Genomic DNA, 278,084 nt, shown 5'->3' on the forward strand with positions numbered 1-278,084 from the left:
CACACCCCCAGAGTCTTGGAGCTAGTTGAGCCATTGGCTGCAGTGTGTGACCTGGACCTGCAGGGCCCAGGGTCTGGCACTGCAGCCTCAAGCGAGCCATGAACTCTAAGTCCCTTCTAGAAGCCATGTGAATGCCTCTAACTTGCCAGTATTTATACAGCGGAGTCTCGTAGGAAGGCAGCTACCTGCTTAGCAAGGCGCCCGGCAGGGCACCGGTTTGAGTCCCTCCTGGCATTAAATGAAGCTGGTTCAGGCAATGGGGAGGGGACGCCCGGGCAGGGATACTTGTCAATTGACATAAACACTGACCAACCCGTTTACAGGCCCTGCGAGCTGTTAGCAGGGAGCATTGCCTCTAGGGACTTCGGGGGCCCTAGGCTCAGCCAGCTCGGGGGGCAGGGCTGGGAACACCTGGCACGTGGGCTTGTTTCCTTGTCCTGGTCTAAAGGCACAAACCTGGAGCTCAGGTGCCCATAGCAATGCCTGGCTGCTGCGCTAGCAGTGTCGCTGGGCAAGTCTCCGGCTGGCCTGTGCTCTGCTCCGAAACAGGCAACCGCTTGCAGAACAGCTCCGGGGAGCCAGAGGCAGCTCCTTCCCGTAGGCCTGCGAGGGCAGCCACTGGCCAGGCCTGGATTGCGCACTGGGGGGACGTGCAGCAGGCTGCAGGCTACAATGGCTAGAGTTTCAGCCGCACACACGTATCTGGGGGAGGGGGATTACTTCTCCCACCACCGCTGCTGGGGCAGAGCCCAGGGTCCATCCCCACCACACTAGGTCAGGTGTGGAGAGTGTCACTTTAGCCAGGACAAGAGCTAACGGCCCCTCTCCCCTTACTCAGAGAACCATGCGTCGGCTGCCACCACCATGACGGGGGGAGGCACCCGAGAGGCCCAACTGCCAGCAGCAGAGGGGCTCTAGCTCAATGCACCGAGCCAGTGCTAAGGACAAACCGCTGCCCTGAGTTACCAACGCGGCCTATTGCAGCGCCAGCTGTTCCCTGGAAAGTCCCAGCTACGGACCAGGCCTCAGCAGTGAGACGTGCCGCATCACTGCAGGAGCTGTGGCAGGAGGAGCCATCCAGTGTGTAGATGAGGGGGTGGGATTTGAAGATTATAGAATCACAGAACACTAGGACTGGAAGGGATCTTAAGAGGTCATCAAGTCCAGTCCCCTGCCCTCATGGTAGGACCGGGTATCATCTAGACCCATGATTCCCAACCTTTTTCTCATGGAGGAACCCCTAAAATAATTTTTCATATCCCAAGGAACCCCCCCACCTATGAAAACGTTTGCTTGGCCAGAAAAAGTTGACAGCGGGTAGCGCAATTCAATTACTGCTAAATTATTGTCAAGAAAATGTATTTGTAAAGAGCTGTTATATATCTATGTCAGCTTACATTGTAAGAAAAAAATATTTATTCCACAATTTCTCATGGAACCCTGGTTGGGAAACACAGATCTAGATCATCCCTGGCAGGTGTCTGTCCAACCTGCTCTTAAATATCTCTAGTGAGGGAGATTCCACAACCTCCCTAGGCAATTTGTTCCAGTGTTTCACCACCCTGACAGGCAGGAAGTTTTCCCTAAACCTCCCTTACTTTAACCGAAGCCCATCGCTTCTTGCCCTGTGGAGAGTCATTACCATGGTCAGCCCAGGGCACAGCTGCACTGAAACTGCCAAACAGCAAAGAGATCAAATATAGAGCGAGTGAGAGGCCCTGTCTGGGAGACTGCGGGAAGAACTGGGCAGGGGCAGGGTTCCTGGGACAGAACCTTCAGGGAGAAACAATCATGACCAGATGCCTCTGAAAATGCAGACAGAGAAAAAAGACATTTCCCCGAACACTCGCCTAACCAATCTCTAGTGACACGGTGTTAACAAATGGTGGCAGGGAAAGGGAACCCAAAGTGCTGTTCAGAAGAGAACACCCTGCAGCAGTTCCGATCAGACTGAACAAAAGGCAACCAGGAGCTGATCACACCCCGATAACACTTGCCCGAGTCTAACCAGTAAGCTGCTCAGAACACACACGAGATGAGACGCAGGCTAAAAATCACCCCGCTGCTTTCTCGAAAAGTCACCTTTTCCAAATATACCGACGAGAAACCCCCCGGGCCCGGGAAACTGTTCTGCACCTAAGCCCATCTCCCTCCCTGTCACAATAAACTAGTCCAAATCCCTGTTTGACACAGTGGTACCTAACAGCCAAGTGCACGGTTGTGTCTCACAGCCCCGCCTCATCACCCTGGATATGCTCATGGAGACAGAGCAATATCACGCCAAGTACCTGTCAGACTCTGTTCTCGCCTCTGTGTTAGCCACACCAGTGTCTACTTGTGCATTCGGTCTGGGTACTTATCTTGAGTATTCCCTGTACCACGGGGTCCCAAACTTTTCTCTGCCACTGCAGCCCTTGATACCTGTCATTCTGAGATACACCAGGGGTTGGCATCCTACAACACGTGTGCCGTAAGTAGCAGGCAAAAATGATTTTCACTGGCACACGAGCTTCCCCACCCGATCCGAACGCTAGACCCCCTGGCTCTGCGCGTTGCCATTTTCCTTCCCCCTTCCCCTGGCAGGGACAGGCTCATGCTAGCGCAGCAGCAATGGCCTCCCTCCCCGAGAAGGTAGGCGCTCTGGGCTCTTTGCCAGGGGGCAGCCAGGGGAGCTTCCAGTGGCGCGCAGTTTCTGGAGTCCAAAGCATTTTTCGAGTCCCAGTGAGACCCCTCCATCTACTGTGGCTGCCCCACCCCTGCGCGCTGTGCGGCCCTCTCCCTCCTGCTGCAAGACTGCCTCTGCCATGCAGGGCCCCGATCCACCCACCCTGCTTCCTCCTCCATTTGCAGGCAGTCGCTTGTTACAGTGGCCACCGCGCGGGGAGTGGGGGGGGGAGGGGAGGCAGCCTGGTCTGAGGCAAAACCCAGTGGAGCCGTTCCTGGACCTCAGCGCCTTGGAGGCCCCAGGAGGGGCTGCATGGAGCCTGGCTGGGGCGCTGCAGGACGGGGTGCGCTCGGGCTCAACGGGTGTGCTCTGTGCGCTGCTGCTCGCTCTCCCTCCCCCTGCCCACCCCGCTGGGGAAATGGTAATGCAGTGACGCATGAGGCTTTCCCCACTGCAAGGGGTGCGAAGGCAGGTAAGACCCCCACACCCCAATCCCCCTCACTCCCTTCCCTCCACCAAGACCCCTCCTCAGCTTGCTCCAACACCCTCCTTTGCTCCTGCACCCTCCCTCCTGGCCACACACCCTAGCCCCATCCTGCTCCTGCACCTTCCCTCAGTGGAGAAAGTGCCAGGCACTTGAGAACAGCAGCTTGGGATGACAAGCCATGAATAACTTTCTTCTCATTCCCCGAATAGTCTTCCTACGGGTGGGATTTAAATGCAGGACAATGAATTAACTCAGAGTATCACCAGTTCAGGAGCGAGACTGCCCCACCCCCAAAGGTGTGGTTATTTACAAAGCCGTCACATTGGGTTTTTCAGTCTGTCTGTGATTGGTACACGGCCCCTGCCCGCCCCAGAGAGACTGTTACCATGGGCTGGGTGAGGACTTTGGCCCCAGCTGCAGTTCTCACCCATCTGCTCATCCCCTCTCCAGCAATGAATCCTGCCTCTGCAACCTCCAAGTCAGGGCTGCCCCCCAGCCCCTTCCATTCAGCCCCCACCTCACCCCAGTTCCATCCCACCCCGACCAGCTTTGCCTGCCCAGCTCCTCTACCCCCACCCAGCCCGACTCACAGCAGTTCTGCCCCCACCATGTCTGCCCCCCACCTCACACTCAGCCCCCACCTCATTTCAGCCCCTCCCAGCCTCATCTCTGCTTCTTTCTCCCCCCCCCCCCACTCCGGGGGCTGCTGCAAGGTTCCCCACAATGGAGGGGTACAGGAGCTGACCCCTTGCTCATAGGAGGGGGGGAGGAGGAGGATGATACTGAGCTCTGATTGGTTGCTCTGCCCCTTCAAGCGATGAGCAACGAGGCAGCTAGCCAATCAGAAGGTGGCTTTCCGCCTGCCCTACCCACCCTGCGCAGGACTCACGTTTGCCTCTCCCCCTGGCTTTGGGCCGGGGAATGTGGGGCATGCGCAATATTTGAAAGAGGCTTCTGGGCCATCCAGCCCCAGCACCAATTACAATGCGAGGGAAGGGTTGTTTGCTCTCACGGGTAGGTTTCTCTAAAAAACGCGGCAGCACCCGGCCGGGAACCGCTGCCCTGGGAAACACAGGCTCCCCTGTGAAGCACCGGGCGTGGTGCCAGAGGAGAAACCCCGCAGTGCCCGTGTTACGACGGTGTCCCTGTAAATCTGCTGCGCCCAGGCCGCTGAGAGCCTTTACCAAACAGGGCAGAGTAAACTCCTGCAAAACCGAGCAAACCAAGTGAAAGCGACGCTGTGCTGTGCACGTCGCCTAGGCAAAGGAAAGCCTCCGGCTGCTGCCCCGTAGCAGGCTTCCCGGAGCCTTCCTGACGCAGCAGAAGCTGCTCCTTCGTAGTCTGGGAGGGGAACATAGCAGCATCCCACTGCAAGAGAAATCAAGGGCATTTCTCCTGTGTCTGCAGTGGGGATGGCAGGGATTTCAAACTGGGCCGCGCCGGGCCAGGCTCCTCAGACGCCATTGGACTCTGATGCAGCCCAAGGCAAAGGCGCCGCTACCCTCCACTGGGAAATACGGCGGCAGGAGCGCTCTCTTTTTGCTTCCTTTGCTCCTGCCTGCCAGGAGAGCCTGACTCAGAGCAGAGCAAACCAGACAATGGCCAGCTAACCTCTGCTCCCCTCACAGCAAAGCTGGGTTGAATCACAAGGGCTCCACCTGCCTAGCTACCCTGTCCCGAGCCTCCCCCACCCGCTCCTGTGATGTGGGGGGTCCCCATTCCTGGGGCTGGGCTCAAACACGGGACCCTGCCTGGAACAAAGGCAGAGGCCAGAGTTAGTGTCAGGAACCTGGGTCCAGTCCACCGGCTGCTTTGGGAGCCATGGCCTCCTCGCCTCCTAAACACTCCGTTCCTTTGCCCCCTTCCCAGGGCCTGATGCTGGGCTCCCAGGCTGGCAGCCCAATGGCCGTAACGTGCTAGCAGAGAACACTCCGGGCATAAAACCGGCTGCTCTAGCCCCTGCATCCGCTGCCCCACCGTGGTGAGCAGGCCTGGGGTCTTCCTTAGGGCCGTACACTGTTGGAGTAAGTCAGAGCACCCCATAGCTGCAGTACCTCACCCCAGCCGGCCATGCACATTAATGTGGAGGCCATGCAATGGGCTCATGGGGCCGGAGACATTTGGCTTGTTTGCAACCCTCCCAGAAGGAAGCTGGCCTCGTCAAACCGCTTCTCTGGGGCCCTGCGATATTACTGTGGGCAGAAAACAGCCCTGTTCCTCCTCCCCCCAGAACACAGTGTCCCTGTAATCTGAGCGGAGGCAGCCGCGCGCAGAGACGCCTCCTAGCCATTCGCAGGGAGCTGTGATCCCCGCTCCTCAGGGCTCACACTCTGATGGGCCCCGCGCAGCTTCCAAGGGCCAAGACCGGCCGTCGTCACCGGCAGAGCCCCGGTGAAGTCAGGGAGATGTGCCTGAGTGTGAAGAAACGCTTCCTCGTCCGTTATAAACCTGCGCCCTGTCCATTTCTTTTTGCAACCCCTGGTTCTTGTGCGATGGGCAGGAGTAAGATCCTCTTCTTGATTCACTCTCCACACCCGCTGGGCAACGCTGAGAGGCACCCGGCTGCAGAGCGCTAGCCGCACCGGGCAGAGGGGCTGGCCTCGCTCTCCATGCCCCAGGAAGCCAGAGGCTGGAAGGGTCGTGGCAGCATTTCTGCCAGCCCCCCAGGCAGGTCTCCAGTGCTCTGTGCAGGCTAGCCCCAGGGTCTCCGTGACGGGTCGCGTCAGGCACAGGGCCCAGCGGCTTTGGACGTGGCTGGGTCTGTCGCACAACATGCCCGTGCGGGGAGAGGGGCATCGGGACTGGGCAGGAGCGTGCTGGTGTTGCCCAAGGCTTGCCTGTTCCCTAGAGGTTTTGTGGCCATTTACCTCAGAAGATCTCTCTTTCTACCACCTCCCCCTTTCTGGCTTCCTTTCCCCGGCCTGGGCTACAGTCATAAGCCTCCTGTGTGCCCATCGCCATGGAAACACGGAGTGGGCCCTGATGCTGGGAGCAGGTGCCTTTCCCATCACACAAGCCCCAGGCCCTGCATGCCCCATGCCTCTCCCCTTCCCGGGCTGGCCTTCGTTAAACACGTGACCAATACGGCCACCAAGGCCAGTCTGGGCCTCGCCACCCAGACACGGTGGCTCCTCTGGTCCCTATCCTGCCCCAGGCAGCCTGTTGCTCCTTCCGTACCCCCGCTAGGGTTTACACTGCTGGGAGGTTTTGGGGAATGGGCCCGGAGTCAGCTGGTCTCCAGAAGGAACCATTAACCCCTTCCTGTCCTGGTCTGGCCCATCGCGGATGCAGCATTACAGCCCTAATGAACTCTGGTGATAAGGCCCAGTGGAGGGTAGGGGCAGGACGTTGAACTATTATCTCAGTATGAGAGTCGCCATACAAAGGGCTGAACACCGCTGGGAGCGGGGCAGGGGTGAGCCCTTGAGAATGGCAAACTTGTGGCACCCCCTGCAGGAGGAGGGTCAATGCAAAGCAGCCCGCACCTGGGTCCCAACTGAGCGGGCTGCGACGGTCCCAGGGACGCAGCACAACAGCGGCCGAGCACCGACGCGCACAGCAGGGCTCTGGGCATGGCTGGGGCAGTGCTGCCGTGTCCCTCAGCCCGCCGTGTTCTGGCCTGCAGCCGAGCCCTCTCCCTCCCCTCTGCAGTCCCGCCAGGCCGGGCTGTGTTCCTGCTCTGCCAGCTCTGGAAACTGAGTCACGACCAACGAGGATGCCAGGCGGACGGTTCCTACCCTGACACTTGTCTCACGAGCCTCCATCTCCTTAGCCCCGCAGGGATCTGGAGGCAGGTGAGGTCACCGCCAGCTCCGGCAGCAGGAGGCCAGCTCGCTCTTCCTGCAAGAGCAGAAATAACTGAACACGAGGCAGGTCTGCCGAGAACAATGCTCTTGCCACGTGCATGGGTCAGTCTGCCCCCGAGACACTCCAGCGCCTGCTGTGCAGTGCAGTGGGGCCGGCCGACCGCCTATCTCTGCGCACTTGGGCTCTGGGGCAGAAAGCTTTCCATTACATCTCAGCCGAGGGGGGGACAACATGGAAACCTGGCCCAGCTGAGCCCAGAGCCTCCCCGGAACCGGAACAGCTGGGCCCCCGAGAAGGGCCTACAGCAGGCGCAGGGAAATGCTCCAGGAGGCCTTGCGAGGACTCTGGCAGTCAGGGCCGGAGGTCCAGGCCCAATCTGTCAGGTTCTCCCCCTTGGACTAACCGCCCCTGCCCCATGGTGACACCTGGAAACCCCTCAGCAGCTGATGGGGATGCCACCTGGCTCTTAGTTGGTGCCAGGCGATGGCCAGGAATGACCTATGGATCTCTGAGGCCCCATCTCAGAAACCTGCATGACCTATGTTAACCCAATATTGCCACTGCATGGGCCAGGCCAGGCAGAAGGCTGATGGGCCTGCTCTTGCCTGTAGAGTAAGACACCTGTACAAGTAATCAACCTGTATTTGTATTACAGCAGCACCTGCACCCCCGCTGAGATCGGGCTGCACCCCACCGAGCCAGGGGCTGCATGGGCACAGGGGAAAGAGGCTGGCCTGCCCCAAATCCCAGAGTTGTGCAGCACCAGCGCTCTGCAGCCGGAGCAGCAGCGCAGGGAAGTGAAACAGTCCTGGGAACCAGGCCCTTCCAGGCGTCTGGCCAGGGGCAAGTCCCTCACCAGGCTGTGTCCATGTCCCATTCTCCGCAAGGGGGGGCATTCTTCCAGAGTTTGCAAGGCAGTTGTGAGGGTTCCTCCTTGCCCATCTTTGTCCAGGTATTTGCCCAGTGCTCCCACGGGAGACAGAAGCATCCATGGGCAGCGGGTAATGCAGGCAAGGGAAGGCATTGCCTTCCCAAAACTGCCTACCCTGCCCAGCTGCCCAAGAGGGGCTGGGGCCACCCCACGGGGCAGCCCACCTCCCCGGTGGCCGTGGAGGGCTGGGGCCACGCCGCGGGGCAGCCCACCTCCCCGGTGGCCGTGGAGGGCTGGGGCCACGCCGCGGGGCAGCCCACCTCCCCGGTGGCCGTGGAGGGCTGGGGCCACGCCGCGGGGCAGCCCACCTCCCCGGTGGCCGTGGAGGGCTGGGGCCACGCCGCGGGGCAGCCCACCTCCCCGGTGGCCGTGGAGGGCTGGGGCCACGCCGCGGGGCAGCCCACCTCCCCGGTGGCCGTGGAGGGCTGGGGCCACGCCGCGGGGCAGCCCACCTCCCCGGTGGCCGTGGAGGGCTGGGGCCACGCCGCAGGGCAGCTCGGCGGCTGGGGAAAGCTGGGCCCACACGGTGCGGCAGCTCCGGCCCTCAGCTGGGGTTGGGTGGGCTTGGCTAGGGGGGAAGGTTGTTGAAGGAGCCTGGTGTGGGGGGGAAGGGATGTGGGCAGAAGGGGCAGGGTGTTCGCTTGCCTTCCCCAGCTAGGCCTTCGCCCGCTGCCCATGGAAACATCCTTGGGGCTGACGTCCTTTCAAGGGGTTTCTCTGCCCAGCTCATACTGTCTGAATGCCAGGCAGGGCCAGGTCACTGGGCTGCAATGAGAGCACAGTGGCTGCTGGGAAGCCGCATTAGCCTCACTCCCTGGAAACCCTCGTGGGTCCCACGCCCAGTGCTGGGAGCCGGGTTCTGCTGCGGGAGCGCAGAGTTTCTGCCTGACCCGTAACGGCCGTGCGGCCTGCAGAGCGTCTCCCGGCTCCGAAACCTCTACTTTTAACTTCCCCAAAATAGTTTGTTAAGAGACCTAAAAACACCCAGGGTGATAACCTCTGCCCCAGTTACTGTGTGTGTCAACACGGGCGAGACAGCAAGTGCAAAATAAACCCTGTGCTGGCTCGGGTATTTGCTTCCCTCCCTTCTTGCTGCATCTGTTTGGCCAGAGGCAGAAAGGGACTTTGCTTGCAGCAACGCCCAGTCGTGTTTCCAATCACAACAAGTTCGATTGCTGGGCCTGTGTTTTCCCAGTCTGCCTCTGGAGCACAGTGTGGGTCCTTGTTCTCTGCGACACTAGGAAAGGCCACCTGCCAGTGCTAGGAGCCAGGGAAAATACCCCGTTCGCTCATCGGCGGGGGCGGGGGGTGTTTTGGGGGCTGGCAGGCTGAAGGGAGCTCTGACTAGTGAATGCAGGAGGGGCCAGGTACTCTTGGCTGGAGCCTTGGCTGCAGGTGACCGGGAGGTTGTACACCTGCTCCGGTATTACTGCAAACTGGTCCAGCTTGCTATGGAGATGCAGAGCCTGGAGCCTGGGGCTTTGGCTTGGAGCCACCCTGCCTTGTGGGGGCAGCTCTGCCTCTGTGGCTTTGCCAGGCCCTTGTGCAGCTCCAGCCCTGGAAGAGCGGAGCGGTAGAACCAGCTTTCACAAATATCCCTGGAGGGCATGAGTGGGCTGCGGGGGGCCGGGCCATCCTGTGGCCGCTCCCAAGGCTGAAATGTTCCAGGAGTGGTCTCCCTACATGGCCATGCTCCCCTCTTACAGGAGAGGCCTGACAGGTGACCCCCCTGCCCGCCGCCCCCACGCCACAGGTGCCGGCTCCCTTCCGAGCAGCAAGCTTTGAAATGCTGCCCAGAAATCCAAAGCCAAGAGGCCTCCTTGGGCCGGGCGGCTGTTCCGGAGCAGATGCGACCTCGAGCGGAGGAGAGACATTAACATGCATCTGTGGCCTTTACCACGCGTCCACCCACAAGTGCTGAAACAGCCGCAAAGGTGCCAGCGAGCAGCCTGAAACAACTCAGCCAGGGGGGCGGTTGAAGGCCGGGGGCCCCAGCACTCCACACTCAGGGCTGTGGCTAACGAAAGGGGAATTCCCCAGATGCACAGGCGCCGCGCTGAGCAGTGATGGGACAGGAGCCTGGCACCCACCTGGGCCTACGAATGACCCTCCCTAAACTCTTTCTTAAACTGGCAGCTGCCCCGTAAACCCAGGCCAAAGTCTGGGCCCTCTCCCTGGGGCGCAAGACACAAGGCAAACCCGCAGCAGGGCCTGGGCACGACCCTGCCCGCTGTGAGCCACGCCAGCCGCAGCAGGGCCATGCCACTCCTCAGCCAACAGGCAAGGCCACGAACACGGGGCTGGTTCTGAGGATCTTGCACAAGAGGCCGGAACAGGCGGGGTCACAGCGACTCCCCCGGTGGCACAAGGGGCGGATGCTGCCGCAGGCAGGCAGGAGCAGCGACTGTTTCTTGCCGAGTGACCCCCGCAGGGGCTGGGAAATGGGGCAGAAGAGGGGAACCTCCTGGGAGCTCTGTCTGAGATGGGCTCGACTGGGAGTTCCCATGGGGCTGGACTCAGGCACCCCCAGGTCAGGCCATATCAGACATCTCTCCCCTGAGGATCCCCTTCTTCAGGCCCGCCCTAGACAACCCCCCGGCCCCATAGTGCTGCAACAGGCACCGCTGTGCACTGGCAGTGCGACCCAGCGCACGAGGGCCCTGCAGGAACAGGGTGCCGTGGCCCTGGGGCTGGCAGGCCTGGGCCTGCCAAAGGAGCTGCCCCGGGCAAGATGAGGCAGAGCGAGCTGCGGCCAGGAGGGGGCACTCAGGAGATGGCTGGTCCTGTTCAACTGGGGCTGAACTGCTGGGAGGGGGCATGTGTCAGCCTGGGTGTGGGAGGGGAAGGCAGGTGGGCGCCGAGGCAGGGACCAGAGGGAGGAGGTACTGAGGCCTGGGTGCTGCATGTAGGAAAAGCTGCTCTGGCAGCTCCAGCTCCCTGGAGGGGGAAGGGACCAGCTGCAGAGACGACACCTGAGCCCTCGCTCCAGGCAGATGGGAATCAATATGGACAGGTGCCACCAGGATTATCGGTACCTCCGGGATCCGATGGACGAGCCTTCTGCACGTTCCCCAGGCCCCTTGCCAGCTCAGGCAGCACAATGGCCTGTGGTGTGTGAGCTACAGAGCAGGGAGGCTGACTCGCCTCATGCCTCAGTTTCCCCTCCGGATACGAAGGAAAAAGATACTTGGCCCCTTTAAACGCTTTGAGACCGATGGAGGGGAAGCGCAAGGCAAGAGTTTTGCTCTTCTGCGCTGCCCGGGGTGCGTGACGGTTCCGGCCGCCACCCAACTGGGGTGCTAGAAGCTGGGCCGTGGAGCCGCTGCGTGTCGGCTCTTTTGCCAACAGAATATGCTCTGCCCTGCCGAGCGGTGTCGGCGCTGTGCCGGCTGAGTGCTCCCACCGACCGTGCGCTGCTCCCACTGGCAGCAAAACCTTTGTCTTTCGGGGGTGGGGCTAACATCCCTGCCTCCGGCACTGTGCCCAGCCACACGGGACACGGCTCTGACAGGGGGCTGGGTGCTTTGGCGAACTCGGCTTTGTACAGGTCCTGGCCTGTGTCCCCGGGGGGACCAGAGGAGAGCAGCGGAGCGCGTTCAGGACGGGGGGGGGGGGGGGGGTGGCAGTCCCCCTCAATGGGAAAAGGTGCAACGGCTACAAAGAATTTGAATTTTCTTTCTCCCCCGTGAGACGGGAGCAGGGCTGGCGATACAGCCAGGCCGGGCAGGCACTCACCCACAGGAGCAACTGGGAAACCTACTGAGGTGCCCGCATCCCCCCATTATCAGTGGAGGGAGCCAGGCTCTGCCCCCAGAAATCAGATTTCTGACCTAAGTAGGTAGCTTGGGCGGCGGGTGAAGGCCCAGCTTGGGGAGGCAAGGCCCAGCCCCACCCCGGCCTGCCCCCCATATGGCTGCTGAACTCCTGCCCCCAGGAGTGTCCACACCACAGCCCTGTCCCCAGCTCCGCAGCCCTGCCCCAGGAGCAGCTGCACTGTGGTCCCAGCCTTCCTGGAGCACTGGTCGGCCACACCCCAGCCAGAGCCTCAGCCGGCCAAGCTAAGGGGCAGGGCCACCCCCTGGCATTGCCCCTGTTACCCGCCGCCCATGGGAGGTAGCAGGGCACACAGCGCAGCTGGGCGAAGGCAAACCGACCAGGCTGTTTGCTGCACCCTGGGGGACATTGCTGCTTGAGGGATTCCCTGCAATGAAGGCAGCAGGAATGGGCCCTGAAGGCCCAGGGAGAACTTTAATTATCCTCTAATTAAAACCAAGCCCAGGCTCTCCTGCCACAATGTTTTGCTCAATCCCCAGCCCCCTTTCGCCGGGCAAACACCCCCGCAGGAGGGAACGTTCGTTCGTTCGTTCGTTATCCCTGTGATTCGGGCAGGCCCAGATGCTCCGGCCCCCACTGTCAACATCCAAAGGTAAATACAGGGCAGAGCAGGGGGAGCTGGAAAAACACACACACATTGCTCACAACAGCGGGACTCCGGCGGTATATAAACACCAGCCCAGCTGGGCAACGCTGCCAAGCAGCCTGGCCCTGCCAGGGGTCATAAAAGGGATAACAAAGCGGAGCTGAGGAGGAACGAGTCGTCCAGCTCTTCTCAGAGAAAAGGACTGGAAACAAGAGCAAAGGGCCTGGAAACCAGGTGACTGGCTCAGGGCTGGGGACCCAGGGATCCGGCTGCTGGCACAGAGGCTGTGGTTCCCAATGCAGCACCTTAACCACGAGTGCCCGGTCTCCTCCCGGCGTGAACCTCTCCCCCATCCTGGTCACTGGGAATCAAGCACAAGCATCCTGAAAGCCCCTGCAGCCCAGACCACGGCCCGCAGCGCACGGGACCCACGTCTGGCAGGGCTGAGTCACGCCTGAGCGCCAGGGTCTGGCTGGTGCACACGAGGGGCTGCTCCGTCATGTATGCACCAGGCCCGAGGCGTTCTCAGTTCTTTGCAGACGTGCTGCCTGAGCGTCCTGGCCCGAGCAGCTGGCAGGCTGAAGGGAGCTCTGACTAGTGAAGGCAGGAAGGAGCAGGTGAGCTAGGCCCGGCCTTGGCTGCAGGTGGGGGGGCTCTATGTTACACCTGCTCCAGTTGCCATGGAGATCCAGAGCCTGGAGCCCGGCTGAGCTCTCTAGCCTGGCGCTTTGGCTCGGAGCCACCCTGCCTTGCTTGGGGGTAGCCCTGCCTCTGTGGCTTTGCCGGGCCCTGGTGCAACACCAGCCCTGGGAAGAGCGGAGCGGTGGGCCATGAGTTCACTGCGGGAAGGGGGTGGCAGCAGGCAGAAGAGGGCTTGCAAAGGCTGAACTATCTGCTGTGGGGGGCCTGGCAAGGCAGGATACGCTGGAGCAGCTGAGCCCCTAAGCAGAGGTGAGGGGCCCATCTTGCAATCTCCTGGGGCAGGGGGCAGCTGTTAGCTGTCCAGCCTACACATAAGCCCCGCCCTTCCCTGCTGCGGTGAGGACACGCCCGGCCACACACCCATCCCTCAGACAGTGGTAGAAGCTGGGCCTTCCCCACCTCCTCTTATGCCTGGGAGCATCCTGCCCCTGCCAGAGCGACCTTGTGCTCTGCAACCGGACCAGGCCCCAGGACAGCAGGCGGGGCCTGTAACCCCACCCCACAGGGACACTGCAGTGCAAAGCAAGGCTGCCTGGACGCCATGGGGAATGGTGCAAAGAGATGCTGACACAAGCTCCCCAGGTCAGAGACCCATCCAGGGCCCACAAGTAGCCAACTGGGGCTCTAGGGCTCGCCTGGAGGCATCCCAACCAGCTCCACCGCAGAGGCCCCTCGCTGGGAGGGAGACCCAGATGCTGCAGCAAAAGCCACTCAGTACAAATTCTGTGTGACCCCCTTCCCCTCACGTCACAGGTGAAGAACAAAGGCAGGAAGGGGGGGCACAGAGCCCCCCCGGAAAAGCAGCGGTCAGCCTGTGAAAGGAGAAGCAGTGGCACCCTCCCCAAGCACACAACCCCAGGGTAGCTCAGTGTTTCTGCTACAGATCAGCAGGGAAATAGTCAACAATGTTGATATTTAAGGATATAAGATTTACAATGGCTCAGAAAGCAGAGAGGCAGCTACCCCCAATCAAATTCCAGAGCAGCTAAGATGCCTGACTGCCACTTGAGCCTAGGGAAAAATCTCCCCTTGGGTGGTCATCGGTAGGGCCCAGAGTTAACAGCCAATTGCAATGGCCAGGGCAATTCGCACCTTCGCAGGCCTAAATGCTGCACTGCTGGCGTGTAGCTTAGTAACTGGCCTTGGGAAAGAGACCCTTCCCCCAAGCTCGATCGCTTAGTACAGGACAGCCTGGATTGCCTTCCACAGCCAGCGTTACACTCTGTGAGCTTCACAAGCTAGAGCTCCCTACGCCCCCATTTGCCAGGGCTTAGACCTTGAGATCCACAAAATGTCAGTTCTGACCAGAGCCTGCCCCCTGCACCAAACTCCTCTAGGTGGGGTCCCTGCCCCCAGCACACCATGCCAGCAGCCTCCCTGCTCTCTTAACACCTTCCATCCTGACAGGTCAGTCTGTAGGGCAGGCCCCAATCGCCTCGCACTTGCACCCATGTGAGCCGGCACCAGAGAGGAGCACGAGGCCCGCAGCAGGGTCACATTTCGGACGGGATCTTCCCCACCAGGAAGGCTCAGACAGGGGCCACTGCTGTGTCTTATATGGTGCGGAAGCGGATGGACCCACCGGAGTCGGGCTGGGGTCGCACCCCTCCGGGGATGGCTCAGTTTGAGCCTTGGGGCAAACGGCCTTATCTGGAGTCTCCCCACTACACAGCCGGGGTTCAGAGGCTCCATCTGCAGATGGATACCCAAGGTGATCCATAGCTTGCCACCTCCTGCTATTAACCAGTGAGTCTCCTGATGCGCGGGCAGCCTTGGCATTCCCCTCCGCACGCTGCCGCTCGTTAGTTGGGCAGGTCAATACCTGAGCAGGAACAGAGCGCGCTGGATGCCTGGAGAGTGAGGTTCCTTCCAGGGAGAACCTGCCCAGCAAACAGAGCAGCGTGGGGCATCTGAAGGGACCTGGCCCAAGGAGACTCTGCTGCTCCTGCCCACAGGACGGTCACGCGATTCCCTGGGGAACGGGTCTGGCAGCAGGGTCTCTCTAAACACAGCCAGACGGGGCTCTGGACCAATCAATACCCCCCAGGGACACTAGCAAAACAGAGCTCACTGCACGGGCAACGCCTAAGAGCGCCAGAAGGGAACGTCCCCCCCTCTACAGGACAAGCCGTAAGACGGGGGAATTGTCAGAAAATAAACAGTGTAGCTGTCTCGGACCCAGGATATTAGAGCGGCAAGGTGGGGGAGGAGGGGACATCTTGGACCTCAGAGCTCTTAATTTACGGGCAACTAGAGAAGGTCCAGGAGGCTCTTGTAAACAATCAGTCTCGATTCGGTTTGGTTTTTACATGAGAAATCCAGTCTCCTCTGCCCTGCAAGCTCAAAGCCAAACGACTGGGAAGGGGAGTGAGTTTCAGCCAGACATGAATATACTTGCGCACACATCTCTAACTGCACAATCCGCTGCCCCTTCTTCATGCCCCCCATAACGTGGGAGGTGGGGCTATTAAATAGTAACACTGCACTGGGGCTTGCTGACACCTTCATGGAAAACCTTTTCCCTGGAAAATCCCCAGAATACACCACGAGGCTGATACCTGCGGGGCTTGTGCACACTCCAGTGACTTTCACAGTGTCTGCTACATCAATCATCAGGGCCCAAGGCTTTTAAAAAAGATTTACTCTCCAGGCTCCATCACAGCCTGCTCCCCCTACCTGCTGTTGTCTTCTGAAGGACTCGGAGGCACCATCACGCTGATGTCTTCAGGGCCGGCTGTTGAGATCTGCTCCCCCTCCAGCATCTTAGGGGTGGATGAGAGGCCTGCTCTGCCCTGGGGCAGGGGACCCCCATTTCTCTCTTCTGCTTCGGCTCAGACTCCTCTGGCAGCAGCTCCCCATCCAGGTGGCGTGTGGGAGGGGTGCTGAGACAGCCGACTATGGCCTGGCTCCCCAGGCGAAGGGGCAGCAGCGGGCAGTTCCCTGCACCTACCCGCTCAGGGATGGGCACTATCCTGCCCCGCATGGGGTACCTGGGGGCTTCTCACAGCCAACTGGGCAGCAGAGCAACCTCTGGGCTTGGTCCCCTGGCCCAGCAACCCATTGCACCTGCCTCCCCCAGGCAATGACCCAGCCACACAGGGACTCTCCCTGCCTGCCCTACGCTCAGCGGGCACAGGGCCCAGTTCTCTCCAGGGCAGTTTCCCCATAGCGCCAGCCCAGGGGGCATGTGTGAGGGCAGGGGGGCCGGCAGGGACCAGGGGGGCTGAGCCAGGTGCAGGGGGGTGCTGAGAGCCAACTGTGACGTTGGAGATGATGATAACCACGTCAGGGGAGCTCTGCTGCTGCCCTAGTCCCAGCACCCAGGCCAGGCCGCTGGCCAAAGGGCCCCCCCGTCTCCCTGGCTGGGCCCGGCAGCGCCAGGGCGTTACGCGCTCAGCCCGAGCCCGGCCCGGCGGCGCCCCCTAGCGGCTCCGTGCGGGATCGGCGCTGTTCGGGGGCGCAAAGTCTCGCACAGTCCGCGGGTATATGGCCCCCGTCCTCCCTCACTCCCCCGGGCCCCCCCACCCCCCTTCACTCCTCCTGTGTCCCCCTCTCCCCGTGTCCCCCGGTGCCACCCGGCCCCCGCCACTCCCAGGCCCCACCCTCGCCGCTCCGCACCCCTGCCTCTCTCTCCCTGGCGGGGGGGCGGCAGGTGTCGGCCCCGGGCACCTCCCCCTGCGGGCGGATTGGCTGGCGGCCGCACCCCGCGGCGGGCGCTATAAAGCAGCGGGCGCGGGCGGCTCCCGGCACTCCCTGGCGGCGGGCGGCCCGGGGACAGGGCGCTGCATGGCGCGGAGCCTGGCGCCCGAGGCCCGGGTGCGCCTGGTGTTCTTCGGGGCGGCGGGCGTGGGCAAGACGGCCCTGATCCGCCGCTTCCTGCAGGACGCGTTCGAGGCGCGGCACCGGCGCACGGTGGAGGAGCTGCACCTGCTGGAGCTGGAACTGGAGCCGGGCTCGGGGCTGAGCCTCCGCTTGGAGATCCTGGACACGAGCGGCAGCTACAGCTTCCCGGCCATGCGGCGCCTCTGCATCGGCCGCGGCGACGCCTTCGCCCTGGTCTACTCGCTGCAGGAGCCCGACTCCTTCGCCGAGGTGCAGCGGCTGCGGGACGAGATCCTGGAGGCCCGGCGGGGCCCGGTGCCCATCGTGGTGGTGGGGAACAAGAGCGACCTGGCGCCGGGCCAGCCGGACTCGCGCGTGGCCGTCGCGCAGCGGGACTGGGGCTGCACCTGCCTGGAGGCCTCGGCCAAGCAGGGGCGCAACGTGCTCAGCCTCTTCCAGGAGCTGCTGAGCCAGGTCAACCTGCCCGGGCGCCTCAGCCCGGCCCTGCGGCGCCGCCGGCCCCAGCCCTTCGGCAAGGAGCCGCCCCGCCGCGGCGCCAAGAGCCACAGCTGCGCCGTCTGCTAGGGCCCGGGGCCGGGCGGGATCGGGTCCCCGACAGCCGCCTGGCTGGAGCGACGCGTTCCGGAGCGTTCCCCGACGCCAGCGGTCGCTGACGGCCCCAGAAGCCGGGCACGGAGCGGACTCTGCTCCCCCTGTACCGCCGCCTGGACGGGGGTCCGTGCCTGCCTCTCTTGCCCGCCAGCCGCGGCTGGCTCAGGGCGGCTCTCCAGGGTGGGGGCTCCAGGCACCGGGAGGCGGAGAGTTGCGGGAGCAGGGAGAGCGCACGGACGGTGACCAGCCACTCGCTTCCCGTGTGCTGGGTTCAGAGGGCAGGGGAAGCCTCGAAGCGCAGCCTCCTGGCTCCAGTTAGCTTGGACCCGAGCTCTGGGGCGGTTTCCAGCTGGCATGGTAGGATGAGCTCTCATGCTCCGTGCAGGCCGGTCCCACCTCCGCCATGGCTTCCCCTCCAACCATGTGAGCTCTCAGCAGCCAGAATCCCTTCCCTGGGACACCTGCCCCTTCTAGTCTGTAGGGGCCTGACCTGCAGGGTCCCCTGTGATGCTGGCACCTGGGCGCTGAGCTTCTACTACACAAATCAAGCAGCCCAGCTGCTCCACCTCTGGTCCTGCAGTCAGTCCCACCACCCACCTCCCTCCAAGGAAAGGGCTGTGCCTTTGCCTGTGGGCACAGGCCGGTGAGCTGCAGCTCTGAAGCTGGCCAGGGATCCCACAAGGGACAGAACAGGGCTTAATTTGCAAGGCAGGTGCTGCTGGGGCTCATGCAGTTTCTTCACACCAGGACCGAGCCCAGAGGCACTGGCGATGCAAACAGCCTGGGACGCGGCCCAGGCCTCCATTATGCACTGCAGTGGGGACCGTCCTGGTCAGGGAGCCCCTCTGGGGGAGAAGCCAAATGACCCCCCCCTGCAGCGCATGTTTCCCAAAGCAGCATCTCCTGAAGGAGACAAGGGTGGAGTGACAGCACCTCTGAGTGTGGGGGAGCAGGAACCTGTCACTAAAAACAGGCAGACCTGACAGCACGGGGCTGGGTAAGTCTAGCCCATGCTTCTTGCCATGGCTCAGGGGTGATGGTATCTTAGTTAACAGGCTCCCTAGGACTCCCTCATGCTGGACTAGCAGCAGGCTAGAAGTCTCTCCAGCTGTGGTGGGAGGGTGTGGAAAGGTAAGGAAATAAAGGGGGGGGATAGCAGGTGTATTGTAGAACACTGCCCCCACCCAAACAGTGCTTCATACTGTAATGTGACCCAGATGTGCATGAAGGTACTTGCTTCCTTCTGTAGTTCCATGACCATTCTAGCTCCCTGTAATGAAACCCATGGACCTGTTCCCCACATGATTTAAGTGCCTGGGTCCTGTGGGGGCAGGCAGAGCCCTATTCAGGCTCCAGGAGTGCTGCTATCTAGTCTGCTTCCCATATGCCTGGGATGAGGAACCTTTTCTTGGAGCAGGGGCCACTGACCTACAGAAAAATCAGTCAGGGGCAGCATGCAAGTGAGGCTGAACCGGGGGAGGGAGGAGGAGCACTGAGCCGTGGAGGCCAGACGCAGGCAAGCTGCCTAGGAGGCCACTGCAGTGGCAGCACCAAGCTCAGTGCTACGTGAGGGTTCCTCGTGCTACGGAGGGGTAACCTTGGCCTGACTTGGGCCTTCTCAAAACAGAGGGCTCCTATTGCTTGTTGGGCTTATGTGGCTGCCTGGCATTACAGTATGTGACTTTCCCATAGAGAAGTCCCTGACACATCTTGCTCTTGGGGTAAATTCTGCTTGGAATAGGCTTGTTTGGTTACGAGTTTGCTTAATTTCCATTAACTGCGCAACTGTCACAAAATAAAAACAAACCTCACACGAGGCGAGTGAGCAAGCAAACTTGTTTTCATGTCAGTCTTACTGGAAACTTCATCTGTATCACCTGGCACAAATGAATTATTTGCTCCTCCAATGAATTTGTTGGTGCTTGTATCAGATCAGTTTTTAATCCATTTGATTAACATTTGGACCTTTAATGCTTCAACAAACACACCATTAATAGAAGTTGTGGCACCAGGTTAGGTTATTTCATCCATCAGGTCTAATAGCCCCCTTCAACAGACGCTAATGCCTGGGACTTAAAGAAATGGCATGGGAGAGTTGTTGAACCAAACTGTAGGTCCCATATATAACAGAAACCACTTCAAGTCAGGTAATGTGCTTCCCCCCAGCACCTATGGCTCAGCAGGCAGAGGGGGAAAAAGAATCATTCAGAAAATGACTTACTGGGATTTGGCTGGTCCCTTTTGGCTGTCAGGCTGTGCCGGGGGCCCTGATGCAAGCGAATGTTTGCTCTTCCCTAGCAGTGACCTGTCCACCGATCAGTGCCTCGGGGGTGCCAGTTCCTACACTGCATGAAGCAGCGAGTGCAAAGCCTGGGTCTAGGCCTGCAACACTGAGGAAGCTGTGAAAGTGCAACAGGGGAAGGGGAGGTTGTTCTAGTGGCACATCTGGGAGAGGGTAGCTGGTTGCTGTGCATGGCTGGGGCTAGAGCTACACATGTGGGTAGGGTGGCACATCTGGGGCAGGAGGGGGTGGCTGGGTTACAGTTGCACATCTGGGGCAGAGAGCTGGAGCTAGACCTACATCTCAGGTGTGGGGGGCAGGGACTAGAGCTGCACATCTGGGGCAGGATGGCTGGGGCAAGGATTGCACCTGTGGGGCAGGGGCCTGCACAGCGGGGCGGATGTTGCAGGGCGAGCCCGGATGTTCCGGCGACGCCCCCTGCTCGCGGCTGCCCGCTCGCGGAGCCCGGGGCTGCTGTCCCTTTAAACGGGGCGGGGGGGCTCCCATGGTGCCTAGCGGCGGGCGGCTTGGATTTTAAATCGTAGCAGCCAATGGGGAGCGCGCTGGGCGCGGCTAACGCTCCGGCTCGAGGTTTGAAATTGTTACAGTGTCGCGGCGGCCGGCGGCGAGAGCGGGGCTAAGGGCGGGAGCATGAGCGCGGTGTCCGGGAAGGGGGCGAAGCCGCCGGGGGCGGCCGAGCCCGGGAAGGGGGCCGCGGCCGGGGCCGGGCCCGGGGCGACGGCGGTGGCCAAGGAGATCCCGAAGGTGCTGGTGGATCCCCGCACCCGCCGCAGCTACATGCGCGGGCGCTTCCTGGGCAAGGGCGGCTTCGCCAAGTGCTACGAGATCACGGAGCTGGAGGGCCAGGAGGTGTTCGCCGGCAAGATCGTGCCCAAGTCGCTGCTGGTGAAGCCGCACCAGAAGGAGAAGATGTCCATGGAGATCTCCATCCACCGCAGCCTGGCGCACCGCCACGTGGTGGGCTTCCAGGGCTTCTTCGAGGACAGCGACTTCGTCTTCGTGGTGCTGGAGCTGTGCCGCCGGCGGGTGAGGGGCGGCCGGGGGGGGACGCGGGGCCGCCGGCGGGTGAGGGGCGGCCGGGGGGGGGACGCGGGGCCGCCGGCGGGTGAGGGGCGGCCGGGGGGGGGACGCGGGGCCGCCGGCGGGTGAGGGGCGGCCGGGGGGGGGGGACGCGGGGCCGCCGGCGGGTGAGGGGCGGCCGGGGGGGGGACGCGGGGCCGCCGGCGGGTGAGGGGCGGCCGGGGGGGGGACGGGACGCGGGGCCGCCGGCGGGTGAGGGGCGGCCGGGGGGGGGGGGACGCGGGGCCGCCGGCGGGTGAGGGGCGGCCGGGGGGGGACGGGACGCGGGGCCGCCGGCGGGTGAGGGGCGGCCGGGGGGGGGGACGCGGGGCGGCCGGGCCCGTTCCCTTCCTGCAGACGGACGTGGGCCCCGTGGGGCTCAGGCCTGTCCTGCGGCGGGGGCGCTGCCGGCCCGGCGGGGGGGCGGGGGGCTCCCGCAGGGGACGGGGCTGGGGGCGGTAGCGGGGCCGCAGCCGGAAACGCTGATACTGTCTCTGCGTTCCACCGTGTCCGAGCGTTCGAAGCGCCTTAAAGGGCCAGTAGCCCCGCGCAGCGGTGCAGGGTGGGGGGTGCTCCCAAGCCTTCCCGACGTTACTCTCCTCAGTGGAGCTAGGACGGGGGGGTGCCCGCCGCAGAGCGTCCCCAGGCAGCAGGGGCAGGCTCTGGGCTGGGGGTGCTCATCACCCTGCCTCTCTCCTGGCCCCCAGTCGCTGTTGGAGCTGCACAAGCGGAGGAAAGCCTTGACCGAGCCGGAAGCGCGCTACTACCTGCGGCAAACCATCCTGGGCTGCCAGTATCTGCACAGCAACCGGGTCATTCACCGGGACCTCAAGCTGGGCAACCTCTTCCTCAACGACGACATGGAGGTGAAAATAGGTACGGACACCTGCAGCACAGAGCGGGCCCGGGAGCCCGCCCAGCCCCCGCCGCTCGCTGCGGATTCCGGGCCTTGTAAAGTCCCGATCCGAGCACATCCCATGCTTTGGATGGGCCGACTCCGTATTGGAGGGATGTAGCCCATAATTCTGCCACTTGCTGCTCACAGGATGAGACCGACTGTCCACGCACCATTGCCTGAGAACTCTGAGCTAAGGAAACCAGTCTCCCTGGTGCCCGGCCTGGCCCTAGGCAAATATTCTTGTACCTAAATCTTCCCAGGTGACTTTGGCTTGGCAACCAAAGTAGAATATGATGGTGAACGTAAGAAGACGCTGTGTGGGACACCAAACTACATCGCCCCCGAGGTGCTGGGCAAGAAGGGACACAGCTTTGAAGTGGACATCTGGTCCATCGGCTGCATTATGTACGTTTCGTGACAAATCTTCAGGTTTTTAGTTTGCATGCCCTTAAATTTGGGACTTAGGGCTGCCATGGTCAGTCCGCTAGACTGGGGTCCGGGTTTTAAGTTAATCTTAGCTTGTGAGGAGCCTCTTAAAGGAGACACTATAAAACAAAAGTGATCAGGTCCAGGCCAGAACCTGGATAAGTGCAGACTAAGGTATGTCTGTGAGAATGGCCCAGCTATGGTGGTGTAGCTGAGCCGCTGTGGTGGTATAGTGCAGATACTTTCTACACTGACTTTCTCCCTCGATGGCATTAATCCACCCCTCAGAAGAGAGGTGCATTAGCTACGTCTGTGGAACAAGTCTTCCGCTGTCCTAGCTGTGTCTATACAGACACTTTTCACTACCCTGTAGACTTGGCCTAAGGCTTGAATTGCCCTGAGATGTAGCTATGTGCTGGTCTCTAGTGAGAACAATATTTGAAGAGTTCTTGCTAGAACACTGCTAGCTTGGTTCATATCTATATGGCTGTAAATGGGTCTTAAAGGTTACAATTTAAAAAGTGGTTTGCAAATTAGGCTGCCCTAGCAAGACTCCTAATGGCAGTGACCAAGGGCTAGAGATGGGTGATGAGTCTCAGCTTCCTTCATGACTCGTTTGCTTTGTAATCAGAGCTTGACTATCTCTGGAAAACTCCTCAGATCTGACTATCAGAGCAATGTTCCTGTTTGCCTTGACCTGCCAGCTGCTGTGTGTGCACCTACCTGTACCCACAACCACTGGCTTTTGCAGGCTTACTTCTTGTAGTGAAAGTTATTTTGAATCCTGTCCATTTAAAGACCTGATGTCCCGAGTTTCACCGGTTCTCTCTCCCAAGGGTACCAGATTCCAGCTGCCTCCCCTAAGGAGCAGGGAACTGGAGATCTACCTGGCATTTCAAATACAATTGCCTGCTGCCCTGCATCTCCTGGGTGTCTCATCCCCCTGCTGCAAATGATCCTTCATGTGGAAATCGTGTGCTCTCCTTGTGACAGGCTCTTATGTATCTTAAATATGCAGGTACACACTTCTGGTAGGGAAACCACCCTTTGAAACCTCTTGTCTAAAAGAAACCTACATCCGAATTAAGAAGAATGAGTACAACATCCCCAAGGTATGGAGCCTGCTGCAGAGCGGGAGTTAGTCTTGCCAGCCAATAGAGCTAAGACTGCTTGTGCTTAGAGTGCACTTAACTTGGGAGTGAGCCCATTGGACTCACTGGCACTTCTGTTTTTGAGAAAACAAGCATAGAACGGGGTTCCGTGGGAAAGCTGAGTTAATGCTGAAGTAAAACAGGGAACAGACCTATGATGTCACCATGATGGTCCAGAATTAGGGGCATGTGTTATGTAAGAAACTGACCGTGGCAATTTTAAATTTTTCTTACTGCAGCTTTCTGTACCCTATGCTCAGGTGATAGTCAACTAGGTTTAGAACTGAATTAAACGAACAAACCATAAGGATTAGCTAAACTAAACTCTTTCCTAGCAACATCCAACACAGTAACAGCTTGGGAACTTACTTGTCAAGTGACACATACACTAAAAGATGCAGAGAGTCTTGAAGAATGATGCTTTGGGTTTTTACCCACGAAAGCTTATGCCCTGATCTTTGTTTGAGGTGCCACAGGATTCCTTGTGGGCTTTTAAAAAATTATGTAAGTTACTAACCACTTGATCCACTCCGCCATATCCATGTCTTTATCCATGTCAGTTTCTCCCATTAAACAGTCCTCTTTGCAACGTTTCATTCTTGCCACTAGGCCCTGCATCTTCTTGCACCGTTTACCTTTGGCACATTTCCTTTTTGACTCAGAGAACAAAGGGAAAGGGGTATGTGTGTGCTGAATGTCTTCCCTTTTTCCTTCCAGTCCCACTCCACTGTTCCCATCTAGGCTGCCTTCGTCCTTTCCTATCTAGTGTCTCTGTCTCAAGATGCTGCCCTAGCCAAGCACAGCAGAGGAGTGAGTTACGGTCACCTGCCACATCAGCACGGAATAAAATAGCCCTGTCCAGCTTGTCTTAGTTTCTCAGACTAAAAAGTGAAGGCCCCGAACGTCCAAGCAGGAGCTGGTAGTTAGGCTGGACAGACTAGAGCCCGTCGTTCGCTCTTGAGACTGTTTGCGTAGGTGGAGCATGTTTGTGATGTGATTTAATTGGAACTTCCGTTTAAATGCGACCTGGAGCATTGAGTTAAAATCGATATTTTTAAAAATTTTTTTAATCCCTGTTCCCTTCCCCCCTGGAGTGCAGCAAGTGACTGTGCTGTAACGCGCTGGTGTAAACGGGCTCCTAGTGCTGCTGGCGACCTCCCTTGTGGAGGTGGCTTCATTAGAGCCCTGTTGCGGCAGCGCGCCGCACTTGGAAAGCCTCGGTCGCCTCCATGATGGAGCCGTGCAGAAGCCAGACGGCGCCTCTGGTGCCCGCTCAGCCGCGGAAAGGGCTTCCAGGAGCCGGAGCAGAGACCAGGCGTTGCCTGCCGAGGTTCTGGGCTTGGCTTCGGCCTTTCCAGGCCTTAAGGCAGGAGAGTGAAATCAAAAGGCCAACTTCCCCGGGCTGGGGGGACCAGCCCCCGACTGGCACCGTGGCGTTACGCTATCCGGGTGGGTGGAGGCGGCAGCGGCATGTCGGGCTGGAGCTCCCGGCCATTGGGCTTGTCTGATCCCGAGTCCGGCCCTGAGAGAACTGCTCTGGGTACCAAACCAGCCCTGCTGCTGTCTCAGGCCTTCAGCGATCCCAGTGTCGCTTCCCCGCGGAATACCGGTGTCTAACTAGCCCTCCTCAGCTCCTCCGGCTCCTCTTCTGCTCGCCTGCCCAGGCACACACGCTGCTTGGAGCGGTAGTGCCCCCCTGGTTGTGGGGTTCACCTTTCCGCTGGGTGCACCGCTGCTAGGCGGTGCTTGTCTCCGGCCCTGGCTCACGAACTCCGCCTGCCTCCTCCTCCAGCACATCAACCCCGTCGCTGCTAATCTCATCCAGAAGATGCTGAGGTCTGACCCCGCCACCCGCCCTACCATTGACGAACTGTTGAACGATGAGTTCTTCACCTCCGGTTACATCCCCACCCGGCTGCCCACCACCTGTCTCACCATCCCGCCTCGGTTTTCCATTGCCCCCAATGGATTGGACCCAAGTGGTCGGAAACCTCTTACTGCTCTCAACAAAGGTAAGAGCGGGGTGGAGGTTGCAAGAGAGGCCTGGGGTACAGTGTGGAGAGCTTGGGGGGGGTGCTGAAGTTGAGAGGAAATTACCTTGTTTGGGTCGGGGGCCACTGACCCACAGAAAAGTCACTGACTTGGCCCCCAGCTGAGAAGCAGGAAAAAGGACACTCCAAGCTCCGTCCCCACGTGGGGAATAGAGGGTGCTGAGGGTCAGGGCTTACCCCTGGGACTGGATTGACTCTCTTGTGGGGCCTCCAAGACTCTGGAGTGGTGCCCAAAGTGAGAGGTTCAGCTGTCGATAATGGGGGGGAGATGCAGAGTCAGGGGTGCAGGGTGCTGGACTTAGGGAAGATGGTCTTGAGGCCGTTGTGTGTGTCCTCCCGCCCCCCTGCCTCTCCATGGCAAGGCGCATGCAAATTGCCACAGCTGGGCCTGACGGTCAATCGAACTCCGCCTGACGCTACCTGCGGCTGTAGGCTCCCTGCCTCTACCGCTCTCTTGCTCTCCTGTGCAGGCTTGGACAGCCCCGCCATCGAGAGGACCCAGGAAAAGGAAGAGGAGGCCGTGCTGCGGGAGCTGGGGGAGCCTGTTGACTGCCACCTCGCTGACATGCTACAGCAGCTGACCATCGTCAACGCAGCCAAGCCCTGCGAGAGGCCGCTAGTGAGGCAAGGTGAGCGCTGGGGTCCCAGTCGCAGGGTCCTTGGTCTTAGCCGTGCTGCTCTGGGACCTCCGAGGGGCCTGGATGTGACTCTGAGCTCCGCTTCCCAGCCCGGTGCTGCGGTTCCGAGCTTGCTTGACGCTCTCTGTTTAACCCCCGGCTTCTCTTGCAGAGGAGGCTGAAGATCCCGCCTGCATCCCCATCTTCTGGGTCAGCAAATGGGTGGACTACTCGGACAAGTATGGATTGGGTAGGTAGCCGCTTGGCTTTGCCAGCAGCCAAGTTCACGTCAGCCCTTCCCCCAGCCGGGGGGCCAGAGCCACCCATCTTCCTCTGCTGGCCCTTTCCCCTGTGAGCCAGCTCTCTGATTCCTGAGCAGCATGAAATACTCACCTGATCGCAGGAGCCCCGCACAGCCAGTCTGAAGAGCTTAGGGTTTCAGGCCTGCAGCCTGGCAGGCACCGAAGGCCTGTGTCCCAGCAACGCATGGCGACAGCGGCTGGAACAGCACCAGCACCCTGGGCATTCATTGGTTTAAATAACTAATGTGCAGGGGGAGTTTCCCCACGTAGGCTGAGAACGGGAGCTCCAGGCTATTGGTTCTCAACCAGGGGTACGTGAAGGGCTTTCCAGGGGTCACATCCCCTCCCTAGATTGGAGACTTGCCGAGTTTTGTCTGGCTACAAGCGAAGTCGGTGCAAACGAAGCTCTCTCGGCGGGGCGCTGGGATGGAAGTGCAGTAGTTACGTGCCCGTTGGGCTTCTGTAACCATGTGAAGAGTCACTAATGGTGCGGCCACAACACTTCTTGGTATTTTTGTCTGACTCTCTTGTACCCCGGTGTTTTTAAAGAGGTGGAACTTGGGGTCCTCAGGGCAGCTCAGATTCCAGAAAGGGGCCCAGCAGTCTGGAAAGGTGGAGAGGCCCCGCTCTAGATGCTGAGACACCAGAGTCGGGCAAAGTGTGGCCTTCTCTAAGATCCCCTACAGTTAGGGCTGTGAACGTGTAACCATGCACATGGCTACCGATGAGTCTGCAAACCAGTGTAAACGTGCAACTGCTGAAAAATTCACTGTTTGCATGTTTACTTAAGTGCATTTTCACATCTCTACCTGCAGTCAGGCATGCACGTGCCTCCAGCTTGTAGCATCCCAACCCGGGAGCCTGTGTCCGGAGAGCTAATGTTTTCCCGTCTGTAACCAGGCTACCAGCTGTGTGACAACAGCGTCGGGGTTCTTTTCAACGACTCCACTCGTCTCATCATGTACAACGACGGGGACAGCTTGCAGTACATCGAGCAGAACAGCACCGAGTCCTACTTCACCGTCAGGTCCTACCCCTCGACGCTGAATAAGAAGGTCAGTCTCTCTGGAGATGCAAACGTAACAGCAGCCAAGAGCTACGGGCCTCCTTCCCCTGCCACATTGTGGGCTAAGCCTGCCCAGGCCGTGCAGGCTAGCGAAGCAAGCAAAACCTGCCCAGCATATCTAGGGGCTGGCCAGAGAGGCTACGTCTCTGCTCTCCTCCCTTCCCCTGGCTCAGGCGAACACGGGCAGCTGTGCAGGTCTGCCGTGTAAAAGCTTGGCATGAAGGCAGCTTCACAGGCACATTCTCAGTTTCTCTCCAATGCCAGCAAGAACAAAGCCATGCAGCGAGGCCAAGTGTAACCAGCCCAGGTCACTGTCCAAGCGCCCGGCTCTGGCTTGTTCACATCGGGCAGCCTGCAGTCAGGATACCGGCCCTGATAGTCTCTGGGTCGCTGCAGCTTCACGGGGTCGGTGAAACCAGCATGGAGCAGCCCAGTGGGGCTGGGCAGCGATGGACGCAGCTACCGCCTTGGCTCGTCCCCACCCTCGTTAACCTGTCTCTGCAGATAACACTACTGAAGTATTTCCGGAACTATATGAGTGAGCATCTGCTCAAGGCAGGCGCCAACATCACGCCCCGGGAGGGGGACGAGCTGGCACGGCTCCCCTACCTCCGCACCTGGTTCCGGACTCGCAGCGCCATCATCCTGCACCTCAGCAACGGCACCGTGCAAATCAACTTCTTCCAGGTGAGTCGGCCGCACCCGCGGGGCAGCAGGCCAAGGCCTCGGGCGCCAGCCGCGGTGGGGCCCTCGGAACCTGCAGGAGCCGGCAAGATCCGCTGGGCCCAGACCAGCCGACCCAGGACTGGAAGGCTCCTTTGGCCTGTTCCAGGGTTTCCCAACCTATGGGTCGCCATTGCATTTCAAAAGGGTCGCCTGAGTGTCTCCCCAGGTGGCTCTGCCCCCTCCCTCCCCCCCGTTTTTGAATTGACCTGGGTCACCAAGTCTTTGACTTGTCAAAATGGGCCCCCATCTGGAAAAGGTTGGGAACCGCTGGTCTATTCCCAATGCCGGAGCCACCCAGACTGGCTAGTGCCAGAGCCGGCTGGCCACGCAGCGCTGGTTCCCTGGGGGCTTGCTGAGAACCCTTGGAAAGATGAAACGCAGCAGGTGCTTTCCTGGCCCTGCCTATCCAGGGGACTCCTGGGTCACGGGGTGCCTCACCTAGGGAAGTGCGGGACCCCCGTGACCAGGGGGTACTGGTTGCCGAGGGACACCTCCAGCTCTGCCTCCTCTCTGCAGGACCACACCAAGATCATCCTGTGCCCCTTGATGGCGGCCGTCACCTACATCGATGAGAAGCGGGACTTCCGCACCTACAAGCTGAGCCTGATCGAGGAGCACGGCTGTTGCAAGGAGCTGGCCAGCCGGCTGCGCTATGCCCGCACCATGGTGGAAAAGCTGCTGAGCTCCAAGTCGGGCTCAGCTCGCGTGAAGCCCTCCGCTTAGACCTGTGGGCGCAGCGGCTGTGCCAAACTGTTACTGCTTCAGACAGAGGGGGCCTGGCCCCACTGTGGGGGCAAACTGGCACCTCCCACCAATGGGCCCCTCTCTGCTGCCATGTGCATCGGGGCCATAGGAGGGGCAGCAGCGGGGTAGGGGCCTGGTTAACTCTGGGCCGGGGCCACACAGGCCCCTCAGCCCCCCCTTCGAAAATTGATTTTATTAGATATCTAGTTTTTCAACCTGTTGAATTCTCCCTGGCCCGTGTGCGTTTCCAGTCTCCTTGGGAGGGCCGAGCCTGGGCAGGGTTGTGCTGTAAGTTATTTGTGGGGTTGGGATGCTCTGGGGCTCCGCTCCCGCTCCCGTAGGCACTAAGATATTTAATGCTCTCACGCGGAGTCTGAGCAATCCGCCTTTTAACGTGGAAACTAATCTGCACCAAATTAAACTTTTGTATATGACGCACCTTGCTTAGATTGGTCTCTGCAGCTGCCCCTGCTCTTGGGTCCTGCCCCGGCTGGGTACCGGCGTGGCCTGGGGGAGACTGTGCTGAAGCATGAGGGGGAAGAAGTCGTCCCCACTGCCGCCTCCTCTACCAGGAGGGAGGGGCATTCGCCTGGGCATGGCCTGTTAGTGCAGCTAGTGTCACGGCCCAGCCCACCTGCACACGCACCAGCCTCCGCGGCCCGGCCTGCTGCCCCGTGTTCCCTCCGCGGCCCGGCCTGCTGCCCCGTGTTCCCTCCGCGGCCCGGCCTGCTGCCCCGTGTTCCCTCCGCAGCCCGGCCTGCTGCCCCGTGTTCCCTCCTCAGCCCGGCCTGCTGCCTCGTGTTCCCTCCTCGGCCCGGCCTGTTCCTGCCGCGGCCCGGCCTGCTGCCCCGTGTTCCCTCCTCAGCCCGGCCTGCTGCCCCGTGTTCCCTCCTCAGCCCGGCCTGTTCCCTCCGCGGCCCGGCCTGCTCCCTCCGCGGCCCGGCCTGCTGCCCCGTGTTCCCTCCTCAGCCCGGCCTGCTGCCCCGTGTTCCCTCCTCAGCCCGGCCTGTTCCCTCCGCGGCCCGGCCTGCTCCCTCCGCGGCCCGGCCTGCTGCCCCCTGTTCCCTCCGCAGCCTGGCCAGCTGCCCAGCTCCACAGGTGATGGCAGCCCTGCCTGGCAGGGAGCCCTGAGCCTCTGCCTGGGGGGCTGACCAATCACCTGTGGAGCTGAGCAGCTGCATGGGCCCTCCTTCCCTTGGGGGGGGGGGGTTACCACTGTATCCTGCAGCAGAGCTGGGGCCTCCGACTCACCTGCACTGCTGCGTGGAGCCAGGACTGCGCCCTGGGGAACGGGGCCAGCCCTGGGGTGAAGCCTTTTCCTCCGGGGGGGAGGGGTTCCATTGCTTGGCCTCCCGCAGTGAGACGAGGAAGAGGCCATTTCCTCAGGCTGTCTAACAGGCAGCAATCCATCCCTCTGCCCACAGCGAGTCTCATGGAAAGAACTGAGGGGGGGCCTTGTCTCCCCTGGCTGTGGCTGTAGCCCCCAGGCAGGGCCAGAAGCCCCACACTCCAGCAGTGGGACTTGGCCTTGTTACCCCTCAAAGGGCGGGTTACTAGCCAGGCCCCTCGGGAGCAGCTGCCCCTCGCCTGGTGCTCTGGGTCAGTACGGGACAGGCGCAGAGAGGGCGGGTTTTCCCCGGTGAGATGCGGTAACGGGCCCTGCAGGGCGCCTGGGGCTAACCAGCGTGACTCTAAAAAACAACCAAGGGGCTGGTAGCACTTCACAGACGAACAGAACCTGTCGCCGGGCTCGCGAGCGCACAGGCACAGCCCACCTCCGAGCAGGGTCAGTTACAGGGTCTGTCCCGTCCCCCCGCTCTGCTGGGGAGGCAGGGGGCTGCTTCGGGATAAAAGTTAGACACGGAGCCTGTGTGGGGCAGCAGCTCTAGGGGAGGACTGCCCCCTCCCCTTCTAGCACCAGAGCAGAGGCGAGGGGGGAACTGCTTAACCTCCAAGCTAGTCTGAACCTGAGGCTGCCCCCTCCCCCCACAGTGCCTCTGTGACCCTTCCGGGGGGACTGGATATGAAACATCCTTCACCGGCAGGCCAGGAGCTCAGTGTCACCCTGCACTGCCCAGCACTGAGCCAGCAGGAGCCAGCTGCTGCTCCTTCACCCTGGAGACCCCAGCCCCATTGCCCCACATGCCTGGAAATTGGTACTGCCCCGTGGTTCCTGTCTTGCGGCTGGGGCAGTGCTGCTAGCTGTGGCCGTGTCAGCGCTTGTCACATCTGCCTGCTGGTGCTGGTCAGGCGCCTGCTATCGACATGCAATAAAACCGCCTGGTGTCCGTCAGCTGAAGCCAGGAGGCGGGTTATTAACCATGGCTGGTGGACAGCTTCAGCACTGGCGAAGGGGGCAACATCCTCTGCGTTTGGAAGGGACGATGCTCCACTGCGGGAAGCAGCCAGCAAGCCATGGCCCAGGGCAACTGCTTGGAGAAGCCTCACAGAGCCCCCGTGTCTGCGCTCTCAGCTGTTCCCTCTTGCTCCTGCCAAATCCTGGACCTGGTCAGAGTTCCCTGTCCCAGCAGCGTGAGGGCAAGCGGCACGTTCGGCCCACGGCCGCGAGGGGGGAGAAGTGGCCGTTTCTCAGGATGCTTTGATCTGGAAATGGGGCCGTGGGCTCTGGGCTCCATCACGTTCTACCTTCACTCCTAGAGCTGAGCCCTTGGGAGGCCTGGTCCAACCAGGCAGCCTAGCCTGGCCGTGAGGCTGGGGACAGAATCCCCCACTGGGACTCTCCCGGGCTGCAGCTTTTGTCCACAAGGGTTCAATATCTGAACCTGCACAGACCATCCCACCCTCGGGAGCAGGCCACCCTCCCCCGTGATCATTGGTCAGTCACTCCAGTGGACAAGAGCTACCTGGCGTGGAGCCAAGCCTTGACGATGCTTCATGGGCAGGTCTATAACGAAGGCCTGAGCTGTGGTGCTAAGGAGCCCAAAGGACTCCCCCTGCTCTCCCCCCCTCCCGGGCAGGGCTGAACATGCACATTTTGGGGCCCTGCGGGTTGGAGCTGCAGCTCCCAAGCAGGTGGGTCAGGTGTTGCCACAAGACCAAACTTTCAAAACCATCTGTATTTACAGCGTGCGGTACAACACGTTCCCGGCCGTATCGAATGTTCTGCCCAGCGCCCCGGTGCAAGCCGCTTGTCACCACAGGAACAGCCCTCGCACCAGCTCCATCAAAGCCCAACCCCCACGCCCCAAGCAGCAGGCAAGCAGAGCTAGCAGAGACTGTCAGGCCTGGGGCCCTGAGACCCCAGCAGCGCGTGCCCCCCGGGCTGCTGAATGCAGAAGGGGCTCAGAGACACGTTAGCGAGTCTCCCGTAGCGTGAGCTGCAGCCTGGCCAGGACTCAGCCCCGCAAGTGCCACCCAGCTCCGGGGAGAGGCCGGTCTCAAGGCCTCAGCCCCCTCTGCCGACGGGTACTCTTCTGTCCTGGCGGAGCTGGAGCAGGCCTCGTTAGTGGGAAGGTTCCCGGGGTCTCTCCTCCCCCCTCCCTCGGCCTAGGCCCTTGAGTGAGAACCAGCGGGTGCAACGCCTCACTCAGGATCCTTGGCCTGCTCCCAGCCAGGCCCGGCCTGTCCTGGAAGGAGGAAAACCAGGAAATGCTCCCACCGTCTCCATGGCAACTGTTCTCTTGGGCACGGCTCAGATGTGGCCTCTGCAGGGAGATTCTAGATGGGATGCTGGAGCAGCTGCAAAAGGATTCTCGCGATGGGAGACTGGAAGCTGTGGCCTTTCCTGCAGCTTCTTGGGGGTCCTGGGAGAGCGGGGGCCAGTCAGGCCTTATGGACCAAGGGGGGCGCTCTGCCCAGAGGAGAAGGTCCCCCTCTATGCATGAACAGAAAATGGGGGGCTAATCACTGGAGGCCTCGCGGTCAGCGGTGGCGGCAGGCATGCCTCTCAGACCTTCCCGCCTGTGAGCTGGGCTGAGAACAGGGGAGCTGGTCAGTCAGCCACGCACACAGGGACTTCATCACTGCAATTCTGGGGCAGCCTCGCCCGCGTGCCTCCAGAGCTGGGCAAGGCCACTCCTTGAATGGCCCCGGTGGGGACAAGAGGCACCAGGAGGTGCTCCTGCACCCAGGCCCTGCGCTTACATCCCGCAAGCTGAGCTGCCACAAACCCTCTGTGCCCAGCCCCGGCGAGCTCCTCCTGGCCATGCAGCAGAGAGAACCCTCCTCTCAGAACTGCGGCCTCCAACTTCTGTACACAAAACACCCCGCCCAGGCCCAGGCGGGTGGGAGGCCCAGACAGGGCCTAAGCGCAGATCCAGTGTCACGACCACGAGTCCAGCCAGGCACAGGGAAGTTCTGAACAGGCCGTTGGACGCCAGCTTCCAGCGCGGCATGGAGAGGAACCAAGGAGAGACGTGTGCTGCTCTAGCAGACGCACATAGGCAAGCAAGGGCCCTGCGGGTTCCCCTTCTGATGCGCAAGGGCCGGCCTGGGAAAGACAGGGTCTTGGAAGCAAGATGTAAAGACGGCGAGGAGTCCTGTGGTACAGGACTCCTCGCCGCTTTTGCAGATTCAGACTAACACGGCGACCCCCTGATACTTGACAAGATGTAAAGAGACTCCAGAAAGTCGATGAAAAGCAGTGAAGTATCTTGGTGCAGCTGGTAACGTGATGGCTGCCAGGCTACAACCCTACAGGAGTCTCATTCTAATCCCGCCCCCCATATCTTCGGGGCAGAAATGCCTTGTCACGGAGCTTAAACCAAACCTTTCCATGGGGATGAAATCCAGTCAGGGATCCCCCAGAGACTGCACACACGTGCCCAGCTCTCCAGGGGTGGCTTTGCTCGGGAGTCCCAGCGACCTAGTCTGGGTTGAAAGCTTTACGCTCACTCAGGCCATGCACTTGGGAAGGCTGAGAGAAGCGGCTGCCCTCTGGGTATGCAGAGCTTCCCTGCCGGCTTCAAGCCCGCTGGAGCTCTTTTCCCTAAGGAAGTGGGGGCATGGCCGCCTGGGTTCAGCAGGTGTATTCGGGAAGCAGAAATCACCTGTCCCTAGCTGCTGCCTTAGTTGGCCTTGACAGACCCATTTCCCACCATGCACTGCAGTCTGCGCCAATCCCTGGACGCGTCACTTCCCTCGGCGATTTTTCATTCTCCGAAATGGTTCAGGCTCAACACCGGCAGCGACCGAGCAGCCTGGACATGCATTGGAGCCAGGCCCCTGCCGACTGGGGATAGAAAATCCCGTTTAATTAGCTAACTGGCCAAACTGTATGTTGAACCGGTTAACGGATTACACAGCGGTGAGTGGGGGGCTGCTCCAGCCCCCACCGGTTACCCATAACCAGGAAGTCTCACCTGTTAAGGATGCGGCTTGGTTAGCCCCGCACATCCCTACTGCTGAGTCAGCAAACACAGGTGCTAGGCTGGCTCTTCGAGCCAGACCCCTTTGGACATGGGACAGTTTAAGAGGCGCCTGCTCTGGGGAAGGGTCCAGCCCCGAGGATTCAGGGCGCTGGAGGAGCCAGTGGGACTGCATGCGTATCGAGAGCAACGAACTACTCAGAGACCCTTGTGCCCAGTCAACACACGTGCGCAGAGCAGAAGTGAAAGGGTCTGTCGGACTGGCTAGCAAGCCACTGACATGTCCTGCGTCTGCCCTGGACTGCAGCGGGAAGAGCTCCAGTGATGCCCTGTAAGTACCGTGGCCAGGGCAGCTTCCATTTAAAAGCCATTCCCAAGAGAGGGACTCACCCCTTCAAGCCATCTGCAGAGTCTGTTCCCCACCCACGAGGAGTCAGCTCTGGGCGACTGAAGGAGCAGCCCCAGACAGACACACCAGCCAAGCAAACTCCCTTGCGTTCCCAGCCCAGGCCTCTCCCTGGAAAAGGAGGCCATGACCTCCCCAGGGCACTAGTGCAAGGGAGCATCCAGAGATGCCCTCCAGCCGCTCTCCGGGGCAGCAGCGCGCCGGGGGGGGGGAAGGGGAGAGGGCGGGTTGTGAAGCTGCGTAGGTCGGTGGGACACAATCCTGCAGAGATCTCTGCATTCGAAAGAAACAATCGAGGCCCTTGTGGCTGATCCATCGGCCTGCTGGGATCTCTGTTCCCTCAGGCTGCCCTTTGGCAGCATAGACCCGGCTCTAAGTTCTCTCCCAGCTGTGGCTTCTCCTCTCGTGTCCAAGGTCTCCGGGCTGCTGGAGGTAGTAGGGGTGGAAGGGCCGCTCCGTGGCACAGCTCTGCATGGCTGAGTGCGTGTGAAGCAGCAGCCAGGGGAAGCGAGACGTGAAGTACTGAACAAACTCATCAGGAATGGCCCCGAGCGTCTCCTGCACGTCGGCCGGCAGCTCGTGGTAGTGGTGCTTCTGCGTGGGGAACAGGGAGATGGCACATGCTTACCGGGGTCACTGCCCGGGCAGGCTGGAGCCTGCGCAGCAGGGGGCTGACGCACCTTGTTCCTCATGGCTCGCAGAAGGTCCCGTACCGAGCTGCCCTTATACGTGCGGAACTTCCTCAAGTCTGGAAAGAGCCAGAGATCCAAATAAGCATCCGCAAGGCTGGTCTCTGCAGTAATTTGCAGCAAGGCATCAGGGCGGGAAAGGTTCCAGCGGGGCATGCACTGCCCTGCGGGACAGTCTCCCCAGGGAGAGGCGCTTGGGGGATGTTAGACGGACAGAAGAGACCACCCAGAAGAGCCCCGCCCTGCGGAGGGGAAGGCAAGCGGGATTCATCCTCCGTTCTGGGTCCCTGGGTTTCCAGCCGCCCAGCAGCCACTGCTGTCCCGGCAGGAAAGGCGGCGGGAGCAGGGGAAAGCTCCAGTAAAATCTCGGCCTGGCTCTGCGTGCGATGGCGCCGTGAGCTTAGTGCCGCGCGGTGAGCCTTGCCCCTGGGCCTTTACCTGTCTGCAGCGGGACGGAGATGTGCGCTCTCCAGTTCAACCTCACGACCGAGGGCCCCCCAGACTCCAAGGCAGTGAGGATGGGTCCCTCCGCAGGCTCCTTCTCGATACGGTCGCTGACGTCCTGCGCACCAGAGGGGGTGTCAATGGAAACCGCGCTTTGTCCCGGAGTCGCCCCGTGCCGCTGCTTCCAAAGGCAGAGGGACCCGCGGGGGAGGTGGAGCTAGTTCTGCTCAGCACGGGGGGGCAAAGGACGCTAGCAGTTCGGCCACCCCCAGGAGGGGTTCCTGGGATTCGGGCTGCAGCGAGGTCTACAGAAACTGGCTCCCTGCCAGGTCCCAGCCTCCAGCACGGTGAGATGGGGGGATCTGAAGCTGGTTTTCTGAGCAGAGACAGCTCCATGCCAAGGCACGTTGCTCCAAGCAGGGCCGCTGCTCTTTGCTCTCCTTGCATGACCAACGGCTCACCACTGCCGCCCCCACGCTGTGCAGTCAGCCGGCCCTGGCAAAGATCCTGAATGCGGGGGGCAGGGGCCGATTTATTCACATAATTTTTGCTTCCAATTCGATCTATTTGATGCCTCTCCACATTTTCAGTTTTCAGCGTGCTGTGGAGTTCTGCACCAACATTGGAAAAGGTACAGAAAAGGGCAACAAAAGAGATGAGGGGTTTGGAACGGGTCCCCTATGAAGACAGATTAAAAAGACGGGGACTTTTCAGCTTAGAAAAAAGAAGGCTAAGGGGGGATGTGATAGAGATCTATAAAACCATGACTGGTGTGGCGAAACTGAATAAGGAAAAATTATTTATTAGTTCCCATAACACAAGAACTAGAGGAGTCACCAAATGAAATCAATAGATATCAAATTTAAAACAAACAAAAGGGAGTATTTCTTCACATGATGCACAGTTAACTCGTGGAACTCCTTGCCAGAGGATGTAGTGAAGACCAGGTCATTTAACAGGGTATAAAAGAGAACTAGACAAATTCATGGAGGACAGGTCAATCGATGCTTATTAGCCAAGAATGGTGTCCCTAGCTTCTGCTTGTCAGAGGCTGGGAATGGGTAACGGGGGAGGGATCACTTGATTCCCTGGTCTGTTCACTGCCTCTGGGGCACCTGGCCCTGGCCACTGTGGGCAGACAGGACACAGGGCTGGATGGACCTTTGGTCTGACCCCGTCTGGCCATTCTGACATTCTTATGACAACAGCGGTGTCAGGGGGATGCTGGCGATTTGACAACTGGCTAGGGGACAGCTCGGGCTTCTGGCAACTTGAACGGCACCGGGAGCAGCCTGGCACTGTGGGGTCCCCATATGGCTGGATGTGTCTGACAGAGCTGGTCAGCAGTGAACCAAACTGTCATGTGTAGGTTCCAGGGCCAATATTTCACTGAGCCGACGGGGACAGTTGACACGCCCCTGCGCTTTGCTTTCAGGCTAGCTGCAGACTCAGCCCCGTGTTGCTTATGCTCAGATCGTATTGTTCAAGGCCCTGGTAGCCAAACGGACTAGAAAAGCGCTGGCTGCTTGTTTGAACGGAGAACTCCGAATGTGCAGCATGGAGCGGATCCCGCAGCCAAGAATGGGGGCGGGACAAAGGGAGCCCTGCTCACAAAAGGGCAGATTCGCTGCAGGAGGCGGCTTTTATAAGCACAGAGCACCCAACCGGCGGGGCAGCTGGGAGTCCCCGGCTGCGGGGAAAGCCCCAAACTGCTTGTTTTCGTAGGCCACAGACTAGCGTTCAGTGCTGGGTTTGGAAATGGGACAGCGGCGCAGGGGCCAGAGGAGTCTCACCTGGAAGAACTGCAGCTGCTTCTCCCGGCTCCAGAAGAAGGGATGCACGAGGACCTGTGGGGCCGAGGGGCGCGCCTGGGCTTCGCTGCTGATCATCACCGAGATCAGTTCCCTTGCAACCACGTTGTCTTGGGCGGGAGCGAGAAAGCAGAGAGCAGGTTACTCACACCCTGGGGCTGAAGGGAGCCTCCCACGCCTCACGCCCACGTCAGGAACGCTCTCGCTCTCTGTCCCGCGCCTTCCCCGGGAGGGAGTGTGCGCGTGCAGGGCCAAACCCGACCCCTGCGAGACCATGAAATCAACCACCGCACACCCAGCCGCTCGTCTCGCCGCACTCTCCACCCCCTCCCCATGGGCACGCGATGGGCAAAGGAGCCTCGCAGGCGCTGGGAATAGGAGGAAGGTCGAACAGGCTGTGGGGGCGGCTCAAAGGAGGAGCCCCACGGCTCAAGACGTGTCCAGCTCATTAGCTGCAGGCCCGGAGATGACCCGGCTCGGGGTAGCCCGGTACCATCCCGGAGCTCTCCCATTGTTCTAGGGCTCTGGAGCCGCTGTCGGGGGCATGCAGCATGGGACAGCGAGTCAGGACCCGGGCTCTGTGGCGACTTCCTGGGGGGCTGTGGACAGGCCGTCCCATCCCTCTGGGCGTCGGGCTGCCTCTCTGCACAGTGGGGTCAGCAGCGCTGGCCGGCCAGCCTTCCCCAGGCTAGGATGAACCAACCTCTGCACTGTGAGCCCAGAGCCCCCCACGGGGCCAGAGCGGGGCCTTACCGTGAGTGTCTTCCGCCAGCCAGGCCAGCTGGGAGGTGCCCTGCAGGATATTAGCCTGTCGCCGCAGGCTGTCCCCGAAGGGGTGCGCCCCCCCTGACAGCACATAGTAAAACACGCAGCCGGCTGAGAAGACGTCCACTGCGCACGTCTGCAAAACACAACGGGGCAGGGAGCGCTCAGGCCCGCTGACCCCCTCGGCTCTTTCTGCAGAGAACGCCGGGTGCCAGAGATTCAGCCAGGCAAGCCCATAACTGGCGCTCCAGCAGCAACCACCCCGCGGGCTCTCCGACCGGCGCAGAGCCGCCTGCTGGGACGGGACGCCTCTCTGCAGAAGGGGGCTGAGCAGCAGTGCTGGCCGTACGCTCATAGCTCTCTCTGGGGAGCAGGGCCTGTCTGTCTGCGCTGCCCCCAGGGCACTGGGAACCAGCCCTGCCTTGTGGGGGCAGAAAGACTGAGAGGAGAGTTTAAAGGCTCCCGGGGGCGCCGGGCTCCCACCTGTGGCCTTTGTGGGGGTTTCCAAGTTGCCACGGCCAGGCGCAGGGTTTGTGAAATGTGCCCAGCCCCCGAGGCACCTGTGGAATGAGACCCAGCTGCCCAGAGCAGTAGCACAGGGACAGCACAAGCGCTTCCCGAGCACTAACGCCAAACCGTCGGCTTCTCCAGCAGCGACTGAGGCCCCGGCTCCGACGGCAGCCACCTCCCTCCCTCGGGGGGCTCGGGGCGCCCCTGCCCTGCAGCAAAGCAGCAACTGGCATCCCAGGCGGGCGCAGCGCGAATAGCCCCGGGCTGGAGCCGGCAGGGGGCCGTGCAGGCCAAGCCGAGCTGAGGGGACTCACCGGGTTCTCCTTCGAGTCCTCGCACAGCAGCTCGGGGGCGATCCAGCCCTCCGTGCCCGGAATCCCCGAGCGGAGGCTGAAGCTCTGCCGCCCCCCCTGCAGCTTCTTGCAGAGGCCGAAGTCGGAGATGACAGCCCGGACCTGCCCGTGGCTGTTGGGGGCAGAGATGAGGATGTTGCAGGGTTTCAGGTCCCGATGAACTGAAAGACACAGGGCCCACGCTGAGCGGGATGGCCTGGAGCTACAGCGTCACCACGGAGGAACCTGCCTGGCCCCAAAGCCGCCGAGCCGTGTGGCTCAGCAAGCCGAGGCCTGCCCCTGGCGGTTCAAGTCCTGCACCCGGGTCCCGGGCTGGAGAACACCCTGCCCCAGACAGGCCCCTAGGCCTGGACCTGTTGCCCGAAGGCACCGGGGGCAAAGCGCCGCCTCACCTATGCCGAGGGAGTGCAGGTGCGCCAGGCCGGACGTGGTCTGGTGCAGCAGGGACACCGGGTCCAGGTTGCGGCGGTCGAAGCGGGGGCTCTCCACGTACTGACAGCAGAGGAGACACAAGCCAGAGAGGAAGCTCGCCCAGGTCTGCACCCCACCCCCGTCAGGCTCACAAGGGCTCTTCCTTCCCAGCTTCACTCCCGAGTGTGGGCTCCGCATTCCCGGCGGCACCTCCCCGTGCACCCGCCTGCAGGGGCCTCCCAGGCCCCAGGAGAGCAGGACCTGGCCCGCTGGGCTGCCCCACGGGGCCCAAGGACACGGGCAGAGGGGATGGAACTAGCATGTGACGGAGACGGGGGCCTAACGTGGCCATTTCTATTTGCCTTGGGCCTTGGAACACCCCAGGGAGGGACACAAGAACCGTCCCATTTTCCATCCCCTCCTTTGGCAGGCGGAGCAACCTCCGAGCCAGACAGGGCCTTTGGGATTCGAACTGCCTCTCGCCCCCAGCACGCCGGCTGGGCCATTGCGACAGGCGCTGAGGCCTTCCAGGAGGCCCCACGCCCTGCGGTGCGCTGCAGACAGAGCCGGGGGACTTGGGGCGAAGGGCACCTTGCGGCAGTGGCCCCGGGCCCTGCGGGTGCGCTGCAGACAGAGCCGGGGGACATGGGGCGAAGGGCACCTTGCGGCAGTGGTCCCTGGCCCTGTGGGTGCGCTGCAGACAGAGCCGGGGGACTTGGGGCGAAGGGCACCTTGCGGCAGTGGCCCCGGGCCCTGTGGGTGCGCTGCAGACAGAGCCGGGGGACATGGGGCGAAGGGCACCTTGCGGCAGACAGAGCCAGGGGACATGGGGCGAAGGGCACCTTGCGGCAGTGGCCCCGGGCCCTGCGGGTGCGCTGCAGACAGAGCCGGGGGACATGGGGCGAAGGGCACCTTGCGGCAGTGGCCCCGGGCCCTGCGGGTGCGCTGCAGACAGAGCCGGGGGACATGGGGCGAAGGGCACCTTGCGGCAGTGGACCCTGGCCCTGCGGGCGCGCTGCAGACAGAGCCGGGGGACATGGGGCGAAGGGCACCTTGCGGCAGACAGAGCCGGGGGACATGGGGCGAAGGGCACCTTACGGCAGTGGCCCCGGGCCCTGCGGGCGCGCTGCAGCTGCCTGGCTCACCTCCTGCAGCGTGGCAGAGCAGAGCTCAATGGCGATGTAGTGGAACTGCCTGTCCTTCTCCGTACAGAAGTAGCGCACGACATTGGGGTGCTCGTCCGACTCCCGCAGCAGCTGGACCTCCCGGTCGAGGAGGTGAAAGCACTCGGGCAACAGGCGCTTCACAGCCACGTCCCGGCCGTCAAACCGACCCCTGGGACCAGAGGAGAGCGCCGCCGTCACCCCGCCTGCCTCCAGCCAGGCCAGAGGCACCCGAGCGCCGGCCACAGGGAACATCCAGCCAGCAAAGACGGGCGCCCGTGGGCTCCGCGCGACATCGGGCGCCACGAGGGTGGCCGGGCCCAGGCCCACGTCGCTGCAGCCCTGGAACAGGCTGGGTTTGGGGAAACCTCTCCTCAGCAATCAACCCCCAGCTCCCCGGCCTTCAGCGTGCGCTGGGGCCTGGGACCGGCGCTGGAGCAGCAGCCTGGAGGGTTCGCTGGGCATCGGGCAGACCAAGGACGGCGCCAGAGCAGCGCCCGGGCAGGCTTCTCGCGTGCCTCCATGCCAACCCGGGGGGGGCTCAGCCCTGGGCCGGGATTGCCGGGGGGGGCTGTGCCCGCTGAGCCGACACAGGACTGGGAGATGCCAGCTTGGTCCGACGGCGGGGGGAGAGGAAAGCGCGAAAGCCCCTGCTACAGGCCCTGCCAGACCCACCCCTAAGGCCCTTCCAAGCCAGGCCCGCCTGGCTCCCAGCTCCAGGGAGGACTCAGTCGCCGCTGCCCCAGACCCAGCCTGGCCTGAGCACAAAGCAGGGCACTCGGGGAGCTCACCTGAAGACAAAGGTCCCCCTGGCTCCATGGCCCAGCACTTCCTTGGGGTTAAAGGAAACCGTCCCAACGACGGTCACATCTGGCTCTGCATCTGCAGAGGGCAAGAGAGTGAACATCGCTCGCCCTCCCCTGCCTGCCTCTCGGGCCCGTGCAGCCCAGCACCAGCTCCCCGGCCTGCCCCACGGGAGAGCCCCCGCAGAGAGCCTGGGGAAGACGCTATCCTGGCCTGAGCTCTAGAGCCTGGTGCTGCCCCTGAGCTTCAGCTTCTCCCCTCCAACACCGGCCCCCGTGCTCTGGGACGGGGACATGACCACAGCCCTGCCAGCCTCTCCCCCCCTGCACAGACCTTCTGCCGCTCCGGACGCAGCCCGGCCCTGGTCCGCCAGCCCGTTGGGGAGGCCCTTCAGCGAGGACGGGCCTGAGCTCGGGGACAGCTGCAGAGACGTTCGCTGGCTTCCCCCGCGAGACTCCTCCGAGCCGGGGGGGAGAGCGTCCTCGGAGAGCCGGCCTGGGGAGAGCGGCCGTCGCGGCGCCAGCAGTGTCTGGGGCACAAACATGGATCCCTCAGTCCCTCGCAACGGGGGGGTGCAGCCGAAGCGACTGGGCGCCCCGAGGGCAGCGCCGTGGCGATGCCCCTTCCCCGCCGCAGGGAGGGAGCCAGGCCAACCCCCTTGTGGGATCAGTCGGCTCCAGCAGGGGCGGGCTCTGCTGGCCCTCGAATGAGCAGAGCTGCGGGGCCGGGGCGCTCAGGACGGGGGGAGCAGCGCGTGCTGCAGGCCACGACTCGGGACACGGGAGGTTCTGGGGGCCAGCAGGGCTCCTCGGGGGCTGCTGATCCCTCCGGCAGCGCGGAGAGGGCCTGGGGACAGTGACGCCCCAGCACCCGCAGGCCGTGCGACCCAGACGCTGTGCAGCGAGGAGAGAGGGAGGCTGCGGCCGCCAGCAAGGGGCACCCGGAGAGAAGAAACGCGCATTCACCCTGAGTCCGACGCTTAGGAGCAGAACGGCCCCGCCCAGCAGCGCTGCGGTGACCACGAGCTCCCAGCTGCCTGACGCGGGGTAGATTTCCGTCTGCTCGGCCGGGGGCGGGTCCCCACGGTGCCGCCCATGGCGGGCTGGATCCTCCACGCCGTTCGGAGTCAGGAACTGCAATTCAGAGCCAGGGTGACCGGTTCCACCCAGGGGATCCCCAGCAGCCCGTGCTCTGCCCCCGGTGCCCCACCGCGGCCCGCCCACGCAGGGATGCAGGTGGAGCAGGCCTCCGATTCCTCGCCGCTGGGCAGACCCCACCCGCCGGGACTCGCCCGCTTGCTTTGCACACGTGACCTCTCTCCCTGCCCCGCCGGGTGCCCCCGCGTGCTGGGCCCGGGCCCCGGCAGACGCCCCACTCACGTCATCGAACAGAGTCCTGCCCGGGGCGCTGGTGGGGATGATGGCTTCCGTAGTCTTCCTCAGGGTCTCCGGAAAGGCTCGCAGCATGGTGGTGTGGACCACGGGAGGCAGCTCGTGGTGGCCTGTGGGCGGAGAGAGCTCAACAGACCCGAGTCCCGCTCAGTCCACTCCCAGCTCCGCACCGCGCGGGAGGGGGGCGGCCAGGGCGGGACACATCTGGGCCTCACGCAGGAAGGGGATCAGAGCAACACCCGGCTGGCTCCCACCCTGGGACGAGCAGGGACCCCCAGGGGGCAGAGCCTCACCCACGGGGGAGGGGCCCCCAGCAGACCCCCTTCGGCAGTGACCTCTTTAGAAAGTCCGCAGCCTCAGGGCCTGCCCCACTCGCGGGCAGCGACCCGGCAGCCCTTTCACAACACGGCACGAGCGTTCCAACATGCTGGGGCCCAGCGGTGCCCCTCGACCGCAGGGCTGCGCGCACGCCACGGGGGCAGCGCAGGCACCGGCTTAGCGCCGGGCTCAGGGTCTGCGCGCACCAATTGGGTGCAGCAACAAAGTCACTTGGCCGAGACTCTGCCCCCCAGGCCTGCGCGGGAAGCGGTTCTGGGAACGGGGACCCCACCCCGAGGCCCCGCGGGGTCTGGCGGGTGCAGGTCACAGCCCGGGCTTTGCGGGAAGGGCGTGCAAAGCCGGTGACTCTGCCCCGCTGAAGAGCCCCTGGCCGGCCCCTCACCGATGAGAAGCCACTCGTTGTGCAGGGGGCTGGAGCTGCCCTGTGGGTACTTGACGTCGGTGCTGGGTGTGATCTCGCACTCGCCAGACTCTCTCACCGTCACGTCGTCCGTGGTGGGGCCGTCGATCCTGGCCAGCGTGATGCCCTGGGGCTGGAGAGTCAGACGGAGCAGGTTGGCACTCGCCACGCCTTGCCTTGCCAGCCAAGGGCCCGGGGGCAGGAGGAGAGGTGGGATACTCACCACCAGTGCCACGCTCTCGTGGACCAAGGAGGTCAGGGCGTAGAAGCCGGCTGCATGCTTCCCCACGTACAGCGTCGGCCTGCGGGCAGAGACAGGTTAGCCCAAGCCCACGCCATCATGTAGGACACAGCGAGGCACATGAATGCAGCCAGCCCCCCTGTGAAATAGGCTGGGGGGACCCCCAGCTACACTCCTGGTTCTGGGAAACAGCCAGCTCCAGGAAAACCGTCTGATCTCTCTTAGCTGTGATTCCACCCCCAGCAAATTCCCAGGGAACCCTGGTCCTCTCCCACATTAACTCCATCTCCGTCCCCAGGTACGGGGCACCCCCGAGCACGCTGTGACCCGCCAGCCCAGCCTGGCAGGCCCCTGAACCACCTACAGCAGCTGGGTCTTGGTCCCAGAGAAGTCCTTCACGGCCTGGTAGTTCCACTTGATGAGGCGGATGTCCTGCGAGTGGAAGGTCAGGTAGCGCAGCGTCTCCAGGGCCACGTTGAGGTGGGGCACCCGGCGCAGACTGTCTTGGTTCCACGTGTACAGCCCCACCACAGGGGAGCCGTAGTTCTGCATCCACAGGACGTCCCCGCTCTCCTTGTCCACGGTCACCACCAGCCCATCCCCACTGGAGGCATAGTGAGCCATCTCTAGCCAGGGACACGAGGCAGTTAGGGACACGGCATTTCCTGAGGGAGTCATCCTCCCTCACCCCGTTCACAGCCCTTCCTTCTCCTCCGTCGGGGATGCTGTCCACGGAGCCTACGGGTCACTGGGTCACCGCGAGGCGCAAACGTCCCCCATCCTCATCCCGCAGGACTCCTCCAGCCAAACCCAGGCTCCCCTGATTCACGGGGGAACCATCCAGGACACGGGTGCCCTTTAGCAGTGAGCAGCTGGCACAGTGCTTGTGACAGACACGTGCCACCGGCCGCTTCCAGTCAAGCTCTGGTCCTGCAGGCTGCCCCCACGGCCACTGGCCTGCAGCCCACTGCTGTGGGGAGAAGGGCTCCCCCCCGACACAGCACTTCCGGGAACGGAGAGCCGCCACACGGGGACAGAGCTGCTCAGGGCTCCGTGTGCAGGCAAAGCGGGTCAGGAGCTGATCGCCACCGAGTCATTCTCCCCTGGAAAGCCGAGACAGCCGCCACCCACTGCACTGCCCAGGGACTCACTGTAGTCGTGCGCCTCATCGTAGAGCTCGGCCGAGTAGTCGTGGTAGGTGGCGTTCCAGCGCAGCTCCCGGGACTTGGTGTCGTACATGGTGATGACGTATTCTGGGGGTCAGACAACAGCAACCACGGTCACTGCTCAGCTGCTCACACCAGAACGAGGGGCCTTCCAAAGGGAAGGGCCAGGGGAGCAGGAAGGGATGTTGATCAGCCTAACTACCTCAGAAGGGAATCCTCCCTCTGCTAGATAACTCCTCCAGTCAGGAGAGGGGACAGGAGCCGGGAGGGGCGAGGAGAGGAGGAGAAGAGAGGAGAGGTGGGGAGGGGAGAGGTGAGAGCAGGAGGGAGGGGCAAGGAGAGGAGGAGAAGAGAGGAGAGGTGGGGAGGGGAGAGGTGAGAGCAGTAGGGAGGGGCGAGGAGAGGAGGAGAAGAGAGGAGAGGTGGGGAGGGGAGAGGTGAGAGCAGGAGGGAGGGGCGAGGAGAGGAGGAGAAGAGAGGAGAGGTGGGGACGGGAGAGGTGAGAGGAGTGGAGAGGGGTGAGGAGAGGAGGAGAAGAGAGGAGAGGTGGGGAGGGGAGAGGTGAGAGCAGGAGGGAGGGGCGAGGAGAGGAGGAGAAGAGAGGAGAGGTGGGGAGGGGAGAGGTGAGAGCAGGAGGGAGGGGCGAGGAGAGGAGGAGAAGAGAGGAGAGGTGGGGAGGGGAGAGGTGAGAGCAGGAGGGAGGGGCGAGGAGAGGAGGAGAAGAGAGGAGAGGTGGGGAGGGGAGAGGTGAGAGCAGGAGGGAGGGGCGAGGAGAGGAGGAGAAGAGAGGAGAGGTGGGGACGGGAGAGGTGAGAGGAGTGGAGAGGGGCGAGGAGAAGGGAGAGGAGTGAGGGGAGGCAGGGAGAGGAGAAGCGAGGAGAGGGGAAGGGTGTGCCTCCCCCAGGAGCCATGCACGGAGGTCAAGGAGCATTAGAAGGGCTACAGGGATTGTCCCTTTCCACAGGGTAACCAAAAGTCTCCGCTCCCTATTGCCAATGGGAAAGCAGAGCTGGGCATCTGCTCCCACAGCAGGTATGGCTGGCAGCCTGTCCAGACACCGGGAGCGGCCCCTCGGCCCTCCGCTCTGCGCCTGCAGCCAGCAGAAAGGGGGCTGGGCTTACGGGTGCGGCCGATGTAGAGGAGAGGCGTCGAGGGGCACAGACCATCCCAGGCCTCTGTCGACAGCGTCGTCTGCTTCTCTCCTGACTTGGGGTCCACGACAAACCATGTGTCCTGCTTCTTCCCTGGAAAGTTCGAGATGCCTCTCAGCCTCCCATGTCCCGGGTGCTCTTCTCTCCAGGTTCTCCACTTTCCCCAGGGTCCTTAGGCCCTCTGCTAGGCAACATCAACCCATCCCCCCCTCGGCCAATCTCCAGTCACTCCTCCTGGCCCCCAGACTAACTCCCAGACGGATCACCTCTGCCCTGCTCCAGCACCCTCCCCCTTCCCGGGGGGTCGGCACGTTCCTGCTCAGACTCCGGTCCTGCCCATCTGTGGCGTGGCTCCAACCGGGAGCGGGCTAGGTCTGCACACGGATCCGCACCCCACGGATGGAAACCCGTGCACTGGCTGCCTGCCCCAGGGTCCTCTCCCTCCCACGCCCCAGCTGCAGGGGACAGCGTGGAGGGGGCGCGGGAATGGCTGCCTTATGCACAGAGAAAGCCCCATCTCTCCCGCCGGAGGAGGCTGGTTCGCACCCGTGTAGAGGACCCCATCGGAGCTGCGGCACGGCGAGGACTGGACCAGCTCTGGGATGGTGAACGGGAGTTTCTGTAACAAACGGAGCAGCCTGTGAGTGACAAAGAGCCCGGAGGCAGCCACGTGCACTGGGCCTTTTACCTGTATGAGCCCATCCTCCAGGTCCTCCCCACCTCCCGGCCTTTGCAAGAGCCTTGGGGCATGGGGCAGTGCAAAGAGAGACCCCAGCCACAGGAGGGGCCCTGGGCGGGGCTGAGCAGCCAAAGCAAACCCACAGGGCCTTGCTGTCTCCCCACAGACCCATCTAAAGGAGCTGGGGTGGGTGGGAAGAATGAGGCTCTCCCGCTTCCTGCAGAGCTGCCACCTCCTGCCTCTTTGCATGCCAGGAAGGAGGAGGGGCTCTCACTAGCCACCCCACCCCCACGTACTGACCATCAGGCCTTCTTTGTTTTTGCCTCCCAGGACGTACAGGCTGCCATCATTGGGGTCTGGGAGAAACGCCGGCCTGCAAGGAAGGAGAGGGACATGCCAGCCAGGGCCCAAGCCCGGCACCCACAGGGGTTAGAGCAAGGATCCCGCTCCGCAGGCTAGTGCCTGACTGGTCACTCCAGGGCTGCGGCTCGAGGGGGCGTGACTCTCCTGGCATGGGATACCAAGCCAGATCAACTTCTGGTCTGTCCGCTACGGCAGTTCCTACACAGCCACTCCACCTCTGCCCCATTCTGCTCCAATCCCCGGGAGTCACTCCAGTCACCTCCAGGAACTCCCCCTGCTGTTTCAAACCGTGGCACAATTTCCCCTCGTGTCTCATACAGGTGTGGTGCGTCCCTGCGCGTGGTGAGACAGCTGCCACTTCCACCCTGAGAGGTGGCTGCAGGCTCAGCGGTGGGGGGAGGGATTCCCCCCTTGCTATTTGTAGCGGTTCAGGGCTCCTTGGGGCGGAGTCAACCAGGAAAAGTAACTAAGGGTACATCTACATTGTGGGGCTTTTCCGGGATACCAGAAAAACAGGGAAGGTGTTTGCTCGTTTGCTTTTTTTGCGGAAGAGCAAACGTGCTTTTTTGGGGAGCCCTGCCTGCCTCATCTCTGATAAATAAGGGCTCCTCCGAAAGAAGAGGCTTTTCCGCTCTTTGGCCCAGTCTACACGGGGCCAAATGGTGGAAAAGCCTCTTCCAGAGAAGCAATCGGAAAAAGCTACATAAACTGCGGAGCGCCAGTTGCATAGCGTTTCCGGAAACCACCCTACAGTGTAGACCGAGCCTAAGAGTGAATGAAGTCTCTGAGCCTCCATTTCCTCTTTCTGCGCCTCCCTGGGGAGCACCAGAGGGCTCCTGAGCCAGGGACTGCAGAGGCCGGGGAGGATGGAAGCGCTAAGCTTTGCCGGGCAGGGCACCTGGGGCAGGGAGCTGACACTTACTCTGCCACGTAAACAGGCACCTGAAGAATGGGATCTGAAAGAGAGAGTGAAACCAGACACGTCAGTCGCAAGCTCAGGGCCCGGCCAGAGGGACCACGTGGCAGCACTCACAGCAGGCTTTGCAGTCACATGGGTCCGACCACCGATCAGTTACCTATTTGCATTTCAGACCCAGCCAGGCAGAGCTGCTTGTGGGGGGCTGCCCAGCAGGGCCTGGACTCCCCTGAGAACAGCAAGAGCCCTGGGACTGGCTGGGGCAGGCAGCGGGGGTCATTCTCCAGGGCCTGCTGCTCAGAACAGTGCTGGGAGGGGAGGGAATGTCTCCAGCCCTTCTCGGCCAGGAGGAAAGTCTCTGGGATAGGGCCTCCCCCAGACACTGAGCCTCAATAAACACCCGACAGAGTCACCGCTCACCATCCTTCAGCGTCCACTTGATGTCACCCGTCTTCTTACTCACAGCGTGAAGGCTCCCGTCCAGGGTGGACACAAAGAGCAGTGTTTCTGGGACAGTCACGGTGCTGACAGAGAGACACTGAGGGCAGAAATGTGGCAGAGATCATATAGCGCCTGATCAGTACCCGAGATCCACACGCCCCGGTGCACACAGCTCCACTGCGCCGCCTCCGGCCTCGGCGGGTCAAGAAATGAGGGGAGGAGGGCTCCCCCAGACCGATACCGCCTCGTACTGTAAGCACAGCCAGTCGCAAATGATGCAAGGCCATGCAGGGAGACACTGATGAAACCCCACATTCAGGAACTGATCTACGCAGGGTGTTCTCCCTACGGAGTCCACGCTGCCGTGTGACTGGGTGTCTGCCCCTTTGCCAGCCAGGGGCCTGGGCCCGCCAGCCTTGTCTGGAGAGCCCTTCGAAGAAGGGGCCCGGCTGAGAGAGCTCATTGCTCCTGCAGCAGGGGCAGAGGCGAGGGGCCTGCAGCCTGATCGGGATGAGCTCTGAGTTACCTTGGGGCATGTGTGACACATAAAATGTGCCCTGAAGGCAAGTCTGGGCCGATCCTGGGGGTATTCCCCCCCATGGGACAAGGTGCTGTGCTGCCAGGCGCACACTGTAACAGTGGTAGCCCCCCCAGCAGAAGTAAACGCCAGTCGCCTGCTTAGACAGCTACTCCCCCTCCTGCTCCAGGGCTGGGAACTGAAGCCCAGGGGCCTGACTCCCAGTCCACTACGCAGCTGGATTTGTTGACAACACTGATCCGGAGCGCTCAGAGCGTTTACACCCGAACAGTGTTTACACAGCAAGAGCCAAGCCTCCAAGGCCCCTCCCTTCTCTTCTTAACTTGGGTTTATTAGCAGCCTTCTCTCCCGCCAGGGTGTAAACCTGCTTGTGCAGCCAAATTCCAGTTTGGCTCTTTCCATTCCACTCCCGCAGGCCCCCTGCGCTTCTCCAGTTCCTGTCTCAATGGACATTGTTGAGCTACGGGTTGGGCCCCAGAGGTGGCTGCGTTTCCGCAGGCCTATAAATAGAACCAAGCGAGACCCATGGCAGATTGAAGCCTACCAGCGTCTGCTCAGAACGCAGTCTAACATGGGGCCAAGGGGTGATCTATACCAGCAGGCTCCTCCTCCTGCTGCTGCTGCTGGGGACGACCTATAGCTGGGTCCTAAACCAGATTTCCCAGGGCCTCGTTAAAGGTGGCACAAGCGTCCCAGCCACTGGCCTCTCCCAGGAGCAAACTGGCTGAGCTGCTTTTCCTGCCAGAAATGCCAGTGGTGCTGGCTCAGAACTTTAAGGCAAAGGATTTTAGTGACCCTGATGCCGAGATGGTAACCTCAAATCTCCCCCAGAAACAATGGTATCCCTGTGTGCATGACTCACCCTGGCAGTGCCAGCTCACACACTGCACCTTCCCCACACATCCAGCCACACCCCTCGGCAAACAGGACAAGGCTGAGCAAACAGCACTGCCGGACGCAGGGAGGGGGGGCTGCCAGGCGGAGGAGGGAGACACCTGCTTTTTCCTGCAGCTCAGGAATCAGAACAAGGGGTTGAAATCCTGCTAATCAGCCCCCTGCTCAGAACACCAGACCTCCCGGCTTCCCGTGCAGCTCATAAGCCAGGAACAGCAGGTGTGCTCCACACCGCGTTCCCGGAAACGGCGCGACCGTGGCCTGGAATACGGAGGTGTCCCTGCTTGGCTCGTGGGCACTGCCAGGCAGTGATCAAGTAGGCAGCCTTACCTAGTGGCTCCCTGGGCCACCTGTCTGCCTTGAATTGTGGACGATGTCAGCTGGTGACCCAGTTCTCACCTCTCCTTCCCTAGGGCTATTAAATACACCTAGCTGGCAAAGCACAGCCCAGACGCAGCAGAGCGGAGAGAACAAGAGCAGGAACTAGCCAACTGCCTCCAGTAGCCTGTGGGGACGCTGTGCAGGCAATCTCTGGGGCTGGGGGGGGCACATTCTTCCTGCAGCCATTGTCTGCTGAAACTCACCCAGCTGTAACTACCTACATACAAAAACTCTCCTCACCCGGCCCAGCTCAGAAGTCACTGGGTCAGCCCACTGACTCTCCTCCCTCAATCCACCTGGCAAAGGTGCTTACTGGCTCACTCCCTGCCAGCCCCTCACCTAGCGTTCTCCTGTCTAACTCGAAGTACTTTTAGTGCTGGCTCAGCAGCCCTCCCTTTACCACAGGCAGCAGCAGGACAGGTGTCTCCTCGCTGCACCTCGGCCATCGGTCTCTCCCCCTTTGCCCCCCGTGCGGCAGGTGACGAAGGCGGCTGTCAGACTCCTGGCCTGCGCAGCGCTCGGCCTCTGCTGAGACTGCAGGAGAGAGCAGAGGCCAGTGGAGACGGGGGCTCTTGTGGGAAGCCACCCGCCTGCTGGAAACGGGGCTGAGAGCCCCCAGACTCATCTCACAAAGGCCCCTGAGCAGCCAGCCGCCACCGTGACATCCTCTGCCCTGCTTGTCTAGTCCGTGAAGGAGCCCAGGGCAAGGGGCTGCCCAGCCACAGCCCCAAGCCCCTGCACAAGTCTCACCGTACCCCCGCAGAACCACCCCACTAGCCGGCCAATCGGAGTAGCTGCCATTGAAAACCAGGGTTCTCTGTTTACAATTCTTCGGCTGCCATGCACGATGGGGAAATGTTCTGGCCAGTCTTATTACCCGGCACTGAAAGGTGCCGCTGGACAGCCCTGCAGTTCCTAACCCCAATTTTATCCTGTTTCCCTGCGGGTGTAAAGGGGCAGGAGTTTTCTACCAAAGCCCCGGAGCAGGCATTGCTGCAGCTGAACTAACTTCTCAAGGAATGGGGCGAGCGAAGGCGACGCAGGACACTTCTCTCCGGACTCTGCGGAGGCGTCTCCACTGCAATCAAACACTTGCTGTGGGCCTCTGTCAGCTGACACGGGCCAGCCACTGGTCCACTGCAGTGTGGACAAACCCTCGCAGGGCTACGGTATCAGCCCGACAGCCCATCAGGGATCCATTCAAAACCCCACCATGGCACACAGCCCTGGGCTTTGTGGCCTACGGGGCCCTACTACCAGCGGTGCTGGCAAGCTGGCACCCGAGTACCCTGGCAAGCCCTTGACCCAGCAGCGGGATGAGAAGAGGCGGGAGGTGACGGGTTCTGCTCTTGCCTCGCGGCACGGCCCATCGGCACTGCTGAGCCTGCGGAGCAGTACTCCATGGGGACAGGACGGCGCTGTTCCAGGTTCCGGCCAAGGGGCCAAGCGCACCTCAGCCTGCCCCTGGCAGAAAAGGGTCACAAACAAAATGTGCTTGACGGCATGAACTGGGGACAACTCGTGGTTTGTCCATCGTGTCCTCAGTCAGCGTTGCCGGGGAAGCTGGGGGCGCCGCCCCTGAGCGCAGCCTGGAAGGGCACTTTGCTCCTGCCCCCCCATCCGCCAAGCCTGTGCTGGGACATCTGGGCTGGTGCAGATTGCCCCTAGCTCATTCGGGATCCGCATCGCTCCCCATCCCTCCCCACCAGGGCTGAAACACAGGACAGCAGCTATCCAAGAATGTCAGCCAGGTAACCGGGCACCTGCAGCACCCGAGGGAAACCGGCAGCTTCTCCGCCCTCAGCATGGTGCGCTTAGCGCCCTCAGGGGCTCCTGACAGACACAGGAATACAGTTACCCTGAAACTTCCTCCCTCTCCGCTCCTCCCCTGCCTCCTGGGGCCGGCCCCACAGCCCCCCCCCCACTGACAGGCCCCCTGCCTCCTGGGGCCGGCCCCACAGCCCCCCCCACTGACAGGCCCCCTGCCTCCTGGGGCCGGCCCCACAGCCCCCCCCACTGACAGGCCCCCTGCCTCCTGGGGCCGGCCCCACAGCCCCCCCCACTGACAGGCCCCCTGCCTCCTGGGGCCGGCCCCACAGCCCCCCCCACTGACAGGCCCCCTGCCTCCTGGGGCCGGCCCCACAGCCCCCCCCCCCCCCACTGACAGGCCCCCTGCCTCCTGGGGCCGGCCCCACAGCCCCCCCCCCCCCCACTGACAGGCCCCCTGCCTCCTGGGGCCGGCCCCACACTCCTCCCCACTGACAGGCCCCCTGCCTCCTGGGGCCGGCCCCACACTCCCCCCCACTGACAGGCCCCCTGCCTCCTGGGGCCGGCCCCACACTCCCCCCCACTGACAGGCCCCCTGACTCCTGGGGCCGGCCCCACACTTCCCCCCCACTGACAGGCCCCCTGACTCCTGGGGCCGGCCCCACACTTCCCCCCCACTGACAGGCCCCCTGACTCCTGGGGCCGGCCCCACAGCCCCCCCCATAGTCCCCCTGCCTCCTGGGGCCGGCCCCACAGCCCCCCCCCCCCACTGACAGGCCCCCTGCCTCCTGGGGCCGGCCCCACACTCCTCCCCACTGACAGGCCCCCTGCCTCCTGGGGCCGGCCCCACACTCCCCCCCACTGACAGGCCCCCTGCCTCCTGGGGCCGGCCCCACACTCCCCCCCACTGACAGGCCCCCTGACTCCTGGGGCCGGCCCCACAGGCCCCCCCCCGACAGGCCCCCTGCCTCCTGGAGCCGGCCCCACAGCCCCCCCCACTGACAGGCCCCCTGCCTCCTGGGGCCGGCCCCACGGCTCCCCAGGGCACCCTCGCACTAACAGCCCCTCTCCCGCAGGGGGCGACCCAGAGGCCCCCCGGGGCGGCCTTTACCTGCAGCAGGTGCGCCAGCGCCCAGAGCCGCAGCAGCAGCCCGGCCCTGCCCATCACGGTGGCCGAGCCCGGCGGGGGCTGACATGCTGCTGGCCGGCCCCAGGCCCCGCGCCGCTAGCGCCCGCCCCGCATGCCTCCCGCAGGGCCCGGCCGGTCGCGCAGCGGCGGCGAGTGACTCTCCGCGGAACCAGGATGCGGGGCCAGCCCGCCCCACGTCAGCCGGGGCGGGGCCGCCCAGCGCCTTGTCCCAGCCCCCGGCGTCCCGGGAATCCTCCGTCCTGCCCCCCGGCCCATGGCCACGGGAAAGCAGCCGGAGCGCCCCTTCCCACGGCCCCTCCGCCGCCCTGCAAACCGGGCTCCCGCAGGACAGCGCACGTGGCTCCGTAAACAGCGCGGAAAAGCCACCGAGGGGGAGCGATTGTAACGGGGGCGGCTCGCACCCAAGTAATCAACCCCCCCCCCCACTGTACTTTAACGGGGAGGGCATGGATGTGGGAGAGACCGGGAATGAACGCTTCATTTACTGCCTGGAGGCGAAGGGGACTGCCAGTCTGAATCGGAACCGTTTTTACTTCCTGCACAGTCTGTGCAGCTACATGCACCCGCAGAGCGCCCAAGCAGCAATTTTCTCCCTAAAACTGAACTGCAGAAAAGTTAGGTGACTAGCACGTGGCAAGCTACGACCCCTCCCCCCAGTGGAAGAGACTGTACAGTCCTCTCCATCAAGTCAGACTTTTCTTCAAGGGCTCGCTGCCTGTGGGACTTTGGACAGTTTAGCTCATACTCTTAGGTGCTTACACTTCCAATATGTGTGCATTCCACAGGCCCAGTCTATCAGTGAAAACAAATCCTAACCTGATTTTTAAGCATCAGTTAGTATGCCAGAAGTCACAGCTCTTTTGTTTGTAACAGTACAAGGAACAAACCAGGTAGCGAATTCATCCCTAGACAGAACCCAGTATTCAGCACAGCCACTCTCCTCTACAGAAATGCCAACAGGTATCACTAGAATTCCAGCTTCTCGAGCATCAGATCAAGGAGCATGGGAAGGCGAGTGAAACAGAGAGGACGTATACACTGCACCCCAGGCTTGCCTTTGGCATGGAGAATTACCTTCCCCCCCCTTGGTACTAGGATAATTTCTACTTTGATCAACTTGCAAGAGTTATGAATTTACCAGTGGCTGGTAAGAATACAGTTTCTCCATTATTTTAATGGAATTAAAAGGGTGAAAGAAGAAAAAATGAAAGCCAGAATGCAAGCACGAAAACCTGCAGAGGGACACGTGGAGAACACAGTAAAGGGGCGGGGGAAGAAGCACACACTCCTAGCTATGTCTACACTGGCAGGTTATTGCGCAAGAAGGGCCATTCTTCTGCAGTGTCCACACTGCCCACTCGCTCTTGCGCAAGATTTACAGTAAAGCGTGGTAAGAGAGGGCTTCTTGCGCAAGAGCTAACCTCTTTTTAAACAGGTGTAAGTCTCATAGACTTTAAGATCAGAAGGGACCATTATGATCATCTAGTCTGACCCCCTGCACAGTGCAGGCCACAGAATCTCACCCCCCCCCCCAGAACCCTTGCACAATATGTTCTTGTGCAAGAAGCTGCCAGCGTAGACATAGCTCTAGGGTTGCCAGGTACTTTCACAAAAAAATCCCAAACATGGCGGGGGAGGGGGAACCAAATTTGTTGAGCAAAAAAAAAAAAAAAAAAAAAAAAAAAAAAAAAAAATCCCCCTTGGCCTTCTATCCAAGAAAAACAGAAAATACATTTTTTTTTTAAGTGGACAAAAGACAATTACCAGGCTGTCTGGGCAAACACCGGACACCTGGCAACCCTACACCCTTCCTCATAGATTGGGGAGTGTAAGTAATGCAGTCTGCGCTATACCAGTCAGACTAGATGATCACTATGGCCCCCTTCTGTTGTTGGTACCTATGAAGATGTTCTCTAACAGATTATTCTTGAATTATTTTCTATAGAAAACAGTGTATGTAGAATGTAAATCACTGACACACAGCATGCTTAATTATCAAACTTTAATAGATAAGACTAATTTTACAGAATAAAACAATAGGATAACCAGTCAAGGTTACACTTAAAAAAAATCCAGCAGTGCAAATCTAAGACTAAATATTTGTCATCTCCCCCTCCTCCAAAATAGGAAATAGATTATTTTAAAATACCATAATTATGGTACTTACATATTCCATTTTATAATAATTCTGCAGTGAAAACTTAAACATGGTCTTAAAAAAAAAAAAGATATAGAACCAAAGAATGAATTACCTAGAATATGGGTAAAATATAGTAAACGTCTTTGAGCCACATAAAGCACATTTTTTGCTGGAAGGTAAAATGACCATGTGGTCTACATATGACTTGCTACAGCGATCCTAGCCTCCCTCCAATGAAGTGACCCTGACAATAAACATGATAAAAAAAGTCAACTCAGAACTGGCAATGGAAGTATGGACTATGAATCTCCAAATTAAATAGATGTCTTGGGAAAGGAGAGAGAGAGGAGTCAAGAGTGAAAGGAGAGTTTGAAAGCAAAACTTTCAGCATGGAGTTGGCACCCCAACCAACTGAATCACAGAGTTCTGAGCATGTGCTCTGAGGAGAACAGGCCAGTGGCCTGATAGCTGCATCACCGATTATTCTGAGGGACAGTTGAAGTCAGATAAGAGAAAAAGGAAGAAATCACCACCAAAATATGGCACCTTTGATATAAATGGTATTGAATAGGAACTGTCTATCTTTGGCCCTTACCATATGGAAAGGTGGATACAATCTGTGCATATGCTACAAGGGTATTGCATGTTATCAGTTTCTTAACTAATCCTTTCCTGAACCACTTTTTCTTTTTCTCTTGTGACTTTGCCCAACTAACCACCACAAAAGAACCCTTATCCTAACTAGTAATACATTATCCTTGAGATATACTTACTCTTGCATGATTTAATTTAAGGTTGAAATTAATGTGGGAAACTTACAGGTATTATACATTCTTCATACAAAAATGACTGAGCATAAGAATTGGTGCAGCTGATGCTTGTGCCCAGTAAAAATGTAAAAGCATAGGATTGTACTGATATGCAAATACCATCAGTAAGATGCTTACACTCGAGATGTTGAGAATTACGGAGTGGATACTATATTCAAAACAAGCGGAGATAAAGGAGACATCCCAGGCGAGGAAAGATCAGAAGCAATACAGAAAAGGGCATGCTCCTATTTTGGTAGCATTGACTAGATGTTCAACTTCAATGAGGCACCTGACTTACAGGGGTTGGTGCTAATGTACTTCAAAGAAACACTGGCACCTAGAATGGCTAATACAGATATGTTGGCCAGATGACACCTGAAAAACAGCGAGGATTGGTGCTCATGGAAATACTTTCCTCATTCCCACCAAAAATATGCATTCCAAATACTTTCACTGCTTGCCAGTAACCATAAAAGTTACCTATGCTGCTACTTCATGATGGGGTACTAATGAGAAATATATTCTTTTAGAATTAGGATTAGAAGAACGCCCTATTAAAGAGTTTAACATGAAAATAACTGAAGAAATTCAACTTCTGTATAGTTCATAAAGATAATTAAAAATGATGGCAAATTCCCTATGGTCTTTAAACAAATAATCTTTAATAATCTTATTCAGCCAATTGAAGTACAAATAAAATGTATCTAATTTCTAATGTTTATTTTGCAGTAAGTGTGTGTTACGTACGGGTATGCCAACATACTCTTTACCCCATCTCTGCTCGTGCGCGCCTTGGTCTCTTTGGATCAATGGTTCTTCGTCGAGTGGTGTCCCCGGGGGTGCTTTACTCGAGGTGCTGGACTCGTCCCGGCACAGAGGTGAGTCCAGTACCTCGAGTGGAGCACCCATGGGGACACACATCTCGAAGAACAGATGTTACTGCACAAGGTGAGTAACTCTTTCATATCCTGGATCCAGCAAGGAATCGCCCATGGTTACATAAAGGGAATTCAGGGATATTTGGACTTGGACTCAGCAGACTGTAGTACATACACTGAAGTTATTGTGTATCCTAGGTGTTTATGAACAAAGTTAACTAAAGTTATGTCTACACAAGACACCTTGCAGCAGCACAGTTGTGCTGTTATAAGGTCTCCCATCTAGCCACTTTTTGCCAATGGGAGAAAGCACTCCTGTTGGCATAATTAAACCACCACCAACGAATGGCAGTAACCATGTCAGGTGGATCGTGTCTCCTGCTGATCTAGTGCTGTGCACACCAGCACTTCTGTGATGTAACTGATCGCTCAGTATGTTTACACACATTTGATCAACAAAAGTGCTAGTGTAGATATAGCTTAGGTTACTTTTGCAGAGAGTAGCTAACCACACAAAGCTCCACATTGCTCCAGATAGAACTGAGATAAGGGGCACTGTCAACTTTTATATTAGTATTTCAGATTATTCTCAAATTCAAATAAACTTTCATAAAACCCCAAAGCAATGAACAGCCAAGAAATCCCAAGCCACCAATGAAAACAGGTTAGACGCAGATCCCCTTCCCGTGCTGTAACCCAAACAACCGCCCCTAGAATCTGAAACTGAAATTGGGTGAACAAAAGTGGTATGAATTTCATGTTTTAAATCAAATGAAGGTAAAAGGAAATAAGGAACATAAACAGGGAAAAGTTCCTTTGAATGTAATTATTTTCTACATTTGTAATAACATAAGATGTTTGTAATGCAAGAGCTAGAATTTTTTCCACTAACGGTGTCCTTTGAAATGTCAGTGATCTGTTTTACCCGGCACAGGCACTAGTGGTACAGTGTGCTCAGCCACATTACTGAGTATGAACACTGAGTTCACTGGAGTGTTTAGAAGAAATTGCAGGACAGGACAGAATGCAGGGGGAATGCACTTTCTTTCAAATACTGCAGTTTTAGCCTTAATACTAAAATTGGCCATCAGAAGATAAAAAGCATGATATCTGCATGTAAGTTTTACATCTCGCTCAAAGGTAATAAAACCGACAGCAACTCTATTACCAGAATGAATGCACTTGCTAAGGGCTTTCAGAGGTTGTCCTAGGAAACTCACATTGTACTATTTCAGAACAGTCCGTTACAATGCACGTATTAATATGGCAAGACACATTAGTATGGGTTTTCATATATAAAGGAAGTCTCTCAAGCTACTAGTGTAACACGCATGTGACCAACTTATAGACAGGGGAATAGAACACCTTTGACACTAATTTATACTGCAGGGATATTCAAACTGGAAAGACAAACCAGAGCCACATTATATTGCCACCAGTAGTCTGCAGGCAAATAAAGAACCTTAATGCAAATTGACTTTCAACAATCATATCTGAAGAAGTAAAAAAAGCCCACACCACAGCTGACCCCTCCCCTTCTATCTTTATAAAAGAAGTTTGTATCTGCTGAGTTTCAACATGGTTATTTCAAATAAAATGAAATATGAACAAGGAATATGTTAAATCTAGCCTTTGATAAAGAGGGATGTTTCCCTTCCAATTTCACAAACACATATCAAATAATACTAAGAAGTGTACAGTGTTTTAAAAAACCAAGAGATAAAAATTGGAACAGTGATCTGTTATATGCAGGTTAATTGGATAGCAGGACTGATTCAGCCTTGCTGTGCAATACAATCCATTAAGGGCGTGAACCTTTCCAGGACTGAAAGGGTCCACTCAGAAAACCTGAGATCAATGGCACTTTAATTTAACTGCTAAATGAACAGGCAGAATGTCATGAGCTACAGATGAGGGACAATACTTCAGAAAAAACTAGGGTAAAAGAACTAGAATAATTAGTTGGAAACTTGAGGAAAGCTGAAGTGTAGCCTTACTATCTTTACCTTTTAAAGACGAGAGCCAGTTGTTGGGTGCATGTACAAAACTTTGTAGACTTACTGAATTATACTAGTAGGATTTTTCAAACTCCGATCACATATTCTACCCTATTTATGCAATATCCAAATAAAGGGGCATCTTGGCCAGTTTATCCCAAACATTAATAGGAAGTCTCTTTGGTTCACTTCCTGTAGCATCATCTTTATTACAACTGCAGCACACTCACTTCAGGAGTCCTTTGCAGAGTTCAGACAAAAACAAAACAAAACAAAAAATCAATACTAACTCAGGCAACTAGGTCAATGTTAGCATTTTGTTGCTGTAGGATAAAACAGACAAGGGCAGAAATATGCAACAACAACAAAAAAATGATTGAAATTGCATGAAATGGGACAGTAAGCAGCACCAAGCCATCTTGGCTACAGAAAGTCTACAGTGGTATCTTCCTGCTCCCAATATGCAACACTGCAAGCATCATCCCAGAGCTGCTGGTAGAAAAACAGAAGAACAGGGCATCTTTGGGTTAAAAAAAAGTTAAAAATTTGCTACTAAAAAGTCGAACCTGAAATAAAAGGGCCAGCATAATATGGCTTACAAAACCCCAATTTTGCATACTGTTTAAAAATTTAAAAAACTGTTTTCAAACTCTCAATCACAACCAAATAACTAAATTAAGTCTGTTTGTAACTGAAAAATTATGAAAATATCTGTCTTTTGTTCAAATCACATAAAAAATCCTCAACAATACAATGTAATATTTTCTTCTGAAAACTAAATTGGAAGATCTACTCTCAGCAGATTTAAGTGTATTACACACCATGTTTTATGAAGTACAATTTATTGATTTCCATTGTATTTGCTTTAAATATGATTGAAGCTGTCTGCAGAAAAGGGATGCTGAAATTTTTAAGTTAAAAATAAACTAATGGTGAAAGAACATCACCTCTGGCTTCTGTCAATGCCTCGTTATATCATATTTTATTAATAAAGTTCCAGGGATGTTGGAGGCCTCTCCCAGCAGTGTCCTTAGTTTTGTGTCAGTCTCCTGTGCCAGAGGTGAGCGTGCTTTCAAAAATACTGCCATTTGCCCAGTACTGTGTCTTTGATTGCATCAACATATTGAGTAGGTACCCAGTAGACCCAGTAGTAAGATGCTTCTGTAGGGCCCAGTTGAAATGCCTGCAAAATTAAAAGGACAACAGGTAGCATTTACAGACTGGAAACAAACAGAACAGGGGTGGTCAGACAATCTGAATGACCAAATCATTTAATCTACTGCAACTACTGCCTACTCCAAATGCCCCTACCTTGTACTTAGAGCAGACTCTGCAGCACAACTCTTAAAAAAAAATGTAAACCAATGAGCTCAGTGCATAGGGCTGAGAAGCCAACAAAGGGCAGAGGAACATGGCTACATGGAAGCAGTTGAAATTGTAGCAAGTATTTTGTATATTTAAATGTTAAATACCGTTATCCACTTATTCTGACTGATGTAACAGGAGAGAGAAGTATAAAGTGGCGACAGCTTCTCTCCTTGCAGTTTGAGGAATAGTTTTATACCCTAATGTGAAGAGGCTGCTTTTTCCACCTGAGTGATCACAAGTGGACCGTTTGGAACAGCTTCCTCTTGCAGACAGTAAGTTTTTGCTCAAGGCATTTTCCTACCACAGAGAGAAGTGGAATTTCTGTCCAAGAAACGTATTTAAACATTACAAAGTTTAGTCACCGGGATATTCTTTACCAAAAAAAGCCTGAACTGGAGGGGCCGGAGGGGAAAAAGGAACTCTTGGACTTTAAAAAGCCCCATAGCAGAATCAGCATTACCCTCACTTGATATATATGACTTTCTTAAACACAATACCAACATTTCAGAGATTCAATTCAATACTTTCAAGTGGGGGGTGGGAAAATTCTTTACTCCACTGAGGCAGATAGGGAAGATGAATGGAACAGGAATTAATACAGGGAAATACCACCATTAGCAACCAACCAAGAGCTAAACTCTTCTCTGACAAAGGAACCTTACCACAAAGAGAAAATGATCGGGTGGAAGTTCAGTCTAGGACTACTAACTTCCTCCTACTGTAACTGTCAGTTAAGTTCTGACTGAGTTACTGTAACAGTCAGAACTTAACTGACAGAGTTAAAAAGTGCTCTGGCATAGATTTTTAGAGGACAGTAATGCTGAAGATGTGGAATTCTTACTGGCATCAACAGTAGGGACAGAAGTGTTGTTACAAAGGAAGAAACTGAAAAACAAATATTAAATATGCATACAATCAGATCGGCTGATGGGCAGGTTTTCAGAAGAGTTCAGTACCCAATATGCACCAAACAAATTGAACTTTTCTGAAACATCTATCCCCAAGTATAATGGTACAAACATTTCTGACTGAAGCTGCATTGTCACTGCAAACCATAGGATTTTAAATTCCTTGAAAGCTTGTATGGAAACAGTCCAGTATCCCAAAATCATGGCAAGCATTCAGCTTATATTGTTCAGAATATTCACTTTGTAATAGTAGACCATAGGGTCAGACTTGAAGCAAGTAAAACCTTCAAGGCTGTCAGCCTTTAAGTTATTCTAACTTAAACCTCTTGTTTCAGTGTATTAGCATCAAGTGATTAATCTGTTGTTATTGAAGCAAAGGAATCACTTACCATCATGTGGTAATCCTCATGTCCTTCAATAGGTTCACTCACCACATTTTTAATGGACCCCATGGGTATTTTTTCTGTTCTCTCTACATTGAAATGGATTAAAAATAATGTTTGATATATCAGCAGTGCTTTGCTACAGTGCCACATGTCTACTTCAGACTGGCTACAGGCAGGGGGTAGCAGCATGCAAGCAATTCAATGTAATTCCAGTTTCTGCCACCTACATTCTGATGACTCATAGGGTATGTCTACACTTGCACCCTCTTTCGAGAGAGGGACGCAAATGAAGACATTCGAAATTGCAAATGAAGCTGGGATTTAAATATCCCACGCTTCATTTGCATATTCGCATTATGGCGCTATTTCGAAATAACAGACGCTGTTAAGATGCGATTATTTTGAGAGAAAATCCTTCTCTCGAAATAACTGGTAAACCTCCTTAACAGTGGGATATTTAAACCCCAGCTTCATTTGCAATTTCGAATGTCTTCATTTGCATCCCTCTCTCGAAAAAGGGTGCAAGTGTAGACATACACATATTGTGCCAGGTAGCTCCTCTAAATATCACACAACCTCATTTTCTTCAACAACCAATATACGACCCTAACCTTGCAAACACTTATGTACGTGCTTAGCTTTACTACTGTGAGCAGTCCCATTAAAACTGATAAGACTCACAACTGTAAAGTTAGGCACATACAAAACTGTATGTGGGATCAGGTTCTAACAGTAGAAAACAAATACCTTTTTTCATCCTTCCAATTTCTGTATAGTTTAGGTATGAAAAAGTGTACAATTCTCTATCAAGATCTAGTTCTGTCTCCAGCACAAGTCTGCATTTAATTATTATAAAAAGGTACTACAAAAAAAGGAAGGGAAACATTAAAGTGAGAGTGTAAAAGAGAGAAAAAACAAGAGATATTGAAAAAAATATGATCACGTTACAAAACAACAGATTAGGTAGTCAAAACAACAGATTAGGTAGTCGGTTGTGGCAAGGAGGAATTACTATACTATAAAACTCACAATGGATTTCTTCCATTGCTTTTTATCTATGAAATATGTCCTCACTTCCTCCGTTAGACTTTTAATTGACATTTTTCCTTTTCACTCCTACTTCCATCACCCATGTCAGTCTGACACTCATTTCATCTTGCTGAGAACAGGACACAGATAAAAACCAAGCTCAAACTGGGTTTTGCCCACACAAGCTTATGATACTATATATTTTTGTTAGATTCTAAGGTGCCACAGGACTACTCATTGTTTTTATAGAAGCCAAGCTAGGCACACCTTAAATGAGGAACACCTTTTGAAGTGCAATCCAGAAAGTGGCAACTGCTTGGAAAAGAAGCATAAGAAAGTGCTAAATATTTTTACACCACAGAGAATACAAAAACCCAATATTCTTCATTTTAATGCAGTTATTACCCTGACACTATGACAGTCACAGACCAAGTCCAATCTAATTGATGGAAGGATGATCATTTACTGTGTTACATTACAGATAAAGAAAAGAGGCACAGTCAGGGGAATTTGCTTGCCTTAGATCAGTGTTTCTCAGGGTGAGCAGTGGGCCCACTTTGAGAAAGCTGCCCGTTTGTTTACCTAAAGGCTTCATAGTCACAGAGCCTTGTGGCTCCCATTGGCTCTGGTTTGTCATTTCCTGCCAAGGGGAGCCGTGGAGAAACACTGCCCTAGATCAAAAGGTGGTTTAGAAATATTGATCCTCACAATTTGTATTAGAGGGAAAGAGGGAATCATTCAAACACCAAGAACACACCTGCCCGTAATGAAATGGACAGCAGCTCTGAATGGACTGTACCAACTCCCAGCTCATACTGTAACACAACTGTGTCTTCATCAATCATTTAGCCAACAAAAATGAGTCAATGTACAGAATTGGTGCCACAAATTCATATTTTTCAAGTCCATAAGCGACCATGATGGTAATCTAGTCTGACCTTCTGGACATCACAGACCCAGGATGCATCTACATAGCACCCTAAAATCGAAAGACGACATACACAATCTGTGCAGTGCAAATTGCATCTTATTTCGAAAGTATTTCGAAATAGCTTATTTTGAAAACTGGCGCATCTACACAGCCCCAAATTTCAAAATAAGGTGCTATTTCGAGACATCCCTTATCCCTTGTGCAACGAGGTTTACCGGGTTTGCAAAACAGAGCACCCGTTATTTCAAAAAATATTTCAATATCTTGTGTAGGTGGGGGTAGTAATTCAGGATACCTCTGGTATCCTGAAATAGCTGTGCAGTATAGACATACCCTCACAGAATTCACTTAATCTCCTGCTGGGCTCTGGAAGGAGATCAGTACTGTATGGGAAGTAAAGTTTGCAAAGCTCAACATAAGCATTAATAGTCATCTTGCAGCAGGCAATTGTCATCCAAGCCAACATAATAATCCAGTTAAGGTTCTACTCGGACAAAAAGTTCCCCCCATTCATCTCCCCCATCTTTGCAGCATCATCCTGTTTTGGCTAAGGGAACGAGGCATGGGTTCTCTTCGTTACCTGAAAGGAAAGGGGTTATTTGACAGCAATGTCCTCTGCGCACTGCTACCTCCACAGCACTTTCAGCTCCTGCTGGCCTGCCTTCAAGACTGTACACTGAATTCCCTGCACATGCTGTCATCTCTAAACTAGACTGCAATTACACAGCACTGAAATGAGTCATCCAGAGTATTTGAGTTCCTAGAACAATTAATGAGAGCGGTGACAGTATTCCTAGCAGTATCCCAGCTCAGAGACCCTCTGTGGCTTTAGACAAGTCACTGAGTCTCCCAGCGCTGTGGGGATTAAACTGCTTATGAAGTGCTCTGAAGAGAAATGTTATTAATACTAAGTATTATAATCCACAATTGAGAGCAATGGCGAAGGATAGATTATGTCACAGAGGTCACGGATCTCCCAGGCGCCAGCCCCAGAGCTCCGAGCTACTATGCTGGCCCCCCACCTCCCTCACCTCCAAGCTGGGCTTTGGCTGTCATCCCTCAAACCCCCTTTATTTTTAGCAAAAAGTCATAGATAAGGTCACAGGCTTCAGGAATCTGTCCATTACTTTTATTAAAAATAACTATGGCAAAAATCTTACCCTTAGTTATGGCTTACGGTAAATGACCGTATTTAAGCTTTCCAATTACAAATATGTAAAATATTTTGTAATATTCGCCACATGAAGAAAGCGTTTCTGGGAACGAAACAGAGTGAACATTTGATTTGGAAAGATTAATATAAAAAAGCAGGAGCTATTCCTTTAATAAAGTTTATTTTTGACCGAAACTCACATTTATGATGGGACTGCCAACAAGGTACCCGATCTGCCACTGCTAGCAGCAAATATCTCCAGTGGTTGGGGACGTGATGCTACATGGGGAAGGCTCTGAGTTGCTACAGAGAATTCTTTCCTAAGTGTCTGTCTGGTGGATCTTGCGCACGTGCTCAAGTTCTAATCGACTGCCATATTTGGGGGAGGGAAAGAATATTCCCTCAGGCTCGATTGGCAGAGACGCTGTCCCCCCCCCCCCTTCTTGGATGGGTCACTTGCAGGTCTGAACTATCATAACTGGAAGTCTTTAAACTTTAATTTAAGGACTTTGGTAACTGAGACAGAAGTTATGGGTCTATTCCAGAAGCGGGTAGGTGAGGTTCTGTGGCCTGCAACGTGCAGGTGGTCAGACTAGATGATCATGATGGTGCCTTCTGATCTTTGAGTCTAGTCTGTACACAACTAGTCAATATCTGGGGTATGTAATAGTCTTAGCTACTTACCTTTAGTGCCTATCCACAGCTGATCTTGCTCTAGTTTAAAGGTCAGCCTCACTTTTCCCCCTGTTTTGTTGTACATGCCGGATAAGGGCACTGTTGGCAGGCGCTCCTAAAAATGCACAATACTAAGAGTGACAATGCAAGACTTAGAATGCACAAGAAAAGCTGTGATAGCAGGGGGGGAAACAAAGCTGGAAAAAAGTCTCATGAAGTATGAACAATGGGCTGGTAGTATTTTTTCTGATCAGGACAATGTTCCAAGTGGTTATTTAACTTACCTGAGCACCCTTAACAGAAGGCATTACATCTTCCGGTTTTCCTTTATCCAATACTTTCCTGTGTTGCTATAACAAAAACCAGAAATTAGACTACACTGAAGTGTGATACAAAGCTTTTAATTTACTCCCAACCACTTTTTGAAATATGTTCTACCGTTAGAACTTATCAATGTTGGTCCCATCTTCTAGCACTGATTGTAAGTGAGAAATATACTATTTCAGAGTGGAATAGAACCCAAGGATTAGAACTTAGTGTTACATAAGAACTTTACAAGTCCAAATTTCAATAGCTCTATGTAGCATTTAAAAATGGGATAAAAGACATCTATCATATGGAAAACGGTTAGTTTTAAGTGTTAACAGGTTTGTTTTTTTTAAATGGGTGTCTAAAGAAATATTGTGATAAACAAAACCCACAGAAGATCTGGAGAAAGGGGTAAACGGTTAGGTGGCAAAATTTGCAGATGATAATAAATTGCTCAAGATAGTTAAGACCAAAGCAGACTGAAGAGCTTTACAAGGATCTCAGAAAACTAGATGACTGGGCAACAAAATGGCAAATGAATTTTAATGTTGATAAATGCAAAACAACACACATTGGAAATATAATCCCAACTATGGACAGAAAATGATGGGACCTAAATTAGCTGTTACCACTCAAGAGAGAGATCTTGGAGTCATTGTGGAGAATTCGCTGAATGTGCAGCATCAGTCAAAAAAGCAAACAGAATGTTAGAAATCATTTAAAAAGGGATAGAGAATAAGACAGACAAGTTTATTGCCTCTATAAATCCATGGTACACCCACATCTCGAATACGGTGTATAGATGTGGTTGCCTCCTCTCAAAAAGATATCTTAGCATGGGAAAAAAATTCAGAAAAGGACAACAAAAATGATGGCAGCTGTTCCAAATCCCTAATATGAAGACAGATTAAGAAGACGGGGACTTTTCATTTTAGAAAAAGGAGACTAAGGGAGGATATGATAGAAAGCTATGAAATCATGACTGGTGTGGAGAAAGTGAATAAGGGAAAGTTATTTACTTGTTCTCATAATATAAGAACTAGGGGTCACCAAATTAAATTAATAGGTGGCAGATTTAAAAGAAACAAAACGAAGTACTTCACGCAACTCACAGTCAACCTGTGGAACCTTGTCAAAGATATAGTAGAGGCCAGGACTTTATCAGGGGGTTCAAATAAAAAAAAAAAGCTAGATAAATTCATGGAGAATTAGTCCATCAATGGCTGTTAACCAGACTGGGCTGGGCTGGTGTCCCTATCCTCTGTCTGTCAGAAGCTTGGGGAATGGGTGACGGGTGGGATCGCTTGAGGATTCCCTGTTCTGTTTATTCCCTCTGGGTGCACAGGATACTGGACTACAGGAGCCTTTGGTTTGACCAAGTATGGCTGTTCTTATGATGCAAAAATGGAGAAAGTTTTCTAATGTGTGCAGACACCAAGAACCAGTTTAATATCACAGAAGAATTATTCCTTAGCAAGACAATTGTAATAATCAGGTGTTATGTTCAATGAGTGTTAGAAGCACAATCCCTAGATTTAATACAGTAACACTGCAAAAAAACAACACCCCCGGATTAGGACACTGAGTAGGAAGGAAAAATATGCTTGCAACTGACAAGTTTGCTGAGTACCTTTGAATAATGATGAAATTTACAGTATGTGTGAACAATGATGAGTATAAAAAGACAAAAGAACATTTTATAAAAGAGTTATACACCAACAGCTATCATTAACTTGCAATGGAATTTGTTGCTGATGAAAGAGATGGGAGTGAAAACTATAATTAAAAGCCTTCTACTTAGCCCTACCACAGATATAGTACAACCATGACAGCATGCTTCTTTACACTGCAGCTGACCTTGCTTATGTGTTCATTTAGACATGAAACGAGTTCAGGGTTCTCTGTGCTGATGAAGCTCCTGAAAAAGAACCACTGTGTGCCAAAACTAGAATTCTAGGAACGGGACTAAAATCATTGAGCTGTTTCACATTAGTGACTTGACGGTCACCAATTTTTGTTCACCTGATGTAAAAGAAGAAACTAAACATGAAATATGGAGCCTGTCTCTTGTGCATTCTTGCTACTAACATTTGTCTTACTAAGTTGCTGAGCTCCATCACCAGCACAGCACTGATCTTGCAAAAATCATTGGTTAGATGTTAATATGTTCTACTGTTAGAACTCATCTGTGCTAGTCCCATCTTCTAGCACAGGTGGTAAGTAAGAAAGACTACTGCCGAGTGGACTAGAACCCAAGGGTACACAAGAACCACACAAGCCCACATTTCCTATGCCAAGTTACGGAGACCTCCCTTACCTTTTGCCTACAGAGGGGCTCTTTTTTATTTTCTTCCGTTTTCACCTCCTGTTGCGCAGCATCTTTGGGAGTATTGACTGCTAGCACATCATTGATCGTGGAACCAACCACCATTATCTTTGCACCGTTGGTGACTTTTATTTCCCGCAACGTCTTCTCCTCCGGTAGAAGTCCCTTGAACATGACTTTCTGCATGGTGGGCGGCAGGCCTGAGAGCGAGAAGGCGAGAGCGGCGTGAGCCCCGCGGCGGGCCCGGGGGGGGCGAGGCGCCGGCCGCGGCCCGTTACCTGTGAGCGCGTGGATCCGCTCTTTCAGCTCGGCCCCGGTGCTGTCCAGCGGGCACCGCACGTCGTACTTGGTCTTGTTCCAGATGATCTTCAGCTCGACCAGCTCCCGCGCGGGCTCGGAGTCGCCGCCGTTGCTGACCGAGGCCTGCGGCGGGGCCGGCTCGTCGGGCAGCGGGGCCCCCCCGGCGGGGGAAGGGCTCTCCCCGGCCCCGCCGCCCAGCGCCGCGCGCTCCATGCCGGGCTCGGACACGTCTGAGGAGACAAACAGCCCGGCCGGCGGGCGGTTACCCGGGGCCGGCCGGGGACGCGCGGCCCCCCCCCCCCCTCCCCCGCAGCCCCGCCCCGCGCCCGGCCCGGCTGCGCCCCGCGCTCACCATCAGGGGAGGCAGAGGCAGAGGCGGCCATGATGATTGTGTACAATCCGCCCGCGGGGGGTGCTGGGAAACGCCGTGCGCTGGGATTGGCCCGCGCCGGCCCCCGTAGCCCGCCCCCGCCGGCCCGGGATTGGCCCGCGCCGGCCCCCGTAGCCCGCCCCCGCCGGCCCGGGATTGGCTCCTGCCGGCCCCCGTAGCCCGCCCCCGCCGGCCCGGGATTGGCCCTGCCGGCCCCCGTAGCCCGCCTCCGCCGGCCCGGGATTGGCCCCTGCCGGCCCCCGTAGCCCGCCTCCGCCAGCGGGGCCAGGCGAGAGCGCCGCGCTGCCCACGGGCCGGGCCAGCCGCTCCCGGCGTGGCGCGGCCCCAACGTGCCCTCGGGGGTTCCCGCCCCATGTGCGGAATAATTGCGCTCCGTGCACCGAGTTGCGCGCGGAGGTGCACCACCCGGGGACACACTAGCCCGCTGGCGGGTCCCTGCTCACCAGCCGGGCGGCGTCGGGCTCCCCCCGGAGCGGCCGCACCTGCTCCCTGGGGCCGGGCACCGGACCGGGCGTCGCGCCCGACTGCACGTGGGACCCATCAGTGTGTGAGGGGGGCGGGGCCGCTTCTCCAGTCCGAGACCCCCCCCCCCCGGTTATTGGCCCCGGCGGAGTAATTCCGGGGGCGGGGCCGGTGCAGACACACGGGTACCAGCACCAGGCCCCGCCGCGGAGGGAGGGACCCTGCGCCTTTAAGAGGCGCCCCGCCCCCTGCCGGGGGCGCAGCGGATTGGCTGGCTGCGAACCCGGATGCGCCTCTCCGCGCCCACGTGCGTGTGTCGCTCCACGTGGCGGAACGGGCGGGTTCTCCATGGCGCCTGCGCTGCGCGGCCTGGGGCCGCTTCTGCGGGCTGCCCCTGGGGGGCTGCGTGCGCGGGGGCCCGGGGTGTCGTCCCCGGCGGGGGCCGGGCCCCGCGGCGCCAGGGTGAGGGTGCGGTTCGCGCCCAGCCCCACAGGTAACGGGCCCCGGCGTGGCGTTCCCTGTGCGGGGCTCGCTGGCGGGGCGGGGGGGCTTTGCCCGCTTGCTGGAGGGAATCTCCCTCGTTTCGTCAAAGCCCTGCAGACGGGTCTGTGGCTTGTTCAGGTCTGCGCGCTCCGGGGTTGGGGCACTGTCCGTTTAAGCTACAATACGGGTAGGCCACAAACATTGATTTGAAAGTGTCCCGGTGCAGATCAGTGATAGAGACGCAGCCGTGTTAGTCTGGGGTAGCTGGAACAAAACACAGGGCTATGTAGCACTTTAAAGACTAACAAGATGGTTTATTAAAGCTCATCATCTAATAAACCATCTTGTTAGTCTTTAAAGTGCTACATAGTCCTGTCTTTTGTTTCTCCCGTGGTTTAAACAGGCCTGAGGCGGAGCTGAGCATGGAACTCCAGCTGCCAGCTGATGTTTCTGTGTCACAGAAATAGGTGCCTTAAAAATAACTAAGAACACAATCTGGCAAACTGTCCTGTCCACTTGGGCCTCTTAGCCTGTGCAGAGCAACACGGGCTTGAGTGTTTCTTGAGGGTGAGTGTTTTGTAATATCAGGGCCTAAAATGGCTAGTTCTGTATGCTCAGTACTAGACACCGCTGTCTGCCAGGGATGTTAACATTTGGTTAAGCAGGTGACTGTAACTGCTGAAAATCTCAGCGGTTACTTGGTTACGTGCTGCTGGCTCTGCAGGATAAAGTTTAAATAAGCTTTATCCTGCAGAGCCCTGGGTGAAGCTCTTCCCTGGGAGCAGGATGGGCAGCTCTTGCCCACCTGGCTCCCCAGGGGAGGGGAGTCTGAGTGTAACCGACACTATTAACCGATAAGCATCAGCATCTCAGTTAAATGGTTACTCAGTTACACTCTAAAATCCTTACTGTCTTCCTGTGAAAATATACCAGTGTTTGTTGATTTTTTTTTGTTTGTTTGTTTTCAGGTTCTCTTTTGCTAGCTTGCTCCAAGGGCTTGTTAAATGTGGGTTGCAGGGGAAACTCAACTAAAACTGAACATTCATAAAAGCATCTCTGCTAGAGGTGATGCCTGACATTTACATCCTTCCAGCGGGGAAGGCTCCCAAAACCTTTTAAATACCTTTTAAAAATCTGCCTTTTATATCCACGCTGAGACACCCTCCCTAGATCTGTCTCATCACACTTTGCAACCAGTTGCATCTATTAAACTGCCTATGGGAATGTTGTATGTCAGGCCAGGAGCAGAACTTGCAGTGGTCTGCCCCAGTGTACAGTGTCCCAAAGAAAGATAAAGGACAGTTTCCTTCAGTTATTACTAGAAGCTGTGCTTTGTGGCATCACTCCTAGCTGGTGGGATCAGTACAAACAGGCAAACGCTCGGGCAGCGTTGGCAATCTGCAAGCTTGTGTGAGATTACACAACCCACCCGCGATACCATTGGTGATGGCCCTTAGCTGGCCTGTTTGCTCTCTGATGCCTTGTCTGTAGCAGGAAAATGAACAACTGCTGATCATTTTCAATACGAGATCCCTTCACTGTTTGAGAGGAAGACCAAGGTTGCTCGTACCTTCCAGAAGGGTTGTGAGACTGGCTTTCTCCAGGGGACACTGTCCTTTAAACTGTGTTCAGCACCAGTTCTGGGGAAGCCATTTCTTCAGCACTTCAGCTTTAATGAAGCGTTTTAATGACCTGTGTGGCCAAATGGCATTTCACTGCGGACCCGCCTTTCACTTGTACATGTAATAATGTGATCTGCTCAGTGCCATCACAAACAATAGCTGACAGCTCCTATGAAAAATCTCTTCTGTTGAGTGGATTTTATTTGGCCTGACTTGCTCTACTTTTGCTCTTCTATCCCAGGCTTTTTGCACTTGGGCGGCCTTCGTACTGCTTTGTACAACTACATTTTTGCCAGAAAACACCAAGGGGCTTTTATCTTGAGAGTGGAAGATACGGATCAAAGTCGTGTGGTGGCTGGCGCTGCAGAAGGAATAGAGGATATGCTGAATTGGGCAGGTAACTTCCAAATCTGTACAGTTCACTTCTTAATTACTGAAACGACCTACACCCGTGATGAGACAGCTGTTAAATGAATCTCACTGAAATGCAAGGTTCCGTCAGCATTGTTCCTAGTGCAGTGGTCCCCAACCTTTTGGGGCTGCCGCGCACCCGAGGGCAGGGTTGCGCACGCGCCGTGCGCCTGGGGGCAGGGCCGTGCATGTGCCGTGCGCCCGGGGCGCAAGAATGGCTTCAGCCGGCTCTGATCACTCGGGCGCCATGACGCCCACAGGCACCGCATTAGGGACCACTGGTCTAGTGGTTACTGTAACAGGCTAGGAGCCAGAAGGATCCTAATGAGCAGGTGAGTGTTTTTTGGTTTTCCTGTGCAGAGGAGCCCAGGCGTTTTGGTAGGGATGCATTTCTTTCCAGTTAGTCTATTTGGAATCATGGGAGGTTGGAGAAAAGGGCAGGAGCTGGAATGGAGAGAACTCAGCATGAGTTCATAAATTGTGTGCATGTAATTTGCGAAGAAAGAGTTGAATAGACTTTTTAGCAGGGATGATGTAGGCAGTGCTGGGTCCTGGTGTGAGGGCAGGGGACTGGACTTGACCCCTCGAGGTCCCTTCCAGTCCTAGTGTTCTAGGATTCTGTGTCTGAGGTGTGGGACATGTCTTAAAAGATTCAGACATCTGAGAGCGCTCCAGTCCGTCCTTTGCCTCTCCCTGTGTTCGGATGAATGTTAAAGCAGTTACATTATTGGGGAGAGCTTGGGAGGATGGTGTTACTCCAAATGCCAAGTACCCTGGCAATCAATAACTTTTCAGTTGATAAAATAATGGGCTCTGAAATCTCAGCTGCATGTCTGTGAAGAGAGTGTAACTTTACCCCAGGAAGGTGTGCGCGTGCACAGACACATAATCCCCCCCCCCCCCCATGCTGCGTGAAATGTATTAGATCTGCTCAAGTGTTTGCCAGTTTGTGATGGTCTCGCCTGCCGGTGGCTGGAGACCTGAAAGAGACTCTAACACTATTGATTTCATTGGAAGATTCCTCCCTAGCTCGCCTTGTAGAGTCCCATGCTGCACATGAGCAGAGCGCTCTGTAGATTCACTGTGAACTGCTGCCGTCTGACCCCTGCTGAACGCGCTGTCCCCTTGGCCCATAACTCTGCTTTCCAGGAATCCCACCTGATGAAAGCCCCCGCGAGGGAGGCCCGGTCGGGCCCTACCAGCAGTCATGCAGACTTGAGCTGTACAAGAAAGCCAGCGAGGCGCTTCTGGAGCGCGGCGCTGCCTACCGCTGCTTTTGCACCCCTCGGCGCCTGGAACTGCTGAAGAAGGAAGCGCTACGGAATCGACAGACACCACGGTAGGGGGCTGCCTGTGGACTGTGCGTGAAGGGGACTCTGGCTCTGAGGCACCACCTGCCTAGCCACAGGGGCACTTTAGCGCCAAACATGTTTGTTGTTGAGGAGAGTTCTGGGTTCTAGCCCAACTAAGCCTCTCTGCTTATCACGTCTTTACCCCGTACTGTCGCTAAGGAGCATTACGCGTGCTAGCTGATCAAGCCTCCCAGCCCCCCACCCTTCCCGTGAGGCGGGAAAGTGGACAGGAATCATCCCCACGCAGCTGACGTGGCTCGACCCGGCCCCGGGAGCCTCGCTGCCCGAGCTGAGCTTAGGACTGGGGCTCAGACTAGAATGGGAAAAGCTGAACGTTTGCCCCTGCTCGCCTCTCCCCACAGCTATGACAACAGGTGCCGCCACCTGAGCCCCAGGCAAGTGGCTGAGAAGCTGTCGCAGGGCTCTGACTACGTGGTCCGTTTCCAGCTGAAGGAAGGTGCTGAGCCCTTTCATGATCTGGTCTATGGGTGGAGCAAGCACGAAGTGGCTGCTGTGGAAGGGGACCCGGTGATCCTAAAAGGGGACGACTTCCCCACGTATCACCTGGCCAGCGTGGTGGATGACCATCACATGGGAATCAGTCACGTTCTGCGTGGGACCGAGTGGCTCACTTCCACATCCAAGCACCTTCTTCTCTACAGAGCCTTTGGCTGGGACCCGCCGCGGTTCGGCCACCTTCCCCTGCTCCTGAACAAGGATGGCAGTAAACTGTCCAAACGGCAGGGAGACGTTTTCCTGGGGCATTTTGTTCAAGACGGCTGCTTGCCGGAAGCCCTGCTGGACATCATCACCAACTGTGGCTCTGGATTTGCAGGTACGGGGGGCAGGCCTGACGCACGGGGAGCGGCCCCGAGGTCTGGCTACTTGACACGTTTGCTGCGCGTGGAAAGAGTTGGAGTGAATGGTGCAGCTATTGAGGAGCTTTGTAAGCCCCTTGGCGGGGTGAGGTCCTGAGCTTAGTGACCCCCCAGCGACCGGCTCAGCAAAGAGGGAATGGATCAGGGAGATTAACCCAAACCCCCTCCTACATCCGGGAGGGGCCCTCCCGAGCATGGGGGATGGCCAGGGGAAAGTCCACCCTGCTGCCTATGTCAGAGCATCTCCATCAGGAGAGGTTTTCAGTCCCCAGCTCTGTCTGTTCAGCACCAGCTTTGCTGTCAAATGGAAAGAGCTGGATGCAGGTGTAGCAAGGGCCGCGCTCCCCTGGGGACTGTTGGAGGCACGTCTGCTCTCTGACTGAGAACATCAGAACAGCCAGACGGAGTTAGACCAAAGGCCCATCCAGCCCAGGGTCCGGTCGGCCCACAGTGGCCAACGGCAGGGGCCCCAGAGGGAGGGAACAGAGCAGGAATCCTCACGTGATCCCTCCCCTGTCGTCCCGTCCCAGCTTTGCAGTTAAAACGCACACTAAAGATTTTCCCCGCCTGTTTAACCTGTGAGTGCATGGGAAGCTGGGCCAGTCGCTCCCTCCCCAACTCTCCGCAGGTCTCGTAAACCGTCGTGGTCCTGCTGAGACGTTGGGCTCGGAACCCCCCCCCCCGCGAGTTAACCCTTCCCAGGGATGAAACGTTCTGCCCCGAGACATGTGCTGCTTGTTGGGCCATGGGGAGGATTTCTCTTTATGCAGAGAGGCAGAAAGCCAGAGGGACAAGTCCCTGGGTCCACGCAGCCCATGGGCCTCTCCACGCTGGCTGGTGCCTAGAGGGCACAGGATCATTCTGATTCAGTGTGTTCCCCTCGGCTGCTGTAACTGGTCCGTGCTGCCGTGAAATGGCTCTGTACCTGCCCTGGTGCTGCCTGGCCAACTGCTGCATGGGCAGGGGCAGAGTTAAGGGGAAATTCCAGGTTAGGTTAGGACACTTCTCAAATGCTTCATTCAGTGTCAGCCATTGGAGCCAGCAGGAACTCCCAGGGCGCTGCCTGTCGCTGGGGCATGGTAGAAAACGTGGGGGAGTCTGTCCTCGGGCTGAGGCTGGCCCGGCCCAAACGCCTGCCATTAGGGCTCTACCTTTCGGGTAAGCATGTCCCCTGGTACCGAGCAGGTGGGGAGGGACCCTCCCGTGTCACTCTGTCCTGGGCCGCACTGACAGCCGTGATACTAGATCTCCGTGGGAGCGAATGCCTGAGGCCACTGGTGGGTTATTTTTCAGGGAATCAGATGGGCAGGACGCTGGAGGAGCTCATCTCGGAGTTTGATGTGGGCAGAATCACCACCCACTCAGCCCTGCTGGATCTTGACAAGCTCCCAGAATTCAACAGGTATGAGAACTGGCAGCAGCCCCTTATTCCTCTCCAACCAGCCCTACAAATCCCCCAGCAGGGGCTTAGATTTACCGCCTGACTCTGGCCGCCTGCTGGCCCCATCGTGGCTGCTCCTCTGGACTCTCCATTGTTGCGTTCCCCCCTCTCTGCCGTAAAGCAAACCGTTTTCCAGCAGCTCCACGGCAGCATCTTGCCCCCTGCACCATTGCTCCCTGCCTATTTCACTGACAGGGCCCAGCCCTGAAATCCGCCCTTCTGCAAATGGATACAAATGGGGGGATTGAGCCTGTGTGCGCCAGGAGCTCAGGTGGCGGCTCTGCAGCAGAGCCTCGCCAGACGGGCCACGTTGCGAGAATACAAGGACTTAAGTGTGGGTGAGAAATGGCTTTTCAGAAATCATCCTGGTTAATGGTGTAGTTCCGGGAAGCGCCCCGCCCGGAGAGCTAGTGACCCGCACTGTCGGGTGGATTTCTGAATGGCTCTGCTAGGCTGTGCTGAAGCCAGCAAGGGCCACGCCACTGGGATGGTTCGGTCTCCTGTGCAGGATTCACCTGCTCCGGCAGGTTGGAGATGAGCGGCTGCGAGGCCAGCTGGTGACGGAGCTGCAGAGGCGGGTGGAGCAGGCCTTTGGCGACCGGCTGGTGGACAGAGCGGTTCTAGAGAAGGGCTACGTGGAGCGAGTCCTCCTGCTGAGAAAGGTACGACGCCGGTGCCTGTGCCGGTGCCTGGGGCAGAGGCTCTGCGGGTAGCCCAGCTGGGTTCTGGGAAATGCTCTGACGCTCCGAGGCCTCGTGCCATGGGAGGTCCCCGTAGGCCTGCTTTGTGCCCAGAAGCTGAGCTGTGGAGTCAGCGAGGACGCTCCAGGCATCTCCTCTGCCTCTGCAGACATGCGTGTCTGCCCGTGCTGGGCTTGTGAGCAGCCGTTTGCATCACCAGACCCACCATGGCCTCAGCAGAGAGACCAAGGACTGAACGGGCCTTCTCTCGCCCCAGGAGGCTGGCTGTCTCCGGGGCTGGCTGCTGGGCAGCTGGAAGCTCGTCTGCCTTCTGCCTCTTCTGGGCTAAAGGGAGAGAGCCAGTGTGGTACTTTGTGGTGGAATCGAGGGTTCTGTCCTTCAGAGCCCGGATCTCAAAGGAGGTGGCGAGAAGGGGAGATGGTGGCCCTGCCTGAAGCTACGGGTCGAGGCCGCAGGGTTTCTTGGGGCCTATGCTCCGCTCCACGAGGTCGCTGCCGGTTGGGGGTCACTGCACGCTCTTGCTTTAGAAAGGCAGGAAACGCCTTGACGATGTGGTTTCACGATGGCAGCAGATACAAAATTACTCATGTGACTTCCTGCTTCTGCCCCCCATGAGTCAGTGTGGGAAGCCATTTGCAGGTCCGGCTCTGACTCGGCTTGCCTGCTGGCCTGTTGCTCAGGCTGGTAGCCCTCACTCGGGGTAGCCCAGCGCTTGCACGCCAGTGGGAAGTGGGTGTAAAATGCCCCGCAAGCCGAGCACCCGCATTCTGCCTGGTGAGCGCCAGGGCAGTGGGGAATGACCCCTTTGCCACCCTGTCCCTGAGACTGTCTCTGCTCTCCATGGGCTGCCTGGCCCTGACAGTCCACCCTTCCGTCCCGCAGGGTCACATAAGCAGCCTGAAGAACCTGGTGGCGCCTGAGTATTCTTACTTATGGGTCAAGCCGTCCGTGTCCCGAGAGCAGCTGCAAAGTGTCTCAGCAGAAGCAGATGAGATAGGAAAGCGAGTGATCGGGTAAGCGTCCCCTCCCTGCTCTGCTCTCTCCTGCCTGCCCCCTCTCGCTGGTCTTACTGCTCAGCCTGTGCTGGCGTCAGACACGCTCTAGAAAATGGGCTGCAGTTGGCACGTGCTGAGAAGCCAAACGCAGTCACACTCGGTCCTCGCCCCCCTGGCCTCTCTTGTCCGCTCTTGGTGCTCCCGTCCGGTCAGCCCCGAAGAGCAGCCTCTCCCCCGTCTGTTAAATGTTCAAACTCGCAGCTTTGCGCTTTCTCCCACGCTGTCCCGTGGGGGGTGGGGGGCACTGTTTGTAAACATCCACTAGGGATGTGAAAGGTTAATGGGGGGAGGGGCTGGAGCAGCTCCCCATAGGCAGGGGGCTACCCCAGATGGGAATTCCTCTCCCCCACGTGCCACTAGATTGAGAGCATCTTCTCTGAAAGGCTGATGGAAGGGCAGATGGGTGCTCTGACTACAGAAGGGCTGAATGAAGACCTGAGAGGCCTGGAGGAGCAGATGAGAGGGACCAAGTACAGCAGCATGATGAAACTCCTCCGCTTGGCCCTCAGTGGGCAGCAGGTAACAGCCATAGGAGTTGAGCTGTTTCTATCTAACAGCCTGGTCACAGGACACAGGCTTGTGGGTGCTAGATCTTGTGGCACTTCCTCAGGCCTGCTGAGGAGCAAACCCGGATCACTTTTGACTTGGCTGGTGGTTGGCGTGCTGGCCAGGCATCAGCTTCCTGGAGACTCGCCCTGATGTTCCTTGGGAGAGCCCTTCGGACCTGCAGGAGGCTTTATGCTTCTCTGGGCCGGTCCCAGGTTTCTGCTGTGATGTTACATCTTGTCCGAGAGAGATTTTCTGGCTGCCTCTCAGTTAATTTATCTGCCTGCAGGGTGTTTCTTTGCCTTAAAAGGTCACGGAGCCTAAACTGCCTTGGGTATTTCTCATTCACATCTCACACATTCCGCAGATTGCACACACATTCATAAGCAATATGGTTTCTAGGCAAAGTGGCCTAGAGTAACAAGTTGCATTGTACTAAAGATAACCTGCCAAATGCGTGATAAAAAGCTTAACCTAAATTAGAACTAAGAAAGCCAATGTCTGGAAAGGGGCGGAAAGCAGAGGGGTATGTCCAGTTAGCTAGATGCCAGTGGAGAGGAGGGAGGGGGATCTTGTGTGTGTTCCTCAGTTATGGTAAGTGACTGCGCTAATGTGAAAGCTCCTTGTCAGAGAGTGATGCTAGGAGTGACTAGAGGCATCAAGTCCACCCCTCCCCCCAGAGTTGCAAACCTGTGGTTGGAAAGACACAGGCTGGTTTGTAAGGAGCATTGTCAGCTGTTGGGTTCTTGTGTGCGTCACGGCTCATAATGTAACCAACAGTAAATTCCTCCTTCTGTCCAAAATGAGTTCTCTTGGCGAGTTCTCTTGGCGAGTTCTCTTGGCAGAACTCCTCTGAGTTTGAAGGCGCTACCCCAGTGGAGAAGTTGGCCTGATGGGAATTTTTCTTCCCTGAAAACAGACCCAGTGTCTCGTATTAGAAACGTCAGGTTATTTTAATTGCAGGTGACTGACAACTCCTCAGTCAGCCCTCTCCAGTATAGAGGGATACAGAGTTGTACCTGCTGCATGTTACCAAGGGAGAACGTCAGTGGCTTTCCGATACAGTGCTGGGATGAGTGTGAGTGGAACGGAGTGCTGGCTTCCACTTGTGCAGTGTCTGTTGTGTGTGTTTTCAGCATGGACCCAGCGTTGCTGAGATGATGGTTTCCTTGGGACCCAGAGAAGTGTGTGAACGGATTCGGAAGGTTCTGTCCAACTAGCAAGAACTTTCCCAGGAGGAATGACCCCAGCAGACCGCACTCCCCTCCAGATACTCCGAGCCCTCAGGACCCTGGTCTCATCTTTGTGGTCCGTATTTTAGAGGAGCTGGATCTAGGGGATGCAGTTGAGTTCAGATTCAAATCTGCTTCGTTGTCTACTTCTCGTGGGACCAGGCTGGTGTTCACAGTGGGACCTAGAGGTCTTCATCTTCACTGTATGCGCAAGTCCAGCCTGGCGTGGCAGGGACTGAAAGTGGTTACTTCTGATGGCTGCTTGATTTCCTGCAAGCCAGCAGCGCAGCGATCGCCTCCTGGAGCAGTGTCCACGTGACCCAGACACCGTCCCAGTGGATGCCAATTCGCCCCCAGCTGGCAATCTTAGCAGAGAAGTCACATGTAAATAGGCAACCGAAGGGTGATCCCCTCAGCTGTACAAAATGCCCTTGCAGGTCTGGCATTGGGTGCATGTTGGTGGCAGGCTGTTGTGGAGGGAAGTGTACACTTTCCATATCTTTCTTTCCAACATGGTAACTCCCACATTTCACATGAGTATTTTATTCTCCTTTTTAAAGTCCCGGATGTTTTTGGTTTTGAACTGGAGCCATCAAAAGAGAATCGAATAGCAGTTGCTGTGCTGGCATATCAGTGTATTTGGTCATTTCTACTAAGCAATTTAATTTGCAAACCCTCTTTTTTTGGACAAATGCACTTTCATTTTCACGTGAAATTGGGCTGCTGGATCCTTTCCTTGCAGAGACTCCTACCTGCCTCCCCACAAAACCCCTTCATGAGCGTAGGAGAGAGAAGCCTGCACATCTGTACAGCTGTGTCTAAATGTGAAGTGGGTGTGTAACTTTTTACAATAAAAAGCTGTGAATGTTTCACTGGGGCTTTTCTCAGCAGCTTGAGTGCTTCTCAGGTAGGGGAAGTAGCCGTGTCGCTCAAGAACTGTACAGTGGCCCTGTTTGGTTTCACATGTAGTAGGTTTTCCATAAGTGATGGGTTGGGAATTGTGATCAGAGTGAATGCGTAGTGTGTTTGTGTATAAAAGTATACTGGTTGGACCTCCCTCGTACAGCACCCTGGGGCCCTGACTGGTCCTGAATAAGGGAATTTACCGGATCGGGGAGGCCCCCTGTCACTAGCCTCCCAGGCTGCCACCCCTCTCTGCTGCTGGCTCTGCTTTTGGCTCGGCACCCGTCTGCTGATGGAGCTACCAGCCCCCATATCCTCTGGTCCAGGAACAGCCGTGAGGGAGGTGCACCCTGTACACACATGATGCTCCGGTGGTGCCGGGTTTGAAATGTGACCTGCCAAACATTTACATGTGAATTTGAGGCTGGGTAGGGAGGGCAGAAGGTTTTGGGGAGTCTGGTTCAGCAGCAGTTGGGGGGGAGGGGATAGTAGCGCTCTCCCCGGCCTTGCTGGGCTGTTAGTGGGAGGTGCTTTCTTGGGGACATCCAGCTCCTGTGAGTCCTGGCTCTTACGTTCCAAACGTTGCACTTGAGCAGCACCTGCCCGTCTGCTGCTGGGGGAGATATGAGAGGCCCGCCTCGGCCGGAGGCAAGGGAGCGGCAGGCGCCCAACTGCCCAGGGCAAGGGGCAAAGCCTTGAAAGGGGGGGGGGGGGGAGTGTTTCTTGCCCATTTCATACCTGCCCTGGGCTCTGCTCCGCAAAGGGGAGTGGGCTGCTGGGTGCCTGCTGGGGGACACCTGGCCCTGGGCCCTGCGGGGAGGGGGGGTGCTGGGACGGGGGCTTGCTGCAGGCGGGTGGGTGCTGGGACTGGGGGGGGGGGCTCGCTGCAGGGGCGTACTGGGACGGGAGGGCTCGCTGCAGGGGGGTGCTGGGGCGGGGGGTTCGCTGCTGGGACGGGGGGCTTTGCTGCTGGGGGGGGGGTGCTGGGGACGGGAGGGCTCGCTGCAGGGGGGTGCTGGGACGGGGGGCTGCAGGGGGGTGCTGGGGCGGGGGGGCTGGGGCGGGGGCTCGCTGCAGGGGGGTGCTGGGACGGGGGTTCGCTGTAGGGGGGTGCTGGGATGGGGGGTTCGCTGCTGGGACGGGGGCTCGCTGCAGGGGGGTGCTGGGGCGGGGGGGGTGCTGGGATGGGGGTTCGCTGCAGGGGGGTGCTGGGACGGGGGTTCGCTGCTGGGACGGGCTCGCTGCAGGGGGGTGCTGGGACGGGGGCTCGCTGCAGGGGGGTGCTGGGGGGGGGGCTCGGGGCTGGGGGGGGGTGCTGGGATGGGGGGTTCGCTGCAGGGGGGTGCTGGGACGGGGGCTCGCTGCAGGGGGGTGCTGGGGCGGGGGGCTCGCTGCAGGGGGAGGCGCCGGCCGGGCGCGGACACGCCCCGGAGGAAGCGGCGCCGCGGGGAGGGCTGCGGGTCACTGGGCGCGGTGGCGGCCCCCCCAGCCCAGGCGGCTGCACGTGGCGCCCCGGGGCCGCCTCCCTCGCGGCCGCTGCGTCAGCTGCGGGGCCGGGGCGGGGCCGCTGTCTCCGGCCGGGGCCGGGCGCGTCTCCATGGCTGGGCCGGACCCGGGGGCGCTGGAGCTCTGGCTCCGTGAGTAGCGGGGGGTGGGACAGTCAGACCGGGTGCCCGGGGGAGGGGGGGGGACGGGGAGGAGGGTGGGAGGAGGGGGGGGGACGGACGGGCTGGCTGCCCCGGAGGAGGGGGGGGGGACGGACGGGCTGGGTGCCCCGGAGGAGGGGGGGGACGAGGAGGGGGGGGGACGGACGGGCTGGGTGCCCCGGAGGAGGGGGGGGGGACGGACGGGCTGGGTGCCCCGGAGGAGGGGGGGGGGGACGGGCTGGGTGCCCCCGGGGGGGGGGGGACGGACGGGCTGGGTGCCCTGGCGGCAGGTTGGACAGTCAGACCGGGTGCCCTGCAGAACTGGTGGTTCCCCCTGGCCCTCCAAGCGCCTTGCTGCAGGCCGGGGGCCGGGGCAAGACCAGGGGGTCCCTGTCGCTGCCTCACGGCGAGCAGAGCTCCCGGCTGGCTGGGCAGAGCTGCCCCGGGGAAGGGCCGGGCAGTCGCGCCGGGGCACCCCCCTCTGGCTTAGGCGGTGGCAGGGTTGGGTGAAGTTAGCCCAGTTGCTCCCGGGTGCCGGTCTCCGTGGCAGGGTAAATAGCAGGGGCCTGCTTGTGCGCCCCGCTGGGCTACGGCGGCCCCGCCGCTTGAACCGGGCACGGTCACGCTGTGCCGGGGTGTGAGACCCAGCAACGCACGTTACCGCGGCCGGGGACACGCTCCCCCCCTTGCGACGGTGGAATAGTTACGCCGACGGGAGCGCTCTCTCCTTCGCCAGACGCGCTGCACCAGGGCGCACGGCCGGTTGCTTGGCCCTGAGCGCAGCGCTCCCTGGACGGTCCCCACTGGCGTGTGAGCAGGATGCTCAGTGGGAAGAGGAAGTCGCACGTCGGCGGGGCTGTCAGTTCGGGGTGCCGGGAACAGCGCGGCAAGGGGAGGGCTCCTCGGAGCTGCCCAGAACTTCCCGCGCTGCGGTCAGAGTGAAACGCGAGCCCCGCAGGGGAGTAGGGGGCTGGCGATGTGACAGTTTGGGGCTTTGGGGCAGCTTAGAAGAGGCACAAAGTGCTGCCCTGCCCGGCTCAGGACAGTCACGGCAGTGTCAGCTATTTGCTTTTAAATTCCACCCGGTGCTTGGGGGCCAGCTTTCAACGCTGCCTCTGTTTCCCTGACACCTGTCAGACCTTGCGGGGGACAGGGCTGGATTTGCAACTTCTGCCCGGCCGAGACCTCTGGGTGTAAGTTTCCTTCATGCAATTACTGGCCAAAGTGTGGTCATAACGGCATTACCCACGGTCGGGTCGCTGTGCTGGCCTGCCTGTCTGGCCTGTCTCGCCGAGTTCCAGGTTGTAAAATGCAGCCTTGAGCTAAGGCCCTTCTGCACACACCTGGCTCCCTGGCCTGCTGCTGGATTGCAGGACAATGTGCTTTGTTTGGTCATTTTAAGCCATAGAGGGTACAGTGTACACAGCAACAGTATTGCGAAATCACTTAGGGCACGTCTAAACTACATTCCTCTTCCAAAAGAGGGATGTAAAGGAGCCCAATAGAAAATGCAAATGAAGTGCGGATTTACAAATCTCGTGCTTCATTTGCATAATCGCATGCAAGCGCTTTTTCGAAAAAGGGGTTTTTTCGAAAAAAAACCCCTTCTTTCGAAAGAACCCGTACTCCTGAAAAAATGAGGAATAGGGTTCTTTCGAAAAAGGGATTTTTTTCAAAAGAACCCTGTTTAGACTGCGTTTTTTTTAAAAAAAGCACTTTTGCGTGATTATGCAAATGAAGTGCGAGATTTGTAAATTCACGCTTCATTTGCATTTTCGATTGGGCTCATTTACATTCCTCTTTCGGAAGAGGAATGTAGTTTGGACACTGCCTTAGCGTTAACCAGCAGCGCCGCCCATTGATAACGGTCTGGTGGCCGCGCCGGGCGCGAGCGTGGAGCCTGGAGGGGTTTCAGGGGGAGAAGGGATTTTGGGCTGTCTCAGCAGCCGGTCCCTTGCAGGCAGCTCTCTGAAATGGTCTTTTCTTCCCGGTAAGATAAAGCCACTGACCCCAGCGCTGAAGAAAACTGGGAGTGTATCCGGCAGTTCTGTGCCGAGGTGAATGCAGACCCGGAAGGGTAAGCTGGACAGGAGGGCTCTTTGCGCTCTCTGCCTGCGCGCCTGGCCCGGAGCTGCTCTGTCCTCGGACGGGAAGGAGAATCTGCACCTGCCGTTTTGGAAAGCCCTGGGCGCCTGCTAGGGACTGGGGCTCGCGGAGCTGCCTGTGCGCGGAGTGGGGAGCGAGAGTGGCCAGGGTGTTGTGACTGTGGTGATCTCTGGCAGACCGAGAGGGAAGGGCTTTTCGTCTCGCATGAGACTGGCCCTGCCCCCTCTCAGCTCCCACCCAATCCCTGTGCTCCGAGTGGGCTGCTGAGTTCTGGGCTGAGTTGCAGAGAAGACCTGAGCATCCTTAGTTATTGCTGATTTCGGGGGGGGGGGGGCGGGGGAGTGAGGTCTCCACCAGGGCTTTCCCCAGCCCTGCTGCCCGTGGGCTCACGCTGGTAAGTGCAAGGGCCGGCTGGGGTCCCTGCGCTAGCATTTCTGCTCAGCAGATGCTGCAGTTTCTGTCTGCAGAACTGGCTCGTTCTGCCTCATGAACCTCCCTCCCCTGGGACACTGGACCAAGGGGCCAGCTGTGATGAGCAGCAAAGCTGAGCCCTTCTGCTAACTGCTCAGTGATCCTCTTGGCCCAATGCTTCTGTGCAGACCCTCCTTCCCCATCCCGTTTTCCACTCCCGGGGCCAGCCCTCGGGGCAGCTGGCATCAGCTTTTGCGGGACGCTTCTGGCTTCCATTCCTGCCTTAGCCCTTTCCTCACTTCTTGGGTATGGCCCCAGCCTTGTGCGGGGTGGGGCTGCTGGGATGGAATGTGGCTGGGAACGTGGGAACTGCCCTTCTCTTTGCTGGAAAGTAGCAACGTTTGGTTTCCCTGAGACTTCCTGCCTGCATCTTCCCCCCAGCCCGTCCCTTGCCCCCCGGCTGCTAGCGCACAAGATACAGTCGCCTCAGGAGATGGAAGCTCTTCACGCCTTAACAGTGAGTGCAGACTCGGGGGAGAGGGGGAGGACGTGGGAATTACTTCCTGGGGTAGATTTCTGTATCGGCCTCTTCTAAAACACACGGGTGTCTCTCCCCTTTAAACTTCCACGGTGTGTCCAAAACGGTAGCCCTGTTCCTCTCTCTTATCATCATCACCAGGGTTCCTTGTGCATTCGTGGCTGTGAGGTTCCCAGCGATTCCGTAGTCCTCAGTAATCCCCTTCATAGCAAATATTAATGTCCCTAATTACTGTCTAATCTGGCCTGGCTCCTCCCTCCGGACCCACCGCTCTCCTTGCGGTTCCCTCCCCAGGCACCTGACGGGCAGGGGTTGCTGGTTCTGCCAAAATGTCTTTTGCTCTTTCTGTGTAAACAAATGTCCGACAGGGACCAGGCTGAGGCCTCTGCCTTCCTCTCCTCCCTGTGGCCACGCGCAGATTTGGAGCCTGGCTCCTGGAGGTGAGACGCCATTGGACATCAGCTCCCTGTGCCACTCGGCTGCTGGAGCTTACGGCCCAACTGTTGTGTGTGATGGCTATGACAGGAAATGCCTTCGCCGTCGTCCCTGCCTGTGTTTGTACCCAGGAAGCGCTGCCGGCTCTTGCCTGTTTGTTTTACATGGGTGAAAGCGAATGATGAGTGCCAATGGCCCATGTCTCCCAGGGACTCCCCTGTCTCTGTGTCTGTGCCGCTCACAGCCGCCTAGAACTTGGTCTAGATGGACGGGGTTTCCCAGTTGCCTGGTGAATTTGTTATATGTCTCCTGCTTCCTTCTCCACCCAGGTGCTGGAGACATGTGTGAATAACTGTGGGGAAAGGTTTCACAGCGAAGTGGCAAAATTCAGATTTCTGAACGAGCTGATCAAAGTGTTGTCTCCAAAGGTAAGAACATCAGAATGGCCAAACTGGGTCAGACCAAAGGTCCACCTAGCCCAGTAGCCTGTCTGCCGACAGTGGCCAGCACCAGGTGCCCCAGAGGGAGAGATCACAACAGATAATCTTCACATGACCCCTCCCCGTCACCCACATGCAGACAAACAGAGGCTAGGGACACCATTCCTACCCATCCTGGCTAATAGCCATTGATGGACCTAACCTCCATGAATCTAGCTAGCTCTTTTTTGAACCCTGTTAGCCTTCACTGCATCCTCTGGCAAGGAGTTCCACAGGTTGACTGTGTGCTGAGTGAAGAAGAACTTCCTTTTATTTGTTTTAAACCTGCTGCCTATTAATTTCATTTCTTATATTGTGGGAATAACTTTTCCTTATTCACTTTTTCCACAGCAGTCATGATTTTATAGACCTCTATCATATCCCCCCTTAGTCTCCTCTTTTCTAAGCTGAAAAGTACAAGTCTTTAGTCTTTCTTCATATGGGACCCGTTCAAACTCCTAATAATTTTTTTTTGCCCTTTTCTGATCCTTTTCCAATGGCAATATATCTTTTTTGAGATGACCACTTTCGTACGCAGGATTCAAGATGTGGGTATACTGTGGTTTTATATAGAGGCATTAAGATATTTTCTGTCTTATTCTCTATCTCTTTTTCCCCCTACCACAGTCAGTAGCACTATCCCTCACAGTCAGCATCATGTGTTTCTAGTTGTGCACATCCACACATGCCTTGGTGCATATAACAATATTTATTCCGCACATGGATGGAAACATTTAGCTGGAACAGTGCCCAGCAGACCATCTTCTTCTCCCACACTTGGCTTTCTGGGTGTCGTCTCCCTGTCTCTTTGGAAAGTAGCTGATAGGAATATGGATTTGAGTTTGAAATGCTTGCTGTACAGAGCAAATAAAGCTCTCCAGTTCACAGACACCTCCTGTAACAGTGGGGAAATGGAGAGCAGTTTACATCACTTGCTGTGCATGCTCCCCACCTTTGGATCAGACAGTCAGATCTGGACCTTGTCCTTAGCGCAGTAATTTAACAGTTACAGGGTCTGTCAGCCAGGTTTCATTGTAGTTAAACAACAAATAGGTTAAAGCAAATGCTTCTGTTGAGCTTGGAGTTAGGAAAACCAAGCTGGGGCAAAGTCACGAAGAATCGAGCCTCCTGTCTTAAACACCAGGTCTCTGTCTGTGAGCTCATAATAATGTCTGAGTTTATTAAAACAAAGAATTTTAAAATTCACATTTACTTGTCACCGTTTCTCCAGGTTGGTTTAACATTTTATTGAACTTACTAGGTGTTCGGGGACCCAGTAGTGTCTAGAAAGATAAAATGTGAGCACTGAAAACAGGCCTCTCAGTTTCACTCTTGTTTAGGGTCAGTTTTCAGTCTGTTTCGCTCTGGCTCTGGCCCAGGGCAGGGCTGCTCTCTCTAGGTTGTAGTGCTGAAGGGGGATGTTTACATCCAAGCAGGAAACTACTTTCAGCATAATTAAAAACAAACTAAAAATAATACTTTATATTGAGCCTGCATTTGGTAAAATCTGATCAAAGCAGCACTGAATGTGCCATCATTTTTGTACTGAGGGATTATTTTTATAAAATTCTACATATTTAATAATACAGCCCTTATATGTATAGCATGTAATTGTATGCGGAATGTTACCTTCTGTGAGGAGTACAGTTGACACAACTCTGAAGAACAAATTGGAAACCCATTTGCACCCCAGTCTCTGCGCATAAGCACTCTGGGCAGACACCTATCTGACAGAAACTTGCTGGTTATAATTATTTACTTTTTTGTTTTCAGTACTTTGGAACCTGGTCTGCAGAAAAAGTCAAATCAAGAATCATAGAAATAATGTTCAGTTGGACTGTTTGGTTTCCTCAGGAAGTTAAAATCCGGGACGCTTATCAGATGCTGAAGAAACAAGGTTTAGTTCTGTTACTTCAGTTTCCTTTTGTCACATCGAAGTCATGTGGTTTCAAACCACAAATAGCTGAGTAATGGTTTTAACGCTCACCCCATGTGATCTGACTTTTCCATAAATGATTATTTGTACAAGAAGAAGCTTTAAGGGACGGATTTACGAAGGGGAGTTAGACACTTAAGGATGCCAGTAGACAACTGGTGAGATCAATTTAAATCCCTCCTCAGCAATTTAAATCCCATTAGGGGCCCGTGTGCAACTTTGTAATAAATATGATAGTAATTAGTAAATCCCTAGCTCTTACATCGTGACTTTTCATCAGTCATTCTTAAAACATCTCGAACTTTTTCAATGTATTTATTTTCACAACAGCCAGGGATGTTATACCCATTGTATAGATAGGAAACTAAGGCACGGGGAAGCTATATGACTCCCTCCAGGGCATCCAAAACACCCGTGGCAGAGTAGGAAAGCAACCTGAAGACCATTGTGCCTACATAAGTCTGTCAATCTGTCCCAGATTCCTGCTACAAGAAGCTCCCGCGTTAGTTGTAAACGTTTGGCCGCTGGTTGGCCCCGTGTGCTGGCCACAAGGAGCTGGAGTGCGCTTGCCCAGCCCATTGAGGAAGCCGTGTGTGTGGTCTGCTGGAGGCGCTTGCTCGCTCTCGGTGGCTGGTGCGCTGCAGGGCGGTGGGAGGAAAGCGTGTGCTCTGAGGGGCGGGGCGGGGAATGGCCAGGCATTGGGGTGGGCGGCTGTTTGGTCGGCTAGGGCGGAGCGGGGGGGATAGAACGTGCTGCAGGACTAGCTGGGATCCTCTCTGCCCCTGAGCTGCAATGGGAAGCTCCGAGGAGCTGCCCCCAGCCTGGGAAAGGAGAATAACCCAGATTGCCCGAGGCAACCAGCGCCTCTTCCCGATGGGGGCGTGAGCAGCCCGCAGCCTGGGACTGCGGCTCCCGGGCGGGGCTGGCACTGGTGGGCATGGCAGCTCCCGGGGGCGGGCTAGACCAAGCGTGCGTGGACCCTCCCTGACGGTAGGAGGCCAGGGCGAGGTTTGAAGGGAGGGTTCGGGTTTGTTGGGAAGCCAGCACTAGGCCGGATCTGGGACAAGGGAGCCTGGCTCAGCTTGGGGGCCTGTGGATTCCCTTCCATCTGGCTCCCTCAGGCGACTCAGGGATGAGATTGTCTCGTGGAGCCGGGGGGAGAGTCTGCAGCACGTCCCCCCCCGGGCTCTGAGGCCCCTGGCGGAGAGCAGTGGGCAGTAAGCCAGTCAGGCTGGGCAGCACCGAGCTCCCCAGACACCGCGGGCAGCCCTGCGTGGGCTGGCTGCGTGCCGCAGTGGGATCGGCCGCCCCGCGTGTCTGGGGCAGTGCGAAGGAGACCACGGACACCTGCAGACTGGGGCAGCGCTGCTGCGTGTGAGCTGCCAGTGCCAGGTAGCCCGGCGGGGCGGGGCGAGGGTCTCTGACTGCGAACAGAGAACGGAACCCTTCCCATGGGGCCGGGCCAGCGACCCCCACCCAGCTTTGAGCTCTCTGTCCCCATCTTCCTGGCCTAAAACCCTCCCTTCCCCTTTGGCTTGACCCCAGACACCCAGCTGAGTTGTGTGTCTCATCTTAGCAGATGCCTGCTTTGGAGTAGAGGCCAATGCCACTGGCTGTTCCCCCCCAGGCCTTACAACGGGGGGGGGGGCCTTCAATTGCCAGCAGGCACAGCAGAGGTTGGTAGGGTCGGTCCCCAGCTGAACGCTGCAGTGGACACGGGGCTGGTAGAATCTCTCTCTCTCTCTTACTTATTTCAGGAATCATAAAACAAGACCCCAAACTCCTGGAAGACAAAATTTTACCCCCTCCTTCTCCGAGACCTGGGGATTCTATTTTTGATATTGATGAAGAGAAATCCAAGGTAAATCTCTCTCTCCTGGCCAGGGGGGTGTGCATATGGTCAGTAGCATCCTGGGCCTTTGGAGTTCCAGAGAGAAGATCTCCTGAGCAATGCTAAGGCTGAGCACGTTTCCTGCTGCCCAAAGGCTGTCCGATAATTCTCTGCCCCCCCTTAGCCAGGGAGGTATCAGGATCTCTATTTGGAGATAGGGAAACAGAGGCACAAAGGGCGAAGCAACGTGCCCTACGCCAGAACTAGGATTTCTTTTTCTGTTTCTCACCTGTTTTCCTTAAAATCGTAAGAACCAAAGGTCCACCCAGCCGAGGCCCTGTCTGCCCACGGTGGCCAGGGCCAGATACCCCAGAGGGAGGGAACAGAGCAGGGAATCCTCACGTGATCCCTCCCTCGTGGCCCATTCCCAGCCTCTGACACACAGAGGCCAGGGACACCCTCCGGCTTTTAGCGCAGGAACAGCCGTTCTTGTGCAAAAGCTTGCGACGCGTCGGAACAGAGGGCTTCTCGCGCAAGAGGGATTCCTCTCCCCACGAGCTCTTGCGCAAGAGGCCAGTGTGGACGGGCAACAGGGGTTTCTTGTGCAAGAAAGTGTCCACACTGCAGATGCTCTTGTGCAAAAGCACATGTCTGTGTGGACACGCTCTTGTGCAAGAGCTTTTGCACAAGAACTCTTGCACAAAACAGTTCTTGCGCAAAAAGCCTGCAGTGTAGACGTAGCCTCCCTGCCCAGCCTGGCTAGTAGCCAGTGATGGACCTGTCCTCCCTGAGTGTAGCTGTCTCTTTTGTGAACGCTGTTGTACCCTTGGCCTTCACAATGTCCTGTGGCAGGGAGTTCCCCAGACTGTGGGCGTGTGAAGAAATGCTTCCCTTCCTCTGATTTAACCCTTATGACCTGCTGACCTCCGTTTGCTTCCCCGCTGATGTGTGCAGGCAGCAGCACGAGCTCAGTGGGGCGGCAGCCGTGCGACCCTGCTCAGACCGTGAGACTCGAGTCTGCGCGTCTGTAGGGCTGTCGCCCAGCTCTGGCTGGAGGGCCCCGCGCACGTCTGCACTGATTGGGTGGGTGGCTGCACCGTGGTGCCCTGGGGCTGTCGCTCACGCTGCCTCCGCTCCACAGCTCTTAGAGAGGCTTCTAAAGAGCAGCCACCCCGAGGACCTGCAGGCAGCCAACAGGCTGATCAAGAGCATGATCAAAGAGGTAGGCGCCGCTGAGGCGGGCAGGGAGATAGGCAGGGGTGGGGGGAAGGCAGAGGCAGGCAGGGGGAGGCAGAGGCAGGTGGGAGGGGAAGCCGAGGCGGGCGGGGAAGTAGGCAGGGGTGGGGGGGAAGCAGAGGCAGGCGGGAGGGGAAGCTGAGGCGGGGGGGAAGCAGAGGCAGGCGTGGGGAGGCAGATGCGGGAAGGGAGGCAGGCGGGGGGGGGGCCGAGGTGGGCGGGGAGGTAGGCAGGGGGGCAGGGGTGGGGGGAAGCAGAGGGGCGGGGGGAGGCAGATGCGGGAAGGGAGGCAGGCGGGGGGGAGGAAGCCGAGGTGGGCGGGGAGGTAGGCAGGGGGGCAGGGGTGGGGGGGAGGCAGAGGCGGGAGGGGAGGCAATGTCACAGCCTGGTTCCAGCAGTGACCCCCGGAAGCACCGTGTGCATGTGTCTGCCACTGCTCGCAGCCAGCGTTGCCTGGGGGAAGCAGTGTGCGCAGCGGCAGGGGCGGGAGTTGTGCAGCACAAGCTGGTGCAGCTGGAGTGGAGTTGGCCCCGTGCAGAGGGCCAGGCCGCGGGCTGGGGAGCGTCGCTCGGCCCGTAGCCCCGGGGAGGCCTTGTGCTGCGCTCCGGCGGGTGCCTTTCGCCCGCAGCGTGTAGCGGTTCAGTGGGGCGTGGGGCCGTCTGGCCCGGGCTCCGTTCTGTGACGTACGGGTGACGTCACTGGCCAGGCTGGCCGAGCCATCGGCGCAGCGCGGGGGGAGGTTCTTGGCTAACTCAGGGATTTCACCCCATTGGCCTTTGGTTTCTGTTGTCTCAAAGGAGCAAGAGAAATCGGCCCAGGTGTCCAAGAGACTGGATGCCATTGGGGAGGTTCACAGCAACGTTAAGCTTCTGGATGAAATGCTGAGCAGCTACCGGAGGCAGGAGTTACCCACGTCTGACCTCCAGGATCTGCAGGTGAGTGACTCCAGCCTGGCGTCACTGGGGGTGTCTAGCAGCTAACACTGGGGGCAGAGCTGCCCATTAATCAGTACATGTGAGTGTGGTCACCAGCAGGGGTGGACCCCCTCCCTTGGGGGGGTAAATCCAGGAATTCCCTCCAGGCCAGCTGCAGGCAGCCAAATCGCTCAAGTCCAGACATGGGCTGGAAGCTGGAGATGCCTGGGACCCCCCAGCTCCTGCCATCTCCCTCTCTCGGCCCAGTGGCCGCAGCAGTTTTGCTTCTGAGCATAAATACAAGTTAGGGGAACTTGCGAGCCGGCTCCTGGGGCCGGTCGAGAAGCTGCCTGGCTCCCAGCCCCTGAATATGCACGAGCACGGCGAGCGTGTTCCGGAAGCAGGAGGCGTTGGGGGTGGCTGCGTCGGAGCCGTGGGTGGGCTGCGGAGGCGGGAGGCTGTGCTCAGGATGGGCGCGCGGGCCTGGCGCTGCTGCTGGGCGGAGCTGCGAAGGGCACGTTCGCTGCCAGCGCCGAGTTCCGAGAGGCCGGCTGGATTCTGTTCCTTTTAAGCTGGAGCGTGCTGCCCCCAGGGCCCGCCTGTGCGCGTGACGGGGGAGGCTCGGATGGGAAAGGTGCAGTACGGAGCTCACCCTTCTCCGGCGCCGGCAACGCCTCCGCCGGGCACGGAGCCGACGCGCAGGCTGCATTTGCTGGGCCGCCTTCCCGCCCTCGGTTCTGTCTGGCGCCGGGGGACCGGGCCGCTGCTCTGAGCCGCAGGTGGCCGACTCTGTTTGCTTCCCCAGCGCCTGTTTGAACGCAGCGAGAAGCTCAGGCCGCTGCTCTTCCGCCTGGCCAGCGAGACCGTTGACGACGACGAGGCTTTGGGTACGTGCTGCTCTTCCCCCCCCCGAGCTCCCCGGCCTCCTGTCGTGGTGCAAGCAGGCGCTGTCTGGCCCTCCTGGGGTTACTGGAGCGGCCCCCCATTCCTAACCAGCACGGCCCCTGCTGTTCCTCTCCAGAGCCCGCCAGCCTTGGAACTGCGCAACCCCCCTGCGCGGCCGCGCCAGCCCGGACCCAGCCTCAACGGCTGCCTTTGTGAGGAAGTGTAAACTGCCCCCCCCCCCGCTAAATCAAGAGCCGAACGCTCCCCGTGCTTTGGGGGGCAGGTCTGAGGCGGCGCCATCTCCCTCCTGGGGGGCGCCTGCCCTGTAGCCTCTCCCATCGTTTTGGCTCCCAATGATGGCGCTCCCTGGAGTCGGGAGGCGAGTAGGCCCTGGGCTCAGGCCCTCAGGCCCTGCCTTCCCACCTCAGGATAGCCTGCCCCCGGCCTCGGAGGCCCACCCCCCAGACGTCCCTCGGGCAGTAACAGCGTCTGGAGTGAGGATGTTCCGTTGTGGCCCCGCTCGCGCCAGGCTCCGGGCAGCGCCTCTGCCGGCTCTTGCTACAGTTCAAAGGCGGAAGCGCTGCCGGTTCTCCGCTGCCCCCTGCTCCTTTTCCCCATGGAGATGGTGCTGGGGGGAGCCGGCTCCTGCTCTCCCCTTGCCTCTCTCTGATAGAGGCAGCGAGTGGGGGGAAGCGACTAGTCGGGTCACTGGTCGACTCTCGGATAAGCATTTGCCTATCGGGAGTCGACCGGTCGCTTGCGTCCCTGGTCTGGGGCCCGGTAAAGCCATCCAGAGAAATGAGCCAAAGCCATTTCTCCTTGTCCGCTTTGCTGACTCGGTCCCTGGGCCTGAGATAATCGCGCTTTGCGTCTCCAGCGCCTCCCGCCGGGGTTCCAGACCGTAGCGAGGTCCCTTCCCCCCCCGCCCGGGAGACAGGCTGCTGGTGGGGTCCCTGTTTTACACACGACCGACACCCCTGGCAAAGCTGAGACCCCCAGCTGCAGGCTGCAGCCCGGCCGGGCTCCGTGGGACAGCAATAAACGGGCTGATCTGGCTGCACATGGAGGCTGGTCAAACGCTGCAATCTGTGTCTGGGGCAGGGCCGGCTCGGGGCAGCGCTGGTGTCCTCGGGGAGGCTGACCCATCCCTCTCCCCGTTCCGCCCCCAGCACGCCCAGGGGCCAGTTCAGTGCCGGCCCTGCTGTTTCTGGTGCTCAGCGGCGCGGGCCATTGAGGCACAGCCCATGGGGCTCCCCGCTGTGGGGTGGGCCCCTTCCCACGGGACTGTGCTCCAGAATCTCAGCGTTCCCATACGATGGGTGTCGCCTGCCCCTTGACACGGTGGCCCGCCTGCGAACAGACAGTGACGCCGGCCCGGAGAGGCGAGCCCTGCCCACGCGCCCCTGCCCCTGCCCCTGCCCCAGCCCTGCGGGTTCTTGGAGTGGGCCATACCACTGCTGCCCGGAGCCTGGCCTTTTGCTTTCGGTCTCCTTGTCCTGCTGGGGGTGCCAGGAGGGCGGCTTCCCCCCCGCGGGGACTTAACGCCAGAGCCCCCTCCTGCCTTCTTCCATGGGAGCCGCGTCAGGCAGCCCGGCTCCTAAGCGCAGAGCAGACGGGCCCGAGGTGCAGGCTGGCCGGGGAGCCCAGAAGACGGAATGTGGGTCCAAGCTCTTCCCTTCCCTGTCGTGCACCAGGGGAAGGAGGCTCCGTGTGGGGCCAGCCGGGCAGAGCTGTAGGAGTGGAGGCCCCGGGTGCCTCCTTGCCGAGTGTATCATGCCCTGAGCGTATTCACCTCTGAGCGACAGCTGGGGCCGAGGGGTTCATGACTCTAGCGTCAATGGGATGGGATTTTGGGGGTTGCTGCTGTGGCACTTGCCCTGGTACGGGGGAGAACGTGGAGCTACCTCTCCAGGGAGACCGCACGCAGACTGCCACCCAGGCCTTTGTGGGCGTGGGCACTTCCTGCAGATCTCCCTCGGAACGTGCAAAGGTGAAAACTGCCACGTGCGGCTGAGCTCTGTCCCAGGCTGGCAGCCCCGTCCAGTGTCACAGGAGAGCTTGAATCGGGGGGTTTCCGGGCATGTGCGTGACATCAGAGCCTCCCAGCTAGAAGCTGGTGTGAAAGGGACCTGTCCTCAGCCCCTGCACCAAGAGCCAGGGGGGCTTTGCCCGCCTGGGACGCAGACCTGGCTCTGGTGAGCTGCGTGGAACGTGGCCTGGCTCTGTGGTGAGCTGCGTGGAACGTGGCCTGGCTCTGTGGTGAGCCGTGTGGAACGTGGCCTGGCTCTGTGGTGAGCTGCGTGGAACGTGGCCTGGCTCTGTGGTGAGCTGCGTGGAACGTGGCCTGGCTCTGTGGTGAGCCGCGTGGAACGTGGCCTGGCTCTGTGGTGAGCCGCGTGGAACGTGGCCTGGCTCTGTGGTGAGCCGCGTGGAACGTGGCCTGGCTCTGTGGTGAGCCGCGTGGAACGTGGCCTGGCTCTGTGGTGAGCCGCGTGGAACGTGGCCTGGCTCTGTGGTGAGCCGCGTGGAATGTGGCCTGGCTCTGTGGTGAGCCGCGTGGAACGTGGCCTGGCTCTGTGGTGAGCTGCGTGGAACGTGGCCTGGCTCTGTGGTGAGCCGCGTGGAACGTGGCCTGGCTCTGTGGTGAGCCGCGTGGAACGTGGCCGCCCACTAGCCCTCCTGTTAGCGTAAGACAAGCTTGTTTCTCCTCTTTCTGCAGCAGAGATTCTCCAGGCCAATGACAAACTCACCCAGGCGCTCGGCTCGTACCGGCAGCTTGTGGGAGGCCACGCCCAGGGCCGGAGTTCGGCCACCAGCTCCACCGATGCCTCAGGTAATGGTCACAGGGGCCCCTCGGCGGTTCCTGGCTGGGTTACGGTGTCTGAAGGGTCTCGGGAGACAGGAGGCTGGGGCGTAGGGAGCACCGCTGGGGAAGGCCCTGAAATGCATAGAATAGCCCGTGGGGTTCCCACAGACACTGCCAAGCCTTTCAGTGAGCCCTGGGGGCCTGAGGCAAGGGGCTCTGTGGTTATCTGGGGCCCCCTGCCTCCGGCTAAGCAGTGCGCGGGTAGGGGCCGCTCTAGTGCTCTGTGCACTTCCAGGGAGACCTGCAAAGGCCAACGAAAATGGGCTTGCACCTCTGCTGCTTTCTCGGTGTCCAGGCCTAACGGCTGCGTGTTCCAGTCCAGTCCCAGGCTGGCGGACTCCATGGCTGGGGGCAGCGTGAGGGGATCTCCCCATTGCCCAGAGAGTGAAGGCGGAGCCATCGAGGGGGAAGGGATTGCGTTAGGCTCCGGATCGACGCGCCGGAGGTTGAGCTGGCGTTTGATTTAGCGGGTCTAGTAAGGCCCCGCTAAATGGATCGCTGAGGGCGCCCGTTGGCGCCGATCGCCTGCTCACGAGGAGTGAGGGAAGCTGACGGGAGCATCTCTCCTGTCGCCCTCCTGCTGTGGGAACGGCGCCAGAGTGTGACTGCATACGACAATTCATGCAGCTGGAGTTGTGTATCCGAGTTCAGACTCGGCCCCTCGGGTGCCCCTGGAACAGGTTTTGCTGGTATCTCTGTAACGTGGAAGGCTAGCCTGGGAGACAGGCAGGGTGCCCGCTGTTAAGGCCAGAGGACAGACGCGCCCACAGAAGCAGGGAGCGCTGGACTGGAGAGTGATGCTGCTAAGGAATAAAACAATCAGGAAACCCTTTAAGGTTTCTTTCTACACCAAAAAGAAGCAGAGAAGGGCCCAGTCCCTCGTCTTACGAACCCGACAGCAGCTGGGCCTGGCCTGGGACGCAGCAGTGGCTCTGTCGGGCGCAGCATGTCAGGGGTCACGGGGAGGCAGGCCGCCCGTAGGCAGAGACGTGTGAACACGGCTGCTTCACCCCACTCCAGCCACTGGCTCCTGCCTGGCTCTTGAGCAGAGGTGGAAATAGCTGGGCTCCATCTCCCTTGTGGAGCCTGCCACTCGGAGCCGCTTGAACCCTGTTCAGTGCCCAGGACTGGAAGGGGCCTCGTGCTCCTAGCACCGTGCCAGGCCTCTCCAGATTTTCTAGGGTGTTTCCAGCTGTAGGGTTTTCAATACAGGTGTTCTAAAAGTGCTCACGAAAGCCCCCTCCCCTCTCCGCCCCGTGTGGTTCAGGTAACCAGGGCTCTCAAGCTGGGGGTGGTGTGGACGCAACGTGGTTACCTAGGGGTTGTGAGCTGACAGATCCCGGGGCTGACACCCCCCAGGCTCCCATTTAATTAATTTGAAAGGGGGAGTCACTCAGAGGCTTGCTGTGGGAGCGGGGTCGCTAGTGCGAGGGTTCGAACCCTGCTGAGCTAGGCCAGGGCGCAGCCCAGGGGAGGGGCAGTTCTTTAACTCTCCCTCTCGCCCCGAAGCCCCTCGGTCCCCGCCGGGTGCTACGAAATGCTACACGCTGATCGACTTCTCCGAGCTGGATTCCAGGCCGGCGTCTCCCCCGGCGCGGAGCGGGAATGCGCCAGCCACCGCCCAGCGCAGCAGCACCTCTTCCTGCCTGCTGGACGAGGAGCTGATGGCCCTAGGTCTGTCCTCGGGCGCGGGGACGGGGCTGCCTTTGAGGGTTCGGGATGCGGGGGATCTTGAGGGTTCGGTGGGTTTCTTCTGAAGCTTGGTCTTGCCCCGCCCAGGGCCTGCTGAGTCCGGGCGAATGCTGGGAGGTTGGGGGAGTCGGGCGCGGTGCAGCGCTGCTGTTAGACCTCGAAGGTACTCGGCGGTGGGGAGAGCCCCGCCTGTGCTGACTGCTCTGTGTTTTGGCTACTGCCCTAGGGCTCAGCGATTCCCCCGTTGGACAGAGGCCGGCACCTGATTTCGGCTCCATGCAGGTGAGCGGTTTGCGTGCTGTCTCCTGCCCCGCCTGCCTGGCGCTGGCGATACTGGGCTGATCCGTATTCCTGGGAGGTGACGTGGTGTGTGCGCCACTGACCCCTACTGGACAGGATCAGCTCTGCACGTGCTCTGCGGTTAGAAGGGTGCTGAGCCCTAATGCCGTAGGCAGCTACGCCGGGGTCAAAGTCACTCACGTTTCTTACAGGTACTCTTGTTTGGCACCCTCAGAGGGGTGCGATCCCACAGTACCGGTAAGAAATTTAAGTGTGGGATGGAGTGTGAAGGGCTCAGGGCGGGGGTGGGGGGGTGAGGAGTCAGGGCAGGGAGTGTGGGGCTCAGGGCCGGAGGGTGATGGGGGAGGAGTGAGTGCGGGGGTGCAGGAGTCAGGGCAGGGAGTGCGGGGCTCAGGGCCGGGGGGGTGGTGGGGGAGGAGTGAGTGTGGGGGTGCAGGAGTCAGGGCAGGGAGTGCGGGGCTCAGGGCCGGGGGGGTGGTGGGGGAGGAGTGAGTGTGGGGGTGCAGGAGTCAGGGCAGGGAGTGCGGGGCTCAGGGCCGGGGTGGTGGTGGGGGAGGAGTGAGTGCGGGGGTGCAGGAGTCAGGGCCGGGGGTCTGAGGAGGGGCTCAGGGCGGAGGATGGGGGTGCAGGAGTCAGGGCCGGGGGTCTGAGGAGGGGCTCAGGGCGGAGGATGGGGGTGCAGGAGTCAGGGCCGGGGGTCTGAGGAGGGGCTCAGGGCGGAGGATGGGGGTGCAGGAGTCAGGCCGGGGGTCTGAGGAGGGGCTCAGGGCGGAGGATGGGGGTGCAGGAGTCAGGGCCGGGGGTCTGAGGAGGGGCTCAGGGCGGAGGATGGGGGTGCAGGAGTCAGGGCCGGGGGTCTGAGGAGGGGCTCAGGGCGGAGGATGGGGGTGCAGGAGTCAGGCCGGGGGTCTGAGGAGGGGCTCAGGGCGGAGGATGGGGGTGCAGGAGTCAGGGCCGGGGGTCTGAGGAGGGGCTCAGGGCGGAGGATGGGGGTGCAGGAGTCAGGCCGGGGGTCTGAGGAGGGGCTCAGGGCGGAGGATGGGGGTGCAGGAGTCAGGCCGGGGGTCTGAGGAGGGGCTCAGGGCAGGGGACTGGGCGAGCGGGAGCAAGAGGAATGCTGCAGGCTGTGCTCTTCTCCCGAGTCAGAGGACGGAGAAGAAAAGCAGCAGGGACCCGTTATGTGCGGCTGCGGCCTCCCCCCTCCCAAAACAGCGGAGCGGGGCTCAGAGCTGGGGCAGTGCCAGGTAGGGGGGCGCGCTCCCGCCCAGCCCCTTGAACCGGCCTGGCGTACTTACTTACTTCCCCTAGGTAACCTCCGGGAGCCAGGCTGGGCGCGCTGCCCCTGCACTGCAGCGGAGGGCAGCAGCCGGCTGGGTTCTTGCCGGAGCGCTGCACCAGGCACACCGGCCGCCTTTCACCCCTGCTGCTAAGGGAAATTCTCCTTCCGCTTAGGGGGAGAGGCCTCTGCCGGCAGCGCAGGAGCTCAGCACCTCCTGGGCGTTGGAGGGATCTGCACACGCAGAGCCGCCAGCGGGGCAGGGTCGGGAGGAGGCAGCGCTCGGTGTCTCAGCCCTGGTCTGTGTGCGGCTGGGGTGGGCCTCGCCGGTGCCTGGCCCGTCATGGCCCCGTGCCAGCAGTGTCCGCAGGGCCCCCGGGGTTCTCTCTGTTTGGCAGGGTGCTGGGCACAGCGGCTGTCCTCAACCCGGCGTGCTGGGGGAGCACTGGCAGGGAGGCGCGCCGCACCGGAACGTGCTTCAGGATTGGGCAGGGCAGCTGCCTCCATCTCCGGTGACCGGGCCATTGCCAACGTAAGCCAACGGCAGAGCACGCTGGCGGGGGCAGGGGAGCCTGTTACACTGCCACCAGCCAGTAGGGGGCAGGCTGCCCCGCGGCCCACAGCTGGTCTCAAACACAAGGCCGGGCCGCTTTGGCGGCCGAAAGCACAGCTGAGTTCAGCAAAGGAGACGCCCGGAGGGCGGGTCCCTGTGGCTACTAGCCAGGGTGGGCAGGGATGCAACTGTGCTCCGGGTGTCCCTGAACCGCCAGAAGCTGGGATGGGGCGCCTGGGCTGGATCACTCGACGTTCCCGAATTCTGTTCATTCCCTTGGAAGCATCGGGCACGGGCTGCTGCCGGCAGACAGGACACCGGGCTGGACGCACCTGTGGGCTGACCCAGGCTGGCTGTTGTGATCTTCGTAACCTAGTTTTCTCTCCCCTCCCCCCACTTCCATCCATCCATCCAAAAATTGGGCCTTTTTCTGCCTCTCTGCCACTCGAATAACGCTCGCGGCAGCTTTCTCCACTTTTGGCCAGCGGGACGGGGAGACTGAAGCAGGGTTGTAGTGGAGCCTGGCTCCGGCGGCCAGGGAGAGCAGCTGCCAGCACCTGTCATGAAATCTGCTCGTGGCAGCAGACAGAGGTTCAGCCCAACGAACGCTGAAGCAGCAGCATCTCCCCTGTGGAATCACGTCTGCCTCCCACCGTGACAGCCGCTCCCAGGGGCTGGGACAGTAGGTTCCTTGGCCCCTGCGGGGCGGAGGCTCTGAGGGCAGGGCGGACGCAGGCGAGGAAGGGGTCGGCGGTGTGATCTGGATGGTTTTCCTTCCAGGAGCTTGTCACCAGTGCAGCTGTCCCCGGCAGGCCTTCCGAGCGGCTTAGCTGCAGGAGCTTTGCTCCCTGACCCAGCCTGTGAGCTGAAACCTGCCGCTCCGTCGCAGCCAGCCTCCCACGCTGCTGCTCTGGCCGACCTTTTCGTCCCGCTCACTTCAGTGACACCGAGTAAGTGTCCCGGCTGTGCTCAGTGCAGCTTCTTGGCGGCCTTGGAGGCTGGGATTGCGCGTGGGCGGAAAGGGCAGCTGGATGCGTTGCGGGGGGACTGCCCGGAACCTAGTCTGTCCGGCTCTGGAGATGTCTGTTGCCCTCCCTAGCCAATGGCCAGGCTGCCTGCTGCTCTCATGGTACAGAGACATCTTTCCCTGCTCTGCTCGGAGCAGCTCCCCGCCGGGCCTGGGCACCCGTCATGCCGGAGTCTGGCTCACCTGGCGCACGAGCAGGCGACCTGCCTTCCCTCGGCAGCGCTGGGCTCCGTTCCCTCTGCCTTTCCCTGGGGGACTGCGCCCAGGCAGCGAAGCCCAGCTGGGGCGTGTCGGTGTTATGCTCGAGGCCCAGCCCGGAGCTATAGAGAGAGACTCGGGGGCTTCGTTCCCTCCTTGTGTGCCTTCGGCGGGAAGGACTTCAGGAGACTTGGGGGCCTGGTGAGGGAGGTCCCTGCGGGGATCGGCGCTCGCAGCCCTGGCTGTAGGCAGGCTCGGGTTCCCTGCGCTCGGGCGCAGAGGAGCAGAACAGGTGTGCGAGTCCCCGTGGGCTTTGCCCTGGCTGGGATGCTCCGGAGGGGGGCGAAAACGTTTCCTTTCCTTTGTGCCTCAGTCTGTGGCTCTCCTGGCCCCTCGGGAAGGGGCGGGTCCCCCTTTCACTCTGTTCTGCCTCTGACAGGCACCGTCCCGCCAGTCACCGTGTATGATCAAAACGGACTCAAGGCCATGCTCCATTTCTCCAGAGACCCAGCCCCCGGGCGACCAGACGTGCTGGTGCTGGTGCTCTCCGTGCTGAGCACTTCTGCTCTGCCCGTGAAGGACGTTGTGTTCCAGGCCGCCGTCCCAAAGGTGAGACCGCGGGGCAGCTGCGCTGAGCGGAAGCCTGGCCTCTGGCTTAGGGGTTCCCTCGAGCACTGGCGGGGAAACCAGGCCGCTCCTGTCCGCGGCTCAGTGTGCAGCCCGCCCCTCTTCCCGGGAGACCCGGCCGGGTGCCGGGCCTAGCACTGAGGAAGCCACACATCCTGTCTGCCCCGTGCTCGGTTAAAGGCCCTGCTGCCGGGGCGTGCCTTTGGGGTACCGGGCGGTGGGGAGAGCCACGGCCGTCAGACCCCTGTGTGCACAGAGCTGCGGAACAGACCCCGGGGATTGGCACGCTGGGCCTGTGCTCCATTCCCAGGGTTATGCCAAGGGCCCAACCCCGGATTTTGGAGCTCTGTCCCCTGGCTCCCTGCACGGTGCTGTCCTCTCAGGAGCACGGGCACGTTCCTGCCCCTGGCCTGTAGCCTTTTGCTCCCAAGTACAGCCAGCCCCTGGCACTGACCACTCCCTCCAGAGCCCACCTGCAAGCCTCCGCCCTAAGCCTTGTGCCAGAACCGGGACACCCTGCCCTGGGCTCCTGGGCTGGTAACAGCAGCTGCCTCCCAGGAGCCCTGAGGCCGCGTCTAGCAGCAGGGCGTAACTCGAAATAAGCGACGCAAATCGGGCTACGTGAGTGGTGCGGGGAGCGTCTACACAGCGCTGATTTCCAGAGTCCTCCTCCGCCTTCCCTTGCTCGTCCAGTAAGGCCTCCAGCTCGCTGTTATTCCGGAGTCCCTGCCGGCTGTGGAGACGCGGGCTAAGCTAGCGCGAAAGGACGTTGCTGTGTAGACGTACCCGGAGGGTTTCCGTTGCATGCTCCTCTCCTCCCTGAGCGCCGCTCCTGGAGCGCTAGTGTGGGAGTGGCGGGCAGGACCGGCCCTCGGGCGCCCATCTCCAGCGGGGATTAGACCACGTCTCTTGTGCTCTCTCCCCGGCAGGCTATGAGCATAAAGCTGCAGCCGGCGTCTGGTTCTGAGCTTCCTGCCTTCAGCCCGTTGCTCCCTCCAGCCGTGATATCCCAGGTCCTGCTGCTCGCCAACCCACACAGAGTAGGTGGCAGCGGCTCGGAGTGCCAAGGGCAGGCGCCAGGGCCCTGAGGCTCGGGGGTCTGCCAGCAGGGCAGCGGCTCTGAGGAGCTCTGACTCATGGGGAAGTGGGCGCCATCAGAGGCTGCAAGGGCAGGGGGGGATGAGCCAGGAGAGCCCAGCTGATGCTGCTTTCCCCCCTCTGCAGCCCGGTGGTCCCTGGGACTGAACGCTGGTGGAGCAGAGGGGACCCCAGATGGGCAACCCCGGAGGGTGACTCTGCGGTTAGTGGTGGTGAGGGCTGGGGGACCCTCAGCCATCTCTGCTGCCGGGTGCAGCTGTCCGAGCTCCCTTGGGTGCCTGTGGGACACGCCCCCCAGTGTTACCAGAGCGGTGTCCATTGCTCGCGCGTTGCCCTCCCGCGGCAGGGGACCCTTGGCATTGGCAGCGGGGGGGTGGCGGGGAGCAGGCCCCGTAACCTGCCCGGGTAACGCTCCTCTCTCCCCCGCCCAGCACCCCGTCCGACTGCGGCACAAGCTGACGTTCACGCAGGGCGGGCGGCCCTTCTGCGAGGTGGGGGAGGTGACTGGCTTCCCGGAGGCCGAGCTGTGGGGCAGGAGATGAACTGCTGGCTTGACGGAACGTGGACTTGCCGCATCGCCTTAGCCCAGCCGTGTGGGGAGGGGCAGCGAGAGCCTCGCTGCTCCTTCAGCAGGGGACGGAGGAGGCGCCCAGCACCCGGAAAGCCGGGGGGACTCCATGCTGGCCGCTGTGCTCGGGGCCCGCTCTCCTGCTCCTGCTCCGGCTCTCCTTGCCGGGAACTGGCCGGAGGGAGTGCAAAGCTGCTGCCTTCCTGCAGAGCTCAGCCGCCGTGCGGGAGGCAGGGTCGCCTCTCGGTGCCTGGCTGCTCCTCTCCTACCAGCATTTCTGCTTTCGGAGCCATTTCTCCTGCTCGCCTCTTGGAAACAAACCCTGCGCTCGGGCCGCTAGCGCCCAGCCGGAGCAGCTCTGGGTGCGGGGGTCGCCTTTCGGCAACGTCCAGGACCAGCGTGTGAGCCCCGGAATGGGACAACTGTGGCTTGAAACAGGGCCGGCTCCATTAGCCAAACCTGCCGGGCATTGCCCCGGCCTGTGGCCTGCAAGGCCCTGGCTCCTCGGCCCTTCCCGAGAGCCTCAGTGCCTTCTCAGCCTCTCCATTCCTGCAGGCAGGGCCCCTGCAGCCTGGGAGGCTGCCTGCAAAGCCACGGCCAGGAGGACTCATTTGGTGCTTTGAGGTATCAATTTCCCAGTGCTGGTCAGTGTTACAATTCAGTGGGGCATTGGGACCATGAGTGGGGGCTGCTCCGGGCTGGGGCAGCTCCAGCCTTCCCGACCGCCCCCCCTCAGTTAACTGGTTAGGCATCTAACTGGTTAACCAATTCAGCGGGATTTTACAGCCCCACTTCCAGAAGACCCATTAGACAGTTGCACTTTTCAGGCCTTATGGCTCTGGGCTAGTCATCCTGCCTCCCAGTCAACCAGCTGCTTGGCTGCGGATTCCCGTGGGTCACAAGGGAATGACTGATAGGTGACAAAGCCAAGGAGTATAAAATGTTCCCAGGAGCACAGTGATCTGATTGGCTCCCTCACTTCCCAAACCCGAGTGATGTCACCAGCTCAGACTTGCCAGCTGGAGCCTGATGGGGATTGTTGTCTGGGTTTTCACTGAGCAAGGCAGAGCTTCCCAGTGCAGTCACACTGGCCAGGCGGGGGCAAAGGCATTCACCCGCCTGGCTCGTCTCCCATGCCTCCCCATCTCCAGGCTCTGTCATTTTGTGAGTAGAAATGCTAGTGGCATGTCAGGTGAACCCCAACATCCCAGAGGAGCAGGCCCCCTGGTGTGTCTGGCAGGCCAGGTGGACAGGGAGGCAGTAATGTGCACCCTGCACCTGTGCGTTTGCTACACACTTTTCATGAAATGGAAACCCTTGCCCAGCTGGACTGCAGGGACTGGTCCCTGGCCAGTGGGCCTCTGATCTTGGCGGAGCTTTGTTGAGACATTGATGCACCAAGTGATTTCTCCAGACAAGCTCTCCCCGAGGAGCAGCTCAGACGCCTTCACATTGGAGCCCTGGATCCACTTGTGCAGCCATGCATGTGGCTGTACGTTTCCACCCGCGTTCTGGGTGACTGTTGTGTCAGTCCCAGCAGCCGAGCGCAGGGGCCGGCCCCAGGCCCCCCCGGTTCCTGCAATCCAGGTGGAGTGTCTGCTCTCCCCAGCGCTGACAGCCTGGATCCTGCAGTCCGCCTGCCCCCCACCCCATGGAGGAGTGTGCCCGGAGGGCAGCTCTCCCCTTGCTCTCTGCCCTGCCAAGCCCCATCTGCTGGGGCTTCCCTAGGGCCGGGAAGCAGAGCAGAAAAGGCTCCTGTGCTGTGCCCAGCATCCCATGCGTCAGGGTCGAGCTATTGCTGAACTTGCACATTTCAATTCAGGTATTTCTGACGCCTGCTCGTCGTCGCTGCTGCTGCTGCCTGAAAGCCGGGTCCCAGCGCGGCTCCAGCTTTTTATTAGAGCACTTGGTGCCCTGTGCAATCGGAATAAACAGCCTTTCCTTCGAGAGGTGCAGCCTGCGCGCAAGGTCTGTCTGCCGCCCGGGAATGGCGTTAGCCCACCCACTTCATTCAAACATGAGGAGCAGCGCTCCCCAGCCAGAGCTGCAGACAGGGCCCATCTGCTGTACTGGGAGCGGGCGGAGGAGACTGGGCTGGAAGCAGGGAGCACGGCTGGTTCACGGCAGGATCTGTGCTACGTCGTCCGCAGGGCAGCTGGAAGGGCCTTGGCGGTGGGGTTGCCAGGTGTCCAGTATTGAACCAGACAGTCGGGTATTTTTGCCTCCTGTCTGGTAAAAAAAAAAATTCAGAAAATACCAGACACCTAAAATGTCCAGGATTTTCTGGTTTTTTTCCCAGCCAAAGGCAAAAATCTTGGGTGCTTACCAGGTTCTGCAGGGAGCCGCCAACCTGGCGCAGGGAGGCGAGATAGTGGTGGCCACAGGCAGCCCGTTGGGGCCAAAGAGCCGCCAAACAACCATGCTCGTTTCAAAACTATTTTTTTTGGCTCAACAACTTTGGTCTCCCCCATTTCCCGCGGGCTCGTTGGGGGAAGGGGGCTGGGGGTTTGGTGGTTTTGGTTAAACCATCTGGCCGCGCCCCCGTTCTGCGGGTGCAGCCCTCCTCTCCCGCCATGGGTGGGCCCTGTCAGGGGTATCCCAGCCCCGCCCCTGGCAGGGGTCCGGTGGAGACCCCCCCCCCCCCCCCCCCCCCCGGTAAGTGTCCCTGCAGCGATCTCGGCGCAGCGGGGAAGTGTCTGTGGGACGCGCCAGGGGGCGCTGCCTGGCAGTGCTCTAGGCCGGGGGGCGGGGCAGTCACAGGGTCCCCGCTCCGACGCGGCCCGTGCGCTGCGGAAGGGGCGGATGACGTAAGAGCCCCCCCCCCCCAGCAGCAGCAGCCGCCGCCGCCACGCGACGGCGCCTGGCCCGGCCCCGCCCTCCCGGACTCGGAGGAGTCACGTGGACTGTCTGCGGCGCGAGCTCGCGCCAGTCCCCGTGGCACGTGCCCCGGGCCGCCCCGCCCCCCCGCGCGGCCTAGATGGGAGGGGCCAGATCTGGGGGCGCCGCTACGGTGGCCGGCGCGTGGCGTTTCCCGGCAACCTTTGCGGCTCGTGCGGTTCGCGACGCATCCAATATGGCCGCCGCCGGCGGGGACAGCGAGTGAGGGCCTCGCCCGCCGCCCCTCCCCCCCGGGCCTCGCGTGGGGCGGGGGCGTCTCTGCGCGCGCCGGGATGGATTTCTCCAAGTTCCTGGCCGAGGACTTCGAGGTGAAGCGCTGGGTGAACGGCGCCTTCCGGGCCGCGCAGCAGCAGGACGGGCCCGGCCGCGCGGACGCGCACGCGGCCACCCTGGTCATGAAGCTGCAGCTCTTCATCCAGGAGGTCAACGGCGCCGTGGAAGGTGCGCGGGGGCGGGGCCGGGGGGGCCGGGGGCGGGGCTCGGGGGGCTGGGCGTGGCAGGGGGCGGGCTGTGGGTTCGGGGGGCGGGGCGTGGCGGGGGGCGGGGTGGCAGGGGCGGGGCCTAGGGGAGGGGGGGCGGGGAGGGGCAGGGGGCGGGGCCGATGGGGGGCGGGGGCGGGGCTTGGCAGGGGAGGGGGGGCCTTTGCGCGGGGGTCCAGGCCGGGCGCTGGATGCTTTTGGGACCAGCACGCGCTGTGTTTGCTTTCTCCCCCGGAAGCCGCGTGACCAGGCAGGGTCCCCGCACCACGCCCGGTGTGGGAGTGCGATGCGTGGATCGACCCGCCTTTGCGGGGGAGAGGGGCGCTTAATAATATGATTGTTCTTTGGGGGGCTTTGACTCTTCGTGCTGGTCTGCAATAGGATACGGGTAGGCGCTTTGAAAACTCACGCAGGACAAGAGCCATTTCCTGGTCATCTCGCTCCTGACCTGCAGCATCTCTCGGTACTCCAGCTCAATGGCTCTTCCCTTCTCTGTCCTCCTACCAGCCTGCCCCTGCATTGCTTTACATGCTTTGTCTACGCACTTACCAGAATCTCAGGAGATCCTCTCCAATATGCAGCAAATATCTGGTGTATCAGATTTTGAAATTCTAATTAGCTATACAGTAGAACAGGGCTACTCAACACATGGCCCGCAGCCCATTTGTTTGTGGCCCACAGTGCATTTTGGGTTTATGTGGGGCTCTACTTATGGCCCATGGGTGAGATTCTGTGAACACGGCCTCCACTGGGAACACGCTCCACAACAACGAGGCATCTCCCAGGCAGGGTGAGCACTGAAAGACACAAGCAGATTGGCTGGCTGGAACAGACGGGTACAGGGTGTCAAGGTTTCTAGTCCCCAGGGAGGAAGTACTGGGCATTATGTTAACAAAGCTATTTGTATATATTTGCATATATATTTTCACTTAAGTTGCGGCCCTTCGCATGTGTTGTGAGTATCATTGTGGCCCTCGGGGCTTCCAAAGTTGAGTAGCCCTGCAGTAGAACATCAGAGTTATGAATTGACTACACCTCATTTGGAACCAGAAGTATTCAATTAGGCAGCAGCAGCAGAGACCAAACAAAACAAAACCAACAACCAAGAAACAAAAGCAAGTACAGTATTGTGTTAAATGTAAACTACTAAAAAAAAAAGGGAAAGCAACATTTATTCTACATAATAAAGCTTCAAAGCTGTTTAAGTCAATGTTCAGTTGTTATGGTTCTTTCAAAAATTCACATTTGTTCTGCGTTACAAATAGTCTCCAATTCCAAGGTATTCATAATCTGAAGTTCTTCCTTATCTTGAATGCTGTAATAAAGACTTATTGGACACCGCACTCCTTGGGAAGTTTGTTCTTCTCTGGGATCCCTTGTCGTTCTAGTGCTCTTTGTTTCTGCAGAAACAAGTCACCAGGCGCTCCAGAACATGCCCAGAGTACTGCGGGATGTGGAAGCCTTGAAACAGGAGGCCACTTTCCTAAAGGAACAAATGATTCTTGTCAAGGAGGATATTAAAAAATTTGAAGAGGACACAGCTCAGTCAATGAAGGTAACTATTTAGTGAGGGGACAAGTTGCTTCAGATTTCCAGTAGCTGCAAAAGTTACTGTTGAGTGAACTTGAAGACTCCGTTTTGGTTCACGCACTCTGTTTTGTGCAGCAGCCTGAACTTTAGTAGATGCCGACAGGGAAGGGAAACTGATTTCCTGCTCTGATATTTTCCTTTTTAAATTGCTATTGTCATCCTGTTGCACTGGAGCAAGTTCTGAGGCTATGAGTAGAGTCCTGCAAATCTGCAGATATCTGCTTTATATCCATAGGCATCAGTATCTGCAGCTGTCAGTATAGATATCCACATCTCGTTTTTGCAGATATTGATGTGGGTACAAACTTTGTATCTGCCCAAGGCTCTAGCTATGAGATCCTAGATGCACGGAACCGTTATGCTTTTTCCAAGCACTGAAGGCTCCTACAATCTGGTAGCTTCTCTGAACTTCAGTTGGATTGTCTTCGGGCTCAGCAGTTTGATACCCTATTAGCTGCTTTAGATTTGTAGTACTTTTGCAAAGAAGTGAAAAGTTCTGGAAATACTGACTTTTTTCTTATTGTTAATGAGTGATAGTGCTTATTAACTTGAAGAACTAATAGAACTGTCTAAAGCAGGATGTAGCATGGGCAGACACAATATAAACTTCCCTACAGATAGCTGATTGTATCTTGGTCCTGTGCTGCATCATTCCGGATATTCAAGTCCAAGGCCTCTCTTATGCTGAAAATGATGCTGTCTGGTGGTTTTGTGATGTGAACAGATAGAGTAGGCTGACATCCCTAAAAGCATTTTCCTTGTTAACTCAGCCATATGCTGTGTACAGCTGGTCCCTGAGTTACGAACGCGTTATGGACCAAACACTTGGCCGTAACTCAGAATGGTTGTAACTCGGAACCCATTGAGTTACATTGCGACTGCGCTGTTCGTAAGTGTGGATCGCATTCATAACTTGGAGCCAGCATTTACGACCGCTTTGGTCATAAGTGCGGATGGTCGTAAGTCAAGGTGGCTGTAAGTTGGAGATCGGCTGTACTCAGAAGTGAGAGGCTAGTGCAGTATCCCTCCTCACTACCAAGACACACATGTTAGCAACCTAGACTACAGTTAGCTCTGATCAGGCTTATCATAAGCTTGTAGCATCTTTCGCAGCAGCAAGATACAGAAGCTTTGATTTTATGAGCTTTTTGGTGTTGGTGTTTGTCAGGGCTGTTCCCCACTCTGGCGCTCCGAGTGCAGAAGGTGGGGGCTGCAAGAGACCTTAAAAATGCCTTGCCTCTATAGACTTCTGCTTACAATTCCCCAAGGCCACAGATTCCCTAGCCTTGGGAGGTAATTGCCCCCACCAAGTGAAACAAAAGACCCCTTTCTTCTTGATCCCAGGAAGGAAGCACTTGGACTCCTTCCAGAGGGGTATCCTCAAGCTCTTTTACCACAAGAGAGCTTGGAAAAAAGTGAAAAACTGCAGTCTCTGGTAGCTGATCTCTCACTCTTAGGCATGCAGATAGACCCAGACTTCCTGTTTCCTTCCAGGACACACGAATCAAATCTTCACCTTAAAAAGGTGATTTTAGTAACAAAATCAAGAATATATACTTGATAAATCATACTCAGTTGCTAGGTGTTACAGAGCAACTAAGAAAAGAGCAGATTAAAACAGGAAAAAATATCATCTCTGGGCACAGCTTAAATAGTGAATGGGGGTAGGATTACCAGGTGGCTTTAAAAAAAATACCGGACACACTTGATCTCAAATGAAGAGGAGGGCCGGGGGGCAGGTAGCGGTGGTGGGAGGGGGGAGGGGAGTGTAGGACCAGCTGGGAGGGGAGCAGGGCTGGCTGGGTGGAGGAGGTGGTGGTGGTGGTGGTAAAACCGGCCGGTGGGAAGCCGGGCTGTCGGGGAGGGGCGGGAGCAGTGGGGCTGGTCAGGGGAGTGGGGCTGGCCGGCCAACGGGAAGCAGGGCTGGTTGGAGGGGGTCGGGGGGAACAGGGCTGGCCGGGGAGGAAGACCGGGGAAGAGAATCATCCGGCGGGGAGCAGGACTGACCCAGGTGCACATGGATCCCGGGGCACTACCCGTCTTGTGCACGTTCCCAGCGAAGCATGAGCGAGTCCGGATTCCCTCCCGCCCCAGCCCCGCGCCGCCCTCCCATAGTTGCGTGCTGCCTGTCTGGTAGACACGCTCACGCAGTGGGAACGAATCTACCAGGCAGGCAGTATGCAACTACATACTGATACTCCTAATGATGATAAACTTACCTAATTAGAAAATACCGGACATGTTATAGATCTGGTATTTTCTCAATTTGACAGAACCCTCAAATACCAGACTGTCTGGTTCAAAACTGGACACCTGGCAACCCTAAATGGGTTTTACTAAACAGCAAAATAAGGAAAAATAACCTGATCGCAACTACATACACGTTTCTTTCTACTCACGCTCTGTGCTGATCCATACTTCAAGGCCCAGTTCACTTCCACAGCCAATATTTTTTATAGGCATGGTAATTCTAATCACTGCATCTGTTCCCTCCGGCCCTTAACTTAGAGTTTCCATACAAAAAAAGCTGGCAAGGTATCTATATGCAATTCCAAGTTCAGTACTTTATCCCACTGGTTCTTCTGGCCCCCTGCCTATACACTTGCTGACTACCTAAGTTTAACCCTTCAGTCACCGGGTGCTGGCCAGCACTCCTCCTAGCCATCACAGTGCTGTGTTAATACTCATAGGCTACGTCGAGACTGGCATGATTTTCCGTAAATGCTTTTAATGGAGAAGTTTTCTGTTAAAAGCATTTGTGGAAAAGAGCGTCTAGATTGGCATGGATGCTTTTCCACAAAAGCACTTTTGGCGGAAAAGCGTCTGTGCCAATCTAGACACGCTTTTGCGCAAAAAAGCCCCGATCGCCATTTTCGCGATCGGGGCTTTTTTGCACAAAACAAATCTGAGCTGTCTACACTGGCCCTTTTGCACAAAAGCTTTGCGCAAAAGGACTTTTGCCTGAACGGGAGCAGCATAGTATTTCCGCAAGAAGCACTGATTTCTTACAGTAGGAAGTCAGTGTTGTTGTGGAAATTCAAGCGGCCAGTGTAGACAGCTGGCAAGTTTTTCCGCAAAAGCACATGCTTTTGCAGAAAAACTTGCCAGTCTAGACACAGCCATAGAGTCATTTTGCATTCTCCAGACAGAATGGACGCTGATTATATTGAGTCTAAACTCCAAACCCAGTGTATGTGCTTGTTCTCTTGTGACGACTCAGGAGTGGTCTGCTGAAGCAGAGGGGCTGATGGTTCGTTCACAGAGCTGTAGATCTTTGGGAACTGTTGTTTCTGCAGCTTTGGTGGCCGTCAGCCCACCCCCTTCCCCTTGGATCACATATCCCTATTATTGTTTAGTGCTGAGGGTAGACTGAATAAAAACAGCATTCCTCATTGTCAGGGTTCTGTGCCTGGCACGGAGATTGTGGAAGACACGGATTCCATGGTTTTCTGCAACCTCTGTGACTTCTGAAGCTACCAGTGGGGCTGACCCTGGGGCCGGTTTTCCCCATACACCTGCTGAATGAATTTTGTTATGTGCACCAATGTAGAGGTGATATGTCACACAAACAGAATCCATTTGGTGGGAGTGGGGCTGAGGGGTTCAGAGTGTGTGAGGGCTCCATGCTAGGGCAGAAGCTAGAGGTTCAGGCTCTGTGATGGGGTCAGCGATGAGGGGCTCAGGGCTGGGGTAGAGAGTTGGGATGTGGGTGGGGAGCGGGTGCGGGCCCTGGAGTGGGCAGTGGAATGAAGGGCTTGGGGTGTAACCTGCCCTGTGTCTATGGTGGGGAGACCAGGTTGGGCTCACTGGAGGGGCACCTATCCCCCGGCCATGGCAGGTTGAGGTCTGGGCTAGGTGGAGACTAGGAGACGGGTGCCTGTCTTGGCCACAACAGATGAAGGGCCTGGCAAGGTGGGGACACAGCACCTGCATGGTCAAGCAGCGTGCAGGGAACTTCGCTGCCCAGGCTGCTGACTGCAGGCCCCAGGGACAGTTACACTAGGCACTGCTGGAGCAGTGGCTCCAGGCTGCAGTCTGCAGGCAGCCAACCAAAGCAACCGTGGTCCTCTGGTTCCAAGCAGCCCGATGGAGCAGCCGTGGTCCTTTGGTCCCTGGCAGCTGGTGTCGGTGGCCATGGGCACGCCCCCCTCCAACAGTGGCCTCCTCAGACACCACTTCTGTCCTCCAAGATTTAGTCACATGTATTTTTTGTGAAAGTCCTGAACAGTTCCATCTATGTTTCAGGTCCTGGTGGAGCTTGACCAAGTGAAATCCAGAATGCAGCTGGCTGCAGAGTCCCTCCAGGAAGCAGACAAGTGGAGCACCCTGAGTGCAGATATTGAGGAAACATTTAAAACACAAGTAGGTGCCTGCTTGAAAATAACAGTCTATAATAACCACATTTTAAAAAATCGTTTTGGGTCACCTTTAAAAGGAAGATCTGTCTCTGCTTTCCAGATGTCACTATGGAGCTTAGGTGTTGGCATTGTGGATATTGTGTTAACAACCTCCTAACTTCCTTTGGTGACAGGATGTGTCTGTGATCTCTGCCAAGTTAACTGGCATGCAGAACAGCCTGGCGATGCTTGTGGACACTCCAGACTACTCTGAGAAGTGCGTGCACCTAGAGGCTCTGAAGAACCGGCTAGAGGCCATGGCCAGCCCTCAGATTGTGGCCACTTTCAATGCTCAGTCTGTAGGTCAGTGCAGCTCTGTTTCCCTTGTCTTCATTTGTAGATGTAATTACATGTAGGTGCTGCCTTCATCAGCAGAGAGAGTTGTGGTGCTCTGACTAGCTGGGGGGCTGGAAGCATGCTGGAGCTGTTTGCAATGGACTGGCAGTTAGGGACACGTTGAGGAGCAGGAGCACTATTTTCCAAGCACTATTTTCCGCATCTTCCCCCATCTTTCCTAAGTCCTGTTTGCTTTCTGGTTCTGTTCTGTTTGGCTGTGTCTACACTGGCCACTTATTCCGGAAAATCAGCCGCTTTGGTTTTGGGCCTGGCTTTTCTCCCTTTCTCTATCTTTTACACTGTCCATTATTTGCCTGGGAAATGCTGGTGGTTGTTTGTATTTCAGTAGCACCTAGAGGCCTCTCCTCTATAAGGATCATGCTATTGTTCTGCATAAACACAGACTGAGACAGTCCATGCTTCAGAGCACTTCTTTCTCATTTACAAGGCGATGCAGTGAGGGAGACAAGCAGAGGGAGGAAGGAAGAGGTTAATATGAACAGCTTACGTGCTTGAGTCCTTCATGAAAATGCTGATCTTTTTTCACATTCTTCCTCCTTTACTCACGTCTTTGCTTTTCTCTTCCCATTTCCCTTTGCTCTTTCTCTCTGGTTTTCTAGTCCAGTGGTGCGCAACCCGGGGCTGCCTTCCTCGGCAGGTGGCAATGCTTGGATCCAACCAGCCGCTTTTCTGGCTTCTCAGCTCGGCTTCCGACATACACATGGCGGGGGCGGAGGGAGTGGCAGGAGAGTGACCACGGCCCAACAATTAAAGGGACCGCTTCTGTTTTTCTCTCTAACAAATTCAGTGGCAGGGTTGCGAATGAAAAAAGGTTGCGCACCACTGTTCTAGTCCATAACATTAATTCTGTTTCCTTAGCTTCTGTGCCCCACTTGTCTCAGTATATCTATCTATCTTGTTGCCGCTCTTGATCTGAATGGCCCTTTCGCAGGCAGGTGCAAGTGCACATAGTGATGTTTGAGAAGGTTTTCTCCTACTTAGAATGAAGCCTGCAAGGAGAGCAGCTCATGGAAACAGTGTGATGTTAATGGGTCCCATAGAGGTTTTTTGCAAGTACACCATGTTGCTGTGATAGGAAACTGACAGAAGGTGGCGCTTTGGTACTGGACATGGATCCATTGCTTGGCTTAGCCAAAACATCCTGAGTAACTCACTTTGAGAAAAATACAGCCCTGTGTCTATTACCCTTTTAATGTTTCCTGTGGAGCACCCGGCAAACATACTTTTCCTTTCTGTTGATAGTATTTCACATGTTAGTCTGAGTTTTTGCTTAGATCTGACCCTGGAGATAGGAATACAGGGCAACAGGGGGATGCTGTGCTCTCCCTTGTACTGCTCTAGGGCAACCCTAGTTACTTGTGTGGCAGATTTAAGGAAGCCAGCAGAAACATGTTCCTAAATATGTCATTACTAACATTTCTGAACCCAAGTGGGTTTGCGGACAAAACCTTCATCACTGCTCCAGTAATGCAAAGGGAGGAGGGAGACTTTCAGGCTTTGAGTAAGTGATAGCTGGATTATTTAGTCAAGGTGAAGAGACAGCTAAGTGGGGTCCTGGCATCTGGGGATGTGGAACTCAAAACTGAGGAGTGCAGTTTGGGTTTACTGACCTAAGAACATAAGAACAGCTGTACTGGGTCAGACCAAAGGTCCATCTAGCCCAGTAGCCTGTCTGCCAACAGTGGCCAGCACCAGGTGCCCCAGAGAGGGTGGACCAAAGACAATGATCAAGCAATTTGTCTCCTGCCATCCCTCTCCATCCTCTGACAAACAGAGGCCAGGGACACCATTTTATCCCCTGGCTAATAGCCTTTTATGGACCTAACCTCCATGAAATTATCTAGCTTCTCTTTAAACTCTATTATAGTCCTAGCCTTCTCAGCCTCCTCTGGCAAGGAGTTCCACAGGTTGACAACACGCTGTGTGAAGAACTTTCTTTTATTAGTTTTAAACCTGCTACCCATTAATTTCATTTGGTGTCCTCTAGTTCTTCTATTATGGGAACTAATAAATAACTTTTCTTTATCCGCCCTCTTCTTTATCCGCCCACTCATGATTTTATAGAATCATATCCCCCCACAGTCTCCTCTTTTCTAAACTGACACATGCTCTGTTCTGGGGGATACTAGCTCTGTCTGAAAAGTGCCTCGTCTTGAGAGGATTCACTACTCTTAACAGAGGGTCTGGAGTTAGAAATGTTTTCCCAAGGGAAGTTAAAAAGCCTTCCATCACTTTGCCCCTTCTGGAATTTCTGTGTCCGTGGATTCAGAGGCAGCTATCTTGTTACAGGAAAGGAAGGATACACGGGGAGGTCTTGTCACTTTCTTCACATACTCTGGTGCTACATCACACACACTGTATCCAGACTCGTCTCCAAAGTGAAGAGGATGGATTTTTCTGCTTAATCCAAAGGACTTCTTTTGCTCAAGGCAGTACCTCTATCACAGTTTAGGAGGGTGACCTATTAACTAATGTTCATTTTCATTGTATTTAGATCAGGCAAAAGTGTTTGTGAAAGTCTTCACTGAAATTGATCGGATGCCCCAACTCCTGGCTTATTATTACAAATGTCACAAGGTATCTAGTTTGTCATGCTCACATTTTAATTTGGGGGAGTGAAATGTGGAATTGTTCCTTGGGTTTGCCTATAGGGGGAGCTACCATTCTAGTCATCTCACTTGTCCAGTTTGAATTTGAGGATGGTGCCTGTTCTCTTCCATGTTTAATCCACCTGAATCTTTTCCTGGTGACGATTACTCCCCACACAGGGTTTTTGGGAATAACTCTCCAAAGGAGTCTTCCTGTGTCTTCAGTTAGTGGGCCAGATGAAAAGTGAACTTGTGTATTCAAAAAGGTTTCCCTCTGCCCCAAGAAGGTGTTTGGTGGTTGCTTTTTTCTTCTTTTATGATTTTTAGTCAGTATAAACTTTTTTGTAACTCACTTCTGCTGAATTATGGGAACTCTCTTCAGATGGGATTGGTATTCTGGATGATTCATTGACCTTAACCTGATCCATCAAATCCCTATTATCAGTGGGCCTTGTGAGGATTAGCTTCAGGGCTGGGGCCTGCCAAATATTTCAACTGTTATGGGGTGGTATTAGTTTCAGTCTCATTTATGAGTGAAATACCAAGGTTAATTAAATCTTCGGATAAGCCAAGAAGGGCTTCCCGTTTTAACGTCTGAGTCCTCTTGGGTGCTGAATGATAGCAGGCTGGCATGGTCAAATCTGAGGGGTACTGCCTTTGTGGAAAAGGCAGGTCTGAGTTGTCAAAGCCTGATTCTGTAGCATGAGTGACTTTTATTACCCCTGCAGGTGCAGCTCGTGGCAGCCTGGCAGGATCTGTGCCAAAGTGACTTAAGTTTAAATCGGCAGCTGACTGAACTGTATGATACTCTGCTTGGAACATGGCACTCACAACTCCAGTGGGTCACGCAGGTATAGTCACTCTCCGCTAACATCAGCGCAGTGCATGGGAACACAGTTTTCCAATTCCCATAAGGCTTAGAATAATTGACCAGTTCACAATCTCATTTTGTGCCTCTTCACTAAAGACTTGGAGCTTGTTTTCAGGATCCAGCTTATCTGCTGTCACAGGAAGATTAAATGTTTGACTCAAGACCAGTGGCAATATCACTGTATTGCTTCTGTTAAAGCTGCTCTATCTCTTTCATCTGTATCGTACATGAAATCTAATTTGTCAGTGTTTCATTTTGCTCTGTGGCAAAACATTTGAAATACCTGAATTTCATTATCACCTGACCTAGAGGAGGCCCTGGAGGGATTGCTTGACTAATTTGTGGTGGTTTATGTGTGAATTCTGCTGGAACCCTTCAGGATAGTGCAGCTTGAATTTGTAAAGGCAGAGCTTATCATACTTACACCTGGCTCCTAAGGAATTAGCCTCTCTTCATTTAGTCTGACAAATTGCGTTGGACATTTGAGCCTGTCAGAGGTTTCTCCCATGAAGGGTAGCGAAGGTCATTATCTTTCGGGTATGAAGCCTGGAACAAGGGCTGTGGCCTTTCCTGCAAGGATCCCCAACCTTACTTTGAAATCATGTCTTTGGTATTTTTCCTGCATAACAACTGGTTTTGAATGCCAGTTCAGATGTTAGCTAACTATTCACTAGCATGTGTTCTAGCTGTGAAGGGCCTTGCCTTCTGGGCCAAAGCTCATGTCACCCAGTGCTTTTCTCCCCAGTCTTCCTGCACTGCCTCTGCTAGGAAAACCATTTTTTCCTTTCTTGTTCTACTTGCTGTCCATGGTCTTACTGCTGTGAGTTGGATACTGGGTTATAGGTCCTGACATGGCACTGCTGGTGGCTCTGTAAGTACCTAGAGAGAATGGCTGACCAATGATGATGTTAAAGGCCGCAGCAAACAAAGATGAGGGGAATGCATGTGACTTGAAGCTGGCCTTGCCCTGATCTAAGGGTATCATTTCCGAGCTGGTTCCAGGGCTAGAATGCCGTGTTTCCCAGCTCTCTCTTGTGCCCATTCACACTGGTCACCTAGCTGCTTCTCATGGGATTCTTGATTCCATTTCCTTTTGTCTTTCACATTCTGTTTGAAGACAGAGTGTGTTACTGAACAGTTGCCCATTGTTTGTCCTCCATTGATTCCAGCCTCTGCTCAACCTGATAGACCCTCTGTGGCCTTAAAGCACTCTTCTTGTCTGGGCTCTTTAAGTGACAACGATTAACTCTGCTTGCTTGTCATTTAGTCAGGCTGAGTCCGCAAGGTTCCTGAAATCTCCTCTCCCCTTGTCTGGTAACATTTGGCTTTTCAAACCGTTCCCCATTAGTGTTAGTTGGGATTGCACATGCCCAGGGAGGAGCCAGTGGTCTGTCAGTTAACCGAGTGCACAGTTCTTGATATGCCACACAATTGCCTCTTCATTTAAATGTCATCCTTGGGGCAGGTTAGTGTCTTCTGCCTTGTGCATTGTTTCTGGGGGCTTCTATGTGGCTTCTTTTGAGTAGAGAGACGAATATTTAACCTGTTAGCCAGTGGGGGCTGAAACAGCTCCCTGCCTGTCATAGGCACGGGGCTGCTCCGCCCTATAGGGAGCCTGGCGCAGCCCCTGCTGCAGTGGGGGAGGAGCTCTCCAGCTCAGCAGCAGGGGCCCCCACTTCCTCTCCCCTTAATTAGTTAACTGGTTAACCAATTAAATGGGATTTTTATCCCTACTGTTGACAGGTTGTTAAGCTGGTCTCAGGCTGGTGCTCTTGGAACATGCTGGCATGGGGAGGGCTTCTGTTTAGGGGCTCAGTTGACACACATGCTCATGCTAACAGCTTTCTTGTTCATGCAGGTATTTAAGAACCCCCATGAAATTGTGACTGTGCTGCTGATCCAAGCACTAGGAGCCTTGGTGCCATCGATTCCAGTTTGCCTCAGCACTGCAATGGAGAGAGCCAGCCAGGAATCCAAGCTACATAAGCTGCTGGAGCTGTATGACACCACAGCCCACTTTGCAAGAAGCTTGGAAGTAGCAATGCTGTCTAACTTAAGTAGGGGCTCTTATTTCAAATAGTCTCAGACTTCATGGTGTTTTTATGTAACCTTCTGAACAGCCCTCAGGCTCTGGGGTTTATTTTTTTGTGTGTGGAAGGTGCTTCCACAATGTAGGACTTGGATTTAATCCACAATGTTTACGGTTTACATAATGTTTGCACTCATATTTGGGGCAAGTTATATATATATATATTGACACAATCCTTGCAGTGTTTACTGAAGCAGAGCTATTTTGATACCTTGCTACCTTGTGTAAATAATGCTTAGCACTTCCCTTTTACAAACACTTTTGTGGGTGAATCACAACATCCCTGTAAGATGAATCAGTTTTATTCCTGTCTTATAAATGGAGAAATGGAGTCAGAAGATACTTGACTTGCCTGATGTCATATGGCAGTAACAGCTCAGGAGTTCTTGGTTTAGACCTTGCTACTTTAAACAAGTTCTCCTGATCATTTGCTTTCTCAAACACTGCAAGGGAAAGTGTGCCAGAATGATTTTCACTGCAATTTAAAAATATTGTGGAAACCTTTCTTTTGGTCTTAGATGTTATAGAAACCACGTTTGGCCAAATTAAATTGCTAAGCCAAATTTTGTGATTTCTGACATCTTGTTTATGTTTAGTGCCTAAAAGTGTGCTGGTCAGAACAAAGTAAAGACTCTCTCCCAGCCCCAAAGCACTCACAATCTAATTTTAGACAGAAACCCATGAATGATTTATGCAAACCATTGGAGGTAAGGGAGGAAGGAAGGTGAGTTCACATAATGAGACCATATGATTATATAGGCTCAGCATAATTTTAATTTGTGAATGTTTATGGGTTTATCTTAATTTGGCACAGCATCCCTTCAGAGAGTGTTCAGGAAATTCACGTGTTAAGGTTGATGGGTTATCTTTTAATGCTGCATTTCCTGCCTGTGTTTGCTTTGCATCGTGCTCCTCAGTTATTTAAACCCAGTTTTAGTAGATCACATTTAATAGCTGTGCCATTCCAGGAAGTGTCTGTTTTTCTGTGCTTGTGTTCTGCTTTTCCTTGAAAGTCACTGTGCACTCTTAACGGGCACTTGCCACATACTGGTCTTAATCGGGGTGAATAATAAGTACCATAGACACTGTACGGAAGGAACTTGTAGAGAGGAGGCCAAAGCCTGTAAGATGAGGGAATAGGAAACCAGTTACTGAACTGTTGAGAGTAAAAGTTGGATTTGTTATTTGCATGTTACCCTGCAACAAGGTGGCATGGTCTAAAAGCAGCACCCAAAAGCAGAAGCATGCCAGGAATGGGGAGCTGAATGGCAGTGGTGCGTTGGGTCACCTGGTTCACTTTCAGACCCGATCAGGAGTGGGCGAGGCTGTGTAGTAGTCTACGTGAAATGGGTTGGGATCATTCGTTTTAGGTCTGGTTGCAGACTGTTCTTCCCTTGTAGAATCTTTGATAGGACACAAAATGAGACTATGCCCTCTTTAGGCAGGCACACGTCACTTGATTTCAGGCAGATTCCCTTGTCTCTCTGCAGGTTGGGATGGGTGATAGCTGGCTGGAAGTCTCATGGCTCCAGGTTGCTCTTGAGCAGCCAGGAATATGGCGTAACCGTTTCCTGCTCTACTTGTTGAAACAGAACACCTGGGTATTAAGGAGCCGATAGTGGTGATATCCCCATTTGTTTAAAAAGTTAGCAACTCAGTTTAAAGCTGCTAAGCCAAGTTTCAAGGTGTTTGTGCCCATGGCAGTGCCTCTCAATGAGCACAACTCATTGAACAAGCCAATCATGCTGCTTTAAGGCCACCTTCTAGCAGTTCATTTATTTCTTCATAAACTCCTTTATATGTCCTTGCAGAAGAGCATAACCTGGTGAAAGTGATGGAACTGGTAGAAGTCGTGCATGGTCCTTATAAGCCCTACCAGCTCCGGTACGGAGACCTGGAAGAAGAAAATCTCCTCATCCAGATCAGCGCAGTGCCTCTGGTAATGTATGGTCTTCTGCTCCAGCAAGTCAGTAGTAATCAGCAGATAATTGAAGGCTGATGTTTATAAGTAGTTTAAAGCATCTTTGTCAGAGTGGTTGGAGCCTGGATTTGCCTAGCATCTTCCATCTGCAATTTCCTTTGATATCTTTGTTTTAATTAAATCTTGCTGTTGTCACGTAAGTTATAAAATTAATTCCAGCACCTTTGCCTGCTCCCGGGCAATCCTCCAGTCACCGGTGCTTTGTGCATCCAATGCAGGGGAAACCTTTGTGATAATCACTCAGCTTCAAGCCCCCAAGAGGTTATTAGAAACAAGGAAGAAAACCTGCGGCTTAATTCTGAGATCGCCTTGTGTCTTTGGTATATGTGTCCTTCAGTCGGGGTGAGCGGAGGTGGGATATTGTGCTAGGCACTGTACAGACTAGAAGATGGTCTCTGCCCCAAATTCTTAAGCTGTAGGAGGTGGGGATACCAAACCACTGCAAGGAGGCAACAATGACGGATAGTTACATAGATTAGCTGTGAGAATTCCTGCCTCCTCTGTTGTTTTCTTACCATAGACTGCATGGGTGGGAGAGGGGCAGGGAGTTCCCTGTGGAAGGATCTCCTTTAGCAGTGTTTCTCAGCCTGGGGGTTGCAAGTGCTGGGCCGGCTTTAGGAAGTGGCAGGCTGGGCCCTGTGAAGCTAAATTACATGCTTCAGCCCTGGGCCCGGCCTCCAGCCTTGAACGGCAGGGCTCGGACTCCAGCTGAGCAAGGGGATCAGTCTTTTTTCTTACAAAGCCCAAAAGGGATTGGGAGCAAAAAAGGTTGAGAGACGCTGTCCTGCAGGAAGGGTCGGTCAGTGCCTTCGTCTGGAGTGGCGATGGGAGTAGGAGAGGGCAGCCTGACTTTCAGCCTCCTACGCAGAGATGCAAACAAAGGAGACTGCTAGCCTCAGAGAACTCCACAGTTAGATGTTGAGGGGGAGGGATCCGTGTTGGTTTACGTATCCCCCTTGCCAGTCTGGGTGTTACAGCAACTAGAGTGTGTGATCCTAGTGCAGGGGTGGGCAAATCCCAGCACCCGTGGGCTAGATCCAGTCTGCCAGGGTTAGCCCTGGGTGGGCCCCCACGCTGCCATAGTTCCCTGCAGCTCCACAGGTACAGGGGATTGCAGCTCCTAATGGCTGCAAATCACCATCCATACCGGGGGAGGCGCAGGGAAATATAGCCACAGTGGCCCACCGGGGGCTAGCCCTGTGAACCGCCGCTGTTTTATTGCCCACCCCGTCCTAGCGTGTAGCTAACAGACAGGCCTGGTACGGTGTAGTGCTGCAGGGACACTAGTGGAAGGAGGCTTGGGATCGACCTGTGTATTTCTTGTTGTCCAGGAGCATTGGGAAGTAATTGACTGTGTCCAGGAACTGAACCACTCGGTGAACAAACTCTTCAGTCTGGCTTCTGGAGCCATCGACAACTGCATTAAACTCACCGATGGGCTGGGTGTTTGTGGGCTTCTCAAGGCACTGAAAGCTCTGTTCAAAAAGTAAGACATTTTTGGTGTAAATGCACTGACCCCTGGCGAGTCAGTGCATGGTGGCTCTGAATGCAGCGGGGGGGAGCCTGAGGACTTCGGTTTGTGATAATGCCATGTTTCTGTTGACGCTAGGGATGAAAGTGACTAATTGGATAGTCGACTAGTCGCTTCTCCCCCTTGCTGCCTCTATCACAAAGATGCTGGCAGGAGCTGGCTTAAAAGTGGGTTCCCTCCAGCTCGGGGCGGGGGAGGAGGGGAGAAAGGGCGCAGCAGCAGCGTTCCAACTTGGAAATGTACAAGGTCCCCACTGGGGCTCTTGCACATTTCAAAGCAGAAGTGCCCGCGTGGAGCCTGGGGTCAGCGGGACTCCCCACCGGCCCAGGCTCCACACGGCATTTCAATCTTTGTACATTTCAGGGGCTGAAACACACTAGTCCTTATTGACTAATCAAATAGTCGATGGAAATCCCATCAACCGTTCGATTAGTTAATTACTTGAAATTTGACATCCCTGGTTGTCACAGCTTGTGTTCAGCATAATCCCTTCCCTTGTGCTCTGCCACTCAACTCAGTCAATAAGAGGCCCCAACTTGTTTGTTTCATGAAAAATGGAAGTGAAACATGACTGGCGTAAAACTCCCCATAGCTACCATTGGTCTGAATTTTCACTGATAAAGTGCTTCAAAGCACTTCTAGGAAAGAACCACTTTCCTAATGGGAGAGGCACGTTTGGCAGGAGAGCTTACACCTCAGTGGGAAACGTGTATTTGAGGTGCACAAGTGACCTTCCACTTGTGGTATTTGCTGCATAGCTTCCTTGGAGCGTAATGAGCAGCAATAATTAAAGGCAATGTATTTTTCCTTATTAAATCTATTATATAGTTCCATTTCTGACAGCATTCCAGTACTGATTTCCTCTATTTATCCTTTTTTGCCCTGGGCCAAGGCAGCTACTAACCCTGCATAAACTAAGCCTCGGCGTCTGAGCAATATTGGTTCTGGGGGGAAGAGCCCTGTTCTGCGAGCGGGGGAAAGCAGTACTGGTGGAACGAGAGGTGTGAAAGCAGCAGTAGCATCAGACTTTGGCTCCGCTGTTCTAGAAGAGATGCTATGTTCTTATGTAGTCGTGCTAGTAATGGCAGAAGTGCCCTGCTCAGACCTGCATGATCACAATGGACCCGAGTCCCTTAGATGCAAAGCTATACTATGACTTCAGGCTGCTCTCACTGGTGCTCTAGGTGCCACCCTACCTCCACATTAGGCCTGGACCTGCCACTTCTAGCCTGCAATGTTGGAGGGGTTGGCACAGAGCACGGAATATCTCCTTTGTGCTCCTCTTTGTTCCAGTGATTTGGTTCTTTGCCTGGGATGAAGCGCTCTGCTCATAGCCTGAGGTCTTATTTCATTGTCCTTTGCTCCGTCTCTTTTACGTAGGTATGTGTCTGACTTCACTACTACTGTGCAGTCCATAAGAAAGAAGTGCAAACTGGATGATATTCCCTCAGACTCCCTCTTCCAGGAAGACTGGACTGCATTTCAAAACTCTATCCGGTAACGTGACAGTGTGAGCCAGGTTCATGGTGCAGCGCACACTGAAAACAGGGCTCTTGAGAAATGGCACCATGGCCTTTGGTCCTGAGATCAAGCAGGTTTTTAGGTGAAAATGGAAGGGGGCAGAAGAGGTCATTATTACACCCGGTTTTCTTGGGCTACGGTATTTTAACTTTTTTTTCGTTGTTGCTTAAGACTCCCTCCCAGAAGTGTGAAGAATCCCCGCTCCCATTCGCCAGGGCTTAGAACTTTGTTCTTTTTGTACCTTTGGCTAATGCTGAGTTTTTTTGCCCACCCTTGGTCTGTCAGTTCCGAGCAGAGCTGAAGTTAACTAATGGACTCGTCTGTGGCAACAGCTATATGAAAGCTCTCTGATGTCTTCCCATGCAAACAACCCCTCTGGGGAGCATAGTTGCTGTTGTGGGAATGTTCCTACCCTGACAGCTGCTTCACAGCCAGGCTCTTGGGGAGAAGGGGGAGATTTTCCAAAGCATCTCCTTAGTAGAATGGAGACTTGCTAAGTTCTGAAAACCCTAACAAACCCCAAGGCAGTTGGAACCTGGAGTCTGTGTGTTTCAGGCCATAACCATCGGAACGCTCAGGGAAGGGACATTCCATATTCTAGGCCTCCAGTGTGATCTGCTTTAAAGGGGGTTTGACATCAGACAAGTGGGTCTCTGATGGGACCCAGCTAGTTCAGATTCACATGGGGCTATGTTTGCCTGGCATCTAAGTTAGTGGGAGTGCTAGTATAGATTGAGCTCTAGGTGGCTATTGGCAGTTTAAATGCTACATTGACTAGTTCTGCTCAGAGCAGGGCACATCACTGGAACTAGTAGCAGCCACTACATCTGCCCCAGTTGGAGCCATGGGAGAAGTGTTGCGGAGATGAGTGCATGCAGACCTGGCTACATGGCAACATCACTAGGAGAGAGTGAAGATATGAGCATCAAGTTAACTGCCAACCTGACAGAGTTATTGCTGCCACGGGGAGAGCGCCCGCTAGTCATCCAGTGATGAACGTTATTCCAGGAGACTTGTGTACTAAGGCTAGATGGTGTGAGGGAGACACTGGGACCTTTGTGCTGCTTACTCCAGTTTCACAGTGTTTTGTTGTGTTCCCTCCCAGGATAATAGCTACTTGTGGTGAGCTCCTTCGGCAGTGTGGGGACTTTGAGCAGCAGCTAGCAAACAGGTAGGAAATGCTGGGGTTACCATGCAATCTGTATGAGTCTAGCTAATTCAGAGGTGCTCCGTCTGCACGGAGGCTGCAGGAGTGTAAGGGCCAATGAACTTCCGGAACGCTCAAGGAAGGGACATGCCATATTCTAGGCCTCCAGTACGATCTGCTTTAAAGGGGGTTTGACATCAGACAGGTGGGTCTCGGATGGGACCCAGCTAGTTCAGATTCACATGGGGCTATGTCTGCCTGCCCTATGTGGAAAAGTAGTGACACAGTCTGGCCACCTTGGTCTCCTCGGTCGAGATGCAAATGTGCAATAACGGTCTCTAAGGGAGGAAATAGCTTGACACGTGATGGGATAATAAAACAAAGCCGGGCTTTCTAAAGAGGGCTGGCTGGAGTAAGAGCAGGTGCTGGCAGAGTGAGGGAGTTTAGATACTTTGCTGTGTGGAATTGAGGTCCTCACAGCTATCCCAGGGAGGCAGGAAATGCAGCCAGTAAAGTTCCACCTGCTGCTGCAGGTGCGAAGCTGCTGAAGTTCTGATGAGCAGTTGATTGACAAGTCCACGTTTCAGGAGATTCAGGAGCTAGGTAAATAATCAGGCTACACCCAGAGCATGTCCTGTGGAGCTGGGGCTTCTGCTCGTTCCTCAGGGCGTCTGTAAATCCCCAGCCAATGGGAAGGGGAGTTGCAGTGTTGAAAGAGTGGCTTGTGGGGGAGCAGGCCAGGGCTGCTGTTCAAGGCTGCCCCAGCTCTTCGCCCTTCAAGGGTAGGAATGGGTTTGTGGCTGGGTTGTCTCCCGTCCTGAGTTTGGATTTTGGAGATTGCGGCATGTTGCAGGCTTATTACTGGAGTCCCAACAGATACCTGGAGCTGCAGCGTGCCCTCCCACTGCCACTTGGAAGCAAGTTCCTGCTGCAGCTAGCTCTGTCTGTGGAACGGCCACCTTCTTGCTGAGACGTTCCTTGGGGCACGGAGAGCGCTCTCGGAGATTGATGCTCCAGGATTGGCTGCTGGGGCAAAGGGTGGGGGGGTCACCAGGGAGCATACCTGTTACCATTTCTGCCCGCTGTGGGAGGGAGGGTGTGCAACTTGGTAGGGCCGAGTGGACTAACCACAGGGCCGGGTAGAGGCTGCTTCATTTGTTTGTCAAAGGGAAAAAACTCTGGAGGGCAGGGGCCCTGCTAGACCTGCTCTCTGCTCGGTTCTCAAGCTGGAGCCTGGTGTGTCAGGAAAGCTGGTGATGCTCCTCATCAGGGACATGGGAGGAGATTCCAGGCTAGGCTGGGGCAGGCGCCATGGAGGAAGCTCAGGATTCCACTTGGAGCAGCCCAGGGCCAGCGTTAGTGCCGTGTGCTCGTAACTTTCAGTCGTGTTCGTTGGTTCCAGGATTTTATCCAGCGCTGGGAAGTATCTGTTGGACTCCTACAGCCCTTGTAGTCTGTCTGGCTTTCAGGATGCCCCCTCTGCAGAGAAGAAGAGCTCAGTTAAGAACCCCTGGCAGGAATTCAATTACCTCCTTAAGGAGACGCCGTCCGAGTACGCCAGCCTCATGGAAACACTCCACACCCTGAAGGTAGGAGCGCAGTGCTGCTCGGGGCACCTCGGTGCCAGGACACTCTGGCAGTTGGGGCCACTGCGTTGCCTCCATAAAACCGGCCTGTTTGACTGGGAGGAGTGTTCCAAGTCCTCCCGACACAGCCAGTCCCTAAAGAATGAAATGTCCGCAGCCGGGAGGCTCTGGGCTCCCTCCTCCTCAGAGACGCACGGAGCTCTGCTTGTGTGCGGATGAGATCTCCTAAGGCAAGGGCAATGGAAAGTTGTGTTTGAGGGCCACCTTGAGCTCCAGGTGTGGTCATTGTCTTTCCAAGACTTTCTCAGCAAGTTGCACTCTGCTGGTGAACCCATCCTGAACTGTAATTCTGCATGTGCGTTCATCCGTGCCTGTGTGAGCAGGGTACAGCGACTCCGCTTATCTTCACCACAGATCTTAGTTATGCATGTTTGCCTTCATTAGATCGCTGGTAATAATAAAGCGAAGGCTCTTTGTTCTGTCGTCTTCCTTTTCCCAGGGTGTTCTGAGCACTTACGTTACATGTAACTCGTGCAGCTCTATCCTCAACATTACGCATTTGACCTGTGTAGAAAAACTAGTCATGTTTTCAGTGTTCAGCCTTCTCCGAATCAGCGTTATGCAAAGCCATTCCTTGATGCCTCACAGCAGGGTAGTTGCTTGTGCCCTTTGACCACGGTCATCTAAAGGTCATGTTTGTATTCCTCCTCCTCATCTCTGTGGCTTCCTAAGAGCTCTGGTGAGCAAATGGAGTCTGTTATCCAAGGTTTCTTGTAGTGATTGCCTGGCAGAGAGCATCCAAACCTCTGTGCTGTTGCCAAAGGAGTTTGGCGGACCGGAGAGACTCTTGGCTGGACTGTGGCTAGCGAGCCTGGATTTGTACTGCGTGGGGCGTGCAGAGGGCGGGCATGCTGCTGTGCGGGAGCGCTGAGACTCAGCCACAGTTGCTTGTGGGGAGTGCACACTGCAGTGGCAGCTCTTCCACCTTTCAGCAGGTAGAGCCGTGCTCCCCTCCGTGCTGGCCCGGTGCCACCCTTCCCTGCCCCTTGGGTAGGAAGGGGAGGTAATGCTCTGCACCCTTTGTGCTGCGCCCACTCAAAGCCTGCCTTTCTAATATTTTAACCGAGGCCTCCTAGGATCAGCTTAGCACACCCGTGTGTCCCCATTCCCTTCTGTGCTAGGAGAAAGGGACGAGTAACCACAACCTGCTGTCTGCATCTCGAGCTGCCCTCACCCACCTCAACCAGCTAGCACACCAGTTGGCATTTGACTCTGTTTTCCTTCGCATCAAGCAGCAGCTCTTACTGATTTCCAAGATGGAGGTAAGTTCCCTTGATGATTCCACTGATCCAGCACAGCTAGTGGGGAGGTCCGGCATGGCTATCTCCTCACGCTTCATAGGCGCCAGGGACTAGTGAACGAAGTTCCCTCTAAGCTGCACAGCCACGCGGTTTCCTATTAAGCCCCATGCAGAGGGACTCAGGACTGCAGCAAGGAGAGATACCGCTCCCTAAGCTGCCATGGCCGGGAGAGAGGGAGCCCTAGTCCCAGAGGGTAGGGGTACCTTCCCCCAGCCGCAGCGCAGAGCAGCCCCAGCTGGGAGCGGCAGGGAGGTAGAGGGCAGGCGTCCCTCCTCTGGGCCCAGTACAGAGCTGCTGCTGCTAGAGTAGCTCTGTGCTGGGGCTGGCAGGGAAGTGGCCAGCAGCAGCTCTGGCTCCCAGTTGGGGGGCTCTGGGGCTCTGCACACTGGCTCTGTCCCCCATTGGCCAATGGGAGCTGGGGTGGCATTGCTTTTGGGCAAGAGCAGTGCGCGTAGCACGCCATGGAGCCTTTCCCCTCGTCCTCCTGGGGCACAGAGCCGCCTAGGTAAACCTGAGCCCCTACATCCTGCACCCCAACACAGCCATCTCCTATCCTCCAAATCCATCATCCCAGGCCCCAGGCCTGAGCTCCTCCCCATAGCCAGACTGCCTCTTGCATCCCCAAACCCCCATTTCCAGGCCCACCCCAGAGCCCACGCCTCCTCTGGAACCCTAAACCCCGCCTCAACCCACAGCTCCGTCTGTATTTCAAATCCCTTGGCCCCACCCTGGAGCCCCCTCCTGCACACCAAACCCCTCATCCCTAGCGCCCCCCAAAGTCCTCCCCCCCAGCCAGAGTCCTTGACTTTTCTCACATCCCAACTGCCTGCCCAGCCCGGAGCCCCAGTTTAGAGCTCTCATCCCAACCCCTCAGCTCCAGCCCTGCCATACGCTATCCGTGTGCAGGGACTCGTTACGTGATCGATACATCCCCTCCGTATTGGCACTTACAGCGAAAGTCATTCCGCCCAGAGACACAACAAATTAGAGGGGTGGAACGCTGCTAACACGCCCTCGCTGCCTCTCTCGGATGCCTTCACGTCTCTGGGGGTTTCTCTCCTTACTCAGATGTGAACGTCCTTTGAACCGTGCTCTTGTGTCGGTGGGGAGCCCAAACAGACCCACCCCTCCACGTCATCTGCTGGGATTTGTGTCTGCAGCATTCAGACAGTTCTGTGAAAAGAATTCACTTGCTCCTTCCTAGGGCTGGAGCTCAGGCGGCATTGGGGAGACGCTGACAGAGGACCTGCCGAACTTCAGTCTGACTCCTCTTGAATACATCAGCAACGTAAGCGCTCGTGGGGATAGTCGGCAGAGGCGCGTACTCTAGACCTACCCTTCGTGGCACCTCTCCCGTTGTGCAGCTGTTAGAGAGGCTGACTCAGATGGCAGAGCAATCCCACCAAGCACATAGCACAGGCGTCCCTGTTGTAGGCTGGGATCACTTTGCATCCGCAGTGTGGCCGTTTTCCCTTCCGTAGCTGCAGCCTCTCCAGTTCTCCTGCTGCTGCAGAAGCTTCTGGTGTTGGGATGCCAAGAGTGAGTGGCAGCCAGGGCAGTGTTCCCTGCAAGCTGAGTGCTTGGGCAACCATCCAACAGAGAGTCAATTGCTGCCCAGCTGATTAGCAGAGCACCCCCAGCCAGCAGCATGGGTTTCCGCTGGTGGTGCACATCTGCACATGCCTCAGTGCACAGACCGATATTTATTCCGCACATGTCTGGAAAATATTAGAGAACACTGGCCAGGGCAACTGGTGAGGAGTGACAGCGGGGGAGACCAGGAGCCATGTGACCTTCTCCCTGCCCGGGGAAGGGCCAGAACCACCCCTCTCTGCCCCCGCCCCGCCTCTTCCCCCAACCACTGTGGCCTGGGGGGGTAGCGAACTTGGCGCTGGCAGTAAGGGTCTGGCCAGCATTCACCATAATGGCCCAGGGAAGCCTGAGCTCCTGGCAGCAGCAGGGGAAGTGGAGCAACGTGGCCCAGCTCGTTCTGCTCCCCCCGCTCTGCTCTGCTTCCTGCTAACGAGTGCAGGGAGATTCCACCCCTTCCCCCGAGCGATGCAGATGGAAGAGCAAAGAGAGCTGGGGCTGCCTTGTTCCCCTGCTACAGGCGCCAGACTCTCCCCCCGGCTAGTCCCCATGGACACCCCAGGACTCTGCCTGCTGGCTGCTAGTCAGCCTCTTGCCCCTCCTGCCCACGGTGTGGGGGTGCATGTGCCCCCTGCACATTGTCGCTGATGAGGCTAGGAGCCTCTCCGGATAGTCCTTGCCAGGTGCCCGGCCGGCTCTGTGTGAGGGTTATTCCCTAACCTCTGCCAATTGCTGCCTCTCGTTAGCACCTCTCAGTTGGACGGGGCAGTGATGCCAATGCCTGTGCCCGTGTGCAGAGATCCGTTCTAGACTCAGTCGTTCAGACCGACTGGCTGCTGATTGCTCACTCGACCCCAGTGTAACCTGCCAAACAGGAGGACGTCTGCTCTTTGCTGTGGTGCGCCCAGGGCAGCTCTGTGTCACGCACAAGCTGTGCTGCCGACATGAGGGCCCAAGCCCATGGGAGGCGATCCGTTCCCCTCTGGTGCTGGCATTCTGAAATTGCCTGGCCTGTTGGATGTGGGAGCTTGGGGCACGTCTACACAGCAGCATTCTTTCGGAATAACTAGCGCTATTTTGAAATAGCTTAGTCCGCATCTGCACACAGGCAGCTGTTTCGAAGGAATGTCGAAATACTGTCAAGCTGGAGTCTTACTCCGATTCCTGTGACCCTGGTTGCACAAGGAGCAAGGGAAGGCGGGGGAGGAGGGCTCTGTTTCGTAATAAGTGCTGTGTAGATGCTCCCAATTTCAAAAGAAGCTGTTTTGAAATATGCTAGACAATTGACGTAGCTCAGTTTGCGTCGTTCATGTCCGGTGGAGCCCTGCTGCAGACACGCCCTTGCTGAGCTAGAGGGAGTTCCCCACTTATTTCTAACATCGGCCATCGGGGGGTTCTGTTCCAACAGAAGCTGGAGTTCACTTCCGGGTGTAGTGTACGCTGATGAGCTGCTGCCATGGCCAGTGGTCAGGCCGTGTCGATGGGGATCCCTCTCTAACCTTCGGGGAAGTGCCCACTTAGGGCACAAATCTGTAACTCAGTGTCACTCTTGCAATCCTTTATTGTCTCTCCTAGATTGGACAGTATATCATGTCCCTCCCACTTCACCTCGAGCCATTTGTTACGCAGGAAGACTCTGCTTTGGAACTGGCATTACATGCTGGAAAACTGCCCTACCCTCCAGAGCAAGGTAGGGCAAGACTGGGTCACTGAGGAGTCTGGGGGGAAGCATGTGTGTTAGCACTGCAGAGCGATGAGTGTTGGGGATGAGCCATCTGAGGCTGATTGCCTTGCTGACATGGTACCCTACTGTAGAACTGTAGAATGCCTTCCAGTTGTCCCGCATCGGTACTCACAACGAGACCCTAGGTAACGAGGAGAACTTCAACACGGTCACTGAAACAAGCTTTAGGTCACGCTGTGTTGCTGTCTGTACTGAGGGAAGTTGCTCTGAAGATGAGCCCCCATGGTGGGGGTCTAAGTCTGTTATCGTTTGGTTCTCTAGGAACTCTCTTGTGATCAGAGTGAGGGCTCGTGAAATGCTCTAGTTGCCTGTGGGGGTCGAGTTGAATCCCAGCAGTAGCTGCACTTGATGTGTTCACTTAGTTCTAGCTCTGAGTCCTAGTTATTTGTATCCAAGCCTTGTTACTGTGGAAACCTGCATCATAAGCACTACTCTCTGGCTGACCCCGAACCACCTAAGTTGGAGAAAAACACTGTCCACAGAGCACGCAGTTTGGATCATTGTCCAGCTAGCGGAAGCTCGTGTGATCTGACCATCCTAACAAGCCATGCCTTACATAGCACAGAGCAGACACGCAAGTGGAGAGATGGTGCTGGGGGAAGCAGGAGAGCTGCATGTCTGTCTGTCTCTGTCACTGCATCTGTAAAATGGGAGCATCAATACTTCCTGCTCAGTGTTGTAAAGTGCTCTGAACCACTGGGTGAACAGCACTACATGAGTGCCAAGACGGGTCATTAACTGAACTAGGAAATGAGGGAGAGTCACACTTCAACAAATTCACCCCACTTTGGTTAACATCCGCCTGTCCGAGATATCCCTCTGACCCCATAACCAGTGTTCTCTCTGGCCCCCAGGACCCAGCCCAACACCCCGTGTTCTGTGCACCGAGGGACGTGCACCACCCGTAGAAACACATGCTGGCTGCTGTGGGAGCTCCGCTAATCAGTTGGGCGGCATTGGAGTCTCTCCTGGGTGGCTGCCCTTGCACAGTTTACAGGGAACATGGCCTATAACCCTTTTCTGGGGCTGACTAATAAGCTTGCAGCAGCCTGTCAAATCTTCTCACCTTCTCTCTGTTCCCTGCTGTGCCCAAGACTCCCTGAGCTCCCCTGGCTTACGTGCATCCAAACCTCCTCCTTTTAGAGCCCAGTTATAACTTGGGCCTTCATGACATCTCCTGGCAAAGAGCTCCACAAGTCGGCTGTGCTTTGTGTAAAGAAACACTCCTTTTGTGTGTCTGAAATCTGCTCCCTGATTTCGCTCGACCAAAAACTCTTCCCCCCACAAATCAGGTTCGTCTGGCTGCTTTTACCTTTTCCTCCCATAGCTTGCTAAGAACATGACGAGTGTTTAGCTTTTGATGTTGTTGTTTTGTCACATTAAAGTATTTTCATGTTTAAAATGGCTTCCTTAGCTTTCCGATCCCCTCGTGCGTAGCAGTGAGCAGGGAACACGTTGGGTGCGTGTGTTCTGCAGGAGCATTTGTTGCTTAATGGACTCTCCTCCAGGGGAGGGCCATGTCTGCCGTAGAGACGCCGTATTGGCCAGACCCCAGCCCACTGTCGTGCACGGTCGCCTCACGTCCCTGTGGCAGTGGCTTAGTGAGACAGAGTGGCCTGAAGAAAGAGTGCCGTGTATTTAGCCACCTTTCGGGGTGAGATAGCAGCCGGTAATCGGGAACAGAGCTAGCTCCAGCCACCACCCTGTGCTCCGGAGCCCAGTCTAGGAACCACTTTGTCTGCGTTCCAGCACTTGGAGTGTTGCACATTAAGCTCCCTGTCCCTTTTAACAGCTAGCACAGAACTCACCCCCGGGGCAGACGGCGAGTTGGGGCTCTGAGGGCTAATGAGAACTCTCTGTTCAGGTGACGAGTTACCTGAGCTGGACAACATGGCTGACTACTGGCTAGGCTCCATCGCCAGAGCTACAATGCAGACCTACTGTGAAGTTATCCTGCAGATCCCGGAGCTCACCCTTCACTCAGCGAAGCAGCTTGCCACGGACATTGGTGAGCGCAGAGTATTCGTTGTGTAGCCAGCTATGGCTCCCTACACGCCAGTAACCTCCCAGAGGGGCTGTTTCCTGCCCTTTTCCAAGGGGGAGCTGCTCAGCATCTTGCATTTTGAGGAAGTTGCTGCTGACTAGAGCTGAGAAGACTCTTCCCCACTGAGGCCGCAGTCCCACATGTGCCGTTAGTGCTGAGTGAAATGGCAGCTGGCAAAGCCGGAGAAATAAGCCAAGTGCTCAGGGTTAGAACCGGCAACTATGTTTTTGCAAGACTCCTCTCGTGGAGACAGGCGACTGGTGAAGGGGGGGCCTCGTGACATCCCCTGCAACCCAGGGAAGGGCTGGGACAACAGGCCTCTGCCCTAGATTCTGCCCCTCCCCACCTCTTCCCTGTTCCCCGAGTGGTGCGGCCTGGGGACAGGCAGGGCCGGCACCGGCAGCAGGGGTCGCTCCTCCCTCGTGCTCACTGGCAGCAACGGGGGAAACAGCCCAGTGTCCCCAGCTCGCTTTGCTCTGCCTGCCGCATTGCTCCGCTTCTCATGCGGAGAAACTGGAGAGGGTCCAGAGAAGAGCAACAAGAATGATGAAAGGCCTGGAGAGCACGAGCTGTGAGGGGAGACTGAAGGAACTGGGCTGGTTTAGTTCAGAAAAGAGCAGACTGAGACGTGAGCGGGTTTCATGTATTTAACAGGCTGTCACAGGGAGGGAGAAAAATGGTTCCCCTTGGCCTCTGAGGGCAGGATGAGCAGCGATGGGCTGAAACCGCAGCCAGGGAGGTTTGGGTTGGATATTGGGAAAAGCTTCCTACCTGTCAGGGGGGTTAAACGCTGGAACAAATTGCCTAGGGAGGGTGTGGAATCCCCATCTCTGGAGAGATTTCAGAGCAGGTTGGTCTTGATGGTGCTGGGTCCTGCCATGAGGGCCGGCGACTGGACTTGATGACCCTTCGAGGTCCCTTCCGGTTCTGTGAGTGAGTATGGGGGGCGCTCTCACCCCCAAGCGACATGGCCAAAGGAGTGCAGCAAGCTTGGGCCATTGCTCTGCTCGGCCTGCTGGTGCCAGTGAGTGGGGGACGGGGGGGGGGTGGTGAGGAAACAGACACCCTCCCCTACTAGTCTCCCCACCAGCTGCTGGCTGACCCTGCCTGTCCCCGATGTTAGGGGGCACATGACCCCTCGTCCCTTCCTTCCCTCACCCCGCATCACCTGTGTTCCTGGACACTTGGAGAAGATGGGTCTTTCCAACAGGTGTTCCAAGGGTAGGGAGAGAAGTAGAAGGTTTTAGACTATGGAAGCGATTGAGTCCTCTCACATTAGTCTGTGCAGTTACTAAAATGTAACAGCGTGCCCCCGTCCTGTGCCCAAAATCGCTGATCATGCGAAGCAGTCACTGACGAGCCAGGATACAAGCCAGGCATGTAGCTAGATTCCAGCCGCTCATCAGGTGCTGTGAGCTAGTGCTGATGGACAGACATCTGCTGTCGAGCCCTGTGACGGAGGCTTTGCTGTTCTGTGGCTTTGCTTTGGGGCTGTTGATATAGTAGCCGTTGTTTAAGTACATTTTGTGCTTCACTCTGTAGATTATCTGATCAATGTGATGGATGCCCTCGGCCTTCAGCCTTCTAAGACACTACAGAACATTGTCACTCTGTTGAAGACCAAACCAGAAGACTACAGGCAAATAGCCAAGAGCTTGCCCCGCAGGTTAGCAAGCACCATCGCCACCATGAGAAGTCTGGACTATTAACTCCAAGCCCAGAAAAACATCGCTGATGAGCTGTTGTCTGACAGCTGAATTTCCTCCCTTGAATTTTTTCTCCAATGAACTCTCCAAGGGTGGGGGAAAGAGGAATTTATTTGAATCTCATTTAATACATTTCTTCATTTGGAAACGTCAGGAGAGCTCTGCGGGTGCTTTGAACTATGAAATGGAAAGGAAAAATGTCTTAATCACCGCACTTCCCTGTGATGAGGTAGAGTTGTCTTGTGACGAGTTCTGATGCTGCCTGGAGTGACCATGCCGCGTGACAGTAAGATGACTGGCTTTTGTAGTGCAGTCCAATCAATGCTGGCTGAAATTACAGGGTATGTGCAGTGTGGATCAGCTGAAATGAGGACTCTGCTACCCGCAGGCAAGGCCCATTGCTCAAGTCTTTCATTATCCACAATCTCATGAAGGTAGCATGTGGGCAATTAGCAGAAAAGGCAGGACCAAGCTAAGCCCTGGTGACAAAACCAGTTGAGTAGGTTGTTTCTCAGGAGATTAATGTTTTTTTCCTTCTGAAGCCATGTGAATTCTTTCCAAGGAATTGGATGTAGCCGTGTCATAGTCTTCTTGTGAAATGAATAAAGGGGTGATGTGTGGGTCTTTGCGAAAAGGCTTCTCTAATCTAGAAACACTACTCAGGTGAGAGCCTTGGGAGCTAATTAGGGAAAATACAAACTAATCCCACTGTTGGGACTTCGGCTATGTGAGGTCGTGGTTGATACAAACACCACTGGGGGAAACTCTGCGAGGCTCAACTTGTGGGGAACCATTTTTGGATGACATTTAAAATGCCAGGTTGGGGGGTAGGGAGAGGTTGGTGCTAGAAGAAGTTCCCTGGATCCTCTCACCCAGTGCAGTGTCAGTCTGAACTGCTTTAGGACTGTACTGTGATTCCATTTTCTTGCCTATTTTTAATGCTCCTATGGCGTTGAAGAATGTGATACTTCATCTGCAGCATTTAACCAGTTCTTTTGGCAAGAGAGGAGTCCTGATCTGGAATGCAAACCAACCCAAATATTCAGGTGTGTCTTGATGCTCAGCACAAGCTGTCCCTGAAAGGGATTAAGACTCTCTGTTTCTGGCAGTGGCAGCCCTGAGATTTTACTGCTTTCCTATCAGAATGGAATAATCTATTTGACAGTGAACTTCCCTCCTCTGAATTGCTAAGTGTGCCCTTTATCTGGTGTGCTTAGTGAAATCTCCACTGCAAAGTTGATTTTCTTCTTTTCTTCCAGCACTTTGTCCTTTTCCCCTCGTTTTCCAGCTAGAACGGAGGCATTTTCCTCATCTCTGCTCGTTCCTCTCTGGATTTTCTCGCATGCTCTGCCAAAGGGGCAACTATTCATCATGATTCCTTTCACAGATCTCTCCTTGTCTTGAGTTCTGGAGGTTCTGACTCAGACGCATTCATGCAGATGAGGGCAGGCGCTTACTAAGCACATGAGAATGGCTATTCTGGGTCAGACCAAAGGTCCGTCTAGCCAACAGTGGCCAATGCCGGGTGCCCCAGAGGGAAGGAACAGAAGAGGCAGTCAATATCCGTCCCCTGTCACCTATTCCCAGCTTCTGGTAAACAGAGGCCGGGGACACCATCCCTGCCCATCCTGGCTAATAGCCATTGATGGACCTAACCACCATGAATCTAGCTAGCTCTTTTTTGAATCCTGTTATAGTCTTGGACTTCACAACATCCTGTGGCGAGGAGTTCCACAGCTTGATTGCATGTTGTGTGAAAAAATCCTTCCTTTTGTTTGTTTTAAATCTGCTGCCAATTAATTTAATTTGTTATAAAAAGGACTAACATTGCATTATCTACTTTCTGCACTCCAGTCATGATTTTATAGACCTCTATCAAATACCACCCCCTTAGTAGTGTCTTTCCAAGCTGAATCTTAATTGCTCCCTTTTCTAAATCTTTTTATCTCTTTTTGAGATGGGGTGACCACATCTACACACACTCTTGAAGATGTGGGCATAACATGGATGTATAGAGAGGCAATATGATATCTTGTTATCTATTCCTTTCTTAATGATTCCCAACATTCTGTTGGCTTTAACTGCCACTATACATTGAATGTATGTTTTCAGAGAACTGTCCACAATGACACCAAGATCTCTTTTTTGAGAGATCTCAAACAGTTAATTTAGACCCATCATTTTATACATAGAGTTGAGATTGTTTTCCAATGTGCACTTTGCATTTATCGACTTTGAATTTCATCTGCCATTTTGTTGCCCAGTCAGCCAGGTTTGAGAGATCCTTTTGTAGCTCTTCACAGTCTGCTTGGCTCTTAGCTATCGTGAGTAGTTTTTATCATCTGTCAGTTTTGCAACCTCACTGCTTATCCCTTTTTCCAGATAATTTATGAACATATTACATAGGACTGAATTCAGAACAGACCACTGGAGAACACCACTAGTTATCTCTTTCCATTCTGAAAACTGGCCATTTATACCTAGCCTTTGTTTCCTGTCTTTTAGCCAATTAAGGACCTTCCTTCTCATTCTATGACGGCTTACTTTGCTTAAGAGCTTTTGGCGACAGACTTTGTAAAAGGCTTTCTGAAAATCTAAGTACGCTGTATCCACTGATTCCCCCTTTTCCACATGTTTGGTGACCCCCTTAAGGAAGTTTAAGTCGATAGGTAAAGCATGGTTTCACTTTACAAAAACGTTGACTCTTCCCTAACAAATTATGTTCATCTGTGTGTCTGACAGTTCTGTTCTTTGCTATAAGTTCAACCAGTTTGCCTAGTACTGAAGTCAATTACTGCCTGTAATTGCTGGGATCCTTTTTAAAAATGGACATCACATTAGCGATCCTTCAGTCCTTTTATTTAAACCAGCTTCTGTAGCAAAGGTTACAAACTACAGTTAGTAGTTCTGCAGTTTGACATGTGAGTTCCTTCAGAACTCTTGGATAAATACCATCTGATCCTGCTGACTTATTACAGTTTAATTTACCCAAAATGTCCTCTAACGACACCTCAGTCTGGGACAGTTCCTCAGCTTTGTCACTGAAAAAGAATGGCTCAGGTTTGGGAATTTCTCATTCTCAGCTGGGAAGACTTGATGCAAAGAATTCATTGAGTTTATCCGCAACAGCCTTCTTGTCCTTGAGTGCTCCTTAGCGCCTTCAGGTTGCCCAGTGGCCCTCTGGGTGTTGAGCAGGCTTTCTACTTCTGATGTATTTAAAATGGGTGGTGTTTTGAGTCTTTTCAGATCCTGTTTTTGCTGCCTTAATTATATTTTTACATTTCTTTTGCCAGAGTTTATGCTCTTTTCCATTTTCCCTACTAGGATTAAACTTCTACTTTTTAAAGGACGCCTTTTTGACTCTATTTCCTTTACTTTGTTGTTTAGCCAGAATGGCATTTTGGGGATGTATGTTTAAATTGAGCCTGTATTAGGATGTCTTTACAAACTTTCCGTGCATCTTACAGGGATTTCATTTTTGGCATTGTACTTTTTAATTTGTTTAACTAGCTTCATTATTTTAGTGTAATTCTGAAATTAAATGCCAGTGTTGGGTTGCTATCCTGTTTTCCTTGCCATAGGAATGTTAAATGTAATGATTTATGCTCCATGCTGCCAAGCAGTCCAACTATATTCATCTCTTGGACCAGATCCTGTGGTCTACTTGCAACTAAATCAAGAACTGCCTCTCTTCTTGTGGATTCTAGGACCAAGAAGCAGTGGTTTAAGCTATCAAGAAGCTTTTTCTGCATCCCGTTCTGAGGGGATGTATACCCATCCTTCCTGTACAGGCTTCCACTTTCCCAAAAGTTTCCCTGGTTCCTACTAAATCTAAACTTCTCCTCCCTGCTCCATCGTCTCATCCAAGCATTGAGACCCTGCAGTTCTGCCTGTCTAACTGACCCTGCGCATGGAACTAAAAGCATTTCAGAGAATCAATTTCTTAGGGTACGTCTACACTGCACACTCATTTTGAAATAAGCTATTCCGGAAGAAATACTCTGAAATAGCTTATTTTGAAATAGTGCGTCTACACTGCAGGGAAGCCTCAAAATTGGTCCGAAGCCTGCTTCCCTTATGTGGACGTGCTACCTCGATTTAGAGCCCAGGAGGCACTGGCGAGTAATTAGTTTGAATGGCCGTGGGGAGAAGCTGTTTCGAAATAGCAGCAGCAGAGTGTCCACGCTACGGCTGTTTCAGAAGAGGCGTTATTCCTCGTGGAATAGGTTTTCAGAAGTAGGAATAAGCGGTCCGTTATTTCAAATTTAGTTTTCAATAACGGAACTGCTGTGTAGACACATTGTTATTTTGAAATAACTGTGTTTTGTGTAGACGTACCCTTACCTAGCAGCTTAAATTTGGCCTCCAAGAGCTCTCTCCTATCTTTCCCTATGTCATTGGTGCCTACATGTACCACGACCACCAACGCTGGGGAGGAGCTAGGCATAAGCCCCTTTTTGGATGTCTCGAGAGACCTGCAGTCTTAACACCAGGCAAGTCACCACGCAGTTCTCCCATTCATCGCAAACCCAGCTGTCTCTATTTCTAATGATTGAATCCCCCATAACTATTACCTGTCTCTTGGCAATAACTGGCGTTCCCTCCCCCGGAGAGGTATTCTCAGTGCGAGAGGATACCATAACATCATCCGGAAGGAGGTGCCCAACTACGGGATCGTTTCTCTCTGCTCCAGTTGGCTGCTGTTCTTCCCGGAGGCTTTCATCCTCAGGAGCACAGACGCTATCCGAGCAGGGGTTGACAGTTCTACAGTGTCCCGGAAAGTCTCATCTATGTACCTCTCTGTCTCCCTTAGCTCCTCCAGTTCAGCCATCCTGGCCTCCAAAGCCTGTACATGGTCCCTGAGGGCCAGGCGCTCCTTGAGCCACACGCACATACGTACCCCCTGCCCAAAGGGCAGGAAATCCTCCACGCTGCCTTGGGTCTAAGGAACTGGAGAGACGTTCGCTCTGGCGATGTTTTGTTTTTACCAGGGTGCTTTTGGCTTTAGGTTTAAAGATGTTTTATGCGTATGTGGCCCCCTCCCACACTTCCCCTGGGGAAGTCCCTCACAAAACTCCTGTCAGCCCGCTTCTAAGTGTCCCGGGGCAGCTTCTAAAGCCCTCGTCTTCCTGAGTAGTCCTGCTCCCTGGTGAAGGGTTGATGGGGGGCTACAGGCTGAGGGACCAAAACCTTGCAACGCTCTCAGCTGTGCAAGCCGTCTCCATTGCACTGCGGGTATGCAGCAGAGACCAGGACCTGATCTTCAGCCAGGTGTTTCTTTCTCTGCACCACTGCTTCCACGGGCAGCGTCCAGGGCCCGTACGGCGCATGCAGAACTAGAACCCTCCCTCAAGATGTGGGGAAATCAGATGACACAAAGGAGCCAGGGTCTTGCTAAACCCAGCTGTGAAGGGTCAGAAGTGCTGCTGAGACCATGCCCCCGGGACTGGCCCTCTGAGCACCTCAACACAAACACCCATCAGCTTGTGTAACCAGGCAGCATTCAGGGGGGTCACCAAGCAGAAGCAAAACCCCCGTTTGCCCCTGCAGCTGTGTCAGGGGAAGCACATCTGGGAGAGCTTGGGTGTGCACCGGGGAGGGGGGAATTGCAGACCTTGGTGACCGGATCTCCTGCCATCTCGTCTGCTCAGGCGGATTGGCCCTGGGTTCTTCGCGGACAGCCCACCTAAGAGGGAAGGCGTCAAAGCATGCAAATGGCCCGAGGCCTTGGTGATTTGGCCACGTTTGCATAAGGGGAAGTTAACCTGTGCCATAGGAGTTGGGCCTTAGGCATGTGTGTGGGGCAGCCTCTCCTCTCAGCTGGAGGGAAGAGCCGGTTTGTGGAGACCACTGGGGAGTCACCAGTCCGATGGGGTTTGAGCTGGTTTGCTCCCTGCAGCCTGCCCCAGAGCAGGGTGTGCAAATTCTTGTTCTGAATGTCCTGAGGCCACGGAGCTGCTAGTGGTGGCCGGGTCCCTGTGTTCTGGCTGGGGGGCTCTGCTGGTTTGCGTTCCGGCAGCATGTGCACGCGCACGCGCAGGCTTGAGCACGGCCCTGCCTCCTGCAAGCGTATGTCCTGTAACGGAGTGGGGCCTGTTCCGTGCTAGGCCACCTCCTTCCCCCACCCTGGGGGACCTCTAAGCTTCCAACCCCGGCAGCTCTTCTCCGCATTTTCCTTCCACTTTCCAGCACTTGGACATGGGGGAGCAACATTGGCCAGCTGGGGCCCACGCCCCTCCCCTGCAAAGCCTGCCCCTCTCCGCTCACTGGGCCATCTCCAGCCTATTGTCCTCCATTCCTGCTCCTCCCCTTATCCCACACCCGTGGCTCCTTCCCTCAACCTCTCAAAATGGCTCTTAGCATCCCCACGTAGGGACAATGTCCCCAGCTCTGCCCTTCAGCTCTAGTTACCGCTGCAGCTTTCTCCTCGCGCTACCTCCTGGCCTCTCGCTTCTCTATTCCAGTTCGTTCGTTAACTCGCTTCCGGCTGGTTACTGCCCTCCCTATTCGCAGCTGGATTTCTAGCCAAGTCAGCATCTTGTTCCATTCTCCTTAGCGCACAGACCATCCTCTTCTCAGGATTCGCTGCCTCCCAGGCTTCCCTGACACTCCCCTCTTGCTCACTTGCCTTGAACTCTTGCATTTTGAGGCTCCACTTCCTCCCGTCTCAGGGCTCTGTCCTCTGCCGCCTCCTCTCGCCCCTCTGCCCTTGCGCATTTCCAGTATGTTGGTGGCTACCTCTAAGCTGATCGCTCTCAAATCGACCTCTTCCTCTTCCCTCCAGTGCAGTCCCACATCTGCCTCTCTCCCCGCTCCGTCTCCTGCGTGCCCTGCTGCTTTCATAAAGTGTAAACGTCTTGCCCTGCATTTTGTCCCTCCACCCTTCCTAGCTGCTGGCAGCAGGCGACTGTCTGAGCTTAGCTTGGTAGCCTCCCATGGAGCCCAGAGTCTTCTGCTCGCTGGGCCAACAGAGCTCCCCATTAGCACGTGGCTGTCAAACCTACGTGCCATGTGCTCTCATTGATCACTTTGGGACAAATAACCAAGTAAACACCCTGACTCAAGTACCTAAGGCACATTTTTCATTTTATTAGTTTGTCAAGCACCCTCTATAAACCAGCAATGCCTAGAATAGTAAACTTTCCGCCTCCTTGCAGAGAACATGCTGTTCCCATTTGTCCTGCGAGAGGGTGAATCTCTCACCATTTGAGCCTTTCCCAGCCTTTCTCTGCTCTGTAACTCAGGAGTGAGAAGTTGCGTGGCTCCTTTTTGCCTTTGGTTTCCAGACTGTAGCTGTTGCCGTTTCCAGAGCAAATAACCCTTGCAGGCAGCCAGCTAGGACTAAAGAGAACGTGGCAGAAGTTTGTGTCTGGGCAGGATCTTAGCATGATGGTGTGTTTTCTTGTTTGTTTCTTTCGTAGTAGTGCCCAAAGGTGCCCCCCCCCCCCCCTTCTGGGCCAGGCCTCTCTGATCTAGAAGATGTTACACTGGGCACTTGATTAATCAGCTGTTTTGGAACCGATTCTGTCGTCTTCTGTCTTTGCAGCCAGCCGGCCGGGGTTAAGCACTCTCCTTTGCTGCTGCATGAGGTACAGGCTTGGGGCAATTGTGGGGCCAAACTGAAGAGACTTTTCTACATGGTTCTGAATGCACCTGGCTCTGGGTTGGAGCAGCTGCTTGCTCTAGTGAAGGAGCAGCTGTTACAAATGACTGAGGGTGGCATGTCCAGTGGCTGGACGCCAGAATTGGAGTCGGGAGACCTGGGTTTATTCTCAACTCCCCGTTCTTTTGCTCGGTGCTTTAAGCAAATCGCTTCTCTGTGCCTGGGCTAACTCCTGTAACACGGGGAGGACAATGTGTGCCCACCGCTGTTGGAGCTTGGGGGTCTGTGGGGGTTACTGCAGAGGCATTCAGATGCACCGGCCCCGCCCCAGAGCTTTGGTGGGTTACCCAGTTCTCACACTGGGGCCTCATGGGCTGTACAGTGACACTCTTGTCAGGCTTGAGGGAAACTCTGTATTTGTGAAGGAGGGAACATTGCAGAGTCATCCGCCGCCTAATGAAGGAAGTGACCCATTTATTGGGTGGGAGGGGAGCGAGGCGCTGAACAGCAAAGGACCAGGACAGTTCTTGTAAGAACTGGATCTTGCTGTCCTGAGCAGGTTTCCTAACTGCATTTCATCTGTCCTGCCGCCAGTTCTGGTTATTTTTACTTGCTTTCCATGTACCCAGGGCTAGGTGATCTCCTTACAACACCTGCTTAAGTAACATCATTGGTTCCCTGGAATAGGCTGGGCTCCATCTGCTGTTAGCTTCTGTCGTCTTCAAGCACTAGCACACAGGTGAATAAGGCGCAAACCAACTAAAGGGAGAAGCGGGTTAATTACATGTACTGCATCAGACCGCAGTCTCCTCTTTTATTATCCCTAAGCATCTGCTGCAGATAGTGGGGCCCTAAAATGCCTCAACCCTGCTGGAGTGCTGGGGTGGGCTCACCCGTGCATGGTGAGAGTTTTGGGGTCAGGCCCAGTCTGCTGTGGAGTTGGCTCCGCAGTCAGTGTTCACACACAACAGGGAATCTGATCCTGTGGAAATGAGGTGGAGTTTCACCCCTTTGCTCCACCCAGTGTGGGAGCTGTGCTGGTCCGCGTGTGTTTGGGAAGCGAGAGAGCCACATTTTCAAGGCAGATGTTTGACAGAATGGCTCCATTGACTCCTTTTGAAATGCTGATTGTTTATTGTAGGTGGTGATTAGATGAGATATGCAAATTGAAGTTATAGGAATGCTAGAGCAATATATGGAAAATTAGAGTCTACTACCTACTCTCATTATCTCCTGCATTTAGGACAGCTAGAAGGTTAAAATGGATACATCTTGGATCTGCCCTTTTTCCCTGGATCTGACAAAATGAACGCTGTCTCCCTGAGCTAGCTAATGCACTTCCAGTGTTTTGAGGGAGACTAAAATATTGATTAGCTGGGAACATGCGGGTTTTGTCTCGTTTGCAAACTGCTATGATGTGGCATTAGTTATGTGTTCCTTTGCATTTGTAGATCTCTCTCTAGTGCCAGAGTATAGGTTCAGCCTCTAGCCCATAAATGAAAATGCAATACAAAGGACTGCCAGTACTATTTACTGACCTCCCCCAGCCTGCTCCTCCTCAGTAGCCCAAGAAACAAGGCAGACCTTGAATATGCCTGAAAGATTAACTCATCAGGGTTCTGGTGGATCAAGAGCAGAAGTGATTTCTAGACCAGGTCTCCACTGGGGGAGAAATTTGATTTAAGATATGCAAGTCCAGCAATCGGAATAGTGTAACTGCAGTCAACGTACCTTGCATCAAATTTCTGTGGCAGTTCCGCTATGGGAGGTCGACGGGAGAAACTCTTCCATCTACTTCCCTTACTCCTTGCACCCTGGTGGGTACCGGGGCTGACAGAGGCACTAGCAGTGTTCAATGTAGTAGGTCTGTATTAGATAGAGAATGCCCCACCAACAGCTGCTTCCTGCAAATGTCATGGTTTTGTGTGTGCTTTTTAAGAGCTCCAGCTCCTGGAGTTACATGCTTATGTGAAAATGTTCATGTGTTTTTATAATCTAGCTTGCAAAGAGAAAGTGGAAAATGTGACCCATAAAGGCTCATACTTCAGAAGGCCAAGAATAAAGTCCTCACGTTGGCTTAAAGTAATGAGAATTTAAAAATCATCTCATTTTTGGAACCTGATTCATGATATTTTGAACCGTTGGGTTTAACAATCCCTCCACCTTAGAAAAACTCAAAAAAACAACGAATAGTCTAGGATTACCTTAAAGACGAACAAAACATGTAGATGGGATTATGAGCTTTCATGGGCACAACCTTCTTCTGAAGTTAGATGATAATGGACACTTCTGAAGAAGTGGGTTGTGCGCACGAAAGCTCATGATACTGTCTACATGTTTTGTTAGAAATCAGAACATGGGTTGATAGACTAGGAGATTTCTGTTTCACTTCTGTGATGCCAGGAACTGAGCTATAGGACTCCAGTAAATGTTCATTTATGTAGAGAGAAAAAAGCCATAAAAATTCTTAGGAACCTGGTTCCTGATGTTGCTTTGTTTGATTTGGTAGATCTTGGTAGATTTTAGGGTATTTGTTTAAGCATACACCTTGGGTGGCTAATAACTTCAACTAACAAAAGGAAGAAAGAAATCAATGCACTGTAAATGCTAAACTTTGGAACAGATGATAAATTGTAGCTCACGTTCATTTTTAGTATATTATCCCTGCAGTCTGTGAAAGCAGAGATTTCTGTCTCTCCGGCTCTTCTCTAGTAAGCATTCAATAGGGGGATGTGAGAGATTTGCAGTGTAATGTGTATTCTCAAGTATTTAACAATTTGAGGTTGTGAATATAGGAGAAGGCCTTTGGTGTGCTTGATTTTGGAAGTAGAAATCTCCAAAATTATGATGTAAATGAATGTCAGGGCTGCTATGGCTTAATGAGGAAACTTGTGTCCCCTCTGTTCTGTGCTATGTTCAGTTGTTACTCATTATATTCTTCCTCTCTCTCTGTGAGTGTAATCAGAAAGCTTCTACTTCTTTATAAACTGTTTTTTCTGAACCATGTTCCTTACAGGCCCGTCCCTAGAGGGATGCAGGACCTGGAGTAACCCTCCATTGCCCCTACACTGCCTCTTCCAACCTGTGCTCTGCCCCCCAATGCCATTCCACCCTTCCCTAAGCCCCTGCTGCCCCCCGTTCCAAGTGACACTGCGAGCTGGAGTGGGGCAGGGCCGGTAGTGCTGCGGCCGACCCGTGCTGTGCTAGCCCCACATACCCCTGAAGCATGGGGCTGGAGCAGCTGCCCCAACCATCCTGTGGACGGGCTCACGCTGGTTCCCCATTGTAGATGCAGGAAATAAAACTTTCTAACTGGTAGAAACTTTTAAAATGGAGACTGCACATGGCTCCCCTGAGGAAAACTAATGGTGAGAGAGCCCCCAGCGGCTACTGCCCAGCTGTGGAAAGAAAGCCAGCGCTTTCCTCTTGTCAGCGGCCCTGAGGGGGGGGCGCTTGCTCTGAGCCACTGAGGCTCTCTGTGGGGGCAGGCATCTGCCCAGCTGGAACTGATGGCAGTTTGCGGCCCTAGAGAATGGGTCACTAATCCCACTTACAATCATTCTCACTGAATCCTGTCTCATGTCGAAAGGAAAAAACACTCAGTTGCTGCTCTCAGAAGCTGCCCCAGCTGGGGCAGAGCGGCAGTCAGTCAGTGTGCTTTATAGACTGTCAGCCCTGGTTCACTGGGTTGTGCCTCTGTCCCAATCCATTACCCAAAATGTGGACTGGGAACGGGAGGAGACGGGCCTCTGGAATGCAGCCCCTTCTCACTGGGTGCGCTAGCATTATCCAGCCTGCACGGCTTAGTGCTTGGAACGCTGCTGGAAGAATTCAGAATTCCAAACCACGGACTTCTTCCAATACGGTTCTACCGCCAGGCCATCGGTGTGACACGGGGGCCCACCGACGTGCTGAGCACTGCGCCCACCGGGGCCTGCTGGGCTAGTAATTTAATTGTGTGATTGTTAAGGTGTGTGTTACATCAGTTGTGCTGCTGTGCATGAGGATGATCACTTCAGTGGCTGGGTGAAGAAGAAATGGAGTCTCCAGCCAGCCTGAGACTTGAGAGTTTAGTGGTTCATTAATAGCACTGCGCTTTGACAGCAATTCTCAGCTGTGAATCTCAGCAGCCTCACCAGCACTCTGGTATGTGAGACCGTATTAGCCCAGCTTTACAGGTAGGGGTATAGATAACTCACCCATGGCCACGCAGCTGGGAATACTGAGCTGGGGACAGTCCTCAGGACTGCTTGTACCCTGTCTCAGGACTTGTCTTCTCCTGAAGTTCTGGAAACCTATCAACTAGACTTGCTGCTTGGTTGAGGGGCAGTGGGACGGAGCTGCTACTACCTCACAAGGAAGTGGTTCACAGCTGGGCCATCCGTGCGGGATCCAGGCTCACTTGCCCTGTGGAGATTTGATTCGATAATAGCAACCCCAGCTCCCGGGAGCTGTCTGCAAATTGGAACCACAGGGCTAAGTAATGCTGCTGCAGCGGCAGAGCTGGCTGCCTAGGGAAGCTTGAGCCAAATCTTCACCGTATGTAGCCCTCACCTGTACCAGCAGTGGCTCACTCTGCCACCAGGAAACAGTACTGATCGCTGGGGGTTCTGCTACGAAGGATACTGTTAAGTGAGCCGCCCCTCCCCCTGGTAGATGTGCCTGCATCTTTATTGGAATCTGAACTGTTTACCTCTAACATATATTAACAAATGTGCCATCTGCAGGAAACAAGTCACAAGAAACCAGAGCAGTGAGCATAGGAACACAAACAAAAAGGATAAGGGCTCCAGCAAGCAGCCAGCAACTTGTCTGGAGCAGGTTGCTGTTTATACTGCTGGTTATTTGAAGGCAGAAAGGTTGAGAGGACCTAAGAGAGAGATGGCATGGGTGGGGTCCTGCCGGTTCTGTTACTTGCCAGCTAGCTGGGCAGAGGCGTGTGTGGAGAACAGGCTGCCGTCTGGATTTTTCTGTTTCTAGAAATGTACATCGAGCAAAATCACTATTGAATTCACGTGCCACGGACAGCTCAGTCTCTCCTTTGACTTTTCTCCCATTTACTAAATCTCCCGTTGTCATTGACAGCCTTTATTCCGATAGCAAGCTTGTAGCAGTACAATTACTTCATCACAATCACTCCCTGAAAAGCTACTGATCACAGGAACCGCTTGCAAATCAGCACTTTCTAGGTACAGGTGCCTGTGGGGGAGGGGGACGTGCCGAGGAGCCCGTACTCTCTGAGGACTGACCAGATGGCAGCAGTGAATGACACCCTAATGTCAGTGCCTGCCTGCCGGGCTCTCTGGGCGACGTTGCTTTACAATGAGCTTTGTGGCCTTTGCATCCCCTGCAGCTTTCAGAAAGAACAGAGCCCAGTGCAGAGGGAATGACCAGGCAGAGCCAGCATCTCCTCAGCGGCCAAGTGCAGCGTGAGGTTCTGAGCTGTTCAACTGGCCTCTGCCTCGCTGTCTGAGTCAGCGCCAGCCAGTGGGTCTACGCGCAGCGAGTCGTAGTTGGGCGGGGGGGTGCCTGGCTCCTGGGGGAGTGCTTCAGGGGGAAGAGCGTCACGACTGCCGGGGATGTGGGCATCCTCGTGTTGGAAGCCAAGGTTGATGTGAGCCTCCACCAGCTCGGACACTGTTGGAGGCGCGTCTGGGTACTGGGCCCGGGCTCGCTTCTGCTTCAGGCCCTTGCCCCAGTTGCTGATCTTAATTACGGTGATCCACAGAAAGTCAATGATGATTTCTCCAAATTCAATGAGGCACAGCACCGAGCCTCCCATCCAGAACCCAAACTGGCCTCCCAGGCTTGACAGGAGCCACACAATCTGAAATAAGGAAGTGAGGTCAGGGCCCCGTACCATCGGCCCCAGGAGCAGCCGGACAGCTGTGTATTTCGGGGGATACCGCTAACGAGGTGACTAGCCACCTACATCGCTTCTGCGGCATTTAGCTCAGCCCCTCATGCTGCAGGTACAGAGGGCGAGAAGGCTGCTCACTGCAAAGGAGATTTCACAGTTTTCCTGAGCATCCCACCTCACCCTGTAGCCCCCGAGGATAAAGGAGAAGCGCAGCAGCAGCAGCAATGAAGAACGGGTTAGGAAGCAGCCTGTACAGAGCGGTGCTGACCAGGATTAGACGTGCTGTCCCCCACTGCCCTACATCAGTGCGTTTACCACACAGTCCAGGTGACGGGGACACCCCTAAATCCTTCAGATTAATCTCTATGGGGAGCTGCGAGGACACTGCTCAGAGACCGAGTCATTTCAGTGGGAACTCTGTAAGTGTTTGGCTTCGGGAAAAGGCCGGGGACACATGCTATGGCGGGGTTGTTAGCAGCAGGAGCCTGCTGCAGCACTTACAGTTGTAGCAGCAGACTCCGAGATGGTTCTGTAGTTGTACTCTTGAAAGTAAATGTTTAGCTTGATGATCCCGTTTCTGTGGGTCACAAAGTTTAGTTCAGACTAAATTCTAGCCCTGTGTATTTACACACGTGCAGTTCCAGCTGGATTCTCATGAGCCGTGGGAGGGGAGGGCATTGTATCTGGGATCAGGCTTCCCAAAGCAGCACTAAGGGTGACATTTATATTTTTAGTATTAAACACTCAGGCTAGGTCCAGACTACTGGGCTTTATTGGAAAAAGCTGTGCAAATTGTGCTCTGAAATTTGCGTAACTTTTTCCAATTGCTTTTGCGGAAGAGGCTTTTCTGCCATTTGGCCCAGTCTATCCGGAGCGAAATGGCGGAAAAGCCGCCTCTTTCAACGGAGCCCTTATGCCCCGTGACGTGAGGTACGCAGGGCTTCCCAACAGAGTGTCTGCTCTTCCGTGAAAAAAGCAGAAGAGCAAACGCGTTCCTTGGACGTGGCAGGGTTTTGCAGTACCTCTGGTACCGCAGTCTAGATGTCGCCTCAGTCTGGCAGGTAGAGGAGGTAGGAATGTTGAGACTTGGGTGCTGGGGGAAGACCTCTTATAAAGTGCCTGAGAATATGCTGACTCCAGGAGGGGTCAAAGTGCATGAAAAGCACAGAGCAGCCTAATGGTTGCATTGGAAGTGCTTTGAGACTCTTGGGGGACTTGCCGGGAGCAGATCCCTGGGAGCCAGTTATCACATGTTCATCTGACACACATCTGAATAACCCCTGGGGTCTGTTCGGGAGGCAGCCCAGGGCTGCGTATGAACTGGGAGCGAGGGAGGTGCTTCGTTTTGCCTCTTCTGCAAGGTTTTTGCCGTTTCTGGTGGTTCTTAGAGCTGTTCTCGGGGGGAGGAGGGTTAGTTTTGTAGCCATTTGACACCACTTTGAGAGAAACATGCCACAGAGTGAGGCTTCTAAGGCCATGGTCCAGCACCTAAATAAGGAGCCTGCTTTTCAGAGAGGCCCGGCAGCCCCTCTCCCATTGAAGCCAATGTGGGCTCTGCGCACTCCTAGAACTGCCTGCCATTGAAGTAGGAACATTTTGACCATCCCCTGGACTTGCTCTCTTCTGCCAACTCCTCCTGCCTCAGTCTCTGCAACCCACCTGTGACCAGAGTACAGGCAGTCCCCGGGTTACATGGATCTGACTTACATCGGATCCCTACTTACAAACGGGGTGAGGCAACCCCGCACTGGCTGCTTCCCCCCAGCAGACCAGGGAGACGCGGAGCGGCTTTTCTCAGCAGACACCTCAGCTTGAGAATAAAGGACTGAGGGAAGTGAGGTGTGGGAGAATAAAACTGAGCTCTGGAGAAATGTTTGGCTAGAGTTTCCCCTACAATATGTACCAGTTCCGACTTACATACAGATTCAACTTAAGAACAAACCTACAGTCCCTATCTTGTACGTAACCCGGGGACTGCCTGTATATTCTAAGCTTAGGGTAACTACAGTTAATGCTCCTCTGTGGTTTGCACAGAACTTGATCTCGCACATCAGCAGGCCTGCTAGCTGGTTTGCTTTCATGCTCCTCCACACAATGTTCCTGCTAAGCTTTTCCACCCGGGTGTGGATCTTGGTGTGCACAGAGGCATGTGTGATGTGCACCACCAGGAGAAACACAATGCCTGGCTGTGGGTGCTCTGCTGATCAGCGTGGTGGCACTGGAACCTCTCCTGCGTGTCTGCACAAGTGCCCAGCTCACCGGGAACACTGCTGCCAAGCATTCTTATTGCACTACCTCTGGCCATTTCTGCCAGACCTTTTATGGCCAGCCTCACGTTCATGCTCTAATTCAGCACAGAACCTGAAATGTCGTCGCTTTTCATCTCTTGGGCAAATGGGCGTCAGCAGCAGCAGACCTCCCTGTCCTGCCTCTGTTTAAAACACCCAAGTCGGCAAATAACCCCCAGCTAGCAGCAGCTAATACGGGAAGGCCAGAAGGAAAGAGTCGGGGGCACAGCCTGCTCCAGGGGGTTGCCTCTAGTTAACTTCTCCCTCAGAACCTAATCACCAGGACACATTCTGCGCAGCGGCAGGATTTCATGGCCGCTGGAGGCTGGACATAGAGCCAGCTCTGCATTGTGCGGACTGGAGGGGAATATGGAACCATTCTCTAGTTAATAGTGTCAGTGTGGGAGCTGGAGTTCTCTAGAAACAAGGAATGCAGCTGCTAGGTCTAGGAGCTCTAATGGAGCACAACTGCCATGCAGAGGTCAGCACCGTCTGTGCACTATACACAGGGCAAAGGGCCGTGGCAGAGCAGTGTGCACTTGGCTGGGAAATCCAAGGCACCGGTTGTCTGTGAGAGGAGACTGTTCCTGAGCACAGACTTAAAGCCAGTTTCCTGCTGTTAGGGCCCACCGGGACTAATTGCACTACAGTCCATGTAAGAGGACTACAGTCCATGTAATCCAAGTGTCAGGCCCATTTTGGGGAGAGTCATGTTCATGCCACTTGGTTAGAGCCACCTGTTCCCCCTGCATTTTGTTCAGCCTGCTCTTGGCTGCACACAGAGGTGCTGAACATTGGAAACGTGTGGCATTTTCAACCCTGGTCTCTGTGAAAACGGCCTTGGAATGGAAAAGAACCTGCTGCTCAACGTTTCAATTCCTCTTGCAGGGTTTTGATTTGCCTAGTTGGTAGCTCTGGAGAGCAGGGTTGAGGGATAATCTAGGTGGGGCTTGGTCCAGTTACGAGGGCAGGGGACTGGACTCGATGCCTCTCAAGGTTCCTTCCCATTCTAGTGTTCTAGGATTCTAAGGCAGTAGTCTCCAGCACGGTGCCTGTGGGCGCCATGGCGCCTGCCGGGGCTTTTATGTGCGCCCGTCTACTGACCAGGGCTGGCCCGAGCCATTCTTGCACCCAGGGCGTGCAGCGCCACCCCCAGGCGAGTGGCACATGCGTGGCCCCCGCCCCGGCCGTGCGGCGTATGCATGGTGCCACCCCTGGGCGTGTGGCACATGCATGGCCCCACCCCCGGCAGTCCCAAAAGGTTGAGGACCACTGTTCTATGCTATCTGCATGTGCTACTTTTGTGGTTGTCCATGGAGGCAAACAATCAGGTATAAACCATAACAGGGAATTTGCTCTCCTCCGACATGCTTGGGTTGATTGTCAAAGTTTGAGCTAACCTAATGGCAACAGGTGCCTCGGAACTTTTCTCTCGAGTCTGTTTTAACTCACCTGTCCAGAGTCGCGTTTCTTGACTGATCTCTTTCATACGACAAAATATGGAAAATCCAGTCCTAGGGAAAGAAAATTGAATCCCATCTGAAAGAGCCAATGTTCTCAGAGTCATGTGTGCTCTGGGCAGGTCAGATACCAGCCTACAAGGTCCTCAAATTGTACACCCAAAGCTGGAACCTCTGGCGCCTGTCCATGCTAAATGACCAGTGATGTTACACTACATAAAGGAATTAGTGATTCAGTTAATAGCAGTTGCATACTAGTGACTTCCCTCCAGGCCAGAGACCCAAGGTCCCGAGATGCAAATCCACAGGAATAGTCCTGCTGAAATGGTAAAAAGGGTTATTTTGCAGAGGTTCCAGTTTTCTTTCAATCCATGTGAGGCGCTGGTAATTTAGCTTAACTCTTATCAAATGGGGTGAGGTGACTTATGGACACTTTGGGAAAGTGGGATCAGACTTGAGGCAGAGTTCACGTTTCCATCACTGGAAGGCTTTAGGGTCTGAACTCAACAAATGAAACCTTCCAAAAGGCCAGTTTGATGAAGTGAGCTGCCTATTCTAGGGTAGGGAGTGGCAGGGTTTCTTCACAAGTGGGTCTGTAGAGGAGAACTGGGTAGAGTTGGAGCAGGAGGGGGAGTTAATTAAGGAGAAGCATGTTTTATACCCAGCGGGGATGAGTGACAAGTTAATTGCAAATAAAACTAGAGCTCCAAAAATATATGATGATCTGCATCAGTGTGAGGGGAAAGAATGTAAGGAGATAATAAAGCACAAATGCATAGGGTAGGAGAATCAATATGCTGGAAGTCAGCAAAACTAGATACCAGGAAGCAGAGGTGTTACGAAGAGTGGAAGTGGGTAATATCAAACCTGTTCCCAGGTCTGATCAGAAAGAGGCCAGCAGCGCTGACTAGTCTGTTCTAAACAATCACTCTTATGAGTACCTAGAGAAATGAGGGGAGAGTTCAATGTATTCCAAAATGCCACAATCTGCACAGCTCGAGTGGATCGGCTGTCAGTCTAGCTCCTGCCTTTCTATTCTCCAGGTGATTTCCTGGTTGCCTGGGGCTCTCTTCATTGTTAACAGCGGCTCTGTGCTGTGCTGATCTGAGTGAGCTGACCTAGTGAATGGCTTGTACCAGGGCAGGGTTGGTTCTGCAGAAGTGTTTACTAACTATGGAACAGTCCCTGAGTCACTCGCACATTTGCATAATTGTTCTAATCCTTTCTTAGATAAGCAGAGACTATATGGGCTTGTTCCAAAGAAGGTGACACAACTTTTTCTATTGCCTTCTCTGCTCTCAGAAACCTGCTGCATTCCTGCTAAATCCTCCTCACATGACAAAATTCCCTCTGAAGTCTGGAGGTGGGTGACAGGGGAGGGATCACATGAGGATTCCCTGTTGTGTTCCCTCCCTCTGGGGCACCTGGTGCTGGCCACTGTGGGCCAACAGGAACTGAGCCAGATGGACCTTTGGTCTGACCCAGTCTGGCCGTTCTGATGTTCTTAAGTGATAGAAATGTAGCCATGTTAGGCTGGTGTAGCTGAAACAAAATACAGGACTATGTAGCACTTTAAAGACTAACAAGATGGTTTATTAGGTGATGAGCTTTCGTGGGCCAGACCCACTTCCTCACATCAAATAGTGGTATATATGGTTGTGACTATTTTCTTCCACTATTTGATCTGAGGAAGTGGGTCTGACCCACGAAAGCTCATCACCTAATGAACCATCTTGTTAGTCTGTAAAGTGCTGCATAGTCCTGTTTTATGTTCTTAAGTCAGCCATGACTAATGAGGTTGCGGGAAGATGAGGAGAACGGAGAGTGAGAGAGAGATGGCCTTTTTAAACCAGGGGTGGGGAACCTAAGGTCTGGGGGCTGAATGTGGCCCCTGGCTTCCCTGGATCCAGCCCCAAGGCTCGGGGCTCCCCCCCAGCGCTGGGGAGCCTGGGCTGGTGCTCCAGTCCATGCCCCCCACCACCACCACAGGGCTGGAGCACACAATCTACTAGCCTGGTCCCTCCTAGACTCTGGTGTGTGAGAGGAAAGTGGAGAGTGTCTGCTTCTCAGTAGGGGACCATGTCAGTGAGGGTTTCTTTGGGTTTCTTTTGCTTCTCACTTGTGTGCAGTCCCCAAATGATTTTTCTGTAGGTCAGCAGCCTGCGACCCAGAAAAGGTTCCGCACCCCTGCTTTAAACACCAGAAGGCTTGTTTTGATTACAGAGCATGTTGAACAAGACGAGAAGGTGATCCTGGATATACACAAAGTAGCACAGACTAGAGGGTGTTGCATATATTGGAACTCCTGTAGCAAATCTGTATTAAACATATACAACGTGGTCATATCATTAAAGACTTGTCATGAATATGCAGAGCCGTGTGCAAATACAAATTTGTGTCTTGCATGCGATTTGCAAACATTGTCCAGAGGCAGAGTTAAGGCTGTGTGTGAAACCTTGTTTGACATTTCCTGACCTTTGGCTGCTTAAGTGGACAACTTGAATATTTATGGTCTGTTGAACTCTCATTCTGGCTATTCCATGAGATCTTACCACACTTTTCTACTTCAGACAGCTTTTTCATCTGGCACAAAGGATGGGTTTGTTGCTCTCTGCTTTTGTGAGAGTGAAGTCAAACAGATTTCCTGTTGCTTATGTAGCAGCTCACAGCTGATGTTGGGTAACTGGACAATAGTGAGGTGTGTAAGCTAGATGGGAAGTTTATGGGGCAGTGGCGATGCTAAACCCAAATACAGTAGCCTTCTGTTACAGCTGGGAGTCCCATACTGTATTTCTGTTGCATAGCTTTGGCTGGGTGGCTCTCTGGTGCAGTGAGCTACAAAAGCGAGTGCTGTCTTTGTGACAGAGTTCTCACTGTAGTTAAGTATCAGAGGGGTAGCCGTGTTAGTCTGAATCTGCAAAAGCGGCGAGGAGTCCTGTGGCACCTTATAAGGTGCCACAGGACTCCTCGCCACTGTAGTTAAAGAACATCTAAAATAAGGAATAATTGGGATTGGTCCTGCCTTGGGCAGGGGGCTGGACTTGATGACCTCCTGAGGTCTCTTCCAACTCTAGGATTCTCCTCTCACTGACTCCAATTTTACATGATTCTGACTATCAGCTATTCCCAATTTTCATCCAAATGAAAGAAATGAGGCCTTATCTGCTTTCTAAAACCAGTTATTATATTCCTGGCTCCAGTTCTGTTAAAGAAAAAGCTTTCGCTCCCTATTCGTATTTCGCAGTCTTGAGAGTCTGTTCTCTGCTGCTCGCTGACAAAGGTGTCAGTTAGCAACAGGAGAGAGCTGGTTCTCATGGGGGACTTTAATCACCCTGACATCTGTTGGGAAACCAATACAGCAGTACACAGGCAATCCAGGAAGTTTTTGGAGAATGTTGGGGATAACTTCTTGGTACAAGTGCTGAAGGATCCGACCAGGGGCCGTGCGCAGCTTGACCTTCTCCTCACAAACAGGGAGGAACTAATAGGGGACGTAGAGGTGGGTGACAACCTGGGAAGCAGTGATCATGAGTTGGTAGATTTCAGGATCCTGACCAAAGGAAGGAAAGAGAGTAGTAAAATACACACCTTGGACTTCAAAAAAGCAGATTTTGACTCCCTCAGAGATCTGATGGAAAGAATCCCCTGGGATGTTAACATGAAGGGGAAAGGAGTCCAGGACAGCTGGCAGTATTTTAAAGAAGCCTTATTGAAGGCACAGAAAGAAACCATCCCGACACGTAGCAAGAGAGGCAAACATGGTAGGAGACCGGATTGGCTTACAGGGGAAATCCTTGGTGTACTTAAGCACAAAAAGGAAGCTTACAGAAAGTGGAAACTTGGACAAATGACTAGGGAGGAGCTTAAATGTATAGTTCGAGAATGCCGGGGGGTTATCAGGAAGGCGAAAGCGCAAATGGAGTTGCGACTGGCTAAGGATGTGAAGGATAACAAGAGAGGTTTCTACAGGCATGTCAACAAAAAGAAGGTGATCAGAGAGGGTGTGCAGTCCCTAATGGATGAAGGAGGTAACCTAGTGACAGAGGATGTAGGGAAAGCTGAAGTACTCAATGCTTTCTTTGCCTCTGTATTCACGGACAAGGTCAGCTCCTGGACTTCTGTGCTAAGCGACGCAAGATGGGAAGAAGATGGACAGCCCTTGGTGGGTAAAGAACAGGTTAGGAACTATTTAGAAAAACTAAACGTACACAAATCCATGGGTCCAGACTTAATGCACCCAAGGGTACTGAAGGAGTTGGCAAATGTCATTGAGGAGCCTTTGGCCATTATCTTTGAAAAGTCGTGGAGATCGGGCGAAATCCCGGATGATTGGAAAAGGGCAAATGTAGTGCCCATCTTTAAAAAAGGGAAGAAGGACGATCCAGGGAACTATAGGCCGGTCAGTCTTACCTCGGTTCCTGGAAAAATCATGGAAGGGATCCTAAAGGAATCCATTTTGACACACTTGAATGAGAGGAAAGTGATCAGGAATAGTCAGCATGGATTCACAAAGGGCAAGTCGTGCTTGACCAATCTGATTGGCTTCTATGATGAGGTAACTGGCTCAGTGGACATGGGAAAGTCAGTGGATGTTGTGTACCTTGACTTTAGCAAGGCTTTTGATACGGTCTCCCACGATATTCTTGCCAGCAAGTTAAGGGAATGCGGATTGGATAAATGGACGGTAAGATGGATAGAAAGATGGCTAGAAGGCCGGGCCCAGCGGGTAGTGATCAACGGTTCGATGTCAGGATGGCGGTCGGTTTCTAGTGGAGTGCCCCAAGGTTCTGTTCTAGGACCGGTTTTGTTCAATATCTTTATTAATGACCTGGATGAGGGGATAGATTGCACCCTCAGCAAGTTTGCAGATGACACTAAGCTAGGGGGAGAGGTAGATACGCTTAAGGGCAGAGATAGGGTCCAGAGTGACTTAGACAAATTGGAGGATTGGGCCACTAGAAATCTCATGAGATTCAACAAAGACAAGTGTAGAGTCCTGCACTTGGGACGGAAGAATCCCAAGCATAGTTACAGGCTGGGGACCAACCAGTTAAGTAGTAGTTCTGCAGAAAAGGACCTGGGGGTTACAGTGGATGAGAAGCTAGATATGAGTCAACAGTGTGCCCTTGTAGCCAAGAAGGCTAATGGCATATTAGGATGCATTAAGAGGAGCATTGCCAGCAGATCCAGAGATGTCATTATCCCCCTTTATTCGGCTTTGGTGAGGCCACATCTGGAGTACTGTGTCCAGTTCTGGGCCCCCCACTACAAAAAGGATGCGGACGCATTGGAGAGGGTCCAGCGGAGGGCAACCAAAATGATTAGGGGTCTGGAGCATATGACCTACGAGGAGAGGCTGAGGGACTTGGGTCTGTTTAGTCTGCAGAAGCGAAGAGTGAGGGGGGACTTGATAGCAGCCTTCAACTTCCTGAAGGGAGGTTCCAAAGAGGATGGAGAGAGGCTGTTCTCAGTAGTGACAGATGGCAGAACAAGGAGCAATGGTCTCAAGTTGTGGTGGGAGAGGTCCAGATTGGATATTAGGAAAAACTATTTTACTAGGAGGGTAGTGAAGCATTGGAATGGGTTACCTAGGGAAGTAGTGGAGTCTCCATCCCTAGAAGTGTTTAAGTCTCGGCTTGACAAAGCCCTGGCCGGGTTGATTTAGATGGGATTGGTCCTGCCTAGAGCGGAGGGCTGGTCTTGATGACCTTCTGAGGTCTCTTCCAGTTGTGATTCTATAAGGGGATGGTTGGATGAAATAACATGATCTTGGTAACTAATTGACCATTCATTTCCAGTTGGAAATAGGTCAATGGAGGGATGATAGGAGTTGCTATAGGGAACTTTCTGGGTGTCTGGCTGGTGAGTCTTGCCCACATGCTCAGGGTTTAGCTGATCGCCATATTTGGGGTCAGGAAGGAATTTTCCTCCAGGGTAGATTGGCAGAGGCCCTGGAGGTTTTTCGCCTTCCTCTGTAGCATTGGGCATAGATCACAGCTGAAGGACTCTCTGCATGTTGGGGCCTTCAAAGTATTGGAAGGCTTCAATATCTGAGACATAGGTGAGAGGATTATTCTAAGAGGGGTGGGCAAGATTCTGTGGCCTGCACTGTGCAGGGGGTCAGACTAGATGATCATAATGGTCCCTTCTGACCTTAAAGTCTATGAGTCTATGAGTCTATGAGTCACACATGAACCTCAAATATGAAAGGATTCAGTTGGATAAGAACATCTCATGATCAATTTACATTTTAGAAGTTAGAAATTGGCCTTACCTCGGAAGCTTCTGACGGCCAGTCTGCCATCGATATGGTCATCTTGTATTGAATGTCACTGGAAAGAAGACACAAGAATATTAATACACAGAATCTTTTACTTCTCTTAAATCACCAGAACTTTAGCTTGATTTCAAATGCCCCCAAAAGGATTTTATGATCAGTATTCTCCGAGCGAGGAAACGCAGGATTCCCTCCACCTTGAGAGCTTCCAGAGAGAGTTAATGTACTTACTTGCATGTTTCCTTACAAGAGTCAATACAAAACTGCCTGTGTCCTATACTTGATCTCAGTGAAGAATAGCAATATGCTGTTTGGTGAAAACAAAAAGCAAACAAGCCTTTCAGATCAGAACTTAGCTGCTGCACAAATCTGTATCCCCTTAAACCTTTTGGGGTTTTTTGGAAACGGTTTAAGCAAAACCAGAAACTCTTAGGCGATGTAACACTTCTGCTGATAGCTGTTATTAAGGGCTTAATAGAGTGATTATGCTGCACTGTACTACGTAAGTAGATCTTACATAAGAAGGGCCATACTGGGCCAGACCAAAGGTCCATCTAACCCAGTGTCCTGTCTGCCAACAGTGGCCAGTGTCAAGTGTCCCGGAGGGGGGACCGAAGACAATGATCAAGCGATTTGTCTCATGCCATCCCTCTCCAGCCTCTGACAAACAGAGGCCACGGACACCATTCCTACCCCCTGGCTAAAAGCCTTTTATCTTCATTCCTGCAGGAGGTATCCTGAGCTGGCACTTGAAATAGACCCTCGTTAAATATACGAATGCACCTGATTTTATTTCAGTTCATTTCCTATGAATGGCTGTTACAAGGAAACTGCAGCTCTCCGAGCAGACGCAAGTTGTGCTGCAGATTCCACCTTGTACTGACGGGCATGGAATCTATCTGGGGAGCTGTAGAAATTCATGGAGAAGTGCTGACGAAAATTTCCCGTGCTAGACCTGAAAGGCAGTAAGCCCAGTGCACGGCTTTCTGCTCACTGCATAGCAGAGGGTAGGAATCTTTGTCACCCCACCTGGTGTTGGTGTTACCAGCTGCTATGGAATTTGAGATTCCCTATAATCTGATGCCAGAGCTGAGAACTCTGCCTCCCTCCTCACTTATCCACCTTGTTAGCAAACAGAGCCACTGCCCAACTCACACAAGCATAAAGCCAAGAGCCCCTGGTTGTCAGCAGGAGGGATTGAACCTGCGACCTTAGGGGCTAAAGCCATGTGCCTTTACCACAGGAGCCAAAAGCCAACTGCCTCTTGGCTAAAGCTGTAGCACAGGCTTCACTCTCCCTGGTCAGTGGGCTCAGTGCAAAGTGTTATTTAAAATGCTCCTGACAGAGCCCTCTGTTTCCAATCCCTTCTCTTGTGCATCATGAGGCCTTGTTACTTTATGTTCTTACCCCAGTCTGGATCATCTTCACTGTTGCAATAGCTCACCCCTTCGGGTAGAGGAAAGAGATAGTGACCACACCCGCAAGTTTCAAACATCTGAGCTTGGAAACAGGAGCGCAGACAAGCCTGCGAAGAGGGCACAAGCAGCCAATTAGAACTGGGACAGGCTCTCACACTGATCAGTCAGCAGCTCCCAGATGCCTTCCTCTCTGGCTCCCAACAAGCTGATTCCTCTCGCAGCGAATGGAAGATTTTGGAGACTCATGTTAGGAAAAGCTAATTTCACTCAAGGAGCCAGTTTTGCTGGTTGAGCAAGACGAACTGCACTCTGTGACGGGAGGCTGATGGGTTTTTACAGGTGGCGTGATAAGCATGCTGTAAGGGATTTTTGTCTCCAAACTGCAGGTGTACAAAGAGAATGCCCTGGCAGACTATGGAACTCAGTCGGAGCAAACAGTTTGGTTTACAAATCACAGCTGTTCAATCTTCTTTGCGGTAGAACTCCAGCTTGCATTGCACTTTTACTGCTTTTATCTCTAGTGATCTCAAAGCATTTTACCATGGTAGAGATAGTAACCCCATTTCAGAAGTGGAATAATTGAGTCACAGAGAGCTTAAGCAGCTTGCCTCCCCTCCAGTCACATAAAAAACTAATTCTTTAGTGTTGGGGAGTGGGGGGGAGTTAAGTAGGATTTCCAAACAGAAATGAAAAGTAAGTTTAATTTAACTTCTGGACCTTGAGATTGTTTCTTGGCCTTATCTGGCATATTTATTTCCTTTGGTTTATGAATGTAAATGGATAACACTCCTGACTAGATTTTCAAAATCTAACTCCTATTAAAATATGAAAAATTACAGGGAGCAGTTCTCAAAGCTGGAATTTTCTTCTCCACTCCTCCACATCCTTCCCCTGAAACAATCATGGCTGCAGCTCACCATGTGACTGAGCGCTACAACAATCTGTTTAGCTTTTCAGTCTCAAGCCATAGTGAAGCAGGGTGGTACCCCTAAGTTGTTGGGCTGGGATATTTGATGAAGGCTTGAGAAGAAATTTTGGAGCCCTTGAAAAAATCCAACACCTCCAGTTGGATGAAGGGCCATATCTCCCATGCAACAGAAAACGTCAAAGGACTGTGCCATAAATTAGTCAGTGAGCAGTGAAAATGTTCCATTTTAATGAGAGGTATTTAAACTTGACTGAGACAAAGTTTAGAAGCTTCTAAGCTAAGAATTATTTATTAAGTATTGATGATGTCAGTTAAAGTATTTGCTTTTAAAACATCTGTTAATGCTTAAATGTGTGTGTAAAGTGGTCTAATTAAAACATTTCTATTAAGTTAGAGAAATGAAATCCCTACTAATGCATATACTATCGTCATGGTTGGGCTGTGTGCGTGAACCTCCAATCCAGCTGTAAATGACTCAAACAAAAGGGCTTCTGGAAGCTGGTGCCCAGCAGTGTGACATTTACCACTCTTAGGGAATATGTTCTGCTGAAATCTCCCTCAGTTCTCTTGTGTCTCTTTATGCCTAGTTACAGCCTCTTAGATCATTAGAAACAAATGCTATGAAAAGCACCACATAAATTCTAAGCAAACATTCCCAGTTTCTGTTCCTTCTTTGATTCTGAGGCAAAAGAAAGGCCTGGGGTGAATTTACATTTCCTTACAGTAAAAGCCAAACCTGTATTTTCAATCTCAAATAATTTATTTCACTTAAGGGAAACAAGATAATGAAAGAACCAAAATGAAATCTTCGTGACAGAACTGTTTGAGTGTTAGTCCCTGTAACAGGCAACAGCCGCTGTGCCTGCCTGTCTGCAGAAGGCACAATTCTTAGCAATTTAAAGTTGTATTACACCAGCGTCTAAAGATAACATTTATACAGCTACATAGACCAGAGATGCCTTTAACCTCATAATACCTATAAAGCAGCAGTAGTCATTCTGTTTCCTGAAATACCAGAATATGACAGTCTTATAGAAAAGCAAGTCACCACGGAGTGGCTTCCTATCTGGAATCATGGTTGCTCTTTGTGTTGCAATCCACCCCGGGTGGTAGTAGTACTACGAAACCAGACTGACCATCCTCCACAATTCTAACTGAAGTCGTGGGCGAAGTATACACTGATTGTTCAATAATCCCTTCTGAGTTCAAAGCACATCCCTGGTGCCCAGGTGTAATGATTATAATACAACGCCATGCCCCCGGCTGGTTAACTCACCGTTCTCTAATAAAAGGATTTCAGTCAATCATCACACACACAAAATCAAACATAATCCTCTCACGACTAACAATGAAATTCTTTCCTTATTGACACATTGTAAATAACATCACATTGCTCCCTTACTGGAGACCTGCAAAGACACTGCTTTGTGCTCTTGCTGCTCTCTGATGGGTGAGGGTCAGCACGGGGTTAGCTGCGAGAGAAGCTATCTGCTGCCCTGTTTGTGACTTAGCTGAGAGAGATCAGGAATGCAGAGACATCTTTTTCGTTAGAGGACGCTAGAGAGGCCCTAGTTATGGACTAGGAGCTCTCTCAGTCCATACTTGAGGGACTGGGGCATCCTGAAGCTTTATCTAACAGATCTCTTCTTCTGACCGTTTATAAGCTGCGGAAGAAACAGGTGTAATCCAACCCAAGTAGAAATTTCAAACATCCAAATAAAAATCCCACCTCCTCCCCTAGGTAGGACTTCTGGGTATCTGTGACATCACAATTCTCTATAGCGTCTTACAAGACAAGCAGAGCTGAGAAGGCCTGCCTGTGAGAGGTATTCAGCTGAATAATTTCTCTTTACAAAGTGTTTCAGGCCCCCTTTATCCTTCATAAAGATGCACAGAGAGTCACCCCCCCACCGCCACCCCATCCCCGTTAACAGAGGGGCTGTGCCCAAGGGCAATTGTCACCTTGCCCTGCCTCCAAAGCAAGTCTAGGACTGATGGAGCAACACTAATCCTCCACAATGTCTCCCTGCTGGCTGAGGCTTTTCTTTAGGTTTTGGTCCGTTGGCTCTTCTTTCCCTCTTGGCTAACGAGAAACGTTTGCAACATGGGAGACAAACTTCCATGCAGCATCTAGCCAAGCCCCTTGGTGTCCTGTGCACTGTTCACCAGGAGGGGCGTGCCCCAAGTACGTCTGACTTTGGAATCACTTGAAGACAAATCCTCTCTCCGTAGGAAAGGCACAAGAATGATCAGTTTTCCCATAGAGTCCAATTAGCCAGATAAAATGCCCTGTTTCTTCTCACCCTCCAGCAGTGGAGAAAACATGAGGGGAGAAGAACTGTAAGGACAAAACTCCTCCCTGAGCCAGCTAAACTAGATGCTGGTGGGGCTTGTTTATGTAGGGCATTTCCAAAGTGATTGATAGAAACGGGCCATGTCATGGCCAGAGGGTTTTTAATCAGTCAGTGTCATGTTGCCTGATGTTTACATCTGAAATGTCATGGCATTGGAAGTGGGGTGTATGTGTGTCCAGCCCAATAAGGGGGGGGAGGAATCGCAAAGCTGTTGTAGGGGGGCTGCAGGATTGCACCCTCACTTCTGGACTTCCTTCAGGGCCAAGCTCATACAGTAGCTTTAGCAGTCATTTGATCTGGGCCCGTTTCTGCTCTGCTTTTGTTATGCCCTGCTAGAGTCATGCTAAATGCTGCAGGCAGTGAAAACCCACGTGGCCTTAGAGGTGGGTAATTCACAGACACAGCACTTAGGATGGGACCAGGAGGGATATTTGGAACACTGTGATTGGAGTCGCTTTGCTGATGCCTTTGCTCTGATTTCAGAATGGATGGGGACCTCTAGCAGACGGAAATCTACTCTGGGAACCTCAGGTCCGAGACAGAAACCGAGTCACAACACAGAGGCAATAACCAAAACCAGACAAAACCCACAAGCGCTGCCCGGCTGGACCAAGGAAGGAGGTAAATCAACCTGCTGTCTACCAGTACCTATTGTCCTGGGTTTGTTCACTGACGTTTTGCAGGGGGCACTTGTCCCCGAGGGCTCTGTGACTACTTCCTAAAGCCCTAGGACACAAAACCAGCGCTCTGGGTCTTTCTACACATCCCTTTGGAATTTGTTCTGGGCAATGTTCTCAATGAGTGAGAACATCTCACTGGAGTTCTTGTGCATCTTAGCATAGGGGTATTGGTTAAATATCGGTTACTTGCATCGTCTGTTAACCTCGTGAATTCTTATCGATTACTCGACTATTCTGTAGTCCCCAGGGACAGGGCCAGCAGCCAGTGAGCTCCGGCCCTGCTCCCAAGAAGCCCCGTCACGCTGTGCTGCTGCCTTTGTATCAGGGCAGCAGCGTGGGGTGCCAGGCAGGAGCTGGTCTGTGAGGGGAGCCGGTTTAAAAACCAGCTTTCCTGGCGGACCGGCTGCCTGTCGCCCTGCGCAGCTACCTCTGATACAGAGGCGGCAGCAGCGGGGGGTGGCAGCAGCCCCTCTCCAGGGGCTGAGCTCTGAGCTCCTGGACCTGGCGTGAGCCATACTGCCTGCCTGCCTGGCTTCTAACACACTTTAAATGCAGGGCCCAGAACTGGCACAAGCCAGGGCTGAGCTGAGCTGAGCTGTGGGCCAGCCTGCTAAAAATTTCCTGGCCAAGGGGGGGAAATGCTTGTAGTCTATAGCGTTAACTGATAAGCTTTAATCGACCACACTATTACATCCCTGTCTCGGCATTTCTCTCGTTATCTCTCTGGCTCCTTGTGCAGGTCCCAGCTTCGCTTTATTCAGTAATGAATTTGCCCATTACTTTTACTGCTAATGCACTTGTTTTGGTACATCACTTTTTGTTGCTTCTTGCAATTTATCCGGAAACTTTTCCTATTTCCCCTTTGCAGTCTGACCCATTCAAGTTCACCCAACCATTCCCCGTTTTCTTCTAAAATGTGCCCTACTGGAATTCAATGTATGTTCTATACTCCGCTCCGGTTTCCTTCGCAGTTTTTATCTGGCAGAGAGACATGCAAGCTTTTGGATGCTTGTATGAACGTAAATAAAAGGGAAGCAAATGGGGAGGGATCCAGGAAGAATGTATAATGTTACTGGAGGTGTACAGCTGGCCTCAATTCTGAGCACTCGGCTTCTGTGTGATAAGCGCCCCTGTCACCTGAGCAACCAGAGTCTCTCCCAGGGGCCAAAAGGACAACTAAAACATGTTGCCTTTTCAATTTACAAATCGCTGCTTTGTTTGCAAGTTTCACCTCCTGGAATTCTGTGCAACCATAAGGCTTGTTGCAAGGGAAACTTGCTATGCTACCGCTTTGCAGAAAGCTACAGAGATGCCCGAACCAAAACAAAACAAAATGAAGCTTCCAGCTGGGTGGAGTGAAATGACCCATTTTCACTTAGCGTTCACTCTGCTCAGCAGTTTGTGTAGCGAGATTTTTAGAGAATTATAATAAACTGTGTTCTCTGTCTAAGCCATTTAAAAATTCTTAGTGGCTTAATATACCTTTGAACAGCTAAGTCATTGGGCTTTGATCCTGCCAATTATACACGCCCATTTTCCAAGTGAACTCAATGGAAACATTCACATGCATGACATTACTGCCAAGCATAAGTATTTGCAAGATGAGTGGTCTCATTTGTGTTTTTAAAGTGTTTCTTTTGCTTAGTACAGGCTTAATGGTTATTTTAGAGCAGGAGTGGGCACTCCAAGATTTTGCAAGTGGTCAAAGGCTGCACGTCTATGGAGGAGGTAAGGGGTCTGGGAGGCAGTTTGAGTGAAGGGGGCAGTTGTGACCTGGGGCAGGGGATTGGGGTACAGGAGTGAGGCAGAGGTTTGGGTTGGGACCTAGGGCCAGAGGGGGTTGGGACCTGGGGCAGAGAATTTGGGTGCAGGTTCTGGGAGGGGGATGTTGCAGGAGTGGGCAGAGGGTTTGGGTTATGTGGGGCAAAGGGGCAGAGGGTTGGGGGAGGGAGGAGCTGGAGTATCTGGGTGACTCGCAGCCCAGCATGTTTGAGGCGGCTCCCTGCCTGCCCCGCCCCTACACAGGCTGCAGGGGCCATGTGCATGTTTGAATAATTATGAGTTGGAGGGAAGGGGCATGGTGCTTTTCAAATAGGCACCTCCCATTGGCCAGAAACCGGCCAATGGGATTGTGCTGGGAGCAGGGGCAGCGCATGAGCCCTCCACCACCCCTACGCGCTCACGGTTGTGAAAGAGAAGCGGCTCCAGCAGCCTCTTTCCTGAGCAGCGTGGGGGGGGTGATAAGGCAAGCGGGGACCCTGCCTGGGGCTCCCTGCTGCGTCCGCAGGCCAGATCCGGTGGCTTGGTGGGCCAGATGCGGCCTGTGGGCCATATTTCACCCAGCTCTGGTTTAGAGCTTTTGACCCATGATGTTTAACTTTCTTACTCTCTAGAACAGTTCATATCCATTAAGCATGTAAACTGCTTAAAAGATTCTTTTAAGAAATCCCTGATTTGAATGAATAATCCCTTTACCTGTATGGAGTAAGTGGTATTATACTCATTATAAAGATTTTTTACGGGGACATCGGATCCGTTCATGGTGCAGTCGCTATAGGGAAAACCCATCCGCTCAAGTTCATCCTGAAAGAAAACCAAACCCACCAGATATAAGCATGTTGGAGTCATAGTTCCTGTCGCATGCTTGTTTGGTGCAAGACCCTTTCAGAAACAGACCCTGCAGTTCCTGGAGAGGCTACAACAGCCAGAGGCAGCAACAGCCAAGGAATATCGTCCTTGGGAGCCACACGAAGCTGAGCCGGGGGAGACATGGGCTTCTGGATTAGACTAGACAGCGAGGACCTCCTTGGACCCCACTGCCCTGGGACCCCCTCTAATTGTCTCTTGGGGAGAGTTAGTGGCAGATCCACCCTCTCCCAAATCCCAGGGTAAAGGTTCCAGTGACAACTGGGGAAGGGGAGGACTGAGTGAAACACTGGGATCTGTGCTGAGGGGTTTGGCTTAGCCATGGTCAGGGTGAGGCAAAGGCTGATGGGCACAGCCAGCGACACTAGTAGTAACCAAACAAAACAATCAGCACCATGTTCATGGAGTCTGCAGAACTGCTGTCTGTGTAATTCTGGGAAGACGGGGATGCCTGTGACAACTGCACTGTGCTCAGAAGGGCAGTCAGGGAGTGTAACAGTCTGGTACCTGCACCTTGGTGAGAAGCAGGGGGCAAGAGAAGATGAGCTCTGCGCCAGTTACGTTAGCAGCTGCGGTGTTAAGTGTAGCATGGATGGACTCGCTTAGCCCGCAGCTGCTGACACATGGAGTGAAGAGGCAACAACCTGGACTGAGGCTTCTGGCTTCAATAAAATACTTCACCAGATTAGTGCATTTAATCTTTCATAAACACTGTTCCAAGCCATAGCCAGTATATAACTTGACTGTTTTGGATTGAGCCAGTTCAGCCAAGACTGAAAACAAACTTGGCTGCAGTCCCATCAGATAGTATTGTTCTCAGATGATTTGTTCTGATGAAATGTCACACATACCACTAATACGCCGATCGAGGTTTCCGTCCCAGACATGGCATAGATGCCCAGGTCTTTAAGAAAAGGGAAACTCCTCTGCTCATGCAACATAAGCCTGGCCCCGGCAGTAGATGTGAGGTAGGGAATGTAGTCTTGTTGGCTGATGTCCAGAATTAACTTCAGCCCTGTGGGCATCAAACACAACATTCAAACCCCTAAACTGGAAGCGCAGAGTTTATATATAAACCAGGCTCTTTAGAGGAGCTCTCCCACTATGCAGGGAAGTCCTGCCTCATTGAGACAGGAGAACAGACCCTTCTCTTCTTAGCTTGACCTTTTCAAAGCGCTTACACTCCACCAGTGGGCGGAAAGGAAACCCCTGATTCTGTGGGCGTTTTCCCAGGTATTCGCCTGAGATGCACTTTTCTTAAAGTTATTCTGTGTGATGCCCCTTTGCCATTCCTTATGTAATCCCTGTCCCTCTTTAGGGTTAACCCCCTTTCTCTAGCCATTCCCTGCACCCCCAAGCACTAATTCATTAGAGCAGGGGTCTCCAACCTTTTGGGGCAGCTGGGCGCGGGGCCACACATGCGCCACGCACCCAGGGGTGGCACTGTGCATATGCCACGTGCCCAGGGCGGGGGCTGTGCATGTGCCGCTCGCCTGGGGGTGGCACTGCGCACCCTTGGTGCGGGAATGGCTCAGGCTGGCCCTGGTCAGTAGGCGGGTGCACGTAAAAGCCCCGGCGAGCGCCATGGCGCCCACGGGCACTGCGTTGTGGACCGCTACATTAGAGCATACAAATGGCTACAGTGGGTCAGACCAATGGTCCATCTAGCCCAGGAGCCAGTCTCCATCTGGGGCCAGTGCCAGGTGCTTCTGAGAGACTGACCAGAGAAGGCAATCATTGAGTGATCCCTCCCTTGTTGTAGCCCTATATGGTACCATAGATCAACCTCTTCGTAGCATGCAATAGAAGTTGCTTTCTGCAGGTGAAACATTTCCAAGCTCTCTTGTTTCATGTGTCCCTGGGAGTTTTAGTGCTTACCAAACTCTGCTCCAGGGTTGGAAGAAAACAGGGCTTCCTCATCCTTGCCCCAGTTAAAGATGTAGCAGTTGCCATGGTCCGGATGATAGATGGGGGTGAAATTTCTGAAAGAATCAAGCACAGTAATTCTAGGGTGGTAAAATAGTGCAACTAATTGATTTTGTGTTTTGATTTCTTGTAGTTATGCCTGGGATGTGCAGTTAACTTGTTTATTTGTTGCATATACAAATACAACAGTTTCTTCAGGCGTGCGATGCTCGGCTTTTAAGTGGTATACTTTCATCCAAATTACTCCTACTTGAAAAGATAGTAGCAGCAGCTCTCTGAAACCCAAAGAGAATTTAGCATATGGTATTTAAGGCCCTTGTAAATGAAGTGTTTTCCAGTATTGGTGAAGGCAAACAGGGGAAAGAGGCGTTACACTTTTAAAGGCTCCCTCTGGGAATGAAACGAACTGCACAGAAGATGCTGTGACTTGGGCCTCAGTTATGCCTAAGGCACACCCTAGAATAGAGATTTGCAGAGCTGCATTGCCCCCAGAGGAACCCTGAAAAGCAGAGGTGGCAGGGAGGCACAGGCCTGCAGCTGCGGGGCGGCAGTGGCTGGAAGCCATTCTAACCCCGCTGTGCTGCTGCTGCTGGTGGCGGCCCCCCCCAGGGTGTTTGAGATTGCCCAGGGGAGCACATGGGGGCAGCATCAGCAGATGGCGAGCGGTGGTAGAACCAGCCCTGGTGCCAGGGCACCACGGACCCATATAACTCGCCACCTATGCTGGAAAGTGCCATGCCTCCTGCAGACCCCACCCAGCCCTGTGCCAGCCACAGCATGGGGTTAGCCATGGCTCATCTCGGCTCACTATCAGCACTTGCCTCAAGGGAGCAGGCCTGACCTTGCGTAGAGAAGGCAAAGGCTCCTTGTGGTACCTTCCCCCCTGCTCACCGGTGCAGGGACAGACCCAGCCTTGCCCACAGAGCCTGTCTCAGAGGTGCATGCTGTACCGTGACGGAAAGGCGCCTGCATGTGATTCTCTAGTGAATGCTATAGCGTGACACAGGTGCGGCACACCCAAAGAAGTGCCTGATTTAGGGCTGAGATAACTGACTTGCCCCGTTTGGAGAAATACCCAGCTGTTTGTTTATGGATCATTCTCCAAATTTCCAGAACAGAGCAGCACTGTGGGAAGGGCCCGCAACAGCCTGGCTGGAATCGGACACTCGCTTCTGTAGCCAAAAAGGGTTTATAGTTGCTGAGCGCGAGGGAAGAAGCGTCTTATCCAGCAGGCAGTGTAGCCGAGGGCATGCCTTTGTTTGAGGCCAGCACGTGGGACCAAATGCCGTGCTTTGGGGGCAGGTCACAGGAGTTGGTTGGGCTCGGAAGATGTTCAGGCCACTTATTTATGTGCTTGGCTGTAGGGCATGAAGTTTCAATATCGGGCTTAGTTCCTTGTCCATGGTCATGAGGAGTCAGTGTCGGAGTTGGGATTGGGCCTCTCTGAGTCCCTGTCCTGTGCCCTGTCCGTATTGGGGCAGAGAGAAGGGAGGGCTGGGCAACGAACTGCTGCTGGGCTGAGCAGAGCACCTCTCCGAGCTCTCCTGGCGCCCAGGAAGTTAGTCCACCCTCAGACACAGATGGGCCAGTGCATGTGGGACGTGTGCTGGACGGCAGTCCGCGGGACACGCTGCTGTCCTGTTAACCAGTATTGGAAATCTCTTCATTCGCTGCGGCAAGAACAGCAGCTACCGCCTGGACTATCGCAGTAGCTGTGTCCATCACGAAGCACAGGTCAAGCAATGGCCTTTGAGGCTGACCGTTTCGAACTAAGGGGTTTGTTTTAATTAACAAATATTCTGCCACAAAGCTGGTTACATGGCCCTCCCTCTCACTGTGAAACAGACTCAAGTGGAGCAGTTCCATTAGCTGAGACCCACGGGCTGCAGCTGAGGTGTCTTGAAAAAAATCACCTGATTAGCGAGAAGTTACCTAACATGTTGCCTGGAGGCTTTAACAGGTCTTGGTTACAATTTAAACCCAGGGCACATCCAGCAACATTCCCAGTGGGCAAGTGGTGCTGGTAATACCCGGGTTATGTTTAGGCCATTTAATACTTTGGTTTGAGATCCCATTCAGGCTGTTGAGCAGGGCGTGTGGCCGACTGAATAATGACTAGTAGTAGTAATTGACATTTCCACAGCGTCTAGGAGGCTCAGGCGTGCACCAGGCCCCACTGTGCTCACACTGGACACACACAGGTGAAAGCAGTCCTGCTCCAAAGAACTGAATACTCCTTTTGCCTAGATAGTTCCAAGAGAGCCTGAGAGTAAGTAGGAGTTCAGTGGGTTCCACGTACCTGTAGCTGCAGGGCTCTGCCCCATACAGACATGCGAGGATCATGTCCTCTGGCTGGTAGCCCATCTCAACGGTTTCATTCCGCGGGATCTTAGCGAAAATGCTAGTGGACTGGAGTATGTACCATTCTGTCACTGCTTGGGCCGCGCTGGTGAAGTTCCTGAAGATGCAGTGGGGGAGGGCCTTCCGGCTGCACTGAAGACGCATGAAGTTAATGTGTAGCTACCGCACAACCAGCGGGTGCCTGGCCTTGTGTTCGAGGTCTGAGAGAACCTACAGTGGCAGTGTGACTCTTGGGGTCACATCATTGAATGTAAATCCTGGGGCCACCCCCCAGCCCATTCCATCACCACTGCCTGCATGGTGGGCACTCCAGTCACCGCTAGGGTGGCATTTCCTCCTGGTTCTAACTCACATGGTCACCACGTCCCGGGGTTACCTGCCATCTGGCCGTCTCTCTCATGGTCTGTAGCCCCGCTTTCACGTCACAAGCCCTGTCTGCCTTGTGCCCAGGGTCTAACTTCCTCCACAGGCTACTACTTAGTCTCTGTGGCTCTGTCTACACTGCCGGGGGTTTTTAGCAGAAAATATGCAAACTGCACTCTCATTTGCATATCGTCTGCTGATCCTTTGTGCGGAAGTGGTTTTGCGGCTAAAAAACCATGTAGAAGGGGCCATTTGTTGGAAAAACCCTTTTTCACAAGATCCCTTATTCCTCAACACATGAGGTTTACAGGATCTTGCGAAAAAGGGGTTTTTCTAACAAATGATCCTGTCTTTTTAGCGGCAAAACCTCTTTCACACAAAGGATCGGCAGAAGATATGCAAAGGAGAGAGCGGCTTGCATACGGTGTGCCAAAAAACTCCGGCAGTATAGACATAGCCTGTATTATCACGACCCTGTGTGCCGTAGTGGGGGGGCTGTCTGCTCTGTGACCCAGGGTCCCCCTGCGCTGGGATGGGAGATTCTCACTGACTCCCCCAAATGTGGATTAACCCAGACACCCAGGCTCAGCCTCCCAGGGAGAGACAAAGGGAGGAGGGCGGAGACCAGCACCTGGCTGGGGGGCAGGGCTGGGAGAGCTTTAGTTTCTGGCTGGAATCATGGGGGAAGCAGCCTAAGCAAGGGGCTGGGATTTAGGGGCCCAGGCTCCCCCATCTCAAGGGGGGCTGAGGCATCCTACGCCTGCCCTGTATTCAGATTACATCTGTGCTGGGCTGTATCCTGGAGAAGCAATAAACTCCCCTGTTCTACTGACTGGGAGAGTCTGTTCATGCCACTACGGGGGTGCAGGAGGCAGGGGAACCCCAACACGCCACCACACCCTGTTGTGCTAGTGCTGTCCCAAACCAGAGCAAACGCACAATGTAACGTGTCCTCAAGGGAAGGGCTGAGCATGTTGCATAGAGCCACAAATCTCCACTTACCAGCTTCATTGCCACCTTCTGCTTCTTTGCTTCCGATGTCACGTTGACCAGGGCCGGGGAGGAATTGTTGGGTTGGGCGCCTGAGCCACTCTCGTCGGTCTCAAAGAGATCGATAATGACAGGCCGCTCTGGGTCACTCTCGTCAATCAGAACCAAGGGGATTTGGTTCCAGAGCCTCAGGTTGAGTGTCTGAGAGGGAGTCTCACTGGAGTTCAGTGGGAGAGCGGAGGTTGCGTCCCTGTTCTTGGACTGCAGGATCCTTTCCAGGGCCGCCTCCGTGAGCTCGTCCAGCTCTCGCAATAGGTGCCTCACCTTGGAGTATCTGAAGGGCAAGGAGCAGTTAGCAAGCGCTGGGAAGCTGGCAGCAGCTTGATGGGCTCTAGGGAACCCGGACTTTAGGGAGAGTCAGATGGAGTTACTGAGAGAGGAATAGCACCCATGTACAAAGTGCGATCTGGCTGCCAGGCACTGGGGCAAGAACCAGCGATCCAATTAGCCAGTGACAAAGCAGCACTTCTCAATCTACACTGACCTGGGACCCCTGACACCAGAAAGAAGTAGATGGCCCTAGGAGCTGGAGCCCAGCCAAGCCCTAGAGTGCTGGGGGGCGGCGGCTCTGTAATCTGAGCCCCACAGGATCCCAGGCAGTGGAGCTCAGGCTTCGGCCCCAGGCACCAGCAAATCTATCACCATCCCCGGGTGACCCTATGAAAGTGGGTGCGTTGACCCACTTTGGGGTCCCACCAGTGTTCCTGTAAGCTGAGCACTTGGGCACCCGCTCAGGAGAGACTCAGATGCCGCTCAGCTGATTAGCAGAGCGCCCAGAGCCAGGTGTTTGTTTTTCTGGGGGTGCACATTTGCACGTCTCCACACACACACACACACACACACACACACACACACGGATTCTGCACATGGATGGAAATGATTAGAAGCAACATGGGTCCCAAGCCACCGTTTGGGAGCCACTGAGAGAAATAATCAGATTTCCTGATGAATTGCCGTGGCTCACAGAAATAATGCCATTGGCGTTCAAATAATCCATGTGCCATGGCCAGCAGGCGGCTGACTTAACCTGGAGCTGCTCTGGAGGGAGAGGACAAAAAAATCAGCGTGTTCACTGTGGGTCTGCTCAGTGTTTTGGGACACTGCCTGGGATACACTTCACTGTTCACACCTCTGTTCTGTCGCTAATGTACGTGTAAGGTAATTCCAGTGACGTCATCCGACTGCCTGATTTGACACGTGTTACTCTGAATTGGCCCTGGTCGAACAGAGCAGAGTGTGGCCTTTCCTGGCACCCAGAGAATGGGGCTGGGTTGCAGAACGAAGCTGCCTTCCTTCATTTATTTTGCTTTCATTTTTTAAAGGGCTTGCTGAATTACAATGGCCACTTTCAGGATCCCATGTCTCTGCAATGTGAGATGGAAAAGATTTAAAGGGCTATGCCCTGGACGCGTTAGTGAGCCGTGGGTGCTGACCCACAGGGCTCCAGAGCACCCCTGGAATCAGCTCTTCTCTCTCCATCCCAGCCCCTCCTGCCCACCAGCGATCAGCCATCCAGCAGGATGCAGGAGAGGGACAGGAAGAGGCAGGGCCGTGGTGGGAGCTGTGGGAGAGGGGCCCGAGGCAGAGCAGGGGTCAAGCGCCTCCTGGGGATACAGGAAGGCAGCATCTCTTCACTGAGCAATGCAGCATCACAGTCGACACTGTGTGTAACGTGACGCAGACACGGAACTCACTTGAATGGGCTGGCATTGCAGACGGTGACTGCTGGGAACTTCATGGTCTTAAAGCCTATGGAGAGAGATGAACTGACACTGTAGGAGAGGTATGTGGTAATGAGGATCCCCCATTGCCAGAAGACGAGGGATGCAAACAGCAGAGTCAGGAAAAACCAGATGAATTTCTTCTTCGGCCCCTCCCGGATGATGCGCTTGGGCCCATGTGTGTTGGTGTTATCACAGTACCAGACCAGCAGCTCTTTGTACGTGTACCCAGGGCCCTTCTGGAGACGGTGGAGCACTCGAATGAAATACTTCTTCAAGTTCATCATGCTGCCTGTGAACATGGGAAGGGGAACAGAACGGGTTAGTCTTAGGCAGCAGGGTTTCAATTTCTTGCTGTATTCTGCTCCTTCAGACGGGAGGCTGCCAGCTGTTTCTGACAGCTCGACAGGTGGGCTTGATGGATCACAGGGCAGCAAAGTCACCTGTTCCCCAAGACAGGTGTGGTCTGTGTTGCCACCAGGGAAATGTGAATTAGATTCTCAGCTGGTTTAGAACAGCAATTAGGCTAACAGCTCAATTCTCAAGGTAGAAGGGGCCTAAAAGAATTTGGCTCGAAATGGCTGGGAAGAAGTGTCAGGCGCATCCACCTCCTGAAAGGAGATCAGGAAAGAGGGATTTGGAGACAAGTTTCCCTTTTCAAAACTAAAACCCTCAAAAGGGTGAAGGGTGCCTGCCAGAGAGCGGACAATAAGTTAATTTTTGTTAGATTCCTTTGTTTTAAGATACTATCTGTACATTTTGTGCTGCTGATATGAGGGATGCTGCATATTTGGCATTGATATTGTGAGTACATGGTACATTTTATGCTGCTATTGTGAGTTGAGAACGTGTGTTACTAAATCTTTATATCCTGGAGCAGAATTTCACAACAAGAGAGGGATCTAGTTAGGAAGAAATTTGTTCTGAGGTTTACAATAAAGAAATCAGGACTGAAACCCCATGCTAAACAGCGTATGAAGCATAGCGGGAATAGTAATACTGAAGATGTCAAACTAGAAATGTTTCAACAGTCAGCAACACTTAGAAGTGAGAATGAATTCTGCTTTTACACAATCTTACTCTTAGTACATTTAATCCCATGTAGATGATACATCAAAGAGAAGTTGCCATACAGGATGTGGGGTAGGGGCCATGCACACACGACATAGGTCTCTTTATATGACTGGAATGGGAAGACAATGGAGGCTGATTTAATTTGGTTAGATGGTCTTTTTCTCTTGGGCCTGGCCTCATTTTGATACCTTACCCAGGAGCGCAGAGGAATTGAATAGTAGTTCAGTCCTCTCAAAGGCTCACCTGTTTATGGGCAGTAGGGGAGGATATCTTCCAAATCTGGCTTGGATTGCAAGTGCAACGAGTTTCATAAAGATTTAAAATGTTGCACTGACTTCATGGTGTCTCTCAACTTCCTGCTGTGCTGGAGTCAAACTCCATCTGTCTCCAATTATTCACTGCCCCATGGGCCTGTGTCATGCCCCAGTGGTTCCTCACCACCCAAGAACAGAGGTCACGAGACTCGGATAATTACCTCCTCCCTAAGGAAAACCCACGGAAGGAGCTCTGGAGGGAAGGACCGTCCCCCAGCATGATCCTGGTCCAGAGTTATCCTAGGATTGTTCCATCAGGGACGGGATTTAGATGCCTTCCTCTTGGGAACAGGAAGCAGTTTGGTCCCCAGGCCTTGACCCTGAAAAGGGGCCGTGGGGCTCCGTGCCTCCCTGACAGCACTGCTCTGGTGAAGTCACAATACCAAGGACTCTCTGAGCCCCCTCCCTCCCCCCCACTCTCAAGAGTTTCTTCAGCATAAAGGAGCCACTGGGTTCAATTCCCTTCTCACTGGCTTTTGTGCAGGTCTGTGGTGGGGATGAGGGCGGGTGCCATCTCTTCTACTTTCCAGCCATGGATTCATGACCCTGCAGGAGCTCTCTGCAGGGCTTGGTTTGCTGCAGACACAATGACTCTTCCCTGCATCCCACTCACCGCCCGCAAGGCAAGAGAGTTCCAGGCAGAAGGTCTCCTTCGAGCAGGCAATTCCGAAGGAATAAGCAAGCCCATAGCCCGCAGGCTGGAAGCTTATTAGAGTGGACTTTTCACCTCAGCTGACCTGCCACTAGTTGGAGATCTGATTCCTCAATCCCAGACCAAGAAACATCAAGGGCAGCCTTTGTTTCAAAAGCCAGAGAGATTGGCAAAAGGATCCTAGTAAATATTTTCTCTTCTTCTAAATTTTTAGTGGATATTTTACATTAGATTAAACCATGCCCAAACTGCACTGGCAAAATACAGCCTGCTAGACCAGACGAGCTGGATTCCCTGGGATCTGCGTTTGCTCTGCTGCTTATTCCCGCTCACCTCTGACCAAATACAAATTGGAAACGGAGAGATGTAAAGTCAGGTCCTGTGTCAGTGCTAAAAGTCTACCACCAAAGGGATCCTGGGCTCACCTGCACAGCCCTGTGGATCACTGGCTCACGTACCTGATGAGCTAGAAAGAACCAGTTCAGCTCCCAGCTCTGCATTTTAACACTCTTAAATTCACAGCCAATCGGAATCTCTTCCGTACAGCCACCTGCCAGCATCCAGAAGGGTGCCACTGGCCCCCAAGTCGGGATCGCTTTTAAATACCTCATTCTTGTCAAGCCAGTTTCTTGCTCCGATCTGCCTTATGGTCTGTGGCTGGAGGGGGAAGCAGTCTGACCCCTACTGTCTGACAAATTCAGATTCAAACTTTATCCTGAAATGAACATATGTACTTCCCTCCATCATTGTCTATCTCCCTCTTGATTTCTGCCCCACTCATTCTCCTCTCAGCCTCTACCTCCGACCCTTCAAATTCTTCTTTGCCCCCTATTTCTCGCTACACCTTGCTGCATTCTGCCCCATGTTCCTCTGCCCCCTTCAGTCTTCTCTGGTACCCCATTCCTCCCTCTTACAGCCATGCTCCCGGCTCTTTTACATTGTGCTGGGCCCCATTCACATGCTCTGTACAGCACCCTTGTCCTCCTCACAGAACTTACTCCTCCCCGTTCTCTTCCCCATTCCACTGCCATTTACCAGGTCCTCACGGTGCCCCCGCCTTCTGACAGTACAAGGGGGGCACTGCGTTGAGCCCAATCTGGCATTAATCCAGTGGGGAACAATGGGAGGTAGTGTCCATCTTTACTAAGGGCAGCCTCCTGGCTGCCTGCAAAGGCTTTTTTAATTGAAGACTGTTTTGTGGCTTCACTGCTTTAAGAGCAGTGGAGATGGGAACCATTCTGAGAAAGGGCAAAGCTGCACAAGGTCACATCTCATTATCCCAAGAAGCTTTAACAAAAGAAAAACCCACAACTCCACAAGTACTTCCTAGTGTGCAGGCACTGATGGGAAATGCATGCACTTCTAGTGCTATTTGGCAGAGCTTACAGAGATAACAGTCACTGGAAGAGGTGTCACGGATTCCTTTCATTGCGTTCCCTCTTCCAACAAGCAATCTGTACATTCCTGGCCATATAGCTTCCCCTGCTTGCTACCTTGGTTAAAATGTGTCTACAGCCCTTCTCCTCGCCCCTCCTTCCCCATCAAACCAGGACTGAGGCTGCCCTAAAGCTATTGCAGCCCCAGCTGAACATTTTTGCAAGTCCCCTTTGGGTGAGGGAATCTTTCTCTTGAAGGTCTCAGTGGAAGAAGCTGGTCGGAATCCTGTCAGCAGAGCTATGTTACAAGTGACCAACAGGGATTGCATGGAGGAGATGGGGCAGAAGACTCTGGCTTCCAGTGTGTCCCCAGAGAACAGATCTGTGGGGCTACAGGCCTGAACCTTCGGCTTCCTCTGCTGAGGTGCTGGGTCCATGTGGGGATAAATCTCTTCCCATCCCCACCACACACTTCTCAAGTGAAAAACTTAGGAGGATGTACAATAGGGTTTCTTCTCCCCAAACACCTCCTGGGGATTTCCTGGGCAGGTGGGATCAGACACACTAATCCAAGATGCTGACTCAAGTAGCTCCAACTAGGAAGGACTAAGGCTCTGAGCCCTGAACATAGATGGCAAAGAGGGCTCTGAGAACAGATAAAATTACAACCCAACACCTAGTTAGGTCACTTAGATAAGAATGCTTAGAACATGAGCTATCCCTTTCGTGCTGGACATACAGTGATTGCCCATCACATGGAGAATGCATTCATAGCTCATCAGGTATGGGAATTGTAAAGTTTTTAAATTACATTTTCATATTGCAGCGTCTATATTAACTCAACCAGACAGCTCTGAGAAAAGAGTAGGAATGTTTCAGTGTTTCATGGAATCTTTTACCCAATCAGGTGGCTAATAGTTTGGTCTAGATCCGTGGTCACCAACCAGTAGATCGCGATCTACCAGTAGATCTCAGAGGCTCTAACAGTAGCTCTTGAGCCCTCTCTGAACTACGCGCATGCACAGTACATTTACATTAGATTTCCTTATTTGAGGAGCAGCTACTCACTGAGCAACAACACAGGTGAGTAGCTGCGAGGCATGGTGGGAGCTGGGAGGTTGGGAGGGCTGAAACACCCCAGCCAGCTGACTGTAGCTTTCAGCTGAAAGAGGCTGCCCCGCGCTCCAGCTGATCAGCGGCTTCTCCTCTGCGCCTGCCCATGTGGAGCTTGGTGCACCCTGGCTGAGCCCATGGCCAGCTGGCCGGGCAGCCGCTTCTCTTCCCTCCAGCCCGGCTGCTCTGTGCTCAGCCCAGGGAGGCTGCGTCTAGCTCCAGCTGTGCTGGAGCAAGCTTCCCAGGCTGAGTGCAGGATCACAGATGCCCATCTGATGGACTGTATACGACTAGCAATCTCAGACTACAACCCAGACTTCAAGACACTGGCAGATACTGTTCAGTCACAGGTGTCACACTGAGACTTTGTTATTGGAAGAAGAAATATATAATTATCAATACTTGATTTTAGATTTACAAAATAGCAGAGAACAAAATGCATAATTGTAAATGCTTCATTTGACATTTAAATAGCATGAATTAAAAACAGACCATTTATTTCATAACTATAAACATGTGATTTTAATTTTATATATTGCATAATTAAAAAAACCTGTTTAACAGAGTGTATAAGGGCTGGAGATAGCAAGTGATGGACAGGAGAATAGAGAGGGCGGGGCTTCAAGGAAGGGGCGGGGCTTCAAGGAAGAGGCGGGGCGGTAGATCTTCGCCTGTTCTGAGACTTAAAAAGTGATCTTGGGTGTAAAAAGGTTGGAGACCACTGGTCTAGATGCCCTGGTATGAACAAACTATGGTCAGATGTTCATTCTTCCTCACATCTGTTTGGTTTGGGGAGTTTGTTGGTTGACTTTGTGCGGATACTTATTCTTGCCTTGTTCTTTCCTTTAACAACATGAAATGGGTGAGCTGGTAGGTGGTGATGGAGAAGCAATACTAAAATGCTCCCTGAAAGCTCTTACAAAGTACAACATGGAGGTTTGTTCCAGCTGAAGGGAGAGGGTCCCTAGAAAGGTGTTTAATATGATAAGGTAGATTTAAGACTGGAGACAGCCTTAATGTGGGTGTTAAATTGCAGTGTGCCACACTGTTCCCCAGCCTCTATCACCGTTGTAGCTGAGGGTTATGTTACAGTTTCTGAAAACAATTCTATTTTCCTAGTACAACTCTGACTGTCTGTAGCTTGTAGTTTTCTGACTGAAATTGAGTGTCACTACTACTGATTTGTGTCTATGTGGTGTTCTGTGCCTCCCGTAGTGTTTTAAATCCATAGCCCATAGCTGCCAACCCTTGCTCCCCAGGAGTTGGTAGAGTGCTGTGATTGTATGAGACCTATCCCTGAGGGACGTACTAGCCGTAATCGGGAAGAAAAGCTGTGTGACCCCTTGAAGATTTCCACCATTGTGGGAAGTGTTGCCAACCCACAGAAATTTCATTTATACACAAAATGAGAAAAATTTACGGACAAATTTTTTTACAAACATAATTTTTATACTATATTAAGACAACATAAATGGCCAAAAGTGAAAAGTAATCGTTGTCATTCATACATCAATGTGCTGATGCTAACTCAGCAGGATAACGTAGATGATAACATCAAGTGGATCATGTGATTCACGTTACGTCACCTCAATCATCGAGCTAAATAAACAACTAAAATATCCAGTTTCCACTGCTCTGCAGTAAAATGTCTGAAGCAGCACAGAAGAAATTTAATTGCTATAGAATAGTTGCTGGTTTTTTAAATTTTATTTCACTTTTACAAAATTTACAAACACCTACATTTTTTTACGGACATGTCCAATTTTGGCTAATTTTTTACAGACTCTAAATTTACTGACGGTTGGCAACCCTGATTGTAGGGCTGGGGACTTTCTGCCTCCTCCTTCACCATCCCAACACTTTCTGAATTCGCTCTTCACGGAGCGCAGAGGAAAGGTTAACGCTCTTGTCTGTGCGGGGCTGCAGTTCAGGGGCACAAGGTGCAACACGCGCCATGCAGGGGTACGTCAGTGGGAGCTGGGTACCTTTATGTTTGTGCCAGCCGCATCCACTGGGGCAATGAGACAGCAGCTCTTTGGTGCACTCTGCCGTGCACATCCCACCTGCCTGCATCCTGGCACAGTGCAGACATAGGCCAGATCTGCCTTGCTGCTGCTAATAGAGCGTGATGTGAGTTTATCTGCAGGCTGAAGGGACCAGTGAGAGAGAAATGTAGGAGATGACAAGGGTAGTGACCCCCCTTCCAGATTTAAGGCTGCGATTCTCATCTCCGTTGCATGGAGGCACCGTTAGTAGCACACCTTGCATCTATGCCAAGCACAGCACTGGCTGGAGACCCCTTAGCACAGACACCTCGGGGATGGCCGATGGATGGAGTGTGAGCCTTCAGATCAGGTTCCTTTGGTTTAATTTCATTTTCCTAAGGGTTTAAAACAGGACCCTCTAAAAATACCCACTCAGACTCTGCAAGCAGGACTGTCTGTTTACACAGGATGGGCATACACATGAGCAGACTTCACAAGGAGTCTCATAGGCTTACTGAAGATGTGTCACTTAGCAGGCACATAGCTTCATGTGTTTCCTTTTCCTGTCATTTACGTGCTGGCTGTGGGGACAAATTCTGCCCAGGCCTCCATGTAATGAAGTCAGTAGGATTACTCATGTGGAACTGAAGGTAACGAAGAATTCAGGACTAGGCTTTCTGTTGACAATAGGCCAAACCGGTGAACAGTCTTGCTCCTGAATTGAGTTGGCTGGAAGCAGCAGAGCTGACTAATATATCATTAAACTCTCAGGGTGACGAGAGATGTGCTGCTTTTGCAAAGTCACCAAGCAGCTGATGCAAATTGGGAACCTGATTTTGTGTGGCTTTCTTTGAAAAAGGTGTGGTCCAAAGGCATGCCAAGACTCAGCTATGTTCCAATACAACTCAAAGAAGAGAATCTCTTTGAACTTGTTAAAGGTCACGCTTCAAAATCCTCTCTCCCTCTGTTTCCTGATCTCTTTGCTGTAGGGTTCCACTGACTAGTCAAGCCAGCTGACGAGCATTACTATTCCCACCAGCAATCCAGGACTGCTTTTCTCCACACCAAGTAACAGACAGGTGAGCAATCCCCTCCAGATGACTGGAGTTTACAGGGAGCTTTCAGATTCAGTTCCTTATATTTCCCTTCCATTACATCATCATTCACAGAAGATTTGTACGTGCTAAGGAGATGTTCTCCTACAAGGGTCTGATCATGAAGTTATGGCATCAGGGCATGAGTGGCAAAGAAACTCATGGGGAAAGAAAACCAGGAAGTTGAAATGAGCACTCCCATTGGATAAATTGCTTAGTTTTTCCCTTCTAATCAAGCTGGTGACCACTGAATGGTTCCTCCTCTAGCTGGGCTTGCCAGAAGGATTCAGCTCAACATGGGCATTGTCAATGTTTTCACTCTGAATTCAGTGCTGGGAATGTGCCAGTAAAGCCGTGCTGGGAAGTGAAGCCCTCCAGACAAAGAACAGGGATGGGATGGAATGGGTGGCGGCAGTGGATAGTTCTTCCAAATTACTGTGTCAGGCTACCTTGACCCTTCATTAGAAACAGCTTCTGTAGTGGCCACAGGGGTGTTCCTCTCCATGTCCAGCGAGTCCTGTCAGAAAGTCTGTGTTTATGGGGAAACGTTGACTGGGAACTGGATGGGGAGACCCCCATCTCCTTTCACTAAGGCACGAGCAATATTTGGTTGCTACTCAACAGGACTGGACCAAGAACCGGTGACCAGCACGTTCCCTATTGCCAATCATTTTAGTCAGCAAGGACCATGGCACAGACTTCTGAGCTACAGGTGCTTGTCCAAAGTTTTATGAGTAATCTGAGATTGCAGGTACACTCAGGAAAATCAGCATTCATTAATTAGCCTTCCTCTTTACAGACAGCCCACATTCATAAAGCATGCATAAACTCTCATCTCAGCCTGTCTTTCTTATAGCCAGGATTTAGGGGTTTCTCCTTGCTTCTCTTCAAGGAAATGCTCCCCAGAAGTTTCACAAGAAACATCATATTTTCTTCAGAATAAACTGCAATGTTTCTAGTCTTCTGAATATTTAAACCTTTTTGTTTACAAAACCACAGTAAGTTCTAATGCAACATATATACACCCCTGCATCCTTATCTATTTATCTATATAAGGGTATGTCTACACTACCCTCCTAGTTCGAACTAGAGGGATAATGTAGGCATACCGCACTTGCAAATGAAGCCCGGGATTTGAATTTCCCGGGCTTCATTTGCATAAGCGGGGAGCCGCCATTTTTAAATCCCCGCTTGTTCGAACCCCGTGTAGCGCGGCTACACGGGGCTCGAACTAGGTAGTTCGGAATAGGAACCCTAGTCCGAACTACCTAGTTCGAGCCCCGTGTAGCCGCGCTACACGGGGTTCGAACAAGCGGGGATTTAAAAATGGCGGCTCCCCGCTTATGCAAATGAAGCCCGGGAAATTCAAATCCCGGGCTTCATTTGCAAGTGCGGTATGCCTACATTACCCCGCTAGTTCGAACTAGGAGGGTAGTGTAGACATACCCTCAGATTTTAAACCCTGAAGTGTTCTTACCTATATTTCTTTGTTCGCTATTTTGCAGCAGTCATTGCACACATGCGTGCACACAGTTATCCATTTAAGAAATGGCCCTTTAAAATTACTTTATAGTGTATATTATACTTCCAGTATTTTCAGCACCCTTTTGTGTTCTCTTGTAACTGTTTTCACAAAATAAGCCTCTCTATCCCCACTGAAAAATGCTGTGTAGACAAGACAACAGGAGACAAAAGCTGATCCAAATCATTTTTAAAAACTACTTACACTTACTGAGGAGGTTAAAACATTGTCAGGTAAATATCCGCAGTAAAATAATTGTAACAGCAGTTACTACAGTTGACTTTATACATGAATCTCTCTATTGTCCAATCAGTCTGAATCTCTACTGACAATCCATTCAAGCTGATGTTGTTTATGTCCTCTGGGCTCTACAGCTGCTTTTTAAACACTACTGTGAAATAATTGACCGCTGCCCATGTTGGCCAGGCATCTGAGGTTAACCCAAACTGGTTTTGAACAGTGTTGAAAACTGTTTATAAAAAGTGTTAACCCCAGTGCATAGGAGTCAGTCCTTTAACAGACCTGCTTCACTTTATATCCACAGTAGATAACACAGGAGTGGAGACTTCTGTTTTAAGAACCAGGTCTGGCAGGAGGCAAACAGGCATTTTACCTGTGTACTCTGAAATGACCCTGCTCAAAGATTTAAAAGTAAGCAGGTATCTAAGACCTTTGCTGGATCAGGGCCAAAGTGCTCAGCATCATACAGGACTGAGCACTAAACTGGCTGCCAACTTAGCAAACGATCATAAAAGGGTTTAAAAGTACCTTTCCCAGCACTGAAGAACTCTGTGTGGCCTGAAAGTTTCTCTCGCCCTCCAAAGTCAGTCCAATAAAAGATATTGCCTCCCCAACCCTGTCTCTAAAATACCCAGACGTGTTTTAACAATGTTCTGTCCAATGATGGCAGCACAAACTGGTTAACAAACACCATTTGAAAGGGATTTTTTAATGTGGAAAGAAGCCAAGAACCAAGTTCACTTCCTCTGGCTGGAGCAAACGGTGCTTTCAAAGGAACAAGCTGTTTGAGAAAAGGAAATGTTGCACTTTAACGCACACAAAGGGTCCTTTTTCAAGGAGGAAAGTAACCCTACCGTTGTTTTTAACCTTACCAACAGCTTCAATGCATCTCCTCACCTTTATTTTCTAAAAACTTTCTAAGACAAATCTTATTCTTTCCTGATTTCTGCAGCTTGCTATAGGTCTGTGGTCACACCTGCAACCCTTGACAGTGCCTTGTACTCTCTTGAGCTTAATGTGGAAGGAGATCAAGTGTCTCATGTGTTCTAAAGGGATACTTCAACCCTTTCCGTCTCTGTGAGCCCTTTATGCTGCCCGGCTCTCCCATTAGCTGGGATGCACGGGGATAAGTGACTGGCACCCACCCACACTACTGCACAGATACATTTACTAGCCCCTCCCTATCCTGCCCTGAACCAGGGAACATAGGTAGCAGCACAATACTTTTTCCTTCTCCTGCTCCACATCCAAACAGAGGCTAGTGCTGAGACCTCAGGGGGTTCAGGAGCCAAGCAGAACTTCCCCATAGTCCGGATACCGCAATGGCACATGAACACAGGACAATGCATGAATTTGTCCCTGCTGCTTCCTCTAGTGTTTACAAAACTGCAGCATTCAGCAATAGCTGCAGCCATGCGTGCAGGACTTTATGGGCCTCATGGCTGCTTTTTGCTGGACTGTTTTACCTTTCCCTCTCTTGACTTGGGCACTGCTGGGTAGAGCATCTATCAGCTGCGTGTACTCTTCTACTGATCTGCACTTTGCCCCAACACACCATTCAGGTATGGGGCAGGGGTTTGCTAATATACAAGTACGGAATTAGTTGAATTTTTCTTCAATATACTGTTAATAATACTCTGCCTTTTTAAAGTTATCTGAGGATCTCAAAGCACTTTGCAAACTCTATTGAACACCTCCAGTCAACAATGGAGCAGCAGAATGATGCCTCCACCACTGTCTGGACACAGTAAAAGTTTGGCTTTTGCTGGCATTTGCCAGCATAAATGTGTGATCGGAAGTAATGTTCAGTAATCGATCCTGGAAGTCATTTCTGGAGCGCAAAAGGAGCTCTCTCCACACTATAGCATGGTTTGCCTCTGTATTGTGGAGAGGCTACTCTGACAGCACCTTGAGACCCATAAATCCAGTCCAAGGTGACACTTCTGTGCCTGACTATGCCTATAGGATTGGACTCAGTGTTACAATCTCATTCTACTGGTGACTTATTAGTCTGTAATAGGGTATGGCTAACAGTTCTCATTTAAAAAAAAAAATCCCAGTCCATGCTGAGCGGGGAAGCTGTGCAAGAAGTTTGTTGGTAATGACTATTTAATAACCAGCTGCTAACATGATTCCGACACTAGGGCACAGTGAAACCAGTAGTGTACATTCTCTAATGAGGAAGGAAAAACATTTACTGAACCTGTTTGATGTGATCAGCCAAGGTTTTGCTTCAGTTACTGTGATACAAATGCTTAATGCTAACAGGGTAGGCAGATGTCACATGTCACTAAAATACTTTTTAAAAGGTTCCAGGTTTTTTTTTTTATAGAAATAACAGCCTATTTCCAGTCTGACAAATCACAGTACTTCTGGGCTGTAGGTGCTTAAGTTCTTGTGTGGTTCTGTCCCTATATTTAAGCATCACTGTAATCCAGAACTCCCCAACTAAGCAGCCACCCAACCCTGTAGACATCTTGGCAACTGTATGTTTGCCACAAAAGGTCCCTGGGCCTTAAGTTTCAGCTTGTGGGTCTGCACATTGCTACATCAAGCATCATGTCAAAACCCTAACACGTAATATTCAAACAAGGGCATGACTGGAATTCCCTGCCTGTCTTGCCTGTGGGGCCCCATCCGATAAGTGTGTTCTTAGCCTGCTTAACTCCACACCAAATGACAGGGAAGTAACTTGGCCTTTCTTCTTCAAACACTGGAAACTTCCCTCCCTTCCCTCCATGTTAAGTCCTGTGTTTCTTTGTGAGCGTCACTTAGAACAGGCCAAGGGACCACATTCTTTGCTGGCTCTTAGTGAGGATGATGATGCTGGAGATATAGCTGTATGGAAACATACTCATGTGAAGAGAAGCCTCGGAACTAGAGCAGCAAGAGCGCTCACTGGCTGTTCCCTCACAAGTTGGATTCCTCAACACTGTGCAGTAACTATCTGTAACAGGGTAGATCAGGCAACACATAATACAGCCCCAAGAGGGACAAGTCTCTGATGAGAAATCCAAGTGACAGCTGTTTGAGGATGAATAGGACATCTGAAACAAAGGACATGGCCACTGACATATTTGGAAAACCAAAACTCTGTCACTTAATTCCTTTAGTCAAGGAGATTTAAATATAAAACCCCCAGAGGTTAACACAAATTAAATAGGAAACGTTATACCTGAGTACACCTTCAGTATACTCCACTGGCAGGATGACCTGTAGAAGTGTTGCCAAATTGTAAAAGAATTGAAAGATCTCAAGTCTCCACCAGCAGATCAAACACTAAAAAGAACCCTGCTTGCATGACAAAGTTTTCCATTCAAAAAACCTTGATATAAACATATTACATAAGGAAGTAAAATACGTAATTCTTTCTTGTTATGTTAGTGAAGCAAATCATTTGCTGACAGAGGCAGAAACTAAACACACTGGGTGCGTCTAGACTGGCAAGATTTTGCAAAAATTTGCCGCCTGTCTACACTGGCCACGAGACTTTGCGCAAGAGCACTGACGTTCTAACGTAAGAATTCAGTGCTTCTTGTGCAAATACTTTGACGCTCCCGCTCAGGGATAAGCCCACTTGCGCAAGAGGGCCAGTATAGACATGCACCTTAATTTTTTGCGCAAGAAAGCCCGATGGCTAAAATGGAGCTTTCTTGCGCAAAAGCGCGTCTATACTGGGCACGGATGCTTTTGCGCAAAAGCACTTTTTGCACAAAAGCATCCGTGGCAATGTAGATGCTCTTTTGCGGAAATACTTTTAACGGAAAAACTTTTCCGTTAAAAGTATTTCCGCAAAATCATGCCAGTCTAGACGCAGCCACTAACTTTATCTTATTTGTTCAAATTCTTCCTGTGAAATTCATTTGTCTTATAATAAAATAAGATTAATTTGGGACATATTTAGGATGCTGTGAACATCTGAGTTAGGAGTTTATTGACTTATGTTGAGCACTGAAATCTTGTATTTTGAATTAGTATTTCCAGAATGTTTGCCCAAATTGAGGCAACTATCAACGATAGTTACATTTGTATGACTTTTAAAATGTATTCCTCTTACTTGTACAGGTTTTTCACTGTGGTCTATGGAAAGTTTCCATATTCAGTGTCTTCTAGTGACACTGAATTAATTTTAGGACTAGTTCCTTGTGTTAGAATTTTGATGTTTCCTTTCTGAATGCTATATCCCTATTGTGCCCTCATTTAGACATGGAACCAATAAATTTTTCATCTTAATTAAGCAAGACGGGCTTGTAAATCCTTGCTCATGCTTACTCACTGGACAGCTGCATGGTATTAGCTAGGACCCGCCTCGCCTGCTTTGCTCCTGAACAGATCTCCTACATCCTGTCATTCCAAAGTGTCTCTTTCTCCCCAGGTCACCTCATACAAAGCTATCTGCTGACAGTGCTCTACTCTGCAAAACATGGCACTTAACGGACATCACGGGCTGAAGAGCGAACCTGTTTCCTGTGTTGTAACATCACAAACCCATCAAATAACAAATGAATTAGAAGAATTAAATACCTGTTTCCTACTCTCACAATCTAGAACCAAGTGTTTAAATCCCCCAGGCTCTCTGATTGGCCTCCTCAGTATGTATTTTATTATAACAAAATCCATTCTTGGCCATTGATAGTCAATATAAGGGAGTGAATTCCCAGTATACTGCACAATTTTACCCACAAACTAACCCATTAAAACTATGATTATATGCTTCTCTGGCAATGTACAAACTGCAGCCCATAATGGAAAATAGCCATTTTATAACTGCCATTTTAAGGTAGCCTTCTGAGTATATCAGTACAGGGAGTAGGGTGTTGCTGTTTTTATTAAATGAATTTTAGTGCTAATAAAAGGTGCCAGATGAAGAGCACTGAAAACTGAATTGTCTGTCACCCTAGACCAGGTAGACAGGGCGGCAGCAGTGCATGCTAATGTAGTTTCCCTCTGACCTTGATTCCTTTGCTAAGGCTGCCAACAAGGACTCAAACAGAAACTCAAATTACAATAGCAGATTTTGCAATATGGACACATGCCCAATGAGAATGTGAGGTAACTGAGACTCAATTAGTGTTGCCAATTTTTACCATCTTTGGTGTTTTTCTTAAAGACCAAGCTGCTGCAATTAGATTGGCAACTAAGAATCTCTGCTGATGTGAGTGTGGGTTTTTATTTTATTTTATGTACGCTTCTAGCCCTCATTTCTGGGGACATAATCTTGAAAATGTGACTGCTGAACATTCCAACATCAGGAGGCAAATTCAAAGAATCAAGCCTCATGATTTTTAACTCAATTTCATTGACGGGGTGGAAACATGATTTTTGAATGGTTGGGGTTGGCAATACTGTGCCAGCTACTACCAATGGGAGCTGCAATTGTTAAAGAGAAACAGGGCAGCTCTATTATACAGGCAAGAGCAGCATGGGGCCACCAGGGGCAGCAAAGTCCTCTGTAACTTGGTATGAGCGAGGGGGGGCCGAGTAGCTATTTGCCTGAAATTGGCCCAAAATGAAAGGCTCTTTGCCTAGGATCAGCCCTCCAGCCCCGCTTCATTCCTTTGGCAATGCTGCCAGAGGCCTTTGCATGCGAGCCACAGAACACATTCCGTACTTCCACACCGCACAACGGCGAGCGGGAGGGGCGCTCGGAGAGGGGCTCATGTTTTCCGTGTGTAGGGCTGCAGGGCTGGGCTCCTCTCGAGGGAGTGTCATGAACCCCTGCGTACACAGAGAGGAAAGCAAGCCCTGGTCACTGCTCTGTCCCGCCAGCGTCGGGCGCGATCCGTGCGATTCCGCCGCCAGATGCGGGGTTAGCATCGGTTGCTCACAACGTCGCAGAGGGCTTCAGCCGGCCCGGCACAAGGGGCGAGGGGAGGGATCCGGGGCCAGGCGTGGCCCGATCCAGCCGCTCAGCGGAAGCCCCGGGACCACCTGTCAGCGAGCCGAGCCGGGCCAGGCTTGGCCCGAGCCCCCGCTCCCCGGCCCAGGCGTCCCCCTGGGGGGCCGGTGCCCGGGGCGGGGAGCCGAGCCTGGACCCTGCGCCCCAGCACCGCAGGTCCGCGTCCTCCCGCCAGGCCCCGCGAGCTGGGCTCGGGGCGGCAGGAGACCCCCAAAGGGTGGCGGGTCCCGCGGCTGAGTGTCCGGCAGACTTACCTGGGCGGGCAGCCGGGCTCTCGCAGCTGCTGAGTGCCTGGTCCCTCCAGGCGCGGGAGCGCGCGCGCGCGTCCTCCGGAGCGCGCGCCGGACTCGGGAATTGATCTGGAGCGCGCGAGCCGCCCCTACGCCTCAGACCCCAACCGCCCCCCAGGAACCTCAAACCGCCACTCCCGCCCCGCCCCCGGGGACCGCCCTTTTCACCCCGCCCCCCGGGGACCCCAACCGCCCTTTTCGCCCCGCCCCCCGGGGACCTCAACCCGCCCCTCTCGCCCCGCCCCCGGGGACCCCAACCGCCCTTTTCGCCCCGCCCCCCGGGGACCTCAACCCGCCCCTCTCGCCCCGCCCCCGGGGACCCCAACCGCCCTTTTCGCCCCGCCCCCCGGGGACCTCAAACCGCCCCTCTCGCCCCGCCCCCGGGGATCCCAAACGCCCTTTTCGCCCCGCCCCCCGGGGACCTCAAACCGCCCCTCTCGCCCCGCCCCCCGGGGACCTCAAACCGCCCCTCTCGCCCCGCCCCCGGGGATCCCAACCGCCCTTTTCGCCCCGCCCCCCGGGGACCTCAAACCGCCCCTTCTGACACCCCAACCGTCACTCCCACCCCCCAACCACCAACCTCTCCCTCCTCATCCTCCCTCACACTTCAACCCCCTTCCTTCACCCCTCACTCTGCACCCTCACACCCCAGCTTCCCCTCACCCACCCCGCCAACTCCAACCCCAACTGCCCCATCAGCCCCCCGACTCCAACCTCCTTCCCTCTCCCCGCCCCCTCACCCCAACTGCCCCATCAGCCCCCCGACTCCAACCTCCTTCCCTCTCCCCGCCCCCTCACCCCAACTGCCCCATCAGCCCCCCGACTCCAACCTCCTTCCCTCTCCCCGCCCCCTCACCCCAACTGCCCCATCAGCCCGCCGACTCCAACCTCCTTCCCTCTCCCCGCCCCCTCACCCCAACTGCCCCATCAGCCCGCCGACTCCAACCTCCTTCCCTCTCCCTGCCCCTCACCCCAACTGCCCCATCAGCCCCCCGACTCCAACCTCCTTCCCTCTCCCTGCCCCTCACCCCAACTGCCCCATCAGCCCCCCGACTCCAACCTCCTTCCCTCTCCCTGCCCCTCACCCCAACTGCCCCATCAGCCCCCCGACTCCAACCTCCTTCCCTCTCCCTGCCCCTCACCCCAACTGCCCCATCAGCCCCCCCGACTCCAACCTCCTTCCCTCTCCCTGCCCCTCACCCCAACTGCCCCATCAGCCCCCCGACTCCAACCTCCTTCCCTCTCCCTGCCCCTCACCCCAACTGCCCCATCAGCCCCCCGACTCCAACCTCCTTCCCTCTCCCTGCCCCTCACCCCAACTGCCCCATCAGCCCCCCGACTCCAACCTCCTTCCCTCTCCCTGCCCCTCACCCCAACTGCCCCATCAGCCCCCCGACTCCAACCTCCTTCCCTCTCCCTGCCCCTCACCCCAACTGCCCCATCAGCCCCCCGACTCCAACCTCCTTCCCTCTCCCTGCCCCTCACCCCAACTGCCCCATCACCCCCCCGACTCCAACCTCCTTCCCTCTCCCTGCCCCCTCACCCCAACTGCCCCATCAGCCCCCCGACTCCAACCTCCTTCCCTCTCCCTGCCCCCTCACCCCAACTGCCCCATCAGCCCCCCCCCCGACTCCAACCTCCTTCCCTCTCCCTGCCCCTCACCCCAACTGCCCCATCAGCCCCCCGACTCCAACCTCCTTCCCTCTCCCTGCCCCTCACCCCAACTGCCCCATCAGCCCCCCGACTCCAACCTCCTTCCCTCTCCCTGCCCCTCACCCCAACTGCCCCATCAGCCCCCCGACTCCAACCTCCTTCCCTCTCCCTGCCCCTCACCCCAACTGCCCCATCAGCCCCCCCGACTCCAACCTCCTTCCCTCTCCCTGCCCCTCACCCCAACTGCCCCATCAGCCCCCCCGACTCCAACCTCCTTCCCTCTCCCTGCCCCTCACCCCAACTGCCCCATCAGCCCCCCGACTCCAACCTCCTTCCCTCTCCCTGCCCCTCACCCCAACTGCCCCATCAGCCCCCCGACTCCAACCTCCTTCCCTCTCCCTGCCCCTCACCCCAACTGCCCCATCAGCCCCCCGACTCCAACCTCCTTCCCTCTCCCTGCCCCTCACCCCAACTGCCCCATCAGCCCCCCGACTCCAACCTCCTTCCCTCTCCCTGCCCCTCACCCCAACTGCCCCATCAGCCCCCCCCGACTCCAACCTCCTTCCCTCTCCCTGCCCCTCACCCCAACTGCCCCATCAGCCCCCCGACTCCAACCTCCTTCCCTCTCCCTGCCCCTCACCCCAACTGCCCCATCAGCCCCCCGACTCCAACCTCCTTCCCTCTCCCTGCCCCTCACCCCAACTGCCCCATCAGCCCCCCGACTCCAACCTCCTTCCCTCTCCCCGCCCCCTCACCCCAACTGCCCCATCAGCCCCCCCGACTCCAACCTCCTTCCCTCTCCCCGCCCCCTCACCCCAACTGCCCCATCAGCCCCCCGACTCCAACCTCCTTCCCTCTCCCTGCCCCTCACCCCAACTGCCCCATCAGCCCCCCGACTCCAACCTCCTTCCCTCTCCCCGCCCCCTCACCCCAACTGCCCCATCAGCCCCCCCCCCCGACTCCAACCTCCTTCCCTCTCCCCGCCCCCTCACCCCAACTGCCCCATCAGCCCCCCGACTCCAACCTCCTTCCCTCTCCCTGCCCCTCACCCCAACTGCCCCATCAGCCCCCCGACTCCAACCTCCTTCCCTCTCCCTGCCCCTCACCCCAACTGCCCCATCAGCCCCCCGACTCCAACCTCCTTCCCTCTCCCTGCCCCTCACCCCAACTGCCCCATCAGCCCCCCGACTCCAACCTCCTTCCCTCTCCCTGCCCCTCACCCCAACTGCCCCATCAGCCCCCCGACTCCAACCTCCTTCCCTCTCCCTGCCCCTCACCCCAACTGCCCCATCAGCCCCCCGACTCCAACCTCCTTCCCTCTCCCTGCCCCTCACCCCAACTGCCCCATCAGCCCCCCCGACTCCAACCTCCTTCCCTCTCCCCGCCCCCTCACCCCAACTGCCCCATCAGCCCCCCGACTCCAACCTCCTTCCCTCTCCCTGCCCCTCACCCCAACTGCCCCATCAGCCCCCCGACTCCAACCTCCTTCCCTCTCCCTGCCCCTCACCCCAACTGCCCCATCAGCCCCCCGACTCCAACCTCCTTCCCTCTCCCTGCCCCTCACCCCAACTGCCCCATCAGCCCCCCGACTCCAACCTCCTTCCCTCTCCCCGCCCCCTCACCCCAACTGCCCCATCAGCCCCCCCGACTCCAACCTCCTTCCCTCTCCCTGCCCCTCACCCCAACTGCCCCATCAGCCCCCCGACTCCAACCTCCTTCCCTCTCCCTGCCCCTCACCCCAACTGCCCCATCAGCCCCCCGACTCCAACCTCCTTCCCTCTCCCCGCCCCCTCACCCCAACTGCCCCATCAGCCCCCCGACTCCAACCTCCTTCCCTCTCCCTGCCCCTCACCCCAACTGCCCCATCAGCCCCCCGACTCCAACCTCCTTCCCTCTCCCTGCCCCTCACCCCAACTGCCCCATCAGCCCCCCCGACTCCAACCTCCTTCCCTCTCCCTGCCCCTCACCCCAACTGCCCCATCAGCCCCCCCCGACTCCAACCTCCTTCCCTCTCCCTGCCCCTCACCCCAACTGCCCCATCAGCCCCCCGACTCCAACCTCCTTCCCTCTCCCTGCCCCTCACCCCAACTGCCCCATCAGCCCCCCGACTCCAACCTCCTTCCCTCTCCCTGCCCCTCACCCCAACTGCCCCATCACCCCCCCGACTCCAACCTCCTTCCCTCTCCCTGCCCCTCACCCCAACTGCCCCATCAGCCCCCCCGACTCCAACCTCCTTCCCTCTCCCTGCCCCTCACCCCAACTGCCCCATCACCCCCCCGACTCCAACCTCCTTCCCTCTCCCTGCCCCTCACCCCAACTGCCCCATCAGCCCCCCCGACTCCAACCTCCTTCCCTCTCCCTGCCCCTCACCCCAACTGCCCCATCAGCCCCCCCGACTCCAACCTCCTTCCCTCTCCCTGCCCCTCACCCCAACTGCCCCATCAGCCCCCCCGACTCCAACCTCCTTCCCTCTCCCTGCCCCTCACCCCAACTGCCCCATCAACCCCCCCGACTCCAACCTCCTTCCCTCTCCCTGCCCCTCACCCCAACTGCCCCATCAGCCCCCCGACTCCAACCTCCTTCCCTCTCCCCGCCCCCTCACCCCAACTGCCCCATCAGCCCCCCCCGACTCCAACCTCCTTCCCTCTCCCCGCCCCCTCACCCCAACTGCCCCATCAGCCCCCCCCCCGACTCCAACCTCCTTCCCTCTCCCTGCCCCTCACCCCAACTGCCCCATCAGCCCCCCGACTCCAACCTCCTTCCCTCTCCCCGCCCCCTCACCCCAACTGCCCCATCAACCCCCCCGACTCCAACCTCCTTCCCTCTCCCCGCCCCCTCACCCCAACTGCCCCATCAGCCCCCCCGACTCCAACCTCCTTCCCTCTCCCCGCCCCCTCACCCCAACTGCCCCATCAGCCCCCCCGACTCCAACCTCCTTCCCTCTCCCTGCCCCTCACCCCAACTGCCCCATCAACCCCCCCCGACTCCAACCTCCTTCCCTCTCCCTGCCCCTCACCCCAACTGCCCCATCAGCCCCCCGACTCCAACCTCCTTCCCTCTCCCCGCCCCCTCACCCCAACTGCCCCATCAGCCCCCCCCGACTCCAACCTCCTTCCCTCTCCCCGCCCCCTCACCCCAACTGCCCCATCAGCCCCCCCCCGACTCCAACCTCCTTCCCTCTCCCTGCCCCTCACCCCAACTGCCCCATCAACCCCCCCGACTCCAACCTCCTTCCCTCTCCCCGCCCCCTCACCCCAACTGCCCCATCAGCCCCCCGACTCCAACCTCCTTCCCTCTCCCTGCCCCTCACCCCAACTGCCCCATCAACCCCCCCGACTCCAACCTCCTTCCCTCTCCCCGCCCCCTCACCCCAACTGCCCCATCAGCCCCCCGACTCCAACCTCCTTCCCTCTCCCCGCCCCCTCACCCCAACTGCCCCATCAGCCCCCCCGACTCCAACCTCCTTCCCTCTCCCTGCCCCTCACCCCAACTGCCCCATCAACCCCCCCCCCCCGACTCCAACCTCCTTCCCTCTCCCCGCCCCCTCACCCCAACTGCCCCATCAGCCCCCCGACTCCAACCTCCTTCCCTCTCCCTGCCCCTCACCCCAACTGCCCCATCAGCCCCCCCGACTCCAACCTCCTTCCCTCTCCCTGCCCCTCACCCCAACTGCCCCATCAGCCCCCCGACTCCAACCTCCTTCCCTCTCCCCGCCCCCTCACCCCAACTGCCCCATCAGCCCCCCCCCGACTCCAACCTCCTTCCCTCTCCCTGCCCCTCACCCCAACTGCCCCATCAGCCCCCCCGACTCCAACCTCCTTCCCTCTCCCTGCCCCTCACCCCAACTGCCCCATCAACCCCCCCCGACTCCAACCTCCTTCCCTCTCCCTGCCCCTCACCCCAACTGCCCCATCAGCCCCCCCGACTCCAACCTCCTTCCCTCTCCCTGCCCCTCATCCCAACTGCCCCATCAGCCCCCCGACTCCAACCTCCTTCCCTCTCCCCGCCCCCTCATCCCAACTGCCCCATCAGCCCCCCGACTCCAACCTCCTTCCCTCTCCCCGCCCCCTCACCCCAACTGCCCCATCAGCCCCCCGACTCCAACCTCCTTCCCTCTCCCCGCCCCCTCACCCCAACTGCCCCATCAGCCCCCCGACTCCAACCTCCTTCCCTCTCCCCGCCCCCTCACCCCAACTGCCCCATCAACCCCCCCCGACTCCAACCTCCTTCCCTCTCCCCGCCCCCTCACCCCAACTGCCCCATCAACCCCCCCCGACTCCAACCTCCTTCCCTCTCCCCGCCCCCTCACCCCAACTGCCCCATCAACCCCCCCGACTCCAACCTCCTTCCCTCTCCCCGCCCCCTCATCCCAACTGCCCCATCAACCCCCCCCCCCGACTCCAACCTCCTTCCCTCTCCCTGCCCCTCACCCCAACTGCCCCATCAACCCCCCCGACTCCAACCTCCTTCCCTCTCCCCGCCCCCTCACCCCAACTGCCCCATCAACCCCCCCCAACTCCAACCTCCTTCCCTCTCCCTGCCCCTCACCCCAACTGCCCCATCAACCCCCCCGACTCCAACCTCCTTCCCTCTCCCCACCCCCTCACCCCAACAGCCCCCCGCCAACTCCAACCTCCTTCCCTCTCCCCGCCCCCTCACCCCAACTGCCCCATCAACCCCCCCGACTCCAACCTCCTTCCCTCTCCCTGCCCCTCACCCCAACTGCCCCATCAACCCCCCCGACTCCAACCTCCTTCCCTCTCCCTGCCCCTCACCCCAACTGCCCCATCAACCCCCCCCGACTCCAACCTCCTTCCCTCTCTCCACCCCCTCACCCCAACAGCCCCCCCCGCCAACTCCAACCTCCTTCCCTCTCTCCGCCCCCTCACCCCAACTGCCCCATCAGCCCCCCCGACTCCAACCTCCTTCCCTCTCCCCACCCCCTCACCCCAACTGCCCCATCAGCCCCCCGACTCCAACCTCCTTCCCTCTCCCCGCCCCCTCACCCCAACTGCCCCATCAGCCCCCCCGACTCCAACCTCCTTCCCTCTCCCTGCCCCTCACCCCAACTGCCCCATCAGCCCCCCCGACTCCAACCTCCTTCCCTCACCCCGCCCCCTCACCCCAATTGTCCCATGAGCCCCCCCCCCAGGACTCCAGCCTCCTTCCCTCACCCCCCCTCACACTCCAACCACATTCTCTCACCTCATCCCCTCACCCCCCAAACTGCCCCTCAGCCCAACTGCTGGGACTCCAAGCTCCTTCCCTCACCCTGCCCCTTCACACTACAACCACACCCTCTCACCCTGCCTCCTCACAATCCAACTATCTCATTCACTCTCTAAATGTTTTTCCTTTCCCTCCTCACACTCTTTCCATCCCTCCTCGTGCATTCCACCCCCTTATCCCTATCTCTTCTCCTTCAGAACCCCCTTTATCTCCATCCCCTGCATCCTCTTTGATCATCAACTCACACCCCTTTCCCTCTGCAGCTTTCAGCCTCCCTGAACTTGGTGCTGCCCCCAGCATCCTGTGACACCTTTCTGGGGTGAGTAGCACTTAGCATATGTTCCCTTATCACAGCTTCACCTGAGCACCAGCAAAATAGAATTTGCACAGAAAGATCCTGGAGTGTTTAGGGAAATGGTGTCAATGCTAACACACTTTAGGCCAGTGGTGAGCAACCTGTGGTCCATCAGGATTCTTTGTATGGCTCACAAGACATTTTGTTTATTGTTTCCCACATGCAGGATTGCCAGAGTGCACTGATTTCTGTCCATGTTGGCACGTTTGTTTTTTTCCTAACAGTATTACTAAAGTGACACACATGTAAAGCAAGGACATGCGAAGTAAGGTACATGCTGATTGCATACAACATTGACTCCCATGCACTCCCTTTGCATCCAGTCATGGCACTGTGACAGTTCAATTGGCACACCCTGCAAACTCTGGGGACGCAGATGCAGTTAGCAAAACTACTCTATCCTGAGAGACTGTCTTGGTTATGACAATCTTGCGGGCCACTGAGATGAAGGAGGACCACTCATGCGACCTAATCACTACCCTAGGTTGCCCATCATTGCTCTAGGCCCTGAGCTGTTTCTGCTGGGGTTAAGAAAAGAAGCTCTCTCTGATAGTATTTAGCATTAGTCATCCGTGTGTTGGTAGTGCCCTCTCAGGACAGTGTCTGCAGGTGGAAATTGGGGATGGAGATGAATTGCCAGAGGTACATGGTGCAAGATGGGAACTACCTAGCTGTAGTAACAGAGTGTCTGTGTGAGGGGGGCAGGGAATGCACACTGGTAGTTATACTGAAGGGAGGGAGGTGGTTATGCTGCTGTTGGGATGCCCATTGACCATCACAAGAAAACAAATGGATGCCCACAACACTTTTACAGAAACAAAACAGATTAATCACAGAACAGACCCATATCTTATGGAATTGCAGGGAATCAGTTTTGTTTAGTGGAATGACAACTTTTTCTGTGAAGAAATGTGCCAGTAGCACTGGGTGCAAGTACATGTTTGTCAGCAAAGAGACTCCTATCCCAACTAATATTCCCCGCTCAGATGCATATCCATTTCAGGGCAGAGTCCTTCAGGCAATGCCGCACTGCAGTGGAAAGGCAAGGAATGACAGGTGTTTTCTCTGGAACCATAGTGTTTGTCACATTTTAAATATTTCATCCAATGTGTAATAGCTGTAATTTATATTTTAAATACTGGGCAGAATGGTTTATTAATGATATTGATTGTAAATCAGTTTGTTTTGTTGATAATTTTTCCTGATTGTAAATATTTATGGTTATTGATTTTGGCTGGAAACAAAGAGAATGTTCTTTTTTTCTGAAAGGAGCCTCTATTTATAACTCCATTATAACTCAGAATTTCTAGTTAAACAGTTTGTTAAGCTTTGTTTGCCTTGAAATTTACAGTTTGTTTCCTTAATGTATATTTAGGTGAATAGGTTACCATGTATGATCAAAAGATATTGTTTTTATTTGTATGGACATGATTGAGTGGAAGATAATCTAATAATGTGAGCTGAAATCAAGATTATTCTTGATAACTAGGAGGGTGGGTGTCAAAACTCAGCCACAACCTCTCTTGCTCTCTAAACCCCGTTGCCAGCTTTGTCCACATATTCATTCTGCTGATACCATTATTGGACCTAACCAAGTGAGTTACAAGATCAAGAACACATATTCCTGCGCATCCAGAAATATAATCTATGCTATCATGTGCCGAAAGTGTCCGTCTGCTATGTATATTGGACAAACATCTCAGACACTTCGCCAAAGGATTAATGCCCACAAAACAGATATCAGACAAGATCACAAAGAAAAAACAGTTTATTGCCATTTTAACCAGAAAGGACACTCAATGACTTAACCACCTGCATTCTGCTACAAAGACCTTTTACATCTGCACTTGAAAGGGAATCCTCTGAACTGTCATTCATGTTAAAATTCGACACTCTCCAAAAAGGAATGAACAAACACTCAAGCTATCTTACCCATTACCAAGATAGCTTCCCCAATTATCACCTCTAATACCATTAACTCACAAACATCCTTGAGGGCAGGGGGCTGGACTCGATGACCTCTCGAGGTCCCTTCCAGTCCTATTATTATTCTATGATCCCACTCTCCCCACCTCTAATATCATCAATTCACAGACACTTACCTTCCTTCCTTCCCCCCCCGCATCCCCCTCCTGTTCTGAAATGTGATTTGTCCTTTTCATATGTGTTCTTTTTTTTTAATTGTATCCTTTGCTATATATGGTTGTGACTGTTTTCTTCCACTATTTGATCTGAGGAAGTGGGTCTGGCCCACGAAAGCTCATCATCTAATAAACCATCTTGTTAGTCTTTAAAGTGCTACATTGTCCTGCATTTTGCTTCCACAACCTCTCTGTTACACTGTGACAAGTGCTCTTTTTTTAAGGTAACGAACGTACAGATTTCAGATCCCACCTAATTTCAGTTTTAAGTCCCCTCTTCCCAGTTTATCAGACATTAATGATTTCCCCTCCATCCACTTTCCAGTGGAATAGCCAGTTATTTTCCAAGTGATATGGTGTGGCCTATCAGCAGTCGCCAAAATGTGTGGTGTTCTGGTCTTCCTCCCACATTCCTGTACTCTTTATAATCAGCTGTTGACTGAGTATTCAGATAGAAAGAAACTATGCTTAAACCTTGCTTAAGATCTATGATGCAAGCTGCACCTCTGCTTTCAAAAGGGCAGGTTGGAGGTTATTGTTTCGCAATAAGAGAAGGACAGATTGGCTGTATTTCCCTTGTCTGCTCTTTTCTGTCCCCCATTATCTTCCTGCTGTCCTCTCACTTGGCTTTGCACCTGATCCTGAAATCAATTGTACTTTCAGCACCAGCATAGAGAGGAGTCAGCCATTCAGCTCTCTTCAGTCTGAGGAGGAACAGTGAAAGAGAGGGATGAGACCTGACCAACCACATGATGTCCTGATTAGCAAGTGAGTCAGAGTACAGACTGACTGACACCTGCTATGGCTGACCTGCCAGCCCAAAGCATTCTTTCTTGACTGGCCAGCCACCCTGTGTGCTGAGAACATCAACAAAAACCACATTGCCTCCATCCTTACTATCCTCTCTTCTCTGCCTCCTGGGTCTGTTGGTTTTATGAAAAGCTGCATTGAGTCTCATTCCGGACTCACAATTGGACAGACAACAGAACTAATCCTTTTCTCCCTACCAAGAATGTCTGTTGGAGCGAATAAGAGACTTTACTCAATATTTGCCCTCTCTCCAAAGAGGGCCTTGGATGGGTTTTGACTGTTTTTCATAATTACTCAATTTCAGTGTCAGTGTTTTTTTTCTCATTTTGATTTTTTTCCATGGATGTTTCAATCAATACATTTCTAACCTTTGTCAAGGATTTCCTAATGTGTTTGCCATTACACTAAGCAGGCTGAAGACTCTGTCGATGAAACCCCAAACCTTGTTTAAAACTGTTTAATGTGGACTGTTTCAGGGTCATGTTAGTATCTTTAACTCCTTGGGTTCTTTATTCAATCTAAATTGAGACATTTTCCTACATTGCTCCTTATAGTAATTTGTACTGGAAAATGTTCCAGTAACTGTTAAATGTTCCAGATGATGGGACCTCTCATTATTTAAAAAATGTAACTTGGAATACTGGCTCTTAGTTTGCTAATTCTGTGCCCCACCAGTTTAATACAAATTGGATACCAACTACACCCATATGGTGTTTTAAAATTGGGTCTGTACTAGGGATGTTAACTTCCGTTTAATCAGCCAATTGCTTAGTCGATGGATTTTCCATCAATTAGTCATTAAGCGAGGGAGCTGCAGTGTGGTTAGCTCCCGGCTCTGGGTGCCAGCCCCGCTGTGGCTCTGCCTACTAAATCAAGTAGGCTCTTGATACATTTAAAAAGGCTGAAGTGTAGTCGAGGAGGACCCAGCACAAGCTGGGCCAGCTGATTCCTGGCTCGCACCCGGTCCTCCAACTGTGCACCAACCTGAAATGTAAAAAGGCTGGAGCTCAGTGGGGGACTCACACGAGCCAGGAATCAGCTATTCTGGCTTGCGCCGCCCCCTTCCCCCACTCCTTGCTGTGCTTCTGATTTTTAAATATATTAAGAGCCAGCAGAGGCCAGCATCTGGAACTGCATATGAGCTGGGAATCAGCTGATTCCTGACTTGTATCTGGTCCCTGCTACCTGCCTGCCTCCTTTGCCCCCATGGAGACAGTGCTGGGGGAGCCAGCTTTTAAGCACCTGTTCTTGCTCCCTCCCTTGCTGCCTCTGATAGATCTGATAGAGGCAGCAAGGTGGGGAAACAACTAGTTGAGGGTATGTCTACACTAGCCCCGTAGTTCGAACTAAGGAGGATAATGTAGGCATTCAAAGTTGCAAATGAAGCCAGGGATTTAAATGTCCTCAGCTTTATTTGCATCTTCCCGTATGGGCGCCATTTTTAAATCCCCTTAGTCCGAACTAACTGCCCGCGGCTACGCGCGGCAGTTAAACGTTAATTTGAACTAAGTCCTTAGTTCGAATTAACTGTTATACCTCGTGGACTTAGTTCAAATTAACGTTTAACTGCTGCGCATAGCCGTGGGCAGTTAGTTCGGACTAAGGGGATTTAAAAATGGCGCCCAGATGGAAAGATGCAAATAAAGCCTGGGATATTTAAATCCTGGGCTTCATTTGCAACTTCGAATGCCTACATTAGCCTCCCTAGTTCGAACTAGGGGGCTAGTGTAGACATACCCTGAGGGAGTAGTCAACTAGTTGCTTACATCCCTGGTTTCCACACATATGAAGTAGTTTCATGTGAGCTGTGCTAAAAGCAGTTTTCAGCAATAAATGTATGTCTTTTTTTTTTTTTTAACAGATGCTATGTCTGTAATTCTGCCTGTGCAGCTGTGTTTACTATCAAGACTGCTGCTAGGTTTGTTTTCTCTGTGCACATTTTGTATATTGCACATCTTGTACGTACACACTGCAGCAGTAACAGTGGAAGGCTTAGGGGTATGTGTCACAGGCTTAAAGCCAGCCATAAACCTAATCCTGAATGCTGCCGAACACTTCTTTTAAGGGGATAAATAACGTCTGCTTCCAAAAATGTACAGAGCAACAAAACCCTTTCATTCACAAACAGCAAGCTATAAGGGCACCTGGGAAAACCAGAGAAAAAAACTCTTTAATGAAGAAGATACTTCTATTGTTGCTGCTGGTGGAAGGCAAGATTTTTATACAACTGCTTACCCTGAATGCAATTTTGTATTGTAGGGTTTGAACCTGCAGTGTGCCGAGCATACCTAACTAGCAAACTTAACTATGTGGCATGTACATTGTTCTGTTACCTTTGTTAGGACTACTTTGTATGCCTAAAATTAAGAATGTGTTTAAATGTTTTGCTGGATTGGGGCCAGAGTGGTCAGCATCCTGCAGAATTGTGCCGATGAATTTCTGTACAAACATTAACTTTAATTCTAGCATATCATATTAATTTGGAGCATTTTGAGTCTGATTCTCTGAAATGCTCAGTACCCCTAACTACTTTTGACAGAAATATAAAGCCTTATAAAAGGGCTGATCACTGCATAAAATCTTGCTTTCCACTATAACCCTAGAAGTTCCTTGCTCATTCAAGTGTTTCTCAGAGTGTCCAAGATGTCCTTATATTTTGTTTGGGGACAAAAGGTTGCTGTTTTTTAAAATCTGAAATCACACATATGCAGAAAAGAAGGAAAGGTTGTGTTTAAACAATGCTTTCAAATGGAGCTAGAATAAGCAGGTTTGATGGTAGACCAGGAATTGGTCAGTTTCTGACTAATCCTGTCAAAATAATTACCTTCTGATTACTATACACGACCCTTGAAAACAATATATGTTAACTACACACTGGCAGCAATAATAATCTGAACAGAACAGATTACACTTATTTAGCAGGGAAAATCAGTTGCAAAGCCAACCAGATACACTGACCTTGAATGTGACTTTACCTTTGTACTGTATCTTTCACTCACTTCACCAGAAAGCAAATACCTGTCAAAAATACAGCTGAAGAACACTCTGTGAATGTCCTGCAAGCACGAGTGGATGCCATAACACACCGCACAGTAGTTGCATAAGAACGTATGAACATACATACTAGAATACTTACCCGGCATTGCCCAGATCCTTCAGGGCAGGGGGCTGGTGCTGTGGGGGGTGCAGGAGTTAGGGTAGGGTCTTGGGGATGTGGGGAGTTCAGGGCAGAAGGATGGGGACATGGGAGGGTGCAGAAGTTAGGGCAGGGGGTGAGGAGGCGCTCAGGGCAGGGGATGGGAGTGACCACTGGCTTCTCCCTGGGGGCAGCCCTGGGCAGCGGGGACTGCACACCCTGCCTGCCGGCTTGTCCCGGGGGGCCAATAGGGGCTCTCTCTCCCTCCCTGGCTCCTCCTGGGCTGATGAGGGCTCTCTACCACCCTTCTGACTCAGCTTGAAGCAAGGGAGGCTCTCTTCCTCCTCTGGCCTCTTCTAAGATGGGGCTGTGTCCCGAGCAGGGAGACCTCACTTAATTTTTTCTGAAGGCAGGCAAGATGGCCCTGCTGGCCACTGCATTGGTGGTATGGATCCCCCGCACCACACGCGCACACAGTGGACTGTCTGCAGGAGAGCTGTCCCCTGTGGGCTTACTGCCCACAGTGACCACTCTCATATTGTGTCCCTCAGAACAGTAGCCCCTCCCTTTGCATGTTATGGAAAACTTTTCCAGTTCCCCTGGCACAACCAAACCCTGACCTTGCTTTAGCTTAGAAGAGGAAGCTGCCTACCAAATTTGGTGGCCCTAGCTCTTACCTTTTAGGAAGAGTTCTTGAACAAATGGACTCGCAGACAGACACGCAGACAGGTGCATTCTAATTCTCTATGTGTGTGTATGTCCATATTGGGTCAGATCAAAGGTCCACCTAGCTCAGTATCCTGTCGCCCAACATTGGAATGAATAGAACAGGTAACCATCAAGTGACTTGTTGCTCATTCCCAATTTCTGACAGACAGAGGCTAGGGACACCATTCTTGCCCATCCTGGCTAATAGTCAGTGATGGACGTATCTCCATGAACTTCTCTAGCTGTTTGTGAACCCTGTTATAATCTTGGCCTTTACAATATCCTTGGGCAAAGAGTCTCACAGGTTGACTGTGGACTGTGTGAAGAAAAACTTCCTTTTGTTTGTTTTAATCCTGCTGACTATTAATTTCATTTGGTGACCCTTAGTTCTTGTGTTATGAGAAGGAATAAATAGCACTTCCTTATCTACTTTCTCTACTTGAATTATGCTAGTTTGGAATATAGTCAGCATTTAATTGCATCTGAGAAATGATGTAAGCAAAACAGATTATTTCTCTAGAGTATCTTGGATATGAGCAGGTCCTTACATTTACTTGATGGACATCAAAACAATTTTTACAGTGATCACGGTTTTTCACATTTTATAGGCATTTATAGATGCAGGATAAGAACTTTAACTCAGTGACATTTTTATTGGCTTATAAGACAAGACATTTTGTCTAAAGGAAGCAGACAACATTGATATAGCTTTACTCCATTTTGTACTGACAAGGTTTCAGAAGAGAAAAATCTTCCTTGAAACCAATCAGTGGTTATGCTTGTTTTGGTTGAACAGGTAGCTTATTCCAGCTATTTGGTATGCAAGCATAAGGACCTGCAATTTAAGAGTTCTTTGTTTGCACTTTAATCACATTTATACTACAGAAAGTGACTGTAGTGGAGTGCCTAACTGCAGCATGGAAACGTGGACTAACATCTTTGGTTTTATAGTGTAGTTGTGAATGGCTACTGCTTTAACTCTACTCCTGAGCTGTATTTCAGCTTTGGTAAAGTTCAGCATGGCTCCATCTTGTCTACTTAGTAACGAAGAATTACTTTGTTGTAATCTGTTCCCCCATCATGGTAGTTTCTACAAAGAGGGCCTTATAATTAACCATGCTCACCAAGAAATCCCATGAGCTGCTAGGGATGGTTTATAATTCCAGAACAATTTTTAAACTGAGGTTTTATTGAATATGAATCTGTATATATAATATATATATTAAGCCTTGCACATTTTTAGTTGCTACAGATAAGGCAAATAATATGTTTAGGTGGGTAAATAACAGTTAATTTTTGTTCATTATCATAAATCATTATGGTAGAAGATATTTGAGTAGATTTTCTGTCAGAACAAATAAATGTTCATGTTAATTTTTTAAGTTCTTATAAAAGTAAAAGAAACCAATACTCAGCACTCTGATACAAATAGATACAATAGAAAAGCCGCTGAGTCAGATTTTAAACGTGCAAATGCAACAAGGTACTAGCATAATATTAATATGTGTAGTCACCGTGATTGCATATTCATTTATTTGCTTGCGTATTTATGGATATCTGCAGCTGTAAAACACTCACATTTTTGCCTGTGAAATCTTAAAAATGTTGGGCCTTGATTGTTTGTTAGTCATGAAATGGCACATTTAAACTGAGGTTACGCTACAGACAGATTTCATGTAGTGCTCTGCCAAATTTAACATCCTGAGATCCCTGAGGAACTAATTGAGAGTCAATTAGTTGCCTGGAGTAAGACCTTGTCTACACTGAGAGATACGGTTGAATTATTAAGGTCAGTATTCTAGGCCCCCCCATTTTGTAAAGTTGAAGGTTCATGTCACCACTGTGCGCAAGAATTCAACATAGTTTGAAGTAGTAGGGGGAGCGTGCGAAGCCTCCTTCTGTCCTGCCAGGAGCATGTGGCTCTTTGAAGCACTGCGTGCTACTCACAGGGTGGGGCATAGTGGAAAAGGCTTTGCATGCTCCCCTGGCCCCAGCCCCTATTTGGACTAGGGGCAGGGGAGCGTGGGAAGTCTCCTCCCATGCCAGGGGCATGGGCACCTAGGAGGAATATGGGGAGGGCAAAGGCACTCCCTCACCCCCAGACCAATCATAGTCTGGGGGTGGGGAACCCGGAAGTATCTTGGCCTCACCCTTTCCACTTGATGCCCTGCCCTGTCCTGTTCAGCCTGGGGCCACTTCAAAATTTCCAAAGTGGCCCCCTCAAAAAATTATTGCCCACCCCTGGTCTTATCACATTCTTGTTCCCTGGTTATTCATGTAGACGCCATTGCACTGTAAGTATGGAACCTGTTCAGCAGCAAAGTACTATGGCAATCATAGTAACCGTCATGCATCTTATGCCCAGTATAGACGCTTTTGCACAAGAAAGCCCCAATGGCCATTTTTGCCATTGGGCTTTCTTGCGCAAAAAATTAAGGTGCCTGTCTATACTGGCCCTCTTGCGCAAGAGAGCTTATCCCTGAGTGGGAGCATCAAAGTATTTGCGCAAGAAGCACTGAATTCTTACATTAGAATGTCAGTGCTCTTGTGCAAATTCTCGCGGCCAGTGTAGACATGCGGCAAATTTTTGCACAAAATCTTACCAGTCTAGACGCACCCAATTTGTAAGGATATGTTTTAGACAGTGAACACTTTGCTGAATCCTTTAAACACAAACAAAACCCTAAACTACTCCTCAGCTTGGTTCTGTGTGGATTTGTCTGGCTATTGATACAGGTGAGAGAACTTTTCTGTAATCAGTAGGAAAATGTCTACACGATAAAACTCTTTTTTTAAGGAGGAACATTCAATTTGTTTGATCTAATATTTACATTTTGTAAACACAATCTTTTTGCAGATGCTAAGATCAGTAGATATGTTTTCACAATATTTTAAAATCTGGTGAACAAAAGCATTTTTGTACAAACATTCTCCTGCTGTGTTTTTAATCCAAACATTGTGGCTCTGAGCGAAAGTGGAGTGGACTATACACCAAATTAAAACTGATTTAATTGATTATCGTTGTCCAAGATGAGAAATGCCCAAAGGAATCAAAGAGGAGGAGAAGTGACCAGATTTCAAAATGATGTCTCTTTCATTTAAGATCTGATTAGTACAAATGGTAAATAATTTTGTTTGTTTAACACAATTATGACAATGATGTCCCTTTAACTAGTATTCCTGATGTTCGACTAGGACCCCATTTCTGTCATTCCTCCTGAATGCTCAGCGCACAGTTGCTGGTGGTCTAAGAGTGATGGTTTGCTATGTACACAGTGTCTTGGTGATGCAGCCACTTTGCTAGCTTGGTCTGTTCTTCCTTCCGGGATGCTGTAGATGCTGACATTCCCTCATGACAGCAGCATAATGATGGAGGGGGAAAAGTGGGTAAATTAACCATCTAAATTTCGTATTCCCCACATCAGAAGTGTCTAAAACTCCATATTCCTCCAATGAGAAGGCATGTTTACCCTCAACTGTACTGCTGCTTAATGATTCTCTGCAAACCTACTCGAGAAGGATGGAAGTGAGCCTTGAGGGTTTTTCAGAATGCAGATGAGAATCTTGGAAGTAAGTGAAGGCAGGAGTCTCTTGCCTAAACATCAATATAGTTCTTGCACTTAGAAGCATAAACATTGCAATGTTGGTCCAGATCAGTGGATTCCTGTATCCCCACCGACTTTCCCACCTTATGTGAGAGCACTATGTGCATTTGACTGTATGGACAGAGCCCTGCAAATCCATGGATATCTGCTTAATATCTGCAGGTATCTGTATCTGCAGGTGTGGATGTGGATATCCGTAGCTCATTTTTGCAGATATGGCTGCGGCTAAGGACAGACATTTTGTGTCCTTGCAGGACTTTATGTATGGACATTCATGGAGGTTAGGTCCATCAATGACTATTAGCCAGTATGGGTAGGAATGGTGTCCCTAGCCTCTGTTTCTGTGGAGGTGGGTGACAGGGGAGGGATCACGTGAGGATACCTGTTGTGATCCCTCCCTTTGGGGCATCAGGTATTGGTTACTGTCGGCAGACAGGATATTGGGCTACATGGCCTTTGGTCTGACCCAGTGTGGCTGTTCTTATGCTATCTTTTTGGATTCTTCATTACTGTTGTTATCTTTTTGCCACCTTCTCTTCTGTCTGTGTCTGTGTGAAGTATGCTTTCCTCTCCTAAGCTCACTCAAATCCAAAGGGGTGCTGCGGCTGAATTGGTTTTCCATGTGGCACATACTAGCTTGGGAACTGGTCACCTGGGAGAATATTAGTTGCTGACGAGGGTTAAAAACATCACAGCTGAGAGAGGGCAGCTGGACAAGAGGAAGGAAAAGACGCTAAACTGGAATACACAGGATAGTGCTAGTGTGACTCACATGAACTGTTTTTTTAAGGCATTTCTCTGGGGAGTAAGAGAGAACTCTGCAGCACAGGTGAGGGATGGGTGTAACAGGAAAGGAGCCTCCTTGATACAGACCAAAGGAGGGAAACCACAGTGAAATTAGATGAATTTAGCCCTCTACAAAGACAAAAACAATGAGGAGTCCTGCAGCATCTCAAAAGCTAACACACGTGTTACTCTTTAAAGTGCCACTGGACTCCTCATTGATTTTGTTGGAATAGGCTAACAGGACTACCCCCTGACACTTGCAAAGACAGTGACTCTTGTTTTCTATGGCTTTGTGGGTTGTTTTGCTTTTGGCCAGATTCTTACCCACAGCATTCTTGTGACACTTGATAAACTTCATTTCCAGAACTGTGTGTCTGACTTTCCAATTCCACTCTCATCAGTACATATAGAGTACACTCGTCACCCCTGTGGTCCCTGAGAAACCTGGGTGATTGCACAAGCCTACCCATTTCCTAGGCATGGCCTAATGGGTAGAGCAGGGGTTGGGGAGTTCTATTGTTCAGGGTTCTATTTCTGGCTCTGCTTTTGACTCTTTTTATGAGCTAAGGTCATATCACCTCTCTGTAGTTAGGGTTCCCCAATTGGGGTTAATGAAGTTGATACAACAGCAGGCTTAGGAGGCTGAATTAATGAATCTTTGTAAACTTCTTTGAGATTCTGGAATGAAAGGGGCAAAGTTTATTATTGTTATTGTTTATCTGATTCCTGTTGATGTATTTTAAGACTGCTCTCTCTTCTACACACCGGATGCTTTTCCTTAGATAACATCATCCTGTATGAACTACAAACTATGCTGTATTATACCATCCTAGCTTTTGGCACACACCCAAACAAACATTTAAACAAACTACATTGCTCTTTAACCTAGGCAGCAAGCCCTCTGTTGTGAGAATAAAGCATTCTCTTGTTTGACCTCCTGGCTGGACCACACTTCCATTTACCGGAAACTCTAAAGCAAAGCAGTAACCGGAAAGGAACAACTAGCCTTGTGTCATATTACTAAGGGTGAAATCAATAAAGTGGGTAAATTTCCAACATTTGTGTGCTATCCAAACAAATCAGGCCTCTCCTGTTCTTATACAGAACCAAAACAGTCTGTGTTACCACTTTGATTGTTTGGTTTATCTGATTCATTTTCAGACATATGTTGTGACTAAACAAAATAATATGCACAACAATTTGAGATGTGACCAGTAAAACTCCAATCAAAGGATCTGGCAGACTGCCAAGTAACATTAGTGATTGTCCTACATAACACTCCTTCAACTAGACTGAGTCCCTGAGGAAAATAAGGAGCATTTCTGATTCACAAATGACTGGAATCTAAAGGAAGTGGTGCCCATTGGTGTGCATTCAGTTTAGTGCAAGTTCCTGGGGTGGGCAGCCTTTCCTGCCAGATACAAGTGGGGAACTGGGAAGGGCAAGGCATTCTTCACTCAAACCAGCATTTTCCTTCTTGAGCTGATGGCAGTCATGTTGCTGGAGGGTGATGTTATTTATGAGATTCTCCAAGAGTGGGCAGTGGGTGAACCACAGCGTTGGTGAGACTAGTCCCTGCCCTAGCCCACCTCTTCCACCTGAGGCTCTGCCCCTTCCTCCATGTCTGCTTGAGTGTCTCCAGTCCTTGATCGCTGGGCAGGTGGCATGCAGCCTTCCTTCCAGCACAGGGGTGGGCAGCCCCAGTGCCCTCCGCTGTGAAGTGCTGGGTAGTGCAGCCTTGATGCCAGGAACCCTCCAGGGGCTGGGTGGCTTCAGCCACCCCAGGTCCCACCTGCAGGCCAGCAATCCTAGCCCCAGCATGCTTCCTGGAAAAGGATTAGCCTGCATGAGCTGGGACCAACTAGAGGTAAGCAGGAGGGAATATCGGGGCTGCTGGGTTGGCACAGCCTTCCTCAGCCTGCGATATGTTCCATCCATGTCTTCAAGGGTCCTGGATTACTTTCCTCTCGCCCACTTCTCTTACTGGCAAAGAAAAGACCCCTTGGAGATGTTATGGGGCAACTCAGATTTACAATGGTTCTTCTTTGAGTGAACGGTTACTTACCTGTAACTGTTGTTCTTCGAAATGTGTTGTTCATGTCCATTTGACTCTCCCCCCCCACCTCCCTTTTGTTGGAGCGTCCGGCAAGAAGGAACTGAGGTGGGGCAGTGCCGGCAAGGGTACTTATGCCCCGCCATGGCGGCGCCACTCCAGGGGGCGCCCTGCCGGCACTACGGGTACCGCTAGGGAAAACGCTCCGGAAGACTCAGTGCACGCGGTGCACACACCTAATTCAAATGGACATGAGCAACACATCTCGAAGAACAACAGTTTCAGGTAAGTAACTGTTCTTTTCTTCTTCAAGTGGTTGCTCATGTCCATTTCTCTCCCTACCTACCTACCAACCAACCAACCAACCAACCAACCAACCAACCAACCAACCAACCAACCAATCAATCGCTGGGGTCTGCTAATAAGATAATGCAGTAACTAGACAACAGGAACTCAGCCGTGTCCTTTAAATGAACACTTAGAGTTTTTGCCTTTTTAATATTTACCTTGAAAAACTCTACCCTGGAACACTTGGAATATTGAAAGTATTTCACAAATATAACAAAATTAACTTTTGAAGAAAAACTTTGCCGATTTGGCCAACACTAACTACCAGAAGAGCGTAAACTAAGAAGAAATGGCTTTCGGCCATGTCAAACATAGACAGTTCTTCTTCTAGTGATGTCCCCATGGGTGCTCCACTGTAGGTGTCTGGCTTGTCCCGGCAGCATAGATCAGAGTCCTTAACAGCAGTAGTCAGCCAGACCGCGCATGCATGGTTAGCGCAATGTTCACACCCTTTCTCTCATGTGCGTGTTCTGTCATTGCCGCCCTCGGTCGCAGATGGAGCGAGCTCTTCTCTTCAACCTTTGTTCACAAAAATAAGAGTTCGTTTGTTGATTGTTACTGTTCATAATTCATAGTTTATAGTTCATAGTTGTTAGTTTATAATCTGTTGTTTAAAAAAACAACCAGTTTTTAGCCTTTGCTGCTTTTCTGAGGGGGAAAAAAAGGAAAAAGAAACAATACATAGATTGAGGTGAACTTACGACAGTCCTCCTCCCACAATGCTGGGTGCACTGGGATTTAAAAAATGCGACACAAAGGCCATGCCAGCATTAGACGGGCACTCAGCTTGTATCAGGTGCCTAGGAGAGTGCTTGCTTTGCTCAAAGCTCACAACTAGAGCTCATCAGGACAAGGACATGCAATTATGCATGCTCCCGTTTGATAAAGCACTTCAGTCTGCGGACACTACACCGTTCACGGCTCTGTCAGAGACACCTAAGGCTCAAAAGCTCAGAGCGTCGTCCCCCACTGCGGGGTCTTTATCAAAGAAGCGCACTTCTTCAGCATGCTCCTTGCCACCTGTACCAGTGAGCGGGGTCAGTACTGCGGATAAGCGGGTCTCTCTGGCACCTCTTTGGCACGCCCGAGAGCACTCTTGGACCCAAAACCGTTGGTGCTGATAACAGAAATGGACTCTGGGCACCCGGCACTTAAGGCACTGTTGGCACTGGCAGCTACACCTGCAAAGGCTTCAGCACTGACATCAGCGCTGCAACCCATGGCACCAACACCACAAGCCGCGCCAACACAGGTACCTCGCCTTTTCCCGGCACTGGATTCACCTGACGCACATCCAGCACTGAGAAAGACACGGGCAAAGTCGGATAAGCCACACAGCCCTAGGGCCCTCCCTCCCCCCCCCAGAAACCTTTTCACCAGCACCATCCCCTTCACCACTGGCACCGAGGTCACTGTTACTACATTGCAGGTCTCCCTCTCCACTACCGCCGATGCCGGGGCATGCATTCCACCGCACTGCTCAGTTGAGGTATATGTCTCTTTCACCTCCCCCTTCATCAAGAGGCTTGATGATGCTTCACTACTCTCCAACCATATCAGGCCGTGCAATGGGCTGGGAGGAACACAGAAGCACATACTCTTCCAGACAGTCATCACCGAGGCATCCGTACCATGACCACCATAGGTACCATCACAACTGCCCATATTGGTCACATGACTGACATCAACACTACTTTTACTCAAGACATTGATCCCCCTGTTACTACAGATCAAAGTGTCCACATCACTATGAACCGTCCCTCCACCTACACTTGCACAATGCAGCTCACCTCATCTCCCTTCCTTCCCACCACATCACTCAGAACCAGAGGAGGATCAACTGTCTGAATCAGAGGAGCAACAGCCAGATACTTCTCCCATGGAACACGCCTCCTCACCAGATGAAACTACGTCACCCCCAGATGATCTCAAACAGTTTCAAGAACTGTCTAAGAGCGTGGCCACTAGCCAGGAGGTCCAGTTAACAGAAGTCCAAGAGAAACAATATCGTCTTCTTAAAAATCTTCAACCATCCCAGCATGCAAAAATAGCACTGACAATAGACGAAGCCATTATGGAGTCCGCTGAGGAGTTCTGGCAGACCCTGGCTTCTGCACCCCCTACAAACAAGAGGGCAGATCAAAAATATTTTGTTCCGACCAAGAGTACAGAGTTCTTGTTCTCGCACCCGCGACCGAATTCCCTGGTCATAGATGCAACCCAGCACAGGTCAAAAACTCCACAGTATAAGAACGTTGTAGCGGAGAGAGATACCAAATGCATGGACCTATTTGGCAGGAAAATATATTCCTCTTCGACACTTCTATTGCGCATCACCAATTATGCTGCACTCCTGTCGAATCATGATTTTGACACCTATACCAAACTCACGGCACTGATGGAACACCTGCTGGATGCCAAAAGGCCCATTTTAAAATCCATCATCCAGGGGGGATATGCCACTGCCAGAACTCAACTGCAAATTGCACTGAATGTGGCATACACAGCAGCTCATTCCACAACCATTGCTATAGTCATGAGGAGGTCCTCATGGCTGATGAACCAGAGGTTCGAGGATTGTCTAGGGGTGTTTTTTGTGGCAAGGGACTGGGGCTGCGAAGGAGGAAAAGCCCGAGACTTAAAAGCACTTAACCAATTACAAACTTTATTAACTACAATTTGATTATATTAAATCACTGTCTCTGATTCGTCTTAGACAGCGCAGCATGCAAAAAAAGAATATAACAAATAAAACCAATACCGCAATAATAAAAACTCCTCCTGTAGCCAATCCTTCCATGGTTATCTTTGAACAGCTGGTGGAGTTAGTCATTAATCTACATATACTTAATAACCTCTAAATATGAAATGGCTAATACAATATAGTAAGCAATACTCACAAGCCCAGAAACAATTACGATGCACAGACACAAAATAGCGCGTAGCATGTTCCGGATTCATACACCCTTTCATGGGAGGCGGCCTTAGGTGATCAACCCCTTAGCCAGGCTGGATGATACGTGCCTTCTATTTTTTCATATGGAACCTCCCCGAGCTTAGGGCGCAGGGTGCTTTATACTATAATTTTTGACATCCGGTACCATATTAGGATTATTTGATATCCGGTACCATATTAGGGTTCCTTCCTTGTGATATGATGTCTGTCTCAAGGCATTGTGGTCAGTGCCTGATGCAGACATGACTGGCACACGTGAAAGCTAGCTATGTTTTTGCTTCCCTGCTCCAGGTGCTTGTTAACAGATGTATACGACAGCTCATTTCTCTTATTCCTATCTTGTCCTGTTTTTTAGTGCTCATTAACTTAGTGTATGGGACAGCTTGTGTCCCTGCTCTTATCTTTTTGGCCCAGGTGCTTGCCAAGTTAAGTTCCGTTTACTGAGAGCAGTGCTGAGCACCCGAGGGACTTCAAGCTCTGTCTCTGGATCCGCCTCAGCTGCCTGTGTTTTTCTTGTGAGGGGCTTTTGTGTGGCAGTATAGGCAATATGCGCGAGGCCAGGCCATGGTCAAAAGGACCCGCTACATGACAATGGCTACTAACCACAGGAGTTCCATGAGAGCTGCAGACTAAGGTGGAGTACCTCCCATTCAACAAACAGAAGCTGTTTGCCAAAAAGACAGACGAGGTCGTCCACTCGAGCAAGGACTCGAGGACCATTCTCCATACCCTTGGGAGGTACACCTCCCCATAAGGGATACACAGCATTACGACTTCTCTCTGCCAAGATACCACCAATGTCCATTTGATCAGCACCAATGAATGAGACAAAGACTGCAAAAGAGGCGCACTCAGAACAACTGTGCTTCTACTCAGTCTGCTAATAAGCTGAACATTTGACAACCTGATTGAGGGCTCACAAACTCCCTGTACCATGCATCAACCAATTGTGAGTTCCCATTTTCTATCACTCTCTCAAACCCTTTACCAGCATTGGTCCATCATCAGCACTGACCATTGGGTTCTGAAGATCATTTCAACAGGCTATACCATCCCATTCACATCACTACCCCACTACCCCATTGGTCCAACTTCCCCACCTTTCCTGTCCCACTTCAGGGACCCTTCTCATCAGTACTTGCTACAACAAGAAGTCCACCGACTCCTTACCAACAGAGCAGTGGAAAGGGTGCCGACCAAATTCAGAGGCAGAGGTTTCTATTCTAATTACTTCCTCACCCAGAAAAAAAATGGGAGGTTGGAGCCCCATACTTGATCTTTGAAAACTCAACCGTTACTTTTAAAAGCAGTGTTTCAAAATGGTGACTCTTGCAACCATAATTCCTGCACTAGACCACAGGGATTGGTTTGCAGTCCTCAACCTTCAGGATGCGTATTTTCACGTTACTGTACATCCCACCCACAGAAGGTTTCTCCTTTTTGTGGTTGGGGAAGTCGACTTCCAATATTGAGTTCTACCCTTCAGACTCTCTTCAGCACCCAAAGTGTTCTCAAAAACACTCGCGGTGGTAGCTGCACACCGCTGGCACCAAGGTGTTGTAATCTTCCCTTATCTCGATGACTGGCTTTCTAAAGGGTCCAGCCGAAACTTCCCACATGAGTGTTATGGTGAGAAAGACATTCGAGTCTCTAGGCCTGATTATAAATGACCAGAAATCGACATGAGCCAACACAGAAACTAGAATTCATAGGAACACACTTGGACTCCACTACAGCAGAAGTTTACTTTCCTATACAAAGGTCCCAAGCTATACAAGACCTGATTGCAGTACTTACCTTAAGCAGTACGATCACTGTCCTCATGTGCCTGCATGGGACATATGGCAGCCACAACATATGTGGTCCACCATGCAAGGCTGCATTTCTGATGCCTACAACACTGGCTAGCATTGGTGTACATGTCCACAAGACATCACGTTCACAAATGAGTCACTCCAACATCTGCTGTGATATCTTTCCTAGAGAGGTGGACCAAACCACACCCTCCTGGTGGAAGTCCAATTTTATCAGTCTCAACCATCCATTCAGATCACTACGGACGCCTCACTTGTCGGCTGGGGTGCTCATATTAACAGTCTGTTCATTCAAGGGCGATGGACACCATGGGAGGCAACCCTTCATATCAACGTTCTGGAACTCAGAGCTTTCCTCAATGCTTGCAAACATTTCAGAACACATTTCCAGTAGCATGGCCAGAATTCTCACCGACAACATCACCACAATGTACTATATCAACCACCAAGGGGGAGTCCGATCCTGTTCCCTTTGCGCATAGGCCATTCACCTCTGGAACTGGTGCATCCACAACAAGATTACACTCATAGCTTCATACATACCAGGAATCAGCAACACTGCAGCAGATGTGGTAAACAGACACTTTGTACCAGACCACAAATGGGAATGCTGGAAGGATGTTCTCCTGCACATCTTCTGCCTTTGGGGTTTCCCTCAAGTAGATCTGTTTGCTTCCTACAAAAACTCAAAATGTTGACAGTACTGCTTCAGGGCCGGGATTGGCAGGGAATCCTTGGGTGACGCTTTCCTTCTCAGTTGGGCAGGCCAACTCCTCTATGTCTTCCCACCCACCACGCTCTTCCCCAGGGTCTAGAGAAGATCAAAAGAGACAGAACCAAAGTAATTCTTGTAGCACCATCATGGGCTTGCCAGCCGTAGTTTCCCTTTCTTTATCAAATGTCTCTTCTGTCACTTTATCCGTTCCCCAACCTTCCTGGCCTTCTGACTCATAACCACAGAACCCTTCTCTACCCACAGCCTCATGTTTTCCTCTTGACAGCATGGCTCCTCGTTGATTCTTCAGTGCCGAGAACCTCTGCTCTTCTCAAGTCAAACAAGTTCTAATGCATAGCAGGAGGGACATGACAAGAGCAAACTACACACATAAGTGGTGTAGATTTGTCTCCTGCTATACTAACAAATGCATGGACTTACATATGGTGACTCTTCAAATATATCCTATCCTTACAACATTCTGGGTTAGCTATAGTATCATTAAAAGTGCACTTGGCAGCTATTACTGCCTTTCGACAGCCTGTGGATGGCACATCCATATTCTCACATCCTACCACCAAGCGCTTCCTCAAGGGGCTAACTACCCACAGGCCCCCACCATCTCCATAGGACTTGGACCTAATCCTGGATATCCTCACTAAACCCCCCTTTGAGCCATTGGTGACAGTACCTCTTCCAGTGGTTACAATGAAGGTTATTTTTCTACTGGCGATTACCTTGGCCTGTAGGGTCAGTGAACTGGTGGCCCTTTTGGCAGTACCACCACACACTGTCTTTAATAAACACAGTGTAATATTACTCCCACACCCACATCCCTAAGGTGTGTTCACAATTTCATATTAACAAACCTATCTATTTTCCAGTATTTTTCCCTAAGCTTCATACCTCCATTCAAGAAACTTTACTGCATAGGGTTGCAAGATGGTTTAACCAAAAATACTGAACACCCTTCCCTCCCCCCAAAAAAAATCACCAGGGAAAAAATTCTGTTGAGGAAAAACAAGGGGGAGACCAAAGTTGTTTAGCAAAAAAAAAAAAAAAAAAAAAAAAAAAAAAGGCCCCCGAGACATTTTAGGTGTCTGGTATTTTCTGAATTTTTTTACTGGACAGGAGGCAAAAATACCAGACTGTCTGATTCAGTACCGGGCACCTGGCAACCCTATTACTGCATATCCTCAATGTGCACAGAACACTAGTCTTTTACATTCAGAGGATTCAGGAATTTAGGAAGTCCCAATGCCTACTGGTGTCTCTAGTGGACTGCTGTAAAGGACAGTCAGTATCCTCTCAATGCATCTCGAACCTCATAGTTTCCTGTATCGAGAAATGTTACACTATCTACAACAGACCACTTCTGGCAACATTCAGGGCTCATTCCACCAGAGCCATATCGACGTCCATAGCATTTCTGAAGGGAGTTCCTCTTTCGGACATTTGCTGCTCAGTCACGTTGTCTTCTAATGTCACCTTTATGAGGTATTATGCAATATTACGCCATTGGGCCATGGATTCAGTGGTGGCCTCAGGAGTATTTTCCACAGCCATTAGACCATCCGTCCAAGGGCTCTTAACTCCTGCTACAAAGTCACCTACAGTGGAGCAGCCACGGGGACATCACTCGAAGAAGAAGAGAAAGTTACTCACCTTGTGCAGTAATGATGGTTCTTCGAGATGTGTGTTCCCATGGGTGCTCCACTACCTGCCCTCCCACAGCTTCGGAGTCTCTCTTGGTAATTGTCTTGTTTCAGATATTCGGGCGGACAAGAGGAACTGGTGGGAGCCAGAACGTGCGTATGAGAGAAAGGGCGCGAACGTCACAAGACACTGACTATGCATGTGTAGTCCAGCTGAATACTGCTGTTAGACTCTGATCTGCGGTGCCAGGATGAGCCCAACACCTACAGTGGAGCACCCATAGGGACACACATCTTGAAGAGCCATCGTTACTGCACAAAGTAAGTAACTCCCTCTTCTTTGTTTCTATGCAAGCTTCTCTGCATGGCCTTGTGGTTTACAAAGTTAACTGCCTCTGGGGCAATAAGGTAGGCCTACTGTTCCTTGCTATATCATGAAGACTGTCTACTGCAACTTTTGTCTTAACTAGTGTCACTATAGATCAGTGTTTCTTAAACTGTGTTCCGCAGCACACCGGTTTGCTGCGAGGCAGTCGGAGGTGTGCTGTGGAGAACAACAGAATTCAAAATGGCCACCCTTAAAGGGGCAGGCGACTTTTTTTTTTTTTTTTTTCTCAATAATGTTCTCCCCGACCCTTTATGTGTTTTGTTTTTGCTCAACAAAGAATCCTTGGTGTTCCTCATAAAAAAAATTATTGTTTGGTGTTCCTCAGTCTTAAAAAGTTTAAGAAACACTGCTGTAGATGCATGTGTAGATGTGCAGCAGAACTTATAGACTGCACAGCAAAGAAATTCCATTAAGTCTAGTTCAGGAAGAGCAGCTAGAGCATTTGTTACTGATGTGATTTTTTAACACCTTTTCACAGTACTACTACAAAACTCACAGACATCAGTGAAAATAGTATTGCATATTAATTTTTCTTCTAAAATAGTCTTAGTGCAAAATTACCAACTTGATGTTACTTCATCTTTCTGTAAATACTCATGGCTCACATCATGTCTTCGGTTATGGGTACATGAGGTTGCACAGGCGTAACTGAAAAGAGAGTTAGTAGTATGTGCTCATTGGGGAATGGGTGTTTGAAAATCACTGGTATTAGCCAGCACTTTATTAGCTCCTTCCCATTCTCCGAGGAGTGAAGTCAGATACTTTGTGGCTGCTGAATTTTTCAGTATGAGGAAGAATTTGAAGGATTACTGGTTGCGGCTATCCAACTCACAGGAACATACTGTATTTTTTTCATTAGTCATGTAAACTTTGTTGAGAAGGTTTTTATTTTTGAGCAAGATACTGTAGCATTGTTACATATGAAAGATAGCATGATTCATTACAACTCAGTGATGTATATATTAATCAGGTTTTGGCTGTGATGTTCGAAAAGCTAAGATCTGGCCCACTGGTATATCTTCTGTGATGACAACAGGTTCTGGTAAAATCACAATGTTGTTGGAGAATACTGTGATGGGGACATCTGAGGGGAGACATCTACTTTGGGGAGAGAAAAGAGACAGCAGCTGCCAGTGGAATTGGCAGTGCTGTTTCCTGAGAGGTTTGGGGAAACTTCCTAGAGTTTAATTTTGGGTCGGTTCCCACTCCTTGAGATTTGTTCTGAGTCTGTTCAAATATCAAGTTCAAAGCAATGGTCAACTAAGGAAGAAAGGATGGGCACTTCTGAATTTGTGGATCTGTGTTGTCTCTGATTCTGGCACAGACTGCATGGGTGACTTCTGCCAAGTGACTTTTTCTCTCTCTGCCTCATTCCCATCTGGAAAATGGAGAAAATAATACTTCCCTACCGCTCAGAGCTGTTGGGAAAACACATCTATGTATACGGGGCATATGCCCTGATACTATAAGGATGGGGCCATGTAAAATCATCTCTCTTAGATATTTTTCCTTTTTCTCCCAAAATAATAAATCTCTGTTGTTTGATCAAAATTCAGCCCAGGTTTATTTGAATAGTCCAAGAACTCTGATGACTTGAGAAGATCCTATGCCAAATTTGAAACATTGGACAGCTCCGTGTTGCTTCCTGAGCCACTGAATCAGAATCTGAGTAACACAGAGGATACCTGTCTTGCTCTCTTTGAAGTTAATGACAATGTTACCATTACTTCATTCGAGAACAAGCAGGACCAGTTAAAAATCAAAACAAAGCCCAATGCCCCTGCTGTGAAACTTGTCCAACACACCAAAACTTGGGGCAATACCTACAACACATTGTCACGCCAGTAATGCTATTGAAATAGGAGCTGTAGAAAGTATTGAGCAGCATATTCTGGACAGTGTGTATCAATAGAATGAGTGATTGGACAGGTATGGAAATTGCTACATAGCCAAACATAAAATGATAGTCATCGTTTTTCTGAACTCCTTTAAGGACAACAAAAACAAACAGAATGTTGTATTTCAACCTAAAGCCCGAAAACATATTTTGCCATGTAAGTTGTTATATATTTGTATTGTAGGGTATTGTAGTGAGGTTGGTCCCAGGATATGGGAGAGACAAGATAGAGGAACTCATGCCTTTTATTGCACCAACTTCTGAGGGGGGAAGGGACAAATTTTTGAGCTACAGCTCAAGAATAGTTCTGTGTAATTCAAAAGCTTGTCTCTGGCTAATATCTAATATCTTCTTAAATATCCTATTCTATGGACATTAGGTGTTTTAAATGCCCTTTGTTATATAATCAATTAGTAGTACTGTGGCACCTTAGGGTGTGTCTAGACTACGGGGTTTTGTAGACAAAAGTGGACTTTTGTCGACAAAACTATACCTGCGTCTACACTATCGCCGAGTTCTGTCGACATTATGTCGACAGAACTCGGCAGTTTTGTCGATGGTGGTAAACCTCATTCTACGAGGAATAACGCCTTTTGTCAACAGAGTTCTGTCGACAGAAGGCATTATTGCATCTACACTGTCCTTTCCGTCTACATTCTCATGTCGACAAAGCGGCTTGCTTTGTTGACAGAACAGGCTGTAGTCTAGACACTCTTTGTCGACAGAAGCTTTGTCGACAAAGCCTCTGTCGACAAAAGCCTGTAGTCTAGACGTACCCTTAGAGACTAACATAAAAAAATATAGAATCCAGAGCTTTCAGGGGTAAAACCCACTTCATCAGATGAACTGGAGTGGAAATAACAAAAAACAAGATATATATATACAGGGCTCGACAAATAATGTAATCTACTTGCCCGTGACGAGTAGATTACAACCCGGAAGAGCCTGGCACAGAGCGATCTGCGCATGAGTAGAACTGCGCAAAACCGCACGGCTGGCGAGTGGGACTTGTCGCCACTTGGCGAGCCCTGTATATATATGTATATATCAGCAGGAGAAATCTGTCAATTGTAGGACTCATGTTATACAATTTTATGTCCCATATTTGTCCCATTCATACAGGGCCAGCTCTAGGCACCAGCAAAGCAAGCATGTGGTTGGGGCGGCACATTTCCGGGGCAGCATTCTGGCCATACTTGTGTGTACTGTGCTGCCCCATTCTGCCCCCCCATCCACAGCCCCTTTCATGTGCCCCACCATGCAGGGGGTCCCAGCACTCAGGCAGATGCCCCATAGCCCTGCCCCTCCATGGGTGGCACTGCCAGAATCTCTTTCCCGCAGTCCAGGACCTGCATGAGCCCTGCTGAGCGTGCTGATTGGCCAGCCAGCACCACGTCACAGATGTGGCGGAGCCCTGTGGGGGAAATAGGAGAGGGAGGGACACGGGGCCCTACAGGGGGTCGTGGTGCACGGGCGTCCATCTGGAGGGGGTGTCCAGGGAGCCCCAGTCCCTCCGCCCTTCCCCACCCAGTCACCGCACTTGGCCACGTAGGACAGCATCTCCCTGGCTCCTGAAGGGGAAACTGAGGCAGCATGGAAGCGACTTGCCCCAGGCCAGCTGGTGGCAGGGCTGGGGACAGAACCCAGGTATCCCAGACTGGCACTCTGGGTCATTCAGGGCCTGTCCTGGTCTCAGGCTGAGCTCTTATCCCCGTGCTGGGCTGTGCCGAGCCAGATTCTGTGGCCCGAGCCAAGCGCACCGAGCAGAACACCCCCTCCTTCCGCACCAGGGGGCCTAAGATGTGGCCGGAGCCGCCCCTTCTCCGGGTCCGGGTCGCTGCCAACAAAAGAAGGAAGGGTAACAGATAACTCGAACTAAGGACGTTTGACTGCCGCGTGTAGCCGCGGGCAGTTAGTTCGGACTAAGGGGATTTAAAAATGGCGCCCGGACGGGAAGATGCAAATAAAGCCCGGGATATGTAAATCCCGGGCTTCATTTGCAACTTCCAATGCCTACATTATCCTCCCTAGTTCGAACTAGGGGGCTAGTGTAGACATACCCTTAGTCTATAAGGTGACACAAGACTTCTTGTTGTTTATGCGGATTCAGATTAATACGGCTCTCCCTCTGATACTTGCAACCAGTTAATGTCTTATTCAACCTAGGGTAACAGTGTCAAATTTGAAGATGAATTCCAGTTCTGAAGTTATCTCTGTAATTGAGTTGGCATGACTGAGTGACCAGGAAGGTTAAAATGTTACTGTTCAGGTTTGTGTGTGTTACCATTTCTGATGTCTGATTTGTGTTCATTTATCCTTTGCCATAGAGACTGTCTGTTTTGGCCAATATACATGGCAGAGAGGCATTGCTGGCACTTGAGGGCACATATCACAGTAGAGGATGTGAAGTTGTATGAGCCTCTGATGTTGTGGCTTATGTGGTTAGGTCCTGTGATCGTGTTGCTTGTATAAATATGTGGACAGAGTTGGCAACAAGGTTTGTTGCAGGGGTAGGTTCCTGGGTGAGTGTATTTGTGGTGTGATGTCTGGTTGCTGGAAAGGATTTGCTTCAGGTTGGGGGGTGTGTGTAGGTGAGGATTGGCCTGATTCCCAAGGCCTGTGAGAGTGAGGGATCATTTTACAGGATAGGTTGTAGATTGTCAATGTTGTGCTGGAGGGGTTTAAGCTGGGGGCTGTAGGTGATGACCAGTGTTGTTCTGATATTTTTCTTGTTGGGTCTGTCTTGAAGTAGTTGACTTCTGGGTACTTGTCTGGCTCTGTCAGTCTGTTTCCTCACTTCCCTGGGTGGGTATTTAAGTTTTAAGAATGCCTGATAAAGATCTTGTAGGTGTCTGTCTCTGTCTGTGGGATAGGAACAAATCCAGTTGTATCTTAGGGCTTGTATTGCCCTGGTATTTGACTGCTCAAAATCTCTGTTTAAGTGCTCTGCCTCAGCTCTCAACCCTTCCAGATAACGTTTCCCCTTGCTTTCACAAATATTATGGAGCACACAGCAAGCTGCCACCACAAAGGGAATGTTGCATTCACTGAGGCCTAACCTAGTCAGCAGATTCTTAAACATTCCCTTTAAATCAATGGAAATCTCCCTTCTAGGGATATGCAACTTTGAACCATGGTGAATTCTTGGGGACATGGGCCTTAGACTTTGCAAAATCAGGTGGCAAGAAATCAACCTTACTACATTTGTAGTGTAGACATGGCCTTAGAAAAGTTAGATGTCTTCAAGTGTCCGGGGCCTGATGAAATGCACCTAGAATACTCAAGGAGCTGTTTGAGGAGGTTTCTGAGCCATTAGCTATAATCTTTGAAAAGTCATGGAAGATGGGAGAGATTCCAGAAGACTGGAAAAGGGCAAATATAATGCCCATCTATAAAAAGGGGAATAAGGACAATTCGGGAAATTACAGATCAGAGGGTATATCTACACTAGCTCGTTAGTTCGAGCTAGGTAGGCAAATGAGGGCAACCGGGGTTGCAAATGAAGCCCAGGATTTAAATATCCTGGGCTTCATTTGCATCTTTCTGGGCACCGCCATTTTAAAATCTCCCTTAGTCCGAACTCCATGCCCGCAGCTACACGCGGCACGGAGTAGGTAGTTCGAATTAGGATCTCTAATTCGAACTACCGTTACTCCTTGTGGAATGGTGAGTTCTTGCGCAATAACACTGACGTTCTAATGTGTGAAATCAGTGCTTCTTGCACAAGAACTATGATGCTCCCGCTCAGGAATAAGCCCTCTTGCGTAACTGTTCTTGCGCAAGAGGCCAGTGTAGACAGGCAACATGAATTTCTTGCGCAGGAAAGCCTGATGGTTAAAATGGCCATCGGAGCTTTCTTGCGCAAGAGAGTGTCTACATTGGCACGGATGCTCCTGCGCAAAAGCTCATCTCTTGTGCAAAGGCACATGCCAGTGTAGACACTCTCTTGCGCAAATACTTTAACGCAAGAACTCTTGCATTAAAGAGTATTTGCGCAAGATCATGCCAATGTAGACGTAGCCAGAGAGTAGTTATCAAAGGTCCACAGTCATGCTGGAAGGACATAACAAGAGGGGTTCTGCAGGGATCAGTTTTGGGGACTGGTTCTTTTCAATATCTTCATCAACAATTTAGATGATGGCACAGAGAGCATGCTTATGAAGTTTGCAAATGATACCAAGCTGGGAGGGGTTGCAAGTGCTTTGGAGGATAGGAAAAACTATGTAGCACATTAAAGACTAACAAGATGGTTTAATAGGTAATGAACTTTCCTGGGGAAAGCTCATCACTATGAAGGACCATTATAAATGTTCTGGAAAAACTGGAGAAATGGTCTGAGGTAAACAGGATGAAATTCAATAAGGACGAATATGGAGGAACAATCAGTTTCACACATATAAAATGGGAAGGGACTGTCTAGGAAGGAGTACTGCAGAAAGGGATCTAGGGGTCATAGTGGAAATATGAGTCAACTGTTGCAAAAAACCCAAACCTGATTCTGGGATACATTAACAGGAGTGTTCTAAGCAAGACACGAGAAGTCATTCTTCCACTCTACTCTGCTCTGATTAGGTCTCAACTGGAGTATTATGTCCAGTTCTGGGCACCACATTTCAGGAAAGATGTGGAGAGATTGAAGAAGATCCAGAGAAAAGGAACAAGAATAATTAAAGGTCTAGGAAACATAACCTATGAGGAAAGACCGAAAACATTAGGTTTGTTTAGTATGTTGGGGGAAAAAAGACGGAGAGGGGTCATGATAGCAGCTTTCAAGTACTTAAAAGGTTATGGGGAGTAGGGAGACAAATTATTTTTGCTAACCTCTGAGGACAGGACAAGAAACAATGGATCTGAATTGTAGTAAGGGAGGTTTAGGTTGGACAAACTTTCTAACTGTCAAGGTAGTTAATCTCTGGAATAAATTGTCTAGGGAGGTTGTGGAATCTCCATATTTGGAGATATTGAAGAGCAGGTTAGACAGAGACTTGTCAGGGATGATCTAGATGGTGCTTGGTCCTGCCATAAGTGCAGGGGACTAGACTTTTTATGATCTCTCAAGGTTCCTTCCATTTCTAGTATTCTGTGATTCTACAATTCTATGATTATGGTTTATTCTATTATCGGGTATTTTTCTTCCTCTTAATTAGTATGTGTAGGCCACTACCAGAGGGCAAAGAGACTGTTGATCTCATGCATTACTTAACCTACCATGCCTCACAGAATGCTTTTTATTAAGCTGATATTTTATCACTTTAATTGATTTTCAAGGAAAATGTGTGAAAGTGCCAAGGTGTTTGCTCTGCTGATTGGAGAGTATTCTTCCCTAGGCAGTGAGCTCTGAGATACGAGGTTGGTTTCTGCTGAGAGGTGGTGGTGGAGGGTTAGCATTTTGTACATTGGGAGGACTCCCTGTATACATAAGAAAAAATAGCAAGTGAGGGTCTATAACAGGGAGCAACTCACCTCCTCAATGCCTCCTGCTGGTCACCTAGGGAATTAGCACTTCATCCCTGAAGTGCCCTATTTCAGCTTGTGTCCCACCCATTGTTACCTTTTTTCTCCACCACTTTATGTTAGGACCCATGTCCCTCCCAGACCATGGTGCCCTCCCCTCCGAGTACGGCCCTGCTGCAGTGCCCCCACATTCTGGGGTCCTCCCCCCTTTAGAGAATCCCAACCCCCCGTGCCCACCTTGCCTCAGTGACTCTATTGCCTGTCTTCATCTAGCCCCTGCCACAGGGGCAAACTGCAGTCTGAAATGGTCACTCATCCATGGCAGGGGGGTGTGAACCTGCTGCCTTTTCCTGTCCTGCTTCCTCCCTGCAGCTCTAATATCCTCAGACCTTGCTTCAGGCCCTGCAGCCTGGGAGCTTGCCTGGCCAGAACTTCCTCAGCTCTGCCTGCCTTTCCCCAGCCCTGGTCTGAGTCAGGAAGCCTCCAGCTTCCTTATCAGCCAGGTCCCTCCTGCTCCACAGCTGGAACAAGAGTGAGTCTGTCCCCATCCCTCCAGGAGCCCTCATTTATTCAGTCCCAGCTGGGCCCTGATTGGCTCTGTCTGCCTTAGCTGCTGGCTCCACATCTCCAGCCCTCTCTCAGTGCAGGGCAGACACCCTTTCACAGGGTCTCAGTGGCACAATTACATGGGTTATAAAAACATTTACAGGGGAATCTGGCAATTGGCTTTAGGAGTCAGAGATGTGAACAGAGGTTTGACCATTTTTTTCACTTTTAGCTATACAGGCAGTCCCCGAGTTACGCGGATCTGACTTATGTCGATCCGCAGTTACGAACGGGGTTTTTCTCGCCCCGGAGGACGGGAGCATCGGGATGCCCAGATGCGCCGCGGTCCCGCCGCCTGCATCCTCCGGGGCGAGAAAAGCTGCTCCCCGTCTCCCTGGTCTGCTGACTGCTGCGGCGCGTCCAGGCTGTCCCGCTGCCCCCGTGCTCCGCGGCTTTGCTCTGCGTCTCCCTGGTCTGCTGAAGACCAGCAGGCCAGGGAGACACGGAGCGAAGCTGCAGAGGACCCGAGCGGCGGGACCACGGTGAGTCTCGGTCCGCCGCCCACGTCTCCCTGGTCTGCTGGGGGGGGGAAGCGCAGCTAGTGCGCCCCCCCCAGCAGACCAGGCTTTTCTCCGGATGCCTGTGGTAGAGCAGCTGGGGCGCTGCCAGTTGGTCCCGTAGCGCCGCTCTGGGCGCTACTGGACCAACCCGGCAGCACCCCCGCTGCTCTGCCCCAGGTGTCCTGATTCAGCCACTGCTGGTCAGTTTCAGAAGTGGCTGAATCAGGACGTCTGGGGCAGAGCAGCTTGGGTGCTACTGGGTTGGTCCAGTAGCGCCGAGGAGCGGTGCTACTGGAGCAAACCAGAAGCACCCCAGCTGCTCTGCCCCAGGTGTCCCCAAGTCAGCCGCTGCTGAAACTGACCAGCGCTGACTACAGGAAGCCCGAGGCAGAGTTGCTCTGCCCCGGGCTTCCTGGAATCAGCCGCTGATCAGTTTCAGCAGCAGCTGACTTGGGGACGCCTGAAGTTCTTAAGTTGAATCTGTATGTAAGAACTGGCATCCAGATTCAGCCTGTTGAAACTGATCAGCGGCTGATTCCAGGAAGCCCGGGGCAGAGCAACTCTGCCTCGGGCTTCCTGTAGTCAGCCGCTGGTCAGTTTCAGCAGCGGCTGAATCTGGATGCCAGTTCCGACTTACATACAGATTCAACTTAAGAACAAACCTACAGTCCCTATCTTGTACGTAACCCGGGGACTGCCTGTACATTTCTCTGGGCCATGCATGTGGCTAGAGAGGTCCCCTAATGCTAGCCACTGTTAACTTATTATTAATCCACAGCAGTGCTTGATTGATGCATTCTGCTTTGTAAATCATTCAGGTTGTTAAAGGTTGTGCTTAGAGCTCAGTATAATAAAAAGGATTTTCATTCCATGTAATAACCCCTCATGACTATCCATTGTAGCAAAAAGTCTCAGAAGGGTAGCAGTGTTAGTCTGTAACTTTAAAAACAACAAGAAGTCCTGGCACCCTAGAGCAGTGTTTCTCAAACTGTGCTCCGCAGCCCCAGGGCTCCGCGAGACCTCTCCAGGGGCTCCACTAGGTTGACAAACTGGAAACATCAATAGGTACAACACATACAATCAGTGGACCGTTGGGGCTCCGCATAAATTTGTACGTATGTAAAGAGCTCTGGAGCCCAAAAAGTTTGAGAACTGCTGCCCTAGAGGCTAACAAATATATATATAGTATCATGAGCTTTTGTGGATAAAACCCATTGTAGCAAAGTATGCTTAATTAGAAATTTGGTTCTATAGCAGTCTGGAAAAGTGTCACGTTTCTTTCAGAAGAAAATTTACGGTCCTTTTGGAAGCAATCAGCATAGTTTTTCATAGGTTCCAAAATGTTCATAATAACAGATAATGGAAGGGAATGTGCATCACAAAATCCTCCAGAAAAATATTCCAGTGCATATAAAGGAGGCACATACTAAAATGAAGAAATTACTTATCCAGTCTTTTGATAGACAACTCCAGCTATTGGTAGAGAGAAGCCAAAGCTTGGGTTACTGACTTTCCAGGGATCCAAAACATTTGATACCAATAAGTGTAATAAACAATCACTAACATTAGCAGCTCACAAACAACTGATGCAGAAGATGATTTTTCCATGAAACAAGTTAAAAATTTCAAAAGCAGCGAGTGATGGAAGAGGTGAAAGTGCTTTCAGTCAAGTGTACAGATACTGTGATTGCATTATCATACTGTTCTATGAATAATTATGTTGCACTGGAACTATAAGGCAATTACACTCACTAAAATTTAAAAAAGGCACATATTGCAATAATGTGAAAGCCACTGAGGATGTGCAGAATGGAATAAGCTCAGTAGACACCTGCCTTTACTATCTTAAACAAGATTTGGATATTGAAAATCTACAAGTTCAAGATTCGTAATTTGATCCTTAACTCAAATGTCAGTTCCGTGTTAACATACGGATGTAAAAGATGGAAGCCCACCAAAGATACAGGTAGATGTCTAAATTACATGAAACTAAGGTTGCTAGATGGTTTCTGAAAAAATACCAAAAAAAAAAAAAGACCCCAAGAGTTGATAAGCAAAAAAACCAAAAACCAAAACCCAAAAACCACCAGCGTGGCCCCTTTAAGAAACACTTTTGAGGCTTTTTGGCTCAAAAGGCTTCCAGCAGGCAGCCACCCACCATCTTGCCTCCCTGTGCCAGGCCGGACAGTTCCCCTGCAGAACCTGGTAAGCACATTTTAGGTGTCCAGTATTTTCTGAATTTTTTTACCGGACAGGAGGCGAAAATACCAAACTGTCCGGTTCAATACCTGCCACCTGGCAACCCTATATAAAACACAGTTGCCTTAGAACAATTCTACATATTAAATGGGAATTACTTTATAATAAATGCCGCAACTTGTTAGAGCTCAACGACCCTGGTCTGCAATGTTATCCAGAAGAGTAGATGAAAATATTTGAGTCATACGAAGAATGAAGCAAGTGTGTCTTCCATGGCAAGTGCTCCCTGGGGCAGACAGAGAAACACATAAAAGGAGCCATCTCCTCCACTGAACAGCTCAGAGAGGGAAAACTTGCAGGACTTAACAATAGAGAGGACAAGCAAAGAGCTGCCCAGGAATGACGGAGCCTTTTCCATGCCTGCCTAAGCAATGTCTGATGGTGTGAGAATTACTCAGATTCAGAGGATAAGAAAGGGATTCCCCTTTGGGTTTATCACAGCAGTGAAATAGAAACTGAAAATGAGACTTCCTTGTTAAAATGCCCCTCCTGGCTTGTCTACAGTTAATACATTACAGCAGCACAGCTGTGCAATTGCAAGGCTTCAGCGTAGACACTATCTGCTCTGACAAGAGGGACTCTTCGGTTGGCGCAGGTAATCCATCTCCTTGAGAAGTGGTAGCTAAGTTGATGGAAGAATCCTTCCACCGACCTACTGCTGTCTACACCAGGGATTAGGTTGATTTAGCTACACCACGCAATGTGAAATTTTCATCCCCCTGACCCGTGCAGCTAAATCAATGTAATAATGTAGTGTAGTGCAACCCTTAGAGAATGCTGAACATTTCAGCCTAAATAGATTAAATGAATAAAAGATAGGAGAAAGGAAGTCACTACTGTATAACCCATTTTGTAGTCAATCTTTTGACAAGTTTTATTATTTTTGTACTTTTTACACCCAAAAATTTCATTGCCCGCCCAGCTACGATTAAATTGTTTAAACAAATGTGTTGCAATGGTAGAAAAAAGTTTGTGTGTCTGAAAACTGTAGGTACAGGTCCAATTTTTTTAAAGGGGTACTTTATAGAAAAAGGTTGAGAAACACTGATCTAGCATATGGTCTAATAAAAATAAAATAGGAAATGAATGACAGCTGATCTCTCCACTCCTGCTTTGCATTCTCTGTTTGTCAAGATTGTGGCTTTCTGCTGTTTATAATTTGTTTTAATTAGTCTATTTAAGAAACTTTTTTCTTGGTTGCTTTTTATTTGCAGTTCATAGTGGTGTGTAAAACTTCATTGATATCCTCGAGTTTTCCTTTATACATGAGTCAGCAGAAAGGGAATAACAGCATTCAGAAAGACAACTCCACAATGACTCCTAGGGCCCAGGTAAACATACACTGCACAGCTAAGAAAAAGAGGAAACACACTAATTTATCTTCCCCTCTTCTCTCTCTCACTGGATGTGGTTTGCAAGCCCAGCTCCCCCTAGAGGAGTGTTTGAGACAGAAGAGTAAGAATTCCCATCAAATACAGCTGGTGATCAGAGATCCCAGAAAACCACTTGCCACACGAAAACACACAACAAATGCCAAATTTGCATTTTTATGGAAAATCTTCAGTTTTTGTATTTTGTAGAAAAAACCTTATATTAACTGCATTTTACTAAAAGTACCAGTGTCATTTATTCAGTGTGCACAACCTCCCCTTCCTGTGGTTGAGTTTAGATGTGTTGACTGCCCGAGATCTTGTACTGTTAGCCCTGAGCAGCTGGTGCTTCAGTTACTATGGAGAATCAGCTAATGGAGGCTCAGATAAATGGGATTCTCCATTATACAGCTAAACATACTCCAATAAATTGCTTCCAGTCACTCAACTGCATCGAGGGGGTTGTGTGGTAATGTGTCTCAACTTTCACTTCAGCCTCCAGGACTAATTCAGCAGTAATGTTAAGAGAAAAGAACATTTTGTTTTATTTTTTGTACATTTAACTCCCTCCCCCATTTTTTGAAAATCTGGAATACAGACATGTACGTATTTGGCAAAACTAAACAAATTGAAGTTCTATTTATTTTTCTTGATTATAGTGATTGATGGCATAGGTAGGCTTCAAACTTGCTTAAACTTTGTAAATATATCAATAAAATATTGTTTTCCATTTATATCTATATATATTGTGGCTAGGGAAACTAAAGTTTAACTGTAGAAAAAGAAGGATTTGTAGGTTTTTTCATTGGAGAATTTTGGTTTTCAATCATGGAAAATTAGGATGCTTGGTAATTATATAATAAGAGGAGAATAACAATGTAATGTGAGTCCAGACCCTAAAATCAAGTATATTTTCTTTTTGCCCTTTTGAGTCCCATCACAATTGCAACAACGCTCCCAGGCAGGAGGGATGCATGATGCTTCAGCTGCAACTCCCGGGGATCTGTGAGGCCTGATTGTGTTGTGAGCTAAAGGGAAGAGTTGTGTTCAGCACGTGACATTATTTTGCAATAGAGTTGTAGCCCTGCATTCCAAAGCTTGTGCCACCCTGTGTGTCAGACCAAGTTGTTTGTGCCTGTGTATTTCAGGCTGGTTGTTGAGAGAGCACCAGTCAAGGAATCAGAAACTTCCAAATTCCAATCCTAGCCCTGACATGGCCTTCTCCTGTGGCTCTGGGCAAGTCCCCTTTCCTTTCTCTCCCACCCATCTGTACAATGGGGACAATGCTTTCTTACCTCACTTGGGAGTCATGGGGTTTGAGTAGTGTGTGTGTTCAGCCCTGCCTATACACTCCATTTGATTACTACATAGTCTCTGCCTGTTCCAGCCTGCTTGTTTTCCTAGTTATTCCAGGAGGGTCAGACCAAGGTGTGGCTATGGTGTAAGGATGAGCAGACGGTTTCCTTTTGATGGGTTTGGAAGGTACTTTGTGGCTGCTGTCTGCTCTGATATTTGATGCGTTCTTTCACTCAGGGCTCTGGAGGAGTGGGTTAGCAAAATGTAAAGAAATAAAGGAAAGGAGCCAGCTTATGGCAATGTAAAGAAGAGTGCTCAGAATTCCACGTACAGAATTCTGTGTACAGATGTGGAATCAGGATTCTGTCTATAGAGTTGATCGCAGCATAAGAGAGAGAGAAAGAGAGAGAATATTAGTCCTGTGCTTCCATTTAAAAAAAATATTTCATGAGCTGTGCTCAAATCAGTGAGGATTTTGAGGGATGCTTACATGCAGGGTCTACTTCAGTACTGTCTTACTTCACTCTACTGTTTCAATGAAAGTCAGCCACTTGAGCCTTTTTGCCTCTTATTTGAGTTCTTGTTAGAGCCATGTCTGATGTGTGTTACTTTCCCGAGGAAGTTGTACTGCGTTATTCAAAATCCAACAGAAATGCCCAAAATCCAACAGAAATGCCCGAAATCCTAACAACTTGACATAGGTATGGCCTGTTGTTTTGGATGCTGTGTCTGAACTAGGCAGGAAGGAGACCACATTTAAATAAACTTTTGAGGAGCAGTGGGCGTGAGAACTGCAAATTGAGATAATTCAATTTAAATATTTGTGTTGGGGCAGAGAGTGAGAGAGATCAAAGACCGTTATCATGTTCTCTTTGTGATTTTTAGGGAACGTCTACACAGCAGGGCTAAATTCGAAATAAGCTATGCAACTTGAGCTATGCTACTTATGTAACTTAAGTCTAAATAGCTTATTTTGACTTTTGGTGCTGTCTACACAGCTGTTATTTCAAAATAGAGCACTCTTTCCCTGACTTCCCCTACTCCTCATGCACTGTGTTTTACAGGAGTCAGAGTAAGAAGCCCGTTATTTTGAATTTATTTTGAAATAATGGGCTTGCTGTGTAGACGCACACAACGTTATTTTGGAATAACTGACATTATTCCGAAATTATGCTGCTGTGGAGACGTAACCTTATTGTGCTCCTCATAATGGTATCTGAGCACTTAATTCTTATGCGAAAGGAGCTGAGACTCAAAACTTTCAAGAAGATACAGGAATTCAAAATAATGAAGTACCAGAGTACCCAGACTTAACAGCAGTGGGTGGTACATGGCTTTAAAAGTGTGTGCCTTAGAATATCTCTCTGTTCTTTTTAAAATATTACTTTTTTCATGAGGAATTATTTAACAGCCAAAGACACTTTGTTTATTAGCAGTAAGAGACATGTCAGGCAGGCAGAACTGGAGAAAAGAAATCCTCCTTAAGTATGTGAAAAGGCCATTGCTGCATTTCGAGAGTTAGCAGCCTGGATTCATCTCGCAGTACTGAGCCTATGGTGTCACACTGTACTAGGTCCAACCTGAAGCCTGACTCTCTTTCTCTAGTTCCACAGTTTGTACTACAGCCATATGGGAGGCAAAGATCCTTTTGAGCTGGAGCTGCAGTTGATTCTCCTTTCATTTCAGACCATGAGCACTGTGACCAGGTGCTGGTAAGCCTTGAGCCAATGAAGGAACTGATGCCCCAAAGGGAGCTGGTTGTCTCTGATGCTCTCAGAACAAACCAACAGAAAGATGTAACCAGCCCAGCTCCCCAGGACATGAGGTGCCTGTTCTGGTCATGTCAGTTTCTTCTTGCCCCAGATCAATGGCCTTCAGTAACGATGAGAAATTTTCATCCCAGAGCTCCCGGCTTCCTCCATGGGAGGTAGTCACCAGGCCCTCTTCTTTCATAAAGCTTTTCCTAACATACGCTGTAGTGAATGGGCTCTTTTAGTCTGGGAGAGAGAAGAAATTGCAGTCCTAAGGTGGCCATGTGATCTTCATTTACTCCAGCACCCAGCTTCCTGCTTTCTAGCTGGGAACTACCCAGCTTCTTTTAGGTTGTTTTCCTTCTTTTCCTGCAAGGACATGATACATCAACACACACATACTGTCCTGTCCCAGAAGTCTGGTTAGCTGAACCCTCGTGGTGTCAGTGTCAGAGAAAGGATATTGGACTAGCAGAGCATTCGTCTGATTCACTCTGGCACTTCCCGTGTTGCTAAGGCCTGTTCTACACTGGGAGGTTAGGATGAACTTAGCCGCATTAGTTCAATTTTCTAAATAATGAGTCCACATCACCAAACTCATTCTGTCAACTTCAAGAGCCATTAAGTTGATTTCAGTACTGCTTTTCACAAGGAATAACGGTAAATTCAACCTTGCATAGTTGACTTTGGGGTAGCAGTGCTGTGAAAGTCAATAAATCTAAACCCCTCCTCTCGACACCATCGTCTCGTCCATACTTCGAGACTCTGAAGCTCTGCCTGCCTACCTGGCCCTGTGCATGGAACTGAAAGCATTTCAGAAAACGCTACCATAGAGGTTGTGGATTTCACTCTCTTTCCTAGCAGCCTAAATTTGAACTCCAGAATCTCTCTCCTACCCTTCCCTTTGTCATTGGCACCTGCATGTACCACGATCACCAGCTCCTCCCCAGCACTACATGTAAGTCTATCTAGATGTCTCAAGAGCTCTGCAACCTTCGCACCAGGCAGGCAAGTCACCATTTGGTTCTGTCGGTCGTTACAAACCCAGCTATATATGTTTCTAATGACTGAATCCCCCATTGCGAACACCTTCCTTTTCCTAATGCCTGGAGTTCCCTCCCCTGGAGAGGTATCCTCAGTGTGAGAAGATACCATAACATTATGCAGAAGGACGGTCCCAACTATGGTATCATTTCCCTCTGCTCCAGTTGACTGTTCTCCTTCCCTGAGCCTTTCATCCTCCTTAACAGCACAGGGGCTGTTTGACTGGAGGTGAGACAGTTCTATAGTGTGCCAGAAAGCCTCATCTAGGTACCTTTCTGCCTCCCTTAGCTTCCCCAGTTCAGCCACCCTGGCCTCCAAAGCCCATACGCAATCTCTGAGGGCCAGGAGCTCCTTGCATCGAAGGCACATATACAACACCCATCCATAGAGCAGGTAATCATACATGCTACATTGGGTGTAATAAACAGGATAGCCCCCACTCTGCTGCTGAGCTTCTGTGGGATGTGGGAAGAATGGCCCATGTGTGCAAGGTGCTGACCAGAGTGACTATTCACAGGCTGGGAGTTAGGAGATTGGGGTCCGAGATGTTGTATCCCTCTAAGAAATCTACAAAGGGCTGGATCCCGAGATTTGTCTGCTTATGTCCCTTCCAGCCTTTTGTATGTGTACGCTGGGTGAAGGAACTGTCTGAATGATCTTCTGTGATGGGGACATTTTACAGTTAGGCAGCAATTCTGTATTTATCATGCCCACAGCAGCTGGCTGATGTTCTCAGAACAATGTTTCCAGTGCATTTCTTCCCCTTTTTCACAGCAGCTGGAGTGCGTGTGCATGTGCGTGTGCATGTGTGCAGTTTCTCTTTACTTCCACCTGCTGTGTGTAGGTCCTTTCAGAACTTGCTATCATAGGTTGTGGGGGATAGCCAGATTGGTCTGCTTTGTAATATTGTTCTGTTCCTTTTGTGCTTTAAAGTCTATAGCCCCCCTACAGATTTCCTTGTAGTATGAGCACAGTATACAATGGGAAAGAGGACAGACCCACAGCAGAGCAGCAAGTGTTCAAAAATCAGGAGTCAGACACTTAAAATCCATGAGCTTTTGAAAACAATTAATTTTGCCTTCTTGTGTATTTTGCCTTCTAGTGTTTGAGCCTTTAAGGGGTTTTGTGCTCAAGCTTTTCTACACGGGGGTGTCTAGACTACATGGCTCCGTCGATGGAGCCATGTAGATTAGGCAGGACAGCAAAGGGGAATGAAGCTGCGATGTAAGTAGTCACTGCTTCATTTAAATCAAAATGGCTACCGCACTGTGCCGATCAGTTGATTGTCAGCACAGCGCTGCAGTCTAGACGGGGATCGGCCGACACCAGAACCCTTTGTTCTACTGATGAAGGGTTCTGGGGTCGGCAGATCCCTGTCTAGACTGCCACGCTCTGCCAACAATCAGCTGATCAGCACAGTGCAGCGACCATTTTGATTTAAATGAAGCGGCGATTATTGCAGCTTCATTTCCCTTTGCCGAGTAAACTAATCTACATGGCTCCGTCGATGGAGCCATGTTGTTTAGATGTACCCCACATGTCTGAGAGATGGAAACTTGCTTTTTGGGAAAACAAGGAAGCTGAGATTCTGAGGAACTGGGGCTTTAAAAAAAGGTCGGAATAGTGCAAATGTTGCAGTTAAACAACAACACTGCCAAAGGCCCAATGTCAGCATTTGTCTGAATGTAAGCTGCAACGGCTGCGTGGGTTACAGATAAGTGAATAAAATGCTTTAGAGAATGTTTTTAATCCTATGTTAAACACTAATGAGTGTTAGGGCTTCAGTGACTTTGAGTTTATAACCTTGTCTTGGATGGCCAGTTTGATCCATGTCCAATGTCAAACGCCCTTGATGGCAGTGGCCAAATCATCTTTCAGAGCACCAGGAGATCTGTGAATGCAGTTGCCATCTCCTCTAGTAAAAGCGACACAGTGAATCAAATAGACAGTTCACAGCTGTCTGCAGAATTCCAGGAACAGTGCACTGTGCCTTGAAACATATGAGATCCATGCAGGATTTATGACATTTGGGGAATAACTGGATTCCACACTGATATTTAAATAGTGATAATTAAGTTTCAGGTTTAAAACCTCCTTGAGATGAAAGGGAAAAATACAAATGATGCCCTATTGTGCCCTGGATCTGTCTGCAGGCTCCCAAGGATTCTGTGGCTATGTCTAGACTGCAGGCTTCTTTCAGAAGAAGCTTTTCCGGAAGAGATCTTCCAAGAAAACTTCTTCCGGAAGAAAGTGTTCACACTGCGCAAGCGCATCGAAAAAGCAATCTGATTTTTTGAAAGATCGTGTCCATTCAGTGTGGATGCTATCTCACATGTAAGCTATGATTACTATGGGCGGAATGGCCACAAGGGTACCTGTGCTTTTTCCTCTTTCCTTTACTTTCAAAAGAACTCCCTCTTTCCCATCCACATTCACTTTTTTCCGAAAGAGCTCGTTCAGAAAATGGCGTCTTCCTCGTAGAAAGAGGTTTACTAATGTTGGAAAAAACCCTCTGTTCTTTTGATTTGTTTTCAAAAGAATGCGATTGCAGTGTGGATATGATGTTTTTGCAGAAAAACAGCCATTTTTCCAAAAAAACTCTTCAATGTAGACGTACCTTGTGCCCCAAACTGTGCTTACAGCCCGACTAGCTTTTTCCTTGGCGTGTTTCTTAAAATACCCAGCCCCACTTACCTTTAACTTCAAAATTTGTTTGGGCACCATTGTAATGTGGGTGTTTCCGGGGTGTGTGTGGAGCTTTTAACCCTGTCAGTGCTGGTAAAAGGTGTTGGATAAGTGGGCACTTTGATTGAGTTAGCACTGCTGCCACGCTCCCATCTCTGTCTCCCTGCCAGCTGTTTCTTTCACTTTGTGCATCTGATCTCACAGAAGTTGTATCTCACAAAAGCTTATGCCCTAATAAAATTGTCGGTCTTTAAAGTGCCACCGGGCTGCTTGTTGTTGGTGATGGATGTGTTTCTTCTAGGCAGAGGTCAATGGTAAGTCACTTTGATGCCAGGAAGCCCCAGGTTCATGGGACTGTTCACACAGACTTACATTCTAAGGCCCCTGTGGCATGGCTGTTCAGTGGGAAAGCCTAGCTTGCCATTGGGTTCACCCCCAATTTACTGGGGTGATTGAGCTCTCCTACTTCCCCCCTCCAGCCTTTCAAGCGAGGTACTCTCAGCAGACAGCCAAAGCAAGGAGTAATTTCTATATCACTCCCAGCCTGCTTCCAGCTGGTAACACTTTCACTTAATCCAAGGGTGTGGCCATGGGCCAAACAGTCCTCAGAGTGCGACAGCCTAGCCCATGGTCATGGTGATCATCTATAGGGAGTGCATCCTGGGCTTCTCGTCTCAGAGATGCTGGATAGAACCTCACACCTTTGGCACAGGCTGCTTGTTTGGGGAATTAGTGGGCGCAAGCGCACAGCGGGGAACAGTGGGAAAGACGGTAGGATTGATTCATGTCCCACCTGGGCAAAACAGGCTGAGTCTGACATTCAGGGAATGCTGCGTGGCTACTTCCCCATGAGCAACACCAGGCAGTAAGTGGCACAGAAGGATATTGTGGTTAGTGAGTCGGGGGTGCAGGCAATATCTTTTGTTGGATAAACTTCTGGTGGTGAGACGCACAAACTTGGGGGCCGCACAACTCTGAACTCTGCGCATCACAGTGAAATGCAAGGTGGGACAGCTAATGTTGTTTAGCACAAGCAGTTAGCACGTGCTGTAAGGCAGTGTTTCTCAACCAGTGGGACGAGGACCCTTTGGGGTACTGGAGAGAAGTCTGGGGGTAAGTCAACGCAACTGAAATTTGGAGAAAACTGAATTTTTGTTCTAAGTTTTACAGCATTTTATTATTTTTGTATTTTTTTGCACCCAAAAGCGTCATTGCCTGCCCGGCTATGATTAAGTTGTTTAAACAAATGTGTTGCAATTGTAGAAAAAAAAAATTGTGTGTCTGAAAACTGTAGGTACTGGGGGTACTTATAATTTTTTTAAAAGGGGTACTTTATGAAAAAAGGTTGAGAAACACTGCTGTAAGGAACCATTCAAGGCAGAGTGGCAGGGCCCTCTGCAGGGACAGGACTAAAAGGAGAGATAGTGGGTTAGAGATAAGCCATAAATCCAGTGCCTCTGGTCAGTCTGGCAGAGTTGTGAACGTAAGCTCATCTTGTCTTTGACAAGTGTTGTGCAGGTTTCCTTGCGGCTGAAGACTGAAAAGTCAGATTCACAGAGTGACGGGCAGACATGGCTACATAGCACACCCTGCGGTTAGTGGTAGCTGGAGCTACCAGCACAGCGGGCTCACGGCTGGGTCGTTAGCACTAGGGGCTGAGTGTGGTGGTGTTGTAGCTGTGTCTGTCCCTGGACATTAGAGTAACATTGGGGGCAAGATCATATCTGTTAGGCTGTGTCCAGACTCAGGGGTTTTTTCGAAAAAAGTAGCCTTTTTTTGAAAAAACTTCACCTGCGTCTAGACTACAGCCGCGTTCTTTTGAAATTAAATCGAAAGAACGCGGCTTTTCTTTCGACGGCGGTAAACCTCATTTCACGAGGAAGAACGCCTTTTTTCAAAAGTGCTCTTTTGAAAAAAGGTGTTCTTGAATGCCAACAGGGCTTTTTAGAAAGAGAGCATCCAGACTCGCTGCTTTCTAGACACTCTTTTTCGAAAGAGGCAGTCTAGACATAGCCTTAGTGGCCTAGATTCTGTACGTGAGAGAGAAGCTTTTATCACAGTGCTCTACTCTTCCTCAGGGCTGAACTAATGGCAGGGTTGGAACAGACTGCTGAGCGTAAGATATTAACCTACCTTTCACGAGACCATGGAATGTGAAGTGGTCTGTCATAGGGAGGAAATGGAGGAAGGAACAGCGGGGAGAGATTTTGGTGGGTTACAGATTAGTGTAATAAGTCATAAATCCAGCAACCCCCACATGCAACACAGGTCTGTACTCTTGGGAATGTGCATGAGGGAAATGAGCAAGATAAGGAGCACAAAGCCCTGCATGATGAGTGAGACCAGATGTTGTTGTGGGGCCTGCTAAAGTGAGAACAGCATGCCCACCACTCCAGGAACCAACCCTTGCAACGCTGCGTGTGCTGTGGCACCATGTAAGCCTGGGTGACCCACGCCACTCTACTGCTGGGCTTGTCTTCACTGGGTTGTGTTTGAACATGACCTTGAGGAGCTGTGATAATCAGCCTGATGTCAACCTGGCTTAGTACTCAGTGTAGACACCAGCAATTGTCTTGTTCAACATTGTGTGAGCTGCTGGTGGTTAACTCCCACAGCCATTCCTCCAAACGTGCCGCTTGGCACCATCTTGCACCTTGGTTTTTCCCCTCTCCCTCCCGTGCTGTGTAAGCAATCAACTCACACTACTAATTAACTCCTTTCCACACCATCCACGGCTGCCCTGCTCTGCACACGTGTTCCTTGCAACAGCCTTCAAGGGCCCCCTCAAAGTAGGCAAAGGGACAAAGTGAACCTGAATCTGTGGCTCCAAGGCTACAACCAGGCAGGTATAATTTCACACCAGAGGAGAAAACTAATCATAGGCCCAGTCACTGGGTGACTGGGCAACCAAGCGGCAGATGACAATCAATTCAGATAAGTGCTAAGTAATGCATGCGGGGAAACATAACCCCAACTAGAAATACACAATGCTGGGGTCTACATTAGCTATTACCACTCAAGAAGAGATTTGGGAGGCCTGGATAGTTCCCTGAAAACATCTCCTTAATGTGCTGCCACAGTCAAAAACGTGAAGAGTGTTAGGAACGGTTTGTGAAGAGCTAGATAATAAGTGGGGGGTGTGTGTGTGTGTGTGTGTGTGTGTGTGTGTGTGTGTGTGTGTGTGTTAGCATTGAACAAGTATAGCGCAGAGTATCAGACATGATTGGGGTATGGAAGAAGTTTCATAGGAGAGGAGATTAAAAAGACTGGGACTGTTTAACTTAGACAAGAGATGCCTAAGGGGGAATGGTGTGGAGAAAGTGACAAGAGAAGTGTTCTTTACTCTTCACATATGAGAACCAAGGGTCACCCAATGAAATTAATAGGCAGCGGGTTTAAAACAAGCATTAGATGGTACTTCGCACCACACACAGTCAACTTGATGCCAGGGAATGTTGTGAAGGCCAAAAGTGTAGCTGGGTTCAGAAAAGAATGAATCATAGAATCATAGAATCAAATGAAATAATTTCCTAGAGGATAACTCTATCATCCGGGGAGTCTGACAATAGAAAAGCGTTTCTCGAAGTGGTCTGCAAACTTGGCTGCACTGGTTTGTTTACTTACCGGTGCTGGGGCCATGGAGCCTTATGTCTCTGGTTCACCGTTTGCAGCCATCGGAGCTGTGGGAAGTTTACGTTCGTTGGTAAGTAAACAAACTGCTTTGGCCGGTTAGCATGTTCCCAAAGTGGTTTTCTGGACCACTTTGAGAAACACTGTGATAGAATGAACAGGCAAGTGTCTGTGGTTCTTGCCTGGAGCCCCAAAGCTCTGAGTTCAATCTCCTTCACATGAGGAGATGTCAGGGTGTCCCTTATCCTGCCTTCTACCAGGGAGGCCTGGGTGTTGGCTGTCCTGTCCCATTCCTCCTGGGGGGGGGGAACACTTGAGCCCACCATCCTGCCTTCCCCATGTGAATGCCCTATCCCCTAGGCCATGCTAGGGCCCTTTGTTCCAAGGGTGCTTAGTCCATCCATCACCATGCTTGTATTGGATGGCCCTGAGTTGGGTGGGTGGGTGTGACAGGGCGCCTGCCCTGCACTGGCCCTTTAAGACCAAGCCGCAGGCCCTGAGCCGGGGCTGGGAACAGTGAGACCAGCTGAAGCTGTTAGGCTAGTGAGAGCCCAGCTGACAGCTATATAGAGAGAAGCACAGTGCTTAGGAAGGGGAAGCCAGTGAGGGGCTGACTGCGGAGGAAGCAGGAGCTCCCAGGAGGGAGACCCGCTGGGGATAGCCAGCAAGGCCTGGGAGAAGGCCAGCTAAGGCTCCCTTGGCTAGGGGCCGGAGGCAAGGCCCAGGGTTTGGAGGCGGATCATAGCGCGGCTTAGGTGAGCCCATTGCCAATGCTGAGCAACCCATACAGACTGTAACTTGCCCTGAGAGGGGCTAGATGAGGACAGTCAGGGGGCACTGAGGCACAGTGGGGGGCTTGCACCCCTGACAGTGGGGCTTGAGCCCATGACCTCTGGCGACAGATACCTTATTCACTAGCACCACTGGGGGAGTCCCCCAACCTCCCTACATTCTGGGCCCCCCTTATCCTTCCTTTGTTCCAAGTGTGCCTGGTCCATCCATCACCAGGAGGTAGGTGGCTGTCCCGGGGACACTGCACCATTAGTGTCTCCTCCAGGCTACAAGAAATGGGCTCAGACCATCACTGACGGTATGTCCTACTGAATGGAGCGCACTCTGGTCGAAAGGGTTAGGATAGGCTGTCGCCTCGGCACTGAGCCTGGAGAGAGCAGTGCCAGTTCTCTGCTTGCCCACACTTAAAGGTTTAGCCACTTTACCCATGCTGCCATGCGGGCAGATCATGGCAATGGGGGAGGGGAAATTGCCCCAGGGCCCGGCAATTTAAAAGGGCCAGAGCTCCAAGCTGATGCCACTGTTATTACAGTAGCAGTGGCAGCTGGAGCCCCTGGCTGTGCAGTTTGGGCAGCGCTGAGGGCTGGGTGGGGAAGGCTAGTTCCCAGTCCTGCCCCTGCCCATGGCCCCACCCTTTCTGGGGGTCCCTGAGCCAAGCCCCCACCACATTGCTGAGAGCCCAGCAAAGTCTGTCGCCAGCCCCAAGGCAAGCCTGGCCTCTGCAGGTACGTCTACACTAGCTCGTTAGTTCAAGCTACGTAGGGTAATTAGGGCAAGATTTAAATATCCCGGGCTTCATTTGCATGTTCCCGGGCACCGCCATTTTTAAATCCCCCTTAGTCCGAACTCCGTGCCCGCAGCTACACGCGGCTACACGCGGCACGGAGTAGGTAGTTCGGATTAGAGATCCTAATTCCAACTACCGTTACTCCTCGTGGAACTATTCTTCAATCCCGTCTTCTAGCACGGAGCCCTGCACCCCCAAGAGACCCAGTGGGCCACCTTGCTAGTGGCTCTACCAGCAGGGTTGGGGGTGAGTCGGTGAACTCCTCTTGGCAGGGACTTTTACTGTGTCCTGTTAAGCTCTGGGCCCTCGGCTCTCTATGGTATGGCAGAAACCCTGAGCAAAGGTTCCATGTGCAGATCACTTCACACCTTCCTCTGGTGTGAAACTTCACAGCTGCTTTGCCGCTCAGTACAACAGCTTAGGACAGGAAGTGAAGACTCTTGTGGCAAATTGAAGTGGCAAGGGGAATTATTTGCCGGGAGAATGTAATTATCCCACGTGGAACACCAAGCCCAAATCTTGTCAGATGTGTCTGGAATCTTTAATGACGGGTTATGGTCAGGACCTCACCCTGGCCATTAGCCGAGCAGTGCTGGCTAACAGGGAAGAGCATGCTACCGAGTCATCTATTCCATGTAAGCAACACCGGGTAGATTTCCTGTCTATGGCCAGGCCTGCCAGCATAGCTATGCCAGTCCGCAGTGTGATAGCGGTGACTCAGGACTGCCATTCCCGGGCCATCAAAAGCCTTCATGTACATAGCAGCAAACCTGTTCTTGTGCCAGGGCAGCCTTTCTGCAGTGCGCACATGTGTCAGGAGCTGTAGCTCCTGATTAGCCGAGTAGCAGGTGGCTCACAGACGTTAGTCAGTTAATTGGGAGGGAGGATGGACATGAGCAACACATCTCGAAGAACAACAGTTTCAGGTAAGTAACTGTTCTTTTCTTCTTCAAGTGGTTGCTCATGTCCATTTCTCTCCCTACCTACCTACCAACCAACCAACCAACCAACCAACCAACCAACCAACCAACCAACCAACCAATCAATCGCTGGGGTCTGCTAATAAGATAATGCAGTAACTAGACAACAGGAACTCAGCCGTGTCCTTTAAATGAACACTTAGAGTTTTTGCCTTTTTAATATTTACCTTGAAAAACTCTACCCTGGAACACTTGGAATATTGAAAGTATTTCACAAATATAACAAAATTAACTTTTGAAGAAAAACTTTGCCGATTTGGCCAACACTAACTACCAGAAGAGCGTAAACTAAGAAGAAATGGCTTTCGGCCATGTCAAACATAGACAGTTCTTCTTCTAGTGATGTCCCCATGGGTGCTCCACTGTAGGTGTCTGGCTTGTCCCGGCAGCATAGATCAGAGTCCTTAACAGCAGTAGTCAGCCAGACCGCGCATGCATGGTTAGCGCAATGTTCACACCCTTTCTCTCATGTGCGTGTTCTGTCATTGCCGCCCTCGGTCGCAGATGGAGCGAGCTCTTCTCTTCAACCTTTGTTCACAAAAATAAGAGTTCGTTTGTTGATTGTTACTGTTCATAATTCATAGTTTATAGTTCATAGTTGTTAGTTTATAATCTGTTGTTTAAAAAAACAACCAGTTTTTAGCCTTTGCTGCTTTTCTGAGGGGGAAAAAAAGGAAAAAGAAACAATACATAGATTGAGGTGAACTTACGACAGTCCTCCTCCCACAATGCTGGGTGCACTGGGATTTAAAAAATGCGACACAAAGGCCATGCCAGCATTAGACGGGCACTCAGCTTGTATCAGGTGCCTAGGAGAGTGCTTGCTTTGCTCAAAGCTCACAACTAGAGCTCATCAGGACAAGGACATGCAATTACGCATGCTCCCGTTTGATAAAGCACTTCAGTCTGCGGACACTACACCGTTCACGGCTCTGTCAGAGACACCTAAGGCTCAAAAGCTCAGAGCGTCGTCCCCCACTGCGGGGTCTTTATCAAAGAAGCGCACTTCTTCAGCATGCTCCTTGCCACCTGTACCAGTGAGCGGGGTCAGTACTGCGGATAAGCGGGTCTCTCTGGCACCTCTTTGGCACGCCCGAGAGCACTCTTGGACCCAAAACCGTTGGTGCTGATAACAGAAATGGACTCTGGGCACCCGGCACTTAAGGCACTGTTGGCACTGGCAGCTACACCTGCAAAGGCTTCAGCACTGACATCAGCGCTGCAACCCATGGCACCAACACCACAAGCCGCGCCAACACAGGTACCTCGCCTTTTCCCGGCACTGGATTCACCTGACGCACATCCAGCACTGAGAAAGACACGGGCAAAGTCGGATAAGCCACACATCCCTAGGGCCCTCCCTCCCCCCCCAGAAACCTTTTCACCAGCACCATCCCCTTCACCACTGGCACCGAGGTCACTGTTACTACATTGCAGGTCTCCCTCTCCACTACCGCCGATGCCGGGGCATGCATTCCACCGCACTGCTCAGTTGAGGTATATGTCTCTTTCACCTCCCCCTTCATCAAGAGGCTTGATGATGCTTCACTACTCTCCAACCATATCAGGCCGTGCAATGGGCTGGGAGGAACACAGAAGCACATACTCTTCCAGACAGTCATCACCGAGGCATCCGTACCATGACCACCATAGGTACCATCACAACTGCCCATATTGGTCACATGACTGACATCAACACTACTTTTACTCAAGACATTGATCCCCCTGTTACTACAGATCAAAGTGTCCACATCACTATGAACCGTCCCTCCACCTACACTTGCACAATGCAGCTCACCTCATCTCCCTTCCTTCCCACCACATCACTCAGAACCAGAGGAGGATCAACTGTCTGAATCAGAGGAGCAACAGCCAGATACTTCTCCCATGGAACACGCCTCCTCACCAGATGAAACTACGTCACCCCCAGATGATCTCAAACAGTTTCAAGAACTGTCTAAGAGCGTGGCCACTAGCCAGGAGGTCCAGTTAACAGAAGTCCAGGAGAAACAATATCGTCTTCTTAAAAATCTTCAACCATCCCAGCATGCAAAAATAGCACTGACAATAGACGAAGCCATTATGGAGTCCGCTGAGGAGTTCTGGCAGACCCTGGCTTCTGCACCCCCTACAAACAAGAGGGCAGATCAAAAATATTTTGTTCCGACCAAGAGTACAGAGTTCTTGTTCTCGCACCCGCGACCGAATTCCCTGGTCATAGATGCAACCCAGCACAGGTCAAAAACTCCACAGTATAAGAACGTTGTAGCGGAGAGAGATACCAAATGCATGGACCTATTTGGCAGGAAAATATATTCCTCTTCGACACTTCTATTGCGCATCACCAATTATGCTGCACTCCTGTCGAATCATGATTTTGACACCTATACCAAACTCACGGCACTGATGGAACACCTGCTGGATGCCAAAAGGCCCATTTTAAAATCCATCATCCAGGGGGGATATGCCACTGCCAGAACTCAACTGCAAATTGCACTGAATGTGGCATACACAGCAGCTCATTCCACAACCATTGCTATAGTCATGAGGAGGTCCTCATGGCTGATGAACCAGAGGTTCGAGGATTGTCTAGGGGTGTTTTTTGTGGCAAGGGACTGGGGCTGCGAAGGAGGAAAAGCCCGAGACTTAAAAGCACTTAACCAATTACAAACTTTATTAACTACAATTTGATTATATTAAATCACTGTCTCTGATTCGTCTTAGACAGCGCAGCATGCAAAAAAAGAATATAACAAATAAAACCAATACCGCAATAATAAAAACTCCTCCTGTAGCCAATCCTTCCATGGTTATCTTTGAACAGCTGGTGGAGTTAGTCATTAATCTACATATACTTAATAACCTCTAAATATGAAATGGCTAATACAATATAGTAAGCAATACTCACAAGCCCAGAAACAATTACGATGCACAGACACAAAATAGCGCGTAGCATGTTCCGGATTCATACACCCTTTCATGGGAGGCGGCCTTAGGTGATCAACCCCTTAGCCAGGCTGGACGATACGTGCCTTCTATTTTTTCATATGGAACCTCCCCGAGCTTAGGGCGCAGGGTGCTTTATACTATAATTTTTGACATCCGGTACCATATTAGGATTATTTGATATCCGGTACCATATTAGGGTTCCTTCCTTGTGATATGATGTCTGTCTCAAGGCATTGTGGTCAGTGCCTGATGCAGACATGACTGGCACACGTGAAAGCTAGCTATGTTTTTGCTTCCCTGCTCCAGGTGCTTGTTAACAGATGTATACGACAGCTCATTTCTCTTATTCCTATCTTGTCCTGTTTTTTAGTGCTCATTAACTTAGTGTATGGGACAGCTTGTGTCCCTGCTCTTATCTTTTTGGCCCAGGTGCTTGCCAAGTTAAGTTCCGTTTACTGAGAGCAGTGCTGAGCACCCGAGGGACTTCAAGCTCTGTCTCTGGATCCGCCTCAGCTGCCTGTGTTTTTCTTGTGAGGGGCTTTTGTGTGGCAGTATAGGCAATATGCGCGAGGCCAGGCCATGGTCAAAAGGACCCGCTACATGACAATGGCTACTAACCACAGGAGTTCCATGAGAGCTGCAGACTAAGGTGGAGTACCTCCCATTCAACAAACAGAAGCTGTTTGCCAAAAAGACAGACGAGGTCGTCCACTCGAGCAAGGACTCGAGGACCATTCTCCATACCCTTGGGAGGTACACCTCCCCATAAGGGATACACAGCATTACGACTTCTCTCTGCCAAGATACCACCAATGTCCATTTGATCAGCACCAATGAATGAGACAAAGACTGCAAAAGAGGCGCACTCAGAACAACTGTGCTTCTACTCAGTCTGCTAATAAGCTGAACATTTGACAACCTGATTGAGGGCTCACAAACTCCCTGTACCATGCATCAACCAATTGTGCAGTTCCCATTTTCTATCACTCTCTCAAACCCTTTACCAGCATTGGTCCATCATCAGCACTGACCATTGGGTTCTGAAGATCATTTCAACAGGCTATACCATCCCATTCACATCACTACCCCACTACCCCATTGGTCCAACTTCCCCACCTTTCCTGTCCCACTTCAGGGACCCTTCTCATCAGTACTTGCTACAACAAGAAGTCCACCGACTCCTTACCAACAGAGCAGTGGAAAGGGTGCCGACCAAATTCAGAGGCAGAGGTTTCTATTCTAATTACTTCCTCACCCAGAAAAAAAATGGGAGGTTGGAGCCCCATACTTGATCTTTGAAAACTCAACCGTTACTTTTAAAAGCAGTGTTTCAAAATGGTGACTCTTGCAACCATAATTCCTGCACTAGACCACAGGGATTGGTTTGCAGTCCTCAACCTTCAGGATGCGTATTTTCACGTTACTGTACATCCCACCCACAGAAGGTTTCTCCTTTTTGTGGTTGGGGAAGTCGACTTCCAATATTGAGTTCTACCCTTCAGACTCTCTTCAGCACCCAAAGTGTTCTCAAAAACACTCGCGGTGGTAGCTGCACACCGCTGGCACCAAGGTGTTGTAATCTTCCCTTATCTCGATGACTGGCTTTCTAAAGGGTCCAGCCGAAACTTCCCACATGAGTGTTATGGTGAGAAAGACATTCGAGTCTCTAGGCCTGATTATAAATGACCAGAAATCGACATGAGCCAACTCAGAAACTAGAATTCATAGGAACACACTTGGACTCCACTACAGCAGAAGTTTACTTTCCTATACAAAGGTCCCAAGCTATACAAGACCTGATTGCAGTACTTACCTTAAGCAGTACGATCACTGTCCTCATGTGCCTGCATGGGACATATGGCAGCCACAACATATGTGGTCCACCATGCAAGGCTGCATTTCTGATGCCTACAACACTGGCTAGCATTGGTGTACATGTCCACAAGACATCACGTTCACAAATGAGTCACTCCAACATCTGCTGTGATATCTTTCCTAGAGAGGTGGACCAAACCACACCCTCCTGGTGGAAGTCCAATTTTATCAGTCTCAACCATCCATTCAGATCACTACGGACGCCTCACTTGTCGGCTGGGGTGCTCATATTAACAGTCTGTTCATTCAAGGGCGATGGACACCATGGGAGGCAACCCTTCATATCAACGTTCTGGAACTCAGAGCTTTCCTCAATGCTTGCAAACATTTCAGAACACATTTCCAGTAGCATGGCCAGAATTCTCACCGACAACATCACCACAATGTACTATATCAACCACCAAGGGGGAGTCCGATCCTGTTCCCTTTGCGCATAGGCCATTCACCTCTGGAACTGGTGCATCCACAACAAGATTACACTCATAGCTTCATACATACCAGGAATCAGCAACACTGCAGCAGATGTGGTAAACAGACACTTTGTACCAGACCACAAATGGGAATGCTGGAAGGATGTTCTCCTGCACATCTTCTGCCTTTGGGGTTTCCCTCAAGTAGATCTGTTTGCTTCCTACAAAAACTCAAAATGTTGACAGTACTGCTTCAGGGCCGGGATTGGCAGGGACTCCTTGGGTGACGCTTTCCTTCTCAGTTGGGCAGGCCAACTCCTCTATGTCTTCCCACCCACCACGCTCTTCCCCAGGGTCTAGAGAAGATCAAAAGAGACAGAACCAAAGTAATTCTTGTAGCACCATCATGGGCTTGCCAGCCGTAGTTTCCCTTTCTTTATCAAATGTCTCTTCTGTCACTTTATCCGTTCCCCAACCTTCCTGGCCTTCTGACTCATAACCACAGAACCCTTCTCTACCCACAGCCTCATGTTTTCCTCTTGACAGCATGGCTCCTCGTTGATTCTTCAGTGCCGAGAACCTCTGCTCTTCTCAAGTCAAACAAGTTCTAATGCATAGCAGGAGGGACATGACAAAAGCAAACTACACACATAAGTGGTGTAGATTTGTCTCCTGCTATACTAACAAATGCATGGACTTACATATGGTGACTCTTCAAATATATCCTATCCTTACAACATTCTGGGTTAGCTATAGTATCATTAAAAGTGCACTTGGCAGTTATTACTGCCTTTCGACAGCCTGTGGATGGCACATCCATATTCTCACATCCTACCACCAAGCGCTTCCTCAAGGGGCTAACTACCCACAGGCCCCCACCATCTCCATAGGACTTGGACCTAATCCTGGATATCCTCACTAAACCCCCCTTTGAGCCATTGGTGACAGTACCTCTTCCAGTGGTTACAATGAAGGTTATTTTTCTACTGGCGATTACCTTGGCCTGTAGGGTCAGTGAACTGGTGGCCCTTTTGGCAGTACCACCACACACTGTCTTTAATAAACACAGTGTAATATTACTCCCACACCCACATCCCTAAGGTGTGTTCACAATTTCATATTAACAAACCTATCTATTTTCCAGTATTTTTCCCTAAGCTTCATACCTCCATTCAAGAAACTTTACTGCATAGGGTTGCAAGATGGTTTAACCAAAAATACTGAACACCCTTCCCTCCCCCCCAAAAAAATCACCAGGGAAAAAATTCTGTTGAGGAAAAACAAGGGGGAGACCAAAGTTGTTTAGCAAAAAAAAAAAAAAAAAAAAAAAAAAAAAAGGCCCCCGAGACATTTTAGGTGTCTGGTATTTTCTGAATTTTTTTACTGGACAGGAGGCAAAAATACCAGACTGTCTGATTCAGTACCGGGCACCTGGCAACCCTATTACTGCATATCCTCAATGTGCACAGAACACTAGTCTTTTACATTCAGAGGATTCAGGAATTTAGGAAGTCCCAATGCCTACTGGTGTCTCTAGTGGACTGCTGTAAAGGACAGTCAGTATCCTCTCAATGCATCTCGAACCTCATAGTTTCCTGTATCGAGAAATGTTACACTATCTACAACAGACCACTTCTGGCAACATTCAGGGCTCATTCCACCAGAGCCATATCGACGTCCATAGCATTTCTGAAGGGAGTTCCTCTTTCGGACATTTGCTGCTCAGTCACGTTGTCTTCTAATGTCACCTTTATGAGGTATTATGCAATATTACGCCATTGGGCCATGGATTCAGTGGTGGCCTCAGGAGTATTTTCCACAGCCATTAGACCATCCGTCCAAGGGCTCTTAACTCCTGCTACAAAGTCACCTACAGTGGAGCAGCCACGGGGACATCACTCGAAGAAGAAGAGAAAGTTACTCACCTTGTGCAGTAATGATGGTTCTTCGAGATGTGTGTTCCCATGGGTGCTCCACTACCTGCCCTCCCACAGCTTCGGAGTCTCTCTTGGTAATTGTCTTGTTTCAGATATTCGGGCGGACAAGAGGAACTGGTGGGAGCCAGAACGTGCGTATGAGAGAAAGGGCGCGAACGTCACAAGTCACTGACTATGCATGTGTAGTCCAGCTGAATACTGCTGTTAGACTCTGATCTGCGGTGCCAGGATGAGCCCAACACCTACAGTGGAGCACCCATAGGGACACACATCTTGAAGAGCCATCGTTACTGCACAAAGTAAGTAACTCCCTCTTCTTTGTTTCTATGCAAGCTTCTCTGCATGGCCTTGTGGTTTACAAAGTTAACTGCCTCTGGGGCAATAAGGTAGGCCTACTGTTCCTTGCTATATCATGAAGACTGTCTACTGCAACTTTTGTCTTAACTAGTGTCACTATAGATCAGTGTTTCTTAAACTGTGTTCCGCAGCACACCGGTTTGCTGCTAGGCAGTCGGAGGTGTGCTGTGGAGAACAACAGAATTCAAAATGGCCACCCTTAAAGGGGCAGGCGACTTTTTTTTTTTTTTTTTTCTCAATAATGTTCTCCCCGACCCTTTATGTGTTTTGTTTTTGCTCAACAAAGAATCCTTGGTGTTCCTCATAAAAAAAATTATTGTTTGGTGTTCCTCAGTCTTAAAAAGTTTAAGAAACACTGCTGTAGATGCATGTGTAGATGTGCAGCAGAACTTATAGACTGCACAGCAAAGAAATTCCATTAAGTCTAGTTCAGGAAGAGCAGCTAGAGCATTTGTTACTGATGTGATTTTTTTAACACCTTTTCACAGTACTACTACAAAACTCACAGACATCAGTGAAAATAGTATTGCATATTAATTTTTCTTCTAAAATAGTCTTAGTGCAAAATTACCAACTTGATGTTACTTCATCTTTCTGTAAATACTCATGGCTCACATCATGTCTTCGGTTATGGGTACATGAGGTTGCACAGGCGTAACTGAAAAGAGAGTTAGTAGTATGTGCTCATTGGGGAATGGGTGTTTGAAAATCACTGGTATTAGCCAGCACTTTATTAGCTCCTTCCCATTCTCCGAGGAGTGAAGTCAGATACTTTGTGGCTGCTGAATTTTTCAGTATGAGGAAGAATTTGAAGGATTACTGATTGCGGCTATCCAACTCACAGGAACATACTGTATTTTTTTCATTAGTCATGTAAACTTTGTTGAGAAGGTTTTTATTTTTGAGCAAGATACTGTAGCATTGTTACATATGAAAGATAGCATGATTCATTACAACTCAGTGATGTATATATTAATCAGGTTTTGGCTGTGATGTTCGAAAAGCTAAGATCTGGCCCACTGGTATATCTTCTGTGATGACAACAGGTTCTGGTAAAATCACAATGTTGTTGGAGAATACTGTGATGGGGACATCTGAGGGGAGACATCTACTTTGGGGAGAGAAAAGAGACAGCAGCTGCCAGTGGAATTGGCAGTGCTGTTTCCTGAGAGGTTTGGGGAAACTTCCTAGAGTTTAATTTTGGGTCGGTTCCCACTTCTTGAGATTTGTTCTGAGTCTGTTCAAATATCAAGTTCAAAGCAATGGTCAACTAAGGAAGAAAGGATGGGCACTTCTGAATTTGTGGATCTGTGTTGTCTCTGATTCTGGCACAGACTGCATGGGTGACTTCTGCCAAGTGACTTTTTCTCTCTCTGCCTCATTCCCATCTGGAAAATGGAGAAAATAATACTTCCCTACCGCTCAGAGCTGTTGGGAAAACACATCTATGTATACGGGGCATATGCCCTGATACTATAAGGATGGGGCCATGTAAAATCATCTCTCTTAGATATTTTTCCTTTTTCTCCCAAAATAATAAATCTCTGTTGTTTGATCAAAATTCAGCCCAGGTTTATTTGAATAGTCCAAGAACTCTGATGACTTGAGAAGATCCTATGCCAAATTTGAAACATTGGACAGCTCCGTGTTGCTTCCTGAGCCACTGAATCAGAATCTGAGTAACACAGAGGATACCTGTCTTGCTCTCTTTGAAGTTAATGACAATGTTACCATTACTTCATTCGAGAACAAGCAGGACCAGTTAAAAATCAAAACAAAGCCCAATGCCCCTGCTGTGAAACTTGTCCAACACACCAAAACTTGGGGCAATACCTACAACACATTGTCACGCCAGTAATGCTATTGAAATAGGAGCTGTAGAAAGTATTGAGCAGCATATTCTGGACAGTGTGTATCAATAGAATGAGTGATTGGACAGGTATGGAAATTGCTACATAGCCAAACATAAAATGATAGTCATCGTTTTCCTGAACTCCTTTAAGGACAACAAAAACAAACAGAATGTTGTATTTCAACCTAAAGCCCGAAAACATATTTTGCCATGTAAGTTGTTATATATTTGTATTGTAGGGTATTGTAGTGAGGTTGGTCCCAGGATATGGGAGAGACAAGATAGAGGAACTCATGCCTTTTATTGCACCAACTTCTGAGGGGGGAAGGGACAAATTTTTGAGCTACAGCTCAAGAATAGTTCTGTGTAATTCAAAAGCTTGTCTCTGGCTAATATCTAATATCTTCTTAAATATCCTATTCTATGGACATTAGGTGTTTTAAATGCCCTTTGTTATATAATCAATTAGTAGTACTGTGGCACCTTAGGGTGTGTCTAGACTACGGGGTTTTGTAGACAAAAGTGGACTTTTGTCGACAAAACTATACCTGCGTCTACACTATCGCCGAGTTCTGTCGACATTATGTCGACAGAACTCGGCAGTTTTGTCGATGGTGGTAAACCTCATTCTACGAGGAATAACGCCTTTTGTCAACAGAGTTCTGTCGACAGAAGGCATTATTGCATCTACACTGTCCTTTCCGTCTACATTCTCATGTCGACAAAGCGGCTTGCTTTGTTGACAGAACAGGCTGTAGTCTAGACACTCTTTGTCGACAGAAGCTTTGTCGACAAAGCCTCTGTCGACAAAAGCCTGTAGTCTAGACGTACCCTTAGAGACTAACATAAAAAAATATAGAATCCAGAGCTTTCAGGGGTAAAACCCACTTCATCAGATGAACTGGAGTGGAAATAACAAAAAACAAGATATATATATACAGGGCTCGACAAATAATGTAATCTACTTGCCCGTGACGAGTAGATTACAACCCGGAAGAGCCTGGCACAGAGCGATCTGCGCATGAGTAGAACTGCCCAAAACCGCACGGCTGGCGAGTGGGACTTGTCGCCACTTGGCGAGCCCTGTATATATATGTATATATCAGCAGGAGAAATCTGTCAATTGTAGGACTCATGTTATACAATTTTATGTCCCATATTTGTCCCATTCATACAGGGCCAGCTCTAGGCACCAGCAAAGCAAGCATGTGGTTGGGGCGGCACATTTCCGGGGCAGCATTCTGGCCATACTTGTGTGTACTGTGCTGCCCCATTCTGCCCCCCCATCCACAGCCCCTTTCATGTGCCCCACCATGCAGGGGGTCCCAGCACTCAGGCAGATGCCCCATAGCCCTGCCCCTCCATGGGTGGCACTGCCAGAATCTCTTTCCCGCAGTCCAGGACCTGCATGAGCCCTGCTGAGCGTGCTGATTGGCCAGCCAGCACCACGTCACAGATGTGGCGGAGCCCTGTGGGGGAAATAGGAGAGGGAGGGACACGGGGCCCTACAGGGGGTCGTGGTGCACGGGCGTCCATCTGGAGGGGGTGTCCAGGGAGCCCCAGTCCCTCCGCCCTTCCCCACCCAGTCACCGCACTTGGCCACGTAGGACAGCATCTCCCTGGCTCCTGAAGGGGAAACTGAGGCAGCATGGAAGCGACTTGCCCCAGGCCAGCTGGTGGCAGGGCTGGGGACAGAACCCAGGTATCCCAGACTGGCACTCTGGGTCATTCAGGGCCTGTCCTGGTCTCAGGCTGAGCTCTTATCCCCGTGCTGGGCTGTGCCGAGCCAGATTCTGTGGCCCGAGCCAAGCGCACCGAGCAGAACACCCCCTCCTTCCGCACCAGGGGGCCTAAGATGTGGCCGGAGCCGCCCCTTCTCCGGGTCCAGGTCGCTGCCAACAAAAGAAGGAAGGGTAACAGATAACTCGAACTAAGGACGTTTGACTGCCGCGTGTAGCCGCAGGCAGTTAGTTCGGACTAAGGGGATTTAAAAATGGCGCCCGGACGGGAAGATGCAAATAAAGCCCGGGATATGTAAATCCCGGGCTTCATTTGCAACTTCCAATGCCTACATTATCCTCCCTAGTTCGAACTAGGGGGCTAGTGTAGACATACCCTTAGTCTATAAGGTGCCACAAGACTTCTTGTTGTTTATGCGGATTCAGATTAATACGGCTCTCCCTCTGATACTTGCAACCAGTTAATGTCTTATTCAACCTAGGGTAACAGTGTCAAATTTGAAGATGAATTCCAGTTCTGAAGTTATCTCTGTAATTGAGTTGGCATGACTGAGTGACCAGGAAGGTTAAAATGTTACTGTTCAGGTTTGTGTGTGTTACCATTTCTGATGTCTGATTTGTGTTCATTTATCCTTTGCCATAGAGACTGTCTGTTTTGGCCAATATACATGGCAGAGAGGCATTGCTGGCACTTGAGGGCACATATCACAGTAGAGGATGTGAAGTTGTATGAGCCTCTGATGTTGTGGCTTATGTGGTTAGGTCCTGTGATCGTGTTGCTTGTATAAATATGTGGACAGAGTTGGCAACAAGGTTTGTTGCAGGGGTAGGTTCCTGGGTGAGTGTATTTGTGGTGTGATGTCTGGTTGCTGGAAAGGATTTGCTTCAGGTTGGGGGGTGTGTGTAGGTGAGGATTGGCCTGATTCCCAAGGCCTGTGAGAGTGAGGGATCATTTTACAGGATAGGTTGTAGATTGTCAATGTTGTGCTGGAGGGGTTTAAGCTGGGGGCTGTAGGTGATGACCAGTGTTGTTCTGATATTTTTCTTGTTGGGTCTGTCTTGAAGTAGTTGACTTCTGGGTACTTGTCTGGCTCTGTCAGTCTGTTTCCTCACTTCCCTGGGTGGGTATTTAAGTTTTAAGAATGCCTGATAAAGATCTTGTAGGTGTCTGTCTCTGTCTGTGGGATAGGAACAAATCCAGTTGTATCTTAGGGCTTGTATTGCCCTGGTATTTGACTGCTCAAAATCTCTGTTTAAGTGCTCTGCCTCAGCTCTCAACCCTGCCAGATAACGTTTCCCCTTGCTTTCACAAATATTATGGAGCACACAGCAAGCTGCCACCACAAAGGGAATGTTGCATTCACTGAGGCCTAACCTAGTCAGCAGATTCTTAAACATTCCCTTTAAATCAATGGAAATCTCCCTTCTAGGGATATGCAACTTTGAACCATGGTGAATTCTTGGGGACATGGGCCTTAGACTTTGCAAAATCAGGTGGCAAGAAATCAACCTTACTACATTTGTAGTGTAGACATGGCCTTAGAAAAGTTAGATGTCTTCAAGTGTCCGGGGCCTGATGAAATGCACCTAGAATACTCAAGGAGCTGTTTGAGGAGGTTTCTGAGCCATTAGCTATAATCTTTGAAAAGTCATGGAAGATGGGAGAGATTCCAGAAGACTGGAAAAGGGCAAATATAATGCCCATCTATAAAAAGGGGAATAAGGACAATTCGGGAAATTACAGATCAGAGGGTATATCTACACTAGCTCGTTAGTTCGAGCTAGGTAGGCAAATGAGGGCAACCGGGGTTGCAAATGAAGCCCAGGATTTAAATATCCTGGGCTTCATTTGCATCTTTCTGGGCACCGCCATTTTAAAATCTCCCTTAGTCCGAACTCCATGCCCGCAGCTACACGCGGCACGGAGTAGGTAGTTCGAATTAGGATCTCTAATTCGAACTACCGTTACTCCTTGTGGAATGGTGAGTTCTTGCGCAATAACACTGACGTTCTAATGTGTGAAATCAGTGCTTCTTGCACAAGAACTATGATGCTCCCGCTCAGGAATAAGCCCTCTTGCGTAACTGTTCTTGCGCAAGAGGCCAGTGTAGACAGGCAACATGAATTTCTTGCGCAGGAAAGCCTGATGGTTAAAATGGCCATCGGAGCTTTCTTGCGCAAGAGAGTGTCTACATTGGCACGGATGCTCCTGCGCAAAAGCTCATCTCTTGTGCAAAGGCACATGCCAGTGTAGACACTCTCTTGCGCAAATACTTTAACGCAAGAACTCTTGCATTAAAGAGTATTTGCGCAAGATCATGCCAATGTAGACGTAGCCAGAGAGTAGTTATCAAAGGTCCACAGTCATGCTGGAAGGACATAACAAGAGGGGTTCTGCAGGGATCAGTTTTGGGGACTGGTTCTTTTCAATATCTTCATCAACAATTTAGATGATGGCACAGAGAGCATGCTTATGAAGTTTGCAAATGATACCAAGCTGGGAGGGGTTGCAAGTGCTTTGGAGGATAGGAAAAACTATGTAGCACATTAAAGACTAACAAGATGGTTTAATAGGTAATGAACTTTCCTGGGGAAAGCTCATCACTATGAAGGACCATTATAAATGTTCTGGAAAAACTGGAGAAATGGTCTGAGGTAAACAGGATGAAATTCAATAAGGACGAATATGGAGGAACAATCAGTTTCACACATATAAAATGGGAAGGGACTGTCTAGGAAGGAGTACTGCAGAAAGGGATCTAGGGGTCATAGTGGAAATATGAGTCAACTGTTGCAAAAAACCCAAACCTGATTCTGGGATACATTAACAGGAGTGTTCTAAGCAAGACACGAGAAGTCATTCTTCCACTCTACTCTGCTCTGATTAGGTCTCAACTGGAGTATTATGTCCAGTTCTGGGCACCACATTTCAGGAAAGATGTGGAGAGATTGAAGAAGATCCAGAGAAAAGGAACAAGAATAATTAAAGGTCTAGGAAACATAACCTATGAGGAAAGACCGAAAACATTAGGTTTGTTTAGTATGTTGGGGGAAAAAAGATGGAGAGGGGTCATGATAGCAGCTTTCAAGTACTTAAAAGGTTATAGGGAGTAGGGAGACAAATTATTTTTGCTAACCTCTGAGGACAGGACAAGAAACAATGGATCTGAATTGTAGTAAGGGAGGTTTAGGTTGGACAAACTTTCTAACGGTCAAGGTAGTTAATCTCTGGAATAAATTGTCTAGGGAGGTTGTGGAATCTCCATATTTGGAGATATTGAAGAGCAGGTTAGACAGAGACTTGTCAGGGATGATCTAGATGGTGCTTGGTCCTGCCATAAGTGCAGGGGACTAGACTTTTTATGATCTCTCAAGGTTCCTTCCATTTCTAGTATTCTGTGATTCTACAATTCTATGATTATGGTTTATTCTATTATCGGGTATTTTTCTTCCTCTTAATTAGTATGTGTAGGCCACTACCAGAGGGCAAAGAGACTGTTGATCTCATGCATTACTTAACCTACCATGCCTCACAGAATGCTTTTTACTAAGCTGATATTTTATCACTTTAATTGATTTTCAAGGAAAATGTGTGAAAGTGCCAAGGTGTTTGCTCTGCTGATTGGAGAGTATTCTTCCCTAGGCAGTGAGCTCTGAGAGACGAGGTTGGTTTCTGCTGAGAGGTGGTGGTGGAGGGTTAGCATTTTGTACATTGGGAGGACTCCCTGTATACATAAGAAAAAATAGCAAGTGAGGGTCTATAACAGGGAGCAACTCACCTCCTCAATGCCTCCTGCTGGTCACCTAGGGAATTAGCACTTCATCCCTGAAGTGCCCTATTTCAGCTTGTGTCCCACCCATTGTTACCTTTTTTCTCCACCACTTTATGTTAGGACCCATGTCCCTCCCAGACCATGGTGCCCTCCCCTCCGAGTATGGCCCTGCTGCAGTGCCCCCACATTCTGGGGTCCTCCCCCCTTTAGAGAATCCCAACCCCCCGTGCCCACCTTGCCTCAGTGACTCTATTGCCTGTCTTCATCTAGCCCCTGCCACAGGGGCAAACTGCAGTCTGAAATGGTCACTCATCCATGGCAGGGGGGTGTGAACCTGCTGCCTTTTCCTGTCCTGCTTCCTCCCTGCAGCTCTAATATCCTCAGACCTTGCTTCAGGCCCTGCAGCCTGGGAGCTTGCCTGGCCAGAACTTCCTCAGCTCTGCCTGCCTTTCCCCAGCCCTGGTCTGAGTCAGGAAGCCTCCAGCTTCCTTATCAGCCAGGTCCCTCCTGCTCCACAGCTGGAACAAGAGTGAGTCTGTCCCCATCCCTCCAGGAGCCCTCATTTATTCAGTCCCAGCTGGGCCCTGATTGGCTCTGTCTGCCTTAGCTGCTGGCTCCACATCTCCAGCCCTCTCTCAGTGCAGGGCAGACACCCTTTCACAGGGTCTCAGTGGCACAATTACATGGGTTATAAAAACATTTACAGGGGAATCTGGCAATTGGCTTTAGGAGTCAGAGATGTGAACAGAGGTTTGACCATTTTTTTCACTTTTAGCTATACAGGCAGTCCCCGAGTTACGCGGATCTGACTTATGTCGATCCGCAGTTACGAACGGGGTTTTTCTCGCCCCGGAGGACGGGAGCATCGGGATGCCCAGATGCGCCGCGGTCCCGCCGCCTGCATCCTCCGGGGCGAGAAAAGCTGCTCCCCGTCTCCCTGGTCTGCTGACTGCTGCGGCGCGTCCAGGCTGTCCCGCTGCCCCCGTGCTCCGCGGCTTTGCTCTGCGTCTCCCTGGTCTGCTGAAGACCAGCAGGCCAGGGAGACACGGAGCGAAGCTGCAGAGGACCCGAGCGGCGGGACCACGGTGAGTCTCGGTCCGCCGCCCACGTCTCCCTGGTCTGCTGGGGGGGGGAAGCGCAGCTAGTGCGCCCCCCCCAGCAGACCAGGCTTTTCTCCGGATGCCTGTGGTAGAGCAGCTGGGGCGCTGCCAGTTGGTCCCGTAGCGCCGCTCTGGGCGCTACTGGACCAACCCGGCAGCACCCCCGCTGCTCTGCCCCAGGTGTCCTGATTCAGCCACTGCTGGTCAGTTTCAGAAGTGGCTGAATCAGGACGTCTGGGGCAGAGCAGCTTGGGTGCTACTGGGTTGGTCCAGTAGCGCCGAGGAGCGGTGCTACTGGAGCAAACCAGAAGCACCCCAGCTGCTCTGCCCCAGGTGTCCCCAAGTCAGCCGCTGCTGAAACTGACCAGCGCTGACTACAGGAAGCCCGAGGCAGAGTTGCTCTGCCCCGGGCTTCCTGGAATCAGCCGCTGATCAGTTTCAGCAGCAGCTGACTTGGGGACGCCTGAAGTTCTTAAGTTGAATCTGTATGTAAGAACTGGCATCCAGATTCAGCCTGTTGAAACTGATCAGCGGCTGATTCCAGGAAGCCCGGGGCAGAGCAACTCTGCCTCGGGCTTCCTGTAGTCAGCCGCTGGTCAGTTTCAGCAGCGGCTGAATCTGGATGCCAGTTCCGACTTACATACAGATTCAACTTAAGAACAAACCTACAGTCCCTATCTTGTACGTAACCCGGGGACTGCCTGTACATTTCTCTGGGCCATGCATGTGGCTAGAGAGGTCCCCTAATGCTAGCCACTGTTAACTTATTATTAATCCACAGCAGTGCTTGATTGATGCATTCTGCTTTGTAAATCATTCAGGTTGTTAAAGGTTGTGCTTAGAGCTCAGTATAATAAAAAGGATTTTCATTCCATGTAATAACCCCTCATGACTATCCATTGTAGCAAAAAGTCTCAGAAGGGTAGCAGTGTTAGTCTGTAACTTTAAAAACAACAAGAAGTCCTGGCACCCTAGAGCAGTGTTTCTCAAACTGTGCTCCGCAGCCCCAGGGCTCCGCGAGACCTCTCCAGGGGCTCCACTAGGTTGACAAACTGGAAACATCAATAGGTACAACACATACAATCAGTGGACCGTTGGGGCTCCGCATAAATTTGTACGTATGTAAAGAGCTCTGGAGCCCAAAAAGTTTGAGAACTGCTGCCCTAGAGGCTAACAAATATATATATAGTATCATGAGCTTTTGTGGATAAAACCCATTGTAGCAAAGTATGCTTAATTAGAAATTTGGTTCTATAGCAGTCTGGAAAAGTGTCACGTTTCTTTCAGAAGAAAATTTACGGTCCTTTTGGAAGCAATCAGCATAGTTTTTCATAGGTTCCAAAATGTTCATAATAACAGATAATGGAAGGGAATGTGCATCACAAAATCCTCCAGAAAAATATTCCAGTGCATATAAAGGAGGCACATACTAAAATGAAGAAATTACTTATCCAGTCTTTTGATAGACAACTCCAGCTATTGGTAGAGAGAAGCCAAAGCTTGGGTTACTGACTTTCCAGGGATCCAAAACATTTGATACCAATAAGTGTAATAAACAATCACTAACATTAGCAGCTCACAAACAACTGATGCAGAAGATGATTTTTCCATGAAACAAGTTAAAAATTTCAAAAGCAGCGAGTGATGGAAGAGGTGAAAGTGCTTTCAGTCAAGTGTACAGATACTGTGATTGCATTATCATACTGTTCTATGAATAATTATGTTGCACTGGAACTATAAGGCAATTACACTCACTAAAATTTAAAAAAGGCACATATTGCAATAATGTGAAAGCCACTGAGGATGTGCAGAATGGAATAAGCTCAGTAGACACCTGCCTTTACTATCTTAAACAAGATTTGGATATTGAAAATCTACAAGTTCAAGATTCGTAATTTGATCCTTAACTCAAATGTCAGTTCCGTGTTAACATACGGATGTAAAAGATGGAAGCCCACCAAAGATACAGGTAGATGTCTAAATTACATGAAACTAAGGTTGCTAGATGGTTTCTGAAAAAATACCAAAAAAAAAAAAAGACCCCAAGAGTTGATAAGCAAAAAAACCAAAAACCAAAACCCAAAAACCACCAGCGTGGCCCCTTTAAGAAACACTTTTGAGGCTTTTTGGCTCAAAAGGCTTCCAGCAGGCAGCCACCCACCATCTTGCCTCCCTGTGCCAGGCCGGACAGTTCCCCTGCAGAACCTGGTAAGCACATTTTAGGTGTCCAGTATTTTCTGAATTTTTTTACCGGACAGGAGGCGAAAATACCAAACTGTCCGGTTCAATACCTGCCACCTGGCAACCCTATATAAAACACAGTTGCCTTAGAACAATTCTACATATTAAATGGGAATTACTTTATAATAAATGCCGCAACTTGTTAGAGCTCAACGACCCTGGTCTGCAATGTTATCCAGAAGAGTAGATGAAAATATTTGAGTCATACGAAGAATGAAGCAAGTGTGTCTTCCATGGCAAGTGCTCCCTGGGGCAGACAGAGAAACACATAAAAGGAGCCATCTCCTCCACTGAACAGCTCAGAGAGGGAAAACTTGCAGGACTTAACAATAGAGAGGACAAGCAAAGAGCTGCCCAGGAATGACGGAGCCTTTTCCATGCCTGCCTAAGCAATGTCTGATGGTGTGAGAATTACTCAGATTCAGAGGATAAGAAAGGGATTCCCCTTTGGGTTTATCACAGCAGTGAAATAGAAACTGAAAATGAGACTTCCTTGTTAAAATGCCCCTCCTGGCTTGTCTACAGTTAATACATTACAGCAGCACAGCTGTGCAATTGCAAGGCTTCAGCGTAGACACTATCTGCTCTGACAAGAGGGACTCTTCGGTTGGCGCAGGTAATCCATCTCCTTGAGAAGTGGTAGCTAAGTTGATGGAAGAATCCTTCCACCGACCTACTGCTGTCTACACCAGGGATTAGGTTGATTTAGCTACACCACGCAATGTGAAATTTTCATCCCCCTGACCCGTGCAGCTAAATCAATGTAATAATGTAGTGTAGTGCAACCCTTAGAGAATGCTGAACATTTCAGCCTAAATAGATTAAATGAATAAAAGATAGGAGAAAGGAAGTCACTACTGTATAACCCATTTTGTAGTCAATCTTTTGACAAGTTTTATTATTTTTGTACTTTTTACACCCAAAAATTTCATTGCCCGCCCAGCTACGATTAAATTGTTTAAACAAATGTGTTGCAATGGTAGAAAAAAGTTTGTGTGTCTGAAAACTGTAGGTACAGGTCCAATTTTTTTAAAGGGGTACTTTATAGAAAAAGGTTGAGAAACACTGATCTAGCATATGGTCTAATAAAAATAAAATAGGAAATGAATGACAGCTGATCTCTCCACTCCTGCTTTGCATTCTCTGTTTGTCAAGATTGTGGCTTTCTGCTGTTTATAATTTGTTTTAATTAGTCTATTTAAGAAACTTTTTTCTTGGTTGCTTTTTATTTGCAGTTCATAGTGGTGTGTAAAACTTCATTGATATCCTCGAGTTTTCCTTTATACATGAGTCAGCAGAAAGGGAATAACAGCATTCAGAAAGACAACTCCACAATGACTCCTAGGGCCCAGGTAAACATACACTGCACAGCTAAGAAAAAGAGGAAACACACTAATTTATCTTCCCCTCTTCTCTCTCTCACTGGATGTGGTTTGCAAGCCCAGCTCCCCCTAGAGGAGTGTTTGAGACAGAAGAGTAAGAATTCCCATCAAATACAGCTGGTGATCAGAGATCCCAGAAAACCACTTGCCACACGAAAACACACAACAAATGCCAAATTTGCATTTTTATGGAAAATCTTCAGTTTTTGTATTTTGTAGAAAAAACCTTATATTAACTGCATTTTACTAAAAGTACCAGTGTCATTTATTCAGTGTGCACAACCTCCCCTTCCTGTGGTTGAGTTTAGATGTGTTGACTGCACGAGATCTTGTACTGTTAGCCCTGAGCAGCTGGTGCTTCAGTTACTATGGAGAATCAGCTAATGGAGGCTCAGATAAATGGGATTCTCCATTATACAGCTAAACATACTCCAATAAATTGCTTCCAGTCACTCAACTGCATCGAGGGGGTTGTGTGGTAATGTGTCTCAACTTTCACTTCAGCCTCCAGGACTAATTCAGCAGTAATGTTAAGAGAAAAGAACATTTTGTTTTATTTTTTGTACATTTAACTCCCTCCCCCATTTTTTGAAAATCTGGAATACAGACATGTACGTATTTGGCAAAACTAAACAAATTGAAGTTCTATTTATTTTTCTTGATTATAGTGATTGATGGCATAGGTAGGCTTCAAACTTGCTTAAACTTTGTAAATATATCAATAAAATATTGTTTTCCATTTATATCTATATATATTGTGGCTAGGGAAACTAAAGTTTAACTGTAGAAAAAGAAGGATTTGTAGGTTTTTTCATTGGAGAATTTTGGTTTTCAATCATGGAAAATTAGGATGCTTGGTAATTATATAATAAGAGGAGAATAACAATGTAATGTGAGTCCAGACCCTAAAATCAAGTATATTTTCTTTTTGCCCTTTTGAGTCCCATCACAATTGCAACAACGCTCCCAGGCAGGAGGGATGCATGATGCTTCAGCTGCAACTCCCGGGGATCTGTGAGGCCTGATTGTGTTGTGAGCTAAAGGGAAGAGTTGTGTTCAGCACGTGACATTATTTTGCAATAGAGTTGTAGCCCTGCATTCCAAAGCTTGTGCCACCCTGTGTGTCAGACCAAGTTGTTTGTGCCTGTGTATTTCAGGCTGGTTGTTGAGAGAGCACCAGTCAAGGAATCAGAAACTTCCAAATTCCAATCCTAGCCCTGACATGGCCTTCTCCTGTGGCTCTGGGCAAGTCCCCTTTCCTTTCTCTCCCACCCATCTGTACAATGGGGACAATGCTTTCTTACCTCACTTGGGAGTCATGGGGTTTGAGTAGTGTGTGTGTTCAGCCCTGCCTATACACTCCATTTGATTACTACATAGTCTCTGCCTGTTCCAGCCTGCTTGTTTTCCTAGTTATTCCAGGAGGGTCAGACCAAGGTGTGGCTATGGTGTAAGGATGAGCAGACGGTTTCCTTTTGATGGGTTTGGAAGGTACTTTGTGGCTGCTGTCTGCTCTGATATTTGATGCGTTCTTTCACTCAGGGCTCTGGAGGAGTGGGTTAGCAAAATGTAAAGAAATAAAGGAAAGGAGCCAGCTTATGGCAATGTAAAGAAGAGTGCTCAGAATTCCACGTACAGAATTCTGTGTACAGATGTGGAATCAGGATTCTGTCTATAGAGTTGATCGCAGCATAAGAGAGAGAGAAAGAGAGAGAATATTAGTCCTGTGCTTCCATTTAAAAAAAATATTTCATGAGCTGTGCTCAAATCAGTGAGGATTTTGAGGGATGCTTACATGCAGGGTCTACTTCAGTACTGTCTTACTTCACTCTACTGTTTCAATGAAAGTCAGCCACTTGAGCCTTTTTGCCTCTTATTTGAGTTCTTGTTAGAGCCATGTCTGATGTGTGTTACTTTCCCGAGGAAGTTGTACTGCGTTATTCAAAATCCAACAGAAATGCCCAAAATCCAACAGAAATGCCCGAAATCCTAACAACTTGACATAGGTATGGCCTGTTGTTTTGGATGCTGTGTCTGAACTAGGCAGGAAGGAGACCACATTTAAATAAACTTTTGAGGAGCAGTGGGCGTGAGAACTGCAAATTGAGATAATTCAATTTAAATATTTGTGTTGGGGCAGAGAGTGAGAGAGATCAAAGACCGTTATCATGTTCTCTTTGTGATTTTTAGGGAACGTCTACACAGCAGGGCTAAATTCGAAATAAGCTATGCAACTTGAGCTATGCTACTTATGTAACTTAAGTCTAAATAGCTTATTTTGACTTTTGGTGCTGTCTACACAGCTGTTATTTCAAAATAGAGCACTCTTTCCCTGACTTCCCCTACTCCTCATGCACTGTGTTTTACAGGAGTCAGAGTAAGAAGCCCGTTATTTTGAATTTATTTTGAAATAATGGGCTTGCTGTGTAGACGCACACAACGTTATTTTGGAATAACTGACATTATTCCGAAATTATGCTGCTGTGGAGACGTAACCTTATTGTGCTCCTCATAATGGTATCTGAGCACTTAATTCTTATGCGAAAGGAGCTGAGACTCAAAACTTTCAAGAAGATACAGGAATTCAAAATAATGAAGTACCAGAGTACCCAGACTTAACAGCAGTGGGTGGTACATGGCTTTAAAAGTGTGTGCCTTAGAATATCTCTCTGTTCTTTTTAAAATATTACTTTTTTCATGAGGAATTATTTAACAGCCAAAGACACTTTGTTTATTAGCAGTAAGAGACATGTCAGGCAGGCAGAACTGGAGAAAAGAAATCCTCCTTAAGTATGTGAAAAGGCCATTGCTGCATTTCGAGAGTTAGCAGCCTGGATTCATCTCGCAGTACTGAGCCTATGGTGTCACACTGTACTAGGTCCAACCTGAAGCCTGACTCTCTTTCTCTAGTTCCACAGTTTGTACTACAGCCATATGGGAGGCAAAGATCCTTTTGAGCTGGAGCTGCAGTTGATTCTCCTTTCATTTCAGACCATGAGCACTGTGACCAGGTGCTGGTAAGCCTTGAGCCAATGAAGGAACTGATGCCCCAAAGGGAGCTGGTTGTCTCTGATGCTCTCAGAACAAACCAACAGAAAGATGTAACCAGCCCAGCTCCCCAGGACATGAGGTGCCTGTTCTGGTCATGTCAGTTTCTTCTTGCCCCAGATCAATGGCCTTCAGTAACGATGAGAAATTTTCATCCCAGAGCTCCCGGCTTCCTCCATGGGAGGTAGTCACCAGGCCCTCTTCTTTCATAAAGCTTTTCCTAACATACGCTGTAGTGAATGGGCTCTTTTAGTCTGGGAGAGAGAAGAAATTGCAGTCCTAAGGTGGCCATGTGATCTTCATTTACTCCAGCACCCAGCTTCCTGCTTTCTAGCTGGGAACTACCCAGCTTCTTTTAGGTTGTTTTCCTTCTTTTCCTGCAAGGACATGATACATCAACACACACATACTGTCCTGTCCCAGAAGTCTGGTTAGCTGAACCCTCGTGGTGTCAGTGTCAGAGAAAGGATATTGGACTAGCAGAGCATTCGTCTGATTCACTCTGGCACTTCCCGTGTTGCTAAGGCCTGTTCTACACTGGGAGGTTAGGATGAACTTAGCCGCATTAGTTCAATTTTCTAAATAATGAGTCCACATCACCAAACTCATTCTGTCAACTTCAAGAGCCATTAAGTTGATTTCAGTACTGCTTTTCACAAGGAATAACGGTAAATTCAACCTTGCATAGTTGACTTTGGGGTAGCAGTGCTGTGAAAGTCAATAAATCTAAACCCCTCCTCTCGACACCATCGTCTCGTCCATACTTCGAGACTCTGAAGCTCTGCCTGCCTACCTGGCCCTGTGCATGGAACTGAAAGCATTTCAGAAAACGCTACCATAGAGGTTGTGGATTTCACTCTCTTTCCTAGCAGCCTAAATTTGAACTCCAGAATCTCTCTCCTACCCTTCCCTTTGTCATTGGCACCTGCATGTACCACGATCACCAGCTCCTCCCCAGCACTACATGTAAGTCTATCTAGATGTCTCAAGAGCTCTGCAACCTTCGCACCAGGCAGGCAAGTCACCATTTGGTTCTGTCGGTCGTTACAAACCCAGCTATATATGTTTCTAATGACTGAATCCCCCATTGCGAACACCTTCCTTTTCCTAATGCCTGGAGTTCCCTCCCCTGGAGAGGTATCCTCAGTGTGAGAAGATACCATAACATTATGCAGAAGGACGGTCCCAACTATGGTATCATTTCCCTCTGCTCCAGTTGACTGTTCTCCTTCCCTGAGCCTTTCATCCTCCTTAACAGCACAGGGGCTGTTTGACTGGAGGTGAGACAGTTCTATAGTGTGCCAGAAAGCCTCATCTAGGTACCTTTCTGCCTCCCTTAGCTTCCCCAGTTCAGCCACCCTGGCCTCCAAAGCCCATACGCAATCTCTGAGGGCCAGGAGCTCCTTGCATCGAAGGCACATATACAACACCCATCCATAGAGCAGGTAATCATACATGCTACATTGGGTGTAATAAACAGGATAGCCCCCACTCTGCTGCTGAGCTTCTGTGGGATGTGGGAAGAATGGCCCATGTGTGCAAGGTGCTGACCAGAGTGACTATTCACAGGCTGGGAGTTAGGAGATTGGGGTCCGAGATGTTGTATCCCTCTAAGAAATCTACAAAGGGCTGGATCCCGAGATTTGTCTGCTTATGTCCCTTCCAGCCTTTTGTATGTGTACGCTGGGTGAAGGAACTGTCTGAATGATCTTCTGTGATGGGGACATTTTACAGTTAGGCAGCAATTCTGTATTTATCATGCCCACAGCAGCTGGCTGATGTTCTCAGAACAATGTTTCCAGTGCATTTCTTCCCCTTTTTCACAGCAGCTGGAGTGCGTGTGCATGTGCGTGTGCATGTGTGCAGTTTCTCTTTACTTCCACCTGCTGTGTGTAGGTCCTTTCAGAACTTGCTATCATAGGTTGTGGGGGATAGCCAGATTGGTCTGCTTTGTAATATTGTTCTGTTCCTTTTGTGCTTTAAAGTCTATAGCCCCCCTACAGATTTCCTTGTAGTATGAGCACAGTATACAATGGGAAAGAGGACAGACCCACAGCAGAGCAGCAAGTGTTCAAAAATCAGGAGTCAGACACTTAAAATCCATGAGCTTTTGAAAACAATTAATTTTGCCTTCTTGTGTATTTTGCCTTCTAGTGTTTGAGCCTTTAAGGGGTTTTGTGCTCAAGCTTTTCTACACGGGGGTGTCTAGACTACATGGCTCCGTCGATGGAGCCATGTAGATTAGGCAGGACAGCAAAGGGGAATGAAGCTGCGATGTAAGTAGTCACTGCTTCATTTAAATCAAAATGGCTACCGCACTGTGCCGATCAGTTGATTGTCAGCACAGCGCTGCAGTCTAGACGGGGATCGGCCGACACCAGAACCCTTTGTTCTACTGATGAAGGGTTCTGGGGTCGGCAGATCCCTGTCTAGACTGCCACGCTCTGCCAACAATCAGCTGATCAGCACAGTGCAGCGACCATTTTGATTTAAATGAAGCGGCGATTATTGCAGCTTCATTTCCCTTTGCCGAGTAAACTAATCTACATGGCTCCGTCGATGGAGCCATGTTGTTTAGATGTACCCCACATGTCTGAGAGATGGAAACTTGCTTTTTGGGAAAACAAGGAAGCTGAGATTCTGAGGAACTGGGGCTTTAAAAAAAGGTCGGAATAGTGCAAATGTTGCAGTTAAACAACAACACTGCCAAAGGCCCAATGTCAGCATTTGTCTGAATGTAAGCTGCAACGGCTGCGTGGGTTACAGATAAGTGAATAAAATGCTTTAGAGAATGTTTTTAATCCTATGTTAAACACTAATGAGTGTTAGGGCTTCAGTGACTTTGAGTTTATAACCTTGTCTTGGATGGCCAGTTTGATCCATGTCCAATGTCAAACGCCCTTGATGGCAGTGGCCAAATCATCTTTCAGAGCACCAGGAGATCTGTGAATGCAGTTGCCATCTCCTCTAGTAAAAGCGACACAGTGAATCAAATAGACAGTTCACAGCTGTCTGCAGAATTCCAGGAACAGTGCACTGTGCCTTGAAACATATGAGATCCATGCAGGATTTATGACATTTGGGGAATAACTGGATTCCACACTGATATTTAAATAGTGATAATTAAGTTTCAGGTTTAAAACCTCCTTGAGATGAAAGGGAAAAATACAAATGATGCCCTATTGTGCCCTGGATCTGTCTGCAGGCTCCCAAGGATTCTGTGGCTATGTCTAGACTGCAGGCTTCTTTCAGAAGAAGCTTTTCCGGAAGAGATCTTCCAAGAAAACTTCTTCCGGAAGAAAGTGTTCACACTGCGCAAGCGCATCGAAAAAGCAATCTGATTTTTTGAAAGATCGTGTCCATTCAGTGTGGATGCTATCTCACATGTAAGCTATGATTACTATGGGCGGAATGGCCACAAGGGTACCTGTGCTTTTTCCTCTTTCCTTTACTTTCAAAAGAACTCCCTCTTTCCCATCCACATTCACTTTTTTCCGAAAGAGCTCGTTCAGAAAATGGCGTCTTCCTCGTAGAAAGAGGTTTACTAATGTTGGAAAAAACCCTCTGTTCTTTTGATTTGTTTTCAAAAGAATGCGATTGCAGTGTGGATATGATGTTTTTGCAGAAAAACAGCCATTTTTCCAAAAAAACTCTTCAATGTAGACGTACCTTGTGCCCCAAACTGTGCTTACAGCCCGACTAGCTTTTTCCTTGGCGTGTTTCTTAAAATACCCAGCCCCACTTACCTTTAACTTCAAAATTTGTTTGGGCACCATTGTAATGTGGGTGTTTCCGGGGTGTGTGTGGAGCTTTTAACCCTGTCAGTGCTGGTAAAAGGTGTTGGATAAGTGGGCACTTTGATTGAGTTAGCACTGCTGCCACGCTCCCATCTCTGTCTCCCTGCCAGCTGTTTCTTTCACTTTGTGCATCTGATCTCACAGAAGTTGTATCTCACAAAAGCTTATGCCCTAATAAAATTGTCGGTCTTTAAAGTGCCACCGGGCTGCTTGTTGTTGGTGATGGATGTGTTTCTTCTAGGCAGAGGTCAATGGTAAGTCACTTTGATGCCAGGAAGCCCCAGGTTCATGGGACTGTTCACACAGACTTACATTCTAAGGCCCCTGTGGCATGGCTGTTCAGTGGGAAAGCCTAGCTTGCCATTGGGTTCACCCCCAATTTACTGGGGTGATTGAGCTCTCCTACTTCCCCCCTCCAGCCTTTCAAGCGAGGTACTCTCAGCAGACAGCCAAAGCAAGGAGTAATTTCTATATCACTCCCAGCCTGCTTCCAGCTGGTAACACTTTCACTTAATCCAAGGGTGTGGCCATGGGCCAAACAGTCCTCAGAGTGCGACAGCCTAGCCCATGGTCATGGTGATCATCTATAGGGAGTGCATCCTGGGCTTCTCGTCTCAGAGATGCTGGATAGAACCTCACACCTTTGGCACAGGCTGCTTGTTTGGGGAATTAGTGGGCGCAAGCGCACAGCGGGGAACAGTGGGAAAGACGGTAGGATTGATTCATGTCCCACCTGGGCAAAACAGGCTGAGTCTGACATTCAGGGAATGCTGCGTGGCTACTTCCCCATGAGCAACACCAGGCAGTAAGTGGCACAGAAGGATATTGTGGTTAGTGAGTCGGGGGTGCAGGCAATATCTTTTGTTGGATAAACTTCTGGTGGTGAGACGCACAAACTTGGGGGCCGCACAACTCTGAACTCTGCGCATCACAGTGAAATGCAAGGTGGGACAGCTAATGTTGTTTAGCACAAGCAGTTAGCACGTGCTGTAAGGCAGTGTTTCTCAACCAGTGGGACGAGGACCCTTTGGGGTACTGGAGAGAAGTCTGGGGGTAAGTCAACGCAACTGAAATTTGGAGAAAACTGAATTTTTGTTCTAAGTTTTACAGCATTTTATTATTTTTGTATTTTTTTGCACCCAAAAGCGTCATTGCCTGCCCGGCTATGATTAAGTTGTTTAAACAAATGTGTTGCAATTGTAGAAAAAAAAAATTGTGTGTCTGAAAACTGTAGGTACTGGGGGTACTTATAATTTTTTTAAAAGGGGTACTTTATGAAAAAAGGTTGAGAAACACTGCTGTAAGGAACCATTCAAGGCAGAGTGGCAGGGACCTCTGCAGGGACAGGACTAAAAGGAGAGATAGTGGGTTAGAGATAAGCCATAAATCCAGTGCCTCTGGTCAGTCTGGCAGAGTTGTGAACGTAAGCTCATCTTGTCTTTGACAAGTGTTGTGCAGGTTTCCTTGCGGCTGAAGACTGAAAAGTCAGATTCACAGAGTGACGGGCAGACATGGCTACATAGCACACCCTGCGGTTAGTGGTAGCTGGAGCTACCAGCACAGCGGGCTCACGGCTGGGTCGTTAGCACTAGGGGCTGAGTGTGGTGGTGTTGTAGCTGTGTCTGTCCCTGGACATTAGAGTAACATTGGGGGCAAGATCATATCTGTTAGGCTGTGTCCAGACTCAGGGGTTTTTTCGAAAAAAGTAGCCTTTTTTTGAAAAAACTTCACCTGCGTCTAGACTACAGCCGCGTTCTTTTGAAATTAAATCGAAAGAACGCGGCTTTTCTTTCGACGGCGGTAAACCTCATTTCACGAGGAAGAACGCCTTTTTTCAAAAGTGCTCTTTTGAAAAAAGGTGTTCTTGAATGCCAACAGGGCTTTTTAGAAAGAGAGCATCCAGACTCGCTGCTTTCTAGACACTCTTTTTCGAAAGAGGCAGTCTAGACATAGCCTTAGTGGCCTAGATTCTGTACGTGAGAGAGAAGCTTTTATCACAGTGCTCTACTCTTCCTCAGGGCTGAACTAATGGCAGGGTTGGAACAGACTGCTGAGCGTAAGATATTAACCTACCTTTCACGAGACCATGGAATGTGAAGTGGTCTGTCATAGGGAGGAAATGGAGGAAGGAACAGCGGGGAGAGATTTTGGTGGGTTACAGATTAGTGTAATAAGTCATAAATCCAGCAACCCCCACATGCAACACAGGTCTGTACTCTTGGGAATGTGCATGAGGGAAATGAGCAAGATAAGGAGCACAAAGCCCTGCATGATGAGTGAGACCAGATGTTGTTGTGGGGCCTGCTAAAGTGAGAACAGCATGCCCACCACTCCAGGGACCAACCCCTGCAACGCTGCGTGTGCTGTGGCACCATGTAAGCCTGGGTGACCCACGCCACTCTACTGCTGGGCTTGTCTTCACTGGGTTGTGTTTGAACATGACCTTGAGGAGCTGTGATAATCAGCCTGATGTCAACCTGGCTTAGTACTCAGTGTAGACACCAGCAATTGTCTTGTTCAACATTGTGTGAGCTGCTGGTGGTTAACTCCCAGAGCCATTCCTCCAAACGTGCCGCTTGGCACCATCTTGCACCTTGGTTTTTCCCCTCTCCCTCCCGTGCTGTGTAAGCAATCAACTCACACTACTAATTAACTCCTTTCCACACCATCCACGGCTGCCCTGCTCTGCACACGTGTTCCTTGCAACAGCCTTCAAGGGCCCCCTCAAAGTAGGCAAAGGGACAAAGTGAACCTGAATCTGTGGCTCCAAGGCTACAACCAGGCAGGTATAATTTCACACCAGAGGAGAAAACTAATCATAGGCCCAGTCACTGGGTGACTGGGCAACCAAGCGGCAGATGACAATCAATTCAGATAAGTGCTAAGTAATGCATGCGGGGAAACATAACCCCAACTAGAAATACACAATGCTGGGGTCTACATTAGCTATTACCACTCAAGAAGAGATTTGGGAGGCCTGGATAGTTCCCTGAAAACATCTCCTTAATGTGCTGCCACAGTCAAAAACGTGAAGAGTGTTAGGAACGGTTTGTGAAGAGCTAGATAATAAGTGGGGTGTGTGTGTGTGTGTGTGTGTGTGTGTGTGTGTGTGTGTGTGTGTTAGCATTGAACAAGTATAGCGCAGAGTATCAGACATGATTGGGGTATGGAAGAAGTTTCATAGGAGAGGAGATTAAAAAGACTGGGACTGTTTAACTTAGACAAGAGATGCCTAAGGGGGAATGGTGTGGAGAAAGTGACAAGAGAAGTGTTCTTTACTCTTCACATATGAGAACCAAGGGTCACCCAATGAAATTAATAGGCAGCGGGTTTAAAACAAGCATTAGATGGTACTTCGCACCACACACAGTCAACTTGATGCCAGGGAATGTTGTGAAGGCCAAAAGTGTAGCTGGGTTCAGAAAAGAATGAATCATAGAATCATAGAATCAAATGAAATAATTTCCTAGAGGATAACTCTATCATCCGGGGAGTCTGACAATAGAAAAGCGTTTCTCGAAGTGGTCTGCAAACTTGGCTGCACTGGTTTGTTTACTTACCGGTGCTGGGGCCATGGAGCCTTATGTCTCTGGTTCACCGTTTGCAGCCATCGGAGCTGTGGGAAGTTTACGTTCGTTGGTAAGTAAACAAACTGCTTTGGCCGGTTAGCATGTTCCCAAAGTGGTTTTATGGACCACTTTGAGAAACACTGTGATAGAATGAACAGGCAAGTGTCTGTGGTTCTTGCCTGGAGCCCCAAAGCTCTGAGTTCAATCTCCTTCACATGAGGAGATGTCAGGGTGTCCCTTATCCTGCCTTCTACCAGGGAGGCCTGGGTGTTGGCTGTCCTGTCCCATTCCTCCTGGGGGGGGGGAACACTTGAGCCCACCATCCTGCCTTCCCCATGTGAATGCCCTATCCCCTAGGCCATGCTAGGGCCCTTTGTTCCAAGGGTGCTTAGTCCATCCATCACCATGCTTGTATTGGATGGCCCTGAGTTGGGTGGGTGGGTGTGACAGGGCGCCTGCCCTGCACTGGCCCTTTAAGACCAAGCCGCAGGCCCTGAGCCGGGGCTGGGAACAGTGAGACCAGCTGAAGCTGTTAGGCTAGTGAGAGCCCAGCTGACAGCTATACAGAGAGAAGCACAGTGCTTAGGAAGGGGAAGCCAGTGAGGGGCTGACTGTGGAGGAAGCAGGAGCTCCCAGGAGGGAGACCCGCTGGGGATAGCCAGCAAGGCCTGGGAGAAGGCCAGCTAAGGCTCCCTTGGCTAGGGGCCGGAGGCAAGGCCCAGGGTTTGGAGGCGGATCATAGCGCGGCTTAGGTGAGCCCATTGCCAATGCTGAGCAACCCATACAGACTGTAACTTGCCCTGAGAGGGGCTAGATGAGGACAGTCAGGGGGCACTGAGGCACAGTGGGGGGCTTGCACCCCTGACAGTGGGGCTTGAGCCCATGACCTCTGGCGACAGATACCTTATTCACTAGCACCACTGGGGGAGTCCCCCAACCTCCCTACATTCTGGGCCCCCCTTATCCTTCCTTTGTTCCAAGTGTGCCTGGTCCATCCATCACCAGGAGGTAGGTGGCTGTCCCGGGGACACTGCACCATTAGTGTCTCCTCCAGGCTACAAGAAATGGGCTCAGACCATCACTGACGGTGTGTCCTACTGAATGGAGCGCACTCTGGTCGAAAGGGTTAGGATAGGCTGTCGCCTCGGCACTGAGCCTGGAGAGAGCAGTGCCAGTTCTCTGCTTGCCCACACTTAAAGGTTTAGCCACTTTACCCATGCTGCCATGCGGGCAGATCATGGCAATGGGGGAGGGGAAATTGCCCCAGGGCCCGGCAATTTAAAAGGGCCAGAGCTCCAAGCTGATGCCACTGTTATTACAGTAGCAGTGGCAGCTGGAGCCCCTGGCTGTGCAGTTTGGGCAGCGCTGAGGGCTGGGTGGGGAAGGCTAGTTCCCAGTCCTGCCCCTGCCCATGGCCCCACCCTTTCTGGGGGTCCCTGAGCCAAGCCCCCACCACATTGCTGAGAGCCCAGCAAAGTCTGTCGCCAGCCCCAAGGCAAGCCTGGCCTCTGCAGGTACGTCTACACTAGCTCGTTAGTTCAAGCTACGTAGGGTAATTAGGGCAAGATTTAAATATCCCGGGCTTCATTTGCATGTTCCCGGGCACCGCCATTTTTAAATCCCCCTTAGTCCGAACTCCGTGCCCGCAGCTACACGCGGCTACACGCGGCACGGAGTAGGTAGTTCGGATTAGAGATCCTAATTCCAACTACCGTTACTCCTCGTGGAACTATTCTTCAATCCCGTCTTCTAGCACGGAGCCCTGCACCCCCAAGAGACCCAGTGGGCCACCTTGCTAGTGGCTCTACCAGCAGGGTTGGGGGTGAGTCGGTGAACTCCTCTTGGCAGGGACTTTTACTGTGTCCTGTTAAGCTCTGGGCCCTCGGCTCTCTGTGGTATGGCAGAAACCCTGAGCAAAGGTTCCATGTGCAGATCACTTCACACCTTCCTCTGGTGTGAAACTTCACAGCTGCTTTGCCGCTCAGTACAACAGCTTAGGACAGGAAGTGAAGACTCTTGTGGCAAATTGAAGTGGCAAGGGGAATTATTTGCCGGGAGAATGTAATTATCCCACGTGGAACACCAAGCCCAAATCTTGTCAGATGTGTCTGGAATCTTTAATGACGGGTTATGGTCAGGACCTCACCCTGGCCATTAGCCGAGCAGTGCTGGCTAACAGGGAAGAGCATGCTACCGAGTCATCTATTCCATGTAAGCAACACCGGGTAGATTTCCTGTCTATGGCCAGGCCTGCCAGCATAGCTATGCCAGTCCGCAGTGTGATAGCGGTGACTCAGGACTGCCATTCCCGGGCCATCAAAAGCCTTCATGTACATAGCAGCAAACCTGTTCTTGTGCCAGGGCAGCCTTTCTGCAGTGCGCACATGTGTCAGGAGCTGTAGCTCCTGATTAGCCGAGTAGCAGGTGGCTCACAGACGTTAGTCAGTTAATTGGGAGGGAGGATAATCTACAAGGCAGAATCCATTCAGCAGCAGGCACAAGTGATCATGGGGTGGCAGCTGGGACCCCAGGGATTTGACCAGCAGTCAGGACCCCAGCAGAACCCCCAGAATGCAAGAGGGCAGCCAGGACCCCAGGCACTAGGCTGGAAGCCCGGGTGTGCTGCAGCACCCCCTGCACTCACAGTTCCCATGCCTATGCAAGTGTTCATCCTCTCCCTCCTTGCGGTCCTGGTGGGGGTCTTGTCTCTATCTCTGCCTCTGCCTTATCCAAATCCCTGCCTGGGGGTCTCTAGGCTTGTGATTGCTGCTGAGGGCCGAGTTCTAATGCTGGAGGACAATAGGGTTTTGGTTAAATGGGAAGTATGCTGTACCGGTGTTGGCCCGCGAGGAGTGCTTTGCTGGGCTCTTCCTGCTGGGAGTGCAGGGCATTGGACTAGCTGGCCTGGAAGACCCCCTCCCACTCATGCGTGTCTAACAGTCCTTAGCACACTGGTGTCCGCAGACTGGTGATGTGCTCCTAGTGCAGGCTTGGCCAAAGTATTGACCCAGAGGCAGTGGTGTTCAGTTGATGCCGGATGATAAAATCTTGGCCTGAGGTGGTGGCTCCTAGCCAAGCAAAGAATGAATGATGCAAAATGACCCTTCTCAAACCAAACAATCCCTCAGCACCACGCTCTGTTTACAGTCTGCTGCTGCCAAAGTACGCACCCTCCCAGGTCCTGTCAGCCGAGAGGGCTCCAGGTGCCTTGGGGGTCTGGAGCTAACGCAGACCTAAATCTGGCATTGGGGACCCACCTATTTCCTGATGTGAGAACCTGGGCCACAGATGCACATGGATTTAATCCAGCCACAGCCATTTCCAATAAGCCTGAGCCACGTGCTCCGTGACTGGCAACACACGGGTGCTGTGACTCTAACACAGACTAGCCAATTGCAGAGAGCCGGAGCGTCTCCCAAACGAAATCAGCCACAGCCAGGAACTTATAGACATGGTAGCAGTGTGGCACCCTTCCCTCATCCTGAGACTGACAAATGGTCCAGGAGTCTTCAAGGAGACTGCTTCCCTGGTGGCAAGGCAATTGATGTTAAGATCATTGACATTCCCATCTACTCATCTAAGCGCCGGGTGAAAAGAAAGGACTGATGTTGCTGTTAGAGGATGGAGCTGTGTCGCCTAGTACAGAAGTACCTGGCTCTCTTTCTTGGACTCTTGGCGTGCCTGAAGGCTGGGATGTATTGAACAGCTCTTTTCCGCCAGTTTCTCTGCCTTTCTGGCATTTTAGATCCTGCATGCATACAACAACTAAAGCTTGAATCAACCCTCCCCACACACCCAGCCCAAGGTTTGCTGCCTTCAAGTTGCATCAGCAAGGGCAGGAGGGAGGCAGCTGCATTGATGATGGAGTGCAGCCTTTGAAAGAATGCAACAGCTGTGAGCTGGATAACAGCTTATTTCTGAGCTGGCTCTTGCTGAGTTACTAGAGTAGCTTTTACTTAGGGCACGTTGCAGTTTTCTACTGGGAGTAACCTTGGGGGAACTCCCCACCTTCAGAGAACAGGATGCTTGACTTGAAAACAAACAAGCTTTTCACTTACTGGAATGTTAGTTCAAAGTTTGTCCAGTGAGCACACTTGCTAAAACCTGCCGCTTTGTGGGAGGCATTGGGGCTTCTCTACTTGCCTGGCTATTTTGGGTAGCCTTTCAAAGTTGTAACATGCTTGAGAACTCCCATTGTGTTGGAAGAAGCTGGCTGTGTGCGCCAGAGATGTGGGCTGTAAACAGTTCTGGCTGCAGCTAAAACTGAAGTTATTTAAAGCCCTGGTTCTTGCTTACAGCACAGGCAGCCAGTGTGTGGCATCAGTGTATCCATGTGTCACACTGGCCCCCAGCTCATGGTTGCTACAAAAAATGGGCAGCACAATTCATGACATATCTCAATGGGCTCAAGACGGGCTGAGAACATGCCAGCTCCACCACATCCTGCTGCACATTGCTTCGGCTAGGAACCATGCCCAAAGGTCATGCAGGACATGGTGAAATCGCCTGCTGAGAAGCCACGCTGTGTGTATGTACATCATGGCTCGCCAGGTGCCCCAGCAGATGTGGTGCCTGGCACCAGTGTTCCCTGTAAGCTGAGCACTTGGGTGGCCACCCAGATTGAAATGCTACCCAGCTGATTAGCAGAGTGCCCACAGTGTGCTCAGCTGGCAGCACGTGTTTCAACTGGTGGTGCACATCCACACATGCCTTGGTGCACATAACAAAACATTTTCTCTACATGGATGGAAAAAAATAGAGGGAAGCCAGTACCCGTCCTCTATCTTCCCTTTGGGATGTTCAGCTTTGTTATGGAGCAGATGGGGGGGCTGACTGAGATCATACCCGTGGTCTCATCCAACTAAATGGAGGAGAGGCTGGAAGGGCAGGTCATGGGCCGGGGGTGGGAGGGTTGGTATGGCCCTGCTTGCACAGGAAAGGGGGAAAGCCCTTGTCATGTTTCATGCAGACTGTCTCTGCACCAACGAAACGCACGTTTCACTTCCTGAGCTTTGCTGTGCCAGTGGAGCAGCACAGTTCCAGGCAGACCCCGGGGAGTCCTCTGGCTATGGAGCCCTGCCTTTCTCGCTGGGCATCCCAGCGCTTTCATGGTGTTGCTGAGGTGTCACTTCTGAGGCATGGCCCGCAGCCTACAGCATGTGCCTCTGGCAAAGCCTGGCTCCGACGTGGGGCATGTTGGCTTTGGCACAGAATTTAGTCAGGAGGGTGGGTTTGTGGGAGGAGAAATTGTCTTCTCTGCAGCCAGGGCCGTCCTTCCCATTTCTGGGGCCCCGCGCCGTTAGTGCACTGGTGCCCTATGCCAATGGCAGCCGGGGGGTGGGAGGAGGCGGGGGATTTTTTAGAGCTGTGATTTTATAATCTTCAGCAACACCCCCAATGAAACATTGTTAAAGCAAATTTTAAACTCAGGTCCTGTTGGCTAACACGGTACGTTCAGAAATGGACAGTGTGCAGGGACTGGCAAATGCCTGTGAAATGGCTTCATTGCCAGTCGAGTGGCTCTTTTGTGGGTCCGGTTTCTGCTAGTAGCTCTGGCCGGCTTCTTCTCAGTTAAGTTAACTAGCTCCTCTCTAGAGGGAGCAGAGCTGCAGAGCAGAGATAGGAAGAGGTGGGTGGACATTAAGACCCAGCGGTACCCCAAATGTTCAGGTGCCTCGTGCGAGGGCGTATTCTATGAATGGGCAAGGACGGGGCTTTCTCCAGTGTTGACATCAGGATACACTGCCAAGCACTTGGCTGGCATTGCCCCAGTTTGCTGAGCAGGAAGGAGCAGTTAGGCTGTCAGCACTGGTCTAGCTGCACCCATGCAAATCTGCAGGGACAGGTGAGAACTGCAGCGAGTCCACCTCAGCTACAGACAGGTGCAGCTAACGCCTGAGCCTGTTCAGGTACCAGACAGGGTTAGTTATAGAGCGGACCAGGAGCCAGCCCTTCGCCCTGAGCACTTCGTCCCTCCCTTGCCCCTTTGTGGCAATGTAAATCAACTCCACTCCAGCCACAGTGGGCTGGTCTGCACGGCGGGGCATTGCATGTTGGGGGTGTCATTCTGAAAGTGCGT

At 52.3% G+C, this 278,084-nt stretch overlaps 8 protein-coding genes and 2 long non-coding RNA genes across 20 annotated transcripts; 6 read left to right on the forward strand and 4 right to left on the reverse strand.

The window, feature by feature from the left end:
- Positions 1-16,745: 16,745 nt before the first annotated feature.
- On the forward strand, positions 16,746-19,357 carry LOC142818648 (ras-related protein Rap-2c-like). Its single transcript, XM_075899934.2, has one exon. The coding sequence runs from the start codon at positions 16,799-16,801 to the stop codon at positions 17,417-17,419; it is 621 nt and encodes a 206-aa protein (XP_075756049.2). The 5' UTR covers positions 16,746-16,798; the 3' UTR covers positions 17,420-19,357.
- Positions 19,358-20,302: 945 nt separating this feature from the next.
- PLK1 (polo like kinase 1) lies at positions 20,303-29,222 on the forward strand. Its single transcript, XM_089769342.1, has 10 exons — positions 20,303-20,774; positions 21,515-21,683; positions 21,966-22,110; positions 23,150-23,243; positions 25,075-25,294; positions 25,804-25,962; positions 26,123-26,200; positions 27,153-27,307; positions 27,823-28,005; positions 28,561-29,222. The coding sequence occupies exons 1-10, from the start codon at positions 20,379-20,381 to the stop codon at positions 28,765-28,767; spliced, it is 1,806 nt and encodes a 601-aa protein (XP_089625468.1). The 5' UTR covers positions 20,303-20,378; the 3' UTR covers positions 28,768-29,222.
- Positions 29,223-29,723: 501 nt separating this feature from the next.
- Positions 29,724-53,672, reverse strand: ERN2 (endoplasmic reticulum to nucleus signaling 2). 5 transcript variants are annotated; one of them, XR_012896221.2, is made up of 23 exons: positions 53,250-53,668; positions 48,538-48,655; positions 48,124-48,157; positions 47,139-47,211; positions 46,706-46,778; positions 46,130-46,252; positions 44,994-45,095; positions 44,207-44,468; positions 43,825-43,903; positions 43,584-43,734; positions 42,851-42,972; positions 42,437-42,604; positions 41,805-42,000; positions 41,459-41,549; positions 40,650-40,839; positions 39,486-39,585; positions 39,055-39,254; positions 38,219-38,366; positions 37,448-37,575; positions 35,649-35,772; positions 35,202-35,269; positions 33,798-35,115; positions 29,724-33,238 (listed from the first exon to the last, which is right to left on the reverse strand). XR_012896221.2 is itself a non-coding variant. In XM_075899935.2 (22 exons), the coding sequence occupies exons 1-22, from the start codon at positions 53,301-53,303 to the stop codon at positions 34,894-34,896; spliced, it is 2,826 nt and encodes a 941-aa protein (XP_075756050.2). In that variant the 5' UTR covers positions 53,304-53,668; the 3' UTR covers positions 29,724-34,893. The 5 variants fall into 5 exon arrangements, 4 of the variants coding, with proteins under 4 accessions (XP_075756050.2, XP_075756051.2, XP_075756053.2 ...); XM_075899935.2 differs by having other exon boundaries at positions 29,724-35,115; XM_075899936.2 differs by lacking the exon at positions 46,130-46,252 and having other exon boundaries at positions 29,724-35,115; positions 53,250-53,670.
- A 1,603-nt stretch (positions 53,673-55,275) lies between these two features.
- On the reverse strand, positions 55,276-69,459 carry UBFD1 (ubiquitin family domain containing 1). 2 transcript variants are annotated; one of them, XM_075899941.2, is made up of 7 exons: positions 69,335-69,459; positions 68,479-68,730; positions 68,192-68,400; positions 65,850-65,915; positions 65,575-65,680; positions 61,781-61,863; positions 55,276-60,298 (listed from the first exon to the last, which is right to left on the reverse strand). In XM_075899941.2, the coding sequence occupies exons 2-7, from the start codon at positions 68,711-68,713 to the stop codon at positions 60,188-60,190; spliced, it is 810 nt and encodes a 269-aa protein (XP_075756056.1). In that variant the 5' UTR covers positions 68,714-68,730; positions 69,335-69,459; the 3' UTR covers positions 55,276-60,187. The 2 variants fall into 2 exon arrangements, with proteins under 2 accessions (XP_075756056.1, XP_075756055.1); XM_075899940.2 differs by lacking the exon at positions 69,335-69,459 and adding an exon at positions 68,853-68,998.
- A 207-nt stretch (positions 69,460-69,666) lies between these two features.
- EARS2 (glutamyl-tRNA synthetase 2, mitochondrial) lies at positions 69,667-79,951 on the forward strand. Of its 3 annotated transcripts, none has more exons than XM_075899939.2 (9): positions 69,667-69,846; positions 71,700-71,855; positions 73,019-73,208; positions 73,584-74,056; positions 75,393-75,501; positions 76,049-76,202; positions 77,124-77,254; positions 77,680-77,815; positions 78,979-79,951. In XM_075899939.2, the coding sequence occupies exons 1-9, from the start codon at positions 69,702-69,704 to the stop codon at positions 79,060-79,062; spliced, it is 1,578 nt and encodes a 525-aa protein (XP_075756054.2). In that variant the 5' UTR covers positions 69,667-69,701; the 3' UTR covers positions 79,063-79,951. The 3 variants fall into 3 exon arrangements, with proteins under 3 accessions (XP_075756054.2, XP_089625470.1, XP_089625469.1); XM_089769344.1 differs by having other exon boundaries at positions 73,884-74,056; XM_089769343.1 differs by lacking the exon at positions 78,979-79,951 and having other exon boundaries at positions 77,657-77,796.
- Positions 79,952-81,426: 1,475 nt separating this feature from the next.
- On the forward strand, positions 81,427-104,553 carry GGA2 (golgi associated, gamma adaptin ear containing, ARF binding protein 2). Of its 3 annotated transcripts, XR_012896222.2 has the most exons (18): positions 81,428-81,614; positions 83,619-83,700; positions 84,582-84,657; positions 85,443-85,541; positions 87,366-87,489; positions 89,286-89,389; positions 90,501-90,581; positions 91,393-91,530; positions 92,315-92,396; positions 95,114-95,227; positions 96,770-96,934; positions 97,179-97,234; positions 98,927-99,060; positions 99,862-100,031; positions 100,746-100,915; positions 101,863-101,973; positions 102,158-102,233; positions 102,463-104,552. XR_012896222.2 is itself a non-coding variant. In XM_075899948.2 (17 exons), exons 1-17 carry the CDS (start codon positions 81,575-81,577, stop codon positions 102,571-102,573), a joined length of 1,854 nt encoding a protein of 617 aa, XP_075756063.2. In that variant the 5' UTR covers positions 81,427-81,574; the 3' UTR covers positions 102,574-104,553. The 3 variants fall into 3 exon arrangements, 2 of the variants coding, with proteins under 2 accessions (XP_075756063.2, XP_075756062.2); XM_075899948.2 differs by lacking the exon at positions 102,158-102,233 and having other exon boundaries at positions 81,427-81,614; positions 95,117-95,227; positions 102,463-104,553; XM_075899947.2 differs by lacking the exon at positions 102,158-102,233 and having other exon boundaries at positions 81,429-81,614; positions 102,463-104,551.
- LOC142818649 (uncharacterized) lies at positions 104,480-105,198 on the reverse strand. The gene is made up of 2 exons (XR_012896224.2): positions 104,926-105,198; positions 104,480-104,828 (listed from the first exon to the last, which is right to left on the reverse strand). It is a non-coding gene; the product is annotated as an uncharacterized LOC142818649 (long non-coding RNA).
- A 385-nt stretch (positions 105,199-105,583) lies between these two features.
- COG7 (component of oligomeric golgi complex 7) lies at positions 105,584-137,646 on the forward strand. The gene is made up of 17 exons (XM_075899944.2): positions 105,584-105,938; positions 107,383-107,531; positions 111,812-111,928; positions 112,098-112,266; positions 114,815-114,897; positions 115,637-115,759; positions 117,638-117,836; positions 119,680-119,807; positions 121,181-121,335; positions 122,761-122,877; positions 124,007-124,072; positions 125,451-125,637; positions 126,816-126,956; positions 128,200-128,283; positions 130,161-130,275; positions 132,194-132,337; positions 133,916-137,646. Exons 1-17 carry the CDS (start codon positions 105,770-105,772, stop codon positions 134,080-134,082), a joined length of 2,313 nt encoding a protein of 770 aa, XP_075756059.1. The 5' UTR covers positions 105,584-105,769; the 3' UTR covers positions 134,083-137,646.
- Positions 137,647-146,754: 9,108 nt separating this feature from the next.
- SCNN1B (sodium channel epithelial 1 subunit beta) lies at positions 146,755-188,724 on the reverse strand. Of its 2 annotated transcripts, XM_075899946.2 has the most exons (13): positions 188,538-188,724; positions 172,988-173,306; positions 171,246-171,567; positions 169,819-170,012; positions 167,472-167,575; positions 166,445-166,608; positions 165,423-165,530; positions 158,975-159,092; positions 157,799-157,874; positions 157,565-157,622; positions 151,283-151,344; positions 148,044-148,119; positions 146,755-147,509 (listed from the first exon to the last, which is right to left on the reverse strand). In XM_075899946.2, the coding sequence occupies exons 2-13, from the start codon at positions 173,299-173,301 to the stop codon at positions 147,129-147,131; spliced, it is 1,977 nt and encodes a 658-aa protein (XP_075756061.2). In that variant the 5' UTR covers positions 173,302-173,306; positions 188,538-188,724; the 3' UTR covers positions 146,755-147,128. The 2 variants fall into 2 exon arrangements, with proteins under 2 accessions (XP_075756061.2, XP_075756060.2); XM_075899945.2 differs by lacking the exon at positions 188,538-188,724 and having other exon boundaries at positions 172,988-173,316.
- LOC112546240 (uncharacterized) lies at positions 159,091-187,093 on the forward strand. The gene is made up of 3 exons (XR_016346909.1): positions 159,091-162,888; positions 180,518-180,607; positions 186,760-187,093. It is a non-coding gene; the product is annotated as an uncharacterized LOC112546240 (long non-coding RNA).
- Positions 188,725-278,084: the final 89,360 nt, after the last annotated feature.

This window comes from Pelodiscus sinensis, chromosome 15, assembly GCF_052426305.1.
Source record: "Pelodiscus sinensis isolate ZL-2025 chromosome 15, ASM5242630v1, whole genome shotgun sequence".
Taxonomy (NCBI): Eukaryota; Metazoa; Chordata; order Testudines; family Trionychidae; genus Pelodiscus; species Pelodiscus sinensis.

What these genes read in the sequence shown, in the direction of transcription:
- COG7 (XM_075899944.2), top strand. Translation starts at nt 105,770, where the DNA reads ATGGATTTCTCCAAGTTCCTGGCCGAGGACTTCGAGGTGAAGCGCTGG. An exon ending in GAGCAGCAGCTAGCAAACAG is followed by an intron (nt 124,073 to 125,450) that starts GTAGGAAATGCT and finishes CGTTGGTTCCAG; the next exon opens with GATTTTATCCAGCGCTGGGA. An exon ending in TACTGATTTCCAAGATGGAG is followed by an intron (nt 126,957 to 128,199) that starts GTAAGTTCCCTT and finishes GCTCCTTCCTAG; the next exon opens with GGCTGGAGCTCAGGCGGCAT.
- SCNN1B (XM_075899945.2), bottom strand. Translation starts at nt 173,316, where the DNA reads ATGTTCACAGGCAGCATGATGAACTTGAAGAAGTATTTCATTCGAGTG. An exon ending in CCTCGATCGGCGTATTAGTG is followed by an intron (nt 165,531 to 166,444) that starts GTATGTGTGACA and finishes GTTTTCTTTCAG; the next exon opens with GATGAACTTGAGCGGATGGG. An exon ending in TGAAGATGATCCAGACTGGG is followed by an intron (nt 157,875 to 158,974) that starts GTAAGAACATAA and finishes TTCACCAAACAG; the next exon opens with CATATTGCTATTCTTCACTG.
- ERN2 (XM_075899935.2), bottom strand. Translation starts at nt 53,303, where the DNA reads ATGGGCAGGGCCGGGCTGCTGCTGCGGCTCTGGGCGCTGGCGCACCTG. An exon ending in CGCTGGCGCACCTGCTGCAG is followed by an intron (nt 48,656 to 53,249) that starts GTAAAGGCCGCC and finishes TTCTGCCCTCAG; the next exon opens with TGTCTCTCTGTCAGCACCGT. An exon ending in CAAGTGGACGCTGAAGGATG is followed by an intron (nt 48,158 to 48,537) that starts GTGAGCGGTGAC and finishes TCTCTCTTTCAG; the next exon opens with ATCCCATTCTTCAGGTGCCT.
- GGA2 (XM_075899947.2), top strand. Translation starts at nt 81,575, where the DNA reads ATGGCTGGGCCGGACCCGGGGGCGCTGGAGCTCTGGCTCC. An exon ending in AAGCTCTTCACGCCTTAACA is followed by an intron (nt 84,658 to 85,442) that starts GTGAGTGCAGAC and finishes TTCTCCACCCAG; the next exon opens with GTGCTGGAGACATGTGTGAA. An exon ending in TCAAAGTGTTGTCTCCAAAG is followed by an intron (nt 85,542 to 87,365) that starts GTAAGAACATCA and finishes TTTTGTTTTCAG; the next exon opens with TACTTTGGAACCTGGTCTGC.
- UBFD1 (XM_075899940.2), bottom strand. Translation starts at nt 68,883, where the DNA reads ATGGCCGCCTCTGCCTCTGCCTCCCCTGATG. An exon ending in GCGGATCCACGCGCTCACAG is followed by an intron (nt 68,401 to 68,478) that starts GTAACGGGCCGC and finishes TCTCGCTCTCAG; the next exon opens with GCCTGCCGCCCACCATGCAG. An exon ending in GCTGTGGATAGGCACTAAAG is followed by an intron (nt 61,864 to 65,574) that starts GTAAGTAGCTAA and finishes ATTTCAATGTAG; the next exon opens with AGAGAACAGAAAAAATACCC.
- PLK1 (XM_089769342.1), top strand. Translation starts at nt 20,379, where the DNA reads ATGAGCGCGGTGTCCGGGAAGGGGGCGAAGCCGCCGGGGGCGGCCGAG. An exon ending in TGGTCCATCGGCTGCATTAT is followed by an intron (nt 22,111 to 23,149) that starts GTACGTTTCGTG and finishes TTAAATATGCAG; the next exon opens with GTACACACTTCTGGTAGGGA. An exon ending in CTCGGACAAGTATGGATTGG is followed by an intron (nt 26,201 to 27,152) that starts GTAGGTAGCCGC and finishes GTCTGTAACCAG; the next exon opens with GCTACCAGCTGTGTGACAAC.
- EARS2 (XM_075899939.2), top strand. Translation starts at nt 69,702, where the DNA reads ATGGCGCCTGCGCTGCGCGGCCTGGGGCCGCTTCTGCGGGCTGCCCCT. An exon ending in AAGCTCCCAGAATTCAACAG is followed by an intron (nt 75,502 to 76,048) that starts GTATGAGAACTG and finishes TCTCCTGTGCAG; the next exon opens with GATTCACCTGCTCCGGCAGG. An exon ending in ATAGGAAAGCGAGTGATCGG is followed by an intron (nt 77,255 to 77,679) that starts GTAAGCGTCCCC and finishes CTTCTCTGAAAG; the next exon opens with GCTGATGGAAGGGCAGATGG.
- LOC142818648 (XM_075899934.2), top strand. Translation starts at nt 16,799, where the DNA reads ATGGCGCGGAGCCTGGCGCCCGAGGCCCGGGTGCGCCTGGTGTTCTTC.